The sequence below is a fragment of the Stegodyphus dumicola genome, chromosome 7, assembly GCF_044657685.1.
Source record: "Stegodyphus dumicola isolate Sdum_Otavi_A_Nest chromosome 7, ASM4465768v1".
In the NCBI taxonomy this organism is placed as follows: domain Eukaryota; kingdom Metazoa; phylum Arthropoda; class Arachnida; order Araneae; family Eresidae; genus Stegodyphus; species Stegodyphus dumicola.
The window spans coordinates 96339026-96586859 of NC_140774.1; the positions used below are offsets into that span (position 1 = coordinate 96339026).

The following is a 247834-nucleotide window of genomic DNA, read 5'->3' on the forward strand; positions in this document are numbered from 1 at the left end:
CAAACATAGGAAAACATGAGCTCAAGGAAATGTGAGGGTATAGTACTCTACTTGTAGTATAGCCTCAATTGAGTGTTTCCCACACGGAAAGTGTATTGAACCTGAAACTCAAGTTTCAAGGAGCCCAGTAAAAGAAAAGGCCAGACAATTTTTTCAGACACTGAGAGATAAATCAACTATTAAGGGGGACAACAGGATGAAAACTAAAAGAAGGGTTATGGATAGTTTATTGATTTATAAATTTTGATTTATTCATGATGTAATTTAAAGTTCTCGGGTGGATGATAGAACCTTAATTTTGACGCATGTACAATATCAGTTGGTTTCTTCGCGTGAAAATTTTCCCTGTCGATTTCATAATTAACTTCAGATAATTTATTAATAATCCGATAAGGGCCTGAATAGGGTGAAGTCAATTTTCTAGTATTTGGGTATTCAAATTCCTCGTAAAGGACAAAATCTCCAGGTTGAAATTTAGATTCTACAAATCTGATGTCATATCTAGTTTTATTCTTTCGGTGGTATTCGATAGTTCTTTTCTTTGCTAAAGCCCTTGCTTCATTTAAGGAAGGGTATTTATTTTGATCAATTGGAGATTCAAAAGGGAGGTTAGCAAATAGTAAGTACGCTGGGGTGAACTTAGTTACCGTATGAGGGGAGTTGTTATATTCGATAACAACTTGCTCTAGCACTTTAGTCCATGGTACTTTTTTAGAAGAAGAATTTACTTTACATTTTAGTCGACTTACTATTGATTGATTTACTCTTTCTACTTTACCATTTGTCTGGGGATGGTGAGATGAAGTTAAAAGTTGTTTAACATTATGCTTTTTAAGGAATTTTTTTGAATCTAAAAGAAGTGAAGGCTGAATTCCTGTCACTCAGAATTTTTTCGGGGACTTGTATTTGAAATATTTGTTTTAGACAATTGGCATAGGTTTCTGAAGTTACACTTTTCGGCGGAAAGCCCAGACATATCTTGTTGCATGGTCAATAACTATATGTAAATATTTTTTTGTAGAATTATAATAATTAAATCCTCCCACAGTGTCAATAGAGAGACATTCGAAAGGTTTGTCGGTTGGGGGTACGTCTTGCATAAGACCAAATTTTTTCTGTTTTTTCTTTTTATTAAGTTGACAAGTATGACAATGTTTAACAAAATTTCCGATATCTTCGCTAATGTGAGGCCAATAATATTGACGGGTGATTAAGTTAAGCATAATTTGAACTCCCGGGTGACCAAAATTTTCATGGGTTTTATTCAACAATTTTAATCTTAAAGATTTAGGTACTACAATTTTATAAAAATTCTTTTTCTTAATTACCATCATATCATTTATCTCTTGGTAATTTTTTTCCGCAGACATTATCAGTTTTTTGTTGTTGGATTATTTCATTTCTATCAAGTAAATGTACATAATGTTGGAGGTGATGTGAAACAGGATGTCTAGAAAGCATGTCAGCTTCAATATTGGTAGAGATCTTCTGATACTTTACTTCATAATTGAACATACGTAGTTTGAGTGACCAACGGAAGAGTCTACCTTTTAAATTTTTAACATTTTTGAGCCAAACGAGGGCCGCATGGTCCGTATGTATAACAAATTTTTGTCCATGCAGATAGTAATAGAATTTGTCTAGGGCATCTACTATGGCCAAACATTCTAACTCAGTAATCGTATAATTTTTCTCATAATTTCTTAAAGTTCGGGAATGATATGATACAGGGTGAAGGACATCATTTTCATCTGGTTGTTTCAAAACAGCTCCAACAGCAATTTGAGAAGCGTCAACAAAAATATGACATGGCCTACTGGAATCATACAATTGTAAAACAGGTTTGGAAATCAGTATTCTTGTCATTTCGTCGAAAGCTTTTTGACATTAGTCATCCCATTCCCACTTGACATCTTTTTTCAAGAGTCTGTTTAATGGAGCTCTAATAGTTGCATAATTCGGAATGAATCTATGATACACATTCACACTTCCCAAAACTCTTTGTAACTCTTTGGTGTTACTGGGGTTTTTTAAGTTTCTTAATAACTTCTATATTATGGTTATCGGGAATTATTCTACCATTTTTTATTTCATAGCCAAGAAATGTGATCTGATCTCTGGCGAACACACACTTGTTTCGATTCAATTTAATATGCTCCTCTTTAAACACCTCAAATAAAATTTTTAAATGTTCTAAATGTTCTTTCTCAGAGGAAGAGTAAACGATTATATCATCAAAGTAACTGCAAGCGAAATTAATTTTATTTTTTGTTAATATTCGTCTAATTGTTCTGTTAAAAATTGCAGGTGCATTTTTGAAACCAAAAGGCAGTCTTAACCATTCGAATAATCCAAAATTCGTGCAAAAAGCTAATTTCTCAGTATCTGCAGGGTGAATCGGGATATGCCAGAAACCAGATCTCAAATCAATTGTAGAAAATACTTTTGCTTTACTTAATTTGTCTAACAAAGTGTCAATGCGAGGAAGAGGGTTTGCATCTGTTTTAGCCAGGGAATTCAATTTTCGATAATCTATACACAATCTAATTTTCTTACCTTCCTCACGTTTAAATACTAGAGTCACGGGGGACGAATATGGGCTACAACTTTCTTTAATTATACCTGCTTGTAATAATTGGTCAATTTGGGTTTTAATTTCCTCTTCTTCCATAGGGGATGTTCTATAAGGTCTTAATGATACAGGCAAATCAGAATTTAAATTAATTCGTTGAGGTTCAATATTAATTTTTCCTACATCATACTTATTTTTAGAAAACACAGATGAATAATCATTTAACAATTTTTTTAAGTTATACTCTTTGTTATCGACAGTATTAGAAACAGCATTTTTCACATAAATGTTAGACTGAGAAACTAATTCCTTTGGATTTGTAGTTCGATATTTACAGCTTGGAAAATTTCTTACATCATCATCATTATTAACACATGGATAAACATTTGTTGTACCACCTTGAAGTTGGAGGTGTGGAGATATGGGTCGGCTGTCAAAATGGCAATCAAGTACAATAGCTCTCTGTTTAATTTTTAAATTACTACAACCAATACTCAACTCAAATAATTTGCATTCATAAAGTCCTAAAATTACATAATTCAAATTATTATCAAGAACAAACAAGGTAATTTGGTTACTAATCCGTCCAATTTTCATTTTTATACAACATATTTTGTTAAAGATTATGTTTCCTTTAGTTTGGGTTACTGAAAATGACCTAACTCTTTGTACTTTTAAACGTAATTGTCTAGCCGTTTTGGAAGAAATTATCGATATGGTGGCACCACTGTCTACAACACACTCTAGACGTTTCTTATTGGGCAAATATCCCGACACCTTTAATAGTCAACTATTGTGAGGGGTTTCTGGGGTTGGTTCTATTGCAAGGGGCGTAACATAGGTGTATCAGTACTCTCCCCTCTGAAAGGACAAACCTTAAACCAGTGAAAAGCATTTGGGATTCTGTTCCGGGTGCAAAGTCTACAGGGACTGGGTGGCAATGGCAATCTATTTTGAGAATTATAATTATGATGGCTTGTAAATCCTGGACCACTGAACCGATTATAAAAATTACTTGGTCTCTGAAAACGTTGGAAATTGTTGGGTCTAGGAGAATCTTGTCTCACAGTAGCTGAAATTCTACTTCTATTAAATCGATTGTAATCTTGGGGACTGTTCCCAATCGGAGTAACAAATCTGGGAGGTGCACTTTTGATTTGTTGATTTTCGATAATCTTAATAAGCTTATGGACATGATTAAGCCAAGAGATAGGGTCAGAGGGTGCGTTAATCGTCATTAAGGATTTTAATTCTATAGGAAGGCCATCCGTCAGACCCTCCAAGATCATTTCATGAGTTAGATTTAATTTTTTACTAATATCTAATTTTTTGCGAAAATATTGCGTTATGTCCTCTTTATGATTGTACTTGTAATTGGCAAAATCACCAAACGTAGTTAAAGTGGGGTCGAAAAAATTTTCTTTTAAAATTTGGACTAATTCCACATATTTAGTAATTTTATGGCAGTTTTTGACATATACGCTAAGTGCATTACCTTTTAGATATCGAGCTACATTATTAAGCTTCCACGTTTCATCTTTATCTAAATGAGTTTTGTTAAAGTACTCAAGCCATGAATTTATATCCATATCATTCTGCGCGTCAAAGGGAATTATACTTGCTTCAGGTTCAGCGCTAGCTGCCCTTAATGAATCATGAGGATCAGAGAGGTTTTCGTTAGCCATTATTCTTTCAATAATACTTTCATAAATAAAACTAATTATACTTTCATAAATAAAACTAATAATACTTTCATAAATAAAACTAACTCAAAAATAATATTCTTTAAATTTTTCCAAAACAATATTAAAACCAAAATACATCCTTTAAATACCAAATTTAAAATACATTTATACCAAAATAATACCTTTAAAATTTTCAAAATAAAAACACTATTATTAAATCAGTAATTATAATTCAATAGTAATAATATCATTTGCATCGCCAATCTTTTTACTAATTGCTTCTGTTTGACTTATTGTGACGAGAATACGAGTGATGAAATCGACACGAAAATACACATTTTTGTGCACTCTTAATTAGATTTTCGAAAACACGATCAGTCACCACACAAGCACAAAGCTCTCGAGAGCAACACAGAACGCCGTAGACGTAGGGAAAGATTTCCATCCTCAAAAGTAGGTCAACGGTAAGAGCACATTTGATGAACGACGAACGTTCGATGGAAACACAGATCACGCATCACAGGGGGCAGAAGGGTGCTTCTCTGGACGTAAAATAATCTGCAGAATACCAGAATACAGGTAACAGAAGGATGATTCTCTTGAAGCAAGAACGCCTAGAGAAAAATTTAGAAACATAGAAGTCGCACAGCGGCAAATTCATCTTAAGTGCGTAACATTTTATCCGTATAATCCTTGGGGTATCTTCTTTTTTAGATAATCCCTTTGAAGGTGGTATCCTACCGGCTTTCTGAAATGCAATTTCTCATACGAGTGCTATCCAGAAAGTAGATTACGTTTTGGAATAAAAAAATAAACAAAGTATAGGAAACAAATTTTATTATATACAGATGAAAGCCACACTCAAATACTACTTTTCTACATAGTCACCATACAAATTAAGGCATTTATCGTTGCGATGTACGAGCTTGGAAATTCCTTCGTCGAAAAATTCGGCCGCCTGCGCCTTCAACCACTTCGTTACCTCTTCTTGCAGCTGTGCGTCGTCATCAAAACGCTGCATAGCCAGCCACTTCTTCATTGCTGGGAATAGGTGGAAGTCGCTCGGTGCCAGGTCGGGACTGTACGGCGGATGAGGAAACAACTCCCACTTAAAAGATTCAAGAACTTTACGAGTGACATTTGCCGTGTGGGGCCGGGCGTTGTCGTGAATCAACAAGATCTTAGAGCTCAACATTCCTCTGCGCTTGTTTTGAATTGCTCTTCTGAGTTTTTGGAGAGTTTGGCAATACCTTTGAGAGTTTATTGTAGTGCCTCTTTCCAGGAAGTCCACCAAAATTACACCTTTTCTGTCCCAAAAAACAGTCGCCATCATCTTCCTTGCCGACATTGTTTGCATGCATTTCTTGGGTTTTTGGGGAGAACTTGTGTGCCCCCACTGCATTGATTGCAATTTCGTTTCACAGTTCACATGTTTCACCCATGTTTCGTCACCAGTAACGATGCGATCGAGTAAAGAGTCACCATCCTTATGGTAAGCGTCCAAAAAGTTCAACGCTGCAGCCATTCGCTGATTTTTGTGGTCCTCTGTCAAGATTTTTGGAATCCATCTTGCACAAAACTTGTGGTAACCAAGCTTTTCGCTGATGATTTCGTGCAACAAACTTCGCGAAATTTGTGGAAAACTCAAAGAAAGTTCCGTTATTGTGAAATTTCGATTTTCACGGACTTTAGCATCGACTTTTTCGAGAAGTTCGGCGGTCACTATGCTGGGTCTCCCACTTCGATCTTCGTCGTGAACATTGGTTCGGCCATTTTGAAATCTTATGACCCACTGACGCACTCCACCTTCAGTGATAATGTTGTCCCCATACACTTCACGAAGCTGCCGATAGATTTCTATCGGTTTACAGTTTTTTGCAGTCAGAAACCTTATTACTGAGCGCACCTCGCAGCTCGCGGGATTTTCAATTAACGCAGACATTTCAAACCGTCACATTATCTGAACGGAGCACAGCACGAACCTCTCACTAGCATGGCTAGATGCAGACTGAGCTGCGCAACGCTCTGACCCCAAGATGGCCGCGCTAGCCTCGCCCCTAGCGGACACAGACGGAAACGTAATCTACTTCCTGGATGGCCCTCGTACATTATTTGTTTTGTGCTGCCGGCGCAACAGGAATGAGACAAATTTTGGAATATAAAGTGGTAGGTTTATTTTAGCATCCATCTCACAAGCGTTCTCCTCGTACCTTGAGCAGAAGCCCTACTTATACATATGTGTGCATCACGAGGCTCCTCCAATCAGCGATATTAATTGAAATCACGAGGTGACGCTATCTTCTCATCAGGAAAGTTCTTAAGGACTTTATGTAATATGACAGATTTATGAGTTGGGCGATTTGGCGGGCGCCAACAGGTTGATATATTTTATACTAAAGAAAGGATTTCGCCAAAATTTAGGAACAGGGATGCAATTTAGGTAGAGAATCGCCAACACGTTATTAAGCAATATTAATAGAATTTAATTTAATCAATTGATTTAAAAATATCATTACAGATTAATAAGATGCATCATAAGACACGCTTTTTCGGTATGAAAAATGCAAGCTAAATTCCGTTAATCGGCTCTGCAGAATTGAAATTACAAAACAGTCACCTTCTAGTTCCCTGTACGAGTTAAATGAAGAACTATTCATTTCTACCACTTTAAATCAATTGGAATGACTTTTTTGGCATAGTATCTGAACATAAAATATATGGCGCACTTTTTCATAAAAACGGATTGTAAAATAGATTCAGCACAGCGATTTTTCGGTATTTTCAAGTATTTTCGTTTCGTGAGATACGTATCTCGAATAACTCGAGAATGAGTAGCCGTAGAATGTTTTAGTATATGGGAGTGCTATAACATCTAGTTGTACTCCTCGCTTTTTACTTGCAATCGCTCACTTTAACTTGTATATATATATATATTCCTGTCTTCTTACACCGGCTAGTTTAGCTCTGTATTTTTGTTCTTATATATTAATAAATTTTGCATTTTTGCCTTTTAACCCTTTAAAAGGTCAATTTATGTTGTTCTTATATTTCGGTTATGGATTTTACACCTTTCGTGTATGCAATAGCTGTCGAATTATGAGCAATGTAAAAGTGATAGTAGGCGTAACGAGGCCAGACACTGTTATTAGAACTGTGGATTAAATCATTTGGTGCGCCAACTTCCATGTCTTTTTGCAAAGGTAGACTAAACATTAACTTTCAAAACTGTACACCAAAAATTTTGGTCTGTCTACTTTTTGGTTGAGTTGCTTGTTTGGACGCAGAAACTCTAATTTTAATTATAAAAATTATTTTTAACTGCATTTAATGTTTTAGATTTTTATATATTTTACAGATTTCAATGAAGGTGTTTTGAATCTCCATTGATTTTTGCTACGCCGCGAAGTGAGAACTGAATTAATTGAAATATAAATATATATCTAATTAAAATTCGAGGACACAGGGGCAAATGAATTGAAGCAGAAATGTCTATAAATTAATAGTCCTTACAGGGAAGTCGTGTGGTATCGAAATCAGATATTTTTTTGGGTGCGTGTGCCTAAATTACATATACGTTCAGGTCAGGTAAGTAGTGACGGAAAACAATTATTATTATTTATATTAATAAGAATCAAAGGGTTTCAGTAGGAGGAAAAGCGATGTGAGACTTTTTATATCCAATATAATATTCTGAGATTTTAGAGGAGAGACAAAAGAAAAGTTTAATTAAACTTCCACTTCCCTTAACTCTGTGATTGTGACCCACTAAGTAGTATAAAGATAATAAAGATTTCCATTTTAAGTCTCATGAATTTTTTCAGGCATATGTGTAAGTGTTAGAATGATATTCAGCTAACAGCTTTAAGCAGGAGCATAATTTAGCTCTGTTCGTGCACCGAAGATGACATATAAGTCCCTTTCTCCCTTCCACTCTCTAGTCATAATCTGTTGGACGAGAAAGTGACCATCGCACGAGCGAACTTAAATCCATTCGCTGAATCCCTTAGTAATGTAGGCGTTCTGAACACTCCATGTTGACTCAAATTATTATCTTATTTTTGAGGAATGTAGAGAATTGAAACGTTATATTCTATTCACTCGGTTTAGCATGTTCAGAATGTTTGTTATGACTGTCGTAGCCTGGTATGATGTCAGAATGTTGTGTCTTGTGATGGTTTTGTATGGAAGCATATTGTTGAGCTTATCATTTAAAGGCCTTCCTAGGCATGAATACCTTCCCACTAAGAATATAACGCTAATATAAGTTAATTTTATGCTAATCAGTTGATTTTATCTTAAATAGGTGCCTATTAAATAATTAAAAACATTTTTATATATTTTATATTATCAGGTTCAATGTTTCTTCTAACCTTCTTCGGAAACATACAATGACCTGACTAGAACAGAGAGCTTACTAAAGCTATGTTCACTAATTGTAGTAAGTAGACAGGATACAGACGAAGGGTATACAAAACCCTTTATTTTTTTCTTTATATACAATGACTTCCGTACTTCGGAATACAATGACCCTCCACTCGGGGTATAACTTAAAAGATATCAAAATAAAACTAAACTCTAATTTAACTTTAGAATAAGATTGGCCTTATAATAACAGAAAGCGTATGTAGCACAGAGACTGTGAACACTACAATACGTTTAATTTATCAAGAGGATTAAAACCTCTGGCCTGGAAGGCAAAGTAGCAACTGCGTAACTTCTAAGGTAAGCGGCCTGCTTCGAACTCACGGCTTCCTCTCTTCTGCTTGGCAAAAAGGCCACACTTAAATACTTGGCGTTCGCCAGACAACTTTGCATAAACTCCTTCACGCTTATAATTCTGGCCGGAAGTAGAAAATAAGAAGTGATAGTAAAGATTTAAAATAAAATAAACGTTAGTAAAACTTAAGATCCTTACATACTTCCCGCCAGAGTTAATTAGTTTGAAACTGAGGTCTAAAACTACCTTGTTGAAAACTTTTAGCTCTAGAAACTAACGCGAGGCCAACCTTTAACAATCATAACTTAGCTAGAAACTAGAAAATTTTAAAAGAAAGAAATTTGTTACAATAGCAGCTCCCGGAATATACAACAATCTTTTTTCTTTTTCATCTGTACTGCATCAAAACAGGAGCTTTATTCAATTCTGGTTCCTTCCAGAGATCTGGAAGGAAAACTAGTTTAATGAAATGTTACAGAATGACATTGCAAATAACATATAGAATATACTTTTCTTAACATTCTTATTTCATTCATGATTATTTTAATTATCTCTCCCCGTGCTCTCTGACATGTGTTGTAAAAACACCAAACACGAATGTGTTTCTGTCTATGTGTTCAACACTTCCTCCTACAATCAAAACACTAATGTGTTAAAATTCAACATACGAGACCTCTTAACACACCCTAATTTCAACTCTAGACCCTGAGGTACTATTCTGAAAGTGGCTAACTCTAAAGTGTAGCGTCAGAGAGCCTAACTACATCATTCAACCTTTAACACATATTCACCATGATTTAATCTTTACAGTCACACGAATAACAAATTTTTTTAACATTACTTTCACTTTTACCATATCACGGTATTTCTAAACATTCAAAATAACAGTTCACATGTATACAAGAACATATCAAGATGCCGTTAATTTTACACATTTGAAAACATACATTAGTAGTACATTGTTAACTTCTATTCTTTTCAAAGCAAGTGCCAATTCTTTCTACATTGAAATAATACTACATTTCAAAAAGTGTTTCAGACTAAAACTTCTTTCTTGTTAGAATGTTTTAAATAAAATTTATACAATAACTTTTTACAATATTTAAGTCTTTATACAACGCTATTATACATCAACTTTAGTTTTACGCGCGCGTAATTGAAAAACATAATAAGAAAATCGGTCACAACTCATTTCTCGCCCTTTTGGCGATAAAGGTAGACCTCGCATGAGGTAAAACTTCTTGAAATCTGCCACTTGCAGTAAGAATGAAAGATTAACTTAAGTTTGTAAAGTAACATAAAATTTTACTTATCTTTGTAATATTCAGACATCCTTTTCTGGGCCCAGTCTTTAAAGGTGCTGCAGACCGTAGCTTGGTTGATCCTCCTTCTTGTACGGGCTCGCCCTTCAGTGCTTTCCTCCGGAAGCTTCCGTTTTTCACCACTACGGCCACCCTTGAACATCTTCCTTCTGTCCTCTGCTTGTGGTCTTGGCCGTTTGAAGGCAGCTGGTCTTGGTGGAACCGGGAAACTTCTGTCGTGATCCTGCTTGGACCTCGTTGTTGGCCGTTCAAATTTTTCTTGTACTTTTTCCTCCGCCGCTGATGGCCCTTCCGCAGTTCGGCGACTTTTGCTGCGGAGAGTTCTGTCGGATGAGTCAATCTTCCGTTTCACAGCCGGGTTATAGTTGCCGTCCTTTCTCCCTTCTTCATTCTGGGGGTGTTCGTGAACTCTGTTTTTTGGACGGTGGAACGGCTTCTTTTTCTTTGTACCTTCAATTTTTCCGCGGGGCAATTTTCTTTTCACTTGCTTCTGTCTGTCATTGGCTTGCCCTTGTACTTGTCGTTTTCCCACCTCTGGAACTTGTACCTGCGGTGTCTGCCGTACCGGATCCTGCAAAAGATCTGAAAAGATTTGCATTTTATTACGGTCATAGAATGGTTTTATCTGGTGAATGTTTGCGGAACAGGTTTCACCATTTCTTGCCTTTAACACTACAACAGCGTGAGTTATTTTTTCTATAACATATGGTCCTTCAAAGCGTGGAAAAAATTTGGCAGTTTTATCTTCTGGTGCTGAAGAAAGTGAATGCTTAATTTTTAGTACTTCATCCCCTACTTTATAAGTTACTCCCCGTCGTTTCAAGTCATAATACAATTTTTGTTTTCTTTGTGCTACTTCCGTATTCTTTTTTGCTTCTTTTATTAGTTTTTCTATATCACCCATTTTAAATTCTGGGGCTCTTTGTTGCACATAAAATAGTTTATCTAACGGTGTTATAACCTTTCTGCCTAGAAATAACTCAGCAGGAGTTTTGCCCGTTGTATCATGTTTTGCGGTCCTAAGGGCGAAAGCAAATTCATTGACATAGTTATCCCAGCTTTTATGAAAATTTTTAACATAACTACGGATAATTTTCACTATATTTCTGTTGACCCGTTCCGCTATATTTGATTGCGGCCGATACGGGACCATTTTTAAATGACGTATGCCCAGTTTTTGGCACATGTCTTCAAATATATTACTTACAAATTGAGGACCATTATCCGATATAACTTTTAGGGGCGCCCCGTATTTTAAAATATATTTATTTAAAATAGAATCGGTAACTAATTTCGCGGAGGCTCGTTTTAAGGGAACAATTTCGGTCCATTTACTAAAATGATCAACTATAACAAGGAGATAGCGACTTTTGTTTAACTGACTTTTTGGGAAAGGGCCCAATAAATCGATGCCGATTATTTCATTTGGAAATTCGGATTTAATACTATTTAGAAACCCGGCCGGGCGGAAATTAATATAATTAACGGCTTGACATGTTGGGCAGGACTGGACATACGCCCTTGTTAACTTTTGCAGTTCAGGAAAGTAGACTGCCTCGCGTACGCGTTGAGTAGTTTTTCGAATACCAGCATGAGAAGCTAAAGGGCTGTCATGAAGCTCTTGCAGGATATTTAATCTAAGACTAGCTGGGATAACAGGTCGAAATTCGTTGTTGGAATTCGTAGTTTTTTATAAAATAATAGACCATCTATTAGTTCGTAATGGGCCGCCCTATTTCTTATCGCCACAATATCTTGGTGGCTAAAATTTTCAGGATCCTTCAAATACTCATAAATACTTCCAAACTCAGGATCCTTACCCAGTTCGGTTATTACAGTTTCTCGGGAATTTATTGTACACGCTGTCAGCATTGCAACTTTTACGGTATTACCCTGTTCGTCTAATTTAATTCGTGACAGGGCATCTGCTACGATATTTTCCTTTCCGGGGGTATGCTTGATTACCAGATTATATTCTTGCAGCTTGAGTGCCCATCTTATTAACCTTGGGGATAAATTTTTTCCAGAGTACAATCTAGTTACCGCCGCATGATCAGAATATACTGTTATCGGCGCCTTTCCAAAATAGACTCGGAACTTTTGCACTGCTAACAGAACTGCAAGTGCCTCTCTCTCGGTCGCGGAATAGTTTCTTTGTGTTTGATTTAAAGTTCGGCTAAAAAATGCTACTGGCTGCTGATTTTGCGAAAGTACCGCTCCTACCGCATAATCCGAAGCATCCGCTGAAATTTCTAAATTTTCATCCTTTTCAGGAAATTTCAACACAGGGGCTTGCGTTAATGCTTGTTTTAATTTTTCGAAAGCACTATTGGCTTCGGCCGTCCACGAGAATCTTGCCTTTTTCCTTTTTAATTTTAACAACGGCTCAGCGATAGCCGCAAAATCTTTTATAAAGGACCTATAATATGAACAAAGTCCTAGAAAAGAAGAGAGCTTCTTTGCCGTGTTTGGAGTCGGATACTTTTGTACAGCGATTATTTTTGATTCATCTGTCTCGATCCCTTTTTGCGATATTTTGTAACCTAAATATTTTAATTCAGGGGCTGCAAATTTGCATTTTTCGACATTAACTTTTAGACCGGCCTCATTTAATAAAGAAAACACCTGTCTTAAATCCTGTACATGTTGGTCTAGATTATCACTAGTAATAATGATATCGTCTAAATAGATAAATGTGGACTTTCCGAGAACAGGTCTTAACACAATGTCCATGCATCGCTGAAATGTTGCTGGGGCGCCTGAAAGGCCAAACGGCATTCGCAAAAATGCATAAGTGCCAGACTTGGTTATAAAAGCAGTCTTAGGCACGTCCTCAGGCCTGATCCCTATTTGAAAATAACCATTCGTTAAGTCTAAAGTTGTCATAAATTTGGTTGATTTTATGTTCCTTAAAATTTCTTCTATAATCGGTAACGGATATACCGGATATTTCGTTATGGAATTTAATTTACGGTAATCAATAGCGAATCTCCACCTTTTTGGATGCTCCAAAGGATAATCATTATTTTTCTTACATAAAACCACCGGACTAGCATAACTACTTGAGATAGGCGTTACGATCTTTTTACGTAGCATATCGGTAATATGCCATTCTATAATTTTTTCCTTATTCTTATCATACCGGTATGGTTTTTGACGAACCGGCAATGCATCTCCGGTGTCAATACTATGGTTAGTAACCTGGGTAAATCCTGGAATATCACTAAATAAGGAAGCAAATTCACTTACCACTTGTCGGATTCTATCTTGCTCGTCATTAGGCAGGTGGTCAAGATTTAATCTCGGCGGTTCAACCTTTTCTACACGCACTGGTTTCATCGTCAGCTTAAGAGACGCTTCATTAAAATCCAGTGTAGCTTGTGCGTCTGAAAGAAAGTCTATTCCTAGTATTAAGTGTGCTTGCAAATTCTTTACTATAAAAAACATCACCTTTACTTGTTCGTCCTTGATACGGATGTACAAAGGTACTTTACCTACGCACTTACATTGTTCTCCTTGCGCCGCTAATACTGTTGTATTATCCGCATTATATATGCGGTATTTGCGAAAATACTTTCTAAAAAAGACTTCTGCCACACAGGAACACTGCGCGCCGGTATCCAGGAGTGCGGTGGCCGGGATATTATTTACCAAGACTTCAATCTTCGGAAGAGTTAAATTTTTCACCATTACTGTATTTAACTTGTAGGAAGAGGGGTTTTCGTGGCCTTCGGATTTCCGCACCCTCTCGTCAGCAGAAATCCGTTTTAGTTTAAATTATTTTTTCTTTCGGTGCTTTCCTTCTTTCTCCACTGGCCTTGAGACTTTTTTCCTGGGTTGCTATTGAACTGTCGACGTTCGCCGGCTGTTTTTGAATGCTCGGGTTTCCTTGCCCACTGATTCGCTTTTTCTCCGTAGCCATGTGCTTGAGTTTGCTGTAGTCTTGGCGTACCAAATTGGTTTCGCTGTTGATATTGGCGTCTTCTTTCGACGTCCGCCGTTCTTCTACTTTCAAACTGGATTGCTAGCTCAAATAATTTTTCCAGTGTAGTCGGATTTCTCAATTCAATAAAGTCTTGCACTTGGGGTAGTAACCTCGGCAAAATCACTTGAATTATTTCAGGATCCGGACGGTTTCTATACAAGAGCTTGAAAACGTGAATTTTTCTTAAAATAAAACTCGACATGTTTTCCATTCTTTGTTGGTATATACTGAAAAGTTCTGTTTCTAATTTCGCACGATCCCTTACAACAGGGAAGGCTTTTAGTAGGGCAGTCTTGAAATTTTCGTAGGTATAGGTGGGACTTCCTGCTTGACCCAAGAGACTTCTGCCGATACATTTGAACCAGTTAAGCGCTTGGCCCCTCAAAGCGCTGGTAGCTAAGGTAACTTTTTGAAACTCGTGCACGGGGTAGAGCATGAAGTGGTCATCCAATTTTTCCAAAAAACTGGTTACCTGTGAGTTTCCATTAAACGTTGCTTCTGGTTTCATCGAAGCGCGCATGGTCTGGACAATATACCCAAATCCTTCCAGGGCGGCAGCTGGCATTTCTGGATTCTGAGCTGTTTCTGCAGGCAGCACAGGTTCTTCTTGAAACTCGGCCATGGTTATTCTTCGTCGGGCGCCACTATCAGGTTCAATGTTTCTTCTAACCTTCTTCGGAAACATACAATGACCTGACTAGAACAGAGAGCTTACTAAAGCTATGTTCACTAATTGTAGTAAGTAGACAGGATACAAACGAAGGGTATACAAAACCCTTTATTTTTTTCTTTATATACAATGACTTCCGTACTTCGGAATACAATGACCCTCCACTCGGGGTATAACGTAAAAGATATCAAAATAAAACTAAACTCTAATTTAACTTTAGAATAAGATTGGCCTTATAATAACAGAAAGCGTATGTAGCACAGAGACTGTGAACACTACAATACGTTTAATTTATCAAGAGGATTAAAACCTCTGGCCTGGAAGGCAAAGTAGCAACTGCGTAACTTCTAAGGTAAGCGGCCTGCTTCGAACTCACGGCTTCCTCTCTTCTGCTTGGCAAAAAGGCCACACTTAAATACTTGGCGTTCGCCAGACAACTTTGCATAAACTCTTTCACGCTTATAATTCTGGCCGGAAGTAGAAAATAAGAAGTGATAGTAAAGATTTAAAATAAAATAAACGTTAGTAAAACTTAAGATCCTTACAATATTGTGTTTATATTTAAATTCATTTTCACCTAACCGAAGGTAGAAGAAACGCTTTGCATGAGAGTCTACGGTAAACATGATATTCTGCGCTTTGCACTCATAAAACCAGGAAAACATCAAGTTTTGAAAGTATTTTTTCAATTGAAATATATGTTTCCCATAAGTTTCGTTTTAATAACAATATTCTTTGGTTATATTGTAAGGATCTTAAGTTTTACTAACGTTTATTTTATTTTAAATCTTTACTATCACTTCTTATTTTCTACTTCCGGCCAGAATTATAAGCGTGAAGGAGTTTATGCAAAGTTGTCTGGCGAACGCCAAGTATTTAAGTGTGGCCTTTTTGCCAAGCAGAAGAGAGGAAGCCGTGAGTTCGAAGCAGGCCGCTTACCTTAGAAGTTACGCAGTTGCTACTTTGCCTTCCAGGCCAGAGGTTTTAATCCTCTTGATAAATTAAACGTATTGTAGTGTTCACAGTCTCTGTGCTACATACGCTTTCTGTTATTATAAGACCAATCTTATTCTAAAGTTAAATTAGAGTTTAGTTTTATTTTGATATCTTTTAAGTTAGACCCCGAGTGGAGGGTCATTGTATTCCGAAGTACGGAAGTCATTGTATATAAAGAAAAAAAAAGGGTTTATTATACCCTTCGTCTGTATCCTGTCTACTTACTACAATTAGTGAACATAGCTTTAGTAAGCTCTCTGTTCTAGTCAGGTCATTGTATGTTTCCGAAGAAGGTTAGAAGAAACATTGAACCTGATAATATATATATATGAGGATTACGTTTATGTTTTGTATCACAAAAAACCCCCAAAAATATTTATTTGAATATTTATGGGAGCGGTAGTTTAGCGTTCGTTCTTTTGTCCGCTTCCTCTTTTATCCAAAAAAATAGCAAAGATCAGAGATATTAATTAAAATCTCTTAAAACGCTAATTTTCGCCTTAATCTTTCCGAATGGCAACAGTCCTGATACAATAAACAATGGCAATAGTGATACAATAGCATTATTGCTGATATAATGAGAGAGAATTATCGATTTGATGCGATTTCATGAAAAAACATACGATAAAAAAACATATTCCAATTTTGAAATACTCGCTTCGAGGTACACTGGCTCTTGCCTAGATGCACCTATGTACCAAATTCGTAGCCCTGGGTCTATTAGCTTACACGCAGCATGAACGAAAGACACACAAAGATACTTCCTTTTTATTATGAATTATAATCAGAATATCTTTCATTGCTACATATTCAAAGAATCCTTTTAATAAGATTTGTAACAAGCAAGTTACCAATAATTGTTTTTCAGCTTCTGTTGAATTACAACAAAGTTAATGAATACTTTTTTAACAATGCTTATCAACCATAATCATTAGAGATATCAAATCTAGTGGTGCTAAAATCTTACGTGTGGATCTTATTTGATTAAATATTATATTTTTATTGCTGAAATCGAATTGGGGCCATTTTTAAAATGGGCTTCTTTTTGTTGACAGTACTGTGTTACGTTTTTATACCAACACCGTTTATCGACAGCCTATTGGGCATACTTATTTGTTTTGCGACTGCCTTCATCTTGTTTCCTCGAAGAGAAGAGAAAACTCGGAAAAGTAATGATGAAAACACCATTAACCGTAATGAACGCAACCTTAATGCCGGAAAGAAGGTACATAATGTAGATTTCCTTGATTCATATGCTGATATTAATGAATTTAATGACGATTCCTTTGAAGTGGATATAGACAATGACACCGATTACCTCCAAGTTTCTAACGTAGCTTTTGATAATAACCATCTTAATTTGCATATTGATAGTGCGACTGACCAGATCGACCTTTTTCAAAATGATTTCGATAATAATCCCACTGATGTGTACCCTTTAAGTGATGAAAATGAATTTAGTTACCTTCATCAAGAAACAGAAAAGAATTTTGATTTTCCAAAACCTTATAACTCAGATAATCATACAGGCATGAATACAGCTACAACCACCTTTAACCAGGAAGAACTCAGTTTGAATACCTCTATTAAATCATTGGATGCTAAATGCTTTGTATCGCATAACGATCTTGGAGCACAAGGGGACATCGATTTCGGCAATCTCATCAACACAAATAATGAAATAGAAATAAAAGGCAAAATGGATCCTGTAGACAGTATAGAAGTGAAACCAATTCAAGAATTTCAAGAACGCCTTATTGATATCGTCGTTGATACTGTCGCTGTTATCTACGTTGATGACAAGAATACTCAGCCTCCTTCCTCACATCGTAGCCGGCGTTTCACATTTTCAAACCTAAGAAAAGCGTTACTCAAATATTTTTGCTTTAAGAAAATTAAAAATAAACATAACACTTTAAAGCAACCTATCAAGATCTGAGCTAAGTTGACATACTTTCAGTTTATATTCGTCATAAATTTGTTCGAAATGACATCAATCTGACCAAAATTGTTCATTGACACACCAGAGACTTACTAAATGCCGATCTCGATGATTGACCAGTGGCTGGCTAAAAAATTGCACGCTGATTGACCAGTGAGTGGCTAAGTGGGGACCTCCTTGACGGACCTGTGACTGATAAAAAATTGAGCTCATAAGCTGAATTATTTTTATTTAATAAAAAAGTCATTAAGTGGGGACCCAAGGATGCGGCTTGAATGCGACTAAACTGTGCATTTTAGCCAAACTTAAAGCACTTAATTAAAGATTAAGAACTTTTTTATGTATATTTTCGCAATTAATGGATTTTTTTACTATTTTTATATCATATTCAATTTTAATGCTATTTATTTTTACTTGTTTATTAATATTTACTTTTGTGTTTTTTGTATTTTCTTATTGTTACTTTTTACATTTATATTTATTTCTTCTTAATATTTTACTTTCCTTACCATTAATTTTTATATTATTTATTTTATTACTATTATTATTATATTTTTGAACTTGATTTACTTATTTTTAAATTTTTGATTTTATTTTTCATTACAATTTTATTTATTATTATTATTTCAAAAAAAATTTCGAACGCGTTATAATGTTTAGACTTTTATTCAAAATTAAATGTAAAATTAACACTTTTGGCTCTCCAATAAAATTTGAATCATTCGTCTTTTCATCTCATTTGTATTAAGGACTTTCGTTTATTATTATTTATTTATGATTCATTATAATATTCAAAGCTTTATTCTTGAGACACTACATGAATCATAAAATATTGCACTTTCAGGCAAAATTACGAGACTTCAGACCCCTTAGGGCGGAGTCTATAAGTATAAGTATAAGGGCGTCGTCATTTCCTCGTAATCCATAAGTATATCCAAATCCCAGAGAATGATTTTAAATACTGAACTATTTACTTAATAAATTCTTGTAATATGAATTCGAATTTCATGTAACTGAGAAAACTTTCTTTGGGTAACCGAGCTCTTTAAAAGGAGATTAATTCTTACATGTTAACAATTTGTATATTTTCCCTTTCGCATTTTTATTTTTCGAGTTTGTTCAATTATTAATTCTTATTTTAATTTCGATTATTTTTTATAATTGTGTTAAAACTCTTATACGAGGTTGCGATTATTAATATTGTTGAGGAATTGCCTTGCTTTGATTCCAAATTAACATTGGTTTTAGGTGTTTAAATTTATCTGTCTTCCATATCTCTTTCTCTCTCTATATATATGAAATGTAATTTCTCGTACATACTGCCTGTGAAAGGACTAAGAGAACCCTGTCCTCAAGTACTCAAGCCAGCATCGAAATTGATTCTCTCTTTGAAGGTGTAGATTTCTATTCAACCATAACAAGAGCCCGTTTTGAAGAACTGAATGCTGATTTGTTTAGAAGCACATTGGAACCTGTTGAAAAGGCTTTGCAAGATGCAAAATTAGATAAAGCTCAAGTCCATGATATTGTCCTGGTAGGTGAATCTACTCGTATTCCTAAAATTCAGAAGCTACTGCAAGATTTCTTTAATGGTAAAGAACTTAACAAAAGTATTAATCCAGATGAAGCTGTCGCATATGGTGCTGCAGTCCGAACTGCAATTTTGAATGGTGATAAATCTGAAGAAGTGCAAGATCTGTTGCTGTTGGATGTAACCCCACTGTCTCTAGGAATTGAAACTGCTGGTGGTGTAATGACTGTGCTCATCAAATGTAATACAACCATTCCAACTCGTCAGACACAAACATTTACAACTTACTCTGATAATCAACCAGGTGTCTTGATCCAAGTTTACGAGGGTAAACGTGCAATGACCAAGGACAATAATCTTCTTGGAAAGTTTGAATAACTGGCATTCCTCCTGCACCTAGAGGTGTCCCACAGATTGAAGTTACCTTCGATATTGATGCCAGTGGCATATTGAATGTGTCTGCTGTAGATAAGAGTACTGGAAAAGAGAACGAGATCACTATTACGAATGATAAAAAAAGGATTTCGCCAAAATTTAGGAAAAGGGATGCAATTTAGGTAGAGATTCGCCAACACGTTATTAAGCAATATTAATAGAATTTAATTTAATCAATTGATTTAAAAATATCATTACAGATTATCCCCCCCCATCTGAAAAGGCTTGCAGTCGCGGCAGTCGACCCAAGACAGTCCAGATATTGAGAGCAGAAAATTTAGTTATTAGGAAATTAAGTGAGTAGGAAAACTGATTGGATTTATCTCAAGGCAACAAAATGTTTACATAAAATATGACATAAAATATTTGAATATAATGAATACAGTATATAAAATATAATAAATGATTAATGAAATTATAATATAGTAACTAAGTGCAGAACAAATAAAGCACTAATAACATATTGCTGGTTAGCTACGCGGCAATAGGAAATAGTAATATAACTGAATTTGTAAGTTTATATCTTAGGGCATGCCATTCACAGTTTGTGTAATCATTAGAGTCCGTACAATCATTAGAGTTGTCATTCAGGCTCATCTTCAGTCTTTTACTGGTCTTTGGAGATATCCGGATCATTTAATTAGCGCTAGAATTATGGATTAGCATTGGCACTGAAAACATTTGAGTTTTTATGTCACGTTTGAGTTTGTCACACTTTTGCTCTCCAATAAAATTTGAATCATTCGTCTTTTCATCTCATTTGTATTAAGGACTTTCGTTTATTATTATTTATTTATGATTCATTATAATATTCAAAGCTTTATTCTTGAGACACTGCATGAATCATAAAATATTGCCCTTTCAGGCAAAATTACGAGACTTCAGACCCCTTAGGGCGGAGTCTATAAGTATAAGTATAAGGGCGTCGTCATTTCCTCGTAATCCATAAGTATATCCAAATCCCAGAGAATGATTTTAAATACTGAACTATTTACTTAATAAATTCTTGTAATATGAATTCGAATTTCATGTAACTGAGAAAACTTTCTTTGGGTAACCGAGCTCTTTAAAAGGAGATTAATTCTTACATGTTAACAATTTGTATATTTTCCCTTTCGCATTTTTATTTTTCGAGTTTGTTCAATTATTAATTCTTATTTTAATTTCGATTATTTTTTATAATTGTGTTAAAACTCTTATACGAGGTTGCGATTATTAATATTGTTGAGGAATTGCCTTGCTTTGATTCCAAATTAACATTGGTTTTAGGTGTTTAAATTTATCTGTCTTCCATATCTCTTTCTCTCTCTATATATATGAAATGTAATTTCTCGTACATACTGCCTGTGAAAGGACTAAGAGAACCCTGTCCTCAAGTACTCAAGCCAGCATCGAAATTGATTCTCTCTTTGAAGGTGTAGATTTCTATTCAACCATAACAAGAGCCCGTTTTGAAGAACTGAATGCTGATTTGTTTAGAAGCACATTGGAACCTGTTGAAAAGGCTTTGCAAGATGCAAAATTAGATAAAGCTCAAGTCCATGATATTGTCCTGGTAGGTGAATCTACTCGTATTCCTAAAATTCAGAAGCTACTGCAAGATTTCTTTAATGGTAAAGAACTTAACAAAAGTATTAATCCAGATGAAGCTGTCGCATAGGGTGCTGCAGTCCAAACTGCAATTTTGAATGGTGATAAATCTCAACAAGTGCAAGATCTGTTGCTGTTGGATGTAACCCCACTGTCTCTAGGAATTGAAACTGCTGGTGGTGTAATGACTGTGCTCATCAAATGTAATACAACCATTCCAACTTGTCAGACACAAACATTTACAACTTACTCTGATAATCAACCAGGTGTCTTGATCCAAGTTTACGAGGGTGAACGTGCAATGACCAAGGACAATAATCTTCTTGGAAAGTTTGAATTAACTGGCATTCCTCCTGCACCTAGAGGTGTCCCACAGATTGAACTTACCTTCGATATCGATGCCAATGGCATACTGAATGTGTCTGCTGTAGATAAGAGTACTGGAAAAGAGAACGAGATCACTATTACGAATGATAAAAAAAGGATTTCGCCAAAATTTAGGAACAGGGATGCAATTTAGGTAGAGAATCGCCAACACGTTATTAAGCAATTTTAATAGAATTTAATTTAATCAATTGATTTAAAAATATCATTACAGATTATCCCCCCCCATATGAAAAGGCTTGCAGTCGCGGCAGTCGACCCAAGACAGTCCAGATATTGAGAGCAGAAAATTTAGTTATTAGGAAATTAAGTGAGTAGGAAAACTGATTGGATTTATCTCAAGGCAACAAAATGTTTACATAAACTATGACATAAAATATTTGAATATAATGAATACAGTATATAAAATATAATAAATGATTAATGAAATTATAATATAGTAACTAAGTGCAGAACAAATAAAGCACTAATAACATATTGCTGGTTAGCTACGTGGCAATAGGAAATAGTAATATAACTGAATTTGTAAGTTTATATCTTAGGGCATGCCATTCACAGTTTGTGTAATCATTAGAGTCCGTACAATCATTAGAGTTTTCATTCAGGCTCATCTTCAGTCTTTTACTGGTCTTTGGAGATCTCCGGATCATTTAATTAGCGCTAGAATTATGGATTAGCATTGGCACTGAAAACATTTGAGTTTTTATGTCACGTTACTAGAGCTCTTATACTCTTGTTGAAAATACACATTTTGCTAGGTTTTTAACATATTTTGTCACTCTATTTTTCTCTTATTAATGATAACAAAACAAAATTTAACTTCCAACATCCATACCAGTTTTTTGTACACGATGCTGCAGAAACATAAAATGAAATTCAGAAATTTCAACAACTGAAATTTAACTTTTTCAACTGTTGGTACAATTTATAACACAAACATAGGAAAACATGAGCTCAAGGAAATGTGAGGGTATAGTACTCTACTTGTAGTATAGCCTCAATTGAGTGTTTCCCACACGGAAAGTGTATTGAACCTGAAACTCAGGTTTCAAGGAGCCCAGTAAAAGAAAAGGCCAGACAAACTTTTCAGACACTGAGAGATAAATCAACTATTAAGGGGGACAACAGGATGAAAACTAAAAGAAGGGTTATGGATAGTTTATTGATTTATAAATTTTGATTTTTTGATGATGTAATTTAAAGTTCTCGGGTGGATGATAGAACCTTAATTTTGACGCATGTACAATATCAGTTGGTTTCTTCGCGTGGAAAGTTTCCCTGTCGATTTCATAATTAAATTCAGATAATTTATTCATAATCCGATAAGGGCCTGAATAGGGTGAAGTCAATTTTCTAGTATTTGGGTATTCAAATTCCTCGTAAAGGACAAAATCTCCAGGTTGAAATTTAGATTCTACAAATCTGATGTCATATCTAGTTTTATTCTTTCGGTGGTATTCGATAGTTCTTTTCTTTGCTAAAGCCCTTGCTTCATTTAAGGAAGGGTATTTATTTTGATCAATTGGAGATTCAAAAGGGAGGTTACCAAATAGTAAGTATGCTGGGGTGAACTTAGTTACCGTATGAGGGGAGTTGTTATATTCGATAACAACTTGCTCTAGCACTTTAGTCCATGGTACTTTTTTAGAAGAAGAATTTACTTTACATTTTAGTCGACTTACTATTGATTGATTTACTCTTTCTACTTTACCATTTGTCTGGGGATGGTGAGATGAAGTTTAAAGTTGTTTAACATTATGCTTTTTAAGAAATTTTTTTGAATCTAGAGGAAGTGAAGGCTGCATTCCTGTCACTCAGAATGTTTTCGGGGACTTGTATTTGAAATATTTGTTTTAGACAATTGGCATAGGTTTCTGAAGTTACACGTTTCGAGGGAAAAGCCCAGACATATCTTGTTGCATGGTCAATAACTATATGTAAATATTTTTTTGTAGAATTATAATAATTAAATCCTCCCACAGTGTCAATAGAGAGCCATTCGAAAGGTTTGTCGGTTGGGGGTACGTCTTGCATAAGACCAAATTTTTTCTGTTTTTTCTTTTTATTAAGTTGACAAGTATGACAATGTTTAACAAAATTTCCGATATCTTCGCTAATGTGAGGCCAATAATATTGAGGGGTGATTAAGTTAAGCATAATTTGAACTCCCGGGTGACCAAAATTTTCATGGGTTTTATTCAACAATTTTAATCTTAAAGATTTAGGTACTACAATTTTATAAAAATTCTTTTTCTTAATTACCATCATATCATTTATCTCTTGGTAATTTTTTTCCGCAGACATTATCAGTTTTTTGTTGTTGGATTATTTCATTTCTATCAAGTAAATGTACATAATGTTGGAGGTGCTGTGAAACAGGATGTCTAGAAAGCATGTCAGCTTCAATATTGGTAGAGCCCTTCTGATACTTTACTTCATAATTGAACATACGTAGTTTGAGTGACCAACGGAAGAGTCTACCTTTTAAATTTTTAACATTTTTGAGCCAAACGAGGGCCGCATGGTCCGTATGTATAACAAATTTTTGTCCATGCAGATAGTAATAGAATTTGTCTAGGGCATCTACTATGGCCAAACATTCTAACTCAGTAATCGTATAATTTTTCTCATAATTTCTTAAAGTTCGGGAATGATATGATACAGGGTGAAGGACATCATTTTCATCTGGTTGTTTCAAAACAGCTCCAACAGCAGTTTGAGAAGCGTCAACAAAAATATGACATGGCCTACTGGAATCATACAATTGTAAAACAGGTTTGGAAATCAGTATTCTTTTCATTTCGTCAAAAGCTTTTTGACATTAGTCATCCCATTCCCACTTGACATCTTTTTTCAAGAGTCTGTTTAATGGAGCTCTAATAGTTGCATAATTCGGAATGAATCTATGATACACATTCACACTTCCCAAAACTCTTTGTAACTCTTTGGTGTTACTGGGGTTTTTTAAGTTTCTTAATAACTTCTATATTATGGTTATCGGGAATTATTCTACCATTTTTTATTTCATAGCCAAGAAATGTCATCTGATCTCTGGCGAACACACACTTGTTTCGATTCAACTTAATATGCTCCTCTTTAAACACCTCAAATAAAATTTTTAAATGTTCTAAATGTTCTTTCTCAGAGGAAGAGTAAACGATTATATCATCAAAGTAACTGCAAGCGAAATTAATTTTATTTTTTGTTAATATTCGTCTAATTGTTCTGTTAAAAATTGCAGGTTCATTTTTGAAAACAAAAGGGAGTCTTAACCATTCGAATAATCCAAAATTCGTGCAAAAAGCTAATTTCTCAGTATCTGCAGGGTGAATCGGGATATGCCAGAAACTAGATCTCAAATCAATTGTAGAAAATACTTTTGCTTTACTTAATTTGTCTAACAAAGTGTCAATGCGAGGAAGAGGGTTTACATCTGTTTTAGCCAGGGAATTCAATTTTCGATAATCTATACACAATCTAGTTTTCTTACCTTCCTCACGTTTAAATACTAAAGTCACGGGGGCCGAATATGGGCTACAACTTTCTTTAATTATACCTGCTTGTAATAATTGATCAATTTGGGTCTTAATTTCCTCTTCTTCCATAGGGGATGTTCTATAAGGTCTTAATGATACGGGCAAATTAGAATTTAAATTAATTCGTTGAGGTTCAATATTAATTTTTCCTACATCATACTTATTTTTAGAAAACACAGATGAATAATCATTTAACAATTTTTTTAAGTTATACTCTTTGTTATCGACAGTATTAGAAACAGCATTTTTCACATAAATGTTAGACTGAGAAACTAATTCCTTTGGATTTGTAGTTCGATATTTACAGCTTGGAAAATTTCTTACATCATCATCATTATTAACACATGGATAAACATTTGTTGTACCACCTTGAAGTTGGAGGTGTGGAGATATGGGTCGGCTGTCAAAATGGCAGTCAAGTACAATAGCCCTCTGTTTAATTTTTAAATTACTACAATCAATACTCAACTCAAATAATTTGCATTCATAAAGTCCTAAAATTACATAATTCAAATTATTATCAAGAACAAACAAGGTAATTTGGTTACTAATCCGTCCAATTTTCATTTTTATACAACATATTTTTTAAAGATTATGTTTCCTTTAGTTTGGGTTACTGAAAATGACCTAACTCTTTGTACTTTTAAACGTAATTGTTTGTACTTTTAAACGTAATTGTCTAGCCGTTTTGGAAGAAATTATCGATATGTTTGCACCACTGTCTACAACACACTCTAGACGTTTCTTATTGGACAAATATCCCGACACCTTTAATAGTCAACAATTGTGAGGGGTTTCTGGGGTTGGTTCTATTGCAAGGGGCGTAACATTAGGTGTATCAGATCTCTACCCTCTGAAAGGACAAACCTTAAACCAGTGAAAAGCATTTGGGATTCCGTTCCGGGTGCAAAGTCTACAGGGACTGGGTGGCAATGGCAATCTATTTTGAGAATTATAATTATGATGGCTTGTAAATCCTGGACCACTGAACCGATTATAAAAATTACTTGGTCTCTGAAAACGTTGGAAATTGTTGGGTCTAGGAGAATCTTGTCTCACAGTAGCTGAAATTCTACTTCTATTAAATCGATTGTAATCTTGCGGACTGTTCCCAATCGGAGTAACAAATCTGGGAGGTGCACTTTTGATTTGTTGATTTTCGCTAATCTTAATATGCTTATGGATGTGAGTAAGCCAAAAGATAGGGTCAGAGCGTGCGTTGACCGTCATTAATGATTTTAATTCTATAGGAAGGCCATCCGTCAGACCCTCCAAGATCATTTCATGAGTTAGATTTAATTTTTTACCAATATCTAATTTTTTGCGAAAATATTGCGTTATGTCCTCTTTATGATTGTACTTGTAATTGGCAAAATCACCAAACGTAGTTAAAGTGGAGTCGAAAAATTTTCTTTTAAAATTTGGACTAGTTCCACATATTTAGTAATTTTATGGCAGTTTTTGACATATACGCTAAGTGCATTACCTTTTAGATATCGAGCTACATTATTAAGCTTCCACGTTTCATCTTTAGCTAAATGAGTTTTGTTAAAGTACTCAAGCCATGAATTTATATCGATATCATTCTGCGCGTCAAAGGGAATTATACTTGTTTCAGGTTCAGCGCTAGCTGCCCTTAATGAATCATCAGGATCAGAGAGGTTTTCATTAGCCATTATTCTTTTAATAATACTTTCATAAATAAAACTAATAATACTTTCATAAATAAAACTAATAATACTTTCATAAATAAAACTAATAATACTTTCATAAATAAAACTAACTCAAAAATAATACTCTTGAAATTTTCCCAAAACAATATTAAAACCAAAATACATCCTTTAAACACCAAATTTAAAATACATTTATACCAAAATAATACTTTTTAAAATTTTCAAAATAAAAACACTATTATTAAATCAGTAATTATAATTCAATAGTAATAATATCATTTGCATCGCCAATGTTTTTACTAATTGCTTCTGTTTGACTTATTGTGACGAGAATACGACTGATGAAATCGACACGAAAATACACATTTTTGTGCACTCTTAATTAGATTTTCGCAAAACACGATCAGTCACCACACAAGCACAAAGCTCTCGAGAGCAACACAGAACGCCGTAGACGTTGGGAAAGATTTCCATCCTCAAAAGTAGGTCAACGGTAAGAGCACATTTGATGAACGACGAACGTTCGATGGAAACACAGATCACGCATCACAGGGGGCAGAAGGGTGCTTCTCTGGACGTAAAATAATCTGCAGAACACCAGAATACAGGTAACAGAAGGATGATTCTCTTGAAGCAAGAACGCCTAGAGAAAAATGTAGAAACATAGAAGTCGCACAGCGGCAAATTCATCTTAAGTGCGTAACATTTTATCCGTATAATCCTTGGGGTATCTTCTTTTTTAGATAATCCCTTTGAAGGTGGTATCCTACCGGCTTTCTGAAATGCAATTTCTCATGCATTATTTGTTTTGTGCTGCCGGGGCAACAGGAATGAGACAAATTTTGGAATATAAAGTGGTAGGTTTATTTTAGCATCCATCTCACAAGCGTTCTCCTCGTACCTTGAGCAGAAGCCCTACTTATACATATGTGTGCGTCACGAGGATCCTCCAATCAGCGATATTAATTGAAATCATGAGATGACGCTCTCTTCTCATCAGGAGTATTTTTAAGGACTTTATGTAATATGACAGATTTATGAGTTTGGCGATTTGGCGGGCGCCAACAGGTTAATATACTTTATACTAAAGAAAGGATTTCGCCAAAATTTAGGAACAGGGATGCAATTTAGGTAGAGAATCGCCAACACGTTATTAAGCAATATTAATAGAATTTAATTTAATCAATTGATTTAAAAATATCATTACAGATTAATAAGATGCATCATAAGACGCGCTTTTTCGGTATGAAAAATGCAAGCTAAATTCCGTTAATCGGCTCTGCAGAATTCAAATTACAAAACTGTCACCTTCTTGTTCCCTGTACGAGTTAAATGAAGAACTGTAGTTGCGAAAAATTTAGGGTAGCAGATTTTTCGAAAAGTATTCATTTCTACCGCTTTAAATCAATTGGAATGACTTGTTTTGGCATAGTATCTGGACATAAAATATATGGCGCACTTTTTTATAAAAACGGATTGTAAAATAGATTCAGCACAGAGATTAGCGGTATTTTCAAGTATTTTCGTTTCGTGAGATACCTATCTCGAATAACTCGAGAATGAGTAGCCGTAGAATGTTTTAGTATACGGGAGTGCTATAACATCTAGTTGCACTCCTCGTTTTTTCCTTGCAATCGGTCACTTTAACATGTATAAATATATATATATATATTCCTGTCTTCTTACACCGGCTCGTTTAGCTCTGTATTTTTGTTCTTATATATTAATAAATTTTGCAATTTTGCCTTTTAACCCTTTAAAAGGTCGATTTATGTTGTTCTTATATTTCGGTTATGGATTTTACACCTTTCGTGTATGCGATAGCTCTCGAATTATGAGCAATGTAAAAGTGATAGTAGGCGTAACGAGGCCAGACACTGTTATTAGAACTGTTGATTAAATCATTTGGTGCGCCAACTTCCATGTCTTTTTGCAAAGGCAGACTAAACATTAACTTTCAAAACTGTACACCAAAAATTTTGGTCTGTCTACCTGTTGGTTGAGTTGCTTGTTTGGACGCAGAAACTCTAATTTTAATTGTAAAAATTGTTTTTAACTGCATTTAATGTTTTAGATTTTTATATATTTTACAGTTTTCGATGAAGGTGTTTTGAATCTTCATTGATTTTTGCTACGCCGCGAAGTGAGAACTGAATTAATTGAAATATAAATATATATCTAATTAAAATTCGAGGACACAGGGGCAAATCAATTGAAGCAGAAATGTCTATAAATTAATAGTCCTTACAGGGAAGTCGTGTGGTATCGAAATCAGATATTTTGTTGGGTGCGTGTGCCTAAATTACATATACGTTCATGTCAGGTAAGTAGTGACGGAAAACAATTATTATTATTTATATTAATAAGAATCAAAGGGTTTCAGTAGGAGGAAAAGCGATGTGAGACTTTTTATATCCAATATAATATTCTGAGATTTTAGAGGAGAGACAAAAGAAAAGTTTAATTAAACTCCCACTTCCCTTAATTCTGTGATTGTGACCCACTAAGTAGTAAAGATAATAAAGATTTCCATTTTAAGTCTCATGAATTTTTTCAGGCTTGTGTGTAAGTGTTAGAATGATAGTCACCTAACAGCTTTAAGCAGGCGCATAATTTAGCTCTGTTCGTGCACCGAAGATGACATATAAGTCCCTTTCTCCCTTCCACTCTCTAGTCATAATCTGTTGGACGAGAAAGTGACCATCGCACGAGCGAACTTAAATCCATTCGCTGAATCCCTTAGTAATGTAGGCGTTCTGAACACTCCATGTTGACTCAAATTATTATATCTTATTTTTGAGGAATGTAGAGAATTGAAACGTTATATTCTATTCACTCGGTTTACCATGTTCAGAATGTTTGTTATGACTGTCGTAGCCTGGTATGATGTCAGAATGTTGTGTCTTGTGATGATTTTGTATGGAAGCATATGGTTGAGCTTATCATTTAAAGGCCTTCCTAGGCACGAATACCTTCCCACTAAGAATATAACGCTAATATAAGTTAATTTTATGCTAATCAGTTGCTTTTATCATAAATAGGTGCCTATTAAAGAATTAAAAACATTTTTATATATTTTATACTGTGTTTATATTTAAATTCATTTTCACCTAACCAAAGGTAGAAGAAACGCTTTGCATGAGAGTCTACGGTAAACATGATATTCTGCGCTTTGCAATCATAAAACCAGGTGTGTGTATTTAATTATGGCAAAGCACACGAGGGCTATCTGCCTAAAGGGAGGGATGCCTTTCGTGGAAGACTTTCTAAGGGAAACTGGCTCGTATACACGTTACACATGGGGAAAACCACGAAAACGCCCATAAAACCAGGAAAACATCAAGTTTTGAAAGTATTTTTTCAATTGAAATATATGTTTCCCATAATTTTCGTTTTAATAATAATAATCTTTGGTTATATATATATATGAGGATTACGTTTATGTTTTGTATCACAAGAAACCCCCAAAAAATATTTATTTGAATATTTATGGGAGCGGTAGTTTAGCGTTCGTTCTTTTGTCCGCTTTTCCGCTTCCTCTTTAATCCAAAAAAATAGCAAAGATCAGAGATATTAATTAAAATCTCTTAAAACGCTAATTTTTGCCTTAATCTTTCCGAATGGCAACAGTCCTGATACAATAAACAATGGCAATAGTGATACAATAGCATTATTGCTGATATAATGAGAGAGAATTATCGATTTGATGCGATTTCATGAAAAAACATACGATAAAAAAACATATTCCAATTTTGAAATACTCGCTTCGAGGTACACTGGCTCTTGCCTAGATGCACCTATGTACCAAATTCGTAGCCCTGGGTCTATTAGCTTACACGCAGCATGAACGAAAGACACACAAAGAAACTTCCTTTTTATTATGAATTATATATCAGAAGATCTTTCATTGCTACATATTCAAAGAATCCTTTTAATAAGATTTGTAACAATCAAGTTACCAATAATTGTTTTTCAGCTTCTGTTGAATTACAACAAAGTTAATGAATACTTTTTTAACAATGCTTATAAACCATAATCATTAGAGATATCAAATCTAGTGGTGCTAAAATCTTACGTGTGGATCTTATTTGCTTAAATATATTATTTTTATTGCTAAAATCGAATTCGGGCCATTTTTAAAATGGGCTTCTTTTTGTTGACAGTACTGTGTTACGTTTTTATACCAACACCGTTTATCGACAGCCTATTGGGCATACTTATTTGTTTTGCGACTGCCTTCATCTTGTTTCCTCGAAGAGAAGAGAAAACTCGGAAAAGTAATGATGAAAACACCATTAACCGTAATGAACGCAAACTTAATGCCGGAAAGAAGGTACATAATGTAGATTTCCTTGATTCATATGCTGATATTAATGAATTTAATGAAGATTCCTTTGAAGTGGATATAGACAATGACACCGATTTCCTCCAAGTTTCTAACGTAGCTTTTGATAATAATCATCTTAATTTGCATATTGATAGTGCCACTGACCACATCGACCTTTTTCAAAATGATTTCGATAATAATCCCACTGATGTGTACCTTTTCAGTGATGAAAATGAATTTAGTTACCTTCATCAAGAAACAGAAAAGAATTTTGATTTTCCAAAACCTTATAACTCAGGTAATCAAACAGGCATGAATACCGCTACAACCACCTTTAACCAGGAAGAACTCAGTTTGAATACCTCTATTAAATCATTGGATGCGGAATGCTTTGTATCGCATAACGATCTTGGAGCACAAGGGGACATCGATTTCGGCAATCTCATCAACACAAATAATGAAATAGAAATAAAAGGCAAAATGGATCATGTAGACAGAATAGAAGTGAAAGCAATTCAAGAATTTCAAGAACGCCTTATCGATATCGTCGTTGATACTGTCGCTGTTATCTACGTTGATGACGAGAATACTCAGCCTCCTTCCTCACATCGTAGCCGGCGTTTCACATTTTCAAACCTAAGAAAAGCGTTACTCAAATATTTTTGCTCTAAGAAAATTAAAAATAAACATAACACTTTAAAGCAACCTATCAAGATCTGAGCTAAGTTGACATATTTTCAGCTTATATTCGTCATAAATTTGTTCGAAACGACATCAATCTGACCAAAATTGTTCATTGACACACCAGAGACTTACTAAATGACGATCTCGATGATTGACCAGTGGCTGGCTAAAAAATTGCACGCTGATTGACCAGTGAGTGACTAAGTGGGGACCTCCTTGACGGACCTGTGACTGATAAAAAATTGAGCTCATAAGCTGAATTATATTTATTTAATAAAAAAGACATTATGTGGGGAGTCAAGGATGCGGCTTGAATGCGACTAAACTGTGCATTTTAGCCAAACTTAAAACCCTTAATTAAAGATTAAGAATTCTTTTATGTATATTTTCGCAATTAATGGATTTTTTTACTATTTTTATATCATATTCAATTTTAATGCTATTTATTTTTACTTATTTGTTTATTAATATTTACTTTTGTGTTTTTTGTATTTTCTTATTGTTACTTTTTACATTTTATATTTATTTCTTCTTAATAGTTTACTTTCCTTACCATTAATTTTTATATTATTTATTTTATTACTATTATTATTATATTTTTGAACTTGATTTACTTATTTTAAAATTTTTGATTATATTTTTCATTACAATTTTATTTATTATTATTATTTCAAAAAAAATTTCGAACGCGTTATAATGTTTAGACTTTTATTCAAAATTAAATGTAAAATTAACACTTTTGGCTCTCCAATAAAATTTGAATCATTCGTCTTTTCATCTCATTTGTATTAAGGACTTTCGTTTATTATTATTTATTTATGATTCATTATAATATTCAAAGCTTTATTCTTGAGACACTGCATAAATCATAAAATATTGCCCTTTCAGGCAAAATTACGAGACTTCAGACCCCCTTAGGGCGGAGTCTATAATTATAAGTATAAGGGCGTCGTCATTTCCTCGTAATCCATAAGTATATCCAAATCCCAGAGAATAATTTTAAATACTGAACTATTTAATTAAGACACAATAACACGCCGAATAAATACTAATTCAAAAGTCAAACAACAAAAATCAGCGTTATACTTACAAAATTTTCACAGGACTTGTTTCGATGGTTTTACCGAACCACCATCTTCAGCTGCAAAACCGCAAATGAACAAGATAGGAAATAATGATTAGATAAGATAAGAAAGCCTGGACAATAATAAGCAAGTGGCGCCATCTGTTGGTGAAACCAGAACTAAAACATAATTTCTTTAAAGGCCGAAGGCAAATTTGGATTGGAATTAGGATCGTTAACTAGAACAGAAAGATTTTTATGAATGTGAAATGCCTCTAGAAAATCCAATTCTCCAATGGAAGATGTTTTTTGAATAATTTTGGCAGCAGAAAAACTGAAAGTGTGGTTTTCGGACCAACAATGTTGAGCAACAGAAGACTTCTGTGTTTCCTTTTTTCTAACATATGCTTCATGTTCTTTGACGCGAAATTTTAAGGCTCTCTTAGTTTGGCCAATGTAAATTAAACCACACTGGCAAGGAATCCTATAAATACCCCAGGAATTCATATCCGGAATGGGGTCCTTGAGTATGGAACTCGGAATTTTATTGATGGGAGAATAAACAACCCGAAAGTTAAATTTCTGCAAAATATGTGTAAATTTATAGCTAATTGATGGAAAGAAGGGAATGACAACAGAATTTTTATAATCTCCTAAAACAAGAGTGTGCCTTTTAATGTGTTGAGATGAGAATTTTTTAACTGCTTGATTAATAATGTTGGGTGGAAAGCCCCTGTCAATAGCTATTGCTTTTAAATAATTTAGTTCTTCATCAAGGGCTAGTTTGGAGGAGCAAACTTGAAGAGCACGGAAAACATAGGAATAAAATGAAGCTAACTTTTGTTTAGTCGGATGACATGATTTAAAGTGTGATGGAAGGCAAACCGATGAAGGTTTACGGTAAACCGTAGTACTGAAGTTGGATGTGTTACGTGTGACCAGAATGTCGAGAAACGGAAGAGAATTGCAAGTCTCAAGTTCAAAAGTGAACTGAATAGCAGGATCAATAGAATTCATTATTGAAAGAACTTTATTTAAATCATCTTTATTACCTTCAAACAGAGTAAATGTATCGTCTACGTAGCGGAACCATGCCGGGAAGTTTAAAGTTTCAAACAATTTTGTTTCATAATAATGCATGTAGATATCAGCCAGGATGGGACTGAGGGGGCTTCCCATGGCTAATCCCTCAGTTTGCTTGTAATATTTATTTTGGAAAACAAAATGTGTTTGTTTCAAACAGAGTTGAGTGAGAGAAATTAGTTCATCAATTTCGATGCAAGAGAAATGAAATTCGCGAAGTCTGGTTTCTAGACATCTTAATGCACCCTCCACTGGGACATTGGTGAATAATGATTTTACATCAAAAGAAACCATGAGTAAATTACTAGGAGAAATGTTTTTAATTTTTTTTACAAACTCTATTGAATTTTTTATGGTTTAAATGTTATTGTCTAATAGAGTTGAAAATCTAGAAACTAAATATTTAGCTAATGGATACGAGGCAGTACCTAAATTCTGTTGTCATTCTCTTCTTTCCATCAATTAGCTATAAATTTACACATATTTTGCAGAAATTTAACTTTCGGGTTGTTTATTCTCCCATCAATAAAATTCCGAGTTCCATACTCAAGGACCCCATTCCGGATATGAATTCCTGGGGTATTTATAGGATTCCTTGCCAGTGTGGTTTAATTTACTTTGGCCAAACTAAGAGAGCCTTAAAATTTCGCGTCAAGGAACATGAAGCATATGTTAGAAAAAAGGAAACACAGAAGTCTTCTGTTGCTCAACATTGTTGGTCCGAAAACCACACTTTCAGTTTTTCTGCTGCCAAATTTATTCAAAAAACATCTTCCATTGGAGAATTGGATTTTCTAGAGGCATTTCACATTCATAAAAATCTTTCTGTTCTAGTTAACGATCCTAATTCCAATCCAAATTTGCCTTCGGCCTTTAAAGAAATTATGTTTTAGTTCTGGTTTCACCAACAGATGGCGCCACTTGCTTATTATTGTCCAGGCTTTCTTATCTTATCTAATCATTATTTCCTATCTTGTTCATTTGCGGTTTTGCAGCTGAAGATGGTGGTTCGGAATTCATATCCGGAATGGGGTCCTTGAGTATGGAACTCGGAATTTTATTGATGGGAGAATAAACAACCCGAAAGTTAAATTTCTGCAAAATATGTGTAAATTTATAGCTAATTGATGGAAAGAAGGGAATGACAACAGAATTTTTATAATCTCCTAAAACAAGAGTGTGCCTTTTAATGTGTTGAGATGAGAATTTTTTAACTGCTTGATTAATAATGTTGGGTGGAAAGCCCCTGTCAATAGCTATTGCTTTTAAATAATTTAGTTCTTCATCAAGGGCTAGTTTGGAGGAGCAAACTTGAAGAGCACGGAAAACATAGGAATAAAATGAAGCTAACTTTTGTTTAGTCGGATGACATGATTTAAAGTGTGATGGAAGGCAAACCGATGAAGGTTTACGGTAAACCGTAGTACTGAAGTTGGATGTGTTACGTGTGACCAGAATGTCGAGAAACGGAAGAGAATTGCAAGTCTCAAGTTCAAAAGTGAACTGAATAGCAGGATCAATAGAATTCATTATTGAAAGAACTTTATTTAAATCATCTTTATTACCTTCAAACAGAGTAAATGTATCGTCTACGTAGCGGAACCATGCCGGGAAGTTTAAAGTTTCAAACAATTTTGTTTCATAATAATGCATGTAGATATCAGCCAGGATGGGACTGAGGGGGCTTCCCATGGCTAATCCCTCAGTTTGCTTGTAATATTTATTTTGGAAAACAAAATGTGTTTGTTTCAAACAGAGTTGAGTGAGAGAAATTAGTTCATCAATTTCGATGCAAGAGAAATGAAATTCGCGAAGTCTGGTTTCTAGACATCTTAATGCACCCTCCACTGGGACATTGGTGAATAATGATTTTACATCAAAAGAAACCATGAGTAAATTACTAGGAGAAATGTTTTTAATTTTTTTTACAAACTCTATTGAATTTTTTATGGTTTAAATGTTATTGTCTAATAGAGTTGAAAATCTAGAAACTAAATATTTAGCTAATGGATACGAGGCAGTACCTAAATTCTGTTGTCATTCTCTTCTTTCCATCAATTAGCTATAAATTTACACATATTTTGCAGAAATTTAACTTTCGGGTTGTTTATTCTCCCATCAATAAAATTCCGAGTTCCATACTCAAGGACCCCATTCCGGATATGAATTCCTGGGGTATTTATAGGATTCCTTGCCAGTGTGGTTTAATTTACTTTGGCCAAACTAAGAGAGCCTTAAAATTTCGCGTCAAGGAACATGAAGCATATGTTAGAAAAAAGGAAACACAGAAGTCTTCTGTTGCTCAACATTGTTGGTCCGAAAACCACACTTTCAGTTTTTCTGCTGCCAAATTTATTCAAAAAACATCTTCCATTGGAGAATTGGATTTTCTAGAGGCATTTCACATTCATAAAAATCTTTCTGTTCTAGTTAACGATCCTAATTCCAATCCAAATTTGCCTTCGGCCTTTAAAGAAATTATGTTTTAGTTCTGGTTTCACCAACAGATGGCGCCACTTGCTTATTATTGTCCAGGCTTTCTTATCTTATCTAATCATTATTTCCTATCTTGTTCATTTGCGGTTTTGCAGCTGAAGATGGTGGTTCGGTAAAACCATCGAAACTAGTCCTGTGAAAATTTTGTAAGTATAACGCTGATTTTAGTTGTTTGACTTCTGAATTACTGAACTTTTTACTTAATAAATCCTTGTAATATGAATTCGAAATTCATGTAACCGAGAAAACTTTCTTTGGGTAACCGAGCTCTTTAAAAAGAGATTAATTCTTACATGTTAACAATTTGTATATTTTCCCTTTCGCATTTTTACTTTTCGAGTTTGTTCAATTATTAATTCTTATTTTAATTTCGATTATTTTTTATAATTGTGTTAAAACTCTTATACGAGGTTGCGATTATTAATATTGTTGAGGAATTGCCTTGCTTTGATTCCAAATTAATATTGGTTTTAGGTGTTTAAATTTATCTGTCTTCTATATCTCTCTCTCTATATATATATGAAATGTAATTTCTCGTACATACTGCCTGTGAAAGGACTAAGAGAACCCTGTCCTCAAGTACTCAAGCCAGCATCGAAATTGATTCTCTCTTTGAAGGTGTAGATTTCTATTCAACCATAACAAGAGCCCGTTTTGAAGAACTGAATGCTGATTTGTTTAGAAGCACATTGGAACCTGTTGAAAAGGCTTTGCAAGATGCAAAATTAGATAAAGCTCAAGTCCATGATATTGTCCTGGTAGGTGAATCTACTCGTATTCCTAAAATTCAGAAGCTACTGCAAGATTTCTTTAATGGTAAAGAACTTAACAAAAGTATTAATCCAGATGAAGCTGTCGCATATGGTGCTGCAGTCCGAACTGCAATTTTGAATGGTGATAAATCTGAAGAAGTGCAAGATCTGTTGCTGTTGGATGTAACCCCACTGTCTCTAGGAATTGAAACTGCTGGTGGTGTAATGACTGTGCTCATCAAATGTAATACAACCATTCCAACTCGTCAGACACAAACATTTACAACTTACTCTGATAATCAACCAGGTGTCTTGATCCAAGTTTACGAGGGTGAACGTGCAATGACCAAGGACAATAATCTTCTTCGAAAGTTTGAATTAACTGGCATTCCTCCTGCACCTAGAGGTGTCCCACAGGTTGAAGTTACCTTCGATATTGATGCCAATGGCATATTGAATGTGTCTGCTGTAGATAAGAGTACTGGAAAAGAGAACAAGATCACTATTACGAATGATAAAGAAAGGATTTCGCCAAAATTTAGGAACAGGGAACACGTTATTAAGCAATATTAATAGAATTTAATTTAATCAATTGATTTAAAAATATCATTACAGATTATCCCCTCCCATCTGAAAAGGCTTGCAGTCGCGGCCGTCGACCCAAGTCAGTCCAGATAGTGAGAGCAGAAAATTTAGTTATTAGGAAATTAAGTTAGTAGGAAAACTGACTGGATTTATCTCAAGGCACACAAAATGTTTACATGAAATATGACATAAAATATTTGAATATAATGAATACAGTATATAAAATATAATAAATGATTAATGAAATTATAATATAGTAACTAAGTGCAGAACAAATAAAGCACTAATAACATATTGCTGGTTAGCTACGTGGCAATAGGAAATAGTAATATAACTGAATTTGTAAGTTTATATCTTAGGGCATGCCATTCACAGTTTGTGTAATCATTAGAGTCCGTACAATCATTAGAGTTGTCATTCAGGCTCATCTTCAGTCTTTTACTGGTCTTTGGAGATCTCCGGATCATTTAATTAGCGCTAGAATTATGGATTAGCATTGGCACTGAAAACATTTGAGTTTTTATGTCACGATACTAGAGCTCTTATACTCTTGTTGAAAATACACATTTTGCTAGGTTTTAACATATTTTGCCACTCTATTTTTCTCTTATTAATGATAACAAAACAAAATTTAACTTCCAACATCCATACCAGTTTTTTGTACACGATGCTGCAGAAACATAAAATGAAATTCAGAAATTTCAACAACTGAAATTTAACTTTTTCAACTGTTGCTACAATTTATAACACAAACAAAGGAAAACATGAGCTCAAGGAAATGTGAGGGTATAGTACTCTACTTGTAGTATAGCCTCAATTGAGTGTTTCCCACACGGAAAGTGTATTGAACCTGAAACTCAAGTTTCAAGGAGCCCAGTAAAAGAAAAGGCCAGACAAACTTTTCAGACACTGAGAGATAAATCAACTATTAAGGGGGACAACAGGATGAAAACTAAAAGAAGGGTTATGGATAGTTTATTGATTTATAAATTTTGATTTATTCATGATGTAATTTAAAGTTCTCGGGTGGATAATAGAACCTTAATTTTGACGCATGTACAATCTCAGTTGGTTTCTTCGTGTGAAAATTTTCCCTGTCGATTTCATAATTAACTTCAGATAATTTATTCATAATCCGATAAGGGCCTGAATAGGGTGAAGTAAATTTTCTAGCATTTGGGTATTCAAATTCCTCGTAAAGGACAAAATCTCCAGGTTGAAATTTAGATTCTACAAATCTGATGTCATATCTAGTTTTATTCTTTCGGTGGTATTCGATAGTTCTTTTGTTTGCTAAAGCCCTTGCTTCATTTAAGGAAGGGTATTTATTTTGATCAATTGGAGATTCAAAAGGGAGGTTACCAAATAGTAAGTATGCTGGGGTGAACTTAGTTACCGTATGAGGGGAGTTGTTATATTCGATAACAACTTGCTCTAGCACTTTAGTCCATGGTACTTTTTTAGAAGAAGAATTTACTTTACATTTTAGTCGACTTACTATTGATTGATTTACTCTTTCTACTTTACCATTTGTCTGGGGATGGTGAGATGAAGTTTAAAGTTGTTTAACATTATGCTTTTTAAAGAGTCGATTTTGGAGAGTTTTTTTCTGGGTTTGATCTATTTGTAATATACATGCACAGCCAACTCCTAAGTCCATTTTCAATCCATCTGTATATATTATTGGTTGAGATATATGATTGGTTGTAGGTTTTTCTGTGCTATATATTTGAGGATTAGAGGGAGGATGTCTTCTGTAGGGGTTGACTGAAATTTCAAAATTGTTTGGATTAAATATTTCATTATGTAATATGCAAGATTTTTTTAATTTGTGAACTGTGGCTTTTGCATGTTCAGTTTGTGCTAAAGTATGAAAAGGTGCTATTCTTGAAAGTAGACATAGGGCAGCATTTGATGTTGTTTTATAACATTTTGTGATCCGGAGAAGGAATTGACGTTGTATGGCTTGCAGTTGTTTTTGTTTCCGAACAGTCATAGGCTGCGCCCAAATTTCTGAACCATTTAAGACTATTTTTGTTATTACTGTATTGAACAATATTTTTTGAATATGAGGATTTTGTCCCCAATTTAGTCCTTGGACATGACGTAAGTTGTTTGCTATTTTTTGTGTTTTAGTTCTGATATATTTGAGATGTTCAATCCAGTTGAGGTTTTTGACAATGATTATGCCTAGAAATTTAATTTTTGGAACTATTTTTATTCTATTATTTTCTATTAAAAATTTTGGTAGTCGAGTGTTTTTGAGATTTTTTATGGAGAATTATAGCTTTTGATTTTTCTTCACTTATTGTCAGTTTCAATTTGCTGCATTCAGTTTTAAAAAGATGAAGAGTTTCATTTACATTATTTTCCAGAATATTTCTTGTTCTACCACGATCAGAAAAGCTGCGTCGTCAGCAAAAGCAACACTTTGTTGTGTATGGTTTGGCCATTTCAAAGATGTTATTGAGTTAAACGTAAGGTTCCAAAGGTCAGCACTAAGGCAGGAACCTTGTGCACAACCTCTTTGTTGAGCATATTCTATTATCTTATTGTTGTATATTATAAAATGTTTTCTTTCACATAGATAATCTTGAAGTATGTTAAATATATTTTTTTGGACAATTTGCTTTTCTTAATGCTTCAAGTACAGATGGCCACCATAATGAGTCAAAAGCTTTGGTTATATCCAGGGCAAATAAAAGCAGAATGCAGATTATTGGAGTTATTGATATGAATTTGGTTTAAAGCTGAATCTATGCCATTCGTTTTCGATTTATTCGGTATGAATCCAAATTGATTATTGCTGATAAATTCTATTTTTGTTAGATGACGTCGTAGGCGATTTGCTATTATTCTTTCTAAGACTTTTCCTATTGCCGGTAATAAGTTGATTGGTCTGTATGATTTTAGAGTATTTGCATCTGTGCTTGGTTTGCTAAACAAAATGACTTAACCAGTTTTGAAATGAGTAGGAAATGTGCTTAATTGTAGGCACTTATTACTGAGATCTAAGAAAATAGTTCGATCAATAGAATGACTAAGTTGGACTATTTGGTTAGGTATTCCATCTGGTCCTGGTGCCTTATTTCTTGCTAAATTTTTTATTATATTAGAGATTTCCTTTAATGTAAATGGAAAGTCATCCATTGTATCTGGAGCTGTATTATTATTTCTGATGTACGATTGTTCAGGAGTATCTTCTTGAGAGGAGTCTTGTAGAAAAACTTGTTCCATGATATTAGAAAGAGTTATTAAAGTTGCATCTTGATCTTGATGTTGAGATTGATTGAGGTTTGAAGTGATGGAGATTTGGGTTGGTTTAAAATCTTTGTTCATACAGATCTTCTAAATATTTCCATATCTTTCTGTGATTTTGGTACAATAATCTCTCCAGCATTTATTTTAAGCTGATAGTATCATTTTTTTATACATTGCTTTTTGTTGTGAGTATATAATGTAAAATTTATCTTTCAGTTCTTGAAGGGAGGCTTTTTTCATTTTCCTATAGAATGCTCTTGTTTTGTTTCTCTGTATCCTTAACTCTTTAGTCCACCAGTTTAAGTTAAGTTTATTATTTGGTTCTTGGGTTATAAATGATTGTTTGCAGCAGTGCTGTATGAATATTGTAAGGTTTGCCATTGATTTATTGAGTGTGATTTTATCAGATGAATTATTGATTTCCCGATGGATCTTGATGAGATCTCGTTTCATGAGCTGATTAAAAGTTTTAATAGATCTTGGATTAATTTTAAATCGATGAGTTAAGGTTATTTCAAAATTAAGATCTATTCTCAATGAGATTATTTTATGGTCAGATAGCGATATGGTACTTAAAACTTCCCATGATAAAATTTTGTTAGCTATTTGATATGAGGTTATAATTAAGTCAGGCCATCCACGTCCGTGTATTGTTTCATACGTAGGTAGGCTGTTATCATTATTATGAAAAATTAAATTATGTTCTGCTATAAAATCTTCGACATGTTCACCTCTTGTATCAATATTATTATATCCCCATATTGTATGGTGGGCATTAAAGTCGCCTCCTATTACATGTTGATATTTTGAATGTTTCCTTATTATTGAAAAAAGGCTTGTAATGTTATTTTCTATCCATTTCTAAATTTTCTAATGGCGATGCATAGAAGGAGGTGATGATAAGTTGATTTCTTTATTATTTAATAATATGGAAACTATATCTTTACTTGTAAAGATTATTATTGGAGATAAGTATTTGTTATTGATGATGATAGCTGATCTGACTGAAGATTTATCTGAAGATTCATATAGAATAAAATTCCAACAATTTGGTATTCCGCTAACTTTTCCATTGACACAGAAGGGTTCTTGTATGAGGATTATGTCTGGATTGAGTTCGGTTGAAATTTGGACTAGGTTTGTCATAGAAGAGTGGGCTCTTTGAAGGTTAATTTGTTGTATTTTGAGTGTCGAAAATTCTTTATTTTAATTAGTATTGGTGACATATTAATTATATTGTTTTGGTGAAGTGAAGAAGTGGTATTAACTTGTTAATGGTAAGGATGAAACTAATCTAAGATATCATATTCGGTTCTTGTAATTATTTTGGTCACTTCTTTTTGTTATATTGGGCAGTTTGGTGCATAAGCAGGGTGATATGTATTAAGGTCCGTATTATTGCAATCATTATGTAATTTGCAGTTTATACATAAGGGACTTTCTGCTTGGCATTCTTTGATATTGTGATTGCCGCCACAGAATGCACAATAGTTTCTATGCTTGCAATTTCTGACTGTGAAAAGTCTTGACATATGAAACATCGACGTAATCCAAAAAATTCTGCGATTTTGTGACTTCTCCAGCCGTAGTTAATAATATTTTGTTTCATTAGTGTTTTGAAAACTAGAGGAGAGCATTCAATTACCCATTTTATTCCATTGTTTCTTTTGTCATTTATTTTAAAAGAGGGTATGAATTCATTTTCATCCAAATTAGTTGCTTGTTTAATTATTTCAGTGACATCTTCTGGACCAGTATTGTTAGGTAGATTGTTTATTGTGCATTTAGGTTTTCTTTTGGAAGGTATTTTGAAAGAAACTAAATTATTGATATTTTTATTGCTATCCAATATGGAATTAATCTTGAGTTTTTTTTGGGGGGTATTGCATGAAACCGCAATACCACCTTTTCGGATATGTGAAATCTTTTGAATTTTTACACCAATTTTGGAAACTGAATTGTATTTTTCTAAATTATCTTGCAATTCACGATTCGTCATTTGTGATAATAAGAAGTGTTGGAGTCTGTCTTTTAGTTGGATTTTTATTAATTTTGGTTACTTCTGCATAAGATCTGGATCTTTCCTTTTGTATTTGGTCATGAGACATAGGAGATATAAATGCGTTATTGATATTTTGATGATAAATAAAACTTTCTTTATTTGGTGGTAAAATCTGCATGTCGTTGTAACCTATGGGTGGATTATTGTTTGCATCCTGGATATAAATTTGTTGCAGAGAAGGACTTTGATTTGATGTTGAAATCCTTTGCTTGTGTGAAGATATATTTTGTAAATTAGTTTCGTATTCATAGTTAGAACTGATTAATGAGAGAGAGCTGCATCATCATAAAATTTCCTTGTATGACAGCTAATAGGTGAAGTTGCTGAATCCATATATCTCTTAGAAATGATATGATGACTAATATCATTAGAACTTTTTATTTCATTATCTTTACATGAGAGTGAAGATGAATGCGTGTTTTTTTTTTTTTTTTTTTTTTTTTTTTTTTTTTTTTGCAGCGAGTTTTGAATCTTTTATAAAATCAATCAAAGATTTGATTTTTAGATATAAATTCTTATAGAGACCTCTTTTGCCAGATATTCGAGTTTGTAGTAATAAAATGCATTCCTCATAAGCGTTTTGAAATTTTTCATCCATATTCTCAGTATTATTAATTGTGCTTTGTGAATTAGCATCAGTACTGCAAATCCTTGAAAGTTTAAAACGCTGAAGAACTGCCGTTGGATCAGTCGAATGATAGGTATCAAGTGATGTTAAACTTGAAGATCTAGAGTTTTGCATTATATGGTTGCAAGCAGTAAATCAATGTAAATCTTATTTATTTTATTTTAAATACCTTATCAGTTGAGAAATATTTTTATTATTATTATTTTTTTATTTATTTAATAAGATTATTTATGTATCTACTTTATATTAATACATATTAAATAAACAGTTGATATTAAATACCGAAAGTTTCAGTTGTAAAAAAATATAAGGATTAAAGATATTAAATCAATATTTATTTTTAAAGTTTATGTTACATTAAATTACATGAGAAAAGTTGAGTTGTTTATATCCTTGTTATGTTATATTATTATAAGAAAGATAACGTGAAATATTTTAATAAACAGTATTTCAGTATATGTAATACAAATCTTATAAAGGAATTATTGCATGACCTATATTAAAAGTGATATGTCAACAATGGTTTTCTATAAATTTTAAAAATAAATATTAGTGAAAATTCAATATTTTAGTCAATATATTTAGAAAAATATCACATAAATTTATATAAAAATTATATATTCTGAAAGAGAAAACTTTGCTCTATCTGGTATTGTAATTCTTGATACAATATGTTGAGTTTCACAGAGATATAAGCTATTTAAAAGATTTGGCTCCAGTCGTTGTAATATTAGTTTAACATTGAGTATTGTTAAATTTTAATAACTTACGATCTTGATAACTTTGAATGACAATATCTTTTCAGTCCTTGGCGATACATTCCTAAAGATTATATCCTCTTATGTATCTTTTTTAGGGCTTTAAAATGATATAAAAATTTTTCACCTCGGACACCTATTTACGCAATTCAATTTTAGGTCCTAAAAATACGTTCAATACACTTAAACTTTTAAGAGATGACAGTATATTTCTGTTCTCCGAACCTAGAATCACACTATTTGTATTACTCTTGGCATTCTCTTCCTAGGAAGCATACAAGCAATGATAGCACACACCCGTTGTCTCCCTGGGTATACTCCTAATACTGAAATTAAATTTATTTTTAAGACAGTCAGCTATAGCTATGAAATGGCTGAATGTTTCACCAGTCACATTTCTCTAGCTAATGTCTTAGCATAAAATGCTACCACATATACACGCACTACACACGTTAATTTTTTATATAAATTATTGTAAGGTAATGTGAAATTTTTATTCACTAAATTTGAAACACCTAATTTAAATTCGAATTTTCGTACATTTATGTTTTTATTTCAATTATTTTATCTGAAGAATTGTATGGCCATACTTCATAGTTAATAACTTTGTTATATTTCTACAGTGCTAAAAGCTAGTTAATAAGGAACGGAGGTTTTTAATTGCTGTTATATTTAAACATCCTTCAATCATCAGCAAATAGTTACGCTGATTCGCTTATACGGGACCTGGGCCATTTTTCATCAAAATTTATTCTGTTATTGTGTTTTACTAGTTTCTATGTTAATAATTTCTTAAGTACACTTTATTATATTGCTTTACAATAAGAAAATGCGGATTGTTTTATAATGAGTAAATAAATAATTTTAATTAAATTTTATGCAAAAGAATATTATTGGTTTTATATTGGCTACAACAGTTTTTACAAAATACTTCCAAGACTGTGAAAATTACGAGTACATTAAGATATTCAAACAATTTTCATGAACTGTGACATTTTACGATTATTTCTTGAAAACATTAGAACTCCAGATTTAGATAATTTTTATAATACTTGGAGGGAATATTTCAGGAAATTTAAAAGCTTATATTTTTAGAGAAAACGAAGTTTCAAACTTTAAACATTGAACTGTACATTTAATTTAGACATTTGTTAACTTAATCATAAAATGGTTAAATTAATCGCTCATAAAATGGTTGTAAAAGACAAACATTTATTTAAAAGCGTACATCATGTCAATGTATATTTTTAAAATTATAAATAGAACGACATCCAGAAATTAGCTGTTGCCATTTTCTCAATAGGTATTTTGTCTAATAACAATTAAATAATTTACAATCGTGCTTACATTCGACCATCCTGACTTTTCAATTGTCCTCAATTGAACCAAATCTTGTCATACATTAAAGCAACAGTTAAACAACAACAAAATATAATAAGTAGGTAGGAAAAAAATAAAATCAAATATAATTTTTAAATAAATTCTATAAGTCCTATACAAAGTCTCTATAGCGCAATGGTTTGCGCACTGTTCGCTTGGGCCTTTTAAGATCGTCGTCAACCTCGTCATTATCATCATCTTCTGTATTTCTGGAAATGATGGCCTCCGAAGATCTGCTTTTAGCACGTGAATCAGCTTGGTGGTGCTTTCGACAACCCATTTTTGATCTGTAAAGTGGACAAGATCTAGATCCTTGACCGCGTGGCTGCTGTTCTTCGTCATTTGCTTCAGTATCCTTACTAGTTGCTTCTCCTTCCATTCTACTTTGACTGCATTCAGTGACATTCCTATGATAGTGGATTTTGCTTTTAAAGCACTTTTGATAAAATCGTCTAGGAGTCCAGTGATTGTCTCTTCCACCTCCTGAAACTCTTTCTTCGTTTTTTCTTTCATTTTGTTCATCTTCACTTCCATAACGTCCAACGTTTCGTGGAAGTCCTATGGATATATAACTACAATATTGCCTGAAGTAAGGATGATGTAATTGCCTTCGTATGGGCCTTTGAGATTGTAGTTGCTGCTTATCATCTACATTCTTTTGGATCTGACTACCGTCACTTTCGTCATTCTGTCTTTGCCTTTGCATGAAGTGGTGTTTAGAAAACAGTTGGCCACAGTGTCGATTTCTATTTGCAGCGTAAGGACTATTTTTCATCGAAGTGCGATTCAGTCCAATCAGATTTGCAGCTTCATTCCTCTTCTCTCGAACAACTTCAAATGCACCTAATTCACCATATCCTACACTTCATGTTGGTATGCATATTATGATAGACTGTCGCCAACAGCACGATAAATTGTATAAGCTAGAAACCCTGCAAAAGAGTTAACTGTGTAACTCTCTTATTCTTTACACTTACTTTTCTCACTCCTTCAGGAAACTACAGTGATATGACAGTCTATAATATAACTCCCTTTTTTCAATATGTATTTGGAATACTAACGAATTTTTATCTATTTTTCATGTATTAATAAAGAATGTGTTTTGTGATCTTACAAATTCCATCTACACCTATTTTTGGATTACAAGTTAATTAGGTATGATCTCGCTTGATGCTGCGCTGGATACAAGGTAAGAAGAATCATTTTGCTCTCTATTTTCATTAATTTGTTGTGAAATTTCGAGGCTATAAAATGTTTTACAACACTTCGAACGGCACTTTTTGTATTGTTTTTCCTTACTGCAATTTGGTGAACGAATATATCATCTTTAGTGTCCATTTTTATCAGATCAGTGCACCCGAGTTCTGAAATACTTAGTCCGAAGCAATCTCTGTATTCATTCAGAAGACACAATAACTCTTGTTGGTGATCAACGTCGAGATCCGAGCCAATTTTAACTTGGCTTAAACTTATAGGAACTTTTATGTTGTTAAAATTTTCCGTTTTTGCTAAGTTCGAGCTCAATTCAGAAATTTCAGTATTTAAATATAGTTCAACTTCTGCTCTCCCAACGCATTGATCTTTTTGGAGCCTAACACTTCTATCGCCAACGTTAATCACTGGTATATAAGTTTCACCATTTTTAATTTCTAATAAACAGCTATACCTTCGGAAGGATTTTCTATCATAATTAATCCATTATCTACAGAATCTGTTTGAGAACTGACAAGATTGATAATATTTTTCTCTAATTTATTTTCCTCAAGAGCTTTAAAGCAGACTCGATTTATTTTTTCATCAATTTGGAGGTTACTAAATAGTTCATCTTCTCTATACCCGAAGTGAAATCTTTTTCCTATTCTGACATAAGCGATGTGAGGTAGATCAAGCCATGTCCGTCCGATGATTAGATCAACTGGCTGTGCATTATCAGGTACAAGGTATATAATTATGCCTTGGCCTTTTACATTATCAACTTCAATATCGGCTTTAATCATTCCTATAGAGGTGACTGCAGGCACCCTTTGATTTCCAAAACCGTACAATTCATTCATAGCAAGTTTTGGTTTCACTTTAAGTTTTTGAGCAACTGAAGTCCTTAAGAGACAACAAGAACTCCCCGTATCAATTAAAGCCTGTACTTCTTCAGAATTATTCAGTTTTGCTGTCTTCAAATATGAATTGCTCTCTTCTAAATTTTCGCCAACTTGCTCAACAGAATAATTTTTATCATTTGAATTATTATTTTCAGCTTTAGTAACACAATTTTTAGCCTTATGACCTGTTTGATTACATTTTCGGCATGTTACTACTGGTTTGGGCAGCGGATAGTCCCTTGAGATGTGTCCAAAATTATTACAGCTCAAGCATTTTGGTTCACCTTTTTCATTATGTGTGATAATGTAGAGTTTTTTTTTTTTTTTTTTCGTTGATTGTAGCAACTGGACCATCTTTAAAGGAATTTCGTTTGCCGTAAGACCCTTCTTTACGCGGTTGTTTATTGTTGAAAGTTGACTTCAAGGTATCATAATCATCTAGTTTTTGAACTAAATCATTTGGTGAAATCAACTCAGACCATATGTCAATAAAATAATCTTTTACTTCTGGAGACACTTTACGTTTTATCTGATCCGCTACAATAAGGTCGCTAAGTTTCTCAAAAGTATATACTTTAATTCCACTTATCCATTCATTAAAAAAATTTCTTAATTCATACGCAAAATTCTTCCATGTGTTTCCTAAACTCTTATTGTGCGTAAAAAATTTCTGGCGAAATTTTTCAGGTGTCATCTTGTACCGTTTTAATAAGATCCTTTTAACTTCTTTATAATCGTTTGCAGTCTCATCGGTTTCTCTGGCGATTAACTGAGCAATATCATACGGCAATAAGCCAAACAAATAAGTAACCCATGTATTTTCTGGTATTTCAACTTGTTTAGCCAAACGTTCAAACATGATTAAATATAAACTGATATCATTCTCGTCAGGTTTAAATTTTTGCATCAAACGATGAAGCTCTAACTTTGGATTCATGTGCGTACTAATAGCATTTTCATTGGGGCCAGAATTTGTAGATCTACACTCATGTCCATAAATTAAGGTTAATGAAAAATCAGGCAAAGGAAGAGTTAGAAGCAAAACAAATTTGACTTATTTGTAAAGCTTATTTATTAAACAAAAGGTAAAGAGCAAAAAAGATGCTATATGTTTGATATAATTAAAAAAATTAGCGATTTTTTCTCCCTGGAGCAAATTACAAAAAAAAAAAAAAAAACCTATTTACAAAAAACCAATATTTCATGGTTGGTATGATTGTTAATACATTCTATGTCTCCCAGACGATGCAATACAGTCCGTACAACGCCTAGGCATGCTGAGTATCAAATTATCGATCTGATCTTGGGGGATATTACACCACTCAAAAAGCAATGCTCTCCGAAGTTCCGGTAGACATGTAGGAGGAGGTTGACGGGCTGCAACTCGTCGGCCGAGCATGTCCCACACGTGCTTTACTGGATTCAAGTCCGGTGAGAATGCTGGCCAGTCCATACGGGTGATATCCTCCGATTGAAGGCATTCGCTTACGATGTTTTCACGGTGAGGAAGGGCGTTGTCATCCATAAACACAAATTGTGCGCCCATGGCACCCCGAAACAAACGTACATGGTGTTCCAGAATGACGTCCCGATAGATTTGGCTTGTCATGGTTCCAATTTGAACAAGTAGGTCAGTTCTGGAACCCAGAATAATTCCACCCCAAACGAGCATTCCTGCACCAACGTAACGGTGTCATTCAATGATGTTTTCTTGGTGGTAACGGGTACCTAGGGCTCTCCATATGAAAGTCCGGCGAGAATCAGACTGCAAACTAAACCTGGACTCGTCGGAAAACATTGCATAAGCCCACTGTTCCGGTATCCACAATACATTCTCTCTACTCCAGGCTAACCGCAGGCGACAGTGAGTTGCAGTAAGTGGAACGCATCTGACAGGTCTACGAGCATATAGACCAATCTGTCCTAAGCGTCTGTACAAGATCTGCCTTGAAATTGTCGTACCAGTGGCTGAAGAGAGCTGACGAGACAGGTCTGAGGCTGTGCTCCGCCTGTTTCTTTTAGCAGTAACTGCCAAATACCGGTCCTCATTCCGCGTTGTGACTCTGGGGCGACCTGTGCTGTAACGTCTACTCACATTACCATCATCTTGGAATCGTTGCCAATGCCTGGAGATGACACTCTGGGCAATTCCAAGTTCGTCTGATACTTCCAGTTGGGTACGCACCCATTCCAGACGGCCGATAATTCTACCACGTAAAAAATCATCCAAATGCGTTCTTTGTGTCATAACTATTTGGTTATTGCACTGAAATGCTTATAAAGCGCAATTTTACTTCTTTGCCTGTATTGCTTATATATCACTCTCTTACACTCTCGTCATTGTGACGTACCATCAGTGTCATCTGGTTACTTTCTGAAATTTGCATGTCATTCTTGAAGATTTGTGTAGTGATTTTACAGGTGGTATATTTATTTTAGAGTTCGATTTCCGCGTGACTCCGAATTATCCTTAATTTATGGACATGAGTGTACTTTCTGCTTCAATACGTAGTTTTTGTAGCTCAAATTCCATTTCATACTTTCGTTTTCGTTCCTCATATTCTTCTTTTCGCCTACGTTCTTCATCTTGACGTTTTCGTTCTTCAATTTCTTCTTTTCGCCTACGTTCTTCAATTTCTTCTTTTAGCCTACCTTCTTCATCTTGACGTTTTTGTTCTTCAATTTCTTCTTTTAGCCTACATTCTTCATCTTGACATTTTCGTTCTTCAATTTCTTCTTTTTCTTTTCTTTCATTTATTAAAATGTTTAACACATTCTTAGGCGCATTCTTTATCGTACTCTTTGCTAGCCAAAATTATCTTTTTCAAATCGCTCATTTTATGACTCTCATTTACATCTTCTCCCAATTCTTCAGCTAATATTCTTAAATCGCATTTCTTTGCCTTACAGAAAATAGACATTTTCGTACTCATTAAAATTTAAATTATATATATATGCTATTATTATTAACTTCCAATTAGACAACTTAGTAGAACACAGTTATTGGTATTTTATAACTTTGTTTGACATTCTAAATATATTTCAAAATTTAAAGAAAAAAAAATGAACTCTCTTTCGAAAATGATAAAAAAATAACAAAATTAAATTCTATAATAAATATGTTACATCAATTAATGCACATACCTTGAAATTCAAATTCTTTTCAATTTATTTATGTAATAGCAAATTCTTGTACCGGCTAAATCGAGAATAGGCTGCATCAGTCGATGCTGTGTTTACTTCTGTTATGCTTGGACACGCCTCTTTATGACGTAATATTGGTTACGCCTCTCCTTAAAAACAAGTTATAAGTATGCTATAGCTTCGTATTTAAAGAAAACTTAAATGAAGTTTTAACTGAGTTGAAATGGTAGGTTTATAATGTTCTGCGCGAGATTTTTTTAATTATAAATCTACTTTTGTGTGGTGTGTGGTAGTGTTAGCATTTAACGCAACGAATTATCTCTGACAAATGTATTATTAAGATACAAAACGACTGAAAACGATCATAACCAAACGATTGAAAATATTGAATGCATGAGTTAAAAATTATAACCGTAACTTCTGAAAATACAGAAAAGAATTCTTTTGCTTAAAGAATGTTTTGATTATTGATGAGTGTGTCAAAATTGGTGCTTACTGCAGAATGGATGAGTATCTGTATCTGGATTTTTTTAATCAGTTGGAGCGAAGATGCAAAAGGAGCGTTATTGAGTGGTGTATGGAGAAAAGTTTGATTGCAATATCGTATAAGTCCTCAATTTGTGGAACAAATATGAAACTAGTAAAGAGACGGTTTTGAGACGTATAGACGATTTTGAGTGGTGCGCAATGCCGAGTTTGTGCAACTCTGAGATGTTTTTTAAGTGAAAATTGATCGATGTGCACATGGGCAAAGCCAATGCTGTTCGCGATGCCGAGTTTGTGCAATTCTGGGATTTTTTTTTAAGTGAAAATAGATCGATGTGCACATGGGCAAAGCCAGTGTGGTGCGCAATGCCGAGTTTGTGCAATTCCGGGATGTTTTTTGAAGTGAAAATAGATCGATGTGCACATGGGCAAGCCAATGTGATGCGCAATGCCGAGTTTGTGCAATTCTGGGATGTTTTTTTAAGTGAAAATTGATCGATGTGCACATGGGCAAAGCCAATGGTGTGCGCGATGCCGAGTTTGTGCAATTCTGGAATTTTTTTTAAGTGAAAATAGTTCGATGTGCACATGGGCAAAGCCAATGCTGGGCCCGATGCCGAGTTTGTGCAATTCTGGGATTTTTTTTTTAAATGAAAATAATTCGATGTGCACATAGGCAAAGCCAGTGTGTGCGCAATGCCGAGTTTGTGCAATTCCGTGATTTTTTAAGTGAAAATAGATCGATGTGTACAATGGCAAAGCCAATGTGGTGCGCAATGCCGAGGTTGTGCGCGATGCCGAGTTTCTGCAATTCTGGGATTTTTTAAGTGAAAATAGATCGATGTGTACATGGTCAAAGCCAATGTGGTGCGCAATGCCGAGGTTGTGCGCGATGCGAGTTTGTGGGATTCTGGGATGTTTTTTGAAGGGAAAATAGATCGATGTGCACATGAGCAAAGCCAATGTGGTGCGCAATGCCGAGGTTGTGCGCGATGCCGAGTTTGTGCAACTCTGGGATGTTTTTTTAAGTGAAAATAGATCGATGTGCACATGGTCAAAGTCAATGTGGTGCGCAATGCCGAGTTTGAGCAATTCTCTTTAAGTGAAAATAGATGGATGTGCACATGGACACCGAGTTTGTAGAATTCTTTGATGTCTTTCGAGCGAATACTGATCGTTGTGTAGAAGAGAAAACGAGGTTGTGTGTGATGCCGAGGAGTAATGTAACTTTATTTATGTGCAATGTTTAACATATCGTTAGTGTATTTTAAATTTGTATTGTTGTTTTAATTGTGAATTATATTTAAGACGTCATTTTTTCATTTAAATTGTATTTTAATTTTTTGGCTTTGATATGTTTATAACGCTTTCCGACTTACAACATATATCGATAGCCCGACGATCTACTCAACAGTTGCAAAATTGTTAACTTTAACTCTTGAAGTAACGTTTACCTCATATTTTAATACGCAGTGTTTGGTATCGTAATTGCACTTGATAATATGAGTTCATTGATAATATATGTGTGTGTGCGTATGTGAAGCATTCCTTAGTGTTCCAAGTTTGTAGTATTTATTTTATTATATTATTTTTTTTCATTCTGAGAAATTAGATTTTTTTACTTATTAATGCGTAGAATTCTAGCTTGCCTACACAGAATATGGCGTGATTTACGAATTTTTGAAACTGATATGAAAGCTGTGTAATGATGTTCATATGCAATAAAAAATATTCTTCTTTTTTTATTAATGTAAAGTTTAAAATTTTTAGAAATAATGAATATTGTCTAATTATTGGTATGTAAGGAATTATGTCGTTACCTAGCAGGAAGGTAATTTCTAAAAATGATAAATTTGAAATGTTTCACAATTTGAATTTAAATTTAAAAAAAATATTTTATTTGTATAAATAAAAAAAAATAATAAAAATAATAAAAATAAAAAATAATAATAATTTAATAAAAATCTTTGAAAATATTGAAGCTCTACAAGTATTAGAGACTCCGACGTTGTATATCGTTTTAATAATTGGTAGAATTCGCTCACTGTATCATGGTAATTTTAAATATAAACAATTTATTATACTTATTATCAGTAACGCCTATGCTTAAATGTTATAAATGTAAATTAAAAGTAAAGAATTTGATATTAATTTACAATAATAAACAATTTATTATTGTTATTTTTAAGAGAAAATAGTAGAAAGTACACGTAGTGTAAATGCGAGACTACTTTGTGACGTCATAAGCTTAGTCCCACCCATTTATGTACGTCACACAGCTCCTCCTACTGAACTTTGTTGGTGCAGCCTATTCTGCGCTTGCTCAGGTTTCAGAATAATCCCACTTCTGATTTATGTTAACTTCCTTTTGTAGTTAAATTAATCACTCATAAAATGGTTGTAAGAGACAAACATTTATTGGCTAAATCGCAGAATAGGCTGCATCAGTCGATGCTGTGTTTACTTCTCTTACGAGTGGACACTCCTTTTTATGACGTAATATTGGTTACGCCTCTTCTTAAAAACAAGTTATAAGTATGCTATAGCTTCGTATTTAAAGAAAACTTAAATTATATTTTAACTGAGTTGAAATGGTAGGTTTATAATATTCTGCGCGAGATTTTTAAAAATTATAAATCTACTTTTGTGTGTTGTGTGGTAGTGTTAGCATTTAATGCAACGAATTATCTCTCATAAATGTATTATTAAGATACCAAACGATTGAAAACGATCATTACCAAACGATTGAAAATATTGAATGCATGCGTTAAAAATTATAACGGTAACTTCTGAAAATACAGAAGAGAATTCTTTTGCTTAAAGAATGTTTTTTTTAATTGATGAGTGTGTCAAAATCGGTGCTTACTGCAGAATGGATGAGTATCTGAATCTGGATTTTTTTTATCACTTGGAGAGAAGAGGTAAAAAGAGCGTTATTGAGTGGTGTATGGAGAAAAGTTTGATTGCAATATCGTATAAGTCCTCAATTTGTGGAACAAATATGAAACTAGTAGAGCGAAAGAACCGTATAGACGGTTTTGAGTGGAGCGCAATGCCGAGTTTGTGCAATTCTGGGATTTTTTTTAAGTGAAAATACATCGATATGCACATGGGCAAAGCCAATGTGGTGCGCAATGCCAAGTTTGTGAATTTCTGGGATGTTTTTTTAAGTGAAAATAGATCGATGTACACATGGGCAAAGCCAATGTGGTGAGCAATGCCGAGTTTGTGCAATTCTGGGATGTTTTTAAGTGAAAATAGATCGATGTGCACATGGGCAAAGCCAGTGTGGTGCGCAATGCCGAGGTTGTGCGCGATGCCGAGTTCGCGCGATTCTGGGATGTTTTTGTAAGTGAAAATAGATCGATGTGCACATGGGCAAAGCCAATGTGGTGCGCAATGCAAAGTTTGTGCAACTCTGGGATGTTTTTTAAGTGAAAACAGATCGATGTGCACATGGGCAAAGCCAATGTGGTGCGCAATGCCGAGTTTGTGCGTCTCTGGGATGTTTTTAAGTGAAAATAGATCGATGTGCGCATGGGCAAAGTCAATGTGGTGCGCAATGCCGAGTTTGAGAAATTATCTGGTTTTTCTTTAAGTGAAAATAGATGGATGAGCACGTGGACACCGAGTTTGTGGAATTCTTTCAGGCTTTTCGAGCGAATACTGATCGTTGTGTAAAAGGGAAAACGAGGTTGTGTGTGATGCCGAGCAGTAATGTAACTTTATTTATGTGCAATATTTAACATATCGTTTCTGCATTTTAAATTTGTATTGTTGTTTTTATTGTGAATTATATTTAACACATCATTTTTCATTTGAATTGTATTTTTAATTTTTTGGTTTTGATATGTTTATAACGCTTTCCGACTTACGATATATATCAATAGCCCGACGATCTACTCGACAGTATTAAAACTGTCTTGAAGTCATATTTTAATACGTAGTGTTTGGTATCGTAATTGCACTTGATAATATCAGTTCATTGATAATATGTGTGTGTGTTCTTATGAAAAGCATTGCTTAGTGTTCCAAGTTTGTAGTATTTATTTTATTATATTATTTTCTTTCATTCTGAGAAATTAGATTTTTTTACTTATTATTGCGTAGAATTATAGTATGCCTACAGAGAATATGGCGTGATTTAGGAATTTTAGAAACTGATATGAAAGCTGTGTAATGATGTTCACATGCAATAAAAATTCTTCTTCTTTTTTATTAATGTAATGTTTAAAATTTTTAGAAAATAATGAAAATTGTCTAATTATTGTTATGTAAGGAATTATGTCGTTACGTAGCAAGAAGGTAATTTGTAAAAATGATAAAATTGAAATGTTCCACAATATTAATTTAAATTAAATTTTTTTTTATTTGTATAAATGCTTTAATAAAAATCTTTGAAAATATTGAAGCTCTACAAGTATTAGAGACAACGATGTTGTTTATCGTTTTAATAATTGGTAGAATTCAAGGAGGTTATTCTAACCTACTTGGTAGAATTCACTCACTGTATCACGGTAATTTTAAATATAAAAAATTTATTATACTTATTATCAGTAACGTCTAAGCTTAAATGTTATAAATGTAAATTAAAAATAAAGAATTTGATATTAATTTACAATAATAAACAATTTATTATTGTTATTTTTAAGAGAAAATAGAAAGTACGCTTAGTGTAAATGCGAGACTGGAGACTACGAAGTCACAAGCTTAGTCTCACCCATTTATGTACGTCACACAGCTCCTCCTACTGAACTTTGTTGATGCAGCCTATTCTGCGCTTTTACCCATTTATTTAAAGATAAATCTTAATAACTTACACGTAACGTATTCGTAAACGTACATAACATAACAAATGTACTTACTGCATCGTACCATTAAACATTTTAAGCGTACATCATGTCAATGTATATTTTTAAAATTATAAATAGAACGACATCCAGAAATTAGCTTTTGCCATTTTCTCAATAGGTATTTTGTCTAATAATAATTAAATAATTTACAATCGTGCTTACACATTATATAATATTTTTTTGTAATATTTCCAAATTAGATTTTAATGTTTCGTTTGAAGGCGGAGGTATGTAAAGCTACAAAATATGAAAGAAAACTACTAACTTTAATTTAGCAATAATCCTTTTAACTTCTCGTTTTAATATGGCTATCTCCCTTCCTGAATCTAAGCTAAAACTAATCTGCATTATGTAATTTTATTAATCCTACAATATGATTGGCTTTTGGCCAATTACCATTCAAAATTTAAACAAAGAATTCAATTCTGTAAATACTCCTTTGCTGAAAAGTGTAGTTACTTTGCCTGCACTGTGTTAACGTGAGTTGCTTACTTCTCAATTTATCCGTCGTCTAACGATGTGATCAGCTATGTAAAATTGTGGAGAGTGCTAATCTCACGCAAAATGCATAATGATGTATTAAGACGTTTATGCTTATCAAGAATGTTCAGGAATAAATTAATGCATTGTTTTGGTCATGTCTGTCTCCGTTATGTTATCTTATGTGTCTACGCTATCTACTGTATATAGCACTGGGCGCAAATTTTTAACTTCTAGTTCTTTTCTTGTTTCTTCTAGTAATTTTAGTAAAATGCGCCTTTTCTGCTTTACTAATTTCTTAAATATATATGTATATATATTTATAGCATAAGCAAGAAAAGCTGATATTTTGAGCTCCAAGTACTATTAGTTTTGCTACAAACACTTGAAATTGCACAATATGCATGACAAAGGTTTATAACACATATTCAAAGCTACAAATACTTCCTCTTTTTAACAGCCTCAGTTATTATATAAGTTTCCGTTACCACATAGTTCGCCAGGAAAGTCTGAATTCTTAACTGAATGTCTTCTTTCCTTTTCAAAGCTCAAAACATGTAACTCTATTAACACTGCAAAAACTATTAAGGTTTTCAAAACAAGAGTCGCGAAAAGTCAACAGTTCCCTCACTGGATTGGAAACACATATTTTTTTTCACTTGTAAGGTTTTATGTTTGGTAACCAGTTAAGTATTATTTTTACCTTTACTGCCACTTCTACTTTTGCCCCCCTCCATCAGAATTTAATTTAGTTATTGTATTTAAGGACATAGTTCTTGAGTTAAGAGAGAGCTTGTGGCAACTATCGATGGTCGTCTCGCTACTATTTCTCCCAATTTTTGAGTTACTTGATTCGGTTTCAGCCTTGGTAGACGCAGTTGTTAGTGAAAGTTAAAGAGCAATTGCTCGCAAAATTCGCCTGACTCTCTTTTCATGAACTAGAGATTAGCATGTAAAGAAGTTAGGTTTCGTGCACACTTGCAAGCTGGACGTGATAATCTGTTATATTATGAAAGTGCACACAGAAAAATTCAATAATTTACATTGTTACTGTGAAACTTCTGATCACGAACGCCTTGTTTCACAAGCAACTTATATGAACAAAAAACGCCTCGGATGAAGATCAGTGTCTCGAGTTGAGAACACTCAAGTCAGAAAATGTTGATTTTCAAATGTGTTTTAATGTTATCTATGACCCTAATTAAAACTCATGTACTTCTGGAAACCTCGTTTGAATATGTTTCATAGCTTGTTTCATTAACCAAGTGTGAGAACAAACAAGTAGCTTACAAGTGGCCTTAAATTCGGCCTGAAGGAAATTATTGATTGGATTGGATTGCAAGTAGAGATTTTGAGAGCTTTGACACTTAGTGGAGCTTTTCTTAATCTATGATATCGTGTCTGTAGGCAAAATGGTGGCCTAGGAAGATGTTTATAACGTAGTGGAGAAGTTACTAGAGGACTATAAAAAGTGAGCTCATCAAGAAAGAATTACCACAACTTCAGAAGTAGCAACAAAAGGCGATTGTGAACTAAATGCCTTAAGAGAAAGAAAGAGAAAAATGTATTATCCTAACTCTCTGATTTCCGACATTTGTGAAAAATGGGGTAATATACAATATTTAAGCAGCAGCAAGTTACAACATAAGTATATTCAATGATGTCATTTTTCACTTTAGGAAAATTTTAAAACATAGGCCAAGAAAAAAAAAAAAAGGGCATTAAAACAGTTTTGTTGGTAAAAGTGGGTTAGTCAGTCTCGAGCAGATTCGAATGCCACATAAAGACAGGGAAGTGGAAAGAAGAAGTGAATTTGGTACCAAACAATAACGTCATTCTCCACTTATGCCGTCCACTGTCTTGCGTACAATTACAGTAAAATTAAAGTCTTTATCTATTATATCTGTTTAATACTAAGTTCATCCTTTCTTTATATTTAATGATTTCATTTTGGGTTATAAATATTTTTTAGTCTATGTATGTTTCCTATGATTTTGGGTTATGATCTTGTCTCCGAAGAATTTTGAAATTTTAGCTTTTCACGTGAGAAAGAGAAAATAATGATTGTCATAAGCTTGCGACTTTACAGTTAATTCTTCTTTAAAATATGATTTTTTTTTATTCTTACCGGCTTGTTTCCTTTGAATATAAATGCTTGTCAAGTTCTATCCTCCGAATATAATTTTACTTTCTTTATATCTTGGAGAGTAATTGGGATTTTTTTGGAGAGCAAGAGAGATGAAAAATTTGCAATGCCTTCGCCGGGAATCAAACCGCGGACCTCTGGAATACGCTCCCAGCGTGCAGACCACCACACCACGAAGGCATGCCAAGAAGGCGGCAGAAGTACCTAATAATCTTTTGCAAAATATAGTATATTCTTAGTACAAGAATGAATGATTGAACATTTGCTTTGCAACTACACATATCTTCGAGAAATGATTATACTCACACTGAGAAATAATATTTTCGTCAAATTACTTTTTCTTTTTCTTTTTTTTTTTTTTTTTCCAAAAGAGAAAAACTGACATATATCCTTGATTAAACTCTCCGCACTCTGTTTCTGTGTCGAAAATTCCCCCCTATTGCGAGATGTCAACGCAAAATTTCTGCACTGAAGATTTAGGTGAACGTTAAAATAAAAAATAAAATTAAATAAATAATTAAAAATATAATTTTTCGAATAGATGCAGCCAAATCGATATCTGCTAGAAACTTATTTTTTGAGAATATCCTTTTTTTATTTTTTAATATGATTGATTTAAACAAACGTGTTCAAAAATCATGACATATTTAATTAGAAGTACTCAATATTTTTATGAAACTACATTAGTTAGACTCATTAATCATTATACACTTATAATCATTAATCATTATACACGGCATTATACACTTTTTCGTTTTTAAGATAACCATATAAAGTGGCTATCTGCACGACGGCTAGTTTTGAAAGAAATAATATAGCGAATATAAAAAAAATATGTATGGCAAACCCTAACTCTGAGTCGGGAATTCTAAGATATGCTGCTTTTAAATGTATAGTGATTTTGCTATTGAATTGAATTTTATGGGGTGTAAGTGAGAAGGTGATACTTAATAAATAAATTTAACATATAAAAAGTTAATCATGGAAAGACCAAAAAAAGTTAGCCATCTTACTAAAAAAACTGAATATTCATGAAATGAACTGCGAAAAAACTGAAAGGAATAAAAAGTGTCCGCCAAAACACTTAGCACTGCATCGGTAGTTCTAAACATATACTGCTATTCAGCTTTTAAAAATGTTCTGATTTTGGTGTTGAACTACATGTGGCATAAGTGAGAAAAAAAACGATGTTTAATAATGAAGCTTAAAAAAAAGTGCGATAACAGACGGGTAGGTGCTCAGCGACAGCGTAAAAAACCTTAACAAATTATTTTAGGTGGCCTTTAAAATCTAAAACCTTTCAGATACTGTAAATTTTTGAGAGGCCCTCAAGAAAATTTTCTGCTTAAAGGTTCAATAGTTCTCATTATTCCACTGATGCCGTGATTTTTAGAGAAGCATCTTAGATATAAAGAAAAATCGTAAATTTATCTAAGACAAGCGAACATGGACAGCAGTGGTGATTATCTAGAGGGATTAAATTCAGTACTAGTATCTTCCTACGGTCGCAGAAATACTGGCACTTTCAGGAGTGGTCATCTTAAAGAGCTGGTCATCATGATGGGCTTTATTTGAAAACTAATGAGCATAGTAATAACTGAAATGCTCTGAGGAATTTAGAAAAATTGGATAAAGAGAGGAAGTCAGTATTACCTAATCATAATAAATAAATATTTTTTTTAGTCGGATAGATGTTATAAAAACAAATAATTAGTTAAAAATATTTTACCCAAAAAATATATATATATATATATATATATAAAACATGGCCCGCAAAGTAGATTACTTCTTATTTTGTATACCATTAATCATTTCGAAATTATATAATATTCCACTTTGGAATAACGGGTGTAATATTTCAGGCTTTTACAAATGAGAATATGTAGATAGATTACTTTTAGTCATTATATGTTTGTTTCTTTCGAAAATATATTATCCCAAAAAACATGATAGACTGAGACTATACGTTCGTGGCACTGACAGCAGATGAACACATCGTATTCAAACGGCATCATAGGTTGCTTGCTCATGCTCCGTGATAATTTCTTGTGTAAGGACTAACTTTTCCGTACCACTTTTTTTTTTCTCTCTTCATAGTTTAAACTTTGAATTATTGCATTCATATATTACTTCGCATTGTTTCACATATCATCAGAAGGCTCTTTCATGAAGACGAGCTAAAATACAGCACTACAAGTTCAATTAATTTCACTTATGAGAATCACGAAATAACAAAATTTCTGGAGCCCTGTTGCCAATAGCTAAAATTATATAGAAGTTAGAAGAACAGGTGAAAGCCAGCTAATCCTTTTTTTCACATAAAACAGGCGAGATCCAAGCTTCTCTCATTCCCGCAAAAGATCGACTACACTTAAATGGCACGCAGTTTCAAAGAGAGAGATAAAATGATGTTCCGCTTAATGCTTTTGAATGTTAGATTAAAATACTCGAAAGTGTTAATGCATAAAATATTAGAAGACTAGCCTAGTCCCTCTAGTTCACCGACAGCGCGAGCATCATAGACGCTCGTAGCATCCCATTGTAATGAGGGAATGAGGGAAAGAATAACAGCCGATTGAAAAAAAAAAGAAAATAAAGGTGGGGAGGGGAACAGACTACTCAGTGAACATTGAGAGATGCTTCGTTTCCGTCCTCTTATTACGGACACGGTGGCCGCTATTCAATTTACATCTTACACCATGGTTTCGTCCAACTAATCATAATCTAAAGCATATAGCGACCTGATCTGCCAATTAGCAATTATGAACGGCCCGGCTGTAAGGACATATTTAGTTAGTTAATTTAATGTTGCCAAAATACGCTGCAATCAAACTTGCATTCACTATTGAGTTTTAACTTTGTATTCTGATGAAATTAGAAGGAAAATAGATGCTACGACAAAGAATGAACATAAAATATATTAGTTAACTAAATCTTACACATGAATTACACATAAAATATCTAACGAACTCTTTCCTAGATTTTTTTGTTGTAAAACTCAGAGGTTGATAAGTACGTAATTTGTTAGAGAAAAAATGAGATTTGTTTGATTGGTTTATTTATTTCACTGGCTACGGTAAACAAATATGGTTTAACGGCTGAAGGAAAGAGATGTCTTCATGGAGGATATTCTGATGAAAGCTGGCTCATATTTATGTTATATATCAGAAAAACCACGCAACCAAGCCTGTTTACTGGGATTTGAGCTAGTTTTGTTCACTTGTTTTATCCATTCGTTTACAGATGGTGGTATTATCTCTTTGGATATAATGCTTTTGTAGAGGTTTTTCTAAGAGAAATTCTTTATGTATTGCTTTACGTTAGAAGAAAATCATTAAACTGTATTCATCAAGTCAGTAATCAGTTGTCAAACTTGGATGAAACCACCAGTGTTTTGGAGGTTTTAATTATCCGAATGCTGGATGCCTCGGTTGTGTAAAAATCTACTTTTAGACTTAAAAGAATTATAATTTTCTCTCTACTTCATTTTGGGCTATTAATTAATTAATAATACAATAATTAATTTATTTATTTGTCCCAATTTAGTTCACTGTAGGGAATGTATTTGCATTTTTATTTGAGTTACTTTAATCTTTAGCTGCGGTCCTTCATTAAATGATAAAAATTATTAATGACAATCTACAGAAAATCATAGAGAATATTTCCTTATCAGTTGTAGCAAACTGTATTATCTTTAATCTTAGTCCTTTCAGCTGGAAGCATCTGCATTTTCTGTATGTGCTCTGAGAAAAGCCTTTGAATATGACTACTCTTTTGTGTTGTGTAATATAATAATCTGTGAAGAAATAACTTTTATTTCATATTGTTCCTTGAAACTGTTAATGGAAGATTTGAAAGCTTTACTTCATTAAGGTCAAATTTCGATTACAAGAACATTTCGTGATCTTCATTTTAAATTATATTAACAGTATTTTATTAAGTATTGATAGCTGTAACAAACAGAAAAAAAGGCGGAATATTGTTTAGATTTCGTAATTTATAAGAATTTATCAAATTGAATCAGTAAAGAAGGCAAGACTCGAAATTTACATAACTTTTTCAATTTGCATGAATGGGTAACCGATTAAAATCTCTTACTTAAATTTTGGAAGAGAGATGTTTCAAAAGTTCTGGGAGATTTTATTTCGTCAAATTTCATCAGTATTAAAATGCAATTCTTCAACATAATTTTGACATAATTTTCCCATTTAATTTAATATAGTCATCCCAATAAAAAAGCTAATTTTTTAAGCGGCCCTCAGAGACTTGTTCGGTGTCTTCTCGATCCACTTACTTATAGTATGAATAAATTCTCATATCGAACAACTCGCAAAGGTTTTTTTTTTTTTTTAATTTTTCCTTAAAGTTTGAGAACAGAAATGTGGGTTCCTCGCAGACGTTGAACAGCTTTTGAAAAATTTCACACCCCACTTTCCAAAAAAAGAAAATTATTGTTCTTTGTAACTTTCACAGTTGCAAAATCAGTGTTACAAAAGCGCGCGTGTATCAGTCAAACACATGAATCGGACTAAAAAATAGTACACGGAATAGCTGCATAAACAATGTCAAGACTTGGCTCTGGCCAATAGCGTTGCCTATAAATTCTAGGAATTGAATTAGAGTTCATTTCCTAGAACTTTGGAAACACATTAAACTAGATTAGCTTATAAGCTCTTATAACGTAACGTGCTATCACGTAATTCATTGCTCGTTTTCACCTTCTAATCTAATTTCTTAAGTTGAGAAAGCGTTTTTACTTTATTTCATTCAAACACCTAAGTACTTGCTTGAAAATTTAGAAAATCCTTATAAAATGGCTAAATTACATTTATGGTGGAAAACATAACCATTTAACGGTTATAACCTTTACTTTGAAATTTTATTCCACCTTAATCATCAGTCTGTCTTAGTCTTAATCTTAGTCTGTCTTTAATCAGCACAATTCCATTCAAAGTTCAAACTATTTGAAAAACTACTTTAGTTCTCTGACATTTGATTAGTCAAATAAATTTGATTTAAAATAGGTGCTTCTTATTAGCAGATTAGTGCACTTACAACCACTTATAAGCACAAACATCTAAAATTATTTAAAAATTTTAAGTAACTTTACTAATGCAATGATAAATGAAGTTATGCAAAACATATAAGCAAATGTGCTATGTATTTGAACCTCTGGCATTCTATAGCTCTATACAAGATCATAAATAGGTAAGAATTTCGTACGCTTATAGAATTAAAAGGAGTGTAGAGTTATAAGATCTAACCTTTTCAGCTATCATGCAATGTGACTAGATCTCATTGTCCAACTTGGTGACCTCTCGCCCAGGCGTGAAGATGAATACGAAAGAAAAAGGGTATAAAAGGCCCCTTTTTATTAAGCACAACTCTTTAAACCGAAAGGCACGGTCTTGCGTGTAGTAACAGCACCGATTACTTGCGGTGAGAAATGAAAGATAATTTAAATTCAAAAGTTAAGAAGTAGTGCTAGACTATACAATTTAATTTAATCTAAAGCCCATATCACACGGCGTTTGTTTCACTCGAACAACTGTTTCGGACAATATTTTTCACTGGTTTACTATTGAAAGAAAGACGTGCGACTTTTCCCTTCCTTTCCCCAAAAATTGCAAGTTGTTCGTTTTCAACCAATCAGCTATCAGCTTCAGTTTTCGTTTTCAACCTATCAGCTATTCAGGCGGAATAAAAATCATATCGGATAATATCCTATGCGAGAATGCTAGCAGCTTGTTTGTAATGGGGAACCAGTTTCTCCTGTGTTAACCCCAAAGCGATCTATGTTGATTGGCTGTTGTAACAAAGCAGAAAAATTGTTCCAAACAGTTGTTCTTCCGAAACAAATCGCCGTGTGATAGAATCTCTAATCTTATAGAGATTCTTTGTGATAGCAGCCTAACAAGCTGACTCAACAACCTACACCAGCGATATACTAACTAGACGGCCAGAATGCGGCCATAATTAAATACACCACACCACCACACACCACACCACCTAAAATACTTTCTCAAATAAGACATGATTCCTTAGCTTCTGAGGCACCTTTTAAATCGAAAAATATAAGTCAATTTATAATTAATGCTCTATTCAGTTCATTTCAAATTAGAGCACCTTTTATGTTAATAGCGAAATACTTTAAATAGTACTTAACTTTCTCTGAATATTTCTGAAAGGGAATAAAATAAGGATTTTTTAAAAATATTATTTAAAACTTGTAACTGAGTTATTATAAAATGTAAGGGGAATAATTCTTTTAATTATACTTATCAGATTTTTTTACCCTTAGTTTCAACAATACATACTCCAAAACTCTTCTTTATTACTTTCAAGTACGTATCTCAGAATTTGCTTTACAATACCTTTTAACAGATTGCTTTCCAGTACGAACAATTCTTGCTCAAATAGTTGTAACAGGATTTCAATTTATGTTTACAATTCAATGATAAGGTTATTATATATTTAGATAATATTTATAATCATTATAAATTGATCGCACATGGTACTTCCGCCGAATTCGCAAATGTATCCGTCTTCTGTTCCACACATTTGTGTAAAACTGTACACAAATGTGTGGTTACAAATCAAGGAAAAGTTGACTCATTGGCATATATGTGTATATATTTATTAATTTTGACGAGGATTGTAGCATTTGGTGGTAATTTTATTTTTATTAACCCAAATAAGTAAAACGTGTAAGCCAATGTGATTATTTTTCAGATATATAAAAATAAAATGTTGAGTTTAAAATGAGCAAAGTAAAGCCTCTCCTCATAAAAGTAGCGAATAGTCTATCAAGGGTATCGAAAGATGTATACAATTTTAAAGGTACCGTAAGGTATTTTTTTTTTTTTTTCATTCTTTAAGCATAACATTTTTGCTAAAATCTATATTTTTGTAGTTCAATAGCTTAGAATTTTATAAAACAAATTCATAATCAAAATCGTTGTTGTTAATTATCGAGAAATAACCAAGATGTGAATTTTGCGTAAATGTCACTAAACTATACAAATTGCTATTATCCATCACACTATGAATGTTTCTTTTATGCAGAAGTGTCCCGTTTTTCGATTTGGTATGGAACTGTAGTGTGTTAAAATACTATCAGAGCGGTGTCCAGCGAGCTTCTGAATGTAAACAAAAAACACCCCATCTGGTGACCGAAGCTTCGGAGCAGTGCTTCATTTCTAGTGCCGGTTTGGCCACTCCTTCCTATATTATCTCCATGGTTAAACACTAATGAGCAGGTGCACAGAAATCTAGTGAGTATAATTCACTACTATGTCAAAAGCAATATAACAGCTGAGATATGCATACTGAGAAATTGCCACATGTTCTATGGTCAGCAAAACAGGAGATTATTGATAAAACACTAGCACACTTATTTTTTGGTCGGAAAATTATAACGCCCATAGATAATTTATTTTGTGTTTAACGAATTTAGAAGTAAAAAAAGTTTATTGTTACTTTACCTCTGTATTAAATAATAAAAACAATAAATAAACATTATAATTAAAAACATGAATGCAGTACATGCATTTAACTATAACCTTGAACTTGAAGTCATGTAGGAAATACTAATTTCATCAACTACTCGCGAATTGTTCGTTTGTCAGTAGGAAAGAATATCACATGTTGCAAAAGAGAAGTTTAAATAAGAGGTTAAATAATCTACTGTTTCGTGAATGAGTGTTTGCAGCTGGTGTATACGCAACAAACGTTTGAAGGCCACTGAATATTAGATCTTGAGCAGTTAATCATTAGAAAGCTCAGAAAGTATACGGCTGCTAAATAAAAGAATTTTAGTATTTTCTGACTTTCCGTAATTTATTCAGAATGTGCGTAAAGGTTGCTTAAATACCAATACTTCTGAACTACTTAAAAACTAAATTGGGAAAATTTGTAACGTATGAATGCAATGAATTTTCGTTCTCCTGTAACGTTCTTGTACAGAAAAAAATATCGCAAGAAATTATATTAGGCGAAAAATGTTTTCGTTGGCTGGGAAAAGCAATTAAGAAGTCAGTAACATAACGAATTGTAAAATAAATGAACGAAGGACTTAAACGAAGAATATTAATTTCTAGCTTTACGCAAATTATAAAGAAAAAATATAGATATATTATTAATTCGAGGAGGTACACGAGATTTGGTTCTTTATAAATAAGTGCTTTTCTTTTTTAAAAACTGATTCCTATTAATTTTGCAAGTAAAACAGGAGTGGTGGGGGCGGGCACTTACAAAAATTTTTTATAGAAGCTGCTAGAGCTGTACAGAAATTCCTATAACCCTCTATATGATAATGCTTGTCTATAAAATTAAATAGAAATTTTATAAAGTTTTCACAGAACAGAATTCTCTAGAAGTTTTACTTTACAAAATTGTGAAGAAATCTTACAATGGTATCTCTAAAAATGTGTAAAATTTTTAAACTGTAACCAAAGAAAATGTTTAGTTCCTGATGTACTATATGGAAAAGAGAAAACCAAAAATAAAAATTTTTAATTTATAAGTGTTGAATAATTTTTAATAGAAATATTTCCCTTTCTCACTCTAATTTAACATTTTTTTAGTTCTGAACTTAGGTAACATTTTATACGATTTTTGTAATTGCTTATATAATACAAAAATTAAGTCTTGTAAATGCGTAAAATAAATTCAAATCATAAAATTCATTAAAAGACTAAATTTATGCCGTTAATTATAAAATTTTAAATCCTCAAATTAATGCTTTTAATTATTAATGTTTTCATTTATATATACTTTTGATAAGAAAAATTATTTCTTTATTTTAATTAAACTTAACTATTATTAAAAATGTATTTACTTCTATTTAAATATTTTTTTAAATTAAAACATCAGAAAAATTTTATTAGGGGAAAAATCCTCTTCTATTCCGAAAGCTTTTATTCCCTCTCCCCTCCATGTCATAGATTATTTAAAAATTTAGACAAAATTAAAAATTTCTATTTAAAAATGGAAATTTTAGATCTTTCTAATCCCCCCCCCAAAAAAAGTGTTGATTTTATAACGTTTTTAAATACTCAAAAGCTTCTATAATATCTTTTACAGAAAATTGAAGCAATGAAACTTGTTTAATAGTTCTTGGAATTATGGTCCACTTGTCTGTAAACTGGATCTGATATTTCCAGTAGAATTCTATTTGTTAATTTTGTAAGTGGGACCTTTAGAAACTCTGAGAAAATCTTTGTACAATATCTACACGTACTATCTCTTTAGAATTTCCATATATAACTATGTAGAAGTTATGTCTAAAAGTTTATAGAATTCAATAGAAGGTTTCTGACACAGTTTATGGAAAACTGAGCCATAATTCTAAGTGATTCTAAAGAAATTTAAGATTTTTTATTAGACTTCTATAAGATGTTTTCATCAGGAAGGAACATGAAAAGCCTTTTGCGATCTGTTCGCAAAAAATATAATCAATATTAAAACTATCAATTGTTAACGAGTTGAATTCGAACACAAACATGCCTTAATAGAGATGGTAAGAAATATTAAAATATATTTCTGTAATGCAGAGATAGTTATATTTACTGAAGGAAGAGATAATACGAATCGAATTAACAATATTCTGAAAAAATCCCGGTGCAAAGCCCAATAATTGAAATGTTTGAGAAAGAATTTTTTATTCCAAATCTTTATTTATTTTTTCCTTTATTTTTTAAAATCTAATATTTTTATTTCTGGAATTTCATAAAGTGTATCGTAAATTTTCATGGAGAAAATACATTGTGACACTTAATTGTTATTTTATTCTCTAATAAATAAAAAATTGCTATTCCCAAAATCTAGTAATTGCCACTGCATTTTATGATATAAGAATGAACCACCCCTAAAAGAACATCATAAAATGATACCGTATTAGTTTACTAATTTCAGGGTTGCCCAGCCAATACAATAGAATTACATTTTATATTATACTAAAAAATTCGTTGTTCCGCTTATTTTCTCTTATGAGACCAATAAGTGCATCTGCTTATTTGGCAGGACAAATTGTAAAGGACATACTATAATTCTCCTACTACTTTTTCGTTTCTTTAAACATTGTTATAATTTGTCAATAATCTAGCATTTTTGAAGACAGAAATGACGTTCATTGGATGTTTCTTTTCTGAAGACACAGAAGAATGCCATTATCGTTCTACGACAATGTGTATATATATCTCATTTGCCATCTTAATAAAATCAAATAGTATTTTCTTTCAAGTGAAAATTAAACAAAAGTTAATTCTAATAGATAACTAATTCATACATACATTGTAAAAAGCTAGTTCCTTGTATTATTCCGAAATTCCCTCAATCAAATGGAATTTAAATATTTTAAAGTGTGACAAAACATTTCAAATTCAGATTTTTAAACCCAATGATTTAATTGCTAGTTAATAAACATTAATCGGAAATCAAACATGCAGAACTCCTCGTTCGTATGTGTTTTACTTTTTATTAAGTTGAAAAGAAACGTTGCACAAAAAATGCTACATTGTTGAACGTTTATTCTTCTACTATCAAAACGAGAACTTCGAAGAGAAACTGAAATTTCTTTTTAATTTTTATTACAAGTGAAAAAAACCCTTTTGTATCATCCGCAATAGAAACATCTTATAAACTATCTCTTCAGTGAGTGTACTTTTCCCACAGTGACGTAAACATGAACTTTTTGGCGACGCACTTTATTCATATATGGCAACCTTTCCATCGCCAAAAGAAGTTTATCCCGTCGCTAGACTAGTAAAGGAAATAGCCATTTCGGTAGGCGGGATCTTTGCGGTTGAAATCATGTCTGGCGGCATTTTCCATATCGCTCCCCTCAGCTTCTTATTTATAACAAACCGTCTGTGAATGAATCTTCAAACTGTGAGTATCCACAGGTAGAGAGAGAGAGTGACAGTTCTGCGTGTGAGAATTTGTACAACTTTTTCAGCATGGATCTTGTCAAGACAAGCGTGTTTGTAATTCTAATATCAGCAGTCTCCGCGAGTGAGTACACTTTTTACTTCCTTTTCATGAAGAAACGTTTTAACTTTTTTTTTCCCCTCATCAGAACAAGATTTAGTATGTTATTCATTGAGCTGAATGACTTGTATTAATTTATTAATTACATTTATATACCTATATTTTAATTTGCCGAATAGTTTCATGTTTACAGTATGTATTTTTGTGAACTGCGTCATCTTTGTATCATAAATTTTTACTCAAAAATTTTGTTTTATTTTACCGCCTATTCTAAGAAAATATACATAGAAACTCTTTATTGCCATTAGTGCCGTACGATGAATTAATAATCATAAAAATAAATCAACTTAATTGATAATTATTTTGTTCAGTTTTAAGCATAATCAGCTCAGTGCTTTATTAGTTCTATTAATCAGTGATAAGCTCAATCAGTTAATTTCAACTTATCATTAATCATACTTCATTAGTTTAATGAATGATGGGTCAGAAGAGGTAATATGTATCTGCTTCATGTTGTTTATTTTGTATTAATTAACCTAGCAATTTTATTTCATTGTTTAATGATTATTTTTTTTTTCTCCTGAGAGTTAATTTTTTCTAAAAGTTTATTCGTCAACTAACATGAAACAGAATCATAAATTACTTGCCGACTATCGTCGTATTGTTATGATCTTTTCAGAGCTGGATTAACCGTTGAGCAAAATAAGCACATATCTAGGCCATTAAGAAAAGCGGGCACCACAAATATTTCTCTTAACTTATTTTACCGTGGAATATTCACCTAAACCAAGTTCGACAGAAAAGAAATGAGAAAAAGAACAGGCATTATTGTATAAATATATTGGGGGGATTATTGTATAAATATATCTTTAAAAGCTTAAGACTAAGACCGTGCTCTTATTATTTTATTATTTAGATCAAGGCAATCTTTGTGATTTTGAAAAACTTTAATAAATTTATCGTATTTGTATACATAAAAAAATACGTTTTCCAGGTAAAATTACTAAAAATTCAACATCTCGTAATTTTTATTCTGCGCTTTCCGATCATCAAACTTCCTCATACCATATATTGCATATAATCAGCATGAATTTAAGAAATACGGCTCACGTTTGTTTTCGGACATGCTGCAAAATTAAAATTTCTAATATATTCTTTGCTATAAAATAATTTATTCCAAAAGAGTTAATCAGTAACCCACTTAATAATTTGGATACTCAAAAGTTTTGTTGGGATGTTTTGGAAGACGATGTTTCTTGTCATTTTTTTTGTTTGTTTTAAACAAAAATAAAAATCATTTGTCTTTGAAAATTATTGCTTGTTTAGCAAAATATATTAGCTGTTCCATATCTGAAGTGTACATAGGAAGATAATAAAATATTAAAAAAATTCCTGATGCAGAGTGATCAACTGTCTTTGATGTTATTTCAAGGGCGGAAGACTAAGACATATTATTAAGATCATCTTAGGAAGAAAACTGAATATTGATATGATGAACTGAGAAAAGACTGAAAAAAAATAATTGTAAACATATGCTGCTATGCTACTTTTAAAAATTCCCTGATTTTGGTCTTGAATTGTATGTGGCGTAAGTGCGAAGAAACCGTGCTTGATAATAAGGCTAAAAGGGAAAAACAAAATAGTAGGAGTGAGTACAAGACCAGGCTGGTAGACTGCGATCTCAACGAAACAGTAAAAAACCTTAACAAAGCCTTTTGGGCGATCGTCAAAATCTGAGACTTTGCAGTTTATTTTTGTATCTATTATGAATTAAATTTAATAAATATATTACTGTAACATGTAAGCGTTCTGCGATATATTAACAAATGTTTAACGACGCACAAGGAAATGATGTAGAAGCAAAAATTTCTCATCGCATACACATAAATGTCAGGAGCACAGGTTTATCAAAAGAAGCAAATTTGCGAAACATCTTACGATCTGACAACAGTGCTGTAAATCACTTGCTATTTTACGTTTCTCATTACGATAGATAATTAAATTTTTGTACAGTAATTAGGTATTTATCAATTTAACCTACATGGGAATCTTAAATGCTTCCCATCACCGTGTTGCTTTTATATTAAAAAGTTTATAATAATTTTTATATTAAAAATAATAATGCCAGTAATTTTATGTTACTAAATGAGTATAATTTTCAGGCATGCTGCGTTGTTTCTATACGATTTTTCGCTCATGTTGTGCGTTTCGAAAATAGTGGGTTCTGTTAGTTAAACGCGTTTTAATGTTTCAAATTTCATGATGTTTCTGATGATTTAAAAAAAATCAAGTTTTAGTATATAAAATGCGTAATCGGGCAAAATAGCCTTATTTTGAAATTACAAAGCGAAATATAACAGGCGTGGGAACAGTTGGCTCCTGCCAAAATGACGTGCAATGCAAGTTTCTTTATTCAGACTATTTACTTGTCTTTAACTTCATGCCCTCAGCTTTTGTTTATGTGTTGGCAATTTTAGATTAGAACATATATGGCTCTGGTTCTCCAATGATCGAATAAACGAACGCATGAACGCATTACGGTATGAAATACATGGAAACGAGAATGGGAAAATTAAAAAGTACAGAGTAAATCCAACTTTGAAGTTTACATTTTGAGACTTGGCCATAAGATTAAACGAAGTCAAATAATAAATAATATTAAATAAATATTAAGCAGTGGTGGATCAATTCAAATATAACTCAAACTTTGCGCAGTGATGAGTAGTTAAGCTAACTAAACAAATCAATTTATGAAAAGTACCAGAAACTTCGCTGTACTCAATGTTTCGGTTAAAAACTTTGTTAAATATTATATTAATGTATAGTACTTTAAGCTAAAGGCGAACTTCTGAGCAGAAATCTCGCCTTTGCTTGATTTAAAGCATAATAATAAATTGCGAGCGAGCGAAAGGAGGGAAAAGAAAAGTGCCTTTTAACCTTGATCCGTTGACTCACTCATTTGCCTTTTCTAATATAAGATTTCTTCACTGGGGGGGGGGGGTAAAAAACAAAGTTATGAAGAATTAGTCATGAAAATTAAATCCTGTGTTTTCTTTCAGAAACTAGCTATTTTGAATCTTGCAGAATAACCTTAGCCCACAGCTTATTCAAACTAACATTCAAGAAGAGCGGTTGGCATAGAAGACCTGGAGGGAGGGAGAATAGGATATCTTTTTCTTATTGATTTTGACCTGAAATGAAGAATTAAGAACATTTGACAAAATTTTGTGAAATAAAATAGAAATGCATAAAGGAAAGTATTGTACATTATAAAACAAAGCAAATTGGGTACTTACGTACTATGGCATCCATCTTCGCGCAGTTTGGTGATTTTTTACGGGTTAAAATGTAAAAGTTACTTATGTGCAATTTGGTGGTTATCACGCTTTCTTTTTTAAAAGGATTCCCAAATTATCGATATTTATAGTAAGTTTGGTAAAAAGTATCAACAATGAAAAGAAAGCATATTTTAGCAATTTAAAATACAAATTTGAATTATTAAATATTATGTCATACATTAAAAGAACAAAACCTATTCTTCTTCAAAACTTTCTGAAACTTCCTTTGAGTTATTCTTCTCCCAAAGTGCACAGCAATTTATTTTCACTTAAAAAATATATCAGAGAATTCCGGAGACTCGATTTCATGCAATCTTCGGCAACAGCGGCTATCTAGAAAACGTATTTCCTCGGTGTTCTCTTTAGAAAATGTTCAGCAAAATTCTGTATTACTGCCGAAATTTCAGCATAGTTTCTTCCACTGTTGGGGAATTCTAGAAGCTCATATTTTAGAACTAAGTTTAAGGCAAAAATTATCACGATTTGTGTATGAAAACCGTTGGAACTTGGAATACAAAATAGAATGCATACGAAAATGGCGGCGTTGCTTGACTAAAACGATTGTTATGAGCATGGTTACCGGAAGAATGGTTATGCGCATGAATTTACTCATGGTTTCTTTTGATGTAAAATCATTATTCACCAATAGTTCAGTGGAGGGTGGATTAAGATGTTTAGAAACCAGACTTCGCGAATTTCATTTCTCTTGCATCGAAACTAATGAGCTAATTTCTCTCTTTTGCGCTATACCTCTATTTCTTTATATACACTCATGTCCATAAATTAAGGATAATGCAAAATCAGGCAAAGGAAGAGTTAGAAGCAAAACAAATTTGACTTATTTGTAAAGCTTATTTATTAAACAAAAGGTAAAGAGCAAAAAAAGATGCTATATTTTTGATATTATTAAAAAAATTAGCGATTTTTTCTCTCTGGAACAAATAAAAAAAAAAAAAAAAAACTATTTACAAAAAACCAATATTACATGGTTGGGATGATTGTTAATACATCGTATGTCTCCCAGACGATGCAATACAGTCCGTACAACGCCTAGGGATGCTGAGTATCAAATTATCGATCTGATCTTGGGGGATATTACACCACTCAAAAGGAATGCTCTCCGAAGTTCCGTTAGACATGTAGGAGGAGGTTGACGGGCTGCAACTCGTCGGCCAAGCATGTCCCACACGTGCTCAACTGGATTAAAGTCCGGTGAGAATGCTGGCCAGTCCATACGGGTGATATCCTCCGATTGAAGGCATTCGCTTACGATGTTTGCAAGATCAGGGCGGGCGTTGTCATCCATAAACACAAATTGTGCGCCCATGGCGCCCCGAAACAAACGTGCATATTGTTCCAGAATGACGTCCCGATAGATTTGGCTTCTCATGGTTCCAATTTGAACATGCAGGTCAGTTCTGGAAACCAGAATAATTCCACCCCAAACGAGCATTCCTGCACCAACGTAACGGTGTCATTCAATGATGTTTTCTTGGTGGTAACGGGTACCTAGGGCTCTCCATATGAAAGTCCGGCGAGAATCAGACTGCAAACTAAACCTAGACTCGTCGGAAAACATTGCATAAGCCCACTGTTCCGGTATCCACAATGCATTCTCTCTACTCCAGGCTAACCGCAGGCGACAGTGAGTTGCAGTAAGTGGAACGCATCTGACAGGTCTACGAGCATATAGACCAATCTGTCCTAAGCGTCTGTACAAGATCTGCCTTGAAATTGTCGTACCAGTGGCTGAAGAGAGCTGACGAGACAGGTCTGAGGCTGTGCTCCGCCTGTTTCTTTTAGCAGTAACTGCCAAATACCGGTCCTCATTCCGCGTTGTGACTCTGGGGCGACCTGTGCTGTAACGTCTACTCACATTACCATCATCTTGGAATCGTTGCCAATGCCTGGAGATGACACTCTGGGCAATTCCAAGTTCGTCTGATACTTCCAGTTGGGTACGCCCCCATTCCAGACGGCCGATAATTCTACCACGTAAAAAATCATCCAAATGCGTTCTTTGTGTCATAACTATTTGGTTATTGCACTGAAATGCTTATAAAGCGCAATTTTACTTCTTTGCCTGTATTTCTTATATATCACTCTCTTACACTCTCGTCATTGTGACGTACCATCAGTGTCATCTGGTTAGTTCCTGAAATTTGCATATGATTCTTGAGGATGTGTGTAGTGATTTTACAGGTGATATATTTATTTTAGAGTTCGATTTCCGCGTGACTCCGAATTATCCTTAATTTATGGACATGAGTGTAGTTATAAGCTCAGACCCGTGGCTCTTAGTTGAAATGTGGGGAGGGGGAGTGAAGTTTCAAGTAAATATTTAGTTTGATAAAAGTGATCTGATACTGTTTACGAAAGTATTATTTAAAGTTTAAATCCATAAAATTGAAATTAAAAACCTGATTTTCTTTCGAGAATGCACTTAATTGTTCTTTCTACGCTACTAAATATTTTTTTGGTTCAAATTTTACTGGATATCAAGTAGGTAGCATTAAAAAAAAAAAAAAAAAAAAAAAATAGACTGACTTTGGTTGTATAGAAGACCGCAAAAGGTCTTCAGAATTACGTAGAATTTTTATAAGAATATTTTATACATAAATATGTATTATATCTGTAAAATACTTCTAATATATATTGGTTTTCAGAAAAGTTTTTCTATACAGCCAGTTTCTGTCATAGTGCTATTTAACGCACGTTTAAAGATAATACCAAGTCAATTTTAATGCTAATTTGAGTGGCATATACCGTATTTAGTTAAATATTCTCTGCCACGGTTTTTCAGTATGTGATTTAACAAATTTCTGTTTTATGTAACAGCGTATGCATAAATAGAAAAGTATTTTATGTAATTAAATAATATTTTTGAAATCGGTAAGTGTTTTGAAATGCATAACATTATTAGTGTATTAATTGTGCGTCTTTATGTGAACTTTTTAATGTACTGTGTTTATCATTTAAACTGTTTTCAGTGCGGATTTCCTCCTTCCCTCTTTTGGCGGGTAAAATTAGTAGGAAAAGGAGGCAAATACTGGAGTAAATATGGTAAATACGGCGTATTCACGTTTTCTAAACGAGCCAGAATAAATTTCCTGTTGCTTTTTGAAGTGTTACTTTTCCAGGATATAAGAATTTTTCCTTGGGTAATCACTCGATGATTGTTGCTAAGACATACTTTGAGCAAAAATCTTACAGTCGTATTTAAAGACAAATTTGGACCATTTCTGCATCAGCGGTGCGCTCACAAATTCTTATATATAAGAAAATGCAAAATATGGTATTCTGTATATATTTCACAAGCAGTTTCAAATAATATAATTTACGAATTATTACTTAATTTAAATGTAAAAATAATCCAATTATCTTCTTTTTTTTTTTTTTTTTTTTCTATAGAATATATTGACAGGAAATAGAAAACATTTTGATAAAATACTTTACGCTTCAGAATTCAGAATGTGTTAGCAGAATATTGGAAATTTGTGCATGAAATATTGTACTAAATATTTCAGAATTCGTATACTCGATTCGTTAAGATGGCACGTAACCTGTCTTGATGGAAGTAAGTTTTTCTCAGATTGAAACGTCAAGGCGGTTAAACGTCTCTTTATCACCAAAATTTTCCAGACAATGTTGAGGGAGGCTACTCGACTGTTGTGTCATACTGGTCCTGCACCCGATGTTATGGTATGAGGTGGTATTGGATTCCACACCCGCACCACCTTACTACGCATTATCAGTACACTTATCAGCCAATGTTATATCTCTGAGGTTTTGCAGCCTATTCCCCTTCCTTATCTTCAGGGCTTGCCTGTGGCCGCATTTCACCAGGACGGTGCGCGAACTCACGTTGCAGGCAGTGTTCAAGCTTTCTTCTTAGCCCGCCATATTGCACTGTTACCTTAGCTTGCCCGCCTTCCAGATCTATCTCCCATCGAACATGTCTGGCGAATGATTGGAGAACGCCTAGACTGGCACGCCCGCACCTGCAGATACACCAGATGAATTTTGACTACATGGTCTGGGATTCCCCAACAAAACATCCAAAGCCTCTTTCACTGAATGCCGCGGCGTGTAGCAACCCCCGTATCTTAATTCAGCATTGGACGTACTAAATCCTTCCTTATAAGATGCTGAAGAAAAGGATTATGGTAATAGATACGAAACAGGTACGAAAAAAGTGTTAGGTCATGCCTCCTTAATGATCACTTTTCCTGTATGTCTAAGTATAGGTTTATTTCGCGATTTAAATTAAGCCTGTTTAGATATCTTACAACATCGAAGGCATTAAGATTTTGCTGTCTCAGCATTTATATGACCAAAGTTAAGTCAATGTTGTCTTTTCAATAGAAAGTTAAGTCAATGTCTCTTTCACCATATTCCAACGTTTACAAAATAAGCTGCTGCAGGAATAGATTGGTGAACAATTTCATGGAAGATTTTTCATAAAGTATTTAGAGCGAAAAGCTAGAGAAACATTATTGCAATCAGCTGTTTCATCCTTATTGACAGTTGCTTCGGGAAGAAATCCACAAAGCAAGTAATAAATATAGAATAAAGCAACCAATTTTTGGCTTTATCATTTTTATATATACATAAAAAACTTCCATATAGGATCCCCTAGCGGCCTATATGGAAGCCGTTCAGCCGTTCCGTTCAGCCAATCGAAATGAAATTTCAAATATTGTTATCTGAAGGTTTGCGCTCGAGATTGTGATGATTTTAAACAGTACAGATCTCACGGTTACGGTTACAGTGAAAACATTTCGAAATTTTCGAAGGCAGCGCCCATCTTTTTTCCTGCGAAAATTCATCAGCGCATGGATGGCGTTGAAACAATATACGTATAACGATAATTGCCGTCGTAAAACGTCTTCACAGAAGAGCATTGTAAAGGACCAATAACAGCACAGAAAGGACTGTTGGAGCTGCTGCGGAAGAGCAACTCCAACAGGTTACTCCATTGCATACTCCAAAAAGTGTTGCCCACAGCTTGAATGCACCGAAAACCGCAGTCCTCAAGCTTCTGCACTCTGTTCTGCGGATGTTTCCTTATCGATTGCAGCTCATCCAGTTATTGCAACTTGGAGACGAGCAACAACGTGCGAATGGTTACCTCATTAGATATGATGAAGATTGCATGTGGCCTGTGTGGATATTATTGGGCGGATGAGACGCATTTCTCCTTAACTGGGAACGTAAACTTCAAAAACTGCGTTCACTGGGTTGAAGAAAATTCTCACCATGTGGGACCAGTACCTTTACACGAAGCTAACGTGACTGTGTGGTGCGCCATTGGGAGCACGTTAGTTTTTGGCCCTTATTTCTAAGAAATCACTTTCACAGGTATGAAAACCCGCTGCATCACAAGTGCTTGGTATACAATAATGTTGAAGAATTACGCAATTCCAGAACTGAAACACAAAATGTCGTTAATGACGTTGTATGGATGCAAGACGGTGCTCCTTCACACACGTTTGCCGCATGTGTTTGGTCATCTCCCGTAACTTTGCAGTTCCCTGGCCTTCGCAATCCATTCTGATGTATTTCTGGTTTTGGGGTTATCTGACGTCTAAGATGTACACATCAAATCTTCGAGAGTTTTCAGAATTAAAAGTTGCCATAAAACGTGAAGTTATACACACTCCTCTCGCGATGTTACGTTCGTGATTGTCGTTAACAATCTCTCCCTTGTAATCCGTTTTCAACTGTGAAGGCGGACATGTTTGAAACTTGTAATTCCAGTAAAACATTTTTCCTTCTCCTTTCTTGTGTTATTATTGGCTCTTTACAGTGTCCTTTGCAAATATTTAACTCCGGTAATTTTCATCTTACGTGTATTTTGCCAAAAGCCGGTTATGGTTTTTGAGTGCGCTGATCAAGTTGCGCGGGGAGAAAATGATTATTGCCTTTCCAAAATTTCGATTTTTTTTTATTATAACTGTAACTGTAAGAGTTGTATTGTTTTAAAGCATTACAATCTCAAGCGCTCAAATAACAACATCTGAAATTTCGTTTCGATTGGTTGAGCGGATAGGCCACTGATTGATTGGTTGAGCGGATAGGCCAATGATTTGCGGTCATTTGCGGTTTTGCAGCTGAAGATGATGGTTCGGTAAAACCATCGAAACTAGTCCTGTGAAAATTTTGTAAATTAACGCTGATTTTTGTTGTTTGACTTCTGAATTAGTTTCCTTCGCTATTTGTTTAATTTCATGGAAATCTTAATCTCATCCCTGTAATGTTGGCAATTCTGTAAAAGTTCTAAAAATTGCACATTTTAAAGGTATTTATTTGTTTTATTCCCCCTCCTACTTTAAATCACAGTTGCCATTTTCTTGTGGAAACTTAATTAATCATACAACCATTTTTTTTTTTACATTATGCAATATTCAGATAATTTTTTAGTTGTGTTTTACTAAATATATTAATATAAAATTGACCAACTCTGTGTACATAGCAATCTTTACGCTTTTAGCAATACTTTCCACTTTATTCTGAAATTATATATATGTTATGTTAGATATGTTAGAATATGTTAGATAAAAAACATGAACATTAAAATCCCGAGTTTAATTTTCAATAGTCGTTTAGCTTTCCTATTAAAATTTGGGTATTTCCCCTTCCTGTTCTAAAAATAGCAAATGCTTATAATACAGCTCAGTACTTGCACACACATCCGGTCGACCATGAAGGTTGGCTATCATTGAACCATGAAAATTGGCGGATATACCGCTAGAATTGCGACAATCGTTCCTCTGGAATTCTGAAATAACTGATGCCTGTTCGTTTAATAAACAATCAATTTCGACCTACTTCGTTCTTGCGCTTTGTGAAAAGGTTTTCGTCTGTTTCTATTATTTTGTTAGGCTCTCCGATTTCATCAGAAGCTTTGCTTAGAACACTATAAGAACAAACTTAATTCCAATCCATTAATTTTTGACGGCCTTCCTCAGCTCAACATATCGTGCCCATTAAAGCAAAACAAAGTAAATATAAGCATAAACAAAGTAAATTCGAACCGTATTTCACACTAGATGATCTGAATTTTATTTGTTTTTGTTTATTTTTAATAAATATTGCCAGTAATTTATTGCAACGTTCAGCGTATAATCGGGTTTTGATTTTATACTTATTTCATCCTTTGTTTAAATTTATATACCGTACAGGGCGTCGTGCAAACAGACCACCACCGTGCAGTCTTCTGGCCACGGTAAAACGCGATATCGGTCGTCCAGTCGCCTGTATAGTGTGTCTAGCGATTTCTCCCGCTGTCTGCCGCCTGTTTCTTCTGGCCTGTAAGGCAATATACCGGTCATCTGCGGGTGTGGTTTCTCGTGGACGACCACTACTAAACCCCCGGATAGCTGTTCCTGTAGTTTGAAATTGTCTCCAAAGTCGTGAAATAATGATGTGAGCAATTCCGAACTCTGCAGCCACACTTGTCACACTGCGGCCTTCCTCCAACTTCCCGATGATTCGACCTCGGGTAAAAGCATTCAGATGTCGTCTAACAGATTGATTATTCGCCATTTCTCGCTGAGGCAGCAACTCGGTGTGGTTTTAAATGCTATACGGCGTGCAATCTCTTTGCCAGAAATACTGATCTTACACCGACAACATGCTTTATACTACTCAGACACTCCCCCATTACGTCTACCTGCATATCTGCGCATGTGCTACCGTACATCACCTTACTTAATCTCCTGATTGGTCTTTCTGTCCGCTCTGCCTCTTTGTTCAGCTGATATGCTAATTTTTCGACTTCGTCCTTAATTTTTGCACACCAGTGTAGTAAAAAGTTTCTTTAATCTGATTGGATGAGAACCGTCCTTATTTTACCGAACCATCATCTTCAGCTGCAAAACCGCAAATGACCGCAAATCATTTGCGGTTTTGCAGCTGAAGATGATGGTTCGGTAAAACCATCGAAACTAGTCCTGTGAAAATTTTGTAAATTAACGCTGATTTTTGTTGTTTGACTTCTGAATTAGTGTTTACTTCTGAATCATTTGCGGTTTTGCAGCTGAAGATGATGGTTCGGTAAAACCATCGAAACTAGTCCTGTGAAAATTTTGTAAATTAACGCTGATTTTTGTTGTTTGACTTCTGAATTAGTATTTATTCGGCGTGTTATTGTGTCTTAATTAGCGAAGGAAAGTAACAGAAGGTTAACTATAATGTAATGTTTGAATGGTCATGAACCATTTCCGTCCTATTCCTTTTGTATCTTTCAGGTAGAATGAGATTATCCAAATGTTCAAAAATAAATTATGATTTATCATTAATATCATGTGATAATTCATTAATATCAGTGACCTCAAAAAATTGACGAATTATTTTTGCCATGCCAGTTTTGTGACAATTTGTCGAGTAATACATGGCAGAGAAGTTGGAAATACTGGTTCTTCCTTGAGGCAGTTCTTTGTTTACGACTCTGACCTGGTCTTCTGGCTATTGCTTTAATATTTTTAGAATTGATTCCGCAATACGCTAGTGAAACCTTGAAAAATTTCAGCATCTGCAACGGCTTGTTGAGTTTGGCTAACTTCCAAACTTCCTGTTTTTCGCTAAGCTTCAGAATATTATTTTGTTGCTGAAACACTACATTTCTCCCAACCCCCAAATAAGTACAGGCGTACAATGCTAATAAATCACGAAAGCTCATTTCTATAATGCCAGTTAGGAGTTCAGTTAGTAGAAAAAGATAATTCGTAAATTCGTTGAAAATCTCTGTCAACGGTAATTAGTAATGGTGTTTGCTGTAACATTTATATGCATGAAGTTAATATTTTATTTATAATACATAACGTTTGTGTATTATTAATATGTTTGGGCGGATGCATTTGTTCATGTAGTACACCGATCTCCTGCTTTGCGAATAATCGCATTACTCCACTCCACTTTTACAAAAGCTCGAGAGTGGTACATCTTCATGGCTAATAGAAGAAACACGTAAAGGATTCCTGCATTTGTGAATAAAAAGTAAGAGCAAAATATCTTTCGAAATGTATTTTACGAAACGATTTAAGAAAAGTACGACTTTTATTGTTAAAGAACATTCATTTGTGCAGCAGTTTTACAGTATGCATTGAATACCGATAAAAATTATAAGATAGGAAAAAATTCAGTCTGAGCTTTCAAACCATCATATAAATTAACCAGTAAGAGCAAACTGAAACCTCGATTTTCAACACTGGACGACAGGCATACAGTGGCTCAAGCAATTAAGAATACACCTTAATTTTACTTGATATAAATCTAACTTTTAATATAAATAACACATTACCAAGAAGGGCAAAAACGTTTTTATTTTTGCACATAACAAATGGTTTAATTTAAGTTAAAAATAAAGAACAATTAACCTACAAATTCTAAAATGAAAAATTCAGGAGCATTCTAAATAACCATATGCATATTTTTGCCTCAAAATATTAAGAATACACCAGTGAAATTTTTGTGATATCTCACATATAAAGAAAGTGTCAATATTTTGTTGCATATTCTGTGGCTTTTATGATCGCTTCCGAACGTTGTGCTACCAATGTATAATGTTGTACTACATTTTGTTGTTATGAGCTGTACGTTTGGGGTCATTTTCGTGTTGGAATATGAAATTTCCATCGAAACCTAACTTTTTAGCACTTTCTCTTAGATTAATATGAAGTATATCCAAGTAAACCATATGATTCATAATGCCATGTATAAAACTAAATTTCCTTCCCCAGTTGTGTGAAGCCATACAACCACAAACCATAACGGAGCCGCCAACATTTTAAACTACAGGATATAAATTTTTTGGATCCAAAACGGTGTCGGCCTTTCTGCCTACGCTGCGACGGCTGTCATTGCAGAAAGTGTTGAATTTACTTTCATCAGTAAATATAATTTATTCCAAAAGTTATTCGCCTTTAATTGATGTTTTTGCAAACTCCTAACACTTTTTCTGATTTTGCAAGCTGTCTCTTTCTAGAAATTCTAATTTTATATGTGCTTTTATATCTAATTACATTTCGCGAAATTTCAACACTTAAAGGATTTGAGAAGTTTCTGCAAGTTTGATTTCAGGATCAATGTTGATACCTTTCAAAATTTTCTTTTGGTGAAGTCACTTGCAGAGACATTAGGTATTTGTTGAAAGCAGGACAAATGAAAAATTTGCAACGCCTACGCCTAGAATCGAACTCCAGACCTCTGGAATACGCGCCCATCGTGCAAACCACTACACCACGAAGGCACGAGGTATACCTTATATACCCCCCTTTTAAAAGGCGGCTGTGGTTTTTAGGGAACACAATCGCCAAATCCTGGGTGTGGAAAATCATCATCCACCACCCTTTTAGTTCGAGCGGCACTGTAGAGACATTAGGAATTTTTTGGAAGCAGGAGAAATGAAAAATTTGCAACGCGTTCGCCGGGAATCGAACCGCGGACCTTTGGAATACGCGCCCAGCGTGCAGACAACTACACCACGAAGGCATGCGAAGAAGGCGGGAGAAATACCTTATACACTCAGAATACCTTTCCTTCCTCTTCCACTTTTATTTTTAATTAGTCCACTACTTTTAAATTTTCCAGTGATTTTCTGGACACACGTGTGACTTACCAACAATTTTAGCTGTTTCACAATAAGATTTTCCTTTTTTATATATAATCTTATTGCGAATTTCCTTACGTCAATGAAGGTTTCTCTTCGAGGAGCCATTTTCTATTTAAAAGTGTGGCTTAAAGTTCATATAACAAACTTCATCACAAAAGTGAAAAGGTTTAAGATAAGATTACTCCACATTAAAATAGAAGCCACGTAGAAAAAATATAGTGGTAGTTAAATATATTTTTCATAGGTGTATTCTCAATTTTTGAGGCAAAAATCTGCATGTATTTTAAATGATTTTGATATTTTTCATTTTAGAATTTGTTTTTGTTGGTTGTTCTTTATATTTACTTTACATTAAATCAATTGTTATGTGTAAAAACAAGAACATGCTTCCGCTTCTTGGTAATCTGTTATTCGTATTGAAAGGTTACATTTATCAAGTAAGGTGTATTCTCAATTGTTTGAACCACTGTTAAGTAGAAATTGTAGTGTAGCGTTGCGAGAGATGCAATTGGCACGAAATATTAATAGATAATCTAGATCACGGATTCCCAATTTTTTTTCCGTCGACTCTTTTTAAAGGAAGATTCTGGGAGATATATAAAAATAGCATTTTCAGATATTGTTGCCGTTGTGGCTGTGGACGTAATTATTACATAATTTCAGACACTCAAATTACTGTGAAGCAGAACATACACTTTACAACAGTACACATTACAAATACACTTTGCAAACTTTACAGAAATTTCCAAATTTACATTGCGAGACATCCAATTACACTAGTAGTACAGATGGTTAAACATCTAGAAACGAACTAAGTGAATATTAAATATATATATAAAACAAAACAAAATAATTACAATTAACAACTAAGCAAAATAATAAACAAAATAAAATAAATATAAAAAAATCTTAAATCTTTCAGATTTTGTATTACACCCAAAGGCGCTTTTTTTAATTTATTTACACACACATACAAGTTTCGAGAGCATTTGGGCTAACGCATCTTTGAGCTAAAAATATTAAAAAACAGCATATCTTTAGAATTCCGCTAGATAGTTCGCACGCTGGAGATAAAAGTGTTTTATTCCGTAGTGCTGCTATTGCGGTTTGAAAAACTACTTTGAAATTGTTGAATTTTTTAATCAAAAACTCTGTAAAGTTTGACAAAATAGGAATTAGATAATAAAGCAAATTCGAAATTCAAAGTTCGGGCTCCCGATGGTCATATTCGAGAACTATGTTATTCAAAATTTGATGGCTTTAGATACCGTTGTTTTTTCACAATACGAGAAACATACATACATTCATGCAGATTCTTCATTAATTAATTTTTTTAATATAATACAAGGTGATAATATTTGGTGGCTACAATCTGAAAAGTGATTCGACGCAAAATACCGTTTCGAGACTTATAGCTGTTCCGGGCTAACGTATCTTTGGGCTAATAATAATAAATAAAAATAAAACTCACTCCTTCTCTCTCTACATATATATATATACATATACACTCTTAGCCTTCACCCATCCACATTATTATTTTGTTGTTTGGTAGTGCCTCAGAATGCTCAAACACAAGGACTTATGCTTAAAAGATAAAGAAGAATTGTTGAAGCCATGTGATACTTTACGAAAATGCAGCCAACGTGAGCTTCTGTATAACTCGGAATTTCACAGTCTGCATATGTACGTTGTTGAAAAGAAGTGAGGCAACTCCGGATGGACGTGTGCAAATGTCTCACGTAAGCGGAAGCAAAGTAGAAAGTCTACCCATGTAGAAATTGCTCTTCTGGAGCGGTTTCGATGTGCCAGGAACAAGACTGCTGCAATGTCGCGAAAAATCCTGTGTCAAAAGGCAACACAATTCTCCAAAATGCTTGGGAAGACGTTTATCCCTACCGTTGGGTGGCTCACAAGATGGAAAGAAAGAAACAGTATCATTTTTAAAAAATTACATGGACAAAACAAGTTGCAACCTCTAATGAAGTCGATAATTTGATAGAAAAGAATTTGACTGGACATTTGCAACAATGCAGACCGCGTGAAATTTTAACACTTTTGAGAATGGTCTTTGTTATCAAGCCTACCTTAGCACACCTTAATATTTATAAGTGCGTCGTCAGCTGGTACTGTATTATTAACGTGTAATACGGACCGAACAGTTAAAAAGACTGTATAAGTTGTAACGTTGCGTGCCTTCAACTTGCACGCAACCAAGAGGTGACTGTGAAAACAGGATAAAACACAGAGTCTTGTAAAGGGTTTAAGTCCCTTTTTATTCAACGTAATAAATTACAATTGCGTGCTCTTGACGCTTACAGACGGCGCCAACTCGGCGCTCAAATAAAAATAATAACCTGAAAAGAAACTAAAGGCAAGACTCTAACTACGAGGCTCTCTAAAATAACTAACTCACCGCGTTTTACAACACCGCTGCTAATTCAGCAGACTTGAAGCTCACTTGAACGATTAACACTACTTCCCGCCAAGCACATAGGCCGAAACGCGGGGTTCTTCAATTTCTCGCTAACTACCTCCGCGCTCGTGAAGTAAGAATATCACACCGAACTCGTTTCCTTCTATTTAAATCAGAATACTTCCGCTGATAATTTGAATCCTTGCGCGTTCTACTAAAATTTACATATTCTGGCATTGGCAGTTCCAGGGGAAAGTAAGGCTTGACAGGAAAGATAGTTTAAACTTAAAATAAATGTTAGTTAAAATAAATATAAACCCTACAAAGTCATCGGTGCAAGCAAAAACCCTCATTGTTTGAAGGGCGTCTGTGATTTATTACATTAAAAGTGCTCGTAGAGCATGTAATACTTTTTAGCGTTTTTCTTACGAAGTTTGATAAAGAACTTTAAGAAGAAAACGTGGCGCTTAGATAACTGCATTGCCCATTCAACTGATCTCTCGTTGAAGAACATAAAATGAGTTTACCTTCCTCCTAATACAACTTTCATTCTTCAGCCATTAGATAAGAGTGTTATAAAAGCGTTTAAGGGTTCATTAAAGGAAGGAAGTGGTTCAAAATGTTATGAATGAAATTAATACGACTGATGCAGTTTGTTTTTCTAAGGAAACTTAAGTCGATTTCTTTCTTAGATGCCATTCATGTTATTTTAAACGCGTGGGGTGAAGTAACTTCGCAAACGATTTCATATCGTTTTAAAAAAGCCGATTTCCATCCAGAGCAAATTTCTAGAACCTCTAAAGGTGTGCCAGAAGACAAGAGTGATGATGAAGAAATGCATGATGAGAACTTCTTGGAATATTTGGGAATGTATGAAAATATACAGACTTACTACGAAAAGAGTGACGCAGAAATCATTAAAGTTATCAGAGAAAACAACGGAAACAGTGAAAATGAAAGCGAACCCGAAGATGACAATTCCGATCATTACCAACAGCAACAGAGTCTCGATAAGCATTAAAAATTTTTAGAAGACTTTCTGTACCTCCACCATTAAGCTCTTTTAAACTCTAAACAAACTTTTCAACCGAATGGATGTACAGAAAGTTACAAGCTGTGACGTGTCTTGGAAATCACCTTTGAAAAGGTAATAACAAGAAATACGCAACAAATTCGAATGGATAAATTTGAATTAAGACGGCTATTGTGATCCACGAAAAAAAAAAAAAATGAAACTTTTATTTAAAAAAAAATTTATGTAACTTACAAATAGCATATCGAAGAAGAGTGTTAATCTGAATATCAGGGCAGGTATGCAAGGAGAGAGAGCTTCAGGTATGTGCACATGTCATTTCTAAATATTTATTAAAATCTTACCTAAAACAACTATTTATTACTAACAAACATATAAGACTCAGCCGCTTTATAAAATCAAATGAGTTGGGAACGGACGGCATCATACTAGGCTGTACTTCTTTATGTTCTTCCTTTGGCTACTCCATCAATAGTTATGTTGCCACTCACCTCAGCATGAGCTTTCGCCTAGGAGAGCGTGATGTTATGACATTGATGCCTTCTTAAGTCTGTCTGGGTTTGCTTAATTATAAGGAATGTGTGGTGATGGTGGATTATGGAAAAATTTGGTGTCTAGGTGGATGGCAATATTCTGTTGATTTTGCTAAGTGATATACTAGATAGCACTGAAAATAACCATTGCTTTTGCCTGAAACAACGTATAGTTATCGCTTATGCTATGCTTCTATTAGGTGTAAAGTTCTTTTCCGCATGCTGAAGAATTAGTACTCTGCCAATTTTGTCTTTCATGCGTGAGCCATTCGTGTATGTAAATGGAATCAGGCAGGTTTTTAAGCGGCTGGCGGATCTGGTTGCCGCTGGTTCCCGTGAACTCATACTGGTCTGGAAATACAAGCTTTTTTAATTAAAGAAAGATAATCGATTTGTATTGTTTATTACAGTCACATTAGTAAAAAAATATATATTTGTCAATCCATTTCACATAAGTAACAAATCGAAAAATGTAATGACATCTTAAATTTTGTCACATTCTCTCTACTTATTTTATCCATTCTTAGAAGTTATGCGCGGAAGCATTCCAAAAACGGATCACCTGTAGTTCCAAGCAGTTTTGCGCTCACGTAGAGAAAACAACAACCATCGAGAAAATGAATACCAATGATGTGCTGTTCGCTTTCCAAGAAATACTGGTCAATTTCAGATATTACGGAAGTAGGCGCTGTGAAAGAAAGGTCTTTTATTGATGACTCGATGCCTTTAAGCAGTAAATGACCTTCCTCATTTTTAACAAAATTTAACGGCACTATAATCAAAAGTCGTCAGTGACAATTACAAATCATACCGCTCCGTTGTGGCTTCAACATATTAAACAACATTTGCTCTCTTCAGTATTCGGAACCGCTGCTTCAATTATAAATGTGAGGGTGCGTCGTGCGTCGTCTACGGCTTTATTCTGTTTATTTTGGTGACAAATGGTTATTATTATTATTTGTTAAATTGGTAAGTATAAGCATTTGAAATAATGTTTGTTTACCTTTCGTGAATGGGATAACAATTACAATTTAAAAATTTACTATTTTATGAATATTAATTACAGTTTTAAAGTTACTGTATTTTACAACAAAATAAATATTTCTCAATTCTCAGACTTATACATTCTTTCAATTGAGCTCCGTTAATATGACTTTAAAATTCTTACGGGTATTAATATTTTCATTTTGTATGAAATCCAATCCGGAATTTAAAAAAAAAAAAAATAAGCACTTGATTAGCTATACATCATATCGCTTTTCATTTATGCTTCGTATTACAACAATATAATCCTTGCCAAAGTGACACATATGAAAATAGCTAACAAATAATATAAATATAGCTAACAAATGATGCTTCGGAAGAGATATATTATGCAACTTTACTATAAATTTCTCATCCGAATATACGTTGTCACTTCCGTCAAAAATAAAACGAAAGATAAAGATAAAATTCTCTAATGATTGGTCGTTGTCTATACCAATGTTTCCCAATTAAATTTTATTTACGAACCGTTTTATGGTTTGAGTAACATACCGGAACTCCTTTAGTGCTTTTAATACAGCATACAGAAGTGAATGGATTGTAGTGGAAGTATTCTTGTGGTTCTAGGTCAGTATATATTTAAACTGAAAATTTAATGTTTCCAGAGAAAATTCAACAATTTTTTTCCCTTTTTTCATGCCAAATATATAAGTACAGTCGACTTGTATATGAAACTAAATGACATAATAGTAATATTAAATTATGGTGTTAGATCCTTTATCTTTTGTAGTGTTAAATAAAAAAAAATAGTGGCATACATTTTAATAAGGTCAGTGTAAACCCTTCCTCTCTTATTTTGTCCCATCTGATAAGACCCTAATCAGTCAGAAGACAAGAGTGATACTAATGTGTGGCCGAAATATAAGATGTGTTAGTTTTGAATATAAAGACATTTTAGTACATATGGTAAGTATATAGAATAAAAACGAATCAACTGTAAAATTGTTCCGGCCATTTGATCCGAAAATAAGATAAATATTTTTATTTGAAGGTATAAAAATGTTTCTAAACCTCTGGAGTCGGATAAAAAATGTTTAGCAATATCTAGTTTACGCATTTCTTTATTTTTTAATTACATATTAACAATAAGAGCTTCGTTTTTATTAAATAGCAAGAGTTGGTGTCATTTTTTAAAGAGAGAAGAAACATTTGTAAGGATTTTTCTGTTAATTTGTATTTAATGAAGTCAATTGTTAAAAAATCAGAATCTTAGCAAAACTTAAGTAAGTAATATATTATCCATATGTACGAGTTTATGATGCATTCCTCATACAAAAGTATACTTTTGCTTTTATTTAATTATTTTTATATCCCTAACATGGTAAGAATTAACATTTATAATTATAAAATTGTTAATTTGGACATTTTGATAACCGTGCACATTTAACAGTACAAGAAAACTTGCTTATAGCAAAAAGTATGTGCAGGCTTATAAAGTAGAATATGAAATATTAAATTATAATTTTTTCTGCTTCAGATGAAAAAGTACATTATTCTTTGCACATATATCCAGTTACGAAAGCTATATTTGATAATATCAATTTCTTTGTTATGTTGAAATGTATTGATATAAACATGCAGCAAATACGTTAATCATTGTTTTCCCCTATTAGTAATCTAATGGCCTAATTGGCGTTTCACTTTAATCGCTTTCAGAACGATATTGTGAACAAACGTTGTGTTGGTTACTCCAGTGTACTCAAAGGCAAAAACCTTTCCAGTTTCTGCTCCGGCATAAAATGTCTAGCACTTTTAAGCACTGCCGTCTTAACATTTTTTAGATATTTTTGCTTTGCTGTTTTAAAAAAACAAACAAACAAACAAACAAACCAAAAAAAAAAAAAAAACTGAAAGGTTTCAGATTTTAAATTACGTCCAAAAGGGCGTTTTTTAACGTTTTGTGTGTTACCTTTAATTTTTAAATATAATATCATGTTCTTCAAACTTAAACCATAAATTTCAGTTCAATAGCAATGTCGCAAAATAATTTTAAAATGAGCCTATCTTTAGAATTTCCGATACACAGTTCCGCGCGCTGGAGATAAAAAGGTTTCCCTTCCCCATAGATTGTTGCCATTGCTCTCTTTCAAATCGTTGAGTTTGTTACTCAAAAATTCGTTAAAATTTTACAAAATATAAAATCGATAATAAAACAAAGTCCAAATTTCAAATTTGGGCTTCCACATGCCCGTATTCGCAGTACGATTATGTCATTCAAAATTTAATGGCTCTATGTACCGTTGTTTTATCCCAATGCGAGAAATGTACATACATTTATGCAGATATTTCATAATTTAATTTCTTCAAATATAATGCAGGACTCTAACATTTGGTGGCAACAATTTGAAAAGTGAAACGGATATTTCTAGTGATTCAACGCAAAATCGAAAACGAAAACAATAGTTCTTCAGGGGCAAAGCAAAGCCCCTTTGGACTAAAAAAAACACAACTTTATCCATTGCTTGGGATTTTTTTAACTGTATTTTTTAAAGTATAAATTATCGTCTGCTTTTTGACAATTTTGTTTTCGTGAAAAATGTCGCTTTTAAAGAAGCAATGGATAGAAGTCTAAGTATGCGTTCTTTCCTAAGAAATTTATTCGTATATTGATTTTAAAAAACGTAATTAAAGCTATGGTTTGTCGTTATCTAAAGCTACGATAGGTAATTATACAAACAACAAAAGGGAAGAAACGTCAAAATTTAGCTTTAAGTGAAAAATTGTTCCAAATACGTGTCCAAAGAATAAAACGGAATATTGAAAAAGTAAGATCTTTAATGCTAAAAGAATATCCGCAAGTCAAAAGACAATTGCAAAAAATCATTAAAATGCTCAGTGTCAACTGTAAACAAAGTGCTGATTTGAATCTTAAAGTCAGTTTCAACTGTAAATAAAGTACTGATTTGAATGTACGGATCTGAATTCAAATCAGTACTTTATTTTGAACTAATCATTTAAAATAAAGTACTGATTTGAATGATTTGATTCTTTAAAAGGCAGTAGAACTGCACGGATAAAAAACCAAGCAGCCACATGTCAAAATCTACTATTAATTTCCTGGAAAAATGGAGCAAGAAACGGGTATCAAGACGGGGTATCCTCACTCATATCCATACGAAATCTCCTGATCCATCATCAATGTATTTTTGTGCATTTGGACTTTTAAAAAGCGGTTTGTCCAAACGCCGACCTACAACCTTCATAGACTTCAGCTATTCTAGAGCTGGAAAGTTGTTCTAGAGCAATGAGATAAAATATTTCTTCCGATACTACAAAAGGCTTTATTGCCTTGGAAATTACTGTGCATATAGTGAAGAAGCAGCTTTATCGAACAGAACATTTAAAACTTAAAAATTTTAGGTGTAAAATATTTCTGTAATTACAATCATCTAAAAAATGTGTAAACAGCGTCTGTAGGCCCTGTACAAATCAATGTGCTAGGGCCCTACGACAACCACCAACAAAAATGAAAACTAAATTAAATGTAAAGGGATTAGTATGAAGCTCCTATGCTCGTGGGTATCCGGGCAAGTGCTCAGCAGACCGTACGTTAAGACGGCTTTACCTTTAAGTTCATTTGTTGGCTTTACTCGGGCACAATTCATAAAAATATCGGTATCTTCATGAAGCTGGATTGTATTTCATGGAATATAGTTTTAATTTATATTCTGATTAATTTATTAAATAAAGGATGAATTTAAATCGCAGCACCTTGTTCCCAAATCCCTTCGCATACATAACGAACTAACACTGCTATTACGTACACTATTTCTACGTGCATTCTGATGTAATCGGTATGCTGATATAGTTTATTGTTAAAGTAAAAGCAACATATTAATATTAGCATTTAAACCTATAAAACTCCGTTCTACTCTTTTGAAATATAGAGCAGCAAATCTGCAGTTGTTCTTTCAGATCCTTTCTCAACAACTGATTTTAAACAAATATATTCAAATTTCCTTACTTATAGCGCGGATAATTAACATTAAATTCAAAGTTTCTGGGTGAGAAAATTTTCGGCCCTTCCTTAATTTTACATATAATATTTTAAATATGTAATTTTATATAAAAGATTTTCAACTTTAAAGGGAATCGATCCTGATTTATTCCAATAAGCGGAATATGAAGAAAATTATTACAAAGAATTATTGAAAAGAATTATATTAATTAATAAGTTATTAAGTCAGGAGGTTAGGGTTATCTTTTATAGCTCATATTGAAAATCAGAACTCAAGCAAGAGAGAGAAATATTTTCACATGACTGTAAATGACATGTTTTTGAAAATTGCATTTAAAAAAATACGGTAGTCGAGGACGAGGACAGTAAGTTATTTGTCACATGCTATGTGTTAAAAAATTTTATCAACTTTGTACTATTAAAATTTTTTGATCATTAAATAGATAAGTGAAAGTTCACTTACCTTCTAAATAGAGCTGCCCTGAACTGCCTGCTTTTCCTTCTTGTAGGTATCCGTCTCTATGATGAACTTCGATTCACTTCGAAACACAGCTATAAACTTTTTAAGAAATTTTAATTCGTATGAAAGATATCTACAAAATATTTACAAGTTATAATGATTACAAGCATAATTTATACGGAGACGGTCTATCGTTATACATCTGTTAGACGCGTCAGCCGTTCAACTGACTACTTTTTGTCTCTTTTCGCCAGAGGGCGTTCGTGGAAGTAAAGTTCTAGTAAGCAAACGCGACACTCCCACCTTGAGGTCCAGTATCAGCAGAGGATGGACCTCAACTGACCTGTAGTTCAAGTCTTTTGTGATTTCGTCATACGTCGAGTTCTGTACCTCACTAGCATATCCGACTCAGGTGTAAAGTTGAGTTCAAGAGGTATGAGGTTCTTAGTAGGTCTTATAATCTCCCCTTGTGCAGTTTTCAGTTTCACTAATCTAATGTGTCCGTCGTGGGATGGAAAAATTTCCACGATTCTAGCTAAGGGCCAGTTTATTCTTTTTTCGTTGTTGGACACTATTACAAGATCACAACTTTCACAGAAGATGGTTCGCGGATGAATTTTGAGCTTTGTTTTAGTTGCCCTAAATATTCTGATCGAAATCTTTTTCGTAAATCTTTTCTCAATTTGGCTCTGTAAAGGTATCTTTTATTGATGGATTTAGAATCCAAAAGATCTAATTCAGGAACTCCAGTCTCTGGAATTTCTGTTAGAAACATTGCTGGGGTGAGAGCTCTTAAATCCTTTACGTCTTCTGACAAATACGTGAGAGGACGGTTGTTCATAATGCTCTCGCAGTCACAAATGATTGTCAACAATTCTTCGTAGTTCAGAGAAGATTTTCCTAGTACCTTTCGAAGAATTCTCTTTAGTACTCCAATTAATCTTTCCCACCACCCTCCCCACCATGGCGAGGAAGGGGGAATAAATTTCCATTCAATTTTCTTAACTGTTGCATTTTCTAAGATAGAATTCCAATCTATGGTCTTAAACAAATTATTTGATCCAACAAAATTGGTTCCATTGTCAGAGTATACAGTGACAGGTCTACCCCTTCGAGCGATGAATCGCCTGAACGCGTGCAGGAAACTTTCGGTTGATAGAGATGAGACTAGCTCTAAGTGAACTGCTCTATATATTGCGCAAGTAAAAATGACGATCCATGTTTTTTGGCCTCCTTTTAAAATTAAGGGACCCGTCAGATCAACACCAATAATCTCAAAAATTAAAGCATCTCTTATTCTGTCTTCAGGTAGTGGCGCTTGAGGAGTCTTATATGAATCAGAGTCGAACCTTCGACATCGTACACAGTTTTGGATAACCTTGCGTACTGTCTTCCTGTTCTTTACGATCCAATATTTTTCACGCAAAGCGCACATAACGAATTGTACTCCAGCGTGACTTAGCCTTTCATGTTCAGATTTGATCAGTTTTAAGACTAATGGATGTCCTGAGGGAAGTAAAGCTGGGTAACGAAAGTCAGCATCATCGTCTCTCTGAAAGATACGTGTCTTCACTTTTATAAGGCCATTGGAGTCCATGATAGGTTCTAGAGCACGTATTCTTTTATCTTTTAATCCTTCGAAAGATTCTCGTTGGATGAGTCGGAAAACCACTGTTTCAGCTCCTTTTAGTTCCTCGACTGAAATTCTCCCATGAGTTCTTTCAGATGGTGGTGTTGTAGCATTTTTAATGAATCTAAAGATCCAAGATACGACCTTTATGATCTTTTCGAATTTTGAAATATTGTCAAAAAGTTTAAATTTATCTGTATTCGTGTTATTGCTGGCTGAAACCACAGTTCGTTTTCTCTCTCCATTTACTATATCGAAGTCAGGATGTTCTCCATCTGCAATAGGCCACTCTTCTGGAGGTCGATAAATCCAATCTGGTCCTTTCCACCATTCGGATTTCCTCAATTCTTTTGCAGAGCAACCGCGTGATGGCAAATCCGAAGGATTAAACTTTCCGGGAATGTGATGCCAGTGATCTGGGTTACTCAATTTTCGAATCTCATTTACTCGATTGGCTACAAAAGTGGACCAATTTTCTTTCTGTTTTATCCAAAAGAAAGCATTTGTGGAATCCGTCCAGTAAAAAACTGGAACCTCTTTTAATTTCAAGTCTTCTCTTATTGTATGAGAGAGCCTGGCTCCAATAGTGCAAGCGAGTATCTCTAGTCGAGGTATGGTGAGTGCTTTTAGCGGAGCAACTCTTGCTTTAGATTGTATCAATTGACAAGTGACTCCACTCTCACCGCTGTGTCTAAGAAAAATGCAGGTCGCATACGCGTCCTTGCTTGCGTCCGAAAATACGTGCAGAGTGGTACTTTCGTCTATTTTGGGAAGCAATCTAGGAATTTTGATGTCTTTCAAATATTTTAACTGAGATGACCATGTGAAAAATTTCCTTGCTAGATCTTTCGGCAGATTAGTATCCCAGTTAATTTTCTGTTTCCAGCACTCTTGCAGAATCAGTTTAGGCAAGAGAGTAACTAGACTAGTAAACCCAATTGGGTCAAAGATTTTACTCAATTCGGAAAGAACAGATCTTTTGCTCAATACAGGGTTTTCTTCATATTTTACGTGACAAGACAAAGTATCGTCAAACAAGTTCCAATTCAATCCCAATACTGACACAACACCTTCATAATCTTTTTCAGAAAGGTTTAGAATTGAAGTTTCATTTTTAAGTTTATTATGTTTCCAACCTCTTAGGTCAAATTTTGCAGTAGCCATGATTTCTCTAGATCCTTTGATAAATGAGTTTAATTCTTCAATTGATTCCACGCTCGCTACGCAGTTATCCACATACATGGCTTTCTTTAGCTTTGAAGCTATTTCCTGATGATGTTTTGGTACATTTTCCAAATGGTAGTTAATTGTGGCAGCGAGTAAAAAGGGGCTGTCGTTTACGCCGAATACAACCCTTCGGTGCCGATATATAGTCAGTTTTTCAGGCTGTCCTTTCTCCCACCATAGGAAGCGGAGAAAATCTCGATCCGCTGGGTTCACACCTATCTGAAGAAATGCTCTTTTTATATCCGAAATTACTCCATACTTTCCCTCTCGAAATTTTGTCAAAATTTTGGGGATCAATTCAAGATAATTCCCCCATAGCACAAAACATCCTCAGGATGTCCTATTTAAGTCGCAATATCCCGGGATATACGTAGGATGTCCTAAGGATGTTGATTCTCAGATGTCCTGAGGAGATCGTAATTTAACATCCTAAGGATGTCTTATTTAAGTCGCTATGTCCCGGGATATGACAGGATGTCCTGAAGATGTTGATTCTCAGATGTCCTGAGGAGTTCACCAATTTCACATCCTGAGGACATTCATTCTGCATTGCCCGGAGGACTTTCGTTGTCAAACATTTTGAGGATATTTGTTCTCAAATTTACCAGTTTTAATTTTTTGACATTGCACATCTGAAACTTGTACATTATTTTATTTTTCATATGTATTTTACTAAGTTGTTTCTAAATGCTGTACATTAAAAATATTGATATGATTGATGATTTATTCTTGTTATTTTGTTATTAATTTTAACTGCTATTTTTTCTGACGTTTTTAAAAATTTATTTAGTCATAGAAAAGATTTTTTTCAATGGATTAGCATTTTCTAGAATATTTGCAAAATTCTAAATAACATATATTTTTTTTATAAAAAATGTATAAATTACATGTATAATTACTTACAGATTACAAACCCTACTACAAATATAGGTAAAATTAGATATAGATATATTTAATTACGGAAACGAATTTTTTTAAAAATTTGGGTATAGAGACATTAGGCATTTTTTTGGAAGCAGGAAACATGAAAAATTAGCAACTGCCTTCGCCGGGAATCGAAGGACGGACCTCTGGAATACCGGCCCAGTGTGCAGAACCACTCCTAAGGGAAGAGATGTCTTCGTGGAGGACTTTCTAAGGGAAATTGGCTTGTATACACGTTACACGTGGGGAAAACCACGAAAACACCCATGCAGCCAGCCCGTTCACGGGATTCGAACCTCGGTTCGCACTACCAGGGTTCAGCGACTTTACCGCTCGGCCGCTGGTGGGCCGAAGACACGCTAGGAAAGCGGGAGAAATGCCTCATATTACTTCTCTTTTTAAAGGCCGACTTTTTTTTAAGGGGATCCAATCACTAAATCCTGGGTGTGGATATACCTCATCCAACACCTTTTTAGTTCGGGCGCCACTGTAGAGACATTAGGATTTTTTTGGGAAGCCGTAGAGATGAAAAATTAGCAACCACCTTCGCCGTGAATCGAACCACGGACCTCTGAAATACCGGCCCAGCGTGCAGAACTATTACACCACGAAGGCACGCTAGGCAAGCGGGAGAAATACCTCATAAGGAAAATATTTTCCTCTAATTACAGGACAGAAAATGTTTTTCAATCGCGCGATCTGTTATTGATATTGAATTACAGTCGTGCGATAATTTCGCAGTAAAGATACATCTCTGATGACTATCCAAGATTCTAGAAACTTTGGTCTTATATAGAGATGGTCGTCTTATAGAAATAATGCTTAATATCAATATTTATTTATAATCTCAGAACTATTGGTCACTTTCAGAAGTGATCGTTTGAGAGGCGATATTCTATATATTTATTTACTGATAATCTCAGATTCCAAAATTTGTTTATATTCTCAGAAATATTGGACGGAAGGTGGTCGTCCCATACATACAAAATTTTACATTTCATTAAAAATGAATTCGGCATTACTTAACTATTTCCCTATTACTTAATTAATTAGATAAAGAAAAAATTAGGAAATAGTACTGTTTATTACGGAATAATGTAGGAAGTTCTACAGAACTATATTCTTTCGCGTCATTGCACATTGTATCCGGCAAACTACTAGTTCCTCGTATTCTTCCGCAAATCCGTAAACATCTGTCTGATTTGAACCGAAATCCAAAATGGATGCGCCATGAGGTTAACTTGTATGGATATTTTTTGTTGCATGAAAGGTAAGTTCAGTTGCAATACTTGTATGTTTACTTTTTTTGCTTTTCGAATTTATGTCATTTTGACAGTTAAATGTTTCACAGCTTTATGAATTGTTACCATTCTGTCGTGAATTACGTGTATCTCAATGGCTAGCTGTCTTTTCAAATATCTAATTAGCCCTGCTATCCAAATGTTTATGACTGAATTTTTTTTAGTCTAGTTTATGCATTCAGTTTCAAAATAATATGTGTGATCAGATTGCTTATTATTTTATTGCAGCAATACATTTATGTTAAATAGTTTGAACAATTTTATAAAAATAAGAGTTTGCATTGTTTTGTCCAAAATATGTATGGTTGAAACATTATCTTAATCTAGTTTGTAATTCAAGTTTTTTTTGGGGTACTGTTCTGTTATTGGGACCAGAATCGGAAACGTATGAACCTGTGTTCGTAAGTATGTGCATAGATAGATGTCTATATGTAGACATACAAATATACGAGCATACATAAATACAATTCTGAACCCGGTCCTGATAACAGAACAGTACCTTTTTTTAATCTTTTTTGAATATTTTATAAAAGGATTGAGCATTTTTCAAACTGCATATCATTTTAAGATTCGACTTGCAGGAAGACAAAATATGGTCATTCAATCAAATGCTTATGTAATAATGGCTTTTAACATTTTCTCATAAATATTGTTTGCATTTTTATTGTATTTTAGATACTTTAGTTATGTAAAGTGAACATGAGAATATTAGTAAAGCTGAAGAATATGAATAGCTACCATAATACATGTATTTTTTCATCGAGCCCATTGTTTTAGAAACCAATGCACCATTATTATATGCTGGCTTATTTTATAGTTATATGCAGTTTAATTTTATGTTCATGTTACTGTAGTATTGTCATTATAATAAAAGTATTGATAACTTTTGTTGAATCTTGCAAGTTGCCTAACATTCAGAATTATTACTACCGAATTTTACCGATAGGTTTTTTTGAGTTGACATAATCTGTCTGATAAATAAAATAAACTGGTGTTTAAATTATATGCATTTCTCTTAATGTTTCATTGAAAGTGAGATGGAAATATAAATGCTATCCAGAAAAGTGAATTCTTTTTGCCTGAAATAACAAACTGTACTAAATGATTAATGTTTATATCATTTTAGAAATGTCAATATTAAAGTTTCTCCCCCTTCTCTTCTTTGATTTTGAAATAATTTATAATAAAATAATATATGCATAAGTGTAATTAATGTAAAGTGTCATTCAATAATATAATTTATTTTTACTGATATTTTTATATTTCTTATCTGGGTTTTCTTTTGGTGTTAGAAGGAGGAAAAGACTGTAATGTTTTAATTAAGGAAATAATTAAAACATTACAGTCTTTTAAATAACACAGTTATAGTAATGTTTATTGAAGCAATCAGTACTGTGTGATTGCCAGTGATTGAATAATGTTAAAATGCATTGTTCATAAGGAAATTTGCTTAGATTTGTGTTATAGATTTTATTTTGACACAAGCTGAAATTTGAATTATTGGAAGCACTTTGAAAACCCGAATTATTTCCTGAATCATTAATCAGGCCAATATATAACATACAAATTTTCATACAAAATTATTTCTTTGAGCATATTATAAAGAGCTCATTTAATTTTATTATTTGTACAAATTTTAGACAAAAGTAGCATGTAACAGTTAAAGATTTATTGAAGCCTACTTGTTACTTGTGGTAACAAAGAAGTGTGAAAGATATTGCCACATTAGCGAACATGACGATCATTAATGCTTAGTTTAGTAATTTAATAATATATTGAGAAATGCTGGGAACTTTCAGAAGTAGACATTTCGGAAATGATGGGCTTGATAAGAAATTTACATGGTTTTATTATTTATTCTTTAGTTAAGAATGGATTTTAGATGTTCATGTGAAAGAATTCTGTTTAAGTATATGTGAAAGAATTGTTAAAGTTTGGCATTTAAAAAAAATGAATTAATAATATGCAATTATATTTTTATTATACATATATTACTATATATTTCTAATGTGCTATGTAAATGTCAGTGCTAAACAATTGAGATACTATTGTCAGGGCAATCTTTTCTTATACATGAAAAATTCTGATACTTTCTTATCATCTGCCCTCACAGCTTCAACTTATGCTAAAACAGCAAGAGTATGCACACGATAATAGCAAACTATGAATATGCATACCACACACATGTATTTACATGCTTTATATTTAATCTCTATTTCTGAATAGTATTCCATTGGATGAAAAATATGTGAATATTGACCCAATGCATATATTTTTGTGTGTGTGCATCCTAAAATTTTTTGTTTCTTATAAAGTGCTTATTTGAATTACTACTTGTGAACAGAGCAGTAGATATGAACCATAAACTAACCATTTTGCCAATTTTCACAGCTTTGCAGATAGTCAGAAAGCACCAAAATTTTTAAAAATGTTAAGTTTAAATGATGTTCTATACTTTTGTGTTAATTTTTCTATTCTATTAATTCTATTACTGTGTTATCAAACTTTCTGCAGGAATTTCAACTGGTTAAGATGTTCTTACCATGTGGAGAAGAATTTGGTTTTCAAGCTAGAAAAAATTGCAGCTGAAGGATTTTGTAGAAGGTCAGTCAAACTGGGTTTAGTTAATTATAATTTAATTTTGGGTGAAGAATTCTCAAATTTATTTATCATAAGTGTCTAAAGGTCTTCTAAATTAAATTCTGCTTGTTTTTGAAATTTTTCATGACATTCATTCTTTGATTATTATTATTATTTTTTTAAATTTACTAACTTAATCCAGGCACATAATTGCATTTAATGCCGTACCTTAAATATTGTAAAATGTTAAAATAATACATTTCACTTAAAAATGTGGTTGTGACAGTAAATTTTCTGTTACATTTAATCATATCTATAAACATTGGTATACATCATTTTTCAATAATCTGTATATTATTTTGTGCATTTCTTTTACATCCAAGATCTGGCATATGACTTGCTTTTCAAACTGATAACATGGTGTAATAATGTAATCTAATGGTTAAAGTTTTCTATGGAACGGGCCAAATTTAATAAATTATTCATTTGTTCAGTGTGTCTCATCTCTTTAAATTGCTAAAGTAAATTTTATGTACTTGCATTTAGGAATTTTGACTGTATCAGAGTAATTTTGTTTCAGTTATTATAACATACAAGGGAAAAAATTCATTCATAGCTCTGTATTTAAAATTAGTCAAAGTCCTTAATAAAGAGGGACGTTTTGTTGTTTTTAATGTCGATAGAGTTTAATTCAAAAATATGCCTCATTAAGGGTTATTTTAACTCCAATATTGTAATAATATCAGAATTCCTTACTTTTTGATAGGTAATCCAAATGTAAAACAAGAAAAGAAAAAATTAAAATCTAGAAGTATATTTATTTCATACCTCTAACAAATAAAAACAACACAAGCATTTTTACTGTCTATCTGCATAGTGTGGCATGTCCGGTAAGACTGAGATTTGTATGGTCAAATCCATGTTTCAGTTAAAGGAAAATGCATGCACAGTCTTCTGATTTTCCCTTCGATTAAGGATTCTGTATATACTAGCATAAGAAATATATTAGTTAATGCAGTGTTATACATCAATATTTATAGACAATTATTGTGGCTATGTTTATTATAATTTTGTTCACTGTAATGGCTGGAGTGCCTAAACCATCATGCTGTGTAAACAAAACTCAAATCTTCATCTCTGCATACTGCTCCACTAGTGTTTAAACCACTGAAATGGTGATTATGGTAGAACATCTTTGGTAAAAATTTACTCTACTGTAACCCTTGGTGAATCGTTTCTTTTTTTTATATCAAGATCGTCACCTGAGAGGATCAGCACCAATTTCAAGGTGGCCGCTACACAAAACCAAAATAAGAAGTCAAAGACATACACAAACTCTGTGTCCATGTACACATCGACCTATTAAAACAGAGAACTGCACAAACTGGGCATTGTGCACTGCCTGAACTTTGTCCATGTACACATTGATCTATTTTCACTTTAAGAAAATCAGAAAGTTAAAAATATCATAGTTACCAGAAAAAATTCGCCACTGTCTTAACACACAGACAACCAAAAATACACAAACAGAGAGGAATAAATTACCAAAAATACATATTTCCTAACATAAAAATATTAAACAACAAATCTTCTAACAAAAATTAACACACAGAGACAAAAAAATAAATGAAACGTCATTTTTTTTAACATACCTTTTTTTTCACATGCATATGTTTAGGCTTCCCACCACCATCTTCCAGGTAAGCAATTCAATTAAATTTTTCGTCTCTTAGTCACTTCAGACATACTCAAACGATGGTACCCACACCAAAATAATAAATAGTATGTTCAAAATACAAGACCATACCACTTCTGTGCAACCAAACACAGCAATTGAAAAGAATGGTAAGAACCAAAAACCTGGGACCGTACAAAAGGTTTACTATTAAAAAAAGTAGCCCAAAACTAAATTTATCACAGCACGCTGGCAATATTTGCAGAAATAACTCCTTTTTATTGACAAAAAAAGTTTTTTTTCCCCCCAAAGGCTACTTTCGCCAACATTATCAACATTAGGGTTACCGAAAAACTTATTTGACGCAATGGGCTTCCACATTTCACAAACAACCAATACCACTTTGCGATTTTTTTTTTCAGATAGAAACCAAGGTGTACCATACAATAAAGATTAGCCACATCTTCATTTACTACTGTTACAAGTACTTCTTTGGTAAATTTCTGCGGTTAAATTCAAAAGTTTAAAATTGCATTAACATGATCAGATTCAGAGTCATAGCTAGGGTTTTCAGCGCTCAGGGACAACTGAAGATTTCGCACCCCCTACTGCTAGCCAAGGATGGAAAACATTTAATTCTAAAATGTTCTAACATCAGTTTGGCGCCCCTTGGATTCTGCACCTGGGGACAGATGCCCCCCTTTCCCCCCTCTAGCTACACCCCTGATGCAGATTTTATTTTCTGCACGTAGCTAACAATTACTTACGTGTTGTCAGATAAATGTTACCAGATGCAGTTAATTATTTTTTACTTGCCAATCTCATGAGACAAGTTTTTTTTTGCTCCTGCAAGACTTTACTTTGTGTTGCAAAATAAATTCATTCTCACTCTTTTTGGACTTGCCTACACATTAAATTTAAAATAGTTTTATGAATAGGTAAGATGTGATTATCATAATTTTGTTTCTCTTTTTATCTTGGCAACTTTATATGTTGATTCAGTATCCAGGTTACCTACCAGTGGCTGATTGATAAAACTGCTCATATGTTCAGCTGGTGGTTTGAGTTTATTTTCTGACATAAAAAATTTTAAAAGGCATCCCCCATGTTTATTTTACTATAATCAAAAAATCAAATAATTGCTACTCTGTTTATAGGTACTAAATGTTAAAATATTTTAAATGCTTCCTTTAATTTGCATTCTAATAGTCATTTGTTTAAATTTAATTATGAATTATATTGATATATAGTAATTGTGAGTGTTTTCTTATTTTAGGTGCTGTGAAAGGCAATGACAGAGATCCAATTTATCAAGAGTTCTTATATACATAAGAATACATGAATATAAAATTGTTTTTCATGAATTCAAATAAAATGTGATAAATTGGATTAATAAAAACTATTTTGAATTTTGAAAAGTGTTTTTCCTCTGTTAATCATAATATAGTGCCATAAATTTCTGAATGTGTTTATTTTTCATCCAAATAAATAGCTTTACAAAAATTTGTCATATTAATAGATATTGCATAATTTAGCACTATTATAAATATTTATTATAGCAGATTTAGCTGAACTACTTTTTTTAGTCTTTTTGCAGATGAAGTCACAAAGGTAAGTGGTTAGATATTTTTCTGTATTCCCCATTAAGTAATTTTATCTGGTAAATTACCATTACTTATGTACTAAAGGTGAAAGAATAAGCTTTCCTTGAAGATACAAAAATTTGCAGATATTTCAAAAAATTGGTATACGTAAAAAAGTTCTTAAATTGCCACATATGCGAAACTGAAAATGTTATATATGAAATAGTTCAGAAATATAAATATTTTCACTATTTTTTAACTATAATTCACTGTATTTGTTATATATAATCACAGTTTAAGGTAGCAGTGCTTTTCTCACTGTGATTTCTCATGTATTTTGATTCATAAATACACGTACATAAATCCACGTTTTTTGATTTCTCTTTTGAGACCGAATAAAAAATGAATTAAACATTCTCGTTGACATTGAGAGTTAAATAAAAGCTCACCTCAAAATAAAATGAATTAATAAATTTATGGAAAATTTTATATTGCATATATTGAGCAGAAAGAGTAAACTGAATATACTTAATGGAGTTAATAATTGGTAAAGTTGATAGCAGATTAAAATGCCTTAATTGCATGGTAAACAGTAGATCTTTTGAAGTTTTTCTATGTTGCGTAAAATGCAGATTTAAATTTTTGATATTGATTGTCATATAAATGGCAATTACTGTTTTATTTTGCTCTGAAATGAATGTAATAAAATTCTGGATGAGACAACCTTTAACATGCGCTAGAATTTACAAAGTTTAATTTGGTGCTGATTTCAACGGGTAAATTTCATTTTACTGAATTTTGCATAAAATAATACTAATGAACCATTGCAAATTATTTTCAGAACTTTTTTTTTTTTTTTTTAATCTAAAAGGGCTATTAGTTTTGAAATGTGACTTCATATCATCAGTCGTAAACTTGTTTCGCTTTTCATTCAAGTCTTGCCATTTGGCAAAATTTAACATATTTACCTTTAAAATCTAATATATTATTGACTAACAAGCCAAGCTAATTAAAAGCATTACACACAGTTCTTAACAATGCTTTTTTTAATTTTTAATCTGATTGATTTAAAATGCATTTAATTCATGATATATCTAATTGAAAACATTTTAATATTTCTACATAATTACATGATATATTTCTTCACTTTTCAAATATATAACTTTCTGGTGTCAGTATCTTATAAAATGTTTTGCTATTTCCACTGCCCCATCTGTATTGATAATCTATGCATTCATAAACTTTTAGCCTCTTTGAGTGACTGCTAAAATCTGAGGCCTTTCAGATTTTTTTTTTTAATTGTGTGAGCAGAAAGATAGAATTTTAGAAGAGCTTCTTGAGTTACCTTTTGAATGATATAAAGAATTGTTAACATAATGTCAAATTTTTACAACTAAATATTAAATATATAAAAAAGCCCTGCAGCATTCTCATGTTACGAAAACATATTTATTTATTCTGAGGCTAGGAATTGATTTAGTTTTAAAAATACAATTTATTCCTTTTAACAATTTCCCAACAGTGTCATCAAAACTATAAATTCCTTACATGTTTTAAAGAAAGATGATTCATTTATGTAAAGATTATTAAATGGGTAATTTTATTATTCAATTTTTAATACAAATTAACTAAAATTAGAAACTGATTTTGTAAAATAATTTAATTATGAATAATTCAATTTGGGGGCTATTGGATGTTTAAAAATGATCAAAAGATTTTTAATATCTTAAAAATAAAAGCAAAATTTTCAGTTTTAATGTTTTGTATTAATAATTCATTTTAATTTCCTTGCTCAGTTTTAATATATTCACAAATTCAGATTTAAAAACAAAATAAGTTGTATAAATATTTTCAACATTTCTGATTTTTCCATACTAACCATAGGAGAACGATTTGAGACTATCTGTGTAAAAAAAAGTAGGTTTTAGATCATCACATCTTCACATACTACTTTCACTGGAATTTTCCTCTGTATATATACTGGGATGTGACACTAAGCAGTTGAGAATATGTATTTAAGAGGTTAAAGGGATATTGTAACTAGTGTTTCAAATCCTGATAACATCCCATACGCTGTCGGTGGGACGTAGATAGGATGTCCTAAGGATATACCGGGATGTGACATTAAGCGCTCAGGAGGATGAGTTTAGGAGGAAATTGGGATATTACGGGATGTCCTGAGGATGTAGTAAGTAGGAGTTCATATCCTAATAACATCCCGCACGCTGTCGATGGGACTTGGTTAGGATGTCCTGAGGATATCCCGGGATGTGACATTAAGCACTCGGGAGGAGGTGTTTAGGAGGTTCGCGGGATATTCCGGGATGTCCTGAGGATGTGCGCATATCCCGCGAGCAACATCCTTGGGATATCCCAAGGATGTTTTTGTGCTATGTGGGTTAGGACCCTTTTCCAGGCAGTCGTTCAGAGATACCGAATTTTTCTCCTTTGCAGATGCGTCGAACACTGGTCGAATTTTCCCGAAACACTGCTCTATGTGGCAGATAATGCCCTTTGATCTTTTCTGCCTCCGAAATATCGATAGGTTCAATTATTCCCTCTTCTACCCAATCCTTTAAAACAGTTTCGTAGGCTTCTAAGGAATTCTTTGTCTGAAGGGTTTTCACGCAAGACTTCAGACTCTTTTCTGCAAGGATTCTATTATCTGGCAACTCAGGATGAATTTGAAGCCATGGAAGTGATACCTGATATCTTCCAGCGTCATCTCTTTCTAAAGTACGGATGAAATAATTTTCTGTAGCCTTTTCTATTTCTTGTTTTGTTTGCGAAAGAGCTGGTTCAGTTATTCCGATAGAATCAAGAGACCACAAGTCACAAATTTTTCTGTCACTAATGTGTAGTGATAAAAGAACTTCATTAAAATTCTTTCCCTTTACCCTTGTTCTCCCTAATATTGTCCAACCAAGGTGTGTATTCATCGCTACTAAACTCTCCGTTACGTGTTTTATTTCCCCTGTAAAGAGTTTTCCGACATAATCTGCTCCTACAAGCACGTGTATTTCGTTAGGGTGTTTTTCAAATAAACAAGCATTCTCATTAGTTACATCACTGGGAAAAATTTTGTAACCTCTAAGTTTCTTTAAGCATTCCCTATCCTCCAATTTTGGAATATGTGAGCATATGGTTTTTTGGCTCAAAACTTCCATTTCGCATGTGAATCCTGTTTCTGGATTATTTAACTTAATCAGATACTTGTTGTGATTTTCCCTTTTTTCTATTCCTCCAAAAAGCCCATGAGTCACACTTTCCTGACCTAAAGATTTTAGTTTTAATTTCTCCGCAAGAAATGTGCTGATATATGATCTGCTACTTCCGGTATCCAGAATTATTCGTATAAAATTGCTTTCACCATCTCCGTAAACATTGGCAATTAAAGTTTGCAAGATTACACTTTCATAGGATGAATTATTCGTTAAGGCCTTATTTTCAATTTGTTCTTCCTTAATTTCTCCGTTTTCGGTTTTAAAACACATTATAGTGGCATGTCGTTGTTTACATAATTCACACCTTATTCTAGAAGTGCAATTAAAACTAAGATGCCGTGGGTGTAAACAGCGATAACAGGTCCCTTTCGCTTTGCATTTCTCCCTTTTTTTCTCAGTAGACCATAAAGATGCTTGTTTACACGTTATAGACTCGTGATCAGAAGAGTCGCAGAAAACACATGGTGTTTGTCCCCCCCCGCAAACTTGCGTTCGTCAACTCCGAAGCTGTGTGTTTCGCAATAGGTCTGGTTTCACTCAGTTTGTTATGCTTTTGCGGCGCCGCCTTTGGCTGGACCGTCTGGAATGTAAGCAAAATAGGCGTTAATATAGCTCCATATGTTTCTGAGGTCATATTTAATGATTCAAGACATCGAATATGTTTCTGTATATAATTGAATAACTTACGGAAATTTTGAATGTCATTACAATCTTTTAGAGGTCTTATTTTCAGTAATTTATCTATATGGCCGTTTATCAGTACATCTTTATTTCCAAATCTTTCTGTGAGGAGTTTAACTGAAGTTTCGTAATTTTCTTCGGTTAAATCGAAACCGTCAATGGTGTTATAAGCAGTACCTCCCAAAAAGGATTTCAAATAATTAAATTTGCTTATAGCGTCAAGCGTTTTATTTTGATGTATGGCTGATGAAAAAGTGTTCCCAAATGTCAGCCATTCGCAGCTCTCGCCATAAAACTTCGGAATCGTAAGTTTAGGAAGCTTCACATTATGACTTTCGATTTTAACGTTTTCTATAATACTTTCACTTAATTGTTCAGTGCTTCGTAACACATTAAATTTTTGTTGTTCTATATTAATTTCTTTCAATTTTTTGTTAGCTTTGTATTTAAATGTAGTTATTCTTTCACGATATTCGTCAACACCGTTTAATTCCTGGTCTAGATCCTTTATGTCTATTAATTTTTCTATATCGGCATCTATTTGTTTTAACTCGTTCGATTTTTCATTTAAGAGTTCTAAAGAAATTTCTAGTTCCTCTGCATTCACTTCTGTTTTTGGTAATTCAGTTTCGATTCGGCCAATTAATTTTGTAACGGCAGCCCTTATGTGGCCGCGTTTCCTTTTCAATGTATCGATGAATTCCGTCATTATTTAATATTCAACAATTCAACAAGTATCAGCAATTCACTAATTATTTATGCTTATGTATTATCTATATAACTGATATCAATTTAGACAGTTTCAATAGTTAGGAAAACCGCAGTTACTGGCAGTCCCTGTTCGGGCTCCATGTTAAAAAATTTTATCAACTTTGTACTATTAAAATTTTTTGATCATTAAATAGATAAGTGAAAGTTCACTTACCTTCTAAATAGGGCTGCCCTGAACTGCCTGCTTTTCCTTCTTGTAGGTATCCGTCTCTATGATGAACTTCGATTCACTTCGAAACACAGCTATAAACTTTTTAAGAAATTTTAATTCGTATGAAAGATATCTACAAAATATTTACAAGTTATAATGATTACAAGCATAATTTATACGGAGACGGTCTATCGTTATACATCTGTTAGACGCGTCAGCCGTTCAACTGACTATTTTTTGTCTCTTTTCGCCAGAGGGCGTTCGTGGAAGTAAAGTTCTAGTAAGCAAACGCGACACTATGTATGAGGAATTCGTCAGCACCATTAGCAAACATTTAATAACGCATTTAATAGAAGAACTAAAACCAGCAACTTACTTAAAACCTTATATTCGACTACTTCACACCAGATATTTGGTACTCTGATCAAATAAATGACATTAGTTATAAAGTACGTATTGCCAAGTGGTGATGTAAAAGAAAGCTTTCTAAGGTTTATACCGATTGAAGAACATACAGTACTATATTTAGAACAACAGGTTTTTGAGCATGAAGCTGAAAATGAGTGAAAATAATTCAATTGTAAAAAAAAAAAAAAAAAAAAAAAAAAACCGATACTAGGTAGTCAACAAGAGATGTATTGGGATTAAAATTTTTAAATTTACTTGTACAACCTCATAAAAGAAGTTTTACCTGACATCTGTGCTTCAAGTTTGGAAAAGGAAGTAACTGGTAGTGGAGGTTATACCTTTATTTAAAAAACTGTGCAGATATAAAACAATATTCATGACAATAATTTGAATTGCAGAAAATGAATGTTAGCAGCAAATCCCCTCAAAGAACTAAGTGCACTGTTCGATGATAGAATTTTTAATCACACCAAATATTCATGAAATTCACACACAAAATTTGTGGTCTGTATAATCTTTAAAGTTAGATCTGTTAACAGAATTATACACACATTAGAACTTTACGTATTCTACTCGAATGGGCACTCTTGCCATCTGTACCTTAAAATACATGTCACATAATCAGCATAACCAGAAAACAATCAATTGCTGCTAGCTTACCACCTTATTCTTCACTACTCGTCGTTGCCCGATCCCTCTAGTTAAACAATACCCAAACCTTATATCTTGGTGTCAATTTTCTTCGGCGTTAACATGAACCATATTTAAGGAAACCGATTTATTAGAATCTTGGAAATTTCTATTGAATGATTCAGTTATATATTGTTCAGCGTAGAAAAAGAAGCAGTTGCAGTAGCGTGCTTGTCGTTTGAAGAACAGAATTGGTGGCCACAAGAAAGGAAACAAATTTTTGGTAGTAATGAAGGATCTAAATTGATTTCAACGCGTAAAAATTATCTTTAATTCTTTTAATATTATTTGTGACTGTACACATGCTGCTCGTAGAAATAAAGAATATAAAGATAAAATAGAAAATTTTAAAATATTTTTTTTAAAATTTAAGTATGTTGAATTTTAAAAAGTTCATGTAAAAACGGTAAACAAATTTATTAGAAATTATGTAAATGTTGTGCGTTTTGATAACTAAGTGGAATAGTTTTCATTGTTTTAAAAAGAAATTGACAAATTTATTTCTGACACACTATCATGATCCAAGAGAAATGTCAACTTTTCTAATGTAGAAATTATGTAAGTAATTTTTTGACTGTTGCAGTTTCCATTGCAGTCGGAGAGAAATCTGTCTTTAAAAGAGAAAAAAAAAAAAAATTAAGAAATACGATGTCAGAAGATGAAACAGGAAGTGTTAAATAGCATCTGTACTTGGAAAATAATGAATGAATTCGCTAAACTAAAAAAGTCAAATGAAAACATTTATTAAACCTGCTACTTGATAGACATCTAATTTAACAATAAATTATTTTAATTTTGAAGTACTCTGTGAAATGTTTCAGTAGTTTGATGTTTTATTTATCTTATAAGGTATTTCTCCCACCTGCTTGGCGTGCCTTTGTGGTGTAGTGGTTCTGCACTCTGGGCCGGTATTCCAGAGGTCCGTGGTTCGAATCCCGGCGAAGGCGGTTGCTAATTTTTCATCTCTCCGGCTTTTCCAATTAACCTAATGTTTCTACAGTGGCGCCCGAACTAAAAGGGTGGTGAATGATGATTTCTCCCCACTCAGGATTTGACGATTGGGTCCCCTAAAACCCCAGTCACCCTTTAAAAGGGGTAATATATAAGGTATTTCTCTCAGCTTCTTGACGTGCCTTTGTAGTATATTGGTTTTGCACACTGGGCTGGTATTCTAGAGGTCCGTGGTTCGATTCCCGGCGAAGGCGGTTGCTAATTTTTCATCTCTCCGGCTTTTCCAATTAACCTACTTCTTCCTCATACAATATTTAATTTCTTAATATTATTTTAATTATGTGTTTTTAGTCCTGATATGAAAAAGAAATAATGTAAGAATATTAAAATAAAAACATCAAATCATAATGATATAAAAATATTAATAAGTAATTAAGTGTATTTAATTATTTATTACAATTCAGCAATAATTGTGTTTCAAGCATATACTAGCAAATATTTTTTTTAGGAACCGCAAACATTTACCCCCAACTGGCTTAACCCGCCCTTGAACGAAGTATTCCTAGGGTTTTTATGATCACGCAGATGTTATGTTTACAACCTAGAATGTATAGCGTCGTCGCTGGCGTTTCAAAATTGTTTGGATAATACTACTCATCGCAGAAACTAGTGGAAATGTCTCATAATTGTGCAGTTTACTCTCAGATACAACGTAAAAAATCTTTTAAATGAAATACTTAACATAATTTCTGATTTTTTTTACCTAATTTTTGAAAATTGCTCGATTTTTTTTCGTCTATTTGACATCTTATGATTTTTAATTTGAACATCTAAAAATGTATCGGCTACAACGTTTTGATATTTTCACAGACCATATAAAACAAACTATCTTTAAAAACAAATCTTTTAAAACAAAATGATAACAATATATTTAATTGAACGATTTTCTACATTTTTTTAAAGCACGCTGCTGGCATTTAAGCAGAAGGTCGAGTTGCTTTGCGATTTTTCTTTGGCGTCACGTAATTCGCTTTGAGTTTCGAAGTTACGGCGCCATTATACGTCGCACTATTTTTCTTGCTTCCGAGCAGATCTCTAAGTTTATTTATTAAATCTTCTTCACCTTGCTAGAAAAAAATATTTCCTAAATATTTTTTTCTAGCAAGGTGAAGCTTACTGTACATGCCTTCTGCTGTTTTATATATTTCCCCTTTATTTACATATAGCTTCCTTATACACAGATTTTAAAAGTATAAGTTACCCAGGTTTCTAGATTTTTTATGATAATACAATATAGTAAAAGAATTTTGTTTAAGAATTCAGTTTAGGTTTTTGTTTTTAATGTTATGTTGAAATGATGTTTGGTGCATATTTTCTTTTAACGAACAAACTAAAATCTTGTATTTTTACTGTTTGCATCAGCGAATAAAGCGAAAAAAAAAGTCATTTGAAAGAAATTCATATTATTTAACATAATTTCTGAAATGTTTTGGGAAAATCGCTGGGATTTTCGACTGTTTGACGTAACAGAATTGGTTGTAGTAAAAGCGTGACTATTCATTGTTGAAAAATGATTTTTCAATTGAATAATTTGATTGATGAAGTGTCCTTAAGACTAAAATGATGGAGGAAAAGTTTTTATAAAATACATTTTTGTTTCAAGGGTATAAAATATTTAATGAACTAGAAGTAGAAGAATTTATTTACAGTTTTATATTCACGACTAATAAAACTGTAGGCGCCTAAATAACGAAGTGTATTAATCGAATCCTAAAGTCTAAGCCATTATCTTTATAAATTTATCAAGGGCACGCCATGCTTTATTCGTGATATAAAATTGTAGAGAGAATTATTCAATCTCTTGTTCCATTAAACTATATGATAAACTATATTTCTCCTTTAGTTCATTAATTACTTTATGAATTTTAAATTAAAGCTCATTTGATAAAAATAATTCTTTACTTATTTTATCCAACCATTTATTTATTGCGTTATTGCTTAAATATTATGAGGAACATGGAGCCGAGTGTTAATTCTTAAAAACTCTAACCTGTTTACGCGAGTCTTACAAAAAAAAAAAAAAAAAAAAAAAAAGGTGGGAAGAAACATCTAATCCAATGCTGAACTGGGCGCAACATCCTGCGATAGCATTCCCTGGTGTCCTTGACCTATGTGTTGTTTCTTGACCTACTCTCTTTTCTTTGGTGTTTGTCCAATTTTCATCGCTGCAACACACTGAAATTTCTTCATCATAAAACAATATATAAACTTGGGGCAATATATCATGGGCTTGAAATTTTCATTTTTTTTTTTCAATTATGCGTTTTTAAATAGAAATTTATACCCAAATGCAATCACAGATACACAAGATCTGCGAGAAATCTCAACGATTATATGCGAGAGTGTGTGATTAATTGAAAAAAAAATAATTTTATGAAATAAGTTTTTTAGAGCTCATAAAATAATTAATGAATTAAAGGGATAAAAATAATTTATCAAATACTTTAACAAGAACAAGCTATTAAGATTTTTTTTTATAAAAATGATCAAATTAAGGTGAATTTTGTTCATTGTATAATGTATTGAATTGATAGCTTATGAGATTCAGTTTTGTGTCTGGTCAGTTGATATCATAGAATTAGTTTTCTGCAATAAGAATGCTAAAACTTCATTTTTGTCATTTTTATTTATTACCACCAATGGATGGTAAAGCACAAGATGCAAAAACCGTTTTTTTATGAAAATATTAAATATACCGATGACATACAAGTTAATGATTTAAACTTTATACAAGTTAATGATTTATGAGTTCGGGTATATTTATAGCCTTATTAGTTATAGTTTTAGAGATAGTCGCATGTTTCGAATATTTACTAAGTTGCTTTATTGGCCCAGTGAACTGAATATTAAGTAAATCCTCTTGTGATGAAGTCAAAAATATAATAATTGTTGTTCCGATCTTATGACCTTATCGTCACTATGGCAACTCGTTACTATGCGATGAATCTAATTGTTGTCACAGTGGTCCTCTTTCCAGTCCAGAGGACGATCTAAGAAGCTTGGTATGGTTGAACAATTTTTATACGTCTGCCACACTTAGTGAAAGTTGGGAATGTTTGGTTTACCCTAGAATCAGGTTCAGAGTCTTTATTGTTACTTACGTGATTTTCTTCTCGAGAGTCTACTAGTATGTGTATTGGCTTTAAGCGATCTACGGATACTATAGATTTATTGCCATTTATATAAATTGTAAAAAAAATTCAGTCCTAGCTAATACTTTGAATGGTCCCCTGTATGGTTGCTCTAATAGTTTTCGCACAGTCTAAGACAGACATGCGAGCTTGTAAGTAAATCATCGTGAATGAATATGTTGGTTGCTCGAAGAGTGCCGCGAAGCAGGAGATGGTCGGATAAGTCGCATCTGTTGACGAAGATTGTCAACAGTCTTTTGCAGGAACCACACTTGAAAACGAATTACGAAAACATTCTCCTGGAAGTTTCAAGCAAGTTCCGTAAACCATTTCAGCAGGTGAAGATTCAATATCTTCTTTAATGCATGACCTCATTTCAAGCAAAACTGACGGCAACACTTCACTCCATCTAACTGTTGCATGACATTTAATGGATGCTTTTAGTTGTCGATGCATGCATTCTACAATACCGTTAGAAATTGGATGAAAGGCAGTAGTTCTTGTTTTGTGAGTTCCTAGGAATTTTGTGAGTGATCTAAACAATTCACTTTCGAAGTTGGTACCACAATCAGTCGTTATGGAATCAGGTACTCCAAATCTAGCAATCCATTCAGAGTAAAAAAATCTCAGCTACAGTTTCAGCAGTTTGGTTAGGCATTGGAAAAGCTTCCGGCCATATTTTGAATCTATCTATATAAGTTAAAATATATCTGTAGTCTTTTGAAAGTGGAAGTGGGCCGATTATATGTGTATGGCTGAACCTAACATCAGGTAACGAAAATGTCCCAAGAGGACTTTTAGATTTTTGGCACATTAAACAGTTTTTGCACCAGTTCTTTATATCACTATTGAGTGATTTCTATACAGCTTTTATTAGGTTTGTAGTTGCTTTTACTCCTGGAGATAAGTTGTGTAATGTTTCAAAAACTTGAAATTTGAACTTTTTAGATACATACGGTCGAATGTTTTTTTGAAGATATGTCACAATAAATTGGAAGATTTCTTAAAGGGAAATTAAATTTCTTAAAAACAAGACCAGTATTAGATTTGAGAAGGGTTTGCAACTCACTATCATGTTCCTGAGCACGAGCCAATTCATCATAATCAATAACTTGAGGCAGTTGAATTTCTAAGATTCTTGAAAAAGCATCTGCTACTGTATTATTACTTCCAGAAACATATCTCAAATCGGTAGTGAATTGTGGTATAAATTCTAGATGACGAATTTGACGAGGTGTTGCTTTATCATGTGTTTGTTGTAGAACATAAATCAAAGGTTTGTGATCAGTGAATGCCATGTGTGTGTGTGTGTGTGTGATTATGGCAAAGCCTCGAGGGCTATCTGCCTAAGAAGAGGGATGCTTTCGTGGAGGACTTTCTAAGGGAAACTGGCTCGTATACACGTTACACATGGGGAAAACCACGAAAACACCCATGCAGCCAGCCCGTTCGCGGGATTCGAACCTCGGACCGAACTACCAGTATTCAGCGACTTTACCGCTCGGCCGCTAGTGGGCCCAGTGAATGCCATGAAATCTTGGCCTTCGATCATGTGCCGAAAAAATTTAACTGCTGAATATATTGCCAAAAGCTGTCTATCGTAAGTGCTGTACTTAGGTCGAGAAGGTGTTAATTTTCTGGAAAAAATCCTAAGGGTTCAACCTTATTACCAACATGTTGTTGTAATACGGCTCCAATAGCTATCTCTGAAGCATCAGTAACTAAAGAAAGTTTCGCATTTTGAACAGAATGCGCCAATATAGTAAGTAGCATTGGATAATAATTGCTTGCACAAGTTGAATGCATCTTTTGTTTTATCATCTCATATAAGTTCTGATGTGTCCTTCTTAATTTTTACTTTAACCAAATCGTGAAGACAACCTTGCGTCTCAGCTGCATTTCCAATAAGATGATGGTAGAAGTTAAACATTGCAAGAAATCGCGTTAGATCCTTTACAGTCTTAGGTAGCGGGTATTTTCGGATAGAGCTTTTATCTTTTCTGGTAATGGAGATATACCATCCTAAGAAACTAGAAAACTAGGAATCGGATATCTTTTTGCCCCAAAACACATTTAGATAAATTAACTGTAAGTCCGTAGTTCTTCAATCGTTCAAACACCTTTTCTAAATCGGCCTTTTCTAAATCGTGTGTGTTTTCATTTTATCGAGGTAAGCGTAACAGCAATCTAAACCTCGTAAAACTTGATCAATAAATCTTTAAAATGTTTGAGTTGCATTTTTTAACCCAAATGTCATGTTTGTGTACTCATATAATCCAATGGGATTAATTACCGCTGTCTTTTCTGTATCAGATCGCTGTATTGAAATTTGATGATAAGCCTTGACTAGATCTATTTTGCTGAATTTTTTTTTTTTTTTTTTTTGATTTGAAAACATCTTTTCCCACGGATTGACGACTTTTTTTGCGCCAAGTCAAAAATTTGTAAAGGTGTTCCTACATTTATAATTAAACTGTGCGTTCTGGATTAATTACCTTGGTTACATCAGTTTTCATATTTCATTTATTGAAACGTATAAATGAAGTGTCTTTTTATATTTCGAAAGGAATTTTTTTAATCAAAAGTCGGAGGTTTTTTTTTTTTTTTTTTTGCTTTGTTTTTGTTTTTGTTATTGTTTTTCTTAATTTCTTACATATTCTGCAAATATTTTGAAGGGAATAATAATAATTTATAATATGTAAATCAGATAATTCTTTAGCTACGCACACATTTTGTAGTACTGAAAAATCGTTGTATGTTAATATTTAATAACGAAAAACTAAATGAAATAGCAAAGGTCTCGGTGGGTCTGGGAGGAGGGAATGCCAGAATGTGTGTTAACGCTTTCAGCAACTTTCCTGATTCTGCGTGCACGTCAAGTCGTCATTTCCCCCCCCCCCGTGTTTGTTTCATTATTTCGAAATAGCTAGTATCGTAAACAGATATATATTCTTTAACCTCGCATCCTGGTTGTGGCAATGATCGTGAATTCTGGAAAGCTTGTGACAACATTGCGGTCTGAAATTTTATTAAAAACATTTAGACGGTAGCCAACTGCTGCGGTTTGATCCCTCTTACAGGTCCCCCCCCCGTTAGCCGGAAGTTGACTGTTTCCTTGAAATTTTATAGAGACTGAAAAATGTCGTGAACTAAAGAAGTAGTTACGTCACATAGCTGACAAACTTTCTTCGGTTTTACTCTGATAATGTCTGTTTTTCTGCACATCTTCCTTTAGAACGCGGAAATCTACCGAATTTTTAATTTTTAACCTGTAGTAAAGAAAATGTTTCCTAGCAATATTAAGTAAAGTTTATTAAATTAATAAAGTTTAAATTCTGTAAATTCTATTCCCTCACCCCAAGAAGTATACAGCAGGATTTTTATTTGATCTGAATTATTTTAATCTACTGTAAACATTAGTGAAACTGTTTATGAAGACTCAACCAGTGTTTAGTAATTTAATGTTCAGTTTTGTTTTACATCAATATACGATGCATTACTAAGTTAATTCCCATAATTTTATGTGCGTCAGTTATTAATTTTATTTTCATCTCGCATTTAAAAATTCAACAAATGAGCTGGTTGCAGGAGTGTTTTCGCGATTTCTCCGTGTATAGGGTAAATACGAGCTAGTATTCTTTGAAAGGTCCTCCACAAAGGCATTCCTTTTGTTAGCAGGGGCCATTGCGTGCTTTGCCATGATTGGTTAAATTAAAACAAACATAAGAGCTTTGATGTTGAAATGGCAACATACGACATCTATCCGCCTAAGGGGTGTCTTCGTGGAGGATTATTATTATTATTATAAGGGCACAACCCATGGCTGTTATTCATGTTAAGTGGGGAAATGAAAACCAACATGCAACTAGACCGTTCATCTCATTTCCCACTCAGGTCCATCTACTAGCATTTAGTGGTCATAACAACTCAGCCGCTGCTGATGCCTTTGACGTTGGAAGGCTTTTGCAAATTTGGAATTAAACTGAGCAAAGCATTTACGAATATTCCACGCTCTGAGAAGGTGGGCTTTCCTTTTTAAATTGAGTCAGAAGGCTTCAGACAAGTGAAGTATATTTTGGCAAACCCTCTTCTTTCTCTGAGACGGAGTGGAATAATAACTGAACTGATCTGGAAGATGGTAGAGCGGTTATACAGTTAAATTATCCATGGTTTATGTTTCTTACAGTTTAACCCCCAAAGAGTGCAATTTTGAAACATAGAGAATATTGTAATTAGATTTCTACGTGTTCAATCGATTTCCATTTATGGATGAGTCCTTGAAAAGTAGTTCTAGACATATTCTAGGGATTTTCCTTGAAGAGCAATTCTAGACTGATATTTACCTGAAATGGATCAGAGAGATTCCCAGCAAGATTATGAAAAAACATTTATTTGATAATGTTTTCTGGCGGAATGAGTGCATAGCCGCATATCTTTCGTTGGGGGGGGGCAGTTTATTCTGTATGATTTTAGGTATACAGATGAGATCTGGGAATTATACGTGAAATTTTTCAGAAGGGCTATTAACGGTGAATTCTTAATGCACAATGTCAGCGAGCGATACTCATTTCTAAATTCTTGAAAGAGAAAGTATCCAGAGACTGGACTTGTCTTCCCATTCTTAAATCTGATTGAACATGTTGGAATCTCTTTAGATGTCGATTTTTTAAAATTCTTACCTTCTTCTAGAGAACATTTCAGGATCTAATAAATTTGCTTAAGAAGCAAGACAGCTTCTTCCTACTTAACCGTTTCAAAACTCATACTCTTATAAACAGAATGGACAATCTTTGCAAGATTTTGTACTGCCAAGGGAAAACATACCCCTTATTAATTTATTATTTTGAGATTGTATTTATTTTGCATGTGTAAGTTACTAAATATTTCTCTTTGCTCTTTTGTTTTTTGCGAATTATTTGAAATTAAATTGGTTTCAGAGTTATATATTAACAGAAATTAAGTTGATTTCAACGTTGTTTAATAGTTATTTCTGCATTTCATGAGTTGAAAATACAAATGTTTTATTCGAATTTCATGGAGAGTTACTTCCGTCTTTATCAGTTGTTCTTCAATTTTTCCTTCCAATGCATATTGCATTATATATATGTAAGATAAAAAATATGTAAATCATGATAAAAACTTTCATTTACAATAGTGCCTTAACTCTCTGTTTTAGTTTGAGTATTTCCTCCTTCTGTCCTAAAACTACTAGATATTGCCTATAATTATGGATCTGTTTTAAGTTCGTCATTTCAGAATTAATGCATGCCATATGATTCCTGCATAACGATGATGACGCACAGGCAGTAATAATTTAAATTTTGGGTATTGAAATTGTTAACAACTAATCAGAATAGAGCTAAACCGGAACTAATTTATTTTTCAACTTGATAAGTCACATCCTTCTTGAAAACGTACTTGCTTTTCGTTGCTGTAAGATTTTTTTTAATGATTTAAGCATGCAAATTGAGATGAGAATTATTTTATATAGCGTACAAATATTGGCATCAACAATATCCGCGTTTTACGGGTGATTTTCGATATACGATTGCTGTGATGTCTAAGAAAATTTTGAAAAAAATGCGTCATACTTTTATTTTGTATTATTTTCGTGAACTATGATAATCAAACGTTTTGGAATAATTTTCATCGGATTAACTACATCTGATACACATTTGTTATTTAAAACAATTGTTATATTAGGCTTAATTTAATAATTAATCTCGGGAAAAATTCTAATTTTTCTCGTTTCGCATTAAAAATTTCATAACATCGAAATTTGATGCAGCATGTCTGCGGAGAATCCAACTTTATTCTATGCATTATGATTTAATTCCTCGAGATTTTCTATTGTTCTTATGAGTTAAGTGTAGGTTTTAGTATAAAAAGTCTAGTTTATTGAATTTAAATTAAATTTTGCGTGGCTATATGTATAGTAACTGAAAACATATAGGAAATGTGATAAATTTAAGAAACACTTTTATTTATTATTCTTTGTATTTGTCAGTTTTAATCACAATTGTTTTATTTCGAAACAAAGGAGTTTACACAATTGGCTCCTCATTTCACAGAATATAATTGTTTTTCTCTTAATATATCCTAGCTGAAGGGAAATTTCTAAGTTTGTTTTTCATGAGCTGTAATATCCAGAGAAATTTTTAATAAAATTTGGCAAGCGATGACCATTTATGAAAACGTTTTGATTGTAATGTTGCGCGCTTCCAACCTGCACGCAACAATAGTGGTGACTGCTAAGAACTGGAAAGTAGACACAAAGTCTTGAGAAGGGTTTAAATCCCTTTTTATTCAATTTTAGAAATTACAAATGCGTGCTCTTGACGCTCACAAGCTACGCCGACCCGGCGGTAAAATAAAGATAAGGAACTAAAAAGAAATAATAACAAGTGACTAACTACGAGGCTCTCTAAACGTAACTAACCTCACCGCGTTCTAAAATACCGCTGATAATTCAGCAAACTTTTGAATATTACGTTGAAAGATTAACAATCTGCCGAGGCAAGCACACAGGCCGAAACGCGTGGTTCTTCAATTTCTAACTAGCCACCTCCACGCTCGTGAAGAAAGAAAGCACACTTTCGAACTCGTTTCCTTTCTATTTAACTCAGATTACTTCCGCTGACAATTTGAATCCTTGCGCGTTCTACTAAAATTTACATACTCTGGCAGTGGCAATTCCAGGGGAAAGTAAGGCTTGACAGGAAAGATAGTTTAAACTTAAAATAAATGTTAGTTAAAATAAATATAAACCCTACATGATTTTTAAATAACTCAGAGAATTGATACTGCATGAAAAGTAATACTTATTCCCCTAAAAACTGCGTAATTAATTTATTATATGATCTGTTTGATAGTTGCTAAGGAACATCTGTTTTTTTCTTATCCATAGCTTATCATAAAAGTTTAAAGAAAGGAAACCTGGCATTTACTTAAAAGAGGTTTCGAAGTATCGTTATTTTGCAAAATAATACAAATGTCGGCACATGACAAGACCAAGTTAAAGAAGAGAAGGAATGCTTCTTATAGTTATTTTCAATAGTTACGAAAAATGCTGGAAATGAAGTCAGATACGAGTTCGTCAGTATGGAGTGTGACAATGCACATTTATCACCTGTTAGGCATGTTGTCCTCTAATCTGTTGAAAAGAGTCTGGGGAATTCTTACCCATTTGTTTTTAGGGTGATTTTGAGATCCTGCACTGTTTGAGGAGAGTTCTGGTTTTGAGCAGTAGTCTGACTAGTGTAGCGTGCTGTACGCGAACATGCAGGCATGTCATGCACTGAGTATCTTCCACTGGTAATATGTCGAACACTTCAGGTGCGCTAAGCGAGCGAACATTATCATCCATGGACAGCAAATGCAGACCAACTGTACAATAGAAATAACGGATATGACTTTGGAGAATTTCATTGCGGTAGCACTATGATGTCACTGTACCTCCGCCACTGTACCTAAGAAATTCTACCTTTGCACATGATACCTGCCCACATAATTACCTCTCCAGCCATAGCAATCAGTTTCTTTCCCAGACAGCCTAGTGCATGTAACAAGTTCTTCTCTCTTTTCACATTAGCCGGTTTTCAGAATCACTTGTTGATGATGAAGAGTGATTCGTTAAAGAACATGACTATGGATCACTCTTGCTCACCTCAACGAATATGTTCTTTAGGTCAACGTAATCTTTCCCGACGATAGTGTGTTCATACCAATGCATGCAACATGCTTCCGTTTATATAAGTCAACTTTATCTAACTGCTGAGAAATGGTTCTCGTAAACTCGCGAGTGCTAGTTGATCTGTGGCTATTCGGCCAGAAGTAATTTTTCTACTCCTTTTCGTTACTAAGGCAACACATCTATCCTCTTGAGGTGTGATGATCCTTCTACGGCCTCCAGCATGACCTTTCGGCACTCTTTTTTTAACTGCGAGATAACTCTTCAACACGCCTATTGCTGTGACAAATCTCAACTTAGTAAATTCACGCAAATTGTACTCTGCCTTGCGACATCCATCTGCTCGATTTCATAAAAGCTCAAATGATATCTTACAAAAATTCTGCAATCACTACCTGTCGTCAAAAATGAAAATTTTAAGTAATATTTTGAGAAACCAATAAGATGATTTTTTTCTCAAATGTTACAGCTTGCAATGAGATACATTCTGATGACTTCAGAGATCACGTGGCATATATAGTTATGTAATATTTGTAGTAGATCGGCATTGGAAATGACGAAGCTTAGCAATCAGGTCACATCAGAGTCCGCGTGTGGTCGTCTGGTAAAAGGAAGTTAGATAGCTTATGAAGTAAGCCAGCATGCCACACTCGATCGAAAGCTTTTTCGAAATCGAGGAAGCATGCCGCTACTCCGTTCTTTTTTGTAAATTCTTGGGCAATAAATTCAACTAAATTTAATATTTGATGTGTGGTAGCGTGGCCTTTGCGGAATCCAAATTGATGCTTGTCTATTAGATTAAGGTGTTCTAGATCATTGGTGAGCCGAGCACTAAGTACTTGTTCGAAAACTTTTCCAAGCGCTGGCAGAAGACTGATGGGTCTATAATTTTTTGCTAGCTTTGGATCTTTTCCTGGTTTCGGGATGGTAACAATGATCGAGTGTTTCCACTGCGATGAAAAGTAGCTGAGTCTAATACAAGCATTAAAAATATTTGTAATTATGACTATGCATCTTCTAGGTAAAGCTTGCAACGCTTCATTAGAAATCATGTCATATCCTTTAGCTTTGCGCTTCTTCAATTTTTTAATAATTTGCTGAACTTCGTTTGGAGATGCAGGCGTAAAAAAATTAATGCTGGGACTGTTGAGGATGCTATTGACAAAGTAATTAATATCTTTTTCGTGATCAGAATTATTATTTTCATGTTGTTTAAAAATGTTTTCTAATTCTTTTGCATGAATTTCAGCAATGGAGTCTTCGAAGTGGTGAAATTTGCCCATGTGATACAGGGGGTAAATTTGATTGGGTGAAAGATTTCTGAGTGATTTAGCTACTTTCCAAACAGAGTTTGGGTAAAGATCCATGTTTTCTAGGAAATTATCCCACGAATTTGATCGATGGGTGGCGATGTCTTCTTTTATTTTTCTGTTTAAATAATTAATATGACGTTTTTCAGTAGGATTGCGAGTAATATGCCATCTTTTTCTAAGTCTATTTCTTTCTTGTATAAGGGATTTAATTTCTTCTGGGATGCCATAGGGATTTTTATTCTTGACTGTATAGGTAGCATTATTGATAGCGTTTTGAATTTTGGAGTTTAATCTGGTGATTTCCAGCTCAATATCGCAGTCATAACGAAGTATGGCTCTGCTGTTTACAGAATTTAGCTGTTCGGTAACCATATACCAATTAACTTTTGTATGAGCTTTAGGGAGAGGGGGATAAAATCCATAGAAGTTGAAGACTATAGGGAGATGGTCAGACGAAAGTTCTGGGAGAACATCAAGATAAGGAATATTAGGAAGGTTTTTCATCATAACTATATCTAAAATATCTCCGAGTCCGTTGTGCGTATAGTGCGTTGGGTGATTGGGAGCAATGAGATTGATGTTACTATTGTGGATGAAGTTGTTTAAATTTTCTCCATTTCTATTTGTGACTCTACAGTTCCAAGAGGAATGTTTAGCATTTAAATCACCTGCTATTAAGGTGGGGTAGTTATTTTCAGTAAGTAGTTTCAGATTATTGAGATCAACAGTGCTTGAGGGGGGATTGTAGACGGAGATAAAAAGAAAAGGTTCTCTAAAACCACTATAGATAAGTACTGCAGCATTTTCTATAGTACAAGCAGGGTTTAAATCATATTTGGCTGTTTTGATATGGTTTTTAATGAGAATTACGTTTCCTCCTCCTCTATTATGTCTTCTGTCTTTTCTGTAGATGCGGTAGCCTTGTATTTTAAATTTGTCGCAAGAGCGGAGGTGGGTTTCATTTACTAGCATAACATCAATGTTATGTCTAGTAAGAAAATTTGAAATTTCCACTTGTTGGTATCTGATGCCGTTTGCATTATAGTAACAAATCTTTAAGAAGCTATTTGTAGCTGAGATAAAATTTATATGACTATGAGTTTGATTAAAATTCATAGTTTAGATTTGAGAAATATTCGAAGGCCGCCATACCGACCTCTAGTTTGTCAAATATTGTGTTTGCCGTTTTAAATTTCTGGAAGAATTCTTTAACTGGAGTGAATTGGATTTTTATCCAGTTAAAAAAGCCAAGTGTGTTTGAGTTTGTGTCATCTGTTTTATTATTGTTTTCATTTTCCTTGGAAGTATTCCATGCATTTTTTGGTTTGTTCTCAGGGAGTGAAGGAAAATCATTTTTGTTAAATTTAAATTGTTCCTTTTTCTTTCTTCTTTTAAAGCTTTAAATTCTTCGATTTGCTTTTGAACATTATAAAGATGTTTACTGCAACCTTTGAAGGAAGAAACGTGATTTTGCCCACAGAGGGCACAGACAGGGGGTTTGTTGTCATTTTTTGTTTGTTTACAAGTGAATGTTTCATGAGGCTTTAAACAGCGAGGTTTATAGTGACATTTGTCCCGTGTGTGCCCGTACCTTTGGTACTTATGGCACTGCACGGGTCCAGGGCGAGCTTTAAAAGGCTCGATAAAGACATCCAGACCTCTGAGTTTCTTTAGATCATATATTCTTTTACCTTCTTTATTTCTAGTACATTCTGCTATAAAAATAGGAAGATGAACTTTCTTTCCTTCAATAGTGTGAATTACTTGTCGAATTTTTTTAATTGGGATACCTTCTTGGGCAATTTCGTTTTTGATTTAGTTCCATATTAGCTGTTTTTGGAAGTTTTTTAATTATTGCCTTGATAGGCTTTTCACTGTTGAGTTTAAAAGTATGAAAAGGAATATGTAGTTTAGTTAGGTATTCAGTAACTGTGCGGTAGTGGTCTGAGTCATAAACTCTTATGGTCAGTGTACCTCCACTTAGGTTTCCACGATATTTTTTGATATTTAATTGCTCTTCAAAATCTTCTTTCATCTTATCCCAATCCCCGTGAAGTCTGCTAAGACTATAGGGGGAATGTGTCCTGCTTTTTTGTTGGGTGTAATAAATTCGCCTTCCTCCGCTTCCATATTGTCTTCAGGGTTTAGTTCCTCGAATTTATTTTTTTGAGCTGGTTCTTCAGTTTCGGAATTTGATAGAGTTCTTTTATGAGTTTTTCTAGGGGTTATGTATCCTTCTTTATCTATTGTGGTTTTCTTTTTGATTCTAGATTTTTGACTAGCAGTAATATCAGATTGATTTGTTTCCTCTGTTGGATTATTTAGGGTTTCTTTTTGTTTCATTTCATTAATGTATAATTCTAAGATTTGTATATCCTTTTCCATACCATTGACGTGGGCTAAGTGAACTTCAGTCGCATTTTTTGGATTAAATGAATTTTGATAAGCATAAAACTCAGAAAACATAAGTTGCTTAAGTTTTTCTAAGTTATCGCAGGTAACTTCCAGATTTCTGTGATCACACACAGATTTGATACGGTTTTCAATCGCCTCCTTGTCCATGATATGCATGAATCCTAACTTTTAACCTAATGGCGAAAAGAATAAAGAAAACATACTTATCGTGAACATCAAGAAGAGACGACAGCAACTCAGGATCAGCTTCAGTAGTGAGAGCAATGTCGTTTTCCCTTGCTTCACAAAATCGCGGGAATAAAGCAACGCCGTAGACAGAAAGAACAATTTCTCTAATCTACAGCAACACCTCATGCCAACACTTCCGAAGCCACCAACTAATATTTTCGAATTTCATAACGAAATAAAGCACTTTATTGATTGTAGAAAAAAAACTGGTGTGTGTTATGTTAGAAGTTGCTTCCTTTCATAGGAATAAATAATTCATCTGGCCGGTAACATTATGTACTGGCTTTTTGCGCTGTTTCTTTTCATAGGAATAAATAATGCATCTTGCCGGTAACATTGTACTGGCTTTTTGCGCTGTTTCCCGCTCCCGACATTCTTTGGCTAATGTATTAAACTGAATATGAACTAGCACATTTCGAAACAGAATAAAAAGTATGACAAAGAGTATTAAAATATTCAAGAAAATTCTCGTTTGCGTTTCAAAGTACATGTGTATTCTGTGCATGTATAAATAGTAAATTAAATCATCAGTAATAAAATATGTACAGAAAATTTACTTTGAAGAAAATTGTCGAAAAATGTGTCATTTGATAAACTACTGATTTGATGATATTGACGATCTTCATTTAAGTTATCGATCTTCATTATACTAGAAATAATTTCTCTCATTTTTTGTAAAGATGCCTTAGCATGTTTGTAATATGTCGATATATTCGCATTTTTTGCTGCGCTCTATTTTAACACGATTTCATTCAGAGTAAGTTTTTCCATTGTTTCATCGTTGTTTTTGTTGTCTTCTTCATGAGACTTCGCCACTGCTGTGAAACGGTCAACAGTTTTCATTTCATGTAAAATTTGGTGGGGCGAGTTATTTTCATCCTTTTTCAATCGCAATGCAACGACCATCGGAGACACTTCGCTGCCTTGGCGCAGTGGTTCGTGAAAATCTTGGGTCTCGCATCCTGCTATTTCAGAATTTACATTGATTATATATATATTGCAACATTCACAAAACTAAAAACTGTTATCTCAATGTAAATATTTGACCACAGATAGCCTTCGTGTACTGTGTCATACTCTAGCAACCTCAGCAGTTTAATCACACATGATAGATCTCAACATTTAGTTATACAGCAATCAATATAATTAATATTAGTTAAGTGTTTGCTCAGATTAACAGAAGTCTAGACTATAGCATTTAAATAAACGAAGCTTTATTGTAGCTGCGTTATTTTTGTAACTACAGTAGGTTGTATGCGCAAAAAGGAAAGGGAGAGGACAACTTTTCAGGTGAAAAAGGAACAAAAAGATTTATAACATTTTCAGCCATGGGTATTGTGGGTGCAGTTAAAAAAAAAAAAAAAAGAATTACAGTAAAAATATGACTCTTACTCATACTACGAATTTTACCATTCTGTATTTTCCACTCAGAGCTGTCCTTGAACATGTTACATACTTTCAGTGAAAGAGCAATTCGTGCTGTTCGGTTGATATCGCCTGGGTATGTCCCTGCCATTCAACAGATATAATCTGCAAGTGTCGTTATCAATCATTGTATCATAAAAGTTGCCAATAGTATTCAGGTATGCTGTATGTTTACTAACATGTTAAATGTTTACAAAAATCGTCATTTCAGACCATAACAAGCAATTTTTAGTTAAAGATCTTCGTGATAAAAATTTTGTGCATTGGATCTTTCCTGAAACAATTAGTTTTCTCTGTAAAATGCAGTGGAAAGTAGAGAGTTCCTATACTATATATTCTGCTAAAAATGGTTATTCATTATTGATCTCTAGTAAGTAGTGTGGTCAGCACGCTCGGCGCGTATGCGAGAGGTCCGTGGTCGAGTCCCGGCGAGGGATTTGCTCATTTTTCATCTCTCCTGCTTTCAAGACAGTACCTAATGTCTCTACATTGGCGCCCGAACTAAAAAAGGGTGGTGGATGATGATTCTCCACCACCATGATTATGCGATTGGGTCCCCTAATCCCCAGCCGCCCTTTAAAAGGGAGATTATATTTCTCCCGCTTTCTTAGCATGCCTTCGTGGTGTAGTAGTTAGCAAGCTTGGCGCGTATTCAAGAGGTCCGTGGTTCGAGTCCCGGTGAGGGCATTGCACATTTTTCATGTCGCCTGCTTCGAAATACCCTTATGTCTCTACAGTGAGAGAGAGTTAGGATTCCTAAATAGCGTGCATTTGCCTTTTGGCTACGTGTCTCTAGCTGTTACTCGGCCTTATTACGTGCCTTTTGATAGCTTCGCTGGCTAATTTAATATTACGGGCCAACTAGTTTAGAATTGTGTTAGCTTCGTCTAAATCTCTTTAAGTAGTCATTAGTTAGTTCTTATTTCTTACATTTTGAGTTTAAGCCCAGGTGGAGGCTTTGTTGTACACTCTAAGAAAGGGGCAGACGGTATATCTTTATTTTGAGCAAATAAAGTGTAATTAACCCTTCTTGAGTTTACATTTCTGTTCTTGGAATTAAGCGATTATTCGCTTATCTGTTCACGAGGTTCCTCGACATTACATTTAAAAAGATAAAAGTGAGGAACCCTACAAAGTTTTAAAATTAAACAATATAGATCATAATATGAATAAATTTGCATTAATTAGCAGTTTCAATAATTCTGAACTTATTTACTATCTTGTTTCAAGTGGCATAATTGATCATTTGTAGAGCAAGCATGAGATGAACCAGACTATGTGATTTGAGTCTGATTTCTAATGTGTCTAATCTGATAGACTTTTCTTTGTTTAACTAATATAGCTAAACTGTTAAACTTAAAAAAAAAAAAAAAAAAAAAAAAACTAAGGTTGTCTTGATGAAAGATAGCCTGGCTAATGGCGTAGCTAATAGGGTCAGGGTGAAACATCTGCCCCCAGGTGCAGCACTCAAGGGGGCATTTTCTTTCCTATCCCTATTGTATTTTGGCAAACAGAAGGCAAAATCGTCAGTTGTCCACGGACGCTGAAAACCTAGATACTCCTCTTCACAAGAGAACTTTTTTTTTTGTTTAATCTTCATTATTATCCTCTACTAACCTGATTTACTTCCTTGAAAAGGCGCAATTAATAAAAATTATAATGCAGTTTAAAATCAAGAAATTCATTCAAAAGGTACAAATGCCCAGCTAAAGCTTGTCTGGATAGAACCTGGCCAAGAATAGTTGGCATAAATGTTTCTGCTAAGATATCAGCATCAAACATAAAGAAACAGTTGCGGATGATTTTGTTAGAAAATATTCGTGAAATCGTCGAGAATATTTATTGCACGTATATGTATATAGTGAAATAAATAAGGGAAGTGGCGTTAAGAGATTATAGCAGAAGACAAAAGGTACATATAAAAAAAGCTGTGCTTAAATTATTTATCAAAATGATTTATGGGAAGGTAATGAAACTGAAGAAAACGTTGAGAAGGAAAATATCAGAAATGAAAACAAAATTGTTTCCCAGAATAAAATGCAAATGCTTTTGTAGTAATAACCGCTCAGAAAGATATTATGCTGCACGTGAAACTTTTATGATGAAATGTTCTTGGTTGCAATCGTAAAAAATTATTCGGCAATATAACGGTTCAGATGCATGTATTTAAAGCAAAAATAAATCCGCTTTTATCGATTTTACGGATAGCTGCAGAAGTAAGATTTCACAACATACGCCTCTGAAAAAGTTTATATTAAATGCGGCTTTCGAGCAATATAGAGGAGAAAACGGAGAAAAATATTTTATTTTGCAACAACACGAACATGGATTCTGCTCCATTATTCGTAATTGACATTGAAACTCAGCAACTGACATATATTTTTTTTCTTGTTCGAGGTAAAAGAAATCTTCATCAGTAATAATATTTAACATAATAAACTTGCGGTTTTGTGCTCTTGTCAGGCTCCGTAAATAATCACAAATGAAAATAAAACGCAGAGCAGCATTGAAAAACTTGTGAAGAATAACTTTTAACTGTACATTTCTTTAGGTAATATCGACTTTCTAAAAATAAGTGATGAAATTTGGTCTTTTTTATGCGACTAAAGGAATTTCTGCGGATTCGTAGAGACATAGACTATCTTTCTAAAATAACGAAAATAGCTTACGAGAAGCTTTAGCAATGAATTTGCGCAGTGAACTATATTTGCCATGTCAACTTACCTGTAAAATAAATCATCCTAGCATGTTGGTATTTGTGCCTGATTCTCGTTCTTGCCGACCCTTAAAATCTTAAGGTTCCGATTATTCCCTCTAACGCATGCCATACTGTGATTATCTGTGTCTAACGTCGAATTGATATTTAACTGCAGGATATAAGTATCCAAAACATGAACGTGAATATATATATTCCACACTAGCAATATGTAAGGGTACAAAACATGCTCATGGTTTTATTCTAATTAAAAGATGCGTGACTTACGTTGATTTCAAAACAACCCTTCCTCCCACGCTCACACACCTTGCTATTCTTGACATCCGAATTCAAGATAAGATGGCAGTAAATTCACATGAAACTGAGTGATTGACAAAAGAGTAAATATTACGCGAGCATAACCTTAAACTACATTTAGCTCTGATTTCCAAGTGGTGAGCGATGTAGTCAAGAATGTGATTTCGTTTCAAAATCAGTGTCGCAGAAAAGTCATTGAAATGTTGTTTGCAATAAACTGGTTAGAGATTGCAGTATTTAATTTATACTTTCTTTAGTTTAGAATTCGTTTTTGAATCCGATATGTATTTTAGAATGAAATATGATGCACTAATTTTATAAAGTGTGACTTATAAATTCGCGCTTTTATTTTCTGGGGATTAAAATTTATTTATATAAAACAGGCCGTATCGATTTGGTGTCGTATTAGACGGTGGAAGATTAACCGAAAGGGAAAATGGTGTTCTTTTTTGAGCCGCAATTTCTTCCCGCCATGTAGAAGAGGAACTGAAGCAGGTTTCAAGTACAGTAAGACCCCGCTTAACGCGGGGGATACGTTCCATCAAAGTAGAGCGTAATGCGAAACAGCGCTAAACGAGGCTATCTTTACATGTAAATATTGGGGTTAGGGGAAGATGGCTAGGAAATTGGTTAGGTATTAAATTTAAAAAGTATGTTTTTTTAATAAAAATAAAACCAAACATTTATTTCTTAAAGCCCAAATTAATACCACATTATTATTTCTTGCAAAAATAAAAACAAAATATAAATAACAAAACGAATATTCTTAAAAAAAAACAAATAAAATTTTAAGTCAGTCATATTTAGTTAGCCTTCCGCGTTTTTAGTGTTCTGCCTTTTTGTGACAAAAGCATCTAATGTTGTTTGCCTTTTTCTTTTGCGTTGTTCTCTTAAAAGTTCTTCATAAACGGATAGAGCATCTCTAACACCACGCCTTACTTTTGAGCTCCTGTCAAAATTCGGATCATTTTCAATGAATTGATCCATTATTTCAGTTATGGTAGACAAACTCCTTTTTACAAACGCCATCGAAAGTTCTTTTTGCTCTTCTTCTGAATCACTGCTGTCAACATTTTTTTCTTCTTGTTCAGTTAATTCCTTGAGCTCATCATTAGAAAGACTAGCCGCTGCTTCTTGAATTATTTCTTCGACATCTTCCACATTTACCCCTTCAAAATATGTCTGCACAATACCGCACCAAACAAGAAATACAAGTACACTCTTTCGGATATGTATTTGAAACCTATCGCTGCATAATATTTCGGGGAATCCCCGTATGCTGCGAGCGATTTCGTGGAATCTCCGGGTTGCGTAATGGCAGACCGCACATTGAGTTGAACAGTGTTAAACGAATGTCGCATACTGCGCATGCCCAGAAAACAATTTGGCGTAATTACTGTGTTGGCGCGATTTGAAAAGAAGATAAATACGGTATATGCTAGATGTACCGCCATCTGATTGTAAACAAATCTGGCGTTTAAATCTTCGTAGAGTATAATGTAAATTAATTACTGTGTTAAAATACTATTTTTTGCTGTACTGCTCAAACAACTAGAAAGCTGAAATTATTGCGAAGTAATGTGAAGCAGTGTTTGCATTCAAAATGTAAAATATAATACCTATGAAATTCTGCACATTCCTTTGGAACTGTACAAATTTTCGTTCAGAAAAAGACTGAAATTTAGGATATATTAGTTGAAAATTTATTCATTATACTTTTAAGCAATAAAAACAATTCAGGATTTACCATACGTTCCATTCGTACATACATAAAGAAACACTGAGGAATATAACAAGTGCTTGCAAATAACACTGAAGAAATTTTACAATTCCTTAATGCTAGTTATTAAATTCTTTGAAATGAGAAAATAAAAGCGCGAATATACGCTAACAAACTAAGCGAGATACTCCAGTTTACAATTACTGAATTATAACATGTAAACAAATTACATTTAAATAACGAATTATTACGAACATATGTTAACAAATATTAAATGCACTGTTATTGACAAATTACCATGAAATATATATTAGAAAAATAAGCAAGTGCAATCGGTATGGACGTTAAAATAACTAATAAGCAAAGTTCCACAACATTACAGTTGTAAACATCATTCGAACACACTCGACAGCCATGGTGATCACGAATAAGCTAGTGTAGGGTTGCCTAGTCGCCAATATTTCTCCCCGCGCCAAAGGTACACCATCAAGCATGCGCAGTAAGCGAAATTTGCTTAACATTGTTCAACTCAATGTGCGGTCTGCCATTACGCCTCCGGGTTGAAATAAAAGAGCGCTAAACCGAAACAGCGCTAAACGAAACAGCGTTAAGCGGGGTCTTACTGTAAATAAACGCTCGCCATGTAGCGAAAACCTCGCAACTTTTTCTGCGTTATTCGGACGTTAACTTTGTTCGATGTCTTTAAATGGCTTACAATTTGGCGACCGTTTACCAAATTTATTGTATTAATTAAGAGCACTAAATCCTACTGAGCAGACTACTTGGCGTTTTCTCCGTTTGATCATGTTTTAAACGAAATTACTCAACGTACGATACAATTTATATAGGTTTGTTTTTTTTTTTTTAAATAAATACTAAAGAAATTTGAATCGAAATGACTGAAAATTCGTTTTTAAATTTTGATTAAAAAAATCCAGACAAATTAACTGAAAGAAAACTAAAATGGTGGATTTATAAATAACCCCCTTCGTTAAAAGTAATTAGTTTATTTAGCCAGCTTGATGCTTCTGTCTTCGACATAGTATTTAATAGAATGGTAAGACAACGGTAAAGCTTTCAAATTTTATTCTTGGAAGCTGGTACTTTGATTTCAATATACGGTTATTTAACTAAATTAAATTTCATAACAGAAATCATAAAAATGATTTCATTGACATCTGTTATGACTTCTTGTTATTATTTAAAAATGAAATGAAGCAACAAGCGTAATATGTATGGCAAATGTCTGCATTCTGATTTTTTAGTTCAGTCTCATAGTTGGTTTTCAGAGTCAGATATAAAAATTGCAGTCACCATTAATGGATAATTAAAGCTTTAAAGACATTAAAAACAATTAAAAAAAGGATTTTTCAAGCTGAACTAATGAGGTAATTTGGAAGATTCTAACTCGTTTTTCACGGGAAATGGGAACAGAATATATATTAATGTAGCCCCCCCCCAAGAAAAAGGCCGTTTAATTAATTATGCAAAGCAGTCAAAAAAATGAGAAGGCCACTCAAAAGCGTGAGTAGTAAATTTAATAAAAATATATTTTTAAGGGGTAAGACTGACTTATCAGTAAAAACATTTTGCAAGAGCAGTGTTTTCAAAATTGCGTTTCAGTTTATTAAAATTCTCATCATTTCAGAAAATGCGAGGCTTTTGAATTAGCTGTCTGTATAGGTGTTTCCTTACTATTCTCCATGTGTTACGTGATTGGAAGCCAGTTTCTCTTAAAAGGTCTACTACTCACTTTAGGCAGGTAGTGCTTTGGCATAAGCTGTTAAATAAACGAATTTATGGTCTTAAATTTCATAATTCATCAAAATTTGCGCCAGCAAATGAGAGAGCCGTATGCGGCTCTGAGCCTTTTGAAATGCAGTTCGCTTTGTAATAGCAGTAGTTTTATTTAGGAAGTATATAATTAAAATTTAGTGAAAATATTTTTGCTCTACAACGCTTGTTTATATGGATCGTTACATTAATTTTTAAATAACATTATTATTCGTATAATAATTTTAAAATACGTAGAGCGCATTAAATTATCAAAGTAATAAACGAAAGACCAAAAAATTTCGTTTCTGGGTTGTGGAGGAATTGTTTTTGGAATAGACATTAATTATCGAAAAAACCTAAAAGAGATATACATTGGGAATACATTCTACCAATATATCTTACTGAATGACGTGATGGATTTATATAGTTTCAGATTACAATGGGAGAAACAAACTGTATGGTAAAAACAGCTGGAGCCCGAACTACCAGTGTTTCACGCTTTTAATTACACAGCTTTAGTACGTGCAACAAGAAAGTTATTTCATCTTGGGGGGGGGGAGAGATAACCGTTATATGCCTCTGCACAGAAAATTATTTTTAAATATATCTCAGGATACTCGTTTGGAATAATTTTACTTTTCAGCCTCATATATATATATTCCATGCGTATCGGTGCATTTTCTAAAATAATGAAAATTTTAGTAAATTGAAATGCTACATCGAAAACATTGTTCCTGTAATATGTAAACAAAGAAAAGTCAGTCCTATTCATTTTGGAACTACTCAAATCTAAGTCCGTTGGAACTTACTTTTAATCAGGTTAGAACTTTTAATATCCTTACTGAGCACATTTTCGAGTGGCCTTTCCCATTGTATCCGATGCCCACCAGCGCCCGAGCGGTAAAATCCCTCAACACTGATAATTCCGACCTGGGTACGAATCCGGCCTCTCCTGCTTTCAAAACATATTTTATAAAGTATTTCTGTCGCCTTCTTAGCATTCCTTCGTGGTGTAGTGTTCAGCATACTTGGAGCTTATTCGAGAGGTCCATGGTTCGAATATCCTGGCGAGAATATTGCTCATTTTTCACGTCTCCTGCTTTGAAATAACCTAATGGCTCTACAGTGGTGCCTGAACTAAAAAAGGTGGTGGACGATGATTCTCCACCATCAGGATTTGGCGGTTGGGTCCCCTAATCCCCAGCCGCCCTTTAAAAGGGGTAGCATATAAGGTATTTCTCCCACTTTCTTAGCATGCCTTAGTGGTGTAGTGGTCAGCACGCTCGACACGTATTCGAGAGGTCCCTGGTGTTCGATTCCCGGTGAGAGCATTGCTCATTTTTCACGTCTGAGGCTAGAAATAACCTTAATGTCTCTACAACTAATACAGAATGTAGTTCCTGTGTTTAAAGTGGGAACATCAAACATGTAGTAAATGATTAAAGTAAGTTAAATGATTAAAAAAATCATTCAATTTCCATGTGTGTATAGCTGGATAGTTCATTTTGTTTTTGAATAATAATACGGAAGTTGTCACACGTATCAGTGAAATAGTTTTTATAAAGGTTAATTTGATCAAATTAAAATCTAGTTACGGTCCTTTAAAAATAAAACTTGAAAGCTTTGCTGTTGTTTACGTTTTTGTGTAAGTAATAAATCAAAAATAGAAATTTCCAACTAGCTGAGCAAACTCATTACTTTTAACAAAGACTATAAAAGGGAGGATTCACAAATCTATGCACAGCAATACCTCACACAGTCCTGCTTCGATTAGTCTGTATTCACTGTAGTCCGAATTAAACATTTCAAAACAAACTAAATTTTAATCGAATGAAATAAAAATTATAAGAAATAGTACTCAGAATTATTTTTAATGCATAAGAGGTCGATTATTTTTTTCATTGTGTAGTCAAATTTCTTTCCACAAGAACGTTATGCGATACGATGCATATTTAAATTTTTTCTGGAATTACCCGTTGTTTATGTGGGTATCTGTGCTTAGGCTTTTCGTTCTTGAACTGTGACAGCTGTCGCTGGATAACAGTTGAGCAACTATATCAGTATTATCACTATTAACAGCTGAACAACTATGAAAAATTATTGGAATGATTGAAACTTTGTCAGAGCATGTAATGGGAAATGAATTCTAAAGCTGAACATAGCTTTACATTTCGCCAAACAGTAAACGATACAATTCCTTGATACGGGGAAATGTTTGAAGTAGAAAAAAAGGGGGGGTTATTTGATTATGGAAAAGCGCTTGAGGACTATCTGCCGAAGGGTAGGGATACCTTTGTGGAAGACTTCCTGGCTCGTATACACATTACACATGGGAAAACTACGAAAACGCCCATGCAGCCGGCCCGTTCGCCAGGATTCGAACTCCGGGCTACTAGTATGCAAAGACTTTATCGCTCGGCCGCTGGTGAGCAAAAAGACCAAAAAACATCACCAGACAACAATATCGAAATTTTTAAACAATAAAAAAGGTTCATTAGACATCTAAATGTGTAAATTGCGTTTTATTTATCAAAAAACAAGAGGTGAAAAAAAGATTTTTTTTTTTTTTTTTTTTTTTTTTTAAATCTGCTGTCATTTTTATATGCATTTAGTTTTTCAGCAAGTCCAATTTCATACAGTTATGGGATGGTGGTGGCACAGATGAGCCAGACTAAGCAAGGTATTGCTGTATCTCAATTTTAAGTGAACCTGTGTGAAAGTCTTTTGTTTTCAATTTAAGTATAAAGTACAGTTTATTTTTAAATAATCTCAAATCCGTATGAATTTTATTTCACCTTTATTGGATAATTTCATGCTTGAAATTGTGTAGCAAAACTAAAGACAATTTTCTTTCATTTTAATTTTAAGGTATAATTTTTATAAACATAATCAAATTCATATGAATTGTATTTTACCGTTGTTCGGTTGTATCAAAGAAGGAAGTGTTTTACATTAATACGGCAATTTTAGCAAATTGTCGCCAAATGTGCAAACTAAGGAAATCGGATATTTGGGATGTATGGATAACTTGGCGAAAATAAAAACTACTAAGTCCAAGCCAAAGTTGCTGTATATCCGGTTATTTGCACCTTTTCCTTAAGTTGGCGGGGAGAATTTTCAGCTCAATTTCTACTGCATGAAAGTGGACATCACGGCCGTATCATTGGTCGCAGGTTCTGATTTCTTAGAAGGTATAGATGCTAATATGTATATAGTGTGCTTTGGCTTGGGACACTAAAAATGCTGGAGAGTAGGAAGTCCTTTCAAGCGGGGGCCCACCAGCGGCCGAGCGGTAAAGTCGCTGAACACTGGTAGTTCGGTCCGAGGTTCGAATCCCGCGAACGGGCTGGCTGCATGGGCGTTTTCGTGGTTTTCCCCATGTGTAACGTGTATACGAGCCAGTTTCCCTTAGAAAGTCCTCCACGAAGGCATCCCTCCTCTTAGGCAGATAGCCCTCGAGGCTTTGCCATACTCACACACACACACACACACACACACCTTTCAAGCGGTTTAGTGGTATGGGAAGAGGTGTGGGAGACCCTTGGATCCTTCGCTCTTGGTGTTCTCCATCAAAATTGAGGCGGAGCTGCGCAGTTAGTATGGAGCTGCGCAGTTAGTAAAGCTAGAGAGTAGAAGCATTCTGATCCAAGCAATGAAAGCTCATACACGAAATAATGCTACCACCTCTAGAGGTGATACACGGTCAATTCCAGGCGACAGAGAGCAGCTTCGTCAGGTTTGAAAGCATGCAAGACGATGGTAACCACGCTCCAACTAGTCACCAAAAAAGAGACAAGGACAGACAACTTCATTCCTTTTGAGTTGACCAACGGAGGCGAAACCACCGAGGGCAGCCTTACAATATCAAACATGTAGCGATCACACAACCTGAGACAGACTTGACAGTACCTGTAGTGTCTAAGTACAGACAGACTCAATTCCTGGGGTGCGTAGATTGTCTTCACATGACTAGCACCACTGTCCGTTCAAGCAGGGCGATAGTGTGCGACCAATGGTGAAATTCTGGTTGATAGGCTAAGATCTTCTCAAACGCATTTTGTTTATATTCTGGTGTTTCCGTATGAATTCGCATAAATAAGATTCAAATATATTGATTTTTCGTATTGAATATTTTTATTTGCATAATTTGTTTTCGGAAAATGTTAAGGAAATTTGATAGAATAAATAAGATAAAATGCTTGCGTCGTATGATGAGTATAGTATATAAACTATTTCTTTTAGATAGATTTGCGATATTATAGCTTAAATACTTATGTATGAGTGAATATTTTGGTAACTCGATATGTGCAATTTATCTCGAGTGAAATCGCATCAAATTCCAGAATTTATTAATTCCTGTGTTAATTGTATTAGGGTTAAATTACTGAAATTTAAACGTAAGAATAAAAATCAGATTCGGTGATTTTTAATATTAAGCGTAACTGAGACAGATGGCTTAGTTAGATTGCATCATTGAAAACTCTTTCTGAGCATAACTTTAACCGCACAGTCGAATTTCACACCATCGAGATACTTAAAAGATAATGCTGACAATAACGAAATAATTGTACAGTGGGCATGTGAATGAGGATTCAGCTTTTGCGCATTTCTGTTTCTATCTTGAAACTTGTTATTCGTAGGTATGTCATCAAGCATCGCATTAATAGATATCTCGTATTGCATCATATCCGCAGCGGAAGTTGTGGCGATATTTCGTTATTGGGTTATTTCTTAGTTTATTTTCCTTTAGTCCCTATCGGTAAATATAATACTGAAAAGAATGTCTTCTGGTATTATTTTGACTGCTGAAATATGGGAACATTTATCAGTTACATAGATTAAGAGGATAATTTACTTTTGAAAATTGAGTTATTTTAGAAACGGGACTGATTTAACAGATGAAACAGAGTATGTTGACATCATTTTAGGAATTTTTTATAAATACTAATCAAGGCCTGATTATCACAGATGTCCACAAGAACTGGACCAGGGCCCAGAATTTAGGAGGCAACCAAATCATCTTATATTTATATGAATGCACGTACTCCAATATTCTTCTGATAAAAGCAAGGAAAGTTTGCATTCAGAGCCCCTGAGGGAACACTAATTAAATTGTTTTATGATATTGATACGAAGCACTTTACTGGCGTTAATTTACTTTTTTCAGTGCATGCCAGTACCTTACCATATACTTGTATGAATCGGGCCTTAGTAGTACGTGTGTGGCTTTTGCAAATCTCCATCCTTACACCCAGAATCCAATATTTGCATATTTTATTCACTTACGATACTTTGAATAGTTAAGGTACATTTTTCCGAAGCTTTATTTTATTCCTACATTGTCTGTTAACTTAGCTTTGTGATTAATTTTGTAATTTTATTCATATTACTGTTTAATGTTAAAGTGATATACTGCACTTAAATGACTTTTAATACAAGGACCTTGAATAAGTAAAAGCCTTCACTAAAACCGAGTAATCACTGATAGCGATGTTCTCTAAGAAAACTAAAATTATGTGGGACTGATAAATTTTACGAATATATTAATAAACCTAGGGAATCTCAGTATATTAAGTTCTGTTCTGTATGTGGATGAGGAAAAAGCATAAAAGATAACTAGAATAACTCAAATCTCGAGAGGGAACATCAGTTTTACTAGAAACCACAGTTTGGTCTTATTTTCATGAGCTAAGGAGTGGACATCTAACCGGTCGAATAAGAAAGTTTCCATTATAATAATAATAAGAAGAATTTCTCGCTTTTTTTTGTTGTCTACTTTGACAAAATAATACTTTACTATTTTGTACAGTTTTTTTTTTTCCCTTTCTAGAGATTATCTTAATTAGGCAGAGAGGGATTATGTTGTTGATCAGTTTGGTACTTACGTGTTATTTAAATTCTTCATTCACATTCCCTTGCGTATTAAATACTGAACAAGCTACTACTTCCTGCTTTTGACTCGATTACCTTTTTCACTTCACGAATAACACCTGCTACTTTGTACTGGGAAATATTTACCTGAGTTGAAGAACTGGATATATAGTCGTAATAACTTTTCGTTCTTCCAAGAATAGGGCTTTTGAATTTACGAGGTACTTTGAGTGAAATACAATGGCTGCTATTGAACTTCCACCATAAACTAATTTATAAGTTCATAGTCCTTTGTAAAGCAAATAAAATAAAAACAAATAATAAATACCTGATTTCTGATAGATAGCAATGTTTTCGAAGTATCTAATAACTTAATTTCGTTTTTGTCGCTAGTCCATCTTGAATATTACATTGCCAGCTATAAATGTATCGAAGGTCTTCTTTTTTAATTATAATTTTAATACTGTTTCAGTTTTTTATGATACCTGCCTACCCTTGAATGAAATTATTCTGAAAAATAGTTCTTTGTTAATGAAGAAAGATTATTGCGTGCTTTCTTTGTTACTTAATGCTGTAATATATCGTTGACATTAACGTTTTTGCAATTTTAATAATACTTGAGTATGCCCGATTACAGAGAAGCAGAATTTTTTCATTTTTAATTTACATGTTACATTGACTCTTTTTTTTAACTATCTTTTTTACTGAGTTCTTAGGAACAACCTGCTTAATACTGTCGCGAGTTCTAGATTTGCTTAAATAACCAGGAAAGATGAAAAGGAAATCTCGAACCTTAATTTCAGTTTCAAGCGGTAATTCCAAAAGAATTAAGGAATGCAGTTAATTCCAAAAATATAGCATGTGCACATAAGTTTAATATACCATGAAATGATCATTTCATAAAATTTTATTATTCATTCCTTCATTATTTTTTACAGACATTCGAACTAGCATTTATATTTTGTAATATTTTACAATTATCAAGGAAACTTAGCAAAACATTTCAAAGAGAACATTTAAACATGGAAAATTTATTTATTAGGCATTATAATTGTATAAACGTTTCACAGAATTCTAAGAAATTATAAGCCGATTACTTCTGAAATTGCAGAATCATGAGAATTTCGTCCCGGAATCAATTCCGACGAAAGTACTTGGTTTACGTATGTATCAGAAGTGGGCGCAGCCGTCACCATCGAGACAGATAAGGCCTGCGCTTTGAAACGAAACTGGCTTGTGACGTCACGGTTAAGGGACCCTCAGCAAACTTTTTGTTGGCTTTTATAAGTTGTAATTTTTTATTCATTATGTTTTAAGAATTGAATTTATGTTTACTTTTGACATCTGAAGCATCATCCCTTGTAATAATTACTAACACTAGTAATATAAAAATTGTCAGCAAAATTTATGATTATTTATTTTAATTGGAAACTAATTTTATATGAAATAACTGTCCTAAGGGGTTAAAAGCATAACACTTATTTCATTACATAATTCATTACATAATATGTAGAATATCAAATGCAGAGTAAATTTGATTCTTGACAGAGTACTGTGATCTTAAATTTAAATATCAATGTTTTCTGCAAATCATTAAATATCATTTTATCATGATGAAACTTAAATGCATATGTTTAGCTAATATAGCTTCTGTTCACTTTTATATATGTTATTATCATGCAATCAGTTTGTTTAAAATTTGTTATGCAATATAAATCTTTCTGAGAATGATAGAAAAGTTTCTAAAGTAATGTATGTAAGATTCATATTAAGGTAATTAAATTGCGAAACTGCAAAATGAAATTTTAAAAATATACAGTTATTGAAGAAGCAGTAGTAATTGAATTCATATGTAGACATACTTGTTTTCATTGTATTTCAATTCAATGCAATTTTAAAAACAATTTTTTTAATTATCTTTTAATACGTGGCACCACCAAAAGCTATGTAAGTTAAGTTAAAAAAAATTGCTTACATTATACAGAAAAGTTTCGAACATGATGTTAGGATTTATATTTTCTTTTCATGTGGATATTAATAGAAAAAATATTTTCAGAACAGAGGTAACGCTTATAGTTAAATAGGTGTGATGTAAATATTTGCAAGAAATTTCAGTTTCTAAAAGTTTAAGTATTTCGTATATTTTTAAAATATTTTCAAAAAAATTGTGTATAACTTTATTTAAAAAACTTTTTTCCTGTCTTATTTGGAATTTTAATATTGATAGTCTTCAGAGCTATGTAATAAACATTATCTCAATTTAACTACAGATTCTGTCGAATAATTATGTAGCATTAAGAGGAAAACATTAACTGTAATACAGATTAACCTTTTAACTGTCATGCCCGAGATAATCTCGGGCACAGCACTGGTGTTCGAAAATGTCACGCCCGAGTATTACTCGGGGTAATTTTTTTTTTGAGTGCATCGTATTGTTATACCCGAATATATATCGGGAGACGTTTATTTCGGCTTCATCTCTTTGTCAAACCCGACTGTATTTCGGGAAAAGTTAATGTGCGCTCAGTTCAATAGATGACAGCACTTTACTGAAGATTTCAAAGGTTAGAGGTTATTTGGTTCAAGGTGCATGGGATCTTTTTGTTGTAAAATAGCGTCCAGTTCTTTGAAACGTTATATAGATGATTTAGATTCTTCAACCGAAGATGAAGGATGTGTGTTTGATGATGATCATGATACTTCCATGGTCAGCCTCAAAAATAAAAAATGGCGATATACTCAGATTGTTTCTAATTACGGTCTAACTATGGGTGGTGTAGATCGCTATGATCAGGAAATATCCTTTCATCCAACAATCCGAAAATGTCAGAAAAAATATTATAAAAAGATATTTTTACATTTACTAGACAAGGTACTCTGGAACTCATATTTGCTCTATTAAAATGTAGTTGAGAAACGTATTACATTTTTAGAATTTCGAATCCAAGTTGTAGAAGAGCTTTTACATAAATATGATGATGCAGCTTCTGGACAAAAGAATGTTGGCAGACCACCTACAATAGATAACCCTGCCCGTCTTACTGAACAACATTTTATATCCCATTTTCCTCCTATTCCTGCGAAACGTGAGCCTACAAGACAGTGCAAAGTGTGTTGTTCGAAAAAGGATAAAAATGGGGAAAAGATAAGGAAGGAATCACGATTCTGGTGTAGTGATTGTGGAGTTGGTTTGTGCTTCGAAAAGTGTTTCCAGTTGTACCACACAAGACTGAATTACTGGACTACTAATAGGTATTCACTTATATTTATTTATGTTTTAGAAAATAGTTAATTTTTTTCATTTTTAGAAAATAATGCTCCACTAGAAGCGAACTTTGCAACTGCCATGTTGAGCGACAGCCGCCTCAAAGAAAATATGCAGTGGCTACAAAACTTTAAAAATTACGCCATGTACGTCAAAATATCAATTTTTAAATACTTAAGTATATTTTATTTTGTGCTAAACATTTGGTTTTTGCAATAAAAAAATTTGACAATTTGTGTACCCAAATCATCAAAATAACTTGACAGTTAAAGGGTTAACATACAATATGTAAGTAAGAAATAATTTTAAGACTAGACTATATAGTAATTTATTAAATTCAGAAAAATTTTTTGACTGATATAAGGCATTTAAATGTTAGTCTAAATATTAAGTAGTCTCTTGCATTCGTTTGATGTTTTATAATCCTGCTACATTAATATGATAGATATAAAAAATATGCAATAATTATAGAATGAGAGATAACATGTGTTCCCACTGGCAAACATTTTGTTAAAGTAGTGGGTGAAACAAAAAAATTTGATGCAGTGATGAGAATCAACGACAGACACAAAGACAGTACAGAAAAACCAAAGTAAAAATTTTAGCTACTTGAATTTTAAAACAAGTAGCTAAAATTTTTACTACAATTTTTCTTCAAAGAAATGATTTGCTTTTAAAAGCACCACACCATTCTCAAATAATTTTGTTTTGAAAATAAATACTAACAAAAGAAAATGAAAATATTTCATATTCGTATAAGCTTTGTAAAACATTATATTGCCGCTTGTAATTTTGTTTTAGACTGATTTTATAGTATGAGATACCAATTTCATAGAATAGGTTTAGAAAAACGGGTGTTTAGCAAGGAAGCTAAACTACGCGAAGACCGGTCCCCTAGCAGTGACGTAGTAACTCAGCGCGCAGGCCTTATCTATCTCGATGGTGACGGCGCAGCCCGACCCACCTAACCAGACAAGTTGGTCTCATGGTCATAACAGGCTACGTATCTAATATAAAATGTAAATGGAAGCCAAGCCAGTATACCTTAAAATGTCCATCGCAAATCCAGACAGTATTTCTCTTCGAGCCCTAAACACTCAGTCGCTGTTGGTGAGCCTAACAATCTCAGAGCACTTACAATTAACACTACTAGCAACAAACAAAATTGTATTTAAAATTTTGCTACGAATTTTGCATTTAGTTATATATTTTTAGTAGAATTATAATTAAAATTGTTTTATTTCCTTGTGCAGTGCAGCGCGTGACATATTTTAAGAGAAAGCTACGCCGCAAAAGTAAAAATACAAGAACACGTGCATTTAACATTAAATAAAAGTTCATCTCTGCAATTGATATTTAATGTAATTGACTACTGTGCTAGCTGTAACTGTAATTCTACTCTTTTTGCTTTCCAGAAATCGCTAGAACTGTCTCGCGCGGCCGATTTAAAAAGCTATAAAAACTAGAAAGTAAAATATCAGCTCACTTGTTTAGATAGGTGGTGTTGTTGATTGTAGCAAATTCGCGGTGAGATCGAATTAGCTTTCTCTGTGGTTTAGATTGCATTTTATTTAACGTTTCAGTAGTTTAAAATATAACTACTGCGTGATATTTTGATCTTGTACGAATACCTTTGAGAAAAAATCCAGCGTTTTATTACATTTCTTGTGATAAGAATAAATTTTAATAACTTTTTATCGGACTTGTGCATCCAATCTATTACAAACCCGTACGCACGCAACAATACTTATGCAAAAAATAACACGAAAATAGTTAATGGTCTAATATTATAAAATGTCCTTGGAACTGATTGGATAAAAAAGTCAAAGTATTGAATTGATAAAGCTTATCTAACTGCATACACAAAGAATTATCTATAATTATTTTCTTGAATTTGGAATAGCAAAAGATTCCGCTGAAACAAATTTTGCGGATACAGTGTTCAAACATAAAGTAAAAAGGGAGTAGACGTAGATAAATATTAAATGTTATGCAAGCTTCTAAATAGGCATTTTATTATTCTTTGAAAAGTGCTGCTTCAAGCAAACAGAGAAAAAGTATTATAATTAAGATTTATCTAGAAATCAATCAATTCAGATTATGCACGAATCAGGGAATGACAACAGGCACATTCAGACGTTCTTTTGTAGATTTTTATGTTTCTAGACGAGTATTTGCATCTTTATGACTCTCAGCAGGTGTTTCATAACATAAATAAACAGCTGATCAGTTGCCAGGATAATTGGAATTTATATGGGAACATGTGATCTAAGAATAATAAATTTTAAAGCAGGACTTAAAAGTCATATCTCAAATTATGGTCTTTGTTTTCGTGGCATTTTATACAGCTGTATTTTTCGTAAATGCCATTTTCATATATTTAAGCTTCAATTAAAGATTCAAATATATATTGACCAAGTCATCGGAACCGGTTAAGTTTTCGAGTGAACTAATTTTCTACCATTATGTCAAAATTGCAAAATCATTCGCTACCTCTATTAAAAATGAAGATTCTGTGTGTACGCATATATATGTAATAAGACTGTGCTATTATTTTAATGACTTGATGGAAATTAAGTTGAAACGGATTGGTGGTAGTTCTGTGCATCATAATTTGATGACTTTACTGCGTAGTTAGAAAGATGAAACTTGAAAAACACACATAACGGTAAATTCCACAAATGATTTTATTCCTTGATAATGCACATCATGATAATGCTTCACTGTGGGTGCGCTATGCACGCCCCAATTTTGTACAGCTTACATTTCTTAAACAATGGGCAAAATTATAAAAGTAAACTTTGCGTGGCTAGCAGCAAGGCGACACAGCGAAATGAAGCAGAAGAGAAGAACGAAGGAAGATGTGTTGTGACGCAATTACCTTTTTATACCGAATTGCATTTCAGATCACATGATAAATTAATGTCCAGATGTTTGGTTAAGGTTTCATCGGTAAGTGCGCATCAGAAGTGCAGAAAATTAGAAATATTATTGCTCTGCTAGTTTTAGAATGAAGCCAGGCATTAAAGGGGTATTATTCATTTAATATTTGAAAGATAGATATTTTACACTTCCCTCCTTTAAAAAGAAGATGGCTGCGTGAGAGAAACGTAGCTAGCGGCAAGGCGACACAACGAAAGGAAGCATAAGAGAAGAACGAAGGAAGGGGACTTCGAATCGAATCTAACCATAATATTCTCCGAATATCGCGCAGAGCGCGCCGTGTCCGGATTAATGACACATATTGTCATAATGCAGTCATGATAAGTAGGACCTGGAAGGGAGTAGCAGTGAGTCGAGGCAAAGGGAGACAAGAGGCTCATAAAAATGACCCGACATCGCAAATAAGGAAGGGCTGGAGTGTATCAAAAAGCAAGTAAATAAATGTTGTAAAATTAACTGGCAGGGGTTTAAAGTAAGAAAATCTCGTCATAGTGTAAAAGAATACAATGAAAAACAAGTACAATGAAAGACAAAACAAATTCAAAAACAATACGGAAGGAAAATGTGAAAAATGACTAGGTGATAGGAAAATCAGTCTTTTTTTTGGTGTGCGCCAAATGGCCTTATATCATAGGCCTCTACAAGTATTTTATAGTTGAAGAGATTAAATTAATTAAAGTATTGATATCCAAGTGCTTTATCGAAGAATTTTGTGTCTGTCTTATTAAGATAAGTTTCAGTGGTCTAAGATCTTCATGAAGTGTGGCATTTCTGACATAATAATCTCCATTAGTGATAATTCGAAGGAAACGATTTTGAATGTTCCGTAATTTCAGGAGATTATTTTTTGTAGCAGAGGTCTATACACAGGTGTAATTTATCTGGCTTCAGCATTAGAAATAAACTGAATCTCTAAGTGATCAGCAAAGGCCCTAGCTCCAACTTGAATTCTTTGATGTGTTTTTTGATTTGTCTGTTAATTTAGTTAATTTCTCTCTTGAAGTTAGGGCTCTAGGTAAGATGCCATTTCTTTCTTTTTCTGTTTCTTTCTTTACTAAGATCTAACTAAAACTGGTCTGATAATGGAGGTGTGTAAACAAGACGCTTATTTCTAAGATCCGTATGTGAATGGTTTCCCAACAATAGTAATTGATCTATTGATAACCTTATTTGCTTTGTTTCTAATCTTGTTAATATGATCATTCCATTTTAATATAGAATTAAACATTATACCCAAATACTTGGCAGTCTTGACTAAAAGGAACAGTTTCTTTGAATAGGATAAGCTGACAAGTAGGATTAGTCTGGGATGTTTTCCTTCTAATGATAAGTAATTGAGATTTCGTCGCATTAATAGCAGTTCTCCATAAGGTGCACCATCTCTTGATGTGAGGTACTTGACCTTGTAATTTCTTTATCGCATGATTAACATTTGTAGATCTAGCCGTGAGAGCCGTATCATCAGCCTAACACCCAAGGAAATATTGATGGTCAAGATTTTCCTTGGGGAAATAGGCGACGTAGAACAAATAAAGTATAAGGCAAATAATAGATCCTTGAGGGACCCGGCTCTAATGGGTCTGATGTTTGAACAGTCATTTCCTTGGATTACTATGAATTTCCTGTTGGAAATGGAAGACATCAGTAAGATGATAATTTCTCTGTCAATATTCAGTTGAATAAGTTTATATATGGGACTCTCATGCCAGACGCGGTCGAAGGCTTTCGCCACGTTCAGCATGAGTAAGGCAACATTTTCTCTATTATGAAGGGCTGCACCTGCAAATTCAGATAGTCTAACTAATTGTTTCGTGGCAGACAAAGATTTTCGAAAACCAAACTGTTCGTTAGGTGAAACAGACAAATTAGGTTACAATCTGTGATAAATAATTCTTTCGAAAATTTTCGAAATCCGCTAAATACCCATCCGGCTTAGTTGTATCTTAGGTATTAATTTAATTTTTGCCAGGTTTAGGTATTAATTTAATTTTGCACATTTCCACAAATCCAGAAAATAAAAAGAGTCAGACATGCATTAATTATACTGGTAAGTTTTTTGATCGAGTTTAGGGGTAAATTTTTTAGAGCAGTTTTTGGAATATCATCCTGTCCTAGTGCTTTTCTGATGTTAAGTTTCCTAACAATATCTTGAACTTCATATGGAGTAGCGAATTTTGGTAAATTTTTAACTGTGGGGCATTCAGCCAGTCTCTGATTGTATAACAAACTTCATAAGTGAAGTTAATATCTCTGGGTTCAGCATTAGGAGTAAACTGACTCTCTAAGTGATCAGCAAAGGCTGTGGCTCCAATTTGAATTATTTGATGTGTTTTTTGATTTGTCTATTAATTTTGTTAATTTCTTTCTTCAAGTTAGGGCTCCAAGTACGATGACATTTCTTTCTTTTTCTGCTTCCTTGTTAAGATCTCTAATATGTGAAAGGAGTCGATCAATATTGTTTTTAGGAATACTTCGAGAGGCATTTTGCATAGCTGTTTTGATGTTACAGTAAGTTTTTCGACTGTAGTATCAACATCTTTTGACGCAATTACTTTTTTTATATCGAATTCCATTTTAGATCACATGACAAATTAATATCCAGATGTTGGGTTAAGGTTTCAGCGATAAGTATGCATCAGAATTGCAGTGAGTTTAGTTAGAAATATTATTGCTCTGCTCTGCTATTTTTAGAATGAAGCCAGTTAAAGGGCTATTATTAATTTATCATTTGAAAGATTTTTGAAAGATAGATATTTTATATTTACACATGTACATATATATATTGTAGAGTCATTAGGTTTTTTGGAAGCAGAAAAGATGAAAAGTATGCAATCGCCTTCGCAGGGAATCGAACCACGGACCTCTGGAATACCGGCCCAGAGTGCTACCGTTACACCACGAAGGCACGATAGGGAAGTGGGAGAAATACCTTATAATATGTGTAGATATATATGCGTTTATGTATGTATGAATATATGTATGTAAGATATCAAAATATGAAGAACACTTTATTACTAAATCAAACTTAATAGGAACGATCCTTTAAGTTCTCTGTTTTAATTGTACATATTCCCTCTTCAAGGCTCCATATTGTACCATGCTTTCTCTGCAGTGATCGCAAAACGAAATTCTGAGTCGCTATCTAGAAATAAAGCAAATAATTTCCAAGCTTATAAATAATACTGCAAGTATCTACCTCTTTTTCTGCCTACGCTTGCTAGCTGAAGGACGTCTCTTGCTTGGCTGCTGTTTTGTTCATTGTTAAAAATGTAATGCGATATAATCAAAATTCTTGTCTGCAGATTGTCTCCATTGTTCTGTGTTATGCTGTAGAGTAATCAACAAGTAATAATGATATGTTAGAATTATCAAGTTAATTTATAATTTTTCAAAAGTTCCCATCATCTTATCGACATTTCAGTGATTTTCCCACTCACGACTGTAGAATAATTGATATTTTCCCATCTAATACAAAATTATCTGCAACGAACTAAATAATCATCACACATATGCATATATATTCTTCGAATTCTGGGAAAACGACGCCACCTACAGACACCAAAATTTGAAACACTCCATCCGATCATATGTACTTCGAAGTCTGAATTTTGAATTTCGAATTTTTTTTAATTATTATTATTATTTATTTCATACTTTGTGCGAATTAAATAACATTTTGATTAAAAAAATTCGACAATTTAAAAGCAGTCTGTTGCCATTTGGAAGACATTTCTTTTCGAATGTATTCAACAAACTAAGCGATTTAAAAGGGAAAATCCGGGAAATGAAATATTTTTATCTTCGGCAGCCAATGTTTTGTTGCCATTCAGCAAAGCGTAATTTATTTAATTATTTACCCGTAATATTATTAATTAGTAGCTAACCCATCAAATTACACGAGCTGGATGGAGTCATTAAAAACAATATATTTTGTCCTCTGTCTCCGTATAACTGTAATTGATCCCTCTATGTAACTTTAATGTATATGCCTTCTAGAGATTTCGAGAAATGGAATTACTAGAGATTTCTCGGTGGCCGGGGAAAACTATATAAGCCCAAAGAGACCATCTTTTCCTCAGTTAAAAGTAGACCACGATGTATTGAGATTTCTCCGTGTGAGCTTTCGGTGCCCACCAGCGGCCGAGCGGAAAAATCGCTGAACACTGGTAGTTCGGTCCGAGATTCGAATTCCGCAAACGGGCTGGCTGCATGGGCGTTTTCGTGGTTTTCCCCATGTGTAACGTGTATACGAGCCAGTTTCCCTTAGAAAGTCCTCCACGAAGGCATCCCTCCTCTTAGGCAGATAGCCCTAGTGTGCTTTGCCATATTCTCAATACACCACACCACCGTGTGGGCTTCGCTGTTTAGATGCGCTTTGGATTGTGCTGCGTTTAACGTTCTTAGTAATTTGAAGTGTAACTACTGAATGTGCTCTGTGACTGAGAAGATCTGTACGAGTATTTTTGTGGAGAGTTCGAGAACCGTAAAATGTTTCTTTCGGTAAAAAAAAAAAAAAAAAAATATTAAGCTATCGTCGGTTTGGTGTGCTGTCAATCTATTACGAACTCGTATGCATGCTGCATGCAACAACATGAGAAAACTTCGAAATTTTTCTTATCCATATTTATAGTTTTATTGTGGTCGTTTTTTTAGCAAGCGAAAACAATATTGCTCTAGTTTTACAAGCATGACTTTAATTTTTGTCAGGTTTTGAACCTTCTTAGGCATTATCAATCGTAAGATAAATATTTTTGATCTGTCAAACTTATACTTTTATCTTGTTTATATTTGGAAGTCTCTAATCTGATCAGATTTGTGCATGATTACAAAAGAACTATTTCCTAAAACTTTTTATCATAAAATTATGAAGCTCTGAAATATATGTTTTATTTATGGGTGAAAGTTTTAGATCATTCATAAAATAAATATTCCGAGTGCATGACTTTATAATGCATTTTGATTTTTAAAACTCGAATCTTAATTATGTCGAAAACAATCGTTACTTCTGTCTTTGAACTATTTTAGTTTAACATAGTGCGAAACAAAATCATAGAGATGGAATTTTAAATGTATCTCTAAAATATTAACGTCTTTAGTGCATTGTTTTAATAAAGTGCCATATTTTCCGCGTAACTTTCCCTCTTTTTTACTAATTTTATCGTCCTTAGATATCGATGAGGGGAAAAAAATTATGCGAATAAATTCATTTCCGAAAGAAAGGTTATAATAAACACCTAACAACTGAATTGTAGTCAAATGATGAACTACAGGTAACTATTACAATATTATTTAGGCCCACCAGCGGCCGAGCGGTAAAGTCGCTGAACACTGGTAGTTCGGTCCGAGGTTCGAATCCCGCGAACGGGCTGGCTGCATGGGCGTTTTCGTGGTTTTCCCCATATGTAACGTGTATACGAGCCAGTTTCCCTTAGAAAGTCCTCTACGAAGGCATCCCTCCCCTTAGGCAGATAGCCCTAGTGTGCTTTGCCATAATTAAATACACCAACACCTACAATATTATTTCCTTAAAGAAAACCTACATTCTAATTGGAGAACATAGTAACATTAATATTGCAATATCTAATAAGGTATCTTCATTTCTAGTTGCCTATAGCGTGACTCTAGTCCGTTCTTGATGATATCTTTGCTACTCATTAGGCTTCAAATTATCCATAAATAATTGGAGAGGATGAATGTTCAGCTGACACAGCGAAATTGTAGACTGGATGTCAGTTCGTGTTTGTTTCGCTGTAATGGTCTGTTCTTGTATTAGGCTGGCATAATTTGCAACAGTTAGAAGGGAAAAGTTCAGCGTGACCTTCGCTGGTTAATTTTGTGATTTTTTTTTCGGGGGGGGGGTTCTTTGGTAGTAATAAAGACAATTACTACGTGGACGAATCCATTTTAAAATTTGGGGATGGTGGTTGTTCTCTGAATGCATTGAGAAAGGGAAAATTACGCGAATATTTTTAAAATTTTGACAACCAGGCCTAAAATGCTAGGCGGGAAATATGCGAGGGTAAATAATGAAAAACTTTCAGTAATTACAGAAAGTTTTTTAAAAAAAATCTTATGTATAAAATAATATGAAGGTAGAGAGAAAGAGGTGAAATATATTATTACGAATTGTGTATTTAGTTAGATATTTTTAGTAGAATTATAATTAAAATTGTTTTTATTTCCCCGTGCAATGCAGCGCGTGACAAATTTTAAGAGAAAGCTATGCGAGCTCGTGTATTTAACAGTGAATAAAACTTTATCTCGGTAATTTATATGTAATTTGAATAAATTTAATTGACTACTATGTTAGCTGTAACCATAATTCCTTTTGTTGGTTTTCAAAAATCTCGAGAGGCAAAGAAATTACTAGAAATTTCTGCGACCGATTAAAATGCTATAAAATGCCAGAGAGAGAACGTCTCAGCAATTGTTTAATTACTCTTACTACGATTTGTTTTAGTTCCGCGCGAACTGAATATGCTTTCACTGTTTGAACTGCGTTGTATTTTAACGTTTGTAGCAGTTTAGAGTATAGTTACTGGTTATATTGCGTTCTATTTGACGTGTTTGCTTTATGCTGATTATTAGTGCCTGTTATTGTGAGCATTTGTAAGAATATCCTGAGGAAAATTCCAGTCTTTTGTTATGTATTTCTTGTGATAAGAATAAATTCTATTGACTTTTTATCGGACTTGTGCATTTAATGTATTACGAACCCGTACGCACGCAAAAATATTTTTAAAAAACTTACATAAAGCAAACTTATTCATTACTTCTCTCAACCCTTGACTTAGGTTAAGTCAAAATACTCATTATGACTAGGGTTCTTCCAAAGGTTTAAACATTATCTTCTCAATAAATATTGCTTTCATCTTTTATAATTGTTACTCCGTGATTTGATATATCTTTTCCTCTTTCCTCTCGCTCTGCTAACACGTGTCGTTTCACCGCTCAGTGTATTCCATTGTCTAAAGATGTGATAAGCTATATGAAACTGTGGGGTGCATATTGCATCCATTATGATGTGTGATTAAGAATATCTATTTCAAGATTGTCCAGCAATAATTTTTGTCTGCGCCACGTCCGCAAGTTTTTCTTCTCCGTTCTGTGACAGTGACTTTTAATAACAGATTAGAAAATATCGAATGAAACACACAGATTTCGTAACTGTATTTTCTGGCAGCATTAAACAAGTTTACGAAATATGTCGGATTTTTTTTTTTTTTTTTTTAGTGCAGATTTTTCTGTAATTTTTAAAATCTATTACTAGAGATTTTTTTCACGTTATATGTAACATCATATGTAATTATGTATGTAACATTATATGTTATCAAGATATACAAATGTATATATATTTGATTTCTTCGTATAAATTCGGCTTCCTTGCTGATTTAACATTAACTCAGTCTCGAATAATAGAAAACTGGACGATACAAAAACGTAAGTGGGTTTTTTTTTCCTGCTAATGTTTTGTGTTGTAAATCTCTTTGTTCACATTTCCGTCTGAGGAGGAAGTCTCATGAAAGCAAATTATCCCTTTTTATAAAGCAAGTAATTTTTTATATGCGTGTATCTTTATTCATTTGTAACGGAAAACGTGATTTTTGTCTTACACGCGTACAAAAATACTCATGTATACGCAGGATTACTCAGTATTAAAAAGTATTTCCCATAAGAAAATTGATATTCTTCAGAAAAAATTGAAATTCTTCGGAAAATGTGATTTTTTAATTTTAGTTGGGATGTATTAGAGAAACGTAATACCAAACAGCTCTGCATAATCTTTAAAAATTATGTATTCTTAGTGTAAAATTATATTTAAAATATAGTCTCTTAATTGTCTTGGAATATAAACCAAACATTGATGGACTTAGAAGCAAAACGTGTAACCAAATATTTTTTTTTTTTTAAAAAAAAAACCTTTCCTTGCTTTCTGATACTAAATTTTCTTTTAATCCTTTTTTGTGTATATGTGACAAGAAGTGATTATTTTGATTACTAGAGCTAGTTGCGTAAGGGAAGAGAAGGATTCGTGGCGGATTTTGTAAAAGAAACTGGCTGGTTTTTACGTTATATTTGGAAAAAAAAATCACGAAAACTCCAATGCATTCAACCCATTCGCCGTATTTGACTCTATTATTATGATTGTTAGTGGAGACAGCAGTTCTCACACAGAAGAATAAAGCAATTGGTTTGTTTTCCATACGCGATTTCATCACATACCTCACAGGGATTTGCAATAGATAGTACAAGTAGTAAACATAATAATGGCATATTGCAGAACTTCCGATTCAGTGGTGCTGGAAGTCTGCCCTTATAGGCCTCCTAAGTCTCCTCCCCCCCAAAAAAAAGTCAAATTAACTGCGTATACCATATTATATCTGAAAATCTCGAAGTTTGAAAATTACGTATGGCAATTTTATATCACTTTTTCTCCAAGACTGATATTTTTTAAAATTTATTACTGGTTAGCCTTCCTGCGAACTTCCTCTCTAAATTTTAGGAACAAAAGAGATATTTAAAGCACTGTGACTGTGATGTTTCTTAACAGCAAAACATTCAAACATAGAATAGCTATGCAAGAATCGGTTGGCTTATTCATGAGTACCAATATAATTTTTATTTAATAAGGTAAACATTATATCCAAACTTTATTAGCCTTGAATTATTAAAAATAAGTTTTCTTCTATTAACTTCATTACTGAGTACCAATGTAAAAATAAATGAATTTTAATTAATTGTTATTTAAAATTATAACCGTATTGGTATTAACAGTAATTGGTTAAAAATTACTTTCAATGGGGACAAGCGTAAGATGGTCTGCAGAGTATTTTTATTTATAAGAGTGGTTCCCATTTGAAAACGATATGAGAAAAGTTAGTTTAGTGGAAAATTTTCAGTCTTAGGATCGAAATAACTGCTTAAATCAGAGTTTCTCAAATTTCTTTCAAGTCGGGACCACTTTTGTAATTTAGAATGTTCTTTCTGTATGAGTTTGCTTCAAAATCTACGCCACACAGTAATACTAAGGTTGCTTTTTTGAGTAATTTTAAATTTGACATTGGTGTATTTAGGAATTGCCGTTGTATATACGGCTTTGGATTTGTATAGATAAATACTATTAGAAATTCTATTTCGATTGCACAGAAGGGAAAATTTCTGTATTTATTTGCGACTATATTTTTTTAAGGCGCGTTAGAACCCGTCACAGTCCATCAGCAAGTTCTTCCAAAGTAATTTGTAAGAATATTGCCAAACTATAACACCATCTAACATACTTAGCGTTCCATTAAGAAGGATTTGCAGTAATTTCGGAGCAACTTTAATTCCATACTGCAAGTATTTAACCAAATAATACCTCTGCGTGTTTGTAATGATTTGAACCTCAGCAGATCATCATGTATTTGAAATAGGTTTGAGCTAAAACATTTTTTTGCAAAATAAACTTCTCATTTTTAAATTAGGAAATAAAATATAGTCTTGTATTGCAATATTTAAAATGATTTTTTATAATCATCATTTAAATGGACTTCATATAACATTTTAATACCGGGAACAACCGCTCCTGGCTTATTACTAAAAATCAGAACCAGTCATAATTTCGTTTATTTGTGCATTTTGTGTCTGCATTTAATAGTTGAAGTTGTGCTCTGTAGCTTTTGCAAGTTAGTCTGAATGTACACGAACCTTTCAATAGAATTAAATTTCTCTGCAAATCGGATAATTTTACAGAATAAGTATGACGAGCTCGATTCTCCTCAAGGAATAACTTGATGAAGGTATCATTAAAAACAGTTGAGATAAAGATCCTGCGTCATACTTCAGCATAATTTTTTTATTAATAAAAGTTGTCACATTTTCTGGGATTAAAACACAGGATTCGTACAATATTCTTCACGGTCATTAAAATTACAAATTTTTATAGTACTTACCATGCTTTCAAGTATGACAAGTAGATTTTTTTTATTAGCATCTTTGTATTAGAATGGCAAACCTTCGTTTAGAACAGAGGTTCTCAACCAAGGAGGCTAGCATGTTATAATGAACGACTTAGGCTTAGAATTTGGTGACTTATGGATACGAACTACGACTTCGTTCAGCCTGTTTAGAATTGTGTGAATGACTGTAGTTATTCTAGGCGTTTTTTGAGATTGTGATGGCGGAGTCTGGCTGTTTATCACAGACTTTAGTTTCAGAATTTGAGATTATGTTAAGAGACTTACAAAAACATCTTCCAGAACCACCGTATACCTCTGACATTGACTTTCTCTTGAGTAAGCATGACAATAACAAAGACTCTATAAATTACTGAAACCAGATCTTAAGAAGTTAAGAACACTTCTAAAAACATTTAAGAAAAAGCATATAATGCTTGTTTCACAACATCTTATTAATAAACAGCATAAAATTATAGATCAAATGCAATTGAGGTTGGATGACAATGAGGAAGCAATTACAATTGAGTGAAAAACTTTAAAAACTTCGAAAGTGTGTGGAGTGTGGAGATTAGCGCTAATTTTGTTCCTGAAACACAAGATTTCCAAGTTAACTCAGGTTGGACAGGGTTAACATCTGTAGATGTTTCTACAATAACTCATTTTTCGCAACATGAGGCCGCTGAGCAAGTGGACGTTCAAGTTGCTTGTTGTCCGGAATTGCAAGATGTTTTTGTCAACACTGATAGGTTGAACTTATCAACCAAACATGTGAGTACTTCTATGTGTTTATCAACTAAACATGCGAACTTATCAACTAAACATGTGAGTACTTCTATGTGATTTTACTAGATGGTCCACCTTCTACGGTTTCCACAGTTGTTGATAGAAAATTCAAACAGATTCTCTAAGTCGGAAAGATAAATTTCAACAGAAAAATCTCCCTTTAAATAGTACTTCCTCAGAATCTAATTCAAAATTCCCATTGTCATCAAACTCATCTAGATTGGACTCTGTACAATCGTCAGAGAAAGTTTTGTTTATTTCCTCAGACGAACATGCGACTTTTACTGCTTTGAGAGACTTCCTTGCCTCTTTGGTTAACCCAGTTAAACTGGGGGGGGGGTTAGAATTAAAGATATGCGCTTTAATAAAAAGAAAGAATTATGTATTACATCTACTGCTTCGGATCAACTGTTTATTTTGGCCAACTTTTAAAAGGGATATCCAGAAGCAAGTTCACTTCATATTCTAGAGCCAGTTATGGTTGCTATATCAATGATCATTTGTGGTCTACCAGAGGAAATGACACTAGAAAATCTAAAGACTTCGATTTCTCAGTGTTTGTCAAAGCCTCTTTCGCGACCACTCCAACTGGTTTCCAGCTTTAAGTCGAAATATGGCGCTTCAAAGAATGTAGTATTAAAGATAAGTCAACAAGATCTGGACTCATTGGGATACTGTGGCAAATTCTTTGTTGGATTTGATTTCTACCCATTTAGACAATATTTTCGAATACTAAGGTGTTATGGATATCAATCTTATGCACACTCTATTAAGCAGTGTAGAGAGTAGCGCTCATGTCCTCATAGTTCTAAATCGAATTTAGTACCTGACTGCCCAGAAGGTCCGGTTTGCATAAATTGTGTAAGATTCAATAAACAGACGGGTTTCTCTACTTATGACACGAACCACTTTGCAAATTCAAATAAATGTCCAATATTTAAACAGCATTTGTCTTCTCAAATAAATCCACAAGTTTATAACTGATGTATCACCTGATGGTTATATAGTTGAATTTTGCACTTTATGATTTGTTTATCTGTCTTTTCATATAAATTCATACGTAATAGATAATGAGTTACTTGCTGATTAATATGACTGAATCTTTGCATTATAAGATTTGTTATTGTTGGTATAAGCTTGTTTATTGAACTTCAGCAATAAATGGATAACATTGTATAATGTTCTATTTTATAAAATGATGTTTGAAGGCAAATCTTAGATTCAGAATTTCTTGAAATGTATTATCAAGTATTGTCTTTTGTTGTTATTTTATGATTGAATATATAAGTATTTCGAATTCTTTTGGATTTTGGAAACCTTGGAATATATTTAAGATTTAGAATTACCTTGATTGTATTTAAATTTCAATTTTTGTTATTGTTTCATGATTTGATTTGAGCAAATTTGATCTTAGTGTTTAGCAGATAGGAATTTGAACAAATTTGATCTTAGTGATTCCATATGATTTAAATATTATCACTATGATATTCTTGAGAATTGGCATTTGTTATTATTCAGTGATTATGTTACTGAGAACTTTAATTATATTGAACTTAATGAATATCAATATTAGATTCTTGAAATTTCTTGCTATTATAAATGTAATGAGTACATAAAGATCGAATTTATGGTTACGAATATTTTCAGACTACATGATGATATGATGCTGATTTGATGGCATAACCATTGGGTGCCTCCTAAATAATTCTTCAATTATATTATTGTCTTTATTCCTGTTTTCTTCTGAGTGCTTTTTGTGTACTTATACCTCTAATTATACTCCATGACCAAACTATCAATATCTTTATAGGATATTTTTCTGAGCACAACTAAATTTTCAAATTATGTTTGAACAATTGGTTAAATTGAATTTTAACAATTATAGAAAATATCTAATTGGTTTCTACTTTCAAAATTAAGAGTAATAATTTGTATTATAAAATTTTCATGAACATTATTAAGATTTTAGGTGGCAAATTACTATATTTGGTCTTGATATGAAGGTTTAGTGTGCATTTATGCATAAACATTACGTAGCAAAATATTGCTTCTGAATTATATTCTGATTTAGTATAATATATACAGCAATTTTATGAACATTTTGCCCTGTGAATTCATGAACAGTATAAATTCTTTGATAACTCTACTTTGTGAACTTATGAACATTGAACATAAAGTGATATAATATGCACTTGCGAATATTGAGCATAAAGTGATAACTTACCATTTTGATCTTTACTGCTAAAATTAAGAACATTACTCAAATGATTTACTTACTGTGTCTAATGGACGTAATGAGCAGTATTCTGCACATATTATTTGAACTTTTTATATTAATTGGACTTTATATTTTTGGACATTTGTTAATTTTGAAAATAACTATTACGCATAATCAAATTATCAGCAATGTTATATATCTTGCGATCTATTTTACTTATTCGAATGTATACGTAGCATTTTTGCAAAGATGATTACGATGCTGTACAACTTGAATTATGTATGACAATGTATGTAATTGTATTAACATTTAGATTTTTAAATAAATGTCGTTGATCTGTTGGGTTCCCCCCTGTCGGTGGCGGTAGTTAGCATAGTAGATTTTTCCATCGAACAGGCATTATTCCGTTTGGTAATACCTTATTTCGGAATCCTGCTTCGATGGTGCCCTGTCCCCCCCCCCGTAGTTTATGAGTCACTTTCGTCCAATCGGTTTCCATAATTACACCTTGTCACCTTCGTTAAATCGATGTACTGTAGCTCCGTCTTGTATCAGGTCTTCATATTCTGCGTCGCCAAACTGACTCGCTTTCATACAAAATCGTGCAGCAATTAAAACCGTGCTTGGAGATTATGAATGTACTTCTCAGTCAATGAAGGCGCATCTGGAGGGCGGATCACAAGGCAGACGAATGTCACGACCAGAAAAGCAACTCGGATGGGAAATAGCCATTACTCCTGTGGACAACACGACGATAGTAAGAACAGAGGTAACATAGTCCCAATACCATAGGTTTCATCAGCGAAAGATTTTTAAGGATAGTTCTATGAAACTTACCTACCATGCTGCCTGGCCGTGCATGTAAATGTGTAGTTTAGGTTTTTACTGTGCCGAGTAGTTGCAGAGTTCCTTAATTACAGCCGAGATAAAATTCCTTCCTTAATTAGAATGCAATGGAAGAGGCACTCCAAACTTGAAAATCTAAATCTAATGCTGTACCATCATTACCTTTGGTACCGTAACAGCCTCTTGATCAGAGATAGGACACGCTTCAGGTCACTTTGTAATGTAATCAATGATAACAAGGATATATTTGTTGCCATTAGCAGTTCGTGGCAAATATCCCAGGATGTCGAAGACAATGCATTCAAAAGGCGCTCCTACACTGTAACGCTGCAGCTTTCCTCAGTTGCCTTTCTTGCACTCAGCTGCCTTTCTAGCCCACACAGGCATCACAAGATTACCACTACTTATGCACATGAGCCATTGCATAGCTCCAATAGAAGCGCTCTCGGAATCTCGGTAAAGTTTTCATTTTCCGAAGTGGTTTCCTGTCTTACTGCTATATGTAGTTTTTTATGGACGCCGTGTATCCGTGATCTTGGAACTATCAACTGCCATCGGAATGGCTTTGCATCTTCCGATTTGAACTTCCGGTATCAGATGCCGTTTCAACTATGGAGAGAGTCCTGTAGAGTATTGTTTTATTGTAGAATTATAGATCGAAATGTCTTGTTAGTTAGGTTTCTTGTTTGAAGATTTCGTTAAGTCAATTATGGATTTAATGTAGCAGTCTTCCAACTGGGTTTTTCTGACTCCGTCACTCTATGGGTCTGGCTCAGATGATGTTCACTTTATAAATTGTCGTACGACCGTATTAAGTATCTCGCATTTAACTCCGACTCCCGATCAATATCGGCATCTTTCTCTGAAAAGGGTCTTCATGGCAGGGCATTGGCTTTTCCTTGTTACCACCCTTTCCTATTGACGGATAGTTATGTTGCGTTCCTGATGTAACAGTGTAAGGATCTTAAGTTTTACTAACGTTTATTTTATTTTAAATCTTTACTATCACTTCTTATTTTCTACTTCCGGCCAGAATTATAAGCGTGAAGTTTTTTATGCAAAGTTTGTCTGGCGAACGCCAAGTATTTAAGTTGTGGCCTTTTGCCAAGCGAAAAGAGGAAGCAGTTGAGTCAAAGCAGGCCGCTTACCTTAGAAGTTACGCAGTTGCTGTTTGCCTTCCAGGCCAGAGGTTTTAATCCTCTTGATAAATTTAAACGTATTGTAGTGTTCTCAGTTATCTGTATTACATACGCCTTCCTGTTAATATAAGGCCAATCTTCCACGTTTATTAGTTTAAAGTTAAATTAGAGTTTAGTTTTATTTTTATACTTTTACGTTAGACCCCAAGTGGCGGGTCAGTGTATTCCGAAGTACGGAAGTTATTGTATATAGAGAAAAATAAAGGGTTTTGTATACCCTTCGTCTGTATCCTGTCTACTTACCACAATTAGTGAACATAGCTTTAGTAAGCTCTCTGTTCTGAGTCAGGTCCTTGTATGTTCCCGAAGAAGTCTAGAAGGAACATTGACCCTGATAGTGGCGCCCGAACAGGGACAATGTTCCTTCTAGACTTCTTCGGGAACATACAAGGACCTGACTCGGAACAGAGAGCTTACTAAAGCTATGTTCACTAATTGTGGTAAGTAGACAGGATACAGACGAAGGGTATACAAAACCCTTTATTTTTCTCTATATACAATAACTTCCGTACTTCGGAATACACTGACCCGCCACTTGGGGTCTAACGTAAAAGTATAAAAATAAAACTAAACTCTAATTTAACTTTAAACTAATAAACGTGGAAGATTGGCCTTATATTAACAGGAAGGCGTATGTAGTACAGATAACTGAGAACACTACAATACGTTTAAATTTATCAAGAGGATTAAAACCTCTGGCCTGGAAGGCAAACAGCAACTGCGTAACTTCTAAGGTAAGCGGCCTGCTTTGACTCAACTGCTTCCTCTTTTCGCTTGGCAAAAGGCCACAACTTAAATACTTGGCGTTCGCCAGACAAACTTTGCATAAAAAACTTCACGCTTATAATTCTGGCCGGAAGTAGAAAATAAGAAGTGATAGTAAAGATTTAAAATAAAATAAACGTTAGTAAAACTTAAAATCCTTACAACAGTATCCATTTGGTTATTTGTCCTTTAAGATTCTTGTAAATTAAGAGCCTGGTCAACGATACATGATCTATGCAGAGCAGGAATTTCTGCAACAGAGGTAATGGTGAATGTGTTCTACGACTTTAACTATGTCGAGCAACCTTTTCCTGGTGGCCCAATAATTTTTCTCTATTTCAGACAGACATTGACTTCAGTATGCTACGACACATTCTTAATCGTTCATTCCTTCCTACAAAATAGCACCGATACCCTCATTTCTCTAATTTGTCGAAACTAAATGGTTTGTGGAGCTGAGTTATGCGTCAGGATTGTCGTAGATGTTAAAAGAAAAGTCCTTCACAAATCTATAGTGGGGCATAGCCCCAGAAAGTTTCTCACCGATGTTCATTTTCGGGGAGTCTCCAATCTTTAACTGGAGACACATTTTCTAAATCCACGCCACACACCTTCACTTCATGTCTGAACAGTTTACATTTTTGATAACTTAACTTTAGAATGGCTTCCTTCAATTTCTGAAGCACTTTTCTAATATTTCCTAAATGCTCTTGAAAACTTTTCCCCGTGATGTTGATGTCATTCAGGTATATATGACAGGCTTCGTAGGAAAGTATTTTCAGTACAGTCTCCATAGGGCGTTCGAATATTGCCGGGGCATTATATAGTGCAAACGTCATCACCTTCAGCTGCCAAATCTTTATCTAGTAGTAAATGGCATCTTTTGTCTGTCATCAGGGTATATCTTTACCTTCCCAGTATCCATTCTTTAAATCAAGAGTCGCAAACCACTTTCTTCCAGGAAGTGTTCATAATGTCTAGGAATAGGGTAGGTGTCTTTCTTCGGGATGTCGTTCAACCGGCGATAGTCAATGCAAAATCTAGTTGAACGATCTTCTGTTTGACCTGAATGGTGAGAGAGGCCCAAGGACTTACTGAAGCCTCCATAACATGACTTTCTTGAATGTCCTTTATAAGTTTTCCTACTGCTCCCTGTTTAGCAATCGGTAGACATCTTGGATACTGCTTGATGGTGGATGATCTACCGAATTAATTGTATGTCTGCTAACCTATTTCGACATGCTTCCAAAGACTTGCGGGAGAAAACATATCGAAATTTGTTAATAACGTGTTGTGCAGCATTCCATAATTGTGCGTTCTGCATGTTATGCTCTCCAAAGACATAGGGACTGTAAGACCACTGATTCATTAAGCGCAGCTTGACTGGAGTTACATGAACCACTTCGCCATATGCAATATCTTTCGCCTCATCATTTACAGTGGCAACTCTTACTGGGATGGCTGGGCTACCTGGCCGACCTGGCCGATATGCTAACTGCCGCAGTAGATCGGCTCCCTCCCTGTCGGTGGAAAGAAAGAAAGTTTTCAATAGGTCCACTGAGATACCAGTACGAGGATACCAGTACTCCTTTCGGGCTGCTAGTTCTTAGAATATACATTATGCCATAACAGAAATTTCTATTTTCATCTATAGATCCAGGTAGTAAGAATTCTATTCTTGTTAGTGCTGTGGGCTGTTATTTGATGGACGAAAATAAACGTCTCTGATTCCGAATGAGGTTATAACCTCATAAACAGACTGCAGTTTATGATTTTTAAAGTCTAAGGGAAAATTGTATTTCATTAGGCAATCTAATTCGAAATGCGTGGGTCTATGCTACCTACTACAAATCCCGTGTGATGGTAGGTTGCACTTCCAAACGGGATTTTAACGTTTAACCTTCCATCCACGTTGATTTTATCAATCAAGGCGTCGTCCAAATGAGTTTACCTTTCAGGCGCTGAGGCAGATCTTTTCGGGTGATGGTAACATTGGCTCCTCTACCGATGGTCATATTGCAGTGAACTCCATTTACATGTCACATGATGAAGAGTCCATTGCTGTCGACACTCATTACAGAAATCTTAAGTGCTTTAAAATATCTGGCAAATTTCTCAATATCTGACAAATTTCGCTTCGCGAGATGGTCACTAGTTTGTTTCCTGTCTCTTTGTGAGCAGTGTTCGTAACTTTCATGCTTTAAGATGTTCTGCAGTTTCTTCGTATGTCACCTTCGTCATCGCAGTTCCAGCGATTTAGTGTCGATTTATTAACACTCTTATTCCGTCTCAAGCATAGACTTGCCTGATTATGTATCTTCTAGACGCGTTATCAGTGGATTCAATGGGTTCTGAACGGTTACAGCCGAAAACATCGCGGCAAAAACATCGCCGACGAAAACGTCGCGGAGAAAACAACGCAAGGCAGAAACGTCGTGCTACAAAATATCGTTGGGAGAAAACATCGCAAAGAGGAAACATTGCAGTTCTAAAACATCGCAGTTTAAAACATCGTGGTACAAAACATCGTCGTCGAAAATAAAGCGGTTCAAAAACATCGCAGTTTAAAAACATCGTCATCGAAAATATCGTGGTAAAAAATAAAGTATCTACAAATCATCGCATGACGATAACATCGCAGACATGCTTCTTTCAGGCTTTAATAACTGTAAATGGATATTCCCATATTGATTTGTGATCGCGAGATGGAAAGAAGGATAATTGTTACTTTTATACTTTTTTATTAACTAATAAATTTTTGCTGAGAAAATAAGAATGAAACTTAAGCATAGAAAATTAATGCAACGTATAGCACTTAATAGAATTTTAAACCGACATAGTTAACTAACAAAGGCCATTAATAAATCATTTTTATGAAGTTTTTACTGGTAATTTTTCATGAAAAGTATAACCTATAATTTGCATTTAATTTTTTATGCTTAAGTTTTCTTCTTACTTTTCAGCAAAAATTTATTAGTTAGTAAAATATGTGAAAGTAAAAATTATCCTTCTTTACATCTTGCGCTCACAAATCATTATGGGAACATCCTTTTACAATTATTAAAACATGAAAAAAGCATGTCTGCAAAGTTATCGTTATGCGATGATTTGTAGATACTTTATTTTTTACCACGATATTTTCAACGACGATGTTTTTAAACTGCGAAGTTTTTGAACTGCATTATTTTCGACGACGATGTTTTGTACCACGATGTTTTAGAACTGCGATGTTTTCTCCCACGATATTTTGTAGCACGACGTTTTTGCCTTGCGTTGTTTTCTCCGCGACGTTTTCGTCCGCGATGTTTTTGCCGCGATGTTATCGGCGGACACCGTTCTGGACAACAGCAGCTTTGATTAGGTGGCGATCTCTACGGGTTGTTTGCTGAGCTGTCTTAAATTTCATGGCGTACACTAAAGCACTTAGCGCTTTTTTAGATAATTGACATCCACTATTCTTACGCTTTACTGCATCTCAAGATCTGTTAGGACAATGTTGTTCCGTAGATCATCTCAGAACAAGTACAACCAAGGTCGTCTTATAAAGCTGAGTGGAGGCCAAGAAGAACAATGGTTAAAGTTTCTGTACGGTGTGTTATGATGACATACTTCAGGGTCCGATGAAATTGTTCAACCAGTTCATTGCTAAATGTGTGGTATAAGGAAGTTTAAATGTGGCGAATTCGTAAAATCTTACTGAGGACATTAAAATGTCGCATTTGGTCCGTAGTTATAATTTTTGGGACTCCGAATCTTGCGATCCAATGTGTAACATAGGTTGTGCAAGCGACGATTCCAACAGTCATATTCTGCACAGGTATCGCTGCAAGCCATCGAGAAAAACGATGTATAACGATGGCAAGGATATCTCTTGGATGGAGCCAAGGGTCCCACAATGTCGAGGTGAACGTGCTGGAATCATTTAAAAACAACAGGAAAAGAGTGCAAAGGGCTAAGAGTTTGTCGCTAAAATTTGGAGTCTATGCACGATATTCGATATGTCTTTTAACATGCCTGGCCAGACAAATCTTTCTTAAATAATTTTACACCAGGCTGTAATTAATACTTGGATGGGATAAAAAATAGAGGTCTCTAAAGATTGAATAGAGTAACTTCTCTGGAAGGATGTGGTCGAATTTTTCCAGTACTAACATTACAGTAAAGTGATGTATCAGGCTTGGCTAGTAGGTTAGAGAACTGGGTTTTTTTAGCCTGCTCATCAACCATAGTGGAAACGTCAGCTGAAGCTAGGTAGATATCATTTATGCGGGATAAAACTTCGGCCACAATATGGTCGGATCCTGTTTGTAGAAGATTAAGACTAACTTCTCAGGTCATTGATCCCTTAATCCATGCCTCTTAATCCCTTGCCCCTTAATCCATTCCTAAAAGTAGCATTAAACTTTTGAGCTTCTAGATAATTTTCTTAATTCTTATACTGACATGTATTTGTTTTGTGATATTATTTGCTGTTCTGTGATACTGTCTTCGTATTGTTGCGTATGTACGGGTTCGTAATAGACTGACTAGACAAGTCCGATAATAAATCAAAAAAACTTATTTTTATGAAAAGAAATATTTCAGAACTTCGGAAATTTCCACAGAAATATTCGTACATGTGTTCACAGTAGAATCAGTAGTTATACTTTAAACTACTAAGAACGTTAAACGCAACACGATGCAAAGCGCATCTGAAGAGAAAGCCGACTACTGGAATTTGTCTCAGTTCACGCGGAACTACAACTCGCAACAATAATAACTAAGCAACTGAACTCAGATGCTCTTTCTCCGGGCTTTTATAGTTTAAACCGGCCGCCAAGATATTTATATTACTTTCTGCTGGAAAGCAATTAGGACAGTGTGGGATTACCGTTACAGCTAACATAGCGGTCAATTACATGCATTCAGTTTCATTACACATTATGGTGATACAGTGACCGGACCAAAATGTTGCCAAGTGGTGGCCAGATTGGTGGCCACAAAATGAATCGCCAAAACCGTTGTCAGCTTGGCGATGTCTCGCCAAATTACAAAGGTACCTATTTACTCAATGTTAAATGCACTTGCCCCAGTATTCTTACTTTTTCGGCATAGCTTCTCTTTACATTCTTCATGTTTCAAAAGAAGAAATACAAAATTTTACTAATAATTCTACTAAAATTTCCTATCTAAGTATAAAATTCGTAAGTGTATATAATATTAGTATAGTATACATTATACTAATTATAATATTAGTATAGTATGTATTAGTATATATTATAATATATATAATATTAGTATAGTAAAAATCAAATTTTAACAAACACGTATAAAAGTAAAAAAGCAAATTTAAAGGAAAAAAAAAGCCAAAATAATTTTTAAAAAAATTTTTAAAAAATGTGCAAACATATTGTATTAAACTATTTAAGTTAATTAAACTAAATTATTTAGAGAGCGAGTTTAAAATAAAAACAAAACTATTAGAAAATGAAAGTGGTATTTAAAATTAAAAAGAGAAACAAACCAGGTAATTAGCGCTAAAGCTGCTAAGTACAAACAAAATTGTTTCATAAGAATAAATTGGATTTAATTAAATAAATTTAATTTAAATACAAATTTAATTAATTATTCTTTGCGCCATTGCTGCTAGGAATGAAATTTAAATTTAAACTTATTAGTATAGTATTATATTATACTATCTAATATTGACTATATTAATAATAATCAATATTAGATAGTATATACTATCTAAGTATATATTAATATTGATATTTGTTAAATGGCAGAGCAAAAGGAGCTCACTGCCATAGTTTTTAGTCTGAAGTAGTGCATATTTTTCTGCGTGACTAAATTTTATTATCTTATTAAAAGTATTATGTGCTTATTTCAAAATTATCTTTTGTAGGAAATTACAATGCAAGTTCAGAATCTGAATGTAATTGTGAGCTGAGGTATCTTCAACATTATGAGAGTAAAGGTTGTAAGGTGGAAGAAACAAATTCATGTGGATGTCCAATAAAATTCAATTGTACTGAGAACTATAGGTTGGAGGATCAACACAAAGGTAAGAAATCTAGATTTAAATTTGAGAATCTCTGAACATTTATTTTATTATTTCATGCTAAGATAATTCTTAGTAGTCTTAACGTGTTTCCTAAGATTTAAAATTTTTATTAAAATAATTCGTTACGAGTCTTTGGTTTCCTATAAATATTTATCATACAAATATTTGAAATTTAAACAAGCAGAGAGGATGTATAAACTATTTGACCAATCTAATCTTAGCTATAATTTAAAAAAATTGTGTGCAAGGAAGCAAAGAAACTTGCTACACAAATTGTTAAAATGTCTGTCATTAACTTTTAAATGTTTCAGTAGACTATTTATTTAACATGACAGCATTTATCATTTTATTACATTTTATAGTTCGAGTCTTTCACATTACAGACCACGTTTATAATAAATATGCATTTATTTAATAAAAAAAAATAGAAACTTGTAATAATTCATAAAAACCGCAATGATTTCCGAATCAGATAAATTTGGTTGCATCGATTTCTACATTTTAAATGGTCTGATCATAAATCTATTTCAATAAATAGTTAATAAAGTTTTTAAAGAAAGATTTATTAAATATAAATAAGAAAGCAAATATGGTGCAACTTCCCATCTTGAAAAATGTGGTTAAGCATAGCAAAATATTCTAAACTTTAAAAATATGTGATATCATTGAAAAGTATGTGTTAATTTTTTAATGAAAACGTTGTTTTATTGAAAACATCGCGGCAACGTTTAATGAGATTAAAATCTTAGTTTAATTGAAACACATCAAAATAAAGTATTTTCATATTGTAGGGTTTATATTTATTTTAACTAACATTTATTTTAAGTTTAAGATATCTTTCCTGTCAAGCCTTACTTTCCCCTGGAATTGCCAATGCCAGAGTATGTAAATTTTTAGTAGAACGCAAAAAGTATTCAGATTTTCAGCGGAAGTAATTTGAGTTAAATAGAAGGGAAACGAGTTCGAAAGTGTGCTTTCTTGATTCACGAGTGTGAAGGTTGCTAGGTAGAAAGTTAAGAACCGCGCGTTTCGGCTTGTGTGCTTGCCTCGGCAGATAGTTGGATCTTTCAACTTAATATTCAGAAAGTTTGCTGAAATATCAGCTGTATCTTAGAACGCGGTTAGGTTAGTCACGTTTAGAGAGCCTCGTAGATAGTAACTTGTTATTATTCATTTTTAGTTTCTTATTTTTATTTTACCGCAAGGTCGGCGTAGTTTGTGAGCGTCAAGTGCACGCATCTGTAACTTCTAAAGTGGAATAAAAAGGGATTTAAACCCTTCTTAAGAGTTTGTGTATTTTCCAGTTCATAGCAGTCACTACTATTGTTGCTTGCAGGTTGGGGCCGTGCAACACCACAATATATTGCAGTCATTTTAAATGTAAAACATCTGTGGCAATAAAAATAGCTCAGCCATTGTTGAAAATAATGTATTCATTTTTTTTTATAAAAAATGAAATATACATGTATAAAGTAATAGAAAAATATATAATTACGTTTTTGTCGAGTGTCTAATGACAAGCATATATTGATAAACCACCATTAAAAAAATCGGAATCATAATTTAGATATTAATTTTTTTTTTTAAATCTAAAAACTTTCACATTTTATATTACACCCACAAGGGCGTTTTTTAGCGTTTTGTGTGTTACCTTTATTTATTAAATATAACGTTCTTACGTTTAAACCATCAAATTCAATTTAACAGCAATATCGCAAAATAATTTAAGAAGAGCAGGTCTTTAGAATTTCGGATACACAGTCGCACGCACTGAGTTTTTCTTTTCCGGTACAGTGTTGCCATTGCTTGCTTTGAAATAGTTGAGTTTCTTAATAAAAACCTCATAAATGCTGTCCAAAATATGAAATCTCTACATATAATAAAAGAAAGAGTATGTGTGTCTTTCGTTCGTGCTGCGCGTAAGCTAATAGACACAGGGCTAGGAAATTTGGTATAGTATAGATGCACCTAGACAAGAGCCAGTGCACCCCGAAGCGATTTTTTTCAGAATTCAAATCAAATTTTTTTATTTCATCTTTTCGATTTTATCGCATCGTTTTAAAGAGTTTCATTCTTTTAGAAATGTGGTTTTGGCAACAGTTTTTCATTCAGTTGTATACAGGACTGCGGACTGTTGAAAATCAGCACTGTTGCCACTTGGAAAAATAAGGGCGATAATTCTGTGCATTTTTTAAATTTAATGTTTCTCTTGAACTTTGTTAAAAGAAGGCAACGGGAAGTTAATTTATTTATTAGGATAATTAATATTTGTATTAAGGGATATTGCTTATTTCATTGTACTTTTGTTATATGTAATAATATTTTTTTAATTTATGTTTTTTTGGGGGGCTGAATTTGTTCTACTGAGTAAAATTTTACGCATTTTTTAAATTTAACCCTTCATGCATTTTTTTGGTACATTTAAAAGCAAGACGAAGGCTGGCCGCTTAGCTACTAGTAGATAATAAAACAAATTCCAAATTCCAAATTTGGGCTTTCAGGTGCCCATACTCGGGTGGAGACGTACGTTATTCAAAACTTGATGGCTTTAGGTACCGTTGTTGAAAAAATTTTAAAATAAAACTTTATAAATAGATAGAACAACTTATAGCCAAATTAATGATGATTTAAAAAAATTCGAAAGAGAAAAATATTTCAATAATAGAATAAATGAACCTCCGATTTGGAAAGCCAGGTTGGCCAAAACAAGGCTTTAAAGGAGAGTTATTATATTCCGATACCAATACTTGATGATAATTACCAATAACGATATTCGTAGGTAAAACTGAAGAAGCCATTGCTATCCAAATATCGAGAAAACTCTTGAATAGAACGAACTCTGAAACCTGCGTGTATGTATCACGGAATAAAGTTTCTAAAAATAGCACGATAGTGCACAAATATCCTGTAGCCAATCAACGAGCCAATAAACTAAAAGCCAGTAATCATTAATAATAAATTCATTTTAATCACTTTTCCAAATAAAAATGCAAAATTAAATCGTATTTTAATATTTAACAGCCATAAATAATACTTAAAACACAAGATTTATAAATATTAAAACGCATTGTTTCTAAACTTAAATGACGGCAGACGCCACAAGGCTCAAACTTTGGGTTACCACAAAGCAGTGGTACTCAACCATTTTTGGTGCTGGGGTACACAAGGCAGTTTCAGAAAGGGGAGCGGGTACCACATAACATTTCCATCCTAGGACATGTTCAGGACATCCCTTGGCGATATTATCGCGTTCAGGGCTTAATTTCTAAAATTAGAAGTGCCGGAGCCCTATGGAAGACCGTCAGCAAAGAGGAACAAGAGTAAATAAATAAATAAAATGACTATTAAGCTCACTAATAATTTTAAAATTATTTAATTTATTAATATATGAATTATTATGAAATTAATTAATAGCTATTTAATTGTTATTTAATCAATAATTATTATATAATTAATTATAATTTTATTGGTAATTATCAGATAATTAATTAATTAATTATTGAAATAATTAAATAATTAAAGATTAAAGTAATTAAATAAATACAATTTAATTAAAATTTAATAAGCGATTTTTAATATAATTTTATTGCTAAAAATAAAATTTTCGAGATAAAATTTCTACTGAAATTGTTTTTCAATTACATAAAAGTAGCAGCCTTCTTATTTAGGGCTCCGGCTAGAATTCTCATTTATTACAAAAACTAAGAAGCACCGGCCCAATAAGCTCGGATTGTAGAAATGGGAAGTTCTTTTATCATCACAAAAATTAAGTATACTTATAGTTGATGAAAATTCAGATAATGCTAAAAACAGGGCGAAAGAGAATGAGGGCGTGAGAGTATGAGTGGGTGGAAAAAAAACTGAGGGAAATCTTGATGAGAGAGAATGTTCAATTTAAGACCACGGATCTCTGCTGATATAGCCATCAAGCGGATATGTGTCAGGGGTAAAATGAGTCTTGAATCTGAATCCTAAAGATGAATGTTAAAGTTGCTGGTTACACTTTTCGCCCCCCCCGTATTTGGTTAAATTAGTGGATACTGTGGGAAGACGATGCTTGAGCATAGGAGCATGCATTATAAAACGTGCTTGAACAGTTTGACCGTCTCATGTTTATGAGTTCGTATTTCTAGGAGAGTTTTGCAAGGTCTGCTTATTGCTAAACTAAAACGTTAGGAATTCTAATTTTTTTCCCTTGAAATTGTGACTCAGTTTTATAAAAAGAAGTACGGAGCTCATTTTATTTAGGGCTCCGGTGCGCTCCGGCTGGAATAGTAATTTATCTTAAAAATTGAGAAGTACCGGAGCTGGGTTCTGGTGGGCTCCGGCGCAATTTAAGCACTGATCGCGTTACTAGTTAACGCTAGCCGGTAAGAAAGAAACACGCCCTCATAAAGAAGATTGAAAAAAATTGATCGAGATAAAAATAAAATATACATTTTATGCACAAAGTTTCTGTTACTTACAATATAGTCGTGTCTCTTCTGTTTACGGTGTTGCACTTAATACGGTTTTTGACACTAAATTTCGTCCACCAACATATTGTTACGTTTTTTTTCTGACACCAATTATTACATTATTTTCATCCTTCACGTTTGTACGGGGTTCGTAGATTTGGAGTGAATAACGACGACACTTGATGAAGTATCGAAACACACTTTTATTTAGCCAATATTAATCAGGACAGCTCCAAAATCACGTTTTACAGTCGTAGAAGAACTACTATAAACACGCTGACACAATCAGCGACACAGCCTTCACACTATCAGGCTATAACGGTCGAGACAGCTTCACTGCAAAGCACCAAAGTACAGCTTTCGACTCTGCTTGGTCGTTCTCGGAACTCCACATACTCTCTAAGACGCTCCACGCTACAACTCGCAATGCACTTGACGATACACAAGAGTATAAGCTCTCGACTCAGCACAGTCTAAGACAAAACTCGACGATGCACTAACTCGCGATATACTAAGACTCTCCCGATGCAATCGACGACCAACTCGGCGCTAGACTTCCAGACACTTGCTCAATGACTGAGTATCAGCTCGCTAGACGAGGCACACACACTGACTGCGGACCAGCAGGGTTTATATAGCTTTCGGCTTGTGTTCGAGAACATTCTGAGCTAAACCGGTAAGAATTCGTTCCAGAAGGTTCTCCATCCGTCCATGGTATATCGCCAATAGTGTCTCCAAATGGACGATTCCTCGCCAAATGTGGCAATCCTGCCTTAATTTGCCATTTTATGGCAACCCTAAAACTGCTTTGCGGGGAAGCCATCGTATCGCGCCTGTACATTTCGTAACAATATGTACGTTAGGTGTATACGCTGAGGTTCCTTCCAGCAAGCAATTCTCAAGATGCGAATCAGTGAGCATGTTCCGGTTCTTCGACTTGATTATGTTCTTGGTTGAAAATAGATATTCGCAGAGGTAGGTAGACCCAAAATAAGATTTTATTTTATATACAAGACTTCTTAATAATGGAGACCTGTTCTTTTCCACAAGTTTCCAGAAGTCTACATCTGTGGCATGTGCTTGCAGGATATCATTCTTCAATTCGACTATTTCCAGCTTGAGGTTTTCCACTTCTGCGGCAATAATTCTTGCAATTGTTGTGGCGGTTTCAGTTGCATCGTGGTGAATGGGTTGACAAAAAAGCTCACCACTGGCTCCAGGCAACTGAAAATCTTGAAATTGCTTTCCAAATTGGTCCAGAAACGTCTCGAGATGGCCGAAAAATTGCAAATGCGCAAAATTGTCGTCATTCGCCATTTTTTTAATGTTTGGAAAAATGAACCAGGAACTGATCTCATTTGAGACATCCGTAATGCCAATTTGGCTTTGAAAGCTCTCATAGATCTCATCATTTGGGCCAGCTCCTTCTCTTTACCCTGAAGATCCAGATATAAAATGTTGAGTTTCTCAGTGATATCGGCGAGGAAAGCCAGATCAAGTAGCTACAAAGAGTCAGTTTTTCAATGCGTTTACTGAATTTGTCAGCGTTAGATTGCATGAACTCGTTTATCTGCTCAATTAGAGATAAAAACCTTGATAGAACTTTACCTCTGCTGAGCCATTGGACTTCTGCATGCAAGATGAAGTTGACTGTTTTATCTTCGGAGTCTTCCAGCAGTGATTTAAAAAGCCGGTATTGCAAAGCAGCTGCACGAATAGAATTGATAATCGACATGATAACATTCATGATGTGTTTAAATGGAAGTATCTTTGCGCACAGCGCTTCTTTATGAATGATGCAGTGATAAGACGTGACGTTTAGAAAACACTCATCTTTCTTGCACAAAGTGACAATGCTGTTGGTTCTTCCTATCATGGCATGTGCTCCGTCTGTGGTAATTGCCGATTACTTTTCTAGCGGCAAGCCAAGTTCTGCCGCAAACGTCGTAAAAACGTTGTAAATGTCCTCTCCTCGCGTTTTCATCTTCAACGGCAGAATTTTTAACCCTTTAACTGCTTAAGACGTGTTTAAACGTTTTTGGAGTTTCTTTAAAAATGCTTAAGACGTCTTTACACGAATTTCAAATCGCACGAAAAATGCTTAAGACGTGTATACACGAAGCCCGAATTTCGCGAAGATTGCTTAAGACGTGTTTAGACGACGCGATCTGGTCTTCCTTCCTCTACCTTTCTGCAGGCGGCTGTCAGTTGACACAAAGGTCTTAATAGGGTGTGAAGTCTGTTTGAAAAGAACACTTTACGGATGGGTCCTGAGAATGAAGAATCATTGTCAGAGAGCAGGTGTGCATTATCTTTCCAACGACTGCAAGCTTGTGAATGAAGATAAATCGTTTTACAACAGTTTGCCTTGTGGTTATTTATACAAATGGAAGTTAAACAGAATCGCTCGTTGTTATAATACATTTCCGAAATTTAGAAGAAACAGGAAAAAGTAACAATTGTAACGTAAGACGTACTTTTTAATAAACCATATATTATACAATGCATTAATAGTTGACTACAACATCAAGAACAGGATAAAATATAAAATGCTGCAAACTATCTTGTTTGTCCTCGTATTTCAAGTGCGGGTATTTCTAATAGTATATTTTTCCTTTTTACATTTTGAAATGTTAAAAATGTACTTTCAGTATGCCTGATTTTTGTATTCGAATATGTGGCTGTGTGTTCCTTGTAAACGCGAACTGACATATAAAAATTTCTTGGATGTCGAAAGGAAGATATTCTACTCGAAAACTTCAATTAAATCGAATAAATTCATATGCCGCAGGAATTTCTAGAAATATTTGTTTTTAAAAATTTTATTATTAAGATTTGAAATACAAATTAGTTTTAAAATCTAGGGGAAAAGTATGCATTTCTTGGAACTTTTTTGGAAAGAAATCTACCGGTATAAAATCGCTTAAAATCAATGGAGTGTAAGATAAGTAAAACAGTTAATGTATGAAAGAGTTACATATACTGCGCACAAAAATTAGTCAGAGGAACAATTAGCTAACGAATTAAATTAATTACATTAACAGAATTTCGTTAGAAAATAACCTCTCCAAATGTCAGTGCTGATAGCAGCACTACGAATGAAAGTTATTAAATTTTTAACTTAATTAATCCGTTGGTACTCAATAATCTTCGGTCTGAGGTTCGAATCCGCGAACGGGTTGGCTGCAAGGGCGTTTTCGTGATTTTTCCCACGTGTAACGTGTATACGAGCCAGTATCCCTTAGAAAGTCCTCCACGAAGGCATCCCTCCTATTAGGCAGATAGCCCTCGAGGCTTTAACGTAATCACATAAAACCAAACCAAATTAAAGACCAATAACTATGTGTTCGCGATGCTAGGCTACATGGCAGTTTTCGTGGATTTTTGCTGCCTATTTTTAACGCGAATATAAGCCAATCTCATTTAAAAAGTCCTTCACGAAGACGTGCTCTGACTACGAGTCCTCGCTTGGGATTACGTTTGGACTGTTAGATTAATGACAAAGCTCGCAAAGGGCGATCTGTTTAAAGAGGGTATGCTTTCGTGAAAGACCTTCTAAGGGAAACTATCTCGTACCGGTGTTACATATAGGTAAAATTCACGAAAACGCAGATGTGGTGAGCCAGTTCTCAGAGGTTTCAATCCAAGTCAAACTACCAAATAGTCCTCGTATATTTTGTCATGAGCTAAATAAAATAAAATACAATATCGCGAAAGTCACTTTATGCTATTGAAATGGCAATAACTTTGTATTATACAGGCTATCATTTTGCCTTTGTTATGAGATTTTGATCTTTTCCGTTATCCAAGCTAGCCCATAATGGAATACTGGTAGTTCTATCCGGGGTTCGAACCCCGGCTACATGGATGATGCTTTCGTGTCTTTCTCAGGTGTAACGTGTACACAAGCCGGCTCCCCTTAGAAAGTCCTCCACGAAGGCATCCTTCCCCTTATGTAAATAACTCTCGAGTGCTTTGTCATAATTAAATAAGCATGCTTAAAATATTTTGTATTGAAAATTTTATGCGTCAAAGTTGGTCCCCGTTAAATGAAATATGCTGTTTTTTTTCTTTGCTTTTATAGCAATGTTCTTGTTTTCAGAATATGAAATGTCAATGAAACATTTTTAATAATGTCTCATTCTGTTTTGTTTTTTGTTTAATGAAAAAATGAATTTAAGTAACAAATTTCTTATGTTTAGAAAAATTTTACTATTTTCGAAATGAGTTGCTGTCGAAGTGCATTTTCGTACTAGCGCATATATTTGTAAAGAGAAAATTGTTTCGCGCGTGTTATCCTATAACTGAAAAGATCAAGAGAAATTTCTATAGGGAAATAAAGTTATTAATTTTAAATAAAAAATAAAGTTATTTGTAAATTAAATGTGTTTTGAGGCAAGAGTAAAAATACGAGATATGCAATGAATTTAAAATAACGATGTATATAATAAGGATTTTGCCGACAGACATTCCTCGCGAAATTTGCTAAAATTTTCTATATGTAGAATTAATGTATATTCCGCTTAGTATTAGAATTCAGTGATATAACAGCTCACTTTATCAGTAATTATGTGTTATATCGAGATTTAGTTATGTCCGATACCAGCATTTTATTTTTGTTTTATAAATCTGGTTCGTTTACTGATATTATGTTTATTAAATACGATTTATCAGGCTTTCAAGTTCTATCAGAGCCCGATAATGGCCCATTTAGCTAAGACCGCTGATTACTACTAATTCCACTCGCACTGAAACCAAAACGAACAAATTGGCTGCATAGTTGGGTTTCATAAGTTTTTCCCATGAATATGAGTCACATGGATATGAGTGAGTTTTACTTAGAAAGCCTACCACGGCGACTTGTCTATCCTTAGACAGACAGATCCCGTTTGCTTTGCCATATTCAAATAATCTGACAAAATGTGACAACAAAGGCTAATAAATGCATATACCGAAATAAAATAAATTTAAACGCATATTACAAAAATAAAAAATGCATATAACGTAAAAAGTGATATCACAACAAATTTTTTATTATTTTTAATACACTAATTCCTAAATTGCATTATTTTCAAATTTTATTTCATTTTTATGTATGTATTAATGTATATTTTATATGTTCGAAAATGCGATTGTTTAGTAAATTAAGACAACTTAGTAAATTAGGCATTAAATAAATCTGATTTGAAAATACATGCACTTAGGTGAGATTTTCGTAACTTGAAAAACATTACTCGCAAAATAATCTCTACGAAAATATAATAATACTTTATCTTCCTACTTGATTCTGTGAAAAACAATTTAAATTAGCTTATTACTTTTTTTTTTCTATATTGAAAACAACTTGATTTTTTAAAAAAATCTTGCTGTCAGAACGAAAGTATTTAGAAGTATAAAAGTGGTCTTTTTGAACACATGTTTCTGCGGTATTTCTTTACAGACGTAGATCAACAGATAAAAGGCCAACTCTTGATGTACGCATTGACAGATTTCACCACCAAAAGGCCTTTTCTCTAACGTAGTGGACGCCACTTTTATCTTCTTTGTAATGTAGTATAACTAAACTCGTTGGCCCTGTTTATTCGAATAGCTTCTGAGAACCTTTCGCATTTGAATGCGTCGGAGCTTGAGTGACTGAAAGACTACTTATTCCCAAAGCTATTAGTCAGACACCAATAAAAATCTGTTGTTCGTATTTCTAATCTCTCTCTCTGTGAGTTCTTCAAATCCAGGAAAGGGTAATGCGTGCATTTGGGTGCATGTGAGAAAAAAAAAAAAAAAAAAAAATTCTATGCTTCATTTTGTATTACTTGTATAGTGAAACATTTCAAAAAACAGCTTTACATGCAAAGTTTTTCTCTGATGAATGAACTGAGCTGAAAACACGTTACTATTTTCTGTAAATCCCCCCCCCAACAAAAAGGATGCTCTTTTAAGTGAATTAAATTCTTATTGTGCTCTTATTACATTTTTCTAAATTTTTCTGTTCCCCTTTTCTTATAATACATAAGCAATTTTTTAAATATGCGTGACCCCTGAGCGCTAAGATCGGTAAGCTCGTTAAAGACTGGTAATTTGAAGGAATTCAAATCTCGGCAAATGGGTTTATTGCAGGGGAGGTTTCTTCGTTTTTCCTCATGTGAACGAATACGAATTCTTTCCCTTTAAACGTCCTTTACGAGACGCAACTCCTTTTAGGAATATAATCTTCCAGTGCTGTGAACAATTCTAATCACCGGTGTATGTCGAAAATCACAGATATGCTCTGGTGAAAGTCGAAAAGAGAGATCATAAAGTGCCATAATAGTTTAACTTGTTGCAATAAATAAGATTTGAATCACATAATTTAGTAAGTTTTTTATTACTGTTATTTTATTATCTCATTTAGAACGTACTGTATAATTAAGTAAGTTTTTAACTTCTATTATTTTCCTTTCTCATTTTGAATGTATTGTGTGTTTTAGGTTCTTATGTTCTTAAGTTCTTATTTCAAGTGCGTTTATTCGCGACTGAATTACGGAGAAGAAAATATAATATTGTTATATGTTCAACATTCAGCATTAGTACATGGTGAATGTCGACACTGACCGGTTAAGTCAGAAATAAGAGTATTTGGAAAATATTTCGGACATACACCAACAGACTATGTGAATGTTGACATTCACCGGTGAAAGTCGACATTCTCCAGATTTCGGTGTGAAACACCGTAACATATTTTATATATTTATATATATATATATCCACTTTGTTACCCGGCTCAGTGATCTCAGTTTCTTTACACTTATATGTTCGTAAATTGTACATTTTTTTGCTTTGAAAATGAGTGACTTATGTTGTTCTTATCTTCCTGTTAAGGTTTTTATGCCTTTAGTAAATCTCTATGCAATGTTTTTAGAATTATCAACAAATTTATTCTTTTAAGTGCCGCTAAGCCTAATAATTTTTTTGATGGCGGCCATTGCTTGTTTACATTTGAAACAGCAGAGTAGTGCATTTGTTGCCAATCTAGAGAAACGTAGCTTCGCAACAACAAAGATAACGCCTTCATTTATTATTGCGAATTAAATCATGCTTAATCCTTTCTGGAATGTTTCGAAGAAATAAGTCATTAAGAACAAAATACAGATATTTTGAGTTTTTATGTGTTTTTGCATTGTCGCGAAGTGAGAACTGAATTAATTGAATGAGAAATACTCAATCGTCTGTGAAAAACTGTTCCTTTTTTGTTTTGTTTGCTTAATTGCTTTTATACATCATTCTAGCTTTATTATAGGATTTGAATAGAACGTGAGGCAACGATTAGATAATTCTTTAAATGATATAAATTTTGTGCATTCTGTGTTGTAATATGAACGAAATATAATACTAATGAACGAAATATAATACTTAAGTGAATCTAGCGCGAGAGTGTCGCTATGGTAAACAAATAGAGTGAATTTTAAAGAATGCATTTATTCTATTGTGGTTTATGCGCTGTCGGCGAAGTTGATTTAATTCAATCCAATAAGTTTAAATGAAATGCAAGAAAAAATGCGTATAATTTAATATTCCGTACAAGGAAGTCATATGGTGTACACATCAGATTTTTATAATAAGGTAACATGCGCTAAACAGTTTTGAATAGAAAGAAACCGCTAACGCGCTATTGGGCTTTCTCAGCTTACGAAATATGTATTTTAAGTTGGTTATTTACATAACAGAAGAACAAAATACAGATTATAAATAGTGCATTTTACTGACAAAACTTTCTTTGAAAAAAATAAAAGTATTGCAAAGAATAAGAGATATAGTTAACTTAACAGCGGCCGATAATCAGTGCTGGTGCATATGTTTTTGCAGAAAAAATCATTTTGCTCGTGCTGTCGTATAACAAAAAATATACATAGATTATTTTTTACCGTTGTTAAAATAGTCCTGGACTATCTGTTTTAAGAGAATACCTTCTTGGAAAATTTTCAAATTGAAATTGGCTTGAACTCGCATAACGCATGGGAAAGATTATAAAGACACCAAGCCGCTAACTTGTTTGGTTGCTAGCGACAAATCCAGAACAAACATCAACATCCAGTACTCTTATTCACTCTAGTGAACGTAAATATTTGTTTGTATATTAGTAATAGTATTAAAATAAAAATATTTATTCTAATAAAAGCTGTTGTTCAAAAATACACCCTTGTAAGGCATTTTCTTTGGTTAAGGGACTTCATGTGAATAATTAATTCTACGTTGAAGCAAGACAATTTCTTAGAACTTAATGCTTCAAACAATTGAATGCTGGGATTCCTAGGAAAGAAAATATCCTCAAAAAGTATATTCCACAAAAAATATTGAATTATAATATTATAATGACTTATTAAATAATTAATAATTGTTATAATTATTAAATATAAAGCTTACTTATTTTTTACAAAATGTACAATAATACCCTTTATTTACAAAAATGCTATACTGAACAATTATATTATAAGCTAATAAAATAACAACATTGTATTGTTTCTTTTTAACTATGTGTCATCTTTCCTTTTCAGCTTTCTGTTATAGGATAATGTTTTTAATCCTATTTCAGACAAAGTGTACTGGTGTTTCAAGAACGGGAAGGCAAGAATTTTTAAATTTAGTCAATAAATTTATGATCACCTGAAAATTCATAAAGAAAAACTATTTCAGGTTAAAATTCAATTTCAGAATATCTTGAACGTATATAAAAAAGTGAAATGCAAATTTGACACTGATATTATCACTGTTTCAGCCCTTAAATAACTCCTAAATGTTTGTTTATTGCTCTTAAAAACAGATCAGGTGTTTAAAAGTTAATACCATAATTTTTGTATTAAAAAAAATCTCGAAATTATTGCTAAAGAAAAAGCAGAAACAAAGGCATTATGATTTATTTATACCTAGGCAAATTTAATTTCTTTGAGATCGAGAAGATATTTTAAAGCAAATGTTTGTTATATCCTGAAATCACCTAATTTTTTGTTGCCATAAATCAAATGAAAAAGTCACATTTGAAACCCATCCCTTTTCAAATCAGCTAGCTATCCAGGTATAATCATGAAAATCTTGTTCCGCTCTTGAAATTAAGATATTCAGTTACCAAATCTTAGCTCGCTGAATAATTAACCTTACTTAAAAGAACATATTTGGTATACATTAAGTATATATTGTTCATTCAAAAAACGAAATCTTTTCAGAAAATAACATCCGTTTTAAAAACTAAGTAAATTTCAGCATTAAATATGCATTAAAAGTTTAAATTTTGAAATCTCCTTAATATTTAACTATAGTTTCTCTAAAAGCAAGTTTAAAAGTCACATCAAGTTAAGTTGATTAAATTTGCCAGAAATAATAAAACAGATATTTTTCATAGTAATTATTCAAATATTATGCTAAATATCTTAAATTATAGGTAATATTTAAGTAAAAAGAAATTTAAAATAATTATTATCTGCATGTAAATGCATTTCTAATTTATGACAAAAACATGGAAAATCAGAAATACTATCAAATGCAATCGAACTATAAACACTGCTTTTCAAATATTTCAGGAATCTCACAGAAAGAATGGATATTGCACCAGATATTTTTTAATATGGATTTTATTAATAGCAGTTTAACCAATCTCCGTTGAAATTCTGATGATAATCAATGACCCAGCGATTTAGGTTACTTAGATTAAACATGAAAAATAATAATAAAAGAAACGCGGGTAAATTTTAAAATCAAGTTATTTCAAAATAAGAGTCTTTTTAGGAAAGAAAAACCTTTAAGATAGAATTCGCACCTGTAGCCTGCGGCATTCGGACGGTCATCACGGAGAAGCTATTATAGTCATTTGCAACTTGACAACTCGCATCTACAGGTACTAATATTTATGGTAGTAATCCATCTTACTTACAGTCGGAACCCTTGATCTAGTATTCAGGGAGGGGAAAGAAATAACAATAGTAGTAGCTGGCATTTTTGCATTCCGATGCAGAGGTTTAGGGTTATTTTCCCGACATTTTAAGGGAAGCTCGGTCCAAAATTAGTGACAGTTTTAAAGGCATTTGTAGAAAATAACTCGACAGGCTAAGGGTTAATAATTCTTCTGTAACAGAAAGTCGTTAAATACCATTCTTATCATAACAGTTAACGGCGATGTGTAGGAAATATCCGTGGACTCATCAAATTGGAGAGAAAATCATTCACATGTTTCCAAGTCTCTCTTCAGTTGAGATTACATGTGACCAGCAATTGCCTCTATTCTCCTTAAAACAGTGCTGTCTGATAATTGAAGGTCCCGAATCGCATTAATGATTTCACGCTTGTTAGAGAATACGTCAAAGAGGCTTTGGGCACCTGCAAGAAATACTTTCTTCAGCAGCTTACCGTCTTGAAATAGTTTTTTCTTCTTCGCCATCAAGTGAGCAATTTTAAACGAAGCCAATGTTGCACTTTTGGGCTTTGAAAATGGCCTAACAATTACTGATTGTTGCGCTGAAAGCTTCAATTTCAGCTCACATACTTTCTTCCTAATTTCCGAACCCTCCGGGTAGTTCCTTGCAAATGGTTCATGATTCGTCTGAAGGTGACGTTCCACATTATGTTTCTTCGCCAATGCTACAGAAGCACCACACAGCAAACACATGCGCTTTCCTTTCACATCAACAAAGCAATACGTTTCTTCGCAGCTAGAATTGTAATTGCATATCTTCTGCTTTTTGCTGGGCCCACTTGTCGTGCTGCAGGGTAAAAAAAAAAACTCAAATCGCGAAGATCCGATGCAGAAGGAGGATGCCGAACAAGACTGGATGCACCATTAACACTGTCACTGCCGAAAGCTTCAAAGAAGATTGGTAAAGAAAGTGGGTCAAAAGTTGCCTTTTGCACCTTGTTAAATAATTAATATAATTGTGTCACACAGTCAAGGGTTGACTCTGACCTAAAGTTCCCTCCACTTTTGTCGCTCTTTGTCAGCCCTTTTTGGTCTGGTGGGCCTTGCTATATCGTGGCCCCAATCTTAAAACTTTATTAACACGCGAGGACGCGCGTCGGGCCTGCTAATCCCGGTCGTTACAAAAACATAATACAGAAATTACTCCTTTCGGTGAAATTTTTGACCTTCTAAGTAGCTGCTTTCAAGGTCATGTACGTGTCATTCACAGGCATTTCCGGAATTTATCTCTCCGTCTTTTTTCAGAAATTGGGTAACCGGGCCTCCCAGGCGCCCATTCGCTTTGCCATTTAGTGAGCATTGTGATTTTAAACAGGACAAAGGCGATAAGAAAGATCAAGCTAAGACCCGCCATCACACCATGTTTCCAAAACCCAAGACAAGGGCAACCAAGTTTCTGACCCCTTCCCGTCGAACCCCCTCTATGTGCAATCCCAAGAAAGACTGCTGCAGGGGGAAAAAAAGAAATTTTTTTACCAAAGCTTGGTGGACGCTTTGCAAGGTCGCCTCGGGCACCTGGGTGTCTGCAGGCCCCGTGCTGAGTACCCCTGCCCTACACGTTTCATTAGTTGCTGTCACCGAATCACAGTCGTACAAAAAGGCTTGAGATTCATAATTAGAATTGAAGGGTGGTGGAGTTGCTCCTGTTTGTTGTTTTTGCCTGTCCAATACCATCAGTTCCACATTCCCTTGTAGCTAGATTTTATCCAAGAGCTAGAAGGATATTCCACGCTCTGTATAAACCATAATTCTTTCTCTGGCAAACTTGCTCAAATTACTGCCATTTTTTTCAAGCAAGGCATAATTAAGCAAAGAAACAGGAGTAAAATACACATGAAACCAAAAATAGCTCTTATTACAGAAACATAATGAAACGGCGAAGAACTGCAACTGTTCTCCCTTTTTATAATGCTTCCTAAGTTGTATTATTGGCATACATGATGTGCATATGTGCTGGAATGCTAATCATGTACATGTCAAATCAAAGTTTATGCATGGATTTCAAGTCTGTTGGATGCTTTCTTCACGATGTTACATTTTGGATGAATAACATGTATTTATTTTAATATATTATCTGTTTGTTTTTATAGGTCTGTTCAGTTTTGTTGCATGCTTTAAAAAAATGGTAATTGCCAAATAATTAGGTAAACATTTGTATTTCTTGAATTTTAATTTTTTAAAGTAAATTATTCTTTCAGAATGTGTATACCAGAATAAGACATATAAATTGGGCTCTAAAATCAACATTGCTGACATATGTCAAATGTGCTGGTGTCGAGGCCGATTCAGTCCACAGATGCAGTGTAGAACAAGAGAATGTCCTCAAACAGAAATTTCTGATGGAGATAATTGTCATCCACTCTATGAAAAAGACAGATGTTGTCCAGTAGGATATAAATGTGGTGTGTATTTGTCTTATTTTATAGTGATCATTTTAGTAATTAATGCCTAATTATACTAAAATAATGTATTTACACATACAGTACAAAGCTCGAAATCCGGAGTCCGCACTTCGGCGATTCTAGATTTGGGATTTTTGGGATATTAGATCATCAGTTTAAATCTAGTAAGATGGCATGTAGAAATTATAAAATTAAAAATATGAAATCGTGATTTATGAAATAATAAAGCAATTATGATCTAAAGCGTATCAAAATTTACAAAATAAAACAGCTTAATATTTATATGTTTACTTTATTAAACATTTCTTTCAATGTAAGTTGCTTAAGTTCCTTCGTTTTTTGTGCTAAAACTTTCTCTTTAATTCTGTAGACACACATAATCTTTTATTGAGTTACATTGTTGAAGTCCTGCAACTGGTGTTTGGAGAATTTCGGCTAATTTGTCAAACGAAATTTTCTCGTTTTCAGTAACTTTTTTGTCACTTTCTTCGGTAGCGGTATTTTCTGGATCTAGAACCAAACTACAGATTTCGCCATTTATTAATTGACCGATGATTGAGAAGCATTGTCATCACAATGAAAAATTTCTTTCATATCTTCATTTATTACCGCTTCTCTACATTTCATTACAAAATCGATTAATTGGAAAATTTCACCTTTGTTTTGCGATATCCGAAAACCTTTAAAATTCGAAGCTTTCATCATCAAATTTGGCTGTCCTTCACTATACATATTTGGCTATGTATCATGTGACTAACGACAAGTTGTTCCGTTAAATTTTATCTTGCTTAATCGCGCACTGAAACAATTAAGCTTGAAATGTATTAGTTTAGTTATTTAAGTTATGTCTATTTCTTGTACATGCTTAAGGCTTATCATAGTTTCTGAATAAATAAATTCCCACATATACTTAAGCCTTATTGATGGCCGGCGCTAGATATCTTACCGCCTGATGCAGTTTCTGTGGGTCCTAAATTGTGCGACCCGGTGCCGCCTTACAAGCCTTGGCGCTGGTTCTAGGTTTATGTGAATAACAAATCAGTTATTCTTAATTCAAATAGCCCTAAATGTAATCTCTGGATCTGAGTATCCTCAGCAAAATCTATTTTTATCATATTAAAGAAAGTTTTGATAAATTTTTCCTCGTCAACATTTTTTAGCGCATTTCTGTAATCATCGCTAAGCGATAAAAACGCTCATCGTCAACATAAACGTTTACCATACTCCTTTATTATTCAATTACTCACGTTTAGGCATCGCTACATGAGTCATTACTCAAGTTGTCATGTTTTGATAAACATGCGGTGATGAAAGGAAAGTATGATAAATAATAATTCCCCACGTTGGCGTCAGATCAACGATGCATCTATGTGGAATGTTTCGGTTTGATATGTGTGCCAAGCACATACACAGCAACGGAGCCAAATTACTGATGGTACAAATTTATACTAAAATGATTATTTCGTCACTAACAAGGTATTTTATTTAGTGTCGAAGTAAAAGTAAGAATCGGGACTCTCCAGATGTTTTTATTATGCGCGTAGGGAGGAATCAAATGCGCATGCGTAAAGCCTACGAGAAAAACTTTGTTGGTGGTTTTGATGTCCGGATTTCGGACTTTGTACTGTATAATTATGAATTAATTAAACCTTAATACAGATACAATTAATTAAACCTTAATACAGTACAAAGTTCGAGATACAAACTCATCAGAAATTAATTAGACAGTTTTGGATTTGGAATTTTTTCGGTTATTTAATCATCAATTTAAATCTAGTAAGATGACTTGTAGAAATAATAAAATTAAAAATATGAAATAGTTGTTTATAAAATAGTGAAACATTTATGCCCGTAAAAGAATAATAATAATAATAATAATAATAAAAAAACCACCACCCCTCTATATTTATTTGCTTGTTTTGTTAAACATTTCTTGCAATCTAAGTTATTTGCTTTATTTTTGGTTCTAACATTTTGTCTACAGTTCTATAGAAAAACATTATTTCTTGTTCAGTTACAAAGTTCCAGTCTTCAAGTCCTGCATGTGTTATATCAAGAGCTGTCACTCAGCATTTTTTCATTCTCAACAATTTCTCTGACTCTTCACTATCGGTAGCAATATTTTCTGGATTTAGAACCATGCTACTGATTTTGCTGTCTGTTAGCTGATTGATAGATTATATATAACTATATTAGCATTCCATCTGTATCTGTATTATCTATATTGTACTGCATAATATATATATATATATATATGTTATATATTATCTACATTATGTCATATTATTATCTGTATATATTATATCTGTACCTGTCTATATTATTATTATTATCTGTTGAGCTTTCACTGTATCTTAAAAACCTGCCCAGAAAATTTAAAAATACTGGAAAGCTGTATCTATGGTTTAGTTCCAAACCATTTTGTCTGCAATTTAAACAACATATATAGACATAGTGGAAAATTCATTTTTTGAAAACTATTTCTAGTGGCTGCATTTCAGCAATTGCCACTAATAATGCCTCAAACATCAGTTATAGCTTCGTTTTAGCATAATGAGTATTTTGCAATGGAATTACAAGTATAATGTTATGAATGGAGACAAAAATAAAAAAAGAAAAATGTATTAACATATATTTATTAAGCACACGAAAAGAACATGGTAAAGGAACTATAATGACAATGACTGAAACTGTTGCCAGAAAGAAAAAGTAAAAAAAAAAAAAAAGAAAGAAAGAAAGAAAGAAACTGTGTTGCCTTAGAGGTTGCAAAAATATAATGGGAAATGTAATTACAAGTATAAAAGTTATTTGTAACACTCCCCCTTGATTATATTTCTCTCAGTCCTACATTGAACCTTTGATTATATACAAGGCTTTCTTTTGCACACTCTTTGTCAACTTCTCTGCTGCATTTGAATTGGAAGGGACATAGGTAAAGTTCAACAACATCTCTTCAACCTTCTGTCTTAAAAAGTGCCGGGATTCAATATGTTTATTATACTCTGAGGTAACATGGTTTCAGCTAAAGAAATGGCATCCTGTTTATCTACAAATATATTTTGTGGAAACTTCAAAAAATGTTCTCCCACAAATCTTTGCAACAAGTTTTGAAACCACAGCACTTTTTTGGCTACATGGCACATTGAGACGTACTCAGCTTCAATGATTGACAAGGCAGTCATGTGTTGCTTCTTATTGTTCCATGAGACAGCTCTCTACCTGCTAGCAATACAGCATAGCCACTAAATGATTGTTGATCTATCTTATCACCAGCTGAATTAGGATCGCAGAACACTTTCAAATCCTTCCCAATCTTTTTGAAAGTCAGTTTTAATTCTTTGGTGTGTTTTAGCTAACAAAGAATATGTTGTATGCCAGCCCGATGTTCCTTGCTTGGACAGTTATTGAACTGGCTCATGTAAGTGGTAGCAAAGGCTAAATCAGGCCTTGTTCTTCCTGCCAGGTACAAAAGTCCTTCTACAGCCTGTCTATATTTTAGTGTTCCTTCATCTAACAGCTGATGTATATTTCATACCTGAGTCTAATGGTGTTGATGCTCCTTAAGCATCTAGCATACCAGTTGTTTCCAAAAGCTCACTAGCATAGACAGTTCGTTCGAGAGTCATTGAGCCATCTTCTCTTCTGCTTATTCAAATTGAAAAAAGGTGGTGTATTTCTCCCAGGTCTTTGATTTTAAATGTGGCTGCAATATTTAAGCAGGCTGCAGTAATATCCAACTGATGAATTTGCCAGTCTTGCCCAAATGAGAATGCCAATAAAGGTCTAATCGACTTTGTTTTTATTACAGGAGAAGTCTGCCTGTAGTCAGTTCCTTCAACTTGAGTGTAGCCACGAATAATTAAACGAGATTTATGTCTTTCCACCTGTCCTTTTCTCTCGAAAAACCTACATGCATTTCACAATTTTCCTTTCTTTTGGCCTAGGCACTATGTTCCAAGTTTCATTTCCTTTTAAAATTTCCAACTCTCGTTTTATGGCTAACCTTAATTTTACTGAATCTGGACTAGTTAATCCCTCTTCCAAAGTTTCAGGATCCTTCTAAAAAAGAAATCTTCTTTCTTGGGTGTTAAGTCTTCACGTTCCTGTTTCTTGAATTGTCAGCTGCGCAGCATTCCACTTGCAATTCCGTTTATTTATGGAAGATTTTCTTAATGAATCTCTGAATTTTCCGCGATACAATTCTTTGTTCACTTGGATGCTGAAATTTATCTTTTAAGTCTCCTGTTCTGGTATATCCTCCACTTCAATTTCTTCCTGTTTGTCGACTTCATCTATTCTTACTTTATTTTTAATATCATCTTTTGGAAATCTTTTGAAGAGGCAGTAGTATAGTATTTCTTGTCATGAAAGGTTTCTCTTCAAGTGTCAGGAACAGATCACTGTACTGGTTTCCTTGATGTACTGTTTCCTTGATGTAAATGTGGTACCTTTTATCTCCAGCATACCCAAGAAGAGCCTTTAGGTGCCTTTTTGTCCATCTTTATGCTCTTCTGAGCTTGAACATGAACATAGCAGGTGATCCAATGATGCACATATCTTTTATTCTAGGTTTCTTTCCCATCCATAATTCAGAAGGACTTGAATCAGGAACTGAAATGACCAGAACTCTCAAATATTCAAATGAAGAAGTGGATTTTCTGGCTTTCCTGTGGGCAGAGTTCATCAGCACTTCAGTTTACATACTGAATAAGATGGAAGACTTCCCATTTTATTCAGTATGTAAACTGAAGTGCTGATGAACTCTGCCCACAGGAAAGCCAGAAAATCCACTTCTTCATATGAATATTTGAGAGTCCTAGTCATTTCAAGAACTGTTCTGTTCTCTTATTCAACACTGCCATTTTGCTCTGGTGTATATGGAGCTGTGAGCCTCTGCAAGATTCCATGCTTGTTCAAGATCTGTCAAACTGCTTTTTTGTCAAAATCTACACCATTGCCACTGAGGATTTCTTTAACTTTAGGCTTTAAGTTCTTAGCATGAGTTGTGAAACTTTCAATCACATCTTTTACTTCTGATTTATGTTTTAAGAAAAAACAGTCTTGAAATTTGGCATAGACATTTTTGAAGATTATGAAATATCATCGATATTTCTTAAATGATTCATCAAATGGCCGACAGATATCTGTCAAGAACAATTCTGCAGCTTTTATAATCTCTTTTCTGTTTGAGCTTTTCCATATACACAGTCTTCATATAATTTTATATCAGACTTAATTTTAATATTCAACTCTTTCTCAAGAATGGCCTTTACATGTTTTTTACATGAACCCATCGTTCATGATAAAGTTGAAGAATTGATTCATTATTCTTGGCCACATTTATATGAGTGTGAGTTTCAGGAACTAAGATCTTCATCATGACTTTGAAGAGACCTCTACCAGCATTTCTTATATCATGCAGAACTATTTTGCCATCTACTTTAAAATAGCAATTCTTAAATATTGATTCAAGCACACTGTTCCAGTTACTATCTTGAGTTGCTAACACTAAAAATAGTTTTTTTTACTTATTTCTGGAGCATACAAGACATCTTCAAGATTTTTTATTTGATTCATCCCATTTACAATGGTCATTATTTTGATAGTGTCCTTTCCAATTGCTGGTAATGACTTTCCATTTGCTACTGTGATGCTATGGAGAAGCTTAAATTTTGCAGAGTCTATAAAGTAGTAACTGTTATTGAAGACTTGTTTTGAGGCCCCCATTGTCAATAAACCAATTACAGTCAAAAGTCGTTAATTTGGACACCCATAATCTAGAATGATCTATAATCCGAACCTCAAAGGTACAAACTTTCTGCGCATGCGTCGAGTCGACGCTTTACCTTACGGCTGCGAAAAGGCGTCTGCATGTGCGCAAAATACGTTTCCGAATGCTCGTTTAATGTATAACGGACGGTATAAGCTAAGCTAAAATTATCTAATTCAGTTAATGTTACAGATTGCGCTGTTCTAATTGGATCCGGCTTATTATTTTTTGCAGACTGTTAGAGCAATTTTATAAAAGTAAGCTTGAACTTTCGATTATGTCAAAAAGAATTTCCGATTCAAGAGCTATCAAAGGATCTACAAAGCAAAAGCATGTTCCGATGTCCATCAAACGAAAAGTGGAATTGCTGCAAAAAATGGATAAAAAGGCATATCCTTTGTTTATCTTTAACGTCGCGGCGCGCAATGAATTGGAAGTTGATCTGTCAGCACTATCCTTATCTTTAGGGCAGATGTTTTTATTTTATTTGGCTTATAATTCATTACTAAATGTATTATTTCATCTCGATGTACTCCGTCTTTGATATGATTTAAATCAAATTCCTCATCATTATAATTCGCTTCTGATAGCGAAGAAAGTGACAGAGGTTATTGAAAACGAAAAAATTTCGATCGACAAATTAGTTGGTGTTCTCGACACAGCAATTATAGGACTTGAACAGCGGAACTTTGTAACTGAGCAAGAAATTATGTCTGTTTAATAGAATTAAAGAGAATGTATTATCACATAAAAAATGAAGCAACTTAAACAACTTACATTGAAAGAAATGTTTAATAAAGTAAACAAATAAATACTAAGCTTTTTTTTTTTTATTGTAAATTTGATACCCTTTAGATCATAATTGTTCTTTATTTCATAAATTACGGTTTCATATTTTTAATTTTATAATTTCTGCATGCTATCTTACCAGATTTAAACTGATGATCTATAATCCGGAAAAATCGATAATCCGGTATCACCGAAGTCCCGACGAGTCTGGATTAATGACTTTTGACTGTATCAGAATTTTTTCAGCAGAAATTATTGCCTCATCTACAGCTAGGACTGTCATATTTGCAGCAACATCATTCTTGCTTTTGTTTTGTCCCTGTATGTAGAATAGGTTTTGGTAGTTTTCTGGCAGCTGTCCACTTCTGGCATGTTCTGACCCAGTGTCTTATCTTGTGGCAATAATTAGAATTGCTGTTTTGTTTGTTTGTTTGTTAGGAGCAGATTTCTGCTTAGATTTTGAATTTGCTATCCACAGTTGTATGGTTAATTCATCTAGCATTCTGTTTTCATCACTAAAAAGTAACCAACTTGATTTGAAAGTACGATAACTGGGAGAAAGTGTATTCAATATTTTACAAATTAACAGCATTTCTGGGAGTCCGCTAATTTCACTGTTCAGTTCATTCCAATAATTTTTCAGTTTTGATAAATGAGCTGCCATATCATTATTTGACAAACAGAATTTGAAGAACTGTAAACATATGAACTGTAAAATTTCTTTTGCACTGTCAAATCTCATTACCTTTTGTAAAGTATCTTCAGTCATGGAGTTTGTAAGAATGATCATAACACATTATTGGCTTTATTAAGAACTTCTACATCATCTCTGTATCTCTTTTGAATTTCTTCAGCAGCGACATGAGCAAGCTCCACTGCCTTTCCCAATTTTTCTTCAGGGACTTCTAAAGCGCCTTTGTGGTAATTTAATATGAACTGAATTTGATATTTCCAAATAGGCCAGTCACTTTTTCCGCATAATTGCTTAACTGATATCTTGCATCCTCCATTTTTGAGAACTAATTTCACGATTTACCTGAAGCTTAAAAAATGTCGTGTTAGGCTTACGAACTGCCGATAACTTTTGTCTCCTCTTTGCTTCTAAATTTTTCCTACGCAGTTACAGCATCCTGGACCCATAACCTGTTAGAGTCAATGTTATGAATAAAGACAAAGAATTAAAAAAAAATCATCTGTATTAACATATATTTATTAATATTTATATATAATTAAGCACACAATAAGAACATGATAAAGGAACTATAGTAACAACACATAAAACCATTGCCAGAAAGAAAAAGTTAAAAAAAAAAAAAGGTGCTACCACACAGGTTGAAAAAATATAATGAGAAACATAATCAAAAATATAAAAGTTATTTGTGATATGGAAAGGACAACATCAACATATTGCAATTACGAAAGCATTAACCATTTATTTCTCGCAAATGTGCCAATCAGTCATTGTTTGTTTTTGGCACATACTCAGATTGGTAATCATTTGTTTCCTGCCAGGGCAGAAACACAGCAAATCCACTTTCTTGCTACAAAAGACAAGTACCAATTAATGCAACAAAATAGTATTGTTATTACTGTAACAAAACTATATAATAAAGTCCAATTTTTCTTAGTTTTGGTACCTTAGTTTTAATTAGACAGAAAATATGAATAAAATTATACTTAATTAGTAGTTTAAATTCTTTAAATCAAATTATTGCTTATTACTCAATTTTTAAATTTGTAAACTTGTTCTTTTTACAGATAATATTTCTTTTTCAGTTGCTGCAACAGATGAAAATGATGAAACTCAAGAAAAAAGTTAGTGCTTTCCATAGCTTCATTATAAAGCTTTGTATTAAAATTTCTAACACTATAGAAAATTTTAATATTTGTTTTTATTTTCAAAAGTGTGAGAAAAATGCCAGCACAATTAAGTAGTAATATGTACTCATTTAGTTAATGTTGTTTGTAATTTAAAATGTTCTTTATAAAACTAAGAGACATATTTTTATGATTGAATTATGCCCCAAGCCAGGGATGATGAACCTTTAAATACTTCAGTTTAATATTAGAATAATGTAAAGTGTCTTAAAGGAGACAGTTTCATTGAAATAAAGAAATAAAATAAAGGTAATTAATGTGAGTTTTTTTGTTATTTTACAGTATGATAAATTAAATGTATCAATATCAAAATATATTAATTGCTTTTATTTTTTTCATTTAAAACAAAATAGTGTCCCCTTTAAGATGCTTCACTTAATGTACTTTTTACTTTTCAAAATACATTCATTTAGTATTATAAACAATAAACACTACATTAAAAAACTATGTAAATTTAATCCTGTTTAGTGTGAAGTCTGTTGCTTAACCTTATTAGCCATGTCATTTTGTGTCTCGTGTTTGGGTCATAATTGTGTAATGTCTCGTATTTGTTTTTATTTTGCTTTATGTTTTCTCGGATGTCTCATAATATCTCATATTTGGGTCATAATTTGTTGTCTTTAATAACAAAAAAAGCACTTTAATCTGGCACAAGGTGGTTTCTTAGTTGATTTTATAGAGTTCATTGATGAAAACACCTTCTTCACAAGCATATGAGACTCAAACATTGTAAGCAGTCCTACTACAAATTTTTTCATGGCCAAAAATTTTTGTGAGACTTGGATTGTTTACAGATTTTGTTTTCTGACTTTTGGATGCAATTTTTGGAATCCATGCACTCTCCATCTAATGCTTCACCAGGTTCGACAAATTTGTTCACCCACATATAATTTTCTTGAAATTCTGCCAATTTTATTTCCAAATTGTCAATACCCAACCACTCAAAAAGTATCACTTGATCATCCATTTTAGTAAAGTAAGGTCTTGAAATAAACTGCAATGTTTTTTCCAAATTCAGAAAATGAGAAAAATCGTGCTGATACTATTTTCTTTGAATTGTCTAAAATATCCAAATAGCTCTTTAATCTATTTTCTCTATCTATAGAAGTCAATCAATTTACGGACAAAACTTGATGTCTTTTAAGTGAAGAGAAATATATAAACTTTTTTGTTTCAATATCTTTAAAGAATACATCAAGTTTGCATGGTGAGGATATTACGATCTCAAACAATATTTTTTTGCAGTTTGTTCTTTTCTTTGCAGTTCCTCATTCACATCATTATATAGTGCGTGAGTAAAGACAAAGATTAAAAAATTGAAAAACATTAAATCACACAGCCAAATAAGATCCATGAGCTCTGGAAATTCTTGCTTTTTTTCTGTTATAAAAAATCGAATTTCATACAAAAGCTTGACAAATCTATGAAAATTTATTCATCACCCAGCTAGCAAATGTTATTTTACATAAGAAGTCTGACATATTGAAATTCTACTTCCTGTAAAACTTTGAGAACTGGCAATTTAAAGCATGTGCAGATATGAAGTTCACAGTTTTAGTTATTACAGGCAGAACATTTTGTTATGACTTCAGATTAGCCTTTAAATATATTGTTGATATATTGATATTGTTGATGCCAAAATGCAATCAAATTGCAGAATGGGGTGTTGACTGTGGCCTTCGAGAAACAAGGCTGTCCAGCTCTCTCGTGACATCACGATGAGGAGTTCAAAGAAACCTCTCTCCTGCATTCGAAGCGAGTGAACCCACAGCATGCTAATTTATCAGTAAAAGCTAATTTTATGTTATACTCATGTAAAGTAAATAGAAGATTATTAAATAAATAATAGTATCTTAACATTTATTATATATCACGCTTTAAGACTTCAGATATTTGAGCGTATTTTTCTTAATGCTTGATAAAACTTTCACCTGGATGATCCGTAATCATTTATATTAGTCTTATTTTATTTTCCATAGTTTGGATGAACTTTCCAACACTTCATAATGTGAAAATGTTAAGCTTTTGAACTGCAAACAAAACATTGCATATTATTTTTCATTCATATGTAAAATGAAAAATATGAATAAAAAGAGCATTTTACAAGAACCAACTTTTTCTTACAAACTTTTTTAAATAATATATAATTTTTTTCATTATGGCGATAAAATAAAAGAATTAGCATTTTCGGTTATTACATTTATTTTTTAAACAAATTTTAGTGTAGATCTTTTATAATAATAAACTAAATATAAAAAAGGAATATTTCATCATTTATTTATTGATATAAATACTTTAAAACTTATTTTTAATGATAATCTTTAATGTCAACATTGTTTTAAACTGTCAGATGGTGTTATGTAAATAACTCTGTTATCATTAAAGTAATATTTAAACTTGCAGTGATCCAGATTCTTATAGAATAAAAACCAAAGATCTATTTTTAAACTGTCACAGAAAATCATTTAAATTTAGTTTTGCCAACTGTTTTTATTAAATATTTTTTTAATTGCGATATGAGTTCTTACTAATCTATATTACTCTTTATCGAAATCTTGGTATGCCCACATTAAGAGTTATTATGAACATAATAGTTAATTTCCTAGCTTTCTAGATCGAAAGATTGTGCCTGTAACTATGTGTGAGTTTTGATTCTTTGAATCACTTACGTGTATCCTCAAGGAATTGTAAAGGGCAAAAAATAATAATTCTCCGAAAATTTAACAGACATAACATTTTGAAAGGAACACACTGCAGAATTATGCTTTAACTTTTAAAATATGCAAGGTAGTTAGCGGAGGTTCCCACATCTCGTTACCGATGTGGACGGGGTAGAGCCTACATCATATCAGGAAAGTGCAATGATAGTATAGGATACCGAACGTCCCTTGCAAAAGCACTTCATTCTGTCAGTATATTTAATCTTTTTTAATTGTTTATTCTATTGTATTCATTTAAAACACCATATACTCTATAGCTCTTCAAAAGTTTAGCATTTTGCTAATGTATGAAGTTTAATTTAAAAAACATAACAGCAAAATTAAAAAAAAATTCCGAGCAACTTGTGTAACAATATTGTTTTCAATATATATTTAAAAATATAATATTAATTACAATTTTCCCAATAATTTTGAAAATATGACAAAAAAGTTTTAAAAAAGGGTAATGTGAAACACACAAATTTGAATTTTTAAATGAGAAACATTATTACTTTTAAATCTTTTAAAACTATAATGACAAGTGCATTAAAAATAAAACTGAAATAAATTAGGTATTACAAATAATTTAATGTTATAGAATTGATATATAATCATAATGCACAGTGTTTCAGCAATACTTGAAACAAAATTTACTATACATTAAATAATCCTCTAGTATTCTAATTAATTTATTGTTTACTTTTACATTTTACACTAGTTTTTGCTTACTTTTTTTTATATTTCACACTAGTTTTTCAGTGGAAATCATATTAGCTTTAAAAACAGACATAATTAAAGGTATCGAATATTTAATCTATGTAAGTTTTCTTTAAATGTCAATAAAATCATAGTAATGAAAGCTGACTCTGCTGTTTTCAGTCGGAATGAAGTCCTTCAGTTTTATTGCACGTATCCACTTTCACATCTGCATCAACAGGAAAAGCGAAAATATGTACTTTAGGTCCAGATTTGTAATTTCAATTACATCGTGGCACTGAACACATGTAAGACATTATATTATTTCAACACATGTAAGACATTATATTATTTCTGGAACAACCCACAAATCGCAAAGAAACTCAAATTTAAAGTGTCCAACTATGAAAAAGCACGATATATACCAAGATTTTAGGTCAATAATTGCAGTTCAACCACTTCTGTCATGTTCATGGTGACTAACAATAACCTTTGACCTAAAGCTGCCCTCGAACCCAAAGAAGGGTTGCATTCTGACTTTTACTGATGTCAGGCGCTCTACGTCACTGAGCTGTAGGGCCTTGTTTTCAAAGGCCACGTAGTGAACTTCTTCAGCCAGAAATTTTGCAAACCCATCCATGTATTTATGCCATATTTGGGGCACCATCATTTGTTACAGACACAATTTTCTTCAAGTCAAACCCCATTTTTATTGCAAATTCTTGTTTTATTTCATTCATTATATCTTTAACTGGGGTCATAGTTAGTAAACTCAGCAATGTAGTTAATTCTTCTCTCATTACATTTCTGAAAGCAAATTGATCGAAAATAGGTAACCTTCCTCGTATAATCACACTGGTTCTTCTGTCAAGGCTTACTGAAAATACCTGGATATTAACTAATTCAGACTTCATTTGCTCTGAAGCATATCAACATTATGGAGCTCGAACAACACAGAACTTTTTTTTTTACTCCATAATCCATTGTCCACTGTTATTGAAACTTTTGGCCAATATCCTTGCTAAATTTCTGTCTCCTTCCCTGGAAGCATACTTGGCAGGTTCATGTTCAGAATGACAAGAAATAAATAAAAATAAGACACATATCGCAAAGAATAAGCTATGCACACAAATTAAAATTTTTTAACTCATTTGAACACAAAAACTGTAGCTCAAAAAATATGGCACAGATCTGTATCTGCAAGCAGTTACTTTTCTGCGATTCCTAGCATTGAAACCAAAGTGGGGAGGGTAAACAAATGCTACCCCACTTTGGAATATTCTGGACATGGCGCACTTTCTTTCAAGCAGGATTGCTCAACCCAATATATGAATAAGAGTAATTTATCCCTCTTTTCTTTGTTGTATCACTTATATGTGTATGCATTAAAAAGAAGAAATGAAAGAAAAGAAGTCTATTGAAGTAACCAAATTTCACCATCTTAATAAAAGGTTAATTAAATCTCTGAACTTAATGGGGCAGTCATCATTAGATATTTAATGTAGTTATAAATAGGAAATTAATCTCAACCCTTTCCTTTAAAAAATCAGAAGTTTCAAACTCCAAGTAGCTCTTTTAACACATTGACTTAGAACACTTAATCTACATAAAAATATTTAATTTACAAAATTATTCATTGTCCCCTTGGCAGAGTAGGAGAACCACTGCTGTAATATACAGATTTTATGTGGCAAAAAGCTCATTTTTTGTATGGTGTAGAAACCTTTTATCTTGTCATTTTTCAGATTGTTATATTTAGAAAGTAAAATTGTCTGAATCAGTAAAGGAGACGCTAGTGTTCATAGGTGCTCTCATTCGCAAAAAAATCACTCTGCTGTAACTCGAAACACAGTTTTGTTGCATACCACCTTCATATTCAAATATAAGAAACCAAAACTGAAACTATGTCATAATTTTCAATTAAGTTATTGGGTTCTCTATTTATAACTCATCTCACTCACATACGATGTACTTCTTCAGTCAGTCTTCCCTACAGGTATTTCATGGTAGAAGGGGCAATAGTCACCTTTCTGTGCTGGAAAATGTCATAATGGCACCTATGCTTGTGCTCATTTCCGAATCTGTTTTTGATGGAGGAAATTTTTTTTTTAAATGTTGCTTTCAGTGAATCTAAGTGAATGAAAGCAATTTAATGTTTACTTGTGGCATGCAACCAAAGTACCTGCTGCATGCGCCATCCTTACCCTAAGCTATATTTCTGGCAGAATTCTATGCATGGCCATGCCCAGCTGCCTAAGGTGCCGATTTGTGTAGATTATCACCTAAGGTGTTCTCAAGATCAGTGATGTTTTGGTGGGCTAACAGGAGTAAAGTATTAAAATAATGCATTGTGCCTTGAAGTGTGAGAGACACAGAAACAATTTACTACATGCTTAGGTGAACTCTTAGAGTCAAGTCTGGCTTTCAAAAGATGTGGAAGAACAAGAACTTTTTATTCGTTATAGGAGTAGCGAGTTTTAAAGTACTGTGGTTTATGCTCCTCGAGATGTGGCAGAAATATTCAAACTTTTACAATTCGAGGGGGAGGGAGAGATATTTAATTATGAATATTCCAAAAAAACTTCAATATATCCATAAAAGAAGCATAAACAATTTTCGATACTTTCTAATAGTCTAATCCTTTTTATCAAAAAATCAGCAACTCATTGGTGATTAATTTTTTCCCAGGCCAATATGCTAAAGGCAACAGCCATTTCAAAACTAGCATTGCTCTAAGAATTCGGAAAAGAGCAATGATCCAATATATTTTTTTTAAAAAATTCTAAAACACCTAGCTTTGTCAAGAAATCCTTGTATATACAGTCAAAGGTCGTTAATCCGGACTCGTCGGGACTTCGGCGACTCCGGATTATCGATTTTTCCGGATTATAGATCATCAGTTTAAATCTGGTAAGATGGCATGCAGAAATTACAAAATTAAAAATATGAAACCGTAATTTATGAAATAAAGAACAATTATGATCTAAAGGGTATCAAAATTTACAAAAAGAAAAAGCTTAATATTTATTTGTTTACTTTATTAAACATTTCTTTCAATGTAAGTTGCTTCATTTCATGTGATAATATTTTCTCTTTAATTCTATTAAACAGATATAATTTCTTGTTTAGTTACAAAGTTCCGCTGTTCAAGTCCTATAATTGCTGTGTTGAGAATACCGACTAATTTGTCAATCGAAATGTTTTCGTTTTCCATAACCTCTGGGTCACTTTCTTCACTATCGGAAGCGAATTATAATGACGAGGAACTTGATTTAAATCATATCAAAGACGGAGTACATCGAGATGAAATACTACCCTTAGTAAGGAATTATAAGCCAAATAAAATAAAAACATCTGCCCTGAAGATAAGGATAGTGCTGACAGATCAACTTCCAATCCGCAGCGAGAAATTGATAAACAGATTTCGGATTTTCGCTTTGTAGATACAAATTACATATTAGTAAATATATATCAGAAATTCTATTTGACATAATCGAAAGTTCAAGCTTACTTTTATGAAATTGCTCTAACAGTCTGCAAAAAATAATAAGCCGGATCCAATTTGAAGATTAAGGAACAATGCAATCTGCAACATTAACTGAATTAGATAATTTTAGCTTAGCTTATACCTCCGTTACACATTAAGCGCGCATGCGCACAAACATATTCGCAGCCGTAAAGGTCTTACGCACACTCTTAAACGCCTGTGCGACGCATGCGCAGAAAGTTTGTAATTTTGAGGTCAAGATTATAGATCATTCCGGATTATGGGTGTCCGAATTAACGACTTTTGACTGTATATATATTTTTTTCACTGTTGCTGTCCCCATGTTCACAGTGATCTGTTTTCACTTTAAAAAAAAAAAAACAGAGAACTGTACAAATTTTGCATCAGTGCAATATTTTCAATCCATAAAATTCGATTGTTGACAATGTATTACTTCATGGGATGCAAGTATTTGGTATTCTTAATTTTACAAATGCTTTTTTCTGAAGAAATGTAGTGCTTTCTTTTTCATCACTCAGCAAACTTTCAGTCCCATTATGATTCCTTATAAAAATTACTCTCACAAAGATAACTGTAATGTGCATAATATAAAACATTAAATTTTGTACTAAATTTTTAAATAATATAAAACATAAATTTTGATCACTATAGTTTTCAGAACAAATATAATTTTTAGAGTCCTGTTATTATACATCTAATTTCAAAAAGTTCTTGTTTTTTAAAAGTAATATTTTGGAGTCCCATTAATTATCAATAGTTCAGTCCAACTCTTTAAAAATTCCTTGTTTATGGAAAGTTCACATGATGATTATGATCCTTTAAGAAAGGTTTTTCCAAAATTTTGCACAGAAATCACAGAGATAAAAATTGTATACCTATTATTTATTTTGATTAATTATAGCAAATCTCAGATTTTATAACACACTGGTTTTTCACATTTGTAACATATTTTATCATCATAAATATGATATTAATGAAATTGTTTTTCCACTTTTATGAAAGCATTTATAATTTCTTACTTTACACAAAACTGAAATTCCTCACAGTTTCCTTCAAATAGAAGGAATTTTATGTATCATCTCATATATATACAAAATATATCCATCTCATTGGGCATATCTACATTAACTGTTGTAAATTTACTAGTGGTTAAAGAGATGCTCGACACTTACTTCTAGAGGTCTCTGTTCCTTACATAAGGTAACTAGCCTTTACAAAATGGACTAAACAATCCTGTATACTAAAAAGAGAAAAAAAAAATCTGCAAGAAAAATTTCATCCCCCTCCCCCACCAAATAAGATGGAAGTCTTAAGTTTATCTTATATGAGAAGGAAAGAAACAATTGTACAAGTCTAAAAATAGACTTCTGTTTCTAAACCAGCATTCCTTTAACATACTCTATACTTAATACACAATTCTTCATTAGTTCATCCTTTTTTCTAACATATGCCATAACATAAAATAAAACATAACATAAAATTTCGCGTCAAGGAACATGAGGCATATGTTAGAAAAAAGGAAACACAGAAGTCTTCTGTTGCTCAACATTGTTGGTCTGAAAACCACACTTTCAGTTTTTCTGCTACCAAAATTATTCAAAAAAGATCTTCCATTGGAGAACTGGATTTTCTAGAGGCATTTCACATTCATAAAAATCTTTCTGTTCTAGTTAACGATCCTAATTCCAATCCAAATTTGCCTTCGGCCTTTAAAGAAATTATGTTTTAGTTCTGGTTTCACCAACAGATGGCGCCACTTGCTTATTCTTGTCCAGGCTTTCTTATCTTATCTAATCATTATTTCCTTTCTGGTTCATTTGCGGTTTTGCAGCTAAAGATGGTGGTTCGGTAAAACCATCGAAACTAGTCCTGTGAAAATTTTGTAAATATAATGCTGATTTTTGTTGTTTGACTTCTGAATTAGTATATATTTCTTTCTTACACCTCTGAAAAAAAAATGTGATTTAATTCAGTCCAGCCAATAAAGTAACTTAAATATATAACAAATCTTTACACGAAGATCGATGACCCTATTTTCTTCGTACTGGAAATGGAAGTTAACAAAGCATCTGCATAAACATTTTGAATCACTTTTTAAATATGTTATGTTGGATTACTTTCTTTTTACTTGCAGTTTAAATTATCATTAGTTTTGGAGCCGAAGCAAACTAAATTTAAACACTAAAATGCCACAAGCAGAACAATGATTCCCCCCCCCCCTCTTTGATATTGCTGTTGAAGAACTTAGAATTTCAGTCAAAAACAGTTTAGAACTAAAGTTAATTCAGTAAGGCAGTTTTTAGTTATTTCCTTTTTATTCATGGTTGGCATACATTTTTCAATAAGCCAACTGTAAGATGGGTTTTAACAGTACCATGTTTTTAAAGAATTTTTACATTGATACTGATAGGCTTCTGAAATATCATTTTTGAATATTTTGTGCACATTTTTTTTAGGATTTTATCTTTATATGAACTTTCTGGATAATTTTGCATTTCAATTTAATTTGTTAGGGAATTTATTTTTATTACTTGCTTTTAGATGCCAAAGACACATTGGGGCAGTTTGTGTCATTATGGAATTATTAGAAATATTATTTAGGATTTTTAGCTGGTAGCTAAAAGTTGGTAGTAATTGGGTAGTTGTGATTTGAGTCTCATAATGGCAGCAAAAACAAAGTGTGTGTTCAGCAATGTTCAAATGTGTGTTCTCTGAGCCACCTTCAATGCTTTCATGCTCACATTTAAAAGAGTTGTACCACTCATAATAGTGCATCACCATTTACTATTCGAATCACAAACTTTCTCGAAGCAAATTTTTTTATACAATGTTTTCTCGTTAAATGAAAATGACTACTTTGGCATTTTGCTATGCAAATGACGAAATAATTATTTAAACTGTCTTTAAAAAGAAGTATGATTTTGTCTTTCAATTGGTATACTCATTTAATTGGTTTATTATTTTGTCTTTTAATTGGTTTGAACTTTATCGTGTGCCCATAAAGTCCAGTTATTTTATGGGTGCACCTTGTAGAGCCTCTCCAAAATGTCATTTTTACTTTAAAAGCTGTTTTTCTGTCATATTTTTATTTTCCCAAAATAATAATTTTTTTTTTTTTTTGCCTTTATCAATTATTGCAGTTTGATTTTATACTGTTTTTAAAGTATAATGTATCAGTTCTGAATTTTTACTTTTTTTTCCTCCCCAGGAATATGTGAATACAATGGTGTATTTTATCCTTTGGGAGCTAGAGTATATCCATCGTATGATCCTTGCCTGATATGTGACTGTGTCTTAAACGATAATGGTGATAATGAATTACATTGCCACAAACAAGACTGCTTGTTTGAAAGGTATAAATCAAAGATAGATGCTGGATGTGTACCCGTTTATCATGAAAAGAAGTGTTGTCCAGTTGAATTTCATTGCCGTAAGAAATTTGTTTCTTACAAAAATCTAAAAATTTATATTCTTAGAAATTTTTGTTTATGCTATTATGATAAAATCTGGTTTATAATTTATTGTATATTTTCAATGTTAGCATGAAATTACTATTAACTGTATGCACATTTTATAATGATATAATTAGTAACTTAAATTGTATAATTCCAAGTTAATTACTAAAAAATTTTGTAATAAGTTAATACACTTATTATTAATTGTGCTTCAGTTAGATATCTCTTCTTGTTTTATATTGAACAAAGTGTATAATATTGCATGTAATAATATACAGTCAAAAGTCATTAATCCGGACTCGTCTGGACTTCGGCGATTCCGGATTATCGATTTTTCCGGATTATAGATCATCAGTTTAAATCTGGTAAAATGGCATGCAAAAATTATAAAATTAAAAATATGAAACCGTAATTTACGAAATAAAGAACAATTATGATCTAAAGTATATCAAAATTTACAAAAAAAAAAAAAGCTCAATATATATTTGTTTACTTTATTAAACATTTCTTTCAATGTAAGTTGTTTAAGTTGGTTTGTTTTTTATGTGATAATACATTCTCTTTAATTCTATAAACAGACATAATTTCTTGTTCAGTTCCGCTGTTCAAGTCCTATAATTGCTGTGTCGAGAATACCGACTAATTTGTCATTCGAAATTTTTTCGTTTTCAATAACCTCTGTCACTTTCTTCGCTATCGGAAGTGAATTATAATGACGAGGAATTAGATTTAAATCATATCAAAGACGGAGTACATCGAAATGAAATACTACATTTAGTAAGCAATTATAAGCCAAATAAAATAAAAACATCTGCCCTGAAGTTAAGGGTAGTGCTGACAGATCAACTTCCAATTCATTGCGCACTGCTGCAGTGTTAAAGATAAACAAAGTTTAGATAAACAAACGTTAAAGTTTAGATAAACAAAGGATATGCCTTTATCCATTTTTTGCAGCAATTCCACTTTTTGTTTAATGGACTCCGAAACATACTTTCGCTTTGTAGATCCTTTACATATTAGTAAATATATATCAGAAATTCTATTTGACATAATCGAAAGTTCAAGCTTACTTTTCTAAAATTGCTCTAACAGTCTGCAAAAAATAATAAGCCGGATCCAATTCGAAGATTAAGGAACTACACAATCTGCAACATTAACTGAAATAGATAATTAGATAATTTTAACTTAGCTTATACTGTTCGTTATACATTAAACGCGCATTCGTAAACGTATTTTGCGCTCGCGCACACGCAAATTCACAGCCGTAAAGGTCTTACACGCATGCGTCAACACGACGCACGCGCAGAAAGTTTGTAGCTTTGAGGTCCGGATTATGGGTGTCCGAATTAACGACTTTGGACTGTATATGTAGTTTGCTAATGTGCTCTTTCTTTTTTATATTGAAAGGGACCTGTTAGAACTTTGTTTATATCTGATTCTTGCACTTTTATAGTATTTTTTCCTTTCATACAGCCAATTAAAAATATGTTATATTATTTATTTATTGGAGAGGTAGAAACAGTTGGAATTATTTATTTATCATTTTTTTAATAACAAGGCAGTCTTTGAACACCTACTTAATTGTTTAACTATTCAATAATAACTTCTTTATGTCCACTTCATTTAGAATATATATAAAAAAAAAAAAAAAATCATTATAAATGTCAAGTTTCATTTTTGAAAAATACTGTTTAAGTAAATTACCAATTTTATATTCCAAACTAGTGCAGCATTTAATTTACTCTTTGCATTAAAATTAGCATTGCCATTTAACATTCCATACTCATTTTGGATATACTGCTTATTCCTCATTTAATAACATGTCTGTTATCTTGTAAATGATAACATAAATTCATACTATATTCATATACTTTTAAAGTTAGAATGTGTATAAAATTTTAAATTGCCAGATAACTGTATTTTGCTCATGATTTTATTTATAAAAATTTTTATCATTATAAAAGATACAGTCAAAAGTCTTTAATCTGGACTTGTCGGGACTTCGGCGATTCCGGATTATCGATTTTTCCGGATTATAGATCATCAGTTTAAATCTAGTAAGATGGCATGCAAAAATTATACAATTAAAAATATGAAATTGCAATTTATGAAATAAAGAGCAATTGTGATCTAAAGGGTATCAAAATTTACAAAAAAAAGCTTAATATTCATTTGTTTACTCTATTAAACATTTCTTTCAACACGCGCATGCGTAAAGCATACATTACGCATAGTGAAAATTAGAAAATTGCAACCAGAAAACTATTTTATGCTTATTCGTGATATTTATAATGACGAGGAAATTGATTTAAATCATATCAGAGTACATCGAGATGAAGCACTACATTTAGTAGGAATTATAAGCCGAATAAAATAAAAACATCTCCCCTGAAGATAGGGATACTGCTGACAGATCAACTTCCAGTTCATTGCGTGCCGTGAGGTCCCCCCCCCCCCCCCCGCAGAGCAGCGTGAAATTGATAAACAGATTTCGGAGTGGTTAGAGAAACAAATCACCTCTCTGTCACTTTCTTCATGTCTTTATGCATTTTTTGCAGCAATTCCACTTTTTGTTTAATGGACATCGAAACATGCTTTCGCTTTGTAGATCCTTTGGCAGCTACAGAATGGGAAATTCTATTTGACATAATCGAAAATTCAAGCTTACTTTTATAAAAATTGCTCTAACAGTCTGCAAAAAATAATAAGCCGGATCCAATTTGAAGATTAAGGAACAACACAATCTGCAACATTAACTGAAATAGATAATTAGATAATTTTAGCTTAGCTTACACTGTCCATTATACATTAAACGCGCATGCATAAACGTATTATGCGCATTCATAAACGCATGCGCAGGAAGTTTGTAACTTTGAGGTCCGGATTATAGATCATTTCAGATTATGGACGTCCGGATTAAAGACTTTTGACTGTATATAGTTTTTAATTATTTTCATAAATGGCATTTTTAAACAATCATAATGATGTTTGGAATGGTCTTTCTACTTTGTTTATTATTTTAATTGACTCAAAAGCTCAGATGATGTACAGGAAAGTTAAAAGTATGTGCTTTATACATAGAAAGAAGCAAGAAGTAAAATCTGAATACAAGTTTTCTTAGATTTCATCCTCATATTATTTATGTTTTATTCTAATCAATAACACATAACTTTGCTAATTTAATTATATCTTTATTTTCAAAATAATGTTTTAGATATATTAAGTTTTATTTGAGTCTATGTTTTCATTGTGTTGAAAAGTCTTAACATATTAACTTTGGGGTCAAAACAAGTATAAATTATGTAAAATTTATTTTAATTTTAAAGGAATTTAAGGTTAAAATTAGTATTTTCTATATCAAACATCTTTTTCATTTCAGCTGAAACAAAAACTTTAAATTATACAGTTATGGAGAATGATGATGCATTAAATGAAAGCGATGTACAGTCTGGTAATTCAGTGCTTTTATATTTTTCTTTTTGCCAATGGAATTAATATTTTTATTTTTGATTCATACTGTATAATTGAATGAAACAATAGGCATTATAGTAAAAAATGGTTTACTAATATTTAAATAACAGAACCATCCACTAGAAATATTTCTATTTAATAAACTATTTAGAAAGAGTATATTTATTTTGAAGAAGTGCATGTTGACACTATGTTGAAAAAAAATTTGCAAGTCTAATAATAAAAACTATATAATATGTCGGTTATTATTGAATTATCCTTTTGAATTTTTCATAAATGTGTAAAATTAAAGTAATTAAATTATTTGCTTATATAAAATTCTTAATTAAAATATATAATGATCATTTGGCATTGTTACCCTTAACATAAATTCATTGCTTGCCAGATAACCTAAAGGCTATCTTAGCTATTACAGCGTCTAAATGAGTAATTATCTGCACTAGGATAAAGAACTTATAAACAACTAAAAAGTAACTAATTACTTAACATAATTACAATTTGTGAATGAACTTAATGTACAGCTCAAGAAATAAAGGTTTTACTAACTTGCAAAATCAAAAAATACAGCTAGCCTGCAGCCTCTTACAATTCACAGTCCTAATTTGCGTGTATTATAGCACTGAAAATTGCTATTTCTTAAACATAGTTCTAAAAACCAGGTCTAAGGGTAATACCCAAGTAGTAGCGTTGTTAAAACTTTTCAACAGCGAAAGCATTCTTCTCTGTAATACTAAATCTTACTAGGATTCATCATAAATGGCAGCTTAGAAACCATAGTATTTAAACTTACTCAGTATAAACTGAGTTTCACATAATTGTTTCCTGTTGAAGATAATCATCTACGATGCGAGCCCTTTGTGGTTTTGCGTTGTTGTCCTTTAACAAGAAAGCATCACCTATTGCCCTGGCATATTGGCTGCACATAAACATCAAGGATGTCATCTCTATAAATCTGAGCATTCACGGTTCCCCTTGGAAAGACATGGAGGTCTGTGCATCCACCCAAAGAGATGCCACTCCAAACACAGACACTGCCCCTTCCGTACGCATCTCTTTCACGGATGTTTGACGGATGATAATGGGTTCTAAATTCTCTCCACATCAAATAACACCTACTATCGCTTTCTAGATTAATCTTGGACTCATCCCTAAAGAAAACTGCGCTCCAATGATCAGGCATCCAGTGGACATGTTGTCGTGCCCACTGAAAACGGTCCCTTCTATGGCATGATGTAAGCCGCACAGAAATGGCTGGTCACCTCACATACAGACCACCTTCGTGAAGCCTTCTACGCACAGTTGACGCTGACACGAACCTTCTGGTGGCTGCAGCAAGGGAGGATCTAAGAAGAGTTGGAGTGGCGGTTCTATTCCTGCATGCACGTAATGTCAAATATCAGTCATCAGCGCTCTATGTAGCAGTTGGCTGTCCTTCGCTAAACCTCCTAGATGCCGAATCTGTGGTGTGAAATTGCCTCTAAAGTCTATGAAACACAGAAGGACTCGTATTTAGCCATCTGGCCACTTCTGTTTGACTTTGTCCTGCCTCTAGTCTCCCAATGACTCTCCATTGCAGTTCTGCAGGCAAATGATGCCTGGAGGTCATTGATATGAATTGGCTATCTCAGATTTCTGATGTCACTGTCACAGTGAAATATGTGGGCTTGCTCTCAAACATGGACTTTTATGCTCCTCCCAGATGACATATTCCGAAAGCAGCATCACTAATTTGCATATCACAGTTTTACTCAGCTACTCTTACTTGGCAACATATTTAAATTTTACACGGTTTGGCTTATTTTTTAGGGAGTTATCGCTATTTTTGTGATTTTTCCTTAACTTAGATAACTAGTGTAATATAATGTTTGAAGCACCTTATTTTAGTTATACTCATGACTCAAACGTTAAATTTGCTGCAGAATGTTATTTAAAAATTGTGTTTCGAATTTAAATTGTTAATATTTTAACATTCCGAGTAATTCGCTGTCATGATCTAAAAGATATATTAAAGATCTTATGATCTTTAATATATCTTTAATATACCACTTCAGTTTAGTTTTGTGCTGTATTTTCTCTACAAAATGCACTTTAAATAAAACATTAATGAGTTATTAATGATCAACTTAAAAATACCTGTAAAAATAACATTTAAATTTTAAAAAAATGAAAATTTGAGAAAAATTTTTAAAATTTGGTGCATATAATGAACAAAAAGTAAATATTGTGAATATTATTTCCTTTCATTTAGAATTGGGAATTATTTTATTTCATTTATTTGCTTTCGTTCACTAGTCTGAAAAAGTTACTGCCTTCTGATATGCATGTGGAGGAATATACTAAATTCAATTAATTGCATAGAGCATTTGATTATAAAATTTCACATGAATTTATCATATTATAAGCAAGAAATTTAAGTGTGAAACTTTCTTAAATATGAAGGTGCACAGAGCATAAAAAATATGAAGTTAAAATTCTTTAACTTGCATTTTTTACAGTTGTGTCATTTCTGCAATAAGCAAACAAAGGAAAAAAAACTCTTAATTTATTTTAAAAGTTCTAATCAAAAAGGAACCTTTTTAATTTACTAATACTGTTATAAATATTCTACCTGTTGGTAAAACATTTAGTTCTACCGAGTGCTCATGAGTATTCCATCTATAGAAAAAGCATTTATTGTTACATTTGCACATGTAATAGAAAATATTCAAAATATCTTATTTTATGTTTAAAGATAAATTTATCCTAGCAAGAACCAATTAATTTATTCGCTACAGCAGTTTTTTTTTTTTTTTTTTTTTTTTACTTGGCCTTCAGCCAAGTGCTAAGATAGCAACTGTAGCAGAATGCAGTTTTAATTTGCATGGTAATAAAGCCAACTTTGAGTTTTGATGAGAACTTGTTAACTTCTTATAGTTAATGTTTTATTTATTTTTACCATGTTAAATTAATTCCTTAAATCAAACTACCAAATGTTTGAAAAAATTTGACTGAATAGCTGTTTAATATATACTGTAAAGCTATGATTTGCTAGGTTTACATTTAATGGTACCTAAACAATGTCACTAGTTTTCCTATGGTGCTCTAATACCACAGTTATTTTCTTCATGCTCTTTTTTTCCTCTTACCAGATTTCAAACTCCTTTTTGATAATTTGCTAACTTAACTGCTTAAGAAATTATGTAACGTGCTGACCATATTATGTATAAAAAAGAAAATCTGAAAGGCTTATTTTTTATAATTTTAACTTTGCACCAGAGTACTTTTTGTTCTAGCTGAGCTTACAGTTTATCAGACTGCTTTTGGATTCACTCATGATAGCACAACTTTTTAATTTTTTTTTTAACTTCATTATTAAAGATCATGTTCTTTGCACTTACACCACATAAAATTCAAAAGTAAAACTGCAAGTGTTTTTAAAGCAGCCTATCTCTAAAACTTCCGATAGAGTATTAAGTGTTTCCACACATTTTTCTATTTCAGTCTTTTCCGAGTTCATCATATTAATATTCAGTTTCCATAACAAGATACCTTACATAATTTTTTTAATCTCTTGAACTTTACCATTAAACATCCTTTTCCTCACACTTATGCTACATAAAATTCAATATCAAAATCTCAAAATTTCTAAATGCAGTGTACCTTTAGAATTCTCCATTAAAATGTTAAATCTTACCATAGTGGTTTTTTATTTCTTTATTTTTCAGTTTATCATATGTGTTTAGTTTTCTTAGTAATAAATTACAAAACTTTCCAGGCACGTAGCCAGGGGGGTGCCCTGGGCGCCCGAGCACCCTCCCGCTTCATACTTGGGGGGGGGAACTAGTTAATTTTCAATAGGTAAGACTTAAACTTTTAAAATAATGCTTTCCAGCTTCACAAAAACATTCATGTGATTAAAAAAGAATGGAAAGTCTACGACTCTCAGTTTAGAAGTAATCAGGAAAAGCCATTCTTCCTCACCAAACATGCGGTGGGAAAATACTTCGACGGTTAGGTGACACTTTCAAGTAGCAAAGCTTTTGTTCTTTTACAGTTTTGAATTAGCCCTGCGTATCCGGTCCCACTTTCCCTCTAGCTCTCAAGCTTAATGTCACTAAAGAAGAAAAAGTCCTTTCGTTTCAGACCAACCAAGCATTTGAAAGCATAATGTGTAAAAAAAAATAAGTATTTACAAAAATAAATAAATAAATAAGTTGGGGTATTTCATTTTGAGATTTGCTATGTATTATGTAAATATTGCACAAAAAAGGGAAAGAAACACAGTAAAATAATTTTGAGTGATTGTTTTTAACTCTAATTTCGAAATTCATTTAAGTCAATAAATGTAACAAAAATATTAATTTTTTTGGGGGGGTGGGAAGGAATAATGTAAAGAGCATGTCAACTTTGATGATTTCAGTGAAATTAATTTTATTTTCTAAGTCATGTAGCAATTTAAATTATTCTTATTTAAATTAATTTAATAAGGTAGTTGTTAAATATGCAGATAGTTCATTCACTGCCAAGTAATTTATTTAATTTAATATTAACCCAAAGAGGCAAATTGCCCAGAAGGGCGATTAATTTCGTTTTGGCATTTTGAGTTGGTTCAGTATAAATGGCGTTTCACTTATCAAATTGTTGCCGCCATATATTAGACCCCTGCATTATATTTAAAGAAATTAACTAAGGAAGAATCTGAATGAATATATGCATGTTTGTCGCATTGTGACAAAACAACAGTACCAGCTCAAACTTTGAATAACTCGAATAACTTCACTCAAACATGGGCATCTGGAAGCCCAAATTTGGAGTTTTGAATTTGATTTATTATCTATTTCACATTTTGTAAAACTTTAACAAACTCATCCATTTTAAAGCAAGCAATGGCAACTCGTTACAGGGGAGGGAAAAAAGGGGGGAGAAACATTTTTACCTCCAGCGCGCGAGACTGTGTATTGGAAATTCGAAAGATGTTCTCGTTTTAATATATTTTGCGGTATTGCTGTTAAATTGAATTTTATGATTTAAGTGCAAAGAACATGATATTTAATAAATAGAGGTAACACACAAAACATTAAAAAAAAAAAAATGCCCCCTTTGGGCATAGTGTAAAATCAGAAAGCTCTCAGATTCAGTTATTTATTTTGTGTGCATTTGTGTTTGGAACAAATAATCAGATAATTACCGATTAAAAGGAAGTATAAAACAAGAAAATTTAAATAGACTGAAAAAAGTACATAGCTCAGTAGTGGGCAAAATCTAGAAGATTGTTGAACAGTGCTAGCTTTTACATAAGGTAAATACAATCCAGTTTCCCTTAGAAAGTTCTTCACAAATGGGATGGCATCCCTTCCCATAGACAGATAACCTTCATATGCTTTTCCATACTGATTTAAACAAACAGTAGCTAGTATATATGAAATACTAATTGTAATGATGAATTGTAAGATCATATACATCATCGACGGTGGTCATACAACATGGCCGCTGTTCTAGATATTATAAATTGTAATTAAAATGATTTGTGCAAAGGTGTCTGCTGATTAAAACTGAATGACCCAGGGCAGGTGGCGAGGACGCCTCTTTGCTTACTGCCCACGGGGTTTCCCCCTTCTACTTGCTTAATTGCTTAAAGTAGAGTGCAATGAAGGAAACCACCAGTGGTACATTTCTTAAGAGCCATCGCTAGCTCAATAAATAAAGGTGATTTAAATAATAAAATGTTAATTCACATGTCAAAGATCTTGCATGTACACAACATTCTTGTGTAGATCTTTCCATCATTTTTAAGCTCGCCTTGCAGAGGACCATCAATTATTTTTAATTTTACGTCCGTTCTTTCACGAACTCTTGAACAGGCAACATAAAGTTGACGTGCCCAAATGCAGGCTGAGGTAAAAAAATGCCAATATGCTTAAGCGTTTGGCCCTGAGACTTATTGATGATCATAGCAAAGGCAAGTTTTACAGGAAATTGTCTACGTCTCAGTTGAAACGGCAACTCTGTGCTGTGACAACTTTCATCGTAATATTGATAACAGCATATCATTATTTATGTCATTTAGAAGGAATGAGAGTTAAATTTCGAGGACGATCTGTTGATATGGTGGAAGCCTATAGCATGATTTAGGAAATAATTGTGTTTTTTTATTTCTGATAGTGAAAATGTAGGAAAGAGTTTTGAGAGTATATTTGATCATGACGGGAAAATGTGTAAAATATTAGATGTAGAGTTTAAACTGCCATGCATCCTTTGAAAGCAAATCTATTGATATAATGCTCATTTTGATTCAGTGTTTAATTATTATAAAACTATTTTACCAATCCCATACTTGACCGTCTCATTTTCCATTTAAAATCTCAATTTTCAAGTTTAGAAAAGACTGTATCCCTGTTTTGCATACAACCAGCCTGTTCGTATGAATGAAATTGCTGTAAAATGAGTTGAAGGTGATATATAAAGATGATTTACCCTCCTAGGAACTTCTAAATGAAGAGACGAACCTTTAGCAACAACATTTTATGTCTGTTCCCAAAGAAAAGCTCCAAGACACACCAGTTTTGACATTAAAAGCTTCGAATGAAATTTTTATACCAAATATTGATGTGCTCTTGCACATAGCAGTTACACTGCCAATAATATCTTGCAAATGTGAACATTCCACAAATGCTTTGAAAAGGTTAGAAAATTATAATAGAGCTACTATGATGGAAGAGCGCAAAAATTCTTTGGCATTAATGAACATTAATTATATCAATAACTTTGTCAATTGATATTAATTATACCAAATAAATATCAATTGACAAAGTTATTGATATATTTGCCAGTTTACAGCCACAATAAATGGAATTCGGGAATATTTTAAATGCCGAAACAAAATGAAAGTCCAGAAAAATGTTTGTCCTTTCTGACAAACTATTTTTAATTAATTTAACTACTTTTAATTTCCAATTTAATTTCATGTCCAAAATAAACGATGCATTTACAACTTTTATGTATTTAAATCAATATCTTTATTATGTACAAGAGAAATATGGATTTTATAATTTTATTTATCTTTATAGTTGTATTATGAAACCAAAGTAAGATGAATTTCAAAATTCATATTTTAATAATAATTTTTAATTAATTTAAAAAACAAAAATTTTGAGTTACGCATTTAATATGTAAGGTAATAATTATAAATACTATGATTAACTGCATATATCCGTAATTATGTTACATAATTTTATTATTAATAAAATTCATAGTATAATTATTCTTTATATTAAGATAACTGCCATTAACATAATACATTCATCACGTAATAATTCCTATATACGTGAAGATGCTGTAATAGGTAGAACAGTATAGCCATAGGTGTTGTAATGGGCACCCTCCTGCAATTTGAGCTGGCTACGCCCATGCTTTCTTTTGTCTTTTTATTGTTAACATTATTTATTAAACATCGCTTTCTTTGCACTTGTGCCACATAAAATTCAACAGCAAAATCACCAAGTATTTAAAAGTGCCATACCTTTAGAATTCTCAATAGAATCTTAAGTATTGTCATACATTTTATTTTATATTTGCTGTAGTATTTCTTCAAAGTAATGCATGGTGATAATATTTGGTGCAACCCTTTTATTTGAAAAGTGATTCAGTCAAAAAAAGGCGAGGATTGAGAGCAGCCCTGATGCTTAAAAAAAATAATTATTACCAATTTCTACATCTTCCATTTTCTGCAGCCATATTTCTTCGTTTCTTATCCATTCAAAATTCTCAGGGAAATGAGAAAACTATTCATTCACTAATGAACTCAATATTGTATTTAATGATGTGAGGTAATATAGTAAAAGAGAGGATTCTGATGAATCTGATCTGTTCCTTTTGTGTTCTTTTTCATTCTATGAAGAACATACCATACATTCAGTTATTAACTTGAATATGAAAACCTTATATAAATGCTAAAATAACTTTGCACTTTAAATATCTTTTAACTACAATTTCTTAATTAAGAAGTATTGGAACTTAGGGTTTTAACCACTAGTTTCTACACTATCAGTATATGAAGAATGAATTTAATTTATATTTGAAAAGTTACCCAGAATATCTGAATTTTCTTTTAAAATTTGAACTTGAAAAAAAAAAAAAAAAATATCATAATGCAGCATAAATAATGTTTTTTCTTTACAATTTATAGTCAAACAATATGTGTCATGTGTATTTTATATCATTTGTTGCTATTTATAGATTACATTTTCATATTTTTCTCTTTTGTGAAGGTGATCATTGCATTTTTTCTGGAAAATTCTATAAGATTAATGCTGAATTTGCAGTGAGTAATCCATGTATAAAATGCAAATGTCTAGTTCCTCCTGATTTTACATGTATTCATCAGTCATGTCCTCCTCCTCCAAATGCTAAAAATTGTTATGCTTCAAAGACTACAGGCCAGTGCTGTCCATATTATGAATGTCTGATTGGAGATAATGATGCTAATTATGACTGGGATGACGTTGTAACTGAAAGTAAGTGGCAAATGAAGAATAACTGAAATTTTATTGATTGTTTTATGACTTATTCATGAAGAGTTATAACTGATGCTTATAATTTTTTACACTTTGTTATACAACTAATATTTACATGCTGACAATTTGTTATTGAGCAGCTGTTTGCAGCTTTAAAAGTTGTATAATTAGTAAAGGGCTGTATTAATATATGTTAACTATTTTTTATTTTACTCCACAGATTTATTAGCTTTGCCAGTATCAGATTTAAGCTTTTAACTTAATTCATGTATATAAATGCATACTGTGCATTATTAATTTCTGACAAAATAAAATTAAAAAAAATAATAAATAAAAATAAATAAATAAATAAATAAATAATAATAAAAAAATGCAAGTTACATCATTTAAAAAAAGTTTTTTTTTTTTTTTTTTTTTTTTTTTTTTGTTTGTGTGTGTGTGTATGTGTGTGTGTGTTTTGTGTGTGTGTGTCAGATAGTTCCAGGGTATTTTGAATGTAGCCTTTAAGAAATTACGGAAAACCTTAACATGAATTCATGTGAGCAATAATTAGTTAGTATAGTAGAGTGAAATGAAATTATTTCCTGATTCAAGCAAATGATTAATAAATTAATGTAACTGTTTTTGTTTTTTATCTGATGGGAGCAGGTGTAATATGCAAGTTGTCCTTTTATGTAGTGGGAAAGATTTCAGTGGTTTTTAATAACATGGTGGATAACATTGTTATTGAATGTTTTGATGGAGAAATCAACACTATATAAAAAATATTGTTTTTAAATGCTGTCCATTCAATTCTATCTATGATAGATTCATATATACCATTTTCCACTGAAAACAGTCTTGCTTGTTAATGGAGATATAATCAGGCCATTAACATATTTGTGAAATCTCAGAAATATTTTGATGTTAAATTCAGCCTATAAACTTCAGTTAACTTTCAGTCATAGTTTTTCAAATATTGTTAGGCAGTTTGGTCTAATGCTGATCTTTCTGAATAAAGATTTGAGTCTGTTAAAATCTAATTAAAGTTGCAGCTAATTGCATGTCAAAATAAAAAACTATCCCAAGTATTATTCAGCCATTTTTACCTTACCTTCTAAATGGCATGACTATTTTTTTTTTTTCCATGCAACATTTGTTTTACGTTGTATGCATTAATTTGTAATTTAAAAAATATTTTGTTTTATTATATTCTGTAATAATCTTATGATTTTAATGAATAAATGATTATAGAAACATTAAAATAAGTAATATATAAATCTAGCTAATAAATATTGCTTAAATTCAGCTCTTCAACAGCAAATCCAAAAAGCTATGTCACTTGGAGGTATAAACTTTGTTGAAAAGTAGTTTGATCATATGTTTAAATCTTAAATAAAAACTTATATAACTTTTGTGATAGTCTTTCTGTCTGTTGAACATCATGGTTTTTGTTAGATAAAGTTTACTGGAACTCTTTTTCATATCATGCCTGCTTCACTGAAGAAATGGGGAAGGATATGGATATTGATCATGCTGTGAAGGCTGTACAGAAAAAATCATACAAGCAGCTGATATCTCTATCCCATAAACGTCTGTAAATTTCCCAAAATACCAAGGCCTTGGTGGAATTCTGAGTGCAAGGATGCCATCAGAAAACAAAGGAAGGCCTGGAGCATTTTTCGGCGATATCCTATTGAATCAAATCTCATAATATTCAAAGTAGCTAAAACATATCAAGTGCGTTTCGTGGATCTTATATGTGTCTTCGATAAACTCCCCTACTTCAAGTAAGAAGGTGTGGGAAAGAGTTCAAAAAGCTCTCGGCATTTACAAAGATCACACTCTCTCCATCTTAAAGTTAAATGGTACTACAGTTACCAGCAGGGAAAGAATTGCCGACGTCAATTGAATAACGTTTTCAGCTGTTCCAAATAGCAGTAACTCTTATCCTTCCTTCTTTTCTGCAAAGATGCTCATTGAAAAAAATTTGATTCATTTTAATTCTCCTACCTCTGAAATTTATAATCAAGATCTAATAATGCTAGAGATGAAAAGAGCTTTGTTGCAGACAAGAAGATCATGTCCTGGTCTAGATAGCATCAACTATACAATGTTAAAACATCTCCTGTAAGTCTTTCGCAGCCATCCTCTTCCTTTTCAACAGAATATGGAAAGAGCAAGTATTCCCCAATGCATGGAGGACAGCTTTATTATCTCAATCCTCAAACCAGGAAAATCTTCTGTGAATCCATCAAGTTGCCACCTTATTGCTTTAACTAGCTGCCTTGGCAAATTGCTTAAAAAGATTGTCAACATTCACATGGTCCACTGTTTGGAGATAAATAACTGTATATTCCCATATCCAAAATGGATTTAGAAGAGGATGGGCAACCATTGATAATATTCTACTTTAGAAACTGGTTTCATAAAGCGTTCATGAAAAGGAATCACTTCATGTCTATATTTTGTAATATAGAGAAACCTTATGACACTACATGGAGGTACGGTATCCTTTGTGACTTGGACAATAAAGGCTTATGAGGAAACCTTCCCTATAGGATCAGAAAATCTTGCCTATAGGAGAGGAAGATTGGCCCTACACTTTTTGAGGAATTACATCAAGAAGAGGGAGTTCCACAAAGCAGTGTCATTCTATTTATCATAAAAATCGACTCACTCTTAAAACAGCTCCCTCCTACATTTCATGATACACTTTACGTTGATGACCTGCAAATCTGTTATCAGGAGGCAGGCATGAAATATGCAGAAAGAGAATTGCAAACTTCCCTGAACAGAATACTTAAATGGTTGAAAGACAACAGTGTTAGATTTTCTTCCCAGAGGACTGTGTGTGCGCATTTTTGTCGTAGGAAGATTCCTCATCCTGATTGCGAACTTTATTTTACAAGATGTACTGATTCCAGTAAAAAAGGAGCCAAAATTCCTAGGAATGCTGTTCGACAATACGTTAACTTTCCTTCCCCATATCACCTCCCTAAGAAGGAAATTTTTTAAAACTATGAATATTTTAAAAGTGTGTACCTTGGTCCAATACCTCATGGGGAGCCAATCCAAGCCCAATGTTACTTATATATAGATCCCTTATCTGTTAAAAACTTGACTATGGATGAGTCATTTACAGGTCAGCAAAGACCAGCGGACATTACAGCTAAAACTGCTACTACAATACCTAATTCCCAGATTCCACTCGCAGATATCAGCACGATGATCAAACATAAAATTTTTCATAAATGGCAGAGGCATTGAGATGATCAAATGAATAACATGCTCAGAAATGTTAAGCCCATAATTGAATGCAGGTTGTCTACAGCAAATAGAAGGGAAAAGTTATTTTGACCCGCTTGAGAAGAGGTCATTGTCAACTAACTCACAAATATTTGCCGAAAGGCGAGAAAAATCATCGTTGCACAAACTGTAATGAAAATCTGGCAGTTTGTCATATTTTATTAGAAAGTCATAGTTTTAATTATCTTCGTCAAAAATGGTTTAAATGTTTAAAATTAGATTTAAACAATTTAATAGGGAAAAGCCATCATCACAAGTTGTTCCTGTTTTTAAAGGTTACTAACTTTTATTATGAACTGTAATCTGTTTTTACCTCATCTAAAATGTATGGTATTTGTCCATATAAAACTTTTAACATACTTTGTATTCATTGTTTTTACCCTTTGTTTGGCACACATAACCTCGTAAGGTTTTGTGCCAGAAACTACAATCAATCAATTGATGTACCAAATCAAATTAATTTAGATCAGTATACTTTGATTTACATTTTACAATTAAAACTGGCAACTGGTAGTTAAAACAAATTTATTTCAACACCTTTGAAAATACTTGAATTTGGAATACCTGTTAAATCTGCTAAAATATGCAGAATTATTTTACGCCACGATTTTTTTTTTTTTTTTTTTTTTTTTTGGCCCCTTCTAAACACGAAGAACTTTTAAGTCTAATTCTGATCAGTCGTCTCTTTACAGGAACTAATGAAAAAGGTGTGCACCAGCATTGAAAACAACACAGTGAACTTGAGAAATCTATCCATAAAGTTATGAATTTCTTTGCTTCAAAATATTATTTCTTTATTAAGTTATATTTGATTTACAGATTTGTCTATGTTTTATTACTGTGTTGTTATTTTCTACAATTTTATAAATTTGTGATTGAAATCATCTCCAAACATAGCTGGTATAGCATTTTTCTTGGAATAAAGGTGCTTTTTTTTTCTTTTTTTTTTTTTACATTTCTCTGAAGATACTAATATAACTGAAATATAATGAAGTAAAGAATAGAAATTTTAACTATTAGAAAATTTCCGACTGTGGTTAGGGCCTTATATTGTATACATATGTATCGTTATTGATACTAGTAATGTTCCAAAGACACAGAACATGCTACCAGACACAGAAAGCGGAATCTATGCTAACACATGAAGTAAATCTAAAAAGTACGATTTTAGTAACTGATAAAATTTTAAAATATCAATAATTTGTTTATGGCAGCATTATAATAAACCAATTCACCTCAAATATTAATATAGGGGGGAGGGAATTTTGGTGCACTGGAGATCTTAGAAGCTAATGTTATCTCTGAAGAAAAGGGATGAATTGTGTTGGAGGGTACTCTACTCAGAATGGTTCAGAAATGATTTTCTCTGCATGAACTAAGTTCATATGTTTGGGCGCCTGGATAAGAGACCCTATCCCAGTCTAGCAATTGGATCTGCTTCCGAATGGTGGCGATTGTGGAGTTTGGGTTGAAGAGTAGCAATAATAAACATAATGTTGAGGTATGGCAGAATTTTTTTTTTTTTTTTTTTTGTAGAGAGTCCTGAGGTAAATGGCAATTTTAGACAGTGATGATAGCAATTAAAATGCAGTAAAAGCGGCGTTGAGAGATAATACTTGCAGAGAGTGACGAGCAGAGTAGCGTGCAGGCAGCAGTGACGACAATCCGAGGCTGAATGGAATGAAGTATTTTAAGATGTGGCAAGTAATGTGGTTTAAAGGATCTTATGACTGTATTTCTGGATCACACTTGAGCAAGAATCAAGTGATCGAATATCAGACTATGTTAGAAATGATCAAGAATAAGGCTTACTATATAAACAGATTATTGCATTCATAAATATGTGTTTAGCTCTAGTGAAGACATTTATGTTATTAAATATTGATTTCACTTATCTGTACAAACTGAAGTATCATCAGATCAGAAATCAGAAAAAATTGGAAAAGATACAATGACATTATAATAAATGATCAAATTTAATGGTACATAGGATGTGTTATAATCTTATAAGTGTTAGTCATTCAAAAGTAATCTCGGAATTAGTAAATCTTAACTTTTATTGACTTAACTTGATTTATCATTGAAGTTATAAAAAGATTCTCATTTGCATAATAGTGTTTAAAATGATCTGTTTCTCTTTTTAAGGTATACTTGTATTTATTACTTCATCCATTAAAATATAATAATGAAATGAAGTAGATTATGCATTCATTGAATTTAAATTATCTTTAAGAATCTTTTTCACAAAAGCCTGTTTGCGGAGATGGCTGAATCTGTACTGAACTATCAGTATATTGTGTCTGTTGACTAAACTTACTAGCCAAAAGTAATTTACTTATTCTTTGCTACATTATTTAAGTTGGAAAACCAAGTAATATAAGTCGGTTTTCTGAATTTTCTTTTTTAGCGTGATAAATTATGTATTTTATTATCTTCCATTAAAGCATCTAATACTTATCAATATTCATTCTGTTTTAACATTTAGATTTTGTTTTTGAAAGTATGTAAATCATTTCTAATTCAGATGTACACATATATCATAGCTGCTTACTCATCCAGTTTCTCATCATATCGCCTGGATTATGTTTTTAGCTTTTATTAAGAAAAATGTTTTCCAGCCATAAATGAAATTTATTGAATTAAGGAAACTTAAATTAGGGAAATTCAATGCTCTCACCCCTATAGATTTTTCAGAATATGTTTTCTTATTAAAATTAGTTTAATCTGAATTGCATATTTTCCCCATTATTAAATTTAATTTAATCTGAATTGTCAATCTACTGTAGACACTTGTAAATTTTTATTTGATGATGAAAGCAATATTTAATTTGCTAATATTTGAATTTAATTTCATTTACTTCAATATAGGGTACATTAATAATGTATTCTACACAAATATTACATGCATTAATTTGGGATTTTCTCAGTATAAATGTGTAAGAAAATTAGAAGATGAAATTAGCCAAAGATCTAAAATTTAGAATAGCCAATTAAATCCTAATATGCTTTATATCAGGATTGGATTACAAATAGTTCATTAACCTGAACCATTCATTATAATGTGAATTAAAGTCAGTTTGGAGTTCTTTTCAAATGATGTCGCCGCATAGTGTGAAATCCTCATGGTTTCTCCTGACTTTTAAGATTTCAAGGTTGACAGCTATGATATATATATGAATCATCTCTAATCAGCACCAGATCTTTACATATAAAAAGTGAAGCTATTGATAATCATCATACGTACTAATAGACTATAAGGTGTTGATGTGAAAATGAAACATTATTTTCTAATAATCAGATGTTAAAGGTATATGAATATTATAAATAGGTTTCTTAAAAAAAGCTTTTGTTTATTTCCATGACCCAGCTGTTAACATGGAAACATTGAAGATTCTATTTCATTTCCTGTTGAAACTCAAAAGATAATTCTTCATTCTTTTCATTTAAAAATTGTTCATTAATTACAATAAATCTTTTTATTTATTAACCAAACTATGCACTAGATAATAGTTATTTGTGCATAATGTGTTGAATTTAAATTAATGCTGAAGTCATTTAGTATCTTTCAAATGTTATGAAGTTTTTCCATATTTTAAATTATTTTTGTTACACCTTTTCCTTTAAGTTGTTTGTCCAACTCCATTATGTGCTGATGAATCTTGCCACATTGGAATTCCTGAGGGTCATAAGTGTCCAACTTGCATCTGCTCAGGTATCTTTCAATATTTATATCTCGGATAATTTTTTTGCATCGTTTGAAACTATGTTTACAGTTCTCCTGTCTATTAATTAAACTCTTTTCCTTTATTTAAGCTCTTTTACTAATTCGTGAAAGAAACTTTGTTTAGTAAATTGAACGAAGTTTTTTATTTGATTATAAAATTTAATTTTTAGCTAAATTTTATAGCTCTTTATGCCACATTTTCAAAGACATTTTTTTAGTATGCTACCATATTTGTATGTTTTAATTAAAAAAATATTCATTGCATCAACAATTGTGTATGTCTGCTTGTTTAGTTTAATTTTTGATTATATTGGAAATATCAACTGGTGTATATACTCGTACATACAGGAAAAGTAGAAGATTTTAGAAAAATAGTTAAATTCTATTTGATTTTTTAATTTTAAATAATCTTTCCAAAATATTATAATTTATTTGTTTCGATATTGTAACAATCCTCACTTATGTTGTATTTTTTTAAGAATATTTCATAAATTTGCAGTATTTTACTTCTTAACTAATTTTTTTAAACATATTTTTTAGCCCAGATTATACCAACAACATTCCTGGATATAAATTCCTCTAATAGCGAAAATGCTACATATCCTGAAGTTGACAACAAGGAAGGTATTGAAAAGAATGATGAAGAACTTAAAAGCAAAAATTTGACGAACTTTCAAGATATGGAAGAATTACTTAGTAATCAAATTGCTGAGAAAGACTTTGAGAAAATACGCGAAGATTTCGAAATTTCTGGTAATAAAAAAGATTATTATTGCTACCAATTATGGAAATTCTGGTAATAAAACATTTAATTAAATTATTGTTGCTATGAAATGAACATTTCAGATTAATATTTCTGCTGATATTCAGGAGCCATTCATTAATGACTTTTTTGCTAATTTACAAAGAAACATTTTAATTAAAGGCTTGAGTTCTTTCATTTATTTATTGACATGTCTTTATAAAGATATGTGTGTGTAAAGCAGAATTTGTGTTTTTCATGACGTAAGTTTAATTGATAATTTGTCTAACTATTTGGTTGAATTAATTATCAGATTTTCATCTGCTAATTGAATAATATTGCTTATCTTATTGTGAAAATATGATTAGTCAAATATTATGCACCTAAACTTTTAATATTGCTAGTTCTGTATTTTATGTTATATAAACAAATATATATGATAATAATCTGTGAAATTGGATAAGTCTGAATGTTTTTTTCGGGGGGGGGGAGAGAAAAATATAAATGTTGATATAGTGATAATGTAAGAAAGTTTTAAATAAGATTTTTCTTATTTCTTAAAAAGCAAAGTGAACTGAAAATCTGCTTTAAAAATTTATTCTTCTACATTCATGATGAATTTAAAATTGCTTTTAAATGGGAATTTAAAATGCTGAACTTAAAATAACTAAATTTTATGGCATGAATGCCTCGTACTTTTCTGAGAAACACAATACCAGGGAATTCAAGATATTTTTCATGGTCAGTACTTTTTGAAAACCATTGCTGGTGCTTTCTTTTCCATTTTTTCTGATTGGTAGAAAATAATGACTGTTTATTTTGCTGTAAGTATAATTGTTCTTAATAATTTTAAGCAGCTTCTCACAGGGTCAGTTCTTGGGAGGGTGACCTCTTACGTGACTGGCCCTGACCAATTACTTTCAACTGTTTACAGAGAGGACTTTTGTAACTAAAGAGAGGACTTTCTTATGTTTACATTGCAGTATTAGAATGCTCGACCTCATGGCTTCGCCGCCTCGACCTTTTTTTTTTCCCCCTTCGGGTGAGGTGCTCATGCACCACTGAAATCTACAAGCGAATGGCCTAGGCCGCAACAAGTATAGGTTAAAACCCGTGGTGGTTATCACCTAGAGTGAGAATGATGATTCTGATTAATTGAATCTTCTGAGTTTAAAAAAATGGAACTTGTGTATATAGCAGTGTTGTATCTGAATAAAAAGTTTACCCACATCGGAAAGGGGGGGGAGGGGATGGAATAAAGTTACTTTCTCCATTTCTCTGGAATTCATTAATTTAATAGAAGCATATATGTATTCACAAATGCAGGTACAAATTATTTAAAATAAGATTACTTCCTCTGAAGTGACCAGTATTTCTGAAATTATTTAAATAATGATATTGAACATCACCAGTAGTCATGCTTTGTGAGGGAGTCACCACCACAGAAGGCCAAAACTTTCTGCAATTGTGGATATTTAACCTCAGGAGATTTCACTATATATACATTTGCGCCTTGAATTACACAACAGTTAGGGGTTCGCAACTATGCAGTTGAAAATCTCGGATAATTTTTTTGCATCACTTGAAACTTAATGCCCAGAGCCACTAGATGTTTCACCAATAAGATTAATATGCATCTTTTGTGCTTTATGTATATTAAAGAGGGAGTTCATACATTTATAGAATAATTTCAGAGCTGTTTAACTAATGTTTAAAATGTAAAGAGAATTTTTTGAAATGTCCAATTTGGTAGCCTTTTTCTGTAGACTATGCATGTGCATCCTGATTTATACAATAGAAGAGCTTTTCATAAAATTTCTAGGTCTATTGATTCGCATTCCTGTTCCACTACTTTTCAGAGTCCATCAATTGTGATAGGTTTGTGCTTAGAAAGAGCTTCTTTCAAGTAACCAATGGCACAAAAGTCCATATATGAAAACTCAGGGGACTTTATATGAATAGGTTGAAGAGGTATATATACAATACCTGTATCAGCCTTCATATTTTCAAGTGGTAATATTTTTAAGTATGACATGTTGCTTTGTCTTAATGGCGTTTCACTCTTGGAAAGTCATTGGGATAATGAAATGGAATTTCCTCTGTAAATACTGGACATAAAACTTTCTCTTTGTAGTACATTGAGTTATTTTTTCCACTCTTCTTATTTTTAATTTCTCATTGTCCGAGAATCCTTCAAAATCCTTCAATAATCATAAAACCCTTAATGTTTCTTAGCCTTTTTAAGGTGTAATTCTTGGTTTATTATTTTATTTATTGTTGCTACAGATGTATTTAAAGATATTGTAATTGATTTCTACTTAGGCGGATTTTCTCTTATTACTAATAACTTACCACAATATGTATTTTTTCAGGTATTTATTTGGAGTCTTCTTTCCTTGTAGAATAACGATTCATGGTTTACCCCATATTGATGAATAATGCTGCTTATTTTGCACTTGAAAATTTTAATACCATGCATTTTGTAACAATTATGGATTATGGAATAAAAGTGTTTCTCTTCAGAAAATGCAAAAACATATAATTCAATCCACAGATTTTTTACACGCAGCATTTTGAATGAAGCATCTTTGAAAGAAGAGTAAATTTAAAAATAGCAAGCAATATATCTTATTTCAAATAATAGCTGTTGCCAGAAATTTTTATTCAAAACATCTGTTTTTAAAAATTCTTTATTAAAACCATTCTAAAAATGCATAAACTTCCTCGGTACATACTGAAAAACCTTTGAATACTGTGTGAATACTGAAAACTGTATATGCAGTGTCATATACTAAATTTTTTATTTACAAATATAAAATGAATTGATAAAAAAGAAGTGTGGTATGATTGCTTCATAATCTGTAACCAGTGCAATGAATATGACCGTTTTGCTATATTTTATTGAATTAAAACGCAATGGCAGGTGTGTGTGTAATAATGTTAGGTGTAATACTAATGAATCATCTCAATTATCATAGCTCAACCTATACATTAATGAATATTTATATTCTTCATTAAACATTTATGGTATATATTTTTATAATGTAAGATAACTTAAAATGTTCCCAGTATTTTAGAAAAGCAATTTGACCATAAAAGAATAATGAATTTCCTTCAAAAGGGATTTGAAAGAATGTATAATTGTCCTATAGGTAGGGTTTCTATAATTGTCAAACACTTATGCAAGATGTTTAGGTACTAAAAAAAATGAAAAAAGTGGACAGGTATTGATTTATTTTACTCTTATAAAAAGTTGATAAAGTTTAAGCAAACCAATAGAATGAACAGATAAAATATTAAAAAAGATGAAAAACTAAGCCAGCCCAGTCATATTGTAAGTTGTTTTGCTTTCTTAATTCTAGCCTTTTCTTTTTTCATATAATTATAAAACTGAGTGCAAATCATTTTAAAATTATAATAACAAATCAAAATTGCTTTAGCTGCTTCCCCTAACAACTTATTTCTTTCGTTCAACCATTGAGTTTGTATTAGAGAAAATATTCTCTCCCCAAGTGCATTGTGGACTGGAATGGCAAATACATATTCACATAGCTATAAAGTTCTGATGAAAATACTTTTTATCTATAAAACACTTTGGCCATTTCTCATCCATACTCAATTTTGTAAATGCTACACAGTTTTGATTGGTATTGCTTTCTCGGAATAAACTTTTAGAAATAAACTGATCAAACAGAATGCCAGTTTTGCCAAAATAGAGTTTTATTAAAGGATTCAATCAATAAGGTTTTCAAAAGTTGCATTGCTGTTGCTCCCTAGTTATCTCAGGTAAAGTTTAGGAAGAAAACATGACAATAGTTATACAAGACTGAGTAGTGAATTACAATGTAACTTCTTATGTATGGGACGTATGGCAACCACACATATAGGAGCGAGTTCTTAATAATTTTACATGTAGTATATCATATATAAAGTTTTTGTTATTTTTTAATGTTAGTTCTCTGCTATTTTAAAACATTAAATTATATTTTAATAATGTATTAGTATAATTGCTAATGGCATGTGAGATTAGAGAAGATAAATTTTCATAAATTTTTTTTCTATCTATTCCAAAAACTCTAGAATAGCTTAGAAGGCATGGGGTATCACAATATTTTACAATCTTTCTTTCTAGTTTATTAAAACCAAACATGCAAAATTTTTATATTCCAGAAGGTGGAATCACTGAACTCAAAAACAGTAATTTAATGTTATTGAATGCTTTCAAGGCAATATTGCTACAATATAAAGAAAAGGATCTGTTTAATTTTCTGTTGCTGAAAAGACTTCCAGTTTTTGGAAACATATCTAATCTTGAACTTAGTTTTCAATAAGAAAATGTTATAAAGCATTTCTGAAGCTTTCAGTTTTTCCAGTATTGTGGATGTAATTTAATTAATTTATTATTAAGTCTGTTTTATTTAAAAATACTTTGGAATGACAGTATGGCTAACTTGAGTAACTAACATAAATAACTTTACTTTCAGATAATCATTCTTCAGGTCATTTTCAAAGGATGGTAAGGCAAGAACAGGACCAATCAGTTTTAAATCAACAACAACAACAACAAGAGCTTAATTCTGATACTGAATTAGAACGTGAGCCATTTTCTGAAGATCAGGATGAATATGATGCTGAATTACAAAGCTTCCAAAAAAGCAAAAAAAATGAAAATACAGATAACATTTTAGGTCATAGTACTGAACCAATTTCAAGTGAATTAGGTAAGATAAAATGGAAATGGAACAAAATATTTTTATTAATTCTTAAAATTTCTTCAGGTTTTTTATTTAGAAATTTCACTTCCTTTTAGGTATTATATTAAAAATAAATAAATAAAAATTCAAAATTGGCTATTTTCTTTCCTTATTCTTTTTGTGTGTCACTTGATCAATTGTTTTAATCTTTTTCTTCTCCTAGATCTTCTGAAGCATTTCTATAAGGATATGAATATCCTATCTAGCAATACTTCATTACCTAATTTTAAATACTTTTGGAGCTCTCTTTGTGGAAGAGAGGTACTAACTAATCACTACTGAAACTGACTTCTACAGATATATTTTTTTCTTTTCTTTGTGTTGAATATTGCAACATTTCTGTCAAACTTTGTAGTGTGCTTTTGATATTGATTTTTTTATAGAGTAGGAAAAATAAACATTTTTATAGTAAATCGATTGCTGTGTAGCATTTTCAAAATAGATCATATGAAATATATTTCATATTGTATCATGTATGCAGTGTAAAATATGTAATTATGCAAAATAATGGCACATGCACATATAAAATAAATATTGTAATTAAACAAAATTAAGGAAACGTAAATTTTAATTCAGTTGCTTTCTCAAAATATATGCAGGATATTGTTATTAAATAGTTATTGTCATGTGGTGTATTAAATACAATGTTTGGAAGCAAAACAAGAATTTATTGCATAAGAATTTTTGTGAAGCAAACTGCGGGAGCATGAGCATTGCTTCTGCAGTGAAAAAAAAATTGTTTAATAATATGAAATGTGCAATAAATAGCGTTAGCAGAGATGAACTTTTATTTACATGACAGCCCTTTTCAGAAGGGTAAAGGCTCATGTGCTGCATTGTATGTTTTGTTAAGACAATATATGTTATTTTTGAAGGTAAAACAATAGTAAATCTTAAATTACACTCAAGGAGCACAAAATGCCATTTTGGATATTTGTTTGAAAACAGAAAATTTCTTGAATTTAAACCTTAACACTATGGCCTCTTATATGAAGCATCAACTGTATCAGAAACAATTATTATTCATACTTTATAAGGAATTCTCATGTGTATAAGAAGAAATATGGAAATACATATATCAGAACGTGTCTGGTCAATAACAAGAAAGATGTTACTGACAAATACTTTTTGTCAAAGTATCCAATCTGCTGCTACTGATTTGAGCATTATAGCTGATCTGTATTTCAAAGAATTATTCTATACTTCATACACCAATTTATTCAAAATTGTGATAAATCGTAATCATTTCTATAATAATAGAAAATATTCATTAAATACACCAAATTTCAGAAATAAGAGCAGAAATCTTAGGATGTTGATTAACCAACTTTGTGGAAACACTAAAAAGCAGATTGCAAGTTTTAATCTATTGACCTTCTAAGTTTGCTTTCTTAATGCTTGAAAGTTTTTTTTTTTTTCCCTTTTGTGTTTACAATTTACAGTACACTTTGAAATTGCTTTTATTTGAGTTGTAATACAGCATGCTTTTTAAGATGGAATATTTTGAAAAAAATGGGAGGGGGCAGTTTTTCAAAATGCTAAACTTTAATTATTTATTTATTTTGGCTCTTATTTATTTTTTATTTTTTTACAAATCTGTGAAATGTTTTTTATTATTGGTGCTCTCTTATTAGCTTCTTACATATTATTAAAAAATCTAATGTGGGCAATTATCCTGATGATCAAATAAGTTGAGTTTAATTTATATATTTTCTCATACAACAATAATTAAACATGCCCATTTTTTGCAACTTGGTTTACCTTTTAATTAACAAATTGTAATATAATCTCATTTTATTATTGAAATAAATGCTTCCACTTACCATTTGTTAAAATTACAGTTCATAGCTACTTGTAAATGTTGTAGTTTTGTCTTTTGTGCAGTTTAGTTAGAAAGGTAACTTTTCATTAAACAAACAATTTTCAGTGTAAATCGTGCTTATTATAATCTGACTCTATAACAAGTAATCTAACATGTGTAAAAAGTAATCTGATATGTGTAAGATCACATATTGACATAGTGTTTATTTTACTTAATGCATACAGCCTTCTTAATACATACATTAGTTAAAAATATTTATTGTCTAATATTGGCTGTGCTGTGGGGAAAAAATGAAAGTTTCATATCTGTGGTAATTAGTTAATAAGAATTAAGTTCACTGTACTTGTTTTAGGAAATTAAATTTTAATTTGTGGGAGAAATTTGTAATAATATGTAAATTAAATACAATGAATGTTAAATTTAGCTATAATGTGCATCTTAAGAATTTTTATAGCTACTGGTATTTAATATGCTAATTCTGTTGTTAAATTCTCATTATATAATAATGATTATTCATAGAAAAATTCCGTTTTTTTAATGTTTAATTTGTATAACTATTTGATGCATTTTTACAGTTGTGCTCTCCATTAATAATCAACTTTTGTAGTTATCATATAAATGCTCAGTGAAAGGTATCGCAAATTTCTTCTCTTTTTGAGTTATGCAGGTAAAATTAAAAGCTTAAATATGCAAAAAGTAAGCATTTGAGTATTTTGTTAATATACTTTTAGAATGAAATACTTTTGCTGTATACTGGATGCAGATATTTTATGCATGAATAGAAATATCATCAGTCCATTTTAACAGTATCTAAATTGCATATTGAGTATAAGCATATGAATTTTTATCTTAATTGCAATAGAAATGTTTAGAACAGGCATGGTCAAACTGCAACTCGTGAGTCGGTGCAAGTCATACTGTAATGAGGAATAGATTTAATTAATTTTAATATAATTAATCTGAGTAGTGATACTGTGCTTTTACTGCAGTATATCACATTTTTCAGATATATCAATCAAAAGTGGGATATATCTATCTGTGATATCAAAAATTGGTAATTTCATTTTATAAATAATTTCAAAACACTTTCAAAATATGCAGCATATGTTAATAAAGTAGCAAGCAAAAAGAAAAAAATATATTTATGTGACACTCTGTGATATTTGTAGAAAGGCACTGGCTATTAGGATAGTAGTAAGGAAACAGCAAAGACAGATATATATATATATATATATATATATATTTATAAGACAAAATTTGAGGTGAATTTTATAAAGTGAAGATATTTTTGTTTCTTCAAATGTAGGGGTGGAATCCTTAATTTTCAGAAGTACACATAATTAAATGAAGTCAGTTACTTCTGATTAATTAGGGAAGACAAAAATGTTTTTTAGAATTTATAGTTGAGGGATTAATTTTCAGATTAACCCATTCCAATTCTCCCGGTGACATCTAAATCTGAAAATAATTAATGAACTACATCATTGTTTTATTTTTACTTTTCAAAAATATTTTTTCATTGAGATTAATTATGTGAATGTATGAACTGTGTTCTTAGCCAAAGGCTTTTTAACAGTTTCTTAACTTTTTAAATTCTAATGTTAAAAGTATTCAAGTTTTTTTTTCAACATTATGTTAATTTTTTGAAGTACTAAAATGGCCGATTAAGTTGTGCAGAGCAGTGGCAATAACTAATATATATTTATGTACATAAATAATTACATTCATTAAAAAAATACAAAATCCTTGTTAGTGACCTTAAAACGATTCTCTCTATTTGCAAATTATTTTTATACTTTTAAATCATTAAAAAAATTTGGTTGTAGCATTGAGAAAATCCATTTATGGTTTTTGAATACTTTTGAATTTTAAGGTACTTACTAACCTGAAGTCTAGGCACTCCTGGTCTTAAGGCTCCTGGCTCATTCAATTTTCCATGTGTCATTCATTACATTACTGTACTGAGAGAGACATTATTTATCCACCTTTCTTGGCAAAAACTATCATTCCATGACACATAAGGTTTGATTGAGAAATTTTAAAGCAATGCATGTACTTCTTATTAATATATTTTATTTAATTTTTAACAAAATATGTAATTAATGTAAATTATAGTACATCTAATACATGTGGCTTATATTATACTAAGATAATTTTTATAAATATTTTCATAATTTTTAACTAATAACAGGTATATTAATTAATTGACTAATTAGTATAACTGATAGTTAATAAATGTAATACTTGGCATGAATACTTCATGTATATAAAATAGAAACAATTTTATAGTTCCAGATGGCTGTCCAACACCTATATGTGAAAATTCTACTTGCCGTATATTGATTCCAGCTGGTGAACATTGTCCAACTTGTGTTTGTGAAAGTAAGTGCTTTGATAAATGTACAAAAGTTAACTTTTTCACAAACTGATATTTTTGTTCATAATATATTGCTTGATTCTGTGTATAAATACCTATGGTCATATTTCAAGGCTGCAAATTATTTTCTCTGAAAGCTAATTTAAAAATTTGTATGAATAGTAAAATAACTCATAATGGGGAGGGGGAGAGACTTGGAAAAATATGATCTAAATTTGCTTCTTTGTAAAGGATTTTGAAAATAGATTAAATGCAAAATTGAAGATGATTTTATGAGATTACTGAAGATACATGATCAGAAAACTTACGTAAAGCTATGAAAAGAAAAACAAAAAACTAGACAGTTATTTCTTTGCATCAAAAGTAGAGACATCATAATGGGCCAACTTAAACAAAAGCCTGTTTTTTAAAATAGGAATTTCATGGTTATTTTCTGCTGCCTGATTTGACTCATTACCATGAGAACAACAGCTGCAGAAAAGGTTGACTTGTTTAATCACCCCCCCCCAATTCATTTCCATTTAGCATGTTTTGATTTAAGGAAAGCATGCAAACAAAGGCTAATTTCAACTGCATTCTTAAATAATGTGGAGAAAATAAATACTGTGTGACGACCCAATGGCATGACGACAGTGACATGAGTTGCTATTGCAAATGGAGGTGGGGGTGGCAGTGGCCTTGAGGTGCCTATTTTAAGGTAACAGACTATAGTATAGAGAATTCTTGTTTAAGGCTTTTACAGTGACTAATAAAAAACAAAATCTGGACACAATTAAATCAAATATAGATGGAAATTTTGAAAAGAATTTTACTTCCATTTTTCTAATTATTCACTCAAATTCCTTTGAAGATATTTAAAAAAGAAGTCCTTGTTTTTAGTATTCCGTCCATCTATTCATGTATTTAACCTCAAATGTATTAAAGTGTATAATTATTTCTTTTAGTAATTTTGTTACTTCAAAAATTATTTATAGGTAAAAGCTGTTCTGGATAAGAATGGGAACAAATTTGTGATTTTCTAATTAAAATTTATAATTCTCATAAAATTAACATTTGCATCAGAGAATGTTTTTGTTTATACTCTTTTAAAGCTTCTGACAATTTGTGTGTGCACATTTAAATTGCTACATAAATTCCTATTTGGGCTATTTTGCAAATATTTGCTCTGATTCATTTTGTGCACACTTGATCTGTTCCTTTAAGGATTCGCTTTAATGACTGAAAGTCACTTCTCTCAAACTTATTCAAGTTTTAGATCTTTTTTTTTCCCCTTCATTGGAGTATTTACTTTTCATAAAGCCTCAAAACCTTTCGATTTATAGCTTCAGTTACATTAAGGGCAGGGCAGAAAGAAGTGGGCTGGACACCAGGATTTCACCATTGATTGCACAGGTATGGTTCCACCATGCTAATTATACAGCTGTGCAAATTTTGATGAAGAATACTTATGGGAATGTAATCAAGGGTCTCTTAACCTCTTCTTCTACTACCAAACTACTTGAAAAGACTTTTGGCTTGTCAGTATTTTAAGTAACCATATGCTGCATAGACACAATACACTTATAAACATCCATGCCTTTTCTTCAGTTTGAATTTAGGTTAGATGATATGGCAGTCAGTATCACTAACCACTATAACAATTAGAGCACTATTTGATTTAAGACACAAAGTCAATTTTCCAATTGTTGAAATAGTTCACATCTGTTGTATAGTGGCTGATAATTGCAGCCGAAAGAAAATATCTTAATTTTCATGTTCTTACTTAATGAAAAGAATAATTTTTAATACACTGGTTTACATAAATGGAATCAATTACAGATTCCTGAAAAAAAAAAAAAAAAAAAAAAAAAAGGAGAGTTAAGAAACATTTGCTTTCTCAACCTATGGTACAACATATTGTTATGTTTTTCTTTATTCTTCTGACACCAGTTGTTGTGTTATTTTCTTCCTTCACGTTCGTACGGGGTTCGTATGGATTTTGAGTGAATAACAACAACACTTGATGAAGTATCGAAACACACTTTATTTACCAATATTGTCAGGACAGCTCCAAAACAAACATAAGATATAAATAAATAACATAACTAAAGAAAAAGATATTTACACTATGTACAAGTTATATACACAACTTAAATGTGCAACAATTTTAAATTATACAAATTAAAGTCTCAATTAAAATCTAAAATCTAATCTCTAATTAAATCTAATTTCAAATTAAAGTCTAATTTCAGTCTCTGACTTCTACAGTCATCGATGAACTACTATAAACACGCTGACACAATCAGCGACACAGCCTTCCGGTTATCAGGCTATCACGTGGAGACAGCTTCATTGCAAAGCACCAGAGTACAGCTCTCAACTCTGCTCGGTCTTTCTCAGAATTCCAGGTACTCTCGAGACTCTCCACGCTACAACTCTCGACGCACTCGATGACACATAGAGCATGGCTTCCGACTTTTCGGTTCAGTCGTTCCCGGAGCTCAACATGTTCTCTCGACAATGCACTAACCACGCAATACGCTAAGAGACTCCTTCGGTGAACCCGATGACCCACTCGGCACTCGCTGGCCTGCTGTTAACTCGATCGTCTCTGCATGGACTAACTAGATGAGACACTCTACGAGACACACACACTCTGACTGCAGACTAGCAGGGTTTATATAGCTTTCGGCCTGTGTTTGGGAACATTCTGGGCTAAACCGGTAAGAATTCATTCCAGAAGGTTCTCCAACTGTCCATGGTATATTGGCAATTTTGTCGCCAAATGGACAATTTCTCGCCAAATGTGGCATCTCTGCCTTCCCTTGCTATTTTATGGCAACCATAAAACTGCTTTGCGGGGAAGCTATCTCACTGCGCCTATACATTTCGTGACACTGTCACCTTCCCAAGGACTGCACGTCCCGGGCTGTACAACCCTTGGGCAGAAACCTAATTCAATACGAACAAAATGTAATGAAACAAACAAGATATATAAATAAATAACATAACTAAAGAAACAGATATTTACAGTATGTACAAGTTATATACACAACTTAAATGCATAACAATTTTAAATTGTACAAATTAAAGTCTCTATTAAAATCTTAAAATCTAATTTCTAATTAAATCTAAAATCAAATTAAAGTCTAATTTCAGTCTCTGACTTTTCATTAAAATATACCCAGGTCAAATACTTTTCCACTGCAGTTCTCAGATGCATTTCTGTTTTGCATATCAGAGTATGAAGATTCAGTCCTTTCAGACTTTTCATCCACAGGAAGATGTGAAACAGTTTGTTCATTACTCTGTAGTTCATTTCCATCATGTATACAGTTCACCTTGGTATTTTCAACCACTGGTACATGCCCATTCACCTTCATTTCCTGGGAACCAGTTCCGATGTTTGCACCAGGGTCGCGAATAGATTCCGATCCTTTATGAGCAGAAGTATCCAGGTTTAGAATCAAGTCCTTGTCTACAAAATCTGCACTATGAGACGCATACCCAGTTTGCGAAGTGGGTGAAATTTCTTGCAGTACTCGAGCGCACTGCTTAAGCTGCACATCAACTTCTCTCATCTCTGCATCACATGCATTTTCAGATGGTTCAATACTCGCTAACTGTGAGTTCATAACTTCACTATCAGTTTCTACGAACTTGACAGTCGCATTTTCATTTTCTTCCGCAACGGGCACTTGAAAATCAAAAGCTTCTTTCCTGCCTTTTATTTCTTCTTCTTTAATTCCGTTAGATGTTTCATCCTTAATTTCTTGACCTTTCTCAGACAATTCATTAGCTACTTCCTTCTTTTCTAGATCGTCTTTTATGCCTCCAATATCTTCTTCTCTTCTACCTTTCGGAGTTACTTTTTTTTTTTTTTAATCCCACTTCTGACACCAGTTTTTACATTAATTTCTTCCTTCTTTTCTTCATTCTTTGATTCTTCAGATGCCACTACTGTCATTTTCACATCTTCTTTTATGGCTCCAGTTTCTTCTGCAAGCTCCACTTTCAGTGGTTGGAGTTGCTCTCGCACCTTTTCTTGGCCGACATTTATTTCTTCCCGCTGGGTTTGCTTATCTTCCAGTCGGGCTTTCATCTCTTTCAGTCCGCCATTGATCTCAGGTGTCATCTCTTTATGTCCAGCTTTTATCTCAGCATATCCGGCTTTTATTTCAGCACATCCAGCTTTTATCTCTTCCTGTCCAGCTTTCAACTTGGCTAAAAGATCCATCAAAGTCTTCATTTCTTATGCCATGGCTTTCTCTGCAGGCAGGTCACTGGCATTTACTTCCCACTTATTCCCACTTCTGACACCAGTTGTTACGTTTTTCTTTATTCTTCTGACACCAGTTGTTGCGTTATTTTCTTCCTTCACGTTCGTACAAAGTTCATATGGATTTTGAGTGAATAACGACGACATTTGATGAAGTATCGAAACACACTTTATTTACCAATATTGTCAGGACAGCTCCAAAACACGTTTTACAGTTGTCAATGAACTACTATAAACACGCTGACACAATCAGCGACGCAGCCTTCCTGTTATCAGGCTATCACGGTGGAAGCACTCTGATGCTTTGCAGTGAAGCTGCTAATAAACACGCTGACACGATCAGCGACACAGTCTTTTGGTTATCAGGCTATCATGGTGGAAGCAGCTTCACTGCAAAGCATCAGAGTACAGCTCCCAACTCTGCTCGGTCGTTCTCGCAACTTCACGTACTCTCGAGACTCTCCACGCTACAATTCGCGATGCACTCGATGACACACAGAGCACGGCTCCCGACTCTTCAGTTTAGTCGTTCCTGAAGCTCAACACGCTCTGTTGACGATGCACTAACCGCAATACGCTAAGAGACTCCTTTGGTGAACTTGACAACCCACTCGGCACTCGCAGGCCGGCTGTCAACTCGATCGTCTCTGCACGGACTAACTAGATGAGACACTAATTCAGAAGTCAAACAACAAAAATCAGCGTTATACCTACAAAGCGTTATACTAGATGAGACACTCTACGAGGCACACACACTCTGACTGACTGCAGACCAGCAGGGTTTATATAGCTTTTGGCTTGTGTTCGGGAACATTCTGGGCTAAACCTGTAAGAATTCGTTCCAGAAGGTTCTCCCACCATCCGTGGTATATCGCCAATTTTGTCGCCAAACGGACGATTTATCGCCCAAAACTGCTTTGCGGGGAAGCTATCTCACCGCGCCTGTACATTTCGTAACACTATCATTACTTTTCTTCTGAATATTTCTGTAGGTTTTATTCTGAAAGGGAGATTAAATTAATATTTAATGATAATACATAAAAAGTATTCATTATTCTATGGTGAACTTTTTCCTTATTCTGGATGGAAATAGTTGCTTATGAATTTTAAGGCATGCAATGCCATGCTCAAATTTCAAAACCTTTTTGTTATTTTAGAGCCATATTTTTAGTATAAGATTTTAATTGAAATTTTTCTTAATCCATTGAACAGCAGATTTTGATATTTTCAATTTTTGAGCAGTTTGACAGATAGAAATTTCAAGTTTCTTACTTCCATTTAATTATTTTCATGACTTGACCTCTTTTCCAAAATTTTGGTTAAATTTAACATGTCTGTTACTTTTCGTACGTTTTTAGAACTTTATAAGTGATTGCTTTTAATATTTGACTATTTTTGTAATGTTTAAACCATGGGTGCCTAAACTATGGCCATTTGAGGGCTGTATTGCTAAGGAAAAAAATTTCAGAATCTCATTTCAAAGAAAAAAAATTTGCAGGCCTACACATACAATATTTTTAACAAATTGAAATAAAAATTAGTTCTCTGTTGTTTTATTAAAATAAATTAACTTACTTTTTATTATTAGTTTTTTAATATGAATTAGATATGCATAGGTACATATTTATTATTAATTTGGAAAAGTTTCGTTTCATTTAGTTTGGATTTCATAAAGATGGAAAAAAATTCAAATTAATGAGATGGATTTTTTTTTTTTTTTTTTTTTTTTTTTGTTGAACAAGCAAATCGGTATCAGGTTTAATAGATGAGGTTGCAATTCTCAATGCATTTTCAAGATGTTTTTCAATGATCTTTGTCCTTTTTCCATGTGTTTTTTGCATGCTTCATTTTTTAAAATAATTGTTCACAAATATAGGTACTGCCAAAAGCTGAAGACATTAATAAAGCATGATTGTTGTGAAAAAAAGAATATTTATTGTATTAATATTTATAACGATAAATATTCTTATTGTGAAAAAAAGAATATTTATTGTAGGTAATCTTTATAAAACTCCAGTAAAGAAACATTTTCAAATTTTTCTTTCAGTTGAATACCACTTTGCAGTTAATACATCATGACATACTAAGATGTTTTTATTTAAATTTTTATTTTAAAATAAATGCCAATGAATTGATTATATATGAATCAAATTCAAACATTTTTGAATCAACATTTTTTAATTTTTGAAAACAACAAAAATTCAAACACACTATTTTTTAAATAAAAATGTGTAAATTTAAATATATTCAGAATTTGCGTTTGGGCCCCACTTTAGACACCCATGGTTTAAACACAGCAATTCTGCTTCTTTTGGCATTGCAATAAAGCTAGGGCATTATTTTATTTTTAATGCTTTCATTAAATGAAGTGCCATTTTATAAATAACTCTAGCATTTGACTGAAATTACTGTTGTTTTAAAGGAATTGAACTGCTGGTTATTACTGAAGTATAGATTTTTTTTCATAATTTCATTTTGAAGCGAACATTTTACCATAAGAATTTTTAAATTGCGATTCAGGTTCCACTCAAAATCATCATAAAACTACCATTTCACTTTTTGAGAAGGATGAAATGCATAGTCTGAAACCTCAAAACCAATATTTTTTTTGAAGTTCAAATAAAAACTTTAATTTGGTAAGTGGACCTTGAGGAGAAATTATTTACATAGCTAAAAAAATAAATCATGTTTGAGGTGAGACCTGATTTTCATGATATAATCTCTTGAAATCAGACTTATTTTTATGGCCAAATGATAAAATATCATTACATATTCCTCAAATCAAAGTACTTTTAGTAAGAAATATCCTTTACTTCACATCATGACCGTTTCACTTGTAATACTATCATATAAATCTTCCAAATTTTTTTGACAATTTGTAATCGTGATAAAATTGCAGGTATTAGACATTCTTTTTGCGGTTAACATTATCTTGTTACTTTCAATGAAAAACAGGAATTTTTTGTTTATAGGATATTTGCTGCAAACACTGAAATAGTTACAGTATCACTGCTAACTATAGTCCCTCTCTAGTTCAGTAACCTCATAGGCCACTGCTTGATAAAGTGAGTACATATAGTGAGGAATACTCTTTTTTGATAGGAGCACAACAAATCATCATACCAAAACTTGCTACGCTCAGCAGTGTATGCAGTATTATGTCCAGAGAAATATGCTAGAGAAAAGCTTCACATTAATGGAAGAAGCTGTCAAAGATTTTGCATATTTCATTTCTGGTATCAGGCCCATACACACTCTCTGTTGGGTGTGCTGCATTAACCATGAGGCCGATTATTATCGGCCAGGAGGGTTGCAGCACACTCTCATATCACATTACACTATTTGTGAAACTTAATCTTACCACGAATGATCTAACAGGCTGATTAAGTAGTAATGCCACCTTCTTTGCTGAGATGCATCAGTATTTCCATATAACATTTATCCTCACTACAATGTTGTCTTCCATGACTGCTGAACCTAGGCAGTGAGAATCTTCTATACTGATGACGTTGGCCTTCATCTGCTCAGTCCATTCATACACTTCTGTACGATGCATACAGACATCATCATACTAAATTCTTATCTGATGATGAACCTGTGAAGGTTTCACTCCTTTGCTAAACAAAAATTTCATATTTCACTGAAATTCTCCTTGTTTTTCTGTTGCAAGGGCAGTGCCAACTTGTTCAATAGTTTTTCTTGTTCATGTATGTGTCACAGGCATGCTGACACAATCTTTTAATACTTCACAGTGGTGTAGCTGGAAGGTCACAACATCATGGGAGGAGGGGGCAAATTGATGTTACAAAATTTTAGAATTAAATGTTTTGTGTTCTTGCTGAATGAATGTTCTCTTGAATGAAATGCTTTCTATTCTTTTTCTGCAAACAGGAGGGCATGAAATCTTTAGCTGTCTCCGGGTGCTGAAAAACATAGCTACATTGCTGGTAGTTCAGAGTCATTATCTTATGTACCCGACATGAATATTATATCAATTATAAATTCTAATTTTTAATTTAACTTTGTTTCCTGCTGCACTACCTAATAATGTACGATATGAAGAGAGAGATTTTTATAAATTTTTCTTGTGTTTCTTATTAATTTAGGTAGAGGAGATCGTCAGCCATAATGACTACCTGAAGATGTAACACGTAAAATGAATATAAAAACGGAAGTTTGTAAAGGAGAAGTGGCAAGCTGCAAGAACTTTCATAAAGCATTTTATCATATGTTACATTACAAGAAAGAATGATAAGAAATTTTGTATAGAATTTATAATTTTTAAGAGAAAGGAAGAATATGCATCAAAAAATGGAAATTAGCTTATATTTTCATCAAATATCAAAAGTACAATATTCATATTCAGTTGTCTCTATTTTGTGCTTGATAATGATTAAAATTAAAAATATATTTAATAATAAAAATTTGTACTCGTGATGTATTGAAATCACTAACACAGATCAAAATTTTATCTGTAAGCACATAGTCTGTAGCAAATTAAGTACTATGTGTACTGAAAGTTATCAGATTGTAAATGAAGTGTTTATTATTGTATTATATATTTATTTTTGTATTCAGAAAAAAGTAGTGCATAGGATGTTCTCAGTAATAAATTACTATACTCAAATTTTTTTAACCAACCATGAGTATTTTGATAATTCCATCTAAATGATACTATCTTGTGAATAATAAAAGGTGACCAATTATAAACTGTTGTAAAGCAAAATGATTAAACATTTGAGAAGGAAAGACTAGTAAAAGTAGAAAACCAAAAATTGCATATTTCTTTCCTGAATCCCATGCATGAAATATAATTTCATTAGTGTGCATATACATTGTCAGCCAAAAGTGTTTAATGAAACTTTACCACGAATTAATTTACCTTGTAAAATGTAAAATACCTTCAGCAATAAAGTGATTTTTCAGTAATGTAATTAAGTCTTTTGAAATGATCATATATTTGATATAAACATGGTTTTAAGAAACTGCTCTTGGATTTTCCTGAAATTTAATTTTACAAAATATTTCTACATTTTTCCAATAATTTTATAAGCTTACAGCTATGTGAATTTTTTTTTTTTTTTTTTTATCTAACGTAATAATTTCTCTTATTTTATATTCACGAGGTTCATAATTTTTAAGATTAAATATAAATAAGTAACTAGTTCATTTTCTATTTAATGGCATAAAAGTCAATTCATTCAATCTGTTAATTAAAATTTTAGCTAATTTACTGCTATTCACATAAATTAGATTAAATTTATTTGATGACCTTTAATAGAGTTACAAAATTAATTGCTTTTAACAAGTAGGGAAGATTTTTCAGAATTTATGCAATTAATCCTTAGGATATGGATTTATTTTTAAAAAATTCTTCCGTTGACTTTTCGCAAACAACATTTACTGAAGTACTGGAAGAAACTTACTTTTATAACTGATACCAATCACTTTTCCATGAACAAAAATGTACATGTTTAATCTTGTTCTAGTTTGAATGACGATTAACCGCTTCCCTTACAAATTTAAAAAAAAAAAAATTGCAAAAAATCATCAAATTTTTATTTTATTATTAAATACAACAAAGCGAAACAAATCAAAATATGTAGGTTTTAAGTTCAATTTTTAATTTTTTGAAGGTGTAAAAGCATTTATTTTTAATATTAGTTTACTATCCCGAGTTATCTCGGGCAAACGAAAATAGTTAAATATTAATGTTTGTATGATTGTTTTTGAAACAAGGGACAACACAGAGTGATACCTGACGTTCTACACTGGTACCTAGTCTTCTTTTCTTACTGGCTTACCGCTGGAATCTTTCTCACGGGAGCACAGAGTGCACTGCCTCGTTGGATTTGATTTTTTCCCCCCCACCTCTTCATAATCACTATCTAAAAAATCATCGCTTTCATTATCTTGCATCATTGACATTATTTTATTTTTTTCCCAACGCATGCATCCTTCTTTATACATTACTAATCCACAAGCCAACGTATACTATACAACAGGGAAACACGCGACCAGTCCCTCCAAAAAAACCGCGCAACCAACAAAATTTGGCAAACTGCCAATCAAAGCTGAATATTTCCTTTCATTTCCTCCAGACTGAGTAAAACCGTGATAAAAGAAATCGTACTAACAAATTCTGCTTCGCCCGAGTTTTCTCGGGATAATAATTAACTGCAATATATACGAACCCGAGATTACTCGGGATAATCAGGCAAGCGGTTAAAAATAATTATCCATAACTTAGGCAAAACAAGTGCATGACAAGTCTAAGTCTTCAAATGCACCCAAAGGGTTAATAATGCTTTGGTCCAGCAAATATTTCCATAAATCTTTTAGTATTATTTTCACTCATCACATTATTAAAAAAAATCTGATATGAACACCACATGACTTCCTTACACAATCTATTAAACTATAAAAATTTTTTGCTGCACTTCATTTAAACTCATTTCTTCGAATTACATTAGAGAGATATTTCTAATTCAATCAGTTCAGTTCTCACTTCCTTGCAAGGGAAAAATACATAAAACTTCAATTTTCATTAAAAAGTGTAAAATAGAGAAAAACCTAAAACACCAAATACAGTTAAAAAAAAGTTACCATTAAATTTAGTTTGTGTGCAAAAACAAGCAATTTGGCCAGCGGGCAGAATAACATCATTTATTAAAATTTTCGGTGCACAAAATTAAAACTTTTGGTCTCACTGGGCAAAAAGACACTGAAGTTAGTGACCCAACTGACCAATTCACTATCCAACTAAGAGTTTCAAATACAGTACAAAGTCCATAATCCGGACTCGTCGGGACTTCAGCGATTCTGGATTAAGAGGTTTTCCAGATTATACATCATCAATTTAAATCTGGTAAGACGGCATTCAGAAATTATACAATTAAAAATATGAAACCATAATTTATGATACAAAGAGCAATTATGATCTAAAGGGTATCAAAATTTGCAAAAAAAAAAAAAAGCTCAATATTTGTTTACTTTACTAAACATTTCTTTAAATGTAAGTTGTTTAAGTTGCTTCATTTTTTGCGATAAACGCGCATGCGTAAAAAAAGGAGGTTGGGGCTTTGAGGTCTGGATTATAGATCATTCCGGATAATGTACGTCCGGATTACAGACTTTGTACTGTATAAACGGTGTGTATTTAATTATGGCAAAGCACACAAGGGCTATCTGCTTAAGGGGAGGGATGTCTTCATGGAGGACTTTCTAAGGGAAACTGGCTCGTATACACGTTACACATGGGGAAAACCACGAAAACGCCCATGCAACCAGCCCGTTCATGGGATTCGAACTTCAGTGTTTAGCGACTTTACTGCTCGGCCGCTGGTAGGCTACTGTATAAACATGACTTCGTTAAGCATAGCCACTTAAAACTTTTAAATTGTTGATAATTCTACAACTGTTGCATGTAGATTAGAAAGCATAAAAACCTTAACTGAAAAATATGAACAACATAATTCATTCACTTTTAAAAGATGCACAATTTACCAACATATAAGAATAAAAAAACTGAGGTCACCGAGCCAGCTAACAGAATGGATTTACGTAGGTATATACATATATACTTAGTGCAGCCGATTGCAACAAAAAAAAGGGATTAGCACAACTAAATGTTATAGCAGTCCTATATACAAAATTTCAACATTCTATGGCTACTCGTTTTTGAGTTATGAGAGATATGCACATGCGTACAGGTAGGTGTCACGAAAAAAACCTCTTCTGAATCAATTTTGTAATCAGTTTTGGTAAAAAATATCCTTTATTTTATTCGTTAGTATAGATGACCACCAAAAACATTGTTCAAATGTATTCGAGAGTGGTCAAAATGGACATTTTCATTGAAATATGATACCCAAAATTTTTCGTGACTACAATACTTCGTGTAAGGAAATAAAAATTTGTGCCAAAGCTAATATTAAAGTAGTGTACACTTCTCAGATATACAAGATATACAAGCTACTTGCATATTTATAAAATGTACTAAAAAATAATACAAAATTTCTAGGTATTGCTATATACGTAATTACAAGGAGTGATCAAATGAAAAGGTACGAAACGACAAGGTGGGTACAAATGTAGACATTATTCAAAATATACACCATAGGCCTGAGCACAACGATCCCACTGATGAACAAGCCGTAGGATTCCTTGTTCCCCAAATTCCTGTGGCCATGATGAGGCCCAGTCCTTCACAGCGTCCTTGATTACATCGTCCGAGTTGAATCGTTTCCCTTTCAAGTTTTTCTTCAGTGGACCAAACACATGGAAATCGCAGGGCAACATGTCCGGACTGTAGGGCGGATGGTCCAAAGTCTCCCACTTGAACTTGGCCAGTTCCATGTGTGCGACTCTGGAGACGTGTGGACGTGCGTTATCATGGAGCAGAACCACACCCTCCATGAGCAGCCCCGGTCTTTTGTTCTTGATGCACCTGCATAGGAGTCGAAGTGTCTCACAGTACACATCAGAGTTAATGGTTTTTCTGCGCTTCAGGAATTTCACAAGTAGCGGAGTTTGAATGTCGAAAAAGACGGTGAGCAACAGCTTACCTGCTGACGGCACGGCTTTGAATGTTTTAGGGGGAGGTGACGACGCATGCTTCCACTGCATGCTGTCCCGCTTTGTCTCTGGCTCGTAGTAATGGCACCAGGTCTCATCACCTGCGACAATCCACTCCATGAAAGCAGGGTCTTCCTAATACCAAAACAAATGTTGCAGTGCTAGCCCCATATGCAGTTCCTTTTGCTTGTCGGTGAGATGCTTCGGAACCCAAGTGGCACACACGTTCTGATATCGCTACCTGTCGTGAACAATTGTCCACACGGTTCCACAGCTGATATCCACCTTCATCATTCACAATGCGACACGCCGATCACTTCTCACTAGGTCGTCCACCTTGTCGAGATCGCTCGTGATGACAGTGTTTGCCTGGCCTGGTCTTGAGTCATCACCCACACTCTCACGGCCTGCACAAAAACGGGCACTCCATTTTCTGACAGACTTGTCAGAGACACATTTCTCACTGTAAACTGTCATCATCCGGCAACGAATAGCTGCCGGTTTCTCACCTTCCACTGTCAGAAATCGGATAACACCTCGCTGCTCCTCGGTCATCAAATTTTGCATCGCGAATGCCATCCTGGCCTTATACGGACTGCCGCTTTTCATAAGAGCTTTGCTCTGTCCAGCGCATGCGGGTACCCTCGCATGTTCCGATCCCAGTCAGAGATTCCAATCGCATCCCAAGATGTCTCGCTACGTTATCCCATGGCAGAATATGCAAATATTTAACTGTTACATTTTTACATCGTTTTGTACCTTTTCATTTAATCACCCCTTGTATTATTGCCATCCATTTTCATTGGTTCTTCCCCAATTAAATTTGCTGTCATAGAAGTTTATTTTGGATATCAAAATTTTTGTCATGACCCAAATTTCTTACAATATAGTATAAAATTTGACAATAGAGGCAACCTTGCTTTTAAGGCTGAAGTTATATAATGGGCTGGGTGAACTCATCCATCAAATGATTTGGTGAAATGGTCCAATCTCATGACCTACCTGTTCTTCAGACATTATATGTCTTGATTTCTTCTTGTGAATTTATGGCAGAAAAGTATATTTATTGCATATAGTAAACATAGCAGATCACAAAAACAGGAATGAATCAGGTAATTGAGGCTGTTTTGTTGTATACTTGGCCAGAAACTGAATGTCTATCAGATATGCTGTAAGCAACGAAGGTTTTGTTCATTGAAGTTGGATAGTATTATGAAAAAATAAGTGAAGAATTATTACATATAATTTTCTAATAAAAAATTTAATTTTTAAATGTATTAAATATTCATACACCACTTTTATTTTACACTGAAGCTTTTAATTTACACATGGATTAATTGTGGAATACAGATGAGTTACAAATGCAGAATTTTTTCGAATTTTCATCTCCCAGCATCACCTCAAAAACAATTTGAGCAAGTCTTTTAAACATTTCTCTTACTTGCCAAGTTCGATAGATGAGTAGTTAAATAATCCTACCACAAACTATTTAAAAGTAAAAATTCAGTTCAGTAAATGAGTTTACCACTAGTAAAAAGATAATAAATATTACTGAGCTTATAAAAGATGAATTTCCTTTGCTTAAGCCATCAACAGGAATGAGTACAAGGTAAGAAGAAAAGCCCTTCATACTTATATTCAGAATCTTGTTAAATAGGCAAATAAAATCTGTATTTATATTTTATCCGTCATACGACCTTTACCAACAATCCATTTTTGCCAAAACTCATTTCTTCAATAGAAAGAATTCTTAGGTGAATTTGTTGAAAACTTCACCTTTAATGCAAGTACTTTGGTATATAATATATGTATTGACATTTAAAGATTTTATAATTTAGTATCACACAGATTGTGAGAATTCCATTAGAATTTCCATGGATGAGATATAAGCTATGAATAGTATGCATAACAGTATGTTTTACTTTAAAATCTTTAAGGTCCCTTTATAAAATATTACTATTTAGCAAGCAACTTGCTCCAACATTCATCTTTGTAGTCTTCATAAAGATAACACTGACAGATATAATGCAGCTCATTAATTTCAGCCAAGCATGAGCATCTTTTTTTCATTTATTTGCATGAACTAAGGAAGAAATTTTTCTCTTACAGTAAGCATGAATTTAATGACTTTTTTGTTGATCTATTTTATTACTAAACCTTTATATCTAATTTCAAGAAAATATGCTTCGCATACTTTTGTTACAAAAATGTTAACACTTTAATCTTGCCTCATAGTGAGTACATTCACTTTATTATACCTTCTCATCAATATATACATTTCAAAGTGTTTTTTCCCCGTTAAAGTGGGTGGTCTTTCTGAAATTTAACATAGCCATGTTTAATTTTAGGCTGTATACCTAAAAATAAATACTCCAAAATTCTAAATTTTCTATTAAACATCTAAGTAAAAGTCTCAAACAGCTAAACATCAGAAAGCTGTTTTCACAACCCTGCAGGCATAACTTTCCAAACTCTAATTATTGAACTACAACTCTGCACAAAATTACTAATAAAAATGTTAGTTGGGAAGAAAAAATAAAATCGGGTTTACATTTGTTTTTTATCCTTTAAACAAATTAAAAAAGAATACTTATT

At 33.1% G+C, this 247834-nt stretch overlaps 1 protein-coding gene and 1 long non-coding RNA gene across 2 annotated transcripts; both read left to right on the forward strand.

Moving 5' to 3' along the window:
- The first annotated feature begins 70092 nt into the window (after positions 1 to 70092).
- LOC118181464 (uncharacterized) lies at positions 70093 to 241596 on the forward strand. Its single transcript, XM_085820614.1, has 12 exons — positions 70093 to 70335; positions 167985 to 168143; positions 184736 to 184939; positions 193275 to 193313; positions 203488 to 203709; positions 207114 to 207185; positions 215452 to 215697; positions 222611 to 222697; positions 223250 to 223462; positions 227936 to 228172; positions 232317 to 232409; positions 240769 to 241596. Exons 1-12 carry the CDS (start codon positions 70281 to 70283, stop codon positions 240789 to 240791), a joined length of 1650 nt encoding a protein of 549 aa, XP_085676740.1. The 5' UTR covers positions 70093 to 70280; the 3' UTR covers positions 240792 to 241596.
- On the forward strand, positions 98684 to 104455 carry LOC146996273 (uncharacterized). Its single transcript, XR_015041893.1, has 3 exons — positions 98684 to 98756; positions 101302 to 101391; positions 104319 to 104455. It is a non-coding gene; the product is annotated as an uncharacterized LOC146996273 (long non-coding RNA).
- Positions 241597 to 247834: the final 6238 nt, after the last annotated feature.

Excerpts from the sequence above, each read along its gene's own strand:
- LOC118181464 (XM_085820614.1), top strand. The coding sequence starts at position 70,281 with ATGGATCTTGTCAAGACAAGCGTGTTTGTAATTCTAATATCAGCAGTC. Across the intron at positions 193,314-203,487 it reads TGATGAAACTCAAGAAAAAA|GAATATGTGAATACAATGGT; the intron begins GTTAGTGCTTTC and ends TTTCCTCCCCAG. Across the intron at positions 232,410-240,768 it reads TCCAACTTGTGTTTGTGAAA|GTAGAGGAGATCGTCAGCCA; the intron begins GTAAGTGCTTTG and ends TTATTAATTTAG.